This window comes from Micropterus salmoides, unplaced genomic scaffold, assembly GCF_014851395.1.
Source record: "Micropterus salmoides isolate LMB-PRFRI ecotype aquatic unplaced genomic scaffold, ASM1485139v1 Ms_hic_scaffold_21, whole genome shotgun sequence".
In the NCBI taxonomy this organism is placed as follows: Eukaryota; Metazoa; Chordata; class Actinopteri; order Centrarchiformes; family Centrarchidae; genus Micropterus; species Micropterus salmoides.
Genome location: NW_024041262.1, coordinates 23,555,361 through 23,810,061, shown reverse-complemented (window position 1 = coordinate 23,810,061; position 254,701 = coordinate 23,555,361). Strand labels below are relative to the sequence as shown.

At 40.5% G+C, this 254,701-nt stretch overlaps 7 protein-coding genes and 1 long non-coding RNA gene across 11 annotated transcripts; 1 reads left to right on the top strand and 7 right to left on the bottom strand.

The window, feature by feature from the left end:
- Positions 1–2,065: 2,065 nt before the first annotated feature.
- LOC119915943 (keratin, type II cytoskeletal 1-like) lies at positions 2,066–6,544 on the bottom strand. Its single transcript, XM_038735743.1, has 3 exons — positions 6,471–6,544; positions 4,664–4,827; positions 2,066–3,421 (listed from the first exon to the last, which is right to left on the bottom strand). The coding sequence occupies exon 3, from the start codon at positions 3,327–3,329 to the stop codon at positions 2,217–2,219; it is 1,113 nt and encodes a 370-aa protein (XP_038591671.1). The 5' UTR covers positions 3,330–3,421; positions 4,664–4,827; positions 6,471–6,544; the 3' UTR covers positions 2,066–2,216.
- Positions 6,545–17,461: 10,917 nt separating this feature from the next.
- Positions 17,462–149,515, bottom strand: zgc:114120 (uncharacterized protein LOC619267 homolog). 3 transcript variants are annotated; one of them, XM_038735966.1, is made up of 19 exons: positions 149,278–149,515; positions 86,106–86,413; positions 69,605–69,631; positions 50,769–50,970; positions 48,939–49,068; positions 47,480–47,651; positions 40,040–40,974; positions 38,186–38,275; positions 37,673–37,713; positions 37,393–37,416; positions 35,456–35,616; positions 33,428–33,603; positions 31,501–31,631; positions 29,781–29,928; positions 28,003–28,327; positions 27,351–27,687; positions 27,099–27,241; positions 22,912–23,061; positions 17,462–17,939 (listed from the first exon to the last, which is right to left on the bottom strand). In XM_038735966.1, the coding sequence occupies exons 2-19, from the start codon at positions 86,388–86,390 to the stop codon at positions 17,787–17,789; spliced, it is 3,630 nt and encodes a 1,209-aa protein (XP_038591894.1). In that variant the 5' UTR covers positions 86,391–86,413; positions 149,278–149,515; the 3' UTR covers positions 17,462–17,786. The 3 variants fall into 3 exon arrangements, with proteins under 3 accessions (XP_038591894.1, XP_038591893.1, XP_038591895.1); XM_038735965.1 differs by lacking the exon at positions 37,393–37,416 and adding an exon at positions 22,695–22,796; XM_038735967.1 differs by lacking the exons at positions 86,106–86,413; positions 149,278–149,515 and adding exons at positions 22,695–22,796; positions 80,732–81,084.
- Positions 149,516–153,275: 3,760 nt separating this feature from the next.
- On the bottom strand, positions 153,276–175,214 carry grb7 (growth factor receptor bound protein 7). The gene is made up of 15 exons (XM_038736232.1): positions 175,061–175,214; positions 169,469–169,643; positions 167,648–167,774; positions 162,280–162,436; positions 162,072–162,193; positions 159,796–159,870; positions 159,518–159,655; positions 159,264–159,374; positions 157,643–157,741; positions 157,347–157,430; positions 157,111–157,227; positions 156,162–156,219; positions 155,962–156,049; positions 154,862–154,955; positions 153,276–154,762 (listed from the first exon to the last, which is right to left on the bottom strand). Exons 2-15 carry the CDS (start codon positions 169,636–169,638, stop codon positions 154,616–154,618), a joined length of 1,587 nt encoding a protein of 528 aa, XP_038592160.1. The 5' UTR covers positions 169,639–169,643; positions 175,061–175,214; the 3' UTR covers positions 153,276–154,615.
- A 2,330-nt stretch (positions 175,215–177,544) lies between these two features.
- Positions 177,545–185,539, bottom strand: arf2b (ADP-ribosylation factor 2b). The gene is made up of 5 exons (XM_038735353.1): positions 185,404–185,539; positions 184,139–184,296; positions 183,509–183,619; positions 179,611–179,735; positions 177,545–179,509 (listed from the first exon to the last, which is right to left on the bottom strand). Exons 2-5 carry the CDS (start codon positions 184,284–184,286, stop codon positions 179,348–179,350), a joined length of 546 nt encoding a protein of 181 aa, XP_038591281.1. The 5' UTR covers positions 184,287–184,296; positions 185,404–185,539; the 3' UTR covers positions 177,545–179,347.
- A 3,892-nt stretch (positions 185,540–189,431) lies between these two features.
- On the bottom strand, positions 189,432–205,276 carry LOC119916377. The gene is made up of 15 exons (XM_038736368.1): positions 205,117–205,276; positions 202,483–202,761; positions 201,196–201,271; positions 200,080–200,938; positions 198,768–198,902; positions 198,508–198,637; positions 198,280–198,408; positions 195,536–195,640; positions 194,841–195,004; positions 194,585–194,735; positions 192,801–193,367; positions 191,761–191,867; positions 191,551–191,671; positions 191,216–191,316; positions 189,432–190,025 (listed from the first exon to the last, which is right to left on the bottom strand). The coding sequence occupies exons 2-15, from the start codon at positions 202,745–202,747 to the stop codon at positions 189,861–189,863; spliced, it is 3,075 nt and encodes a 1,024-aa protein (XP_038592296.1). The 5' UTR covers positions 202,748–202,761; positions 205,117–205,276; the 3' UTR covers positions 189,432–189,860.
- Positions 205,277–209,944: 4,668 nt separating this feature from the next.
- On the bottom strand, positions 209,945–231,106 carry grnb (granulin b). The gene is given in 22 exon segments (XM_038735111.1): positions 209,945–212,342; positions 212,757–212,884; positions 212,887–212,979; positions 212,982–213,012; positions 214,522–214,618; positions 214,620–214,753; positions 214,830–215,093; positions 216,373–216,395; positions 216,398–216,421; positions 216,424–216,607; positions 218,109–218,342; positions 218,543–218,640; positions 218,764–218,914; positions 220,580–220,671; positions 220,783–220,912; positions 223,117–223,226; positions 223,415–223,559; positions 224,454–224,567; positions 227,005–227,145; positions 228,236–228,376; positions 230,613–230,694; positions 230,961–231,106. Coding segments are annotated over 21 exon segments (2,700 nt in total). The 5' UTR covers positions 230,622–230,694; positions 230,961–231,106; the 3' UTR covers positions 209,945–211,985.
- On the top strand, positions 228,302–231,622 carry LOC119915553. The gene is made up of 4 exons (XR_005446967.1): positions 228,302–228,409; positions 228,497–228,539; positions 231,064–231,163; positions 231,486–231,622. It is a non-coding gene; the product is annotated as an uncharacterized LOC119915553 (long non-coding RNA).
- Positions 231,623–234,126: 2,504 nt separating this feature from the next.
- Positions 234,127–246,529, bottom strand: LOC119915552 (protein FAM171A2). 2 transcript variants are annotated; one of them, XM_038735112.1, is made up of 8 exons: positions 246,261–246,529; positions 241,106–241,333; positions 239,688–239,780; positions 238,996–239,154; positions 238,066–238,245; positions 237,798–237,911; positions 236,873–237,020; positions 234,127–236,701 (listed from the first exon to the last, which is right to left on the bottom strand). In XM_038735112.1, exons 1-8 carry the CDS (start codon positions 246,355–246,357, stop codon positions 235,213–235,215), a joined length of 2,508 nt encoding a protein of 835 aa, XP_038591040.1. In that variant the 5' UTR covers positions 246,358–246,529; the 3' UTR covers positions 234,127–235,212. The 2 variants fall into 2 exon arrangements, with proteins under 2 accessions (XP_038591040.1, XP_038591041.1); XM_038735113.1 differs by having other exon boundaries at positions 236,894–237,020; positions 246,261–246,528.
- Positions 246,530–254,701: the final 8,172 nt, after the last annotated feature.

The following is a 254,701-nucleotide window of genomic DNA, read 5'->3' as shown; positions in this document are numbered from 1 at the left end:
GATAAGTGAAAGCATCCTGGTGTCAGAAAGAGAGCGATAATATCTCATGGTGTACTCAAGCGCGACTCAAGCGAGTCACAGCATGTTATTATTATTATGCATAATATTACATGTTTGTCCGGTTTATTATATATGACACAAGCAACAAGCAAGTCAGACCTGATTGTACACTCTGCTTTCATTCACACTCCGACTCTGAACACTATTCTTGTAATAAAGATTTTATTTATGAAACTTGAAATTTATTCTATTTTTCTCAAAATATTACAACTTTATTCTCACAATCCCCCCCCCCCATATAATCCCTAAATTTATAAGTGTGGGAAATAATATTAATACTGTACTATAGTATTAAACTATAGTACAGTATTAATATCTGTACTGTACTTTATTTTTTATTATATTCAGATTTAGGTTTACACATTTAGTTTTTATACTATTGCACCGTTTTCTTTAAACACAACTTTATCTTATACTAATTTAACTTTTCTTGTAATAAATTATTTTTCATAAAATTTAATTTTTCCTCAATGCTCATTAATTAACAACTAAGAAACTAAATGAGCCACAGTTAGCTCAACAGGCTCATTTTCATTTGTTGTCCCCGGCCAGTTATTAATTAAAATATAATAAAATTACTTATTATAGTCAGCACGTAAAAGCGATATATACAGATTAATAGTCAGAGGGGTACAACGCATAGCAATAAATAACAAGTCTAGAAGATATTTTGTGCTATAATATCTGTAAAATGTAGATTTTGGTTTTCACACCTGACGTTCTGCTGATTTTCACTAAAAGAAATCACAAATGTTTCTTTGGTCTGTTTAAACGCGACCTTCAATTACCTTCCCCTGTTTGTGTTTTGATCTGTGTAACAAATCAAAGTTCCAGAGTTAACTCTGTGCAATCAGTGGTTGCAGCTTATAAATGAGATGATTTATGCAGTTGTTTTTCCTACATTAGAGTTATCTGATTCCTTTGGGGAGTTTTGGACAAAACAAAGACATTTGATTACATCAGATTCGACGCATTATAACAGCCTGTGTTTCCACTGCTTTCTGACACTTTGCAGAAGAATAATGACTTAATAATTGATTTTGCTCTCATAAACTCTACAGTGACGATCACACAAGCTTCACACTGGTGAGAAGAGTCTTGTAAATCTTTCATTGATGAAACACTGCAAAATATTATATAATATATACACTCAGTGGCCACTTTATTAATAATAATACATTTTATTTCAAGATTCTTTACAATAAACAGTACATTACGTATATTAAAAATAGAAGGTAAAATCTAATGCAGAACAACATCTGAGCAACACCCCCTAACCCCTAACCCTGAGCCATAAATTCAACTTTTTCAAGTTTTTGTTGACACCGTCAGTTTTTAATTTAACTAAACGTTTATTGTTCAGGTTGTGGTCAGTGATGGTGAACTGGACTAACATTATAATGAGGTGTTTCTATCATTTACTCAAGAACTGTACAATTTTGAGGTACTTTAGGAAGTTTTCCGCTACTTTATTTATTTTGATAATTTCATTACTTATTTAAAGATTTAGATTAACGATACAAAATATAATCAACAAACATAAACAATAAAACTTTATTGTATCACAAACCACCCTGGAGTACATGAAGACATCGTACATAGAGAATAATATATAAACCACCCCCACCTTTCATTTATTATAATTAATTATAATTTTCTGGTATTAATAAAGAAAGTAAAAAGCTATGCGTAGCGGCATGACAGTGGCATCACTGTTCTAATCCATGAAAGCAAGAAAGCGAATAAGCGTATTTGCCATTTAACACCCCCTTATGTTTTAAATCTTCCATTGTGGATCTACAGAAATCTAAAATTTAGGGATAGTCTTTGCTGCTGTATGCAACAGTATTCCTATTAGTGTTGCTTTATGGGTATTTTTCACATATTAAGCTGCCAGTATTCACTGAAAGGTTGATTCACAAATCATATCATAGCGACCAATCATCTTTCACTTCACCCCAAACTGTCTGTACCATCGTATATTTACAGAACATGTGTACATAGGTACCAATTTCTTTTGGTTCAGAGTTTCACGTCTGTTATTATCACTGACACATATGTAAAATAAAAGTTTCTATGGCTACTGTAATTATTTAATTTCTTCCCAAATCAATTTTAAGCAGGGACACGATTCAGTTTTTCTGAAGAATCTGAAGTTAGTGTGGTAAGAAGTCCACGTGTTCGCTGTTGTGTCTCTGTACCAGCCTCAGTTTCTCTGCTTCCTCCCTCGTCTTCTCCACTTCCTCAGTGATCGTCTTACTTTGTCTCGCTGCTTCTTCAACACTGGAAACAAACTGTAGCATATCTGTGGCCTTCTGAGAGTCAACGATTGTTTTCTCCATCGTGGTCACAAAAGCCAGCGTCTTGGCGGTTTGTCCAGCTACAACGCGCACAAAAGCACTGGCGGCCATTTGATCACAAATGGTTTTGAGTGATTTCAGCTCTTCCACCAGCGGTTTGATAGTTTCCCTGAAATCTTGAGTTTTCTGTTCCACAGTCACCTTCTCAGACTTAATTTTCTGTGCTTTTGAAACTTTCATTCTGAAAAAAACACTAATGCTTTCCAGTACATTGACAGCAAGCCTTTTCCCACACAACGCACCGAAACCACCACCACTTGCACCGCCTGCTGCACCGACCGCCCCACCGTAAGTACCACCGATCGCAACACCGGCCGCAAAGCCGATGGTGAACCACGCTGCTTCCCTGACGAAACCATAAACTGGACCACCAGTGGCTTCTACGTCGACTGCACCGCCAACACCGCCACCAAACGCTCCCCCAACACCACCACCAAACGCTCCCCCAACAACACCACCAAACGCTCCCCCAACAACACCACCAAATACACTGCAGACAAACCCACCGGTTACACAGAGAGCGTTGATATCATCGCAAAGCCAGGCCCAAGCTGTGGCAGTAACTGCTCCAAATGCCCCAAATGCTGCACCAAAAACGCCCCCCCAAGGTGCACCAAGAACTCCTCCGAACACAGTGAGCAGACCTCGGCCCGTCTTTTTCTCAGAAACTTCCTTGTGCATATCATCATGAAGTCGAGCAGCTGTCAGCATGAAGCTCTCTGAACTTCTCTGAAGACGGTCTCTGCGCTGACTGTAGAGCTTTATGAAAGACGTCAAACTTGTGATGAGTTCTCCTTTCAGGTCGACTGAAGTGGCAAAAACTTCACGGTCCGCAAAATCAAATAAATTTTCCATTTGTATGTTTCCCTGTGACGATAATCCAGCTGATGCCGAGGCGAAGTCGTCCATTTGATGAGAGCTGAGGGTTCAGGACGAAGCTTAAGAGGCACAAATAGATGGTAAATTCCCACAAACAAAACCAGGAGTCCTTACTTTCCTTCCTGCGTTTGAAAAAACAAAAGAACAATTTCAAACTTGCTGACCTGAATCCAATGTCTCAGGCAATAAAACTTCTACAACTTCTGACAAGAAATGTGCGGAGAAAAAGCATCTCAAACAGCCAGCAGCTCAAAATCTCTGGAAACTGAAGAGAGCCACTCAAATATTTACAGGTCTATACTATTTTTAATTAAATTTGCATTTAACACAGCTGCATATTTACACAACAATCAGAGCAACATGATCAATTATGTGGAGTTATGCATCTGTCTACCTGCCAAATATTTACTCTCCTTTTAGCTCTGTTTTTACTCTCCACCAACTCCTGAGGAAAATATCTGGCTCTTTAGCTGCTTAATGCTCCGCTTTGTTCACCGGCAAGCTACTGACCAACTGTTTCTGTGGGTTTTTAAGAGCTTTTTCTCTGAAAACAGCCGCCTACAATGCTGATAAGAGCTGTGAGAAAACAGTAAAGTTGTTGTAAATCTAAGAATTCAAGATGAAAGACGCAAAAATGCTCTGCAGAGCTACAGAGAACAGCCGAGTCGAGTGAACGTTCACTGGATTTATCACCACGACTGACTTATTTCACATACAAGTAATCACTTGACACTCTGAATACAAATGTAATTGAACTATCTAAAAATTTTAGATGATAATGCAGAGTATGTTTTATGTGCAGAAAATTTTTCAAAAGAGAGGAGTGACTTTGTTATTTTAATCTCAGCCAGTGTCCTTAAGAAACGCCATCTATATGTAAACAATATTCTGTATTGCACCATCTGGTTTCAGAGTGAATTATTGTTCCAGTAACGTTGATTCATTTCTAAAGTGTGCTGCTGAACAGGTTGTCCATCACTTTTTAAGAAGGGGCGTGGCAACGGGGACGTAGTAAAAGTAATGTAGTAACATAACGACAAACGTAACTAGTTAATTAAGTAATTAATACCGAATAATAATTAAAGTAGTATTTTCTCTTGTTTAAGGAGTAATAAATAAAAAGTAACACAGTCCAACACTGGCCCTTGGACGTTTTCCCCACACAGTGTTGTTCCACTTTTGGATGATGAAAGTGAATTCCTGGAGTCTCATTCCTCCTGCTACCTGAACAGGTTTACACACCGATGATGACATTTAAAATCTCAGCAACAAGCTGCTGAGGTGCATTCTGGTCCTGCAGACAACACAGAGGACAAAATGCAACTTTTTAAAGACACAAATTCAGGTGTTTTTCTTATACTCACAGTCTGTTCCGCTTGTTTGAATGAAACGCCAGCTGCCTCAGTGATGCCTCCTCCGCTCTAAATAGATGGCGTTGTGGCGTTGATCCAGAAGATGACATCAGAACATTTTGATTTGTTCTTCGGGGAAAGAGCAGGGAGGAGCTGTTACAGTAAAACACAGTTTCCTGTCAAAATAAAGGAAACACATTGGCAATGATAAAACCGCTCACATCTAACTAGCAGAATAACTACATCAGTTTATAAACGGTGTATAACGGTTACAGACAGTATAAACACTCAAAACTAGTGCAGTCTAATACAACAGGTGTTTACTATTTTGTCCACCCCATTTACAAATACAAGGTGTGGACTAAATAATGCAAAACAGTTGAACAGCACCACAAACTACAGCCTCCTAAAGTCTCATACAGTTGTATCAAAACAGTTTACAGTTTTAACAAAAGCAGAACTTTAAAGCCAGCATGGAGGAGAATTCTTTGCATTGCCGAGTTCAGTCGTGACAAGGAAGCAGAAGTAGAAATAAAACCGCACGCAGCTCAGATTTAAGAAGAGAAGCAAAGAGGAAAAAAACAGACATATATACACACAAAACTAAAAATAATATTGACACAGACGGTATACAGAAGACTTCATTCTGTAATTCCCATGAAGACAATATCAATTTTTAAAGTTTTAAATATGTGCTAATTATTCAGTTCTCTTATAGTTGAAATGTATCTTTTTAAAATTAAACATCTGAAAAATAAATACTAATTTAAAATTGTTTAATTAGCTGTGTCTGCTGGATTAGCTAAGCTTAGTCAGCAATAACAACAACTTAGTGGCCGTGCAGTGTTGTGGATTAGTTAAGTCATTTTATTAAAAAAAACAAATGTAACTTTCCAAAAATCCATTACAGTCCCTGGGAAAATTTAATTAAATGATTAAAATGTTCATGATTACATGAATATTTTCTGTAAAAATTAACATCTATATGTTAATATTAATTAATAATATTCATTTAGTTGCTTTGAATGTTTTTACGTGCACGTCATCTTCCTTTGCCATTTCAGCCCACAGCTGTTTAGTAAAGTTTGATGCTGTTCTGATGCTTTTGGTTGGTTCTCATGTTTAAATTTGCAGCGCCGCCCGTCTGCATTACACTGCCTCAAAGCTGTCTTTTGAAAACAGTTGAAAACATTCATCAATCAAAAATTTAATGTAATAAATTACATTGCTTTGATAAAGTAACTGAACTAGTTACACTATTATATCATTTTAAATACATTAACTTGTAATCGGTAACAAATTACATTTACAAATTAGCCTTCCCAACACTGTGGCCTTGTATTGTTTTGATGTTTGTTCAACCTGCTTTAAGGACCCAGTAATATATCTGTGGCCACTAGGGGGCAGAGAAACTGCTAAAAAACAAGTGTAGCTCATCCTGGCAAGCTGTGGCTGAGGAGAGGACTCACACATCCAGTCAGGGATGACCTTTAGCCTCAGGTTTATCTCCCCGAGGGTAAACAAAGGAGCACATTAACACTCATTAGTGTCGTTTGCCACAGTGCAGATCCAAGGCTCTGTTCATTAAGAGAAGAGGAAGTGCTGGTGTCAGGTTGTACGGCACTCACTGTTAAAAGTAAAATACTACAAGTACTTATGTCAAGTTTGTTAAGAAATACTTACAGCACGCATCTCTACCTGAAACCAAAACTTGCATTCTATTTTCAACAACATGCTAACACTGTAATGCTAAGCTAACGTTCATTGCTTGCTACTAGCTAGGCCACTTGGCGATGTTCCATGCACAGATGTTTCTCACCTGATGAGTTTAATCCAACGACCCCTGGTCCTTTCTTCACATCATCTACACATGGAAGCTCTTTGACGTTAGCTTCAGTCAAAGAGAGAAACAGTTAGGACGTCACAAATGCAACTTTTCGGTTTGCCGTCAATCTGCATTTCCCAAAATGTCAACTATTCCTTTAAACAGTGCTACGACTTCATTGTCACTTACAATCCGGAGATCATTTCCAAACAATATCTGGAGACGGTGAAGGTCACGACATATTATTTACATCACTTTCATTCTTATCAAACCGTTCAGTGATTCCTCGTGTCTTGTACAGAAGCATCTGAATTTGTTTTTCTTTAAATCCGTCACCGTCTGTTGTGATGAACACTTTCACATTGAACCTGTAAACCAAAAACCTGCTTTCACTCGTTTCTAATTGCTTGAATCTTACGCCTCACTCCGTTGATCATCATCTCTCTCCTGCTCCTTCTCTGCTAATGTGACAACTCAGCTTCTCCTCAGGAGTCATTAAATTTTCATCTAATCTAAATGAGTTTAGATTTTAGATAGAGTTTAGATAGTAAATTAGTTTTAGGAGCTGCTAGGTTCAGACTAATCTGCGACATTTATTTGGGCCCTAAGCAGGGATTCAAAGTCAACATGATTAAAACTCCTGCGCTCAGTATTAAATGATGATATGTACGTTCATTTATACATTTATTGAGGATGGTTACAAAGCTGCTAATTATAAACTCATGTATTCATGCTGGCTGGTTTCATGTGGAGGACGTTTTAGACAATAATTCCTTATATGATTAATTTAACAAAAACAATGGGACTCATATAAACAGATAATTAACAATGTCGATTTACTTGGAGTTTGATTATATTACTTGCACAGACATTCATGTTCTCCAGAGGATGAAGACTGCCGACTTTGAAGAGGTTGAAATGCATGTTGATTAGCATGAACTTTGCTACCAGGTCCCTCAAGGATGAGTTGTAGACACTTTGGCGAGTTCCTGACTTTCATCCAGCAGCATCGGATCAAATTTTAAATTTGGTTTGTGACAAAATACCTGAAAAATGAACGACATTCTCATCAGCCTCATCTGTACTTGCTAATTAGCAAATGCTAATACGCTAAACTTCAATGGTGAACATGGTAAACCTTAGCAATTTAGCATGACGCCAAGAGGTGCTAGCATTGTTTATGGACTCTTCGTCCTGTCTTTAATATTTTGACAAGACATCTGATCTTTTCAGAAGTTCGTTAAACTGCTTCGCTACCGCTGTACGGCCACTAGAGGTCGACAATAAATGTAAATATGGGTCAAGAAACACAAACGACTGTAAATAAAACACAGCTAATAAGCTACGTTGCTATTGGTCACTGGCGCAAATTCGCTCGTCAAAGTTCATCAACGTGAAATCCACTAATCATGGCAGTGAAATTGATTATTCCTGTTTTAAATGTTGGAGTAAGCAGGTTGTTATATGGCAATTTAGGAGCGTTGGCTATAATGATGATCAAATCCCACCAATGTGCAGCTACTCATGAACAGCAGGTTTTTTAAAAATCAGAATACAATTTTTCAAGCACAGATTTCCCGAATATTGACGATTCCAGGTTACTACTCTCACAGGCATTTTTTGCAAATTTTTTTTAATCAATTAATCCAGAGAAAACAAAGGGCAAAATAATTGGTGATAAAAAGTTCCTTTCAGCTCTTCAATGATTCACACTTACAACCGTCGTGTATAAGAGGGTCACCTTTATTGTCACAAAAACACAACAGGAACGTACAAAAAGCAGCAACCTTTTTTTTGTTTGGTTGATTTTTCTCACACGAAGCAGCAACTTTTACTTTCCATACACAAAGCTGCGAGGTGTTTTGCACTGTTAAGTTGGTCTTTAGTTATACTGACTTTGTAGTAGATTATCATTCTTCGTCACAATTCACGAACAACACTTACCCCACACAGCAAGCATCACTCTCAGACTGGAGGAACAGTATTTAGTTGATATACAATATCATTCAAATATCTTTCTCAGTAGTCAATCTTTTTTTCCTCTTTTATTCTGACAGTAAAAGGGGCTTTACCGACCCATTTTGAACATAATACAAAAATCTATGTTACTGTACAATTTGTTTACTCTATCATACACTCACAGGTATACACAGAATTATTGACAAAAAAATGAGACCTCTGTTGACCCAGCGTGCAGATTTCCAGGAATGTTTACAGTATGCATGCCATTTTTCGGATTTATTTATTTTTTTCCCGTCTAGAAAATTTTTTTCCACACAAAATCAATATTTGTAATATATTATTTGGGTTTATATACATTTTAGAACATCCACAAATGGTTTTGAACAATCAACACAGTCATCAAGAAACCATCAATAGAGTTTAAACTGTATTCTGTGTCGTTAACGTACACTGTTGGTTATAATAAGAGGAAAACAGCTACAAAATGGGGCGTCCTGTAAGTGAGGTGATTGTTTTGGAGGATATGTGCTTTTTATAAATGTGGCGGTACTATATACTGTCTATCACAACCAGCTGGGGGTACCTCCCACTGCTGATTGGTCTTCCACAACAAAGTGTGATCATGGTTAGAGAGTGGGGTTGGGGGGGGGGATAAAACATCTTTAACGCAGAAAAATAATAATTTACAGAATAAATGTGTCACATGCTCATGAGTCCTCTTCTTCAAGTATAAAAATACAAAAAAAGCTTGATTATATAAAACATAGATGATACTTTTTCTTTTTTACATGTTAATAAAGCAATTTCTTCAAAACAAGAAAAACTAAATGGTCATATAATATACATAAAATATATCTGTGATAAGTGATTTAGGTTATACTTTAACTGCGTTTGTCTATTTTCATGCTAGCTTTTAATTTCTGACACTACTAATGAATCCCATAAACGCATTAACTAAATGCTGAAACATCAGTGTGTAATTTAATTTCTACCGGTGGTATAAATTACACACTCACAGTACCAGAATAATATTTCCCTCCAGCAAAATGTCAAACAGCACAGAGTCTGTGTGCAGGGTTATTAAAAACCTTTCATCTCAACTCTTCATTTCTGTGTTTTAAACATTTCAGCCACGTTACAGCCGGGGTTTGATCTCATGTTTTTAATAAAGCAATCTTAAAATAGTTAGGCAGGAAAGATAAGTATCGGCTGTGTCCCAATTTCATACTTCATACTAATTGTTTAAAAAATTATTTGATACGTCAATCAAACTATGACGCAAGAGAAAGCGAAATGGCGTTTGTTGTTTAAGATCTTTTTCAATTAGTTTTAAAAGGGAAACTCCAACAAATGGCTGAACAAGATCGTATCGAAGTTGCAATATCATTTAAAATAATCAAGTAATTTTTTACAAATCGTTCCGGCTTACCACCTGCCTCAACATGCGGCCAATCAAATACAAGTAAGCGCACAATCCTGGTACATTACTTTATAACATGAACTCCATATTTCTACTGTAAAACTTTAAGCTGTCATAACGGAAGAGAAAGTGATTGAAACATGATTTTAAAACTTTGGAAAGTTATTTTAACCGTTGTGCAGTAAACCTTTAAACTCACGGACCTGTTTTATTTTAATTTTATTGTATTTCATTGACTGTTTTCAGTCTACGACACTGTAATCTTACCCAGTTTGAGTTCGGCTGGGCATCTCTACCACATCTGTCCCGTCTCTCGTTTCCATCAGCTCTCTGAAAACGGTGTGAGCAACGAAAGTCTAATTCACACGACGTCTCACCAAGTCGCACATCAGAAGTGTTTATACCTGATCAGAACGGCCACACTGGAAGGCTCGAGGGAAGACGAGGTATTGATTAACTAACGGGGACATCAGACTGGAAGACATTCATCGTGTTGTTCAAACCCGGCTCACACAGATAAACTGTTGCAGGGTGAGGTGGGTGTGGATGTCAGTTTGTCTGTTTCAGAAGCATACTGGCTGCTTAAAATATAAAAATATGCTATTATGTTGCATTATGGGAAATGTAGGATACAGCATGTTTAGAGCTTGTTTGGATATCTCTGCATCTGCTGCTCTAATTTGCATTTTAATCTGTCTTTTGTAACTCCCCCAACTTTATGGAAGTGCAATAGTAAATCTTTCTAGACTGATTGTTGCATTACAATTTGGGACATTGACACTTTTCCAGCATCAACACACAACAGACCTGCTTTAAATTAGTGTGAAGTACGGAACTGGGACACGAATGTTGTGTTGGACCGTTATGGGAGATGACGTGTTTGTTAGAAGTAAAATCCGTGCACGGCTTCATACTGCAGGTCCAGAGCAAATGTGTAAATCTTTATGTGAAGCAGAGTCACAGTAAAGTAGATTATGGGGGTGTCCTATCCTATTTGGCTCACTAGTGTGATGTCCAGATCCGGATAGTCGGACAAATTGTTTAAATGACAAAATGTCACACCTTCAAGGTCTGAACTAGGATAGAGTCCAAAACCAGAAAGATCCGAGTACTCGCCCCTCACGTTTTTATCCAGCTGACACCTGAGAAGCAGAGAGAATGAAGAAAGCAAAGCGAGAGAGAGAAAGGAAAGACTGTCTCGCAGACCAAAGTGACGTGAGAAAAAGCAGCGAAACTGATGATGACTGGCCAGAAAGGTGAGCAGCGTTTCTGCTGAAGCAGAAAAAGCAGCAAAAATCTCAGCACTGCCCAAAAAAAAGCAGAGATTTAAGAGCAAATAAATTTAAGATAAAAAGCAGTGAAAGGGAGGGGGAAAAGAAAAAAGACAAATTTACAAACATACAAATGTTTTTCAAGTTTTCGTTAAAGCAACATTATGTAAGAATTGGTTTATTTTGCAGCTACAGTTGCAGAGTTCACTTTGACACCACGGTGATTTTCAGCTTCTCCAGCCAGGACTATGATCTGATCATATTTAATATAAAAGGATTTCCTGGTTGTCCCTCTCCTCCGGCTTCTCTGCCTCAACTTACAGTAATTTACAGAGTTTCCTGATGGACAGATGGCGCATACTTCCGCTTACTATCCAAACTGCTGCTGACTGTAGCGGCCGTTAGCTCAGTTAGCCAGGCAGTTAGGTAGCAGTCCTATTAGCCGACTCTGTACGACTCTAAACGATCTGAGAATACCGAGCTAGTTTGTTCTTAGCCGAAGACCCACAGTTAGTGGTGTGTCAGGAAGTGTTTCGCACCTCTCACGGGAGATCGTACCCACTCAGGTTACAGGGTGCAAGAACAGGCGTTTGTTCTCCCCACTTAAATAGTTGCATAATGTTGCTTTAAATCTGTGTGTCCGAAACGCTACGAGGTTTTCTGTGTTTCTGTCTGTGGCTGAAGCCGAACGCTGCCCTGCATCACAGAGAGAATGTGGCTGTCGCAGAGCTGCAAACAGGCAGAATGACGCTGGGATTTCTCTGCTGCCAGAAAATCCTTTTTCTTCTCTGTGTGGCGCAGGGAGGAGGGAACGGATGGACGGAGGTAAAGGACAGATGAGGCAAAGAAACTAGGAGAGGAGAGGACACAAGGAAGGGCCGATGAGGAGAGGAAGCAAGGAGAAGAGGAAAGGGGATATTAAGAGAGGAAACAAACTGAGGAGATGAGGAGGAGGAAATGAAGAGAGGACTCAAGGGAAGGAGAGGCAACAAGGTGATGAGATATGAATAGGAGGGGGAGAGAAGAGATGAGCAATGCAGGAAGACCAGTAGAGGAGACAAGAAAAGGAGCGATAAGCTAAGGAGAGGAAATAAGGAGGGGTGACAAGGAAAGCAGAGGGTAGGAAAGGAAAGGAGAGAAAAGGGACATAAAGAAAGGAGGAGATGAAACAAGGAGAGGAGAGAGGAATCAAAGAAAGGACTATGAGGAGAGGAAGCAAGGAGAAGAGGTGAAAAAGGAAAGGGGATATTAAGAGATGAGCTGAGGCAAAGAAACTAGGAGACAAGGAAAGGAAATGTGGAGAGGAAACAAGGGGAGGACAGGAGGTAAGGTGATGAGATAAGGATTGGAAAGGGGAAGAAAGAAGAGAAAGAGAGAACAAGGAAACAAGGAGGGGTGACAAGGAGAGCAGAAGGTAGGAGAGGAAAGGAGATATATTCAGGAGAGGAGACGAGGTCAGAGAAATGAGAGGAGAGTTTCTTCAGCCACAGCTCTTTATTACTGTTGGGTGTTGCTGAGACATTTTCTTCTATCTGACCTGATCTATAAACACCAGCAGCAGGAGTCTCCGAGGCTCCTTTATGTGCCGAATAAATAACCCCCCCCCCCGCACCTCCTCTGCCAGCGCTAATGAAAAGCTCGGCACGTTAGCAAAGCCGAGTTTTTCCCACCGGCCGCTCGTCTGTGGGTCACACATGGCTGGTGTCTGTTTGTCTGTCCAAACGCTCAGTGAAGCAAAAAGCGTTGTGAGGACAAACAAGTTACGTTGATAAAGATTAATGATAGAGACGGTTTACTGCACTGTGGCGTGTAGACAAACGCACGCCACAGTGGGAATGTATGTCTGACGAGTGCCAAGTACGTCTTCACAGATGGATAGATCTGAAGGGGCAAATACAGAAAGCTTCGGGATAAAAGATGTGACTTGAGTCCTATTTTTCTACTTTTGGCCATCAGTTATAATAACGTTGAACTCAGCGAAGTAGTTTCTGAACAACAAAGTCCAGCGGGGCAAGAAACACGAGCAGTCAGACGACCACACAGGTTGTAAATAAGAGTTTGGTTCTGTTTTAGATCCGGTTCCAGGTACAGGTGTAATGTGAAAGGGTTCTCTTGTGATGATCTCACAGAGAATCAGCGACATGGGAGTGTTTTAGGGTCCGTCTTTAAACCGTGGTGGTGGTTTACAACCTGACGTAGCCACCCGGACGTCCCCCGTTGGATGGCGGACTACCCTTCTGAAGCCTTGAGTTTAGCATTTTGGCCGTCGCCATCTCTAGCTTTGTCAATAAGGTGCATCCGTAATTCACGTCAACTGTGCTATTAACCAGGATGCTAATTTTGGCTAGCGACAAACAGGCTTAAAACTGAATGTACTTCCCATAAAAATGAACAGCCGACACCTTAATAGTGTCTTTTAGTAAACCGACCGCTGAACCAGAGACATTTTTAGGTGACCCAAATGTTAGAAATAGACTCAATGCACTGAAGACACACTGTGAAAGATTGAGAAAGCAAAGAGAGCACCTAAAAAACAAGTTCACTGCTAATTAAATAAGCTTTTTCAACAGAGCTGGAAAAATGTACGCAGTGAACACGATTTTCTTCTGTCCCGACTGACAGTTCGCCCAGTTAGAGACTAAACTGGACCATAATTTACTAAATGAACATTATGCTGTATTGAATAAGACTTGAAACTAACTATTGAGACCATAAAGTCAAAGAAAGTTTTTACTGACATAATAAATCAGAAGGGAAGTTTTCTCATAGACTTCTATACAATCAGAGTGGAGTCGCCACCTGCAGGCCATTAGACAGAATGCAGGTTTAAGACAATTCCACGTTGGCTTCACTTTTTAGACCCGAAGATTCCCGCTTGGTCTGATCGTTTGACTGCTTGTGTTTCTTGACGCGTTTCATTATTACTAACAGAAATGAGACAGCCAAAACTACAAAATTAAGAGCTAGAATTATCTTTTAAAGTAGAGAGTCCACATGGCTCTAATGCCTCTTTGTAGGAGACAAGATCAAAGACGAAGTCAACAGTTTTGGCTAAAAGACTGGCGAGGATTAACACCCGACTGTGATGTCTGAAGAAAGGGTTTAAAAAGACCTTTCACGTCTTCTGAATGCTCGTGTTGTCGGTAACTGTGTTGGAAGAGAGGGTGTAGATGGAGGAAGCATCCGAGCTTGACAACAGCTCAAGTCGAACAATAAAAGAAAACAGTTTGTGGCGACAAGGTTCTGCCTGGAGCCTCGGGGGGGGGGACACCGGTACATCTCAGCGCTCTCAGGAACAAAAGCACTAGCAGACAGGCGCACCACCCAGGCTTTAAGAGGGATTATAAAGTGCACCACCTTTTTTTAATGCAGCGGAGCAGCAACTTTTCCATCAAACTCAGAAATGAACAGTGGGGGTGGTGCGAATGTGTCAAAAAATAAATCACCGCACAGGTCAACGAAAGTGGAAATTTGAGGTGCAGTAGGTATTTTTCGGTCATATTGTTTCTGGCAGTTCCTGTAGATGGATGGATGCTGTACTCCAACAGCCTCCGGTTAACAAACAGTTCACAATCCAAATGCATTAATTTGCCCGAGGCAAGTGCACACATTACACCGCCTTCTGCTGATCTTGTAACAGGCGTCAAGATGTTTACATCCTGCAGCCCCAACAGAAAAGGGCTGACAGAATACGATACTAAAAAAATAAACAAACTCAGATGGCAGCAAATTCTAGTTAATGACTAAATAGTTAGTTGTCCCCGCATGTGTATGATTGTTTTACTGTATTGTGATTCTTTACATTAACTATTATACAGGGGGCTTTATTTGACCCTCAAGCCACAACACAGTATGTACAGACTATGAGGACATTTACCTCTACTGATGCTGAACCAAATAATTACTCTCATTATTATTTACAGTACAAGTTCTACTGCTTGCACTGTGTTCGACATTAACACCATGTTTGAGGACATTATCTCAAGCCGGCTAAATTTATGCACACACACACAAATTAAACCCTTGTTTGACTGTTTGCTTTCAGGTTCTTTGGATAATTAATTTTAAAAAACAGCAGTAAGGGAAATTCATTGATATTCAAACCAGCACATGAGACAACCAGCCCTGAATAGTAATCCTCGAGGTCTCTGTTCCACGCTCGCCCAGATGGCATCGCCGTGTCAGGCGGAGGTCAGCCGTGTTAGTCATGTGCTCGTCGCCGTTACCGCTAATGGAAGCTATTGTTAAAAGACACCGTCCTTTCTAGGAATCATAATCTCACACATGAAAGTTGAGTCTCTAAATATGTCTGGGCTCCTGTGGGTGAGCTGCTTTATAGGGGGGAAAAAAACAATCTCTAAATAAACGTATAAATAAGAAACTGCATGTTTAATGGGTAAATTCAATATTCAATCAAAGTAGATTACCCAGAGGCCTCTGGGTGAAAATGTGGATTGGTGTGAGCAGTTAAGGTGCTCCCTGGCTGGAAGTGTTATCATGTTCTCGCTTCTCTGAGTATTTTCTGAAAGCTCTTCTTCTTTCTTTTTTTTTTTTTAAAGACCGTGGCCAAGGATGGGTCAAGGCTGCTCCCACTCAGCAGGCCGGGGGCAGCTCGGAGTGCCTGCAGGACCAGATAAGTCGAGTGGAGCTTCACATTTAAAAGGCTGTGCTTCGGAGTTCATCAGCCAAGTGCCGAGTTTAACCTCCTGTTCTCACATATAGACTCATGATGTGACCGTTTCTCTCATGAGCCTGGGTGCATTTTGAGACGGTCATTTACATATTCAGCTCAGATTGAGCTGAATTTATTTCTCTTATTTCTACCACACCGGACGAAGCAACGTGTTTTCACGCTGCATTTTCTTCAGTAGCTAGTTAAAGTTGCAGCATACTGAATGGAGAAGCTGTTTTTTTCCACCATTCTTAAACGTAGTTGATTTGAAGTAGAAAACAACTGTGCTGCTGTTTCCCAAAGGAAAAATTAGTTTGACTGGTCTCCAGGATGATATTTGCTTAAAGTTGAAAACTTCCACATGTCGCTGCCGGGACTTTACAGTCTTTAGCTTCCTGTCCCACCTCCATGTTTGGAGCTGTATGTGTGGACGGGGGTTGTAAGCATTTTAATTTTTGAGAAACTAAACACTTAATTGTAAAGTTAAACTACTGAAAACTTAATGTTGGCATTAATACACCAATAAATATAGAAATATTTTACTTTGGCCAATGTATCAAGGTATCTTAAGGTAAGACATTTTGGAAATGTTCTTTCGTGGTTCAGCTCTCGCTGTTTCTGTGGAGCAGCCAACACACTTGAAGACTCATCGCACCCTGGACATCACCTGTTTCGCCCGCTTTCCTCTGGTAGACGCTTCAGGTCAATCAAATCACATACAAACAGACTTAAGAACAGCTTCTACCCCGGAGCCACACGAGAACCAAACAGTGCCCAAACACTGACACTGACTTGCAGTTACATTCACAAAACACTGCACAGATATTTACATTTCAACTGTACCTGTAACTGTGTAAATGTCCAAACCTAGAGAGCAATATCTCAGCTGCTATATTATTCAGTTGTATATTTGGAGTTTAAGTTTTTAGCTCAAACTTTTTAATTTATTGTTTTATTATGTGGGTCAAGATTGCACTAAAGTTTTGTTGTTTTCTGTGCAATGACAATGTATAGAAGATAACCTGATAAGACAGGCGTGATTGTGGAAGTTCAAGTTTTAATTTTCTATTATATTAATTTGTAAAAACACAAAAATAAAATCACGTCTTTGAAACTGCACAACTTTTTCGAAATTCAAAGAGATGGTTTCCAGTTGTTTAAACAATTTAAATTGCTGCTTTTTTTGCTTCCATTAACATTTAGTTTTTCTTTTGCAGCCCAGTCTTCCTTTACAATGCTCCACTCCACTCTTTCACCCTCTATAAATATTATTTATTGCACACATTAAACTGAAAAGCTCGTCTACAAAAACAGATTTTTCAGGTAACCTTGAACCTTGTGCTTCACACTCTTGTCATCTTGCATAATAAGTCGTAGCTTTAGAGCTCTTAAAAGGCAATTCTGAGTAAACTAGCTTAATGGATTGGCCTCTTGGCTGGAACCTTTGTGCCACTGCTGCAGCACTGCCTGCTAACCTTGAGATTTAAAGGATGGGTAATGGGTAAGAGCAGCGTGTGGTAATTAGTGGATGAACGGCACGAGAGATGAAGATTCGGTGAGAGAATACACGGCTGGATCACGGTGAAATATCATCATCACTCCGACCTTGAGATATGAAATCACTCCGTGGCATTAGGGAAGATTATGTGGAGGCAAAGGATGTATCTGAATAGATCTGACTATGATAATAAAGCTAGTTTAATCAGTCACGAGCACCACCAAGACCTTCCTCGGGAAATAAAAAACACTTGCACGACAAAAACTTGATCTGTAAGCAAGCTAGGTTAGATCCAGTAACTCAAATGTCAAAAACACACATCAAGAACTGGTAAAAATCGATCTGAAGATGGTTCCCCCTCTGGTTTGTGTGTAATCTCATGTTGTCTGCTGGTTGGGCCTATACAGTTTCTCAATTCGCAGAAGTCGCAGGGGAAACTTCCTTTGAAGTGATGAAAGAGGCAGACGGAGCATCGGAGGTGGAGGTTTTAGAAGTGGAATACCTGCTGCTGGCCCTGGACTTTGGGGAAATCCTCTTTCTGCTTGCGGGTTTTGGGCCTCTCGAGGCTGCCCTGTTGAAGGTGTTTGAGCCTGGCTGCGACGGTGGGGCCCTTCGTCGGCCCCGGAGAGTTGCTGCTGTTCTGTGGGAGCCGGAAGAGAGGTAGGTGTCAACACACCTGACACTTTAATAAAAATTTTTTTTACAACGACAAATCCACGATCATCATACACACCACAAAGGTGCACTACATGATCAAAGGTACGTGGACACCCATGGGATTTTCTCCAATTCAGACACAAGAGCAACACAAACCAAGAAAAATGTACATTTTGTTCCCAGCTTTGTTCTGTCGCCTTTTTTGGTAAAATATATTTAGAATTGTTACAAAATAAAAACCTGACAAAAAACATGATTGTTAGTATGTTTTGTTTATAAATTTAGATCCATAAAAGTATTACTGAATTGGGTTTGCACAGATGATTGGATCTATTAGAATAAACAAAGAAAACCTGTGGTGGAATGTACATTAGTGAGTGAGTACTATACTTAAGTACGTTTTCGAGGTAGTATTTCCATCTATTACTACTTTATACTTCCACCCCACTACATTTCAAAGGTACTAACAGTAAACTAGTTGGTTTTTACGATATGATGCATAAAACTCATGCACCCAGTAGTATATGTGTGTAGAGTCGGCCCCACTTTTACAAACAGAATTAAAATGATCTTACATGTATTTGTTGGCTATAAAAACAGAACAACATAATATACTTTAATAATATACAGATATACTGATAATACTTCTTTCTACTTTAATTTGAAAGAATCTTTTTAGACCGTGGTATTTCTGCACTTACTTATGTAAGTATTAGCGGCATCTAGTGAAGGTTGCTAATGGCAACCAACAGCTCACTTACCGCTCCACCCTCCCTTTCCAAGCGCGTAGGAGAAGCGACGGTGGCCGACACGCTCTGTCGGCTCTTGTGCTAAATAATACGAATTTTCTATTTTATTCTTCTTCTTCTTCTTTGTACATATTCATCGTAGTGACAAAACGCGCTCTGTAGAGCAGTTTGTCCGTTTGGGCTACTGTAGAAACATGGCGGCTCAACATGGCGACGTCCATGTAAAGGAACCCGCAGTTAGGTAGATAGAAATGTCTCATTCTAAGGTAATAAAAACAAAGCGGTTCGTTATGTAAGTACTTTATACACCACTGAAAACATAGCTGTGCATATTACATTACATTTCTGTCAATAGATCCTCCTAAATATTACACTGTTGCTTTAAGCAAAGGAGTTTTAGTTCTTAACCTTTCATGAATTTGTAAACTGAACATGTTGACCCATGGGAATTACTGTTTTAATGACCAATATTAAAATCTGACTTTATTTTATTCTGCTGACATTACTCACCGCTGGCAACTTCAAACACAGCACGGTGCAATGAATTTAAAACACCTGCATGTGAGACAATACATTCTTTCAGAGAAACATTTCTCTCTGCAGCTCTGAACCTGAAATCTCCTCCCTCCCCCTGCTTTATTTTGACAGCTACCTGCTTAGCGCCATTCTGCGATAATTCCATGAAAAACAAGACCTGTTTACTTTAGCTAAACTTGTCACCAGAGCTGTCAAGAAGCGCACTCACTGCTCACAGGAAAAAACTGAATACATCATCTGCTTCAATCAATGACTCACTGCACATCACACCATCAGCGGGTTGCATGTTTACACTGCTAAAGCTCCAGTTAGCTGAGAGGATCAAACAAAAGATCTTATTAAGTTAATGTTCAGAGCTCACAGGAAGCAGAAAGATGAAGTCAGCAGAGGAAATGTTAGCAAGGTTAGAAAGAGAAGTTCAAGTGAAACCACACCATGTAATATATTGATCTTTCTTCTGCTATTTGGTTAAACATTTACTTGAAATTATCACATAAATGCGTTATTTTAAATTATACAGAAGTACATACGATGTTGTGATTGACATTAGGGCTGTACATATCGATTATTTTTCAAGTCGATAAATCTAACGATTATTTTTTCTTTATTTTTCGTTACGTGACTCGCGGTGTAACGTTACCATGACAGCAGCGGGGCAGAAATTACTTTTAACTTGAAGGCAATGAAGAAATACTACGTGTCCTCGTGCTGATGATGTGCCGTGCGCTTGTGTGGCGACAGATAGTAAACACGATTTGCGGAGCTGCCGTCTAGACAAAGTGCTGCGGGATACTTTCGTTTCACGTGAGGGTGAGAGGCAAGTTACACAACGCTCGCCTGTTAACAGAAGCCCACTGTATGGAGCCAAGGACTGGGAAGTTCCATCTGAGATCTTAGCTACCAACCAGAGACCAGATCTGGTCCTCTGGTCAAAATCCTGTCATTGAAATGACCGACCCTTGGGAGGATGCCGTGGAAGAGGCCTCAGAACGCAAGAAGCTGCGCTATGCAGACTTGGCAGCCGCGGAAAGAGGTTGGAAGGTGGAAGTACGCCCAGTGGAGGTGGGGTGCAGAGGCTTTGTCGCCTTTTCCACCGTAAGGCTGCTGAGAGAAGTAGGGGTCAGAGGAAAGAGTCAAAAAAGGACAGCAATTAAAGCCCTGGACAACACAGCAGAAAGGAGCTGGCTGCGGCTGAGGTGGAAAGACCCAACCTGGGCTACTAAATGACCACAAGCCAACCATGAGACACCCACCCAATGATATCATCATAACTGATGATGTGTCGTAATGATGGCTCTACCAGGTGGTCATATTCAAGACCGACTCCGTGCTGCTACAGTGCTGAATCTTCGGGGATTGTACCAACAAGTCCTATTTAATGAATCTAAAGCAGGGGTCTTCAATTAAAATTCAAGGAGGTCGAGAACATTTCACAAAGCAACAGGAACATCAACTTGCGTTATCATTCAGTAGCCTACCATAACGTATAGCCTAGTTGTATCAACATATGTTTTTAGTCAACAACTGACTGTCAAATCAGATAATATTTCATTTATTTCATTTCAGAAAAAAATAAAATAAACTGTAGCTTTTAGTGATTGAAGTTCAGTCTCAACCAGTTTGATACTCAACACATCTTAAACAAACAAACGAACTCCTCTTCTCTTTCATTCCCTCTTTTTTAGCTACCACTTCCTAGCTAGCTAGCTAGGATTGGAGATATACGAGATATTCCGGTTTTGAACTGCCTGTAAGAACAATGTACATGTGAGAATCTGTACATTCTTGGTTAAAAGCCATGTGAAAGCCAGTGTGAATATTCTGGTCTGTCAATGCTCATCAATGCACAGATAGAAGAACGTCTATAAAAACCAGACCAGGCGTTTAATGCTGTGTTCCCACACCCGGCCAGTAAACGGGGGACTCGGCTATTTTACGGTATCTGACATTAGTACTTTTGTTATTTGATTAAGTTTGATCATCAAGTGATTTTACAATATTTAAGGGCTAACAGTAGTATTTCAGAACAGTTTGATGATCATGATAATAACATTTACTGAGATATTTTTGGCTTGAATAATCGTATTATGAACATTTGATCCCGGCACATCACTACTGCATTACAGACCACAGACACCAGAATTTTGAGGCTGACACCGATAATGATATCAGGATATTAGGAGTTAAAAAACCAATGATGATATATATGTTTTTTTTTTTACCTAAACAAAGAAGAATATATTTATTTCTTTTTTAAAGAATTGTGACTAAGATGAGCACTTCACAGTGGAGTAGTTAACGTGTGACTGCTCTCTGGTGGACAATCGATGCAACGTGACACCGTTTCTAAACCTAGTTTGCCTTTTCTGTGCCGCAAATTCTTGTTAAGCCCCTTTTCCACCGCACAGCACTAGCTCGCCTCGCCTTTTTTTGGTTTTCCATTGTGGAAATGTTGCACCTGCTTCCATGTACTTTTTTTTCGTATCACCTCCGTCGAGGTTCCAAGTGAGCTGACGGATACTAAAATGTGACGTGAAAACACGACAGACTGCTGACTGGTCAGAGAGAATATTCACTATTCACTGCATCATCATTGCGCGTGCCAGACAGAGGCCAGCGACAGAAAGTTTTATATTTTACAATTTTCATAAGTTATTTCATCACTAAATCCACTTCTGAGAAGTTTTGAGTTGAGAAATCAGCTGTGTAGATTTCGAATATTGACAGTTTTACGAGAAGCGATGGGGGAACAAAAATGTGCTTGAAAGATTTCGGAGTTGAGGAGCTCTGCAAGTGCCGACCCGCGGGAGCCAGCCGCCCGCTCACAGAGCCCTCTGCTCCCGCCGTCACACAGACCGCTGCAGCAACAACGGCAGAGGGAAGCTGGAAGGTTTTCATACCGCTTATCTGTCTTTACATTCTGAGTAAGGTTGAAACGTTTTAACTTAAATCAAGAGACAGCTGTGTGGGTGTCACACTGAACATTACGTCGCGGCAGCTGTGTGTGGCGTTGCTATGACGACCAGCTACATTGAGGGGTACTATATCTGGGTACTATCTGGAATGGAAAACGGAGCAAGGCCAAACCGAGTTGGGCTGGTACTGGTAACGGAAAAACGGCATTACTTTTCGGCCAACAGGCACATCAACTATTTCTACAAGCTAATATCGGCCGTTTCAACAGATTGACTTACTGTTTTGGCGATTTAGAGTCTCTTGTTAAACTTAACGACTTCTAGTGAACTGAAACAGAGAACATTTTTCTTCTGAAGTTCGTCTTTCTTGACACACCGATCTGTGATTAAACCAGCCCAGTTTGCCTATTAACAGTTATAAAGGCTTGGGAGAGGTATAGAATAAAAAAGGGTAAAGGACACCAAAGGGAAGAAGTAGAAGAAGTAGCACAGTCCACACGCGTAGCAGATGGCTGCTGGAAGTTTTTTTAAATTTACCTTTCCGCTCAAGGACCCAAAGGTGCAGGGAGGGGTGGGGGCGGCCTTCTGTAGGGTGCTGTATCTTTTATTACAATCTTTTACAGGCATTCTCTGAAATATCTTTGATCCGTGGTTGTAGTATGAAAGAGTGTGGCAGAGACATGTTATCACATCAAAGTCAGCAACACGCAGCAGCATTGTAAACCTAATTAATCAGTGATCTAAAGCGAAGTACCTCTAGCTCAGCAATAATCTTCTCTTCGTCGTCCTCGTCTTGAATGGCCGATGCTGCGATCACAGGCGGGGTCGAGGCGGGTCGAGGGGCGTCGGAGGGGGTCCGCCTCAGCTTCACAAGAGTTTTAGGCAAGTCCCCGTCTTCTTCCATCTAAAAAGGAAAAATAAAGGCAGTAAAACATGTGTAGGCTCAACAAAAGTTGAGAGCCTGCTTCGTTTTCCGCACCTCCAAACTTGGTTTAGATAACCAGTTGGACTGTTGGGTTGGACACAACCATCCATTTCTTGTTATTGTATCACAGAGGCCTCATTGGTGACTCAAAATCCGTTCTTCATAACAGTAACCACTTAACTAGGTGACGAATCGCTCGAGCACAAATGCCAATGTTCAAGCCTGACATCGCCAGCAAATGCGAATTAGTCTGGAACCCCGCAGTTCATGCTGGATTTCCAAGAGGTGTTATCAACAAGCGCAGACCAAAATGCCTCTGGACGCAACTGGATAGACGAAATTTGTGATGCTCAATTTTCTTTTTTTTTTCCCAGTCATTTCATAGAACATAGGAAATATTAAAATAATTGAGAATAGTTAAAAATACAAAATGTCAACAGAAGCACGTTGAAAGTAACTTCCAGTGTGATACGATCTCTTTTTAAGGATCAGCTGACAGCCTATTGTAGGGTTTTCATGTACTTAAGTGTATCCTGTTTACCAACAGTGGCTCTAGAACAACAAAAGATCCAATCAGTGCAGTCCTGAGGGTTTATTGACAGTAAAGGTCACATGATAACGGACTGACTGAGAGCTTAGTCTAACAGTGCAGATGGATGGCAGAGGAATCTCACAGCCACAGACTGTATATAACAACCAAACTACATTTATTTAGCTGACGCTTTCTTTCAAAGAGACTTAATAAGTGCATTTCTACCACATGGATACAATCCAAAGACTGCAAGAATCGTGTCCAAGTACATCAACTGTTTCAAGTGCAACATTTAGAGACAACATGAGATGGACAGAGATGGGTTTCTGTTTTGTTTTCGGTGCAGCTTCACCAAACGCAACCAAACCTCAAACCAAATGAACAGGTTTGTGTATCAAGGACCCAAATATCAGAACACAGATCCACTTAACAACCCCAACTGTGACGAAACAAGTTCTGTATTGCGCTCAAGCTGCCAAACGTTACATGTAAAGTGTAACAAAGGTAAAACATGCATACGTAACACGTCACTGCCATTTCACTGTTACTTAAAGAGGTGGTATTATGCTTTTTGGCTTTTTCCCTCTCCTTTAATGAGTTATATACCTTTTTTGTGCATGTAATAGGTTTGCAAAGTGAAAAAGTCCAGCCCAAAAGGGAGTTCCCATCTCTGAACTGCCTGAAAACAGCTCATTTGTAGTCCAGCTGTTTGCAAAATGCACTTAATACAATGCTCACCAAGCGGCTACTCCGACACGCCCTCAAAAACACCGGTGTAAAAACAGTGATCTGCAGCACACAGCTCTCCTCTCCCTTCCAAACACTAGCTACCCTCCAGGCAGTCAGTGGACATAAAGTTGTTGCTGTGATGTAGAGACAGAGCTCAGTTAAAACTTTATGGATGAAAGATACTTTTGTTACAGATTAATAACTCACCACTCTGAAACTCTCGCTATGGTGTTTTTTGAAAATTAAACCATGTAAACCTGCTCTGGTACAACCTCTAAATAAGACTTTGAACCTGAAAATGAGCATAATAACACCTCTTTAAAAGAAAACTCCTCAAAGAGGAGCAGCAGAGGTACCGCCGCATTTCAGAATCTTTTCCAACCATACCATCAATCGATTAATGGAGAATCCATAATGGAAATAATATACTGTATATTAGTACAACAGGCACAAAGGACATTTAACTGTACTTTTCCTTTTTAATACTTTTGATTTTGAAATACATTTGATTATACTTACATAAGTATCATGTTTAATGCAGGACTTTTACTTGTAACAGTGTGGTAATAGTACTTCTACTAAAGTAAAGGTTCTGAATACTTTCACCTCTGACAGCTGGTGACATTGCCAACGGCAATGAACACATATTAAACTACAAATACATGGTGTTGAGTTTCCTTTGTCTTTAACAGAATAATTCCAGCAGGATGGAAGTTATTTAACACATTTCACAGACCTCAAACTGAACTTTTATGTAAATGAACTGCCATAAAATCTAATCCAATAAGGAACGTTTTGACATTGATCGATTAGAAATGGCCACGGTCCTTACAGAAGGTTTTCAGTACCTTGTTGAATCAATGCCTTGAAAAATTCCGACTTCTCTGGAGGACAAAATGAATTCTGCCCAGCAGGGTCCTCCACAGAGAGAGATATCAGGGAGGTTTTAGAGTAGCTCACTCTTGCCTGAGAACTAAACCCAAAACTGTCCCCAGCCAATGGTGAACATGTGAGAGCAGGTTTCTTAATATGTAGGTCAGAATCCAGCAAAACATGTTTCTGAATCCTACATACAAGACCACTGAGACTGTATTTGCATATCTTAGACACCTCCAGGCTTCCCTGACGGAAACTATCCAGGGCTTGTAATGGCTTCCCATAATATGTGATTGAGCTTTAGACACACAGCAGAACTGTGGATGTGTTTCAGGGCAAAGATCATAATTTATCATTATAGCTTTTGTTTTACTGATGATGTGGACATTTATAAATCTTATCCATGATCATAATCAAGACATAACGTTTGCATTTGACAATGAAATGTACAGTACGTAATGGACTATGACTTGACTTGGACTCTAGCTCAAAGACAAGACTTGGACTCTAGCTCAAAGACTTGAGACTTGGACTCTAGCTCAAAGACTTGAGACTTGGACTCTAGCTCAAAGACTTGAGACTTGGACTCTAGCTCAAAGACTTGAGACTTGGACTCTAGCTCAAAGACTTGAGACTTGGACTCTAGCTCAAAGACTTGAGACTTGGACTCTAGCTCAAAGACTTGAGACTTGGACTCTAGCTCAAAGACTTGAGACTTGGACTCTAGCTCAAAGACTTGAGACTTGGACTCTAGCTCAAAGACTTGAGACTTGGACTCTAGCTCAAAGACTTGAGACTTGGACTCTAGCTCAAAGACTTGAGACTTGGACTCTAGCTCAAAGACTTGAGACTTGACTTGGACTCTAGCTCAAAGACTTGAGACTTGACTTGGACTCTAGCTCAAAGACTTGAGACTTGGACTCTAGCTCAAAGACTTGAGACTTGACTTGGACTCTAGCTCAAAGACTTGAGACTTGACTTGGACTCTAGCTCAAAGACTTGAGACTTGACTTGGACTCTAGCTCAAAGACTTGAGACTTGACTTGGACTCTAGCTCAAAGACTTGAGACTTGACTTGGACTCTAGCTCAAAGACTTGAGACTTGACTTGGACTCAAATGTAAAATGTAACTAATGGATTAGTAGGTGTGTAACGATTCACCAAATCCACGGTTTGGTCCTCAATTTTTGAGCCACGGTTCGGTTAATATCTAATTTTTTCCATTTCTTAATAATAATGATAATAATTATTGTTTTTATCATATTACATCTTGGGTTTATTAAAATAGTTGAAGTTGCATGCATGATCACTCAATCATGACTGGACAAAAAGAGTCATGTGACACACGCACTTGGAAGACAAAAATATAACAGCTTGCACCAACTTTGAATACAGTGTGCAAGTAAATACACACTAAAATAAGGTATAAAATGACCTACAACAACCTACTGTTAATACAAATACGATATAGGTCTACACCGCTACCGCCCCCACAGGCCGCCGCCACACTGTCTTAATGAGAGCTCAAGTAGTCCGGGGAGCGGGTGTGTCACGGTTCTGTCCCTCAGGTCTCAGGTTGCGCTCTTGGTTTCAGAACCATTACAGCCCTAGTTACTAGTAACAAAAAATTGTTACAAGTAATGAATTAGTTACTAGTAAATAAACATCAACTAACTGTATCTAATCAATTGTTACTAGTAAACTGGAATAGTTACTAGTAACTAATAAATAATTACTAGTAGCTTTTAAGTAGCGACTAGTAAGTTTCAAGGAATAAATGTTAAAACGGCTTCTGCATAAATAGACATTTTAAAAGTAGATCAGGATCAGAAATGAATTGCAAAAATGTCGTCCTCCTTGACGAGCCTAAAGGTCTCACCTTCAGGTTCTTGGTGGTGACGATGACGTCTCCGGTGCGGTTGGTGGTGAGGCCGTGTGCCGAGGGGAAGCTTCGGCGGGGTGGAGGCGGAGGTGGAGACTTGGAGGGTTTCTCTGTACGATACCGGGCCACATTGAGATCCACTGTAAACACAGGACCACACTTTAGAACTTAAAAACATAAACCTGAAAAAACTGGTAAATAAACACAATTTACTGCACAGATGGTAGTAAATAAAAAGACCAGACTCACCCGACCCTCGATGTGAACCGGCCCCCTCCATGCTGTTCAGCTTCTGGGCTGCCATCTGCACTTTGCCAGGCTGCTGGTCCCCGCTGGGTGTGGTGGTTGAGGAGGTGGTGGTGGCTGTGGTCCCAGTTGCAGGAGAAGCAACTGTGGTGGAGGTTATTGGGATGGTGATCTGGGGCTTGGGGGGCACTGCCGGTTTGTTGATGTGCCTGGCAGCGAAGTCGAGGTCCGGGATGGCCTTCATCAGCTCAGCCTGGGTCTCTTCCAGCAAGCGATTGATGTCCTGGGCGCTGAACTGGGTCAAGCTGGCACGCTTCTCCTCCCAGTCCCGCTCCGCCGCCTGACACATATACAGATATAGACAAATGATGAGCTGTAACATGCAAACTTATAAACAGGCAGAGCTGGAAAAACATAATTAAGACACATTGATATAAAGTGTTTTCTAATATTACACAGATAAATGGAATGAAGCGAGTGCTGCTGCTGCTGGTGTGTGCACAGGGTCTCAATAAGATATTTAAGTAGAAGCAATTTCAAATGTAAATGGATGTGTGCCATCTGGCTAATCCTGACAAAAACATGTATTCAGTGTTGGACTGCACACAGCACTATCATATACAAATGAAGAAAAATACACATAACAGCTGATTACCAGTCTGACTTCGGCCGACACAGACTTATCAGCAGGACGCCGACTTGGGAGGTCATCGAGGACCCGGTTTCTGAAGGTCATTGAAGGCTGGAGGTCCTGCTCGGGGCCCGAGGTGTCTGCGTCGCCGGCGGACACGGGCATCCAGTTGGCCAGACCAGCGCTGGTGCTCAGGTCAGAGAGGCTGAGAGGAGGACTGTTCAGGATATCCAGGTCAGAGTTGCGACTTATGTCGTCCGATCTCTTCTGGGATTGGCTGGAGAGGTCCTCGGGGCTCTTCCACACACCTTCTGTGACTTGTCTGTACATATAGGAGGGATACAAGAAACTACAATACACACAGGACACCATGAACGTCCTGGACTGTGTTAGAGAAGCAGTCTAGAAACTACAAGAAATACATTAATATGATGCTTTATTTAAGCTTATTAGAGCTAAAACTAACATCCTCTTTTATAGAGAGTCAACAATAGAGTGATGACAGGAGAAGAGGGGAGAGAGATGGGGAACAACATGCATGGTCAGCACCTTAAACCCCTTTTATTTATTTATTTATTAAACTTTTAGTCTTTTGAAAATGTCAGAAAACAGTGGAAGAGTCCAAGGTGACGTCAAAAAACCATCAACAAAGCAACTGGTGCATTTTAGAAGTTAAACTGTTTGATTTATTTCCAAAATATACACTTTAACTAATATAAAAATGTTTATTTAATTTCATTACAAAAGTACTTTATCCACAAGCAACTATGAGACATGATTGAACAAAATATACAAAATACAAATGATACAAGTGTAAAATTTGATCTCTCACCTGATTTATTCTCTATTATTCACAGTTCACTAACCTCATCCTTTCAAGCAGAACATGATTTAATTTTATTGTTTAGCAGTTCTGTTTGCAGCAGGGCTGGGGGTCAAGATTGTTAACTGCCAAAAGTCTTATCCAGAACAAAGTGAGAGTGACGTGGACTGAAGCTAAACCTCGCTAGCATCGAATGAACGATAGAAGGAACTGTAATCTTGTATCTGATCCGAGTTCCTGATTTAGACTCTATTTTATTTAAGTTAAGTTGCTCCTGTTTAGACGACATTTACCGTTTGAAAGTGTTAGCTTCTTTTTCCTTTTAGATTGTAGAAAAACATGTTTATATTTATCAAAATATGGCGTGGATAACGAAGCTAAAACTCTGAAATGGCTCTGTTATAGAGCAGATAACATACCGAATGATACGCAGGCCTATAGAAGGGGAGTCTTAACCTTGTTGACAACATGTTGTGATGAAATAAATAACTCTTCTGCTATGATATTAAATTAAATAACAGATTGTAGAGAAACATTTTTATCCCTTATTATTTTTATTTAATTAATTCTGTGCAACTAGCCTTGAGTTTTTAGAGGAGGTCTTTGTAAAAAGCTTTTAGCTTCCTGCCTCTCCTGTACAGGCTTCTTGCAATTCATGTACATCTGGGTACAAAAGTGCTTGTGAATGTTTTTGTCTGTATGCATATTGCAGCTTTTATACCTAGTATACTTTTTATTGTGCAAGAAAACAAATAAGATGGAATAAATAAATAAATAAAAACATGTTTATAAATAATACCCAGCCCAATTATTTAGTTTAAGGTTTGGCAAAAGGAGTTTTGAATATTACCAGCAGGCTCAAAGATAATAAATCACAATAAAACGTCTACAAGAGGAGAATGTGTGGCTTGTGATCTGACCGGGTTTCATAAGAAAGTCTGATTATTTGAGCTAACTGAGGAGTGTTTGATCTGTATACCTGCGGAGCGTGCTGAGCGCGTCAGTCATGGTGTTGCAGCGCTTCAGCAGCGCGTCCAGGCGGTGAGGCTCCTCTTTCAGGAACTTAACAGCCTCCACCTCCACCCGCAGCACCACTCGCATCTTACTCTGCAGGCTGGGGAACTGGTCTGCATGGGAGGGAGAGATAGAGGGGGTAAGGAGGGGGGGGGGGGGGGATGACAGGGAGGAAAAGACAAACATATGATGAGAGAAAGTGGCGTGTCAGAGGGATGTGTGGAAGAATGGCGGCGGAGAGTGAGGGAGGTAAAAACGGGACTGATGGGGGATTACAGGAAGGGGAGACAGGATGCTGTTTCTGTCGCAGCTATTTGAAGCCACTGGATTTTCCTGTCATATCCAGAAGGCTTCAGTGAGGAGGATTCGGTGGAGGTCGGCCAAAATGAGAGGGAAGGGCACGCTAGACGTGCTGCAACAAAAACAAAGTCTGTGCTCATCTGTGGGTGTGTATGTGTGGACAATTCACAGCTAGTATTCAAAATGTTGGCTGTCCTGAAAAATGCCACTCAAATGCCGAATCAAAGCACAGCGTTGCGTTTGTAGGCACCAGGAGGACATGCTAATAACTAGGAGAGGTCAGTCTACACATTATTATAATGAGGCCCCCTGGAATTACTCATTAAGATTCAAGATGAAGAGTGGAAGTACACGGGTCAGAGTAGCAGGACAAGAGGCTAAACCTGAAACTTCATTAATATCAAGCCTGAAAAGATTCATAAATATTCATCGGTGACTTTGTGTAACATTCATTTGACATACACGCAGTACTCTAGCAATCCTAGTACTTGAACTGTGACCCTAAATTACAATTAAAGTACTGTAATGAGTAGATCTGGTTTTCTTTTTAGTTTTAGATCATCTGAGTGATTAAAATAATCTATTTACATCATAATACAGTAGCTTTATTTTAGTAATCATACTATATTATACGACATGCAGCAGAAACACTACTTGGATAAAAATGTGCAACCAATAAAATATTACTGCCATTTTATATCTGGAACTAATCCAATAACGATAATGGCAACTGTTGTGGGGAACATACTTAAGTATAACCACTTGATTAACCACTTCATTGGCTCCCTGTTAACTACCGCATTGATTTCAAGATTCTGCTCCTCGTCTTTAATGCCATTCACAACCTCGCCCCTCTGTGCTCTTAGGTCGTCTTCTTCTATTCACATCACTGCACCTTTTTCTCGTTTAACCACTGTAGGTTTCAGACCCTTCAGCCGCTCTGCCCCTCGCCATTACAGCTCTTTCCATTTTCAAATCGTGTCTGTTCATGGTGATGAAAGAACATGTCACCCAGCGCAACAGTGAGGCTCACTGATGTGTTTCAATAGTTTTTGGACAACAATGGAGCTCTGTGGCTCAGAGGAAGAAGATATATCAAGCTGTCATACATACAGACAAACCTTGTTATATACAGAATATCATCACCGTCATCATTTAAAGAAAGAAACGTGCTGATGTATAATGAGGCTGCAGCAGTGTTGGAACGGCGGGGTGGGAAAGTGAGCGTAAGGCAGGCAGTAGATGGAGGATTTGAAACAAGTTACCCTTAGCACAAGCTACTAAATGACTGATGCTCAGAGGGAGGCATACCGACCGGTGAAAAAACTTGCAAAATGACTCAAGTGTTCTCCAGAAAATCCACAGCAATCGCAGTGAACGCTTACTTTTGAGGTCTGTGAGCGTCTCTCCCAGCATCCTCAGCTCTTTGCTCTTCTGCTCCACATCCTGCTCCGTCACCAGGCCGTGGTTGACTGACGAGTTCCTCTGCAGCTCCTCCACTGACTTCTCCAGGTCACTGTGGACGAGCAGGTCACAGGTCACGAATACCGCTCAATACTACATGTGGTAAACAACGTTACATCTGTCTCCTTCATGGCGCCATTACCCACAGAGCTGCAGGAATCCCGTGACCTGTCCGGCTATGACTTTCTGTGGAAGCCACTTTCCGAGTTTTTACGTAAATAGAATCTGTGTCAAGGGAATAGCTGCAAGAATAGCTGGCTCTGCAGTGCATTTTAGGATGACACTGTCTTGTCTACAGGGTCCACACGCCCATCAGACGACACATCTATATATATTCTAAGCAAAGGAGACATCAACTTACCTCAATTCCCAGGTGGTTAGCCTTTATATGCCGCTTCAAGTTTGTAGTGTTTTGTCCAAAAATCTTATAACCACATCAGTGTGCGAACTCTACACAGCTTTCGGGGGAGCTCAGTTTTTTCCCCCCCATGACAGGGAGGAGGGGGACCAACTGTGATTCTTACTGCTGAATCATTAATAGCTGCAAGCATGTCGGCCTGGGGCTGACTGTGAAAGTATCAGGCATATTTGTCTTATTATAATTATATTTAATAATTAAATTATAATACAATTATAGTTTTTTATTATCATATGTAGCCATTTTGCGACCTGACCTTTATTTTCTCTGTGAGAGGCGAGAATTTAGAAAGTTGCGTGGCGCTGCGGGGAGCCCCGAGTTGCAGTAGTAGGCCTACATGGATCATGCGTAATATTCATCCAGCCAGAGGGAACAATCACGAACTACTAGCTACACAACCCGTACTGGAGAGGGAGTGGGGCGGACCACGGACAGGAGATTGCGGAGCGACCGGCCCGCTACGTACGGTCGGGTGATTGTTCCCTCTGGCTGGATGAAGTCTGACGCTCCGCATGATCCATGATGACAGAGAAATATAGAGATTAATGTCAATAAAGCAAGCTGTCAATATTTTAGAGAGCTCCCAAAATATCACAAATCATGCTTTTAGGGGAGCTGATATCTAAAAGCGCCTCTTTCTCCGCAGCATGTTGTGTTCATCACCAGAGTTTGCATCCTCCACAGTAACGTTTTCCTCGCGCACCAGGCATCAACCCAATCGGCCAGCATTCAAAGCACAGGAAGAAAAAAATACCGCTGAATGAACACACTGTTCAAGTGAAAATTTAGAGAGAGAAAATATGGCGTGTAATATTTTGTCTCATTATACTGACAAAAAGATTATTAACGTTTTTGTTTTATGAATTACATTTTAGTCTCGTAATTTTTCGTCAACAATACTGCACGTTAATATAGTCACAGCGAGCGTCTGAGGACATTGTCGCCATCTCGTCTTCGTCTCGTTTTCATCAGGGGGGAAAAAAAGGCCGTTGACAAATATATTTCGTTTAGTTTCTTCTGACGAATGTAACACTAGTGTGTTCAATCTAGACTATACTCTTTTGGATGCTGAATATACTCCCTCTGTTCTTCTACAGTGGCAGCCGTCTTCACTGACAAAATGTTTATCAGGAAAATGTTTAGCTGTAAATCATTTGAAGTGTATGAATTCTGCCGATGATATCTGAATTGTGGCACCGACACTAAAACAATACCAAAATACTCTAATTTAAATAGCAGCCACATTTCTCAAATGTTAAATGTTGTATATAAAGGACTTTACCTAAATAAAAGTGGCTAAATTTAAGTCAGGAACTATCTGATCAGAAAAGAAGCAAGTAGACTTTTTGCTAGCTTTCAGTACTACACCAGAGCAACCAAGACAAATTACCCTTTATTTCTTGCATGAATCAGTTGTGCTCTGAACTCACTGCAGCTGCTGGATGAGCAGCTCCTCCTGGTTGAGGTACTTGAGTCTCTCCTCCTCCACTAGGAGGCGCTGTCTCTGGAGCGGGTCCTCCTGTGTGCGCATGGCGTCCAGCATCATGAGGCTCAGCTCTGACTCCGTCTGCCTCAGCAGGGACAAGACTGAGTCCTGGTTCTCCAGCTGGGACACCAGGTCACATGGTTAGTTTCACCTGCCAGTCAGGTGCATTTTACACAGTTTTTACACTATTATATGAGCATGCACGCCCAAATATAGAGTAAATTACTAGTTTATTAAGTACACCTTGTTAGTTTTAATGTTCAGTTTTTGTTTTAGAGGTGTTGATTCATTTATAAAACACCTTTCACACATGGGATGCAGCTCAAAGTGCTTAAAAAAGTCACAAACGGGCTTGCCTTGCAGTGAAATTCTGAATGATCGAGTAGAGTCTACCGGCTTTAAATCAAGCATGTCCGCCGTTTTTCCGCTAACTGCTTCTCACTTTTCCTCTGTTATTTGCAAACCAATAAATCACAAATCAACACTTAAATAGCCACACCAAGTCCCGCCGATGTCCGCCGAGATCGTACGTCAGCATTAAATGTACTGCTCGGAAACAGCAGCCAGCGTGCAGCGGTGTGTTTACAGCAAACAGCTGATGGAGTTACGCTAAATACTGGGTCCGGAGTTGTTGTTTTAAGTTTTCATCACAAGTGAAAGTTTTTACACAGAGCCGAAGTCGGTCTCCTCTTCTGCAAAACAAGCGGAACAGCTGATTACAGCAGGTAATAAAGTGTTGTTCAAAGTAGCAAGGAATATAACTTGCTTTTGAACACTTCAAAAACATGTGACCTTGTTACTGAGTTTTGTCACAATAGGAATCATGTGCCTATTACTATCCATGACTCCGATGTGCAGATTACTGAGAAATGTAATTTTTTGGGTGTGACTCTTTCGCATGATTTGAACTGGAGCTCTAATACGACTAAAATTGCTAAGAAAGCGAGACAGCGCCTCTTCTTATTACGTAGGCTTCGAGAGTTCACTCAAAACACTAAGATTCTTTTGAACTTTTATTATTGTGTAATTGAGAGTGTCCTAAGTGTCTACATATAAAGCTAGACTTTTGAATCGAGCTTTAAAACTTGCTAATGATGCTTTAGGCCATCCTGCAGGGACCTTCTTTGAGATGCTTCCCTCAGAGAGAAGGTATCGCTCTGTCAAATGTTCTACCGATCGCCTGCAATGGCTAATAAAGTGAATCTGAATCCCGTTCCTCCGACCCTCAGACGACACAGACGTGAGTCCTGCAGCTGACCTGCAGCTCTTGTCGGCTGGAAATGTTTTATTAGCCTTCCAAACTGTCGAGATTTTATTTTTGTTTGACTTTCTCTGTGCTGGAGTTATTTTAAGAACTTTATGACTTTATGCAGCTTGTTATTAAATGTGTCTCTTCATTATACTCCCACACAAAAAAGCTGGTTTTAATGGTCAAGCATAGCCTATAGTTTTTCATTATATTCCAAACAAATCTGATTTATAAATTCTGCTCATGGATGGTCACGTCAGCCGGTTAATTTGCCTAATCTTCACAGTGGAATACGCACACAACAATGGGCTGAAGGAACCTTTTAGTTCCACGAAAAAGAGATCCGGGGACTTTTACTTTTTGTGCAAACGCGGCTTTAGATTTTCAAGGTTGCAGTTTGTGGTCTTGTTGAATTTTATTACATTATGCAGACAGGTGTTTCTGTTATTTAGTCTACCCTCAGTGATGTAGGCGGGGTGGACAAAATATTATAAACACCTCTCAGTATACAATAACTTTATTTAACAAGTTAAATAAACAAAAACTGATATTATAACCTTCATGGAGGGAGGATTTATTACAGAACTGTTGTTTTAGCCTTCATTAGTTTAAGCTAAGGGCCTGTGTGTGTATTTACTTTTAAACTGGAAGTTATATAGTCACAAAAACACAGTTAACCTGCGGTGTTGGACCCTCTTCATTCACAGCTCTGCGTACACACACCTGTATGTTGCGTAGCTGTGACAGTTGCTTGCGCAGTGCGTTGGTGTTCTGCTGCAGGCCTTGTAGGTGGAGCTGCATCTGCAGACGGGACACTGTCACCGGCTGGTTGGCCCCCGAGGGCGGAGGTGGCATCAGGGCCAAGGGAGCAGATGGTGTCAAAGCTGCCCAACAAAAAAAAAAAAAGGATTTACATTCAGGGAGTGTTCTCCTGGCTTAGTTTAGGGTTCCTTTAGAGCACAGCGGGATGGATAGAAGTTGTCCCAAAACACTGTTAGCAAATCCCAGATTTTAAATGAACGCTTGAGGGAAAAGGCAAAAAACCGTACACAGAGCATGAGAGAAACCTGGACTCTTTAGAATCCAGATCCCCGAAAGGTTTGTCTCTCATGACCTCAAATGTCCATCCAGTAGAAAAACAATTTGTCTGACTGGATACAGAAGATTGGTTGTTCCAGGATTTGGCAGCAGCAATTCAGGACAAGTATCTATCAGTGCTGTAGGTCAAGGGTGGAGATTACAGTCTTACGTAGACTTAACGATGATAAACAGCATGGGAAGGCATCGGGGGACAAACAGGGTCCGCAGTGAAAAACTGAATTTCCACTAAATCCAAGTATCTCAATAAAGTGTTTCCCAGTTACATAATCTGTTTGAAATGACAATGAACGCTGTGCTCTGACAGTAATTAGGGTGTTGAGTCACACGCATCATGCAGAACGGGACAAAGGGAAAATAACTACGAGACAATCAATCGATAGCAGATTCAAGAGTTGCATTTTAGGACCCGCTAACTGAAGCGAATAAAAAGCTGTGAAGTCCAGTCTCACCACCGGAACAACACATTTGCTGGAAGTAATGTCTCAAGCACCTCAACACCTCCACACCTCCACAGACAAGGTGACGACTTCCTACTTAAGCTGCAGTGTGTGTTCTCCCTAGAAACTCTGACCAGCAGATCTGAAGCCACAGGAGGTTTGACCACATTTAACTATAATTCGAGAGAGCTTTAGAGGAGCGTCTGACACAGTCGGCAGCTCTTCCGCAGTCGTCTTTATACCCAAATGACTTTCTGCTGCCTCATCAGTTTAGATGAATAAGAGGAATGTCCTGATTTTTACTGCGAGCACAAAGACAGTCCACGCAGATGACAGTTTGAGTCCATTTAACTACGACTGGCTGGAGGAAAATATACACTCTCATCATTCTGGCAGACGGATAAGTATCTAATCTTACCAGGAGAAAGATAGAAATGAAATGGGCTGAAGTCACAGGTTTTAAAACTAAAAAAAAATCTTAAGATTTACTGATTTAATGTTCGATAAACTACTCCGAAGAAAAGTCACTTTAAGTAACAACAGATTCAACATTTCCAGACTTATCTATAATTTGACATGAAATCAAATAATTCCAGTATTAATGCACAATCAAATAACAAGATAACACAGACTTAAATCGCAAAATCTCTTAAACAGCAGCTCAAACTGAACTCTTTATCAAAAACGAAATCAATTCATTTTATTCAGCTTTCAAAAACATGCAGTTTCATCAGCACTTTTGTAGCTGAAGCAGTTTTTTTATTTCATTATTGAAGAGGTGTGCACGCGGCAAATTATCTTTTAAGATAGTGCCGACACATTTTCAAATGCTCGGATGAATTTTCTGAACATGTCTTGCTTCCAAAAATAACTAGAAAAAGAGGAGGAACACCTTGACGAAGCATGTTTTTGTTTCACATTAATGCAACTCAGTCTTAATAAGAAAGACAGAAAAAAGTGGGAAGTGAAGGACACCAGTTGAGAGGGAGGTAAGTCCTTCAGGAAGACACATACACACACACAGACTTTTTGGAGGCTAAAAGGGATCCAAATAAAGAACAAAGAACGCAGACGGGTTGACGAGGGAACAGGTACCAGACACTTCAGGGAACACATAGCTACCTTTCTTTTTTTTAGTCCGTCCAGCTAAAACAAGAAGCATGAGCACCAGTTACACAGCAGCAAAAAGCACATACAGTATGAAGAAGCTTGCAGTGTCAGCCATTACCATCACATATGAGGCACTTTAAGAATTATGCAGAGAAAATGAAATAGCGGCAGCTCTGTGAGAGGGAGAAGAGCCAATTTATGTGGCTATCCAACAGGCAGCAGCGGGGAGCGGTGACAGGCAGTGATAGGAAATAGTTTCTCTTTATTTTGTGGGGGGGTAGTGAGCACTTACTGTCAGTTCCTGAGCAGTCACTGGCTGACTCAATCTTCTCCCTGGAAGAGGCAAGTGTTAAAGTACTTACAGCCAGAACACACTATCGACTTAGCTACTGAGAAGCTATTGATATATGGCGGGAAATCTGGGAAATATATGTGTTGCTAGCAGCTTTATTCACAACGTTGCAGAGCGTGTGTGTGTGTGTGTGGATAAGAAATATTACTATTCCCTACACGATCAACAGCAGCAGGCAGTAAATTAAGACTAGACATGAATCATAATAATTTTCTCACATCCCTAACAGTGATTTACATGGCCAGCTAAAGCAAAAAGTTCATGCATCTTTGCATATTTTCCCAGTTTTGAGGGCAGTATGTATCCTATAAATGTTGCATTACGCGTTTTGGAGGATCACACAAACAGGTGTTAAGTTACTATTAGGTATTGGTTTTGAACACAGCCTTCAAGTGTGTGGAGGCAAACATGTCGAGTGTGTTTTCTCATACTGTGTGTGCGCGTGTGTCTTACGGGCTTTCTGCCTCAGGCGCTCTGCTCAGAACTCTCTGCAGCAGTCCGGTCAGGCTCGCTATCTGCTTCTCCATGGCCTCCATACGCTCCCTGGATGCACACACCGAAAGACACACACAACACTGTAACTGATGTCTTAGTGATGGAAAACTTTCCCAGTGCCCTCCTCCCCCTCTGTTTTCATTTTAAGCCCCATACGTAGGTGAAGTAGAGGAATATTTCCCTGCTTCATGATTGATAAATTATCACCAGTACTGGAAAATCAAGAAAAATTATTTTAGTTTTACTCTTAATTCAGCATTATACATATTCTCCCCCTACAACAGCTTGGCCACAGCAGCATTTATACATCTCAGATGGAAATCAATATATTTTGAACGAACTGCCTTTGACCCATAAAAAACGAGAAATGAGAGCCCACAATTAAGGAAGCTATCACATCAACTGTGTCACAATATACAATTTTTTATAACCCTGTTCTACAAAAAAAGAGGGTCTGCTGCCAGCTGTGAGTCGATGTCACAAATAAAGAAACTGTGTGAACTAATGGCCGCGCTATATCGTTCGCTAACTGGAACTTTGCTAGCTGGTATCATGCCAGCTTGGTGAGCTAAAGTTAGCTAATGTCTCACCAGGCACAGTGGCAGAGGCTGTAGTAGCCCGACAAGTAATACCTACAAGCACCACCAATTTTGCGAGGACACATGCAGTTTCTGGTCTGAGCGAGGAAACTGTCAACAAACTTACTACACAGTTGGTGTTACGCAGCTATAAAGGTGGCTTACATTAGTTAGCATTAGCCACAATAAGCTACTGGTCATAAGTGTTGGGAAGTAACGCATTACTTTTCCCAGTTACTACTAGTGTAACGGATTACTTTTCTAAAACAGTAATATTATTACAGTTACTAATCCAAGTCACGCTGCGTTACTGAACGCACCATCCTTGACCACCATGATTGTGCGCCAGGTCAGCGGTCCTTAAATTGTTCAAGTCAGCTGTTAGCCAAAAAACTAAAGGAAGAAATGAGAACGAGCGAGAGAGGCGTTCTTTCCACAGCTGTAACTAGCTGCTGCCATTATTGTGTCACAGTCTAAGATGCAAAGAACATTGTCGTCTATTGTAAACTCTGCGCGACCAGTAAAAAGCTTTCAGCTGCAAACAATTCAAAACATCTGCTGAAGCAGCAGAGCAACATGAAACTTGAAAGAAACTCCAGCAGCTTCTGCTAGTGACGCGTTTTAAAAAAATACTGAATACTGCTCTTATAAATAGGCTACATGGGCAGAAAAACAGTAGTTCAAAGGTCAGGATTTACTTGCTTTATTTTTTTATTTCAGCCAGTGGAAATGTTATAAAGAAATAAAGAACACAAATAAACGTTTTGTTTTATACTTGCTGCTGTTTTGAATATGATATTAAATAAAAGGTCAGGAGAGAAGAGTGGGGGAAGTGAAAGCAGTGTTTCCCATACAATGATTTATTTGTGGCGGCCCACAAATAAATCAGTGTGTGGGGTAATTATCAACGCTGACCGCCACATATTGATTTTCTATTTTTTTTCTAGGCGTATTTAAAATCATATTTTATTGCAGACCTGCCGGCAGCACCTCCTCTCTCTCTCTCTCATGAACACCTCTGCACAAAGAATATAGCTGGGTTGTCGAGATTAGCTGGCTGTAGTGAATATCGACTGCGCACAGTGAAAATGAGAATGAAAAGTTTCACTTAATGGATAAATCTTGTGTAGTGCTAAATATCTAGCTGTCAGTGCTAAATACAGTACATCATGTCACAGTTATACGCATGTGAATAACCGCATGCAGGCAGAAATGCGTGTTGAGGCCGTCTCACCTGGTCTCCGTTTCATTTCCCAGGAGAGGTGAGCCGAAGCCTCCGGCGCTCCCTCCCTCCCCTCCGGGACCGGCCATCAAGCAGAGCTGCTCTGAGGTGAGACCCAACCCTGATCCTTGGCCCCGGGCTTTGGGGCTGTCCCCAAACACAGAGGTGGTCACAGAGTCCCTTCTCAAACTCTGCCTCCCGGGGGAGCCTCGACCGGGCATGGTGCCCGCGTAGGAATCCCTCATGTCGGGTATCTTCTGTGGGGAGGAAGGCGGCGGCACCCGCAGCCCCATGGCCAACATAGACGCAGCGTAGGCGTCGTTATAAAGCGGTCCTCCTGGTCTATAGAGAGCACCGCTTTCCATCAGCTCTCCTTGTAAAGCGGCTGCTGAATAGGAGGTGAGGGAACGCATTGATCCAGCACCTCCTCCTCCTCCTCCTCCTCCTCCCCCTCCACGGCGGTATAAGGAACCATAGGGGTCTGCTCTCGCTGGCAGAGGGGAGTGAGGACCTCCTGCCAGACTCATCCGATTTGTGTCTGGGCCCAGAGAGTAGGGGTCCGCATAGATACCCCCTACCCCACGTTCGTCTCCCCGCAGCAGCACCATGCTCCGAGATCCATCATCATCGGGCTTCACGTCCCTGCGCTCCAGGATGGCGCTGGAGGAGGCACAGAAGGCCGGCTGGGTGTGATGGGGCTGATGGAGCTGTGGTTGCTGGTGGGGAGAGGAGTGGTGGGACTGGGAGTGCGGGTGCGGATGTGGCAGGGAGTGGGTGTGGTGGGCCGGCCCGGCATAGGAGGAAGGCCTGCCACCGCTGTAGAGGAGGCGGGCGCGGGACGGTGAGGCTTGAGGGGAGGCGGAGGACGATGAATGCTGGGAAGACATGGGTGGGTTGCTGAGGCGGCGGTTGGTTGGAGAGTCCTGAGGCGCATACACCATCTCCCTCTATGAATAAATAAAAGAACAGATTCAGAAGCGGGCCTGTGTCAAGTAGCTCGGAGAATAAAAATCAGAGTAACTTATTTTTTAGGCCATAATTTCATCAACTTTTGTTCCTTAAAAAACTGTTCATCTTTTTATTTCCACATTCTGTGGGAGGAGAGATTTTTATTGATGATAACGAGCTGAGCGTCGCAACAGAGATGATTTGACTTGTGGCAGTAATAGATCAAACTTTGATCGGCTGCCTATTTATCTAGATAGCAAATAGATAATTAATGAGGTCACATTTACATTTATTCATTTAGCTGACTTACAAATGCTATACATGTCAGAGGTCGCACGACTCTGGAGCAACTAGGGGTTAAGTGTCTTGCTCAGGGACACAATGGTGGATGGGTCACAATGTGAATCAAACCCGGGTCTCTCATACCAAAGGCATGTGTCTTATCCACTGCGCTGCACGTAAGTTAACAGGAAGTGTAGTTAAACAGGAAAGTGTCCACAGCCCCACAGAGAGTTTGCAACAGTACTGCTGCGTACAAATCACTTCACAATACAAGATGTGGTGCTGATACAGGCACAATGTGATCGGATGGGGCACAACTGAGTCAAATGATCTTTTAAACTGACTAATGATTAGCTGATTTAAAGCCTAATGCACATTAATTTTAGGTAAATATTGTGAGATTTCACTCCGGCATCATCTTTTCTCCATATATACTGTAACGTAGATAGTTTAACCAGCTTTATTATGTAGATATAAACACACACACACACACCTACACATACAAATGTTGCTGCATTTCAAACTGCATGTGTCAGAAAAACTACACAACTTCATCATGATTCCTACTTAACAAGTGATTGTGGGAAAACAGCGATATCCCAGGAGTCATGTCCTGCTCTGCGTGATTCCTACAGTAGAACTGATGTTGGGAAAATACGGGCCCTGAGGACATCCTACATGTAGGTTAATTTTACCCTTGAAAGTCTATTTAATTTAATATTTTTTCAGCAATCATAAAAAGTTGGAAATGTCCTGGAAACTAGTCATTTAAAAAAAGACTTTGTCTCAATGAGCCAGTGCAGTTTACTACAACATCTTCCAGCGATTCATGGATGCTGTTTGAAGACTGACAGGGAAGACTCCAAAAATCGGGCCCCCGTTACTGCATTTTAAGTTGCACTTGATTATTGACGGACTGAGCATGAAGGGATTTATCTTTTGGCATCAATCCCAAATGTCGGCGAGAAAGGCAAAACAAAGCGGAGCAGAGCGGAGAGCACAGTGTAAATGAAAGCCCTGCGTCTGAGGGTGCAAGTCAAGAGTAAAAGATACAGCAAGGAAACACAAAAGAAGACAACACTGTAATTGCTTATGACGCACAAAGCCATCTCCTGGAGACGATGCAAATTGAAAAACCAATATTTCTACATAATAGCCCCTGGGTCTCTTACAACAACACCCCGTGGACAGCCTCACAGCAGCCTAATGACTCTAGTGCCATCATCTTCCATCTTGTCTCTTAGCAACAGCCTCGTATTGACACCATCCTATAACGGCGCTGGAGACATACAGACATTTCATTTCACATCCGAGACCCCCTGAAGTCACAAGACGTCTATATCGCAGGTAGGCTCCCGAAACGTTGGTCCCATGGCGCCATTCAAAACCGTCCGTTCTCCCGCTGCGGGAAATCTGCCATTCAATCTCGCGCTTCTGTCCCGCAGTCCCAGGCCTGGATGGCCTTCAGTAATCCTGGTCATGCTTTTGTGGTCTGCAATCAGTGAACAATCCTGGCTCTGTTGGCTTGGGTTCAATAACCTCACACACATAAAAACACACGTCCTCGTCACTCACCTTGGTAATGGCGGGAGCAGCAACGCACCCCCCCCCCCCATAAACCTTGAGGTAAGCCTGCTGGTTTCCAACGGCTGTAAAAAGCTAAGAAGATTTCAGAGCCACAGCACAAGCTGAGGACAGATCCCATGAGAGAGACGAACGGCTGACCTCCAAAACATTAGCGGGCAGATGCGGATCATGCACACTGACAGGCAGAAAAGCAATCAACCACACCACCGTGTAAACAAAAGCCCCCAGGGTGTTTGATTGACGGCAACAAAAACAGACAAATGTGTCAAAAATGCCCTGCTGTCGACAACACTCCATCCAAACTGTTTAATGTGCATGTTATTTTTTCACAGTGTGCGCACCGCGTATGTCTGTTCTGTAATTTATCTGGTTTATAATTTATTTTATTCTATAAAAACAGCATTCTCTAACACTTTAAACGACTGCGTTCTCATTTTCCATAATCGCACTGCAATTAGACGGCAACAAAATGCAAGGTCGTGTACAGAAAACACTAACACTGCAAAAACCGACATTAGGCACTCTATCTATTGGCAATGGTTTAATTTGCTCCAGCTGTAACCAAATGCATACAGCATTAGTAATCATGCTAATAAGGATGACGCCACATTCGTTTTGCCAGCAGCTGAATGATGAATTAAGATAAATCCTCTTGTGGCTCATCAATAAGAGCACAGTGACTGAACAGGAGGGTTGTTACTGTGGTGCTATTGAACACTACAAAGATAAAGGAGGACTTCTTATAGTTATTTAATAGCATTGTTGCTACTACATGCACCCACTTTCCACAGGTGCAAACAATTAGTTAATTAAAAGATAAGATGATCAGAAAAATACTCTTTTTTGCACCACAGAACATTTTTATGTTTACCACGTTGGTGTGGACCAACCAACCCAAAGGTCGGGATATCGTAACTGAAATAAAGGTTAGACTCCAATGAGGATAAACGAGTAGTAGTTAAAGTAGTCCCTGTTATGTTTCCTTCCTCCTCCGAAGAAACTCTCAGACTCCTACGTTTACACTGCAGGCCTTAATGCTCAATTCCAGATTCAGATTTTTTTGACTGACAGTTCACATTATTGTTTAAACGTGAACTGTCCCCGTCCTGCAAGTGATCCGCACGCGCAGAAGAGAATAATACGACGTCACACGCAGCATTACTGTTTCTGGTGCTTGTAAAAAATTGTTTCTGGGACCGGGCACCACTGATGACCGTACAAAACACAACTTTATTCACCGACTTTGCTGAAACTGGATCATAGTTGATGAAAAATATTATCTGTTTTTCTCTCGGGTGTTCCCGGCTGCTCTGCCTCAACCTCTGTCATTGACAAAGTTCCCAGGTTTACTTGTTGCTGTAGCAAGTCAGCTAACTGATGATAACTAGCTGCCATTATCTAATTAGCTCAGTTAGACTGCAGCTGCTGGTCAAATTAGCTCACACTGCCCGTACTGTGAACTCTGACCACCGGAGTGTGTGTTTAGGTTTACACCGTTACTCAAGCACTGGAGGTTTTCAGGCCAGGACAATCTGTGAGCACATGATAGCAAGGTAGAGGAGAAACAGCGCCACATCCAGACCATCCAGACTGAGGTTGCATTTCAGAAAATCCGACCTGTATCTGATTTGGACCACATATGAAAGTGGATCAAACTGGAACATTTTACTGTAACATTTTTCAGCAATTCATGGATGCCGTTTGAAGATTCAGAGGGAAGGCTCCAAAAATCGCCCCCCGTTACTGCATTTTAAGTTGCAATTGATAGATTATTAACGGACTGAGCATGAAGGGATTTATCTTTTGGCATCAATCCCAAATGTCGGAGAGAAAGGCAAAACAAAGCGGAGAGCACAGTGTAAATTAAACCTGGAAAACACTTTGACTCTTCACACTATTATAAACAAATCAGATCTGAGTCATATATGAGCAAAAAAAATCTGATTCTGCAGTCTGAATGCAGCTTTAGGCTGAATTCAGATCAAATAAGATGCTGCAGCAAAAACGTAGGTCCTCCCATTCATTTTGAATTGTGGTAGTCCGTTTGGGCTGCAGCAGTGGGGGCCACGGGAAATGCTAGGGGAAAAAATTCCCATGACCTGCAGCGGAAAAGTTGAAACACAATGAAACGCAAACTGGCATCACGCTGCTGTGGCCAATCCAGCCACAGAGTTCCACAGTCAGCCTGAAATATCACTGAAACCAGGCGGAGTTCAGGACCAAACGACGATACGCCGCTAGTTGTGTCCTAGCTTGGTGTATTTCATGAACTGTCTGTGTCTGGCTTATGCAGTGATGCCAACAAGCATTTGTTTTAGAGAGAGAGAGAGAGAGAGAGAGAGAGAGAGAGAGAGAGAGAGAGAGAGAGAGAGAGAGAGAGAGAGAGAGAGAGAGAGAGAGAGAGAGAGAGAGAGAGAGAGAGAGAGAGAGAGAGAGAGAGAGCGCAAGTAAACAGTCACACCGCTGCACAACCCTGCAGCTAATAACTGCAACTGTCTTCTGTAATGTGATTTTATGTCATGTTTTAATTTCCTGCACTTATTGTCTCTTTAACATTGTTTTGTATTAACTGCCTGCACTGTACACGTCCTTATTTGCATGTTGCTGTCTTTCTCCTCTAAGCTGTTTATCCTGTTCAGCTGCTTCATGTTTTGCTTTCTCCTGTTAATTTAACATTTGGACCATAGACAACATCTAAAAATTTGCCTTTTTGATCATACTGGCACATTTATCCAGCACAGTCTCAGCTTACTTGTTTAGTCCAAACCACAGTTTGACCAGCCGGAGTGAACGAAACAGAGCAAGCAGCAGAGTTTGTAAATTCAGAAGTACAAACGAAGCACATGCTGATTAAGTGACAACCAACTAATATTATACACCCCTATTTTGGTTATAAATCAGCAAATTGTTGTTGTGACCGTGATGAGGACAGAAAGAGAACCGAGTCCACCAAGTTCAACATAATTGTCACACAACAGTCCACAGAGTGATTTAACTATTATTTACACACATCAGTTTCAGAACCACTATTCTATTACTCTGTTGAACTGTGCTATTTTGTCTACAGTTACAATAAAACCGTATACTTGATCTTCTGCATGTAAAGCTGACTTGTTATGAACTTTACTAAGAGGATAAATAGTAAAGTGGAGAGATTAAAACTGAAGTTATTTCTCTTTATGTAGGCTATAAGAAACAGAACATTTTATGTTCATCACCACTGCTAATAATGATATTTTCATTAGCTTTAGATATTCTGTCCCTATATTATAATTTGAATATTATATATTATAATGTGTTATGCAAGGATCTGCTTTTCTGTTTTGGATTACAGTAGATTAAATATCTGGGTTTTAAAACTTTTCATCAAAAAAAAAAAAACATTGGCAGATGAATTAATAAGGATATGTAAATATTTATGCATATCACTGCACAAACTGCCATATTGCCAATATTCCTCATTATTCTTTTAAAATGTATATATTTATATAAATACAAATCCTCTCCCCCTGTAAACACACAAATTTGGAGTAATAACTATGTTAATAACTGTCACATTGTTTTTGTTTTCTTTTACACATAGTTCTATTTTTTCTTTTTTTTATAACTTGAATATTGTTTAGTCTATATTTATATATTTTTAAATGTAATTTATGTCAACTGTAGGTTTACGTCTAGCTCCTAATCAGCATAGCAAATTCCTTTTACGTGTGAAAAACTACTTGGCAATAAAACTCTTTGATTCCAAACTGCAGGTCAGCGCTTTGCAATGCACTTCCAGTGTGTGTGTGTGTGTGTGTGTGTGTGTGTGTGTGTGTGTGTGTGCGCTTGGGTGAAGGTGAGTAATTGTGTTTTGTTCGCCGGTTAAAAAGCACTGTATACAGTAAGTGCAGTGCATTTTCCATCTACCCAGACTTCACACTGCGTCCACGACCCAGTCCTCAGATGAACTGGACCACAGTCCATCACCCCGGAACGGTGTTTATGCCATTTTACAGTCTGTGTCTGCATCCAGCTTAGTCAGCACCGCTGATGTGAAGGACTGGCACCGGTCCAAGAGCAGTAGTGCCGGAGTAAGGTCACATGACTCACTCGTATCCTCTCAGAGAGCGGATGAGACTAACTTATTCTTGGACTCATTATGTAATGCAAAATAGTGTTTGTAAACACAGAAATAATCTCAGGGCTATGTGGGTGATGGATACTGGCGTGGGGGTGAATAACTAACAATTTTCCAAGGGAATTACAAAATGTATTATTCGCTGGATGATTTGGATGGCTGCTATCTGCCAAGCGTTTGTCTCGCTCGCTAATCTATGAGTCATGAGCCAGCTGCACAGAGAACGAATTGGTACTGAAGGAAAAAGGTGACTGTGACTGAAGCAGGATCATTTTCTTGGCATCAGTGGATTTTGGCACCACAAAAATACAAAGCTAATATGGATGAAATGACACGAATATTGCACAACCTCTCCGTCATTCTCGTCTCTTAGAAGCTGTGACCGGACTTTTCCACATCACTGAAAATTCTTCTAAATTCTTAAAATGAGGGGAACTCTCTTTCTCTGCAGAGAAACATTTGCACCCACACAAAGATGGGGGAATAAAGTGACACAATAATGTACAAACACTTACCCGCAGGTCTCCGTTAGCCAGGTGTGGGTTGTGGTGTCCGGGGTAGGTGCCGTAGATGGGCTCTTTGCAGTAAATCTTGATTACGCAGCGGTCCTGAACGTCCCGCGGGTCCTCCAGCTCGTAGAAGACGTTACGGGTCTCATCTTTGATCAGCAGAGCTGTGCTGGGAGACCTGAACATCAATAGTCATCAAAACAAAATCAAAACTGATAAACAGTCCATGCAAAGCCAATTTCAGCACCAATTACCCGCTAATAATCAGTGACATGCATTAATTTACAGAGTAGGAGGGGAACTGAAGGAACTTTAACTGCATGAGGCGCCTGTAATGAGAGAATCAACTGGACGCAGTCTCATATTGAATTCATCAGAAGGGTAATATTCTGTGAGTCTGGAGTTAAGAGAGTCCTGCTGACAATAACAAAGTGAATTGGATGTTTCAGAGCAGATTATACAAATAATCTATAATTTAAATGTTTTTCAGAAGATGTTTTTTTTTTGGAAAATGGGAAGACTGTTGTCCTGTATAAAAACCTGTTGAGGAATCATCGGGTCTGAGCTTAAAAGTCAAACTGAAATTCATTTTAGTCAGAAATCAATGGTTCTTGTTTTGACTTGTGCAATTTTTCGGTCAACAAGACGTTTAATTTCATCTATTTTTCTGCAGTGATAGCGCCCCATACATTAGTGCCGTTAGCCGTTGCCGGGGATCAGCATCAAATCACTCCATGAGTCCGTACATTTCTCCCGAGTGGTGATTCATAACACGGGGAGCTGAGGACGTCCCGCCGCTATGAGGCTTGACAGTCTGGTCTTTTGCCATCAACACATCTACCTTCCACTTTTTCCACCACTTAGCTTAGCCTACTAGCTTCCACTTCCTGAGTGGAATACAAGCTTAAAGGCACAACCAGGCGTGTTGTAAAGGGAAAGACAGATTACAGTAGACTGCTAATTACATGCAGTTAGCTGGCCAATCAGGGGCTTGAAACTTAACACTCTTTTCAAAAATTGTTCCAAAAATACTTTTATCCTCTTTTGATATGTGTTGTTATAGTTTATATTTCTTTACACAAACAATGAGGGGAATTGAAACTTCAGTTCAACTTAATTGGTCATTTCAACATGCTTTAACTGTAAAGATGAGATTTTATGCACATCCACTTGTGGCCTCGAAGAGGCTATTTCACACCTCCTTTGGCTTTATTGATTTTTTTATCTGTCTTTTATTCCTGATTTTCTTCTCCATCTGTTTACAAAACGTATTATTTGTATTTCTGCGTCTGAGGATGAAAATCGCAATGTGTCATTTGCACAGCCCATCTCGTGACTGATTGAAAACTTCCATTGCAGCGCTGCAAATGTTCAGAAAACATCTAGGCCAATCAATAACTTGTGCACACACATATTTACACACACACACTTTTATTGAGATCGAGTTTCTTGTAACCAGGCGTACCTGAGCATGGCCATGGTAAGCCTCTGTGGGAACATGTGCACGATGAGGGCCCTCAGAGTATCCAGGCTGGTCAGCTCGTGGGTCAGGTGCACCCTGCGAGTCTCTTCCCCAAGCTGGAGGAACAAGATCCCTGAATTTATGGATGGGGAGGAGCAATGAGGGAGATCCACGATGGTTAAAGGGGGGTAGTGAAGTTTAGAGTCAGGGGTGAAGACAGAGAAAGTATTAGTTTTTTTATGCCCGCTGAGAAGAATCAACTAAACACACAGCTTAGCTTAAACGATGCAATTGACCCCGGACACACACCCCGCACCTCCTGCCTCCTGTAATGCTCAATATATCATTCAAAATTCACAGAACTATGGTTACATATAAAACGTCATTTTAATATCTACACTTACAAGGCACAGAATGGTGAGACTGTACATGTTTCTTGTAACTTCTGCTAACTAACATCATAAGGTAGCTTGGAACATTATTGTCTTCTGTCGACACAATTATCACCCATCTAGAAGCTGCAATAGCAACGCGAGCAAGTGGAAATTCTTACCAGTGTGTGACGTTACAGTACGAGTAAACTGACTCAGTGATGGATGCGATATAGAACAGTTTAAACACCAGAGAAAGCGCACGGTGCTTAAAACCTTCTTCATTCGAAAAAGAAGCTACTTTTAGCTTTAGTTACATGGTTCTCCGTTGCTCAGGAGGTCCACTAATCAGAAGCTCGGTAGTTCGATCACCGGCTCCTGTGGTCTGCATGCCAAAGTGTCCTCAAATAAGATCCTGAACCCTAAATTACTCTACTTGAAGTAGAAAGGGGCAATTTACGAGTTGCATTTAGCTATAAATTGCCATAATCAGGACATCCGGTTTGTAGTATTTTACATGAGTATATCATTAACAAAGCTACAACATTGTTTTGGTAGTTTGTGAATTTCTTCAGAAACACAACACTCAAGAATTACATCAATCATCGGTTGCATTTTGTCCCACGTTTTCTAACTCCTGCAAATGCCTCGCCCTCCTCTTCATATGGGAGATACATAGAGGAAACAGATGATTTCATTTCTTGCGTAAGCCATTAATCAAAGATGACAGGTAGCTTTGCAAGATCATTTGGAAGCATAGGACAACTCTGTTCATATTCGCCGTTCCTACAGCCAGTGGACCGAAGTCTGGCTTTGACTCGACACTCGGGGGGTTTTAACAGGTTTACAAGATTAACACTTGATGCCTTCAGTCAGTCTCAGAAATGTGTAAAACAACTTGACATGTAGGCTGCTCTGCAGGTGAGTTAGACTGCAGTGTCAAGAGTGTCAGCAGATGTAATGAACAACATACAATAATTACATTAAGAGTCTACAGACATGCTGGCAGCTCTGTGAGGCTGTTCTTTAGCTTTGAGCTAACGTTAGCAGGCAAACATGCTTATAGCAACAATGCTAACATGCTCAAGTTGAGCAGGTACAATGTTTATAATGCTCACGCCCCAAGCATGGCTACAAAAACATCATAATGTTGAAATTTGAGAATATATATATACACACAGAGGGAACCACCAGCATGTAGCAGCCAGGATTGAAAACTGTGGGCAGAGTGGAAATCTTATTGCAGAAGTTGAGGGGTAAACTGAGGAGATATGAAGCTGAAACCTAATTTCTATTTCAATGTTCTACTGTAGCCAGTTTCTAGTGATCTCATATGAAATTAACCCTATATCATCCTTCTGTGGAGAAAGAATTGGTCACTTTTTACACCCAGCAAATGTGCATTCAAGACCAAACTACAAGCAATGGACCTGTACAGTCACAGTGTAGACAGTGGTCTGACCTGGCGCCCGCAGCTTCGCCTGGCTGGATGAGCGGGCCAGCGGCAGGCTCTGGCGAAGCCGGTTCATCCGGTTAAAGCCGATGGGGATGTCAGGCTCCGACATGGTCTCCAGATTTTCAGCTGACGCAAAGGATACCCTGTTGGCCTGGTCAGCAAGAGCCGGCTGTGTTGGGCTGAGTCGTGTCACACGTGGTGTGCGAGTCTGCAAGACACAAGATAAGAAGTAAGGAGAGAAGATAAGAGTCCACAGACAGACAACAGATGATGCTCTGACATTTCTTTCTGTCGTGATGAAAATACAGTAATCAATGTGTTGACACCAAAACATGTAGAACACACAAACAAAATGGCCCCGGGAAATCAATGCAAAGAACAAAACAGCGACTGAAAACAAAGCTTTTAGCACACAGGCACAGAAAAAAAACAGTTTACCTCAAACAAAGCAGCCTTCACATCTTCCTCTACCAACAGAGGCTCAACAAAAAGGAAGCTGAATCCCGAAGATAAAATTAGAGCTTCAGACAGAGCAGCAGAGGCAGCCAGGTTAAACAAACCGGCTCTAACCAACATCAGAGTCAAAATACGCCAAGACTGCCCTCAGAATAGTCCAACTGCATTAATAATGGACAAAATCTATTGAACACAGTTTCAATTAAATTTTCAGAAGGGGAGAGTGGAGTGTGTAACGATGATAAAAAAAAAAACTGGTCAGGCAGCAGAGAAATGTTTCTGAGGAAGGATAAAATAAATGGATGTTATTCTGCAGCCACTAGAAAATGCTCCGGCCCGAGCAAATGACAGCGAGCTGGCTTCAACTGTTTGGTAAAGACTTGCGAGCATTGCAATGCTAATTTATGAAGCTAATGCTAATGAACAAAGCCTCTATCCTTAATGCAGGTTCCTACTGATATGTCACCTGTCCAATACGAACAACTGGGGAGCCCAAATTATAAAGGACCTCTCATTACAGCACTAGCAGGAGCTGCTGCAGCAGGTTGGCTTTTAATGAATCCTCATTGACAGACATTTTCCAGCCCAAAGAATACAGTAATGAGCTCCCACAGTGCTATGTGAAGCCAGCTCAGATAGCTTTCTGCATCTGTGGTCTTTGCTTAGTCCTCGCAAACGCTATATGGGTGCAGTTTGATTTCTTGAGGCTCCAACAAGCTGAGAGCATGCAGGCATGGAAATCAGCCATGCATTAGTACGTTAACACGTAGGAAACACTAACAATCATATCAAAGACATGAACACTGGGGATAAAATGTTCTGCAGACACACATGCATGCACACAGAATCCTGTTGCATCAAATTATCTCGCTTTGCTCCTTCTACACATTAAGAATGTTTTGAGAATCCTTAAAATGCGGAAACCATCCACAAGCACCCACAAACATCTCTGAACACTGACAACAGCCTGACAGATTATATGTGCTGCCTCTCATATGTTAGGAGATTTATGGTCTCGCTTGTCAGCCAGACGCTGCACACCTTCTGCCTTCAAAAACACACAAGAATCAAGCTAGTGAGGAGAACAAGAACGCAGTAACTGGGAATTATAAAGTTTGTGTTTAGTGAACTGTGAAGAAAAGAGGAGAAAGAGAGCAGATAGAGGTTAGAAAAAAACGAGCATGCCAGAGTTTATATGCACAGGAGAAATGAAACATGGAGAAAGGAGAGAACAACAAACAGCAGAGTAAAGGAGGGAAACTCAACGATGGATGAAGAGATATATTACTAACTCCTAACTAGTTTCAATTTTCTGCAGAGGACCTTTTCTTCAGGCAAACAGGAAGACAGCAAGTTTGGCTAATGGTCAAAAAATCTTCCCACAGGATCTCTCGGTGGACCTCCTCCCGCCTCACTCAGTCACAAGACTGCAGCTGTCATAGTTAAGCAACTTCGGTTTAGGGCTGCAATTACCAATTATTTTTATTGTTGATTAATCTGTCGATTAGGGCTGGGCAGTAAAACAATAACAATCGCAATATAATTTTCCTTAATATAAAAAATCTTTGCTAAATGTTTGATTTTATTTGTTTGAATCACGAACACATTAGTACTTAATTGACTTAAAGATATTTGTTTTGTTGAGGAAAAGGGACAGATAATTTGACTCATGCATATTTTTTGAAAAAGCATTTTCATTATAATAAGCTCTTGTTGAGTGATCCACTGTTTGGCATAAAGAAAAGTTTAAAACCACAGTTAACCATCTGGTTTCTGCAACTTTCACGCAGGAGCAAAAATCAGCCTTTAAACTTAGAAGAAATAAAGATGACATTTATCGTGATAATTATCAATCTTGAATGATATGAAATGATTTATCATGATAACATTTTTGGCAATACTAGTATTTTCTCGATTAATCGATTAGTTGTTTGTCTATAAAATGTCAGAAAAATGTCGATCAGTGTTGCCCAGAGTCCAATGTGACGTCTACAAATATCTTGTTTTGTCCACAACCCAAAGATATTCAGTTTACTGTCAAGAGAGGAGGAAAGAAACTAGGCTATAATCAGATACTCTGACTCTCATCAATTAATATAGCTTAAATAGTTAGTCAAATCACACTTGTTTGATGACTTAATTCACACATTTCATGGAACATAGTGAGAATATGTGATCATTGTCATTCACGTACTGAAGTGTAAATAAAAAATGATTTTTGCAATGACACGGAGAGAAAGCGAGCTGGAAAAACGTCTGAGAGGTTTGAGACTGCTAAATTAAATATGGAAATAAAATGAATATAGATTCACATGTTTTAAAGAAAAAGGTTCTTAGTCATGTTGAAAGTCTGAGTGCTGTTTCCGCAGCTAGAGAATCCTTTGAAAAAACAGATCTTACAGAGGATTAAAGGATAAAAGTTTTTACATTAAACAGATTAGTAGCAGAATCTTCTCTCCTCCATTGATCTTGTGTTTTATTTGACTGATGAAAAATGATTTCTGACGTATAAATGTAGCATCAAACACAAAATAATCATCTGTAAATCCTGAAGGAAAAGGTGTCTGAAAACTGAGATAACATCAGAGGGAGTTCACTGACAGCCCCCTGGAGCATCACAGTTATAATATCACTATTGCTAATGCAGTGGGATGCTCTGGTTGGGGTAACGTCTTCAGACAGAATCCAGAAGAGTGATTTCTTCATCTAATAGCACTGCTGCTAAACAATATGAGAATTCACATGTTGTTAGCACTTGATAGGATATTCTGCTCCTTTGGGATTTTAAAGGTTAACCGAAGATGCAAAAACATTGGTTAGCCATCGACAGGAAAGTTGTTTCGCTTGTAAAACAGAAATCCAAAGCTTCAAAATCAAATCAAATAATTGCTGTCATTTTTCAAGAAAACAATTCCAGCTGGTTCTTAAATGTGAGGATTTGTTGCTTTTAGATTATAATATATTTGGTTTGGGGCTGTGGGTCAAGTAATGGTGTGTTCATATACACCGCGGATTTAATCCTCGCAACGCTTTCCTCGCCAAGTGTTCACACACAACGCGATAACGCAAATAAACACAGCCCGCGATTACTGCAGCTGTATGAACCCAAAGTAAACATTTTGCTGTGATTTAATAGCAATAAACGGATCAAACTGATGCCAAAATAACTACAATATGATGCAGATTTGTTAAACATCTTTCAGCAAGTCAGCAGGACAATAACACTTAAAGAGGTGGTATTATTCTCATTTTCATGTTCAAAATCTTATTTAGAGGTTGTACCAGAGCAGGTTTACTGTGTTGAAGGCTTCGTTTTAGATACGGAGTGATACATCTTGTCTCTAAATGATCTTTGTTGGGAGTTGCACATGCGCAGTTCCTAGTTAAGGACTACTAGCCAATCAGAAGCAGAGAAGGGCGGGTCAGTGAGAAGCCGGTAAACACGGCTTCGGTTCAGCTGTACATGTTGCCGACCAGCTTGGCAACATGGACTGGAGAGAGTTTCAGAGTGGTGAGTTATTAATCTGTAACAAAAGTATCTTTCATCCATAAAGTTTTAACTGAGCTCTGTCTCTACATCACAGGAACAACTTTATGTCCACTGACTGCCTGGAGGGTAGCTAGTGTTTGGAAGGGAGAGGAGAGCTGTGTGCTGCAGCTCGCTGTTATTTCACCGCTGTTTTTGAGGGCGTGTCGGACTAGCTGCTTGGCGAGCATTATATGAGGCACATTTAGCTTTCATCCAAGGGAAGCGGCTGGACTACAAACGAGCTGTTTTCAGGCAGTTCAGAACAAAGTTTTCTGTGGGAGATGGGAACTCCCTTTGGGCTGGACTTAGGTTTGCAAAGTGAAAAGGCCCAATTACATGCACAAAAAAGATATATAACTCAATAAAAGGAGAGGGAAAAAGTTTAGCAGCTCTCTGTCTGTCAGCGGCGTTTCACTCCCCCGCTCTGCCTGGTCCTCTCTAAACAATGCTCTGAAGCCACAGGCTTTCGCAACACAGTTTCATGCAAATTTCTCGCTCAATTTGAAAAATTTCAACGCCAGCGAACGTCGCACCAAACGCATCTTCTGCATCGCCCGGAGCGAATTCGCATCTTTGCATTGACTTTGCGCAATAAAGCTGCGCAAAACGCTGGATTCACTTTCATTGTTAACACACCATAAAACAAGACATTTGAAAAACCCTTATGACATTTTACAGACCAAATGATTAATCCATACATTTTGAAAATAATCTGTAGATTAATAGATAATGAAAATCATCATTAGCTGCGGCTTTACATAGATCTAACCTTTTGTGTTTCCTGTAAACACCCAATTTAATTTATTTTAGAAAAGAAGTTACTAGTTTGCCCATGTAGGTTTTCTGTTAACAAGCTCGACACAGCGTTAAACAATGCTGTTACATATTTCCATGTCTTCTTCGGGGATCATCAAGTGGGGAGAAGGTTTTTTGTAAGAGTTAGCTTCGGCCTTTTGGCTGCGCGGTCTATCAGCGATGAGTTAGCATGTCATGTACTATATGAATCCATCAAAAGCTTTTATAGGAACTTCACATACAGAGGAGTCACTCGTTAAACATTCAGACAGATCATCTCTATCAAACTCAGAGGGCTTGGTCCGGCCATGTGGACTTTGGGAATCGGAGGGTCGCCGGTTCAAGTCCCGCACGGAGTGTGGACTGGTAGCTGGAGAGGTGTTCACAACCTGAACCCCTAACTACTTGGGAAGTTTCCGGAGAGCATATTGATGCAAGCGCGGAAGTCCCTTAAACCTGCATTCTATGTAACAGCAAGCAGGGGGCGACTCTTCTGGTTGCAAAAAGAAGTCCAGCTCCATTAGAAACAATAGTAAAATGTTTCTACTGATTTATTCCCTCAGTAAACACTTTCCTGATGAGTTTATGGTCTCAGTCGCTAGTTTCAAGTCTTCTTCAACACAGCATGATGTTTATTTAGTAAATTATGGTCCCATTTAGAGGAAAATAGACCATAAAGCAGAGTATGGTTCAGGGCGGGATCATCTATGATTGACAAGTCGTTACCATGGCGACCTGTCAATCAGGCGAGAGTGACTCGTACCCACAGCACTGTGTAAATTTAACCAACTTTAAACCTGTTGTTCGCTAGACAAAATTATCAGCACTATTAAAATGACATTTAACGTGAATTACAGATGCACCTAGCTAAGCAAGCTAGCTAGCTCCACACACGGCCGTTAGCTCCAACGTCTCGTCCAGATATGGTCACTTCCGGTGCCGCTGCTTGCAAAAAAACTCAACATGGAGGCGCTCTATTGGCCAAACTCGAGGCTTCAAAACAGCAAAGGTTTCCCGAATTGACGGGAAACCTTTTCAGCAGCGCATTTTAGAAATGAATCCACTTTACTGGACCTGAGGAGTCAATAACCAGACGAAATGAAACACTGCAGCCTCCCAGACCAGCTTTATCATATAGGCTATTTAAAAATAATAAAAAACAACAAGTCTCTCCAGACATTTTAACTGATAACAGCAACAATGAGTATGATTTTAACGAAACCTATCACGTTTTTTAACGCGCCACAAAAAAAAAGAAAATCAAGCAAGCGTCTGGACTTTTTAACTAACGTTAGTGTTTTGCACATAAAAGTATTCAGTGCTTTTACAAAATACAAAAAATCAGTTGATTAACGCCACTCTCTCAGTTTCTTTCTTCAGGTTAAGTTTCAGGTTTTCGCAGTTCAAAGATTTTTTGCTGGTCTCACAACGTTTACAGAATACCATGTTCTTTGCATCTCTGAGTGTGACGCAGCTGTAAGTTCGGCCTAATGGCAGCACTTCCAGCTGTGGAAAGGACGCTTCTCTCCCTCGTTATTCCATTAGCTTTTTGGCTAGCAGCTGACTTGAACAACATTACGCCCAGTGTCGCTGACCTGCAGTTCTCCTGTCTAACACAAAGGAAACACAGAGGTACTGCCAATCAACAAAACTAAACCTTAATTCTACAAAGTAGTTTAGGGTTTTAATTAATTCCAAGTTATTTTGAAAGAAAGACAGCCCTAATGTCTATAAAGTGAATTACTTTATCACTTTTCATTTGTAGAGTCAATATATATTGTACTTTACTGCAGATGCAATAAAGCAACGTGTAATAATGCTGTAAATATTAGGAAATCGAACCCTGCAGGCATCTGAGTCCAAAGGAACAATCAGGCATTCTGCTGAGATCACAACTGTGTTTGACTTTTAATATCTCCAGGGTGTGTGTACAGTGAAAAGCCCACTCACACAGCCATCTTTCCACATAATGGAAGTCACAAAGGTCTCTGAAGTTGAACCAGCTGCTACAAAATGTGCATAAAACATCAGTCTCTTCTGAAAATCTGCAACACCAAGTACATACTGTCAGGAAAACGTCTTTTTAAATGTCCCTGCATGAGTGATTCCATGAATTTCATGAGGGCTGAACAGTCACGCAAGATTTCTGATTTTAAAAAATGACATCACATTGTTTTCCACAGCTCGAAATTGAATTGTAATCACTGAAGGAAGACAATGAGAAGAGGTGAATAATGTCACTTGTTCCGCCCTTCTGTCTGACTGAGAACCATTCAGGAACAGAGCTGTCAAGGTCCCATTAATGAGCTTTTATGTTTTAACAGTCCGATCCATTTTTCTGTGTTATAATGTTCTTTTTCTGTATTTTACAGCAGAACCCAGAGCTAGTTTGTCAGGAGCACCTACAGGGTAATTTCATTTTAATACGTTTGAGTACACAAGCAGCCGCCTCCTCACTAAATATCTACAACATTGTAACACCGAATCCAGATGGTGGTGTGATTGCAAGTCAGTTTTTTCACGATGGCTTAAAAAGTAAAACTCCAGGATCTAAAATATCCTGAAAAAAAAAAAAAAAAAAAGCTTTGCATTTGTTTAATTTTCACATCATCACCACAAACTATAATTACAAGATTTAAGCCAACTTGTTTCATTTTGTGCGTTTCATTTGATATAACAACATCATGAAATTAACATCAAACTAGTTTATCATCGAGGTTTTACCGAACTAGTCTGTTTTTTTCCTATTACAATCAACATACAGCTGACTGCACAGCCGCCCCTTTCAACCACAAACACAGTGAGGGGGGAATACTGTAGGATAATCCAGTCTGGCAGAGCTGCTGCTGTACTGTTGATAATCACAACAACAACAACCTTGAGCAAACATAGCTGCCCAATCATTTTTAATGTGCAGCTGAAAAAACATGTTTGTAAGTACTTTATTGTTTTACTGTATGAGGCATGTTTTATTACTGTTACAGATGTTCTAACATCCGGCGGACTCTCATGACTGAGTGGCAGCTACTGGAGCTAATGGACACATTATGTGGGGGGTTGGCGAGTCTGAAATGATGAGCGGAGGTAATAAAATCAGAATATAACAACAATTAAAGTCTGAAATAATCCAGTAATCGTTTAAGTCATTCATCAAGCATCTGCTTCTCTTTGTCTGACATCATTGTAAAGTGGATATCTTTGGGTTTTGGACTGTTGGTCGAACAAAAGTAGCATTTGAATGTGTGACATTAGATCAAGTCTTTTGAATTTTTGGTTCTGCCCTCCACACGGCTTCAGACACCAGGGAGTGTTTCAGAAACTACGCGTTTTGCCTGCCTGATTTCATTGACTTACTGATTTTGTTGATTTGGTAATTTGTCCATGATTTTTGACCTTCTACTAGGGCTGCACAATTAATCAAACATCAATCTTGATTGCGATTTTGATTGCGATTTTGGCTTCCCACAATTACATTAACGTGATCGACTGTGATACTGACGTTTAAAATGCGTGCTCCGCTCATGGAAAACACTGCTGCATTTCAAATCAAGCGCCTCCTAAACTTACAGCGTGGCACCGGGGGCGATCTGACTTAACGTGGTTAAAATGTTGATTTTTTTTTCTCTGATTTAATTGTGTTTATTGTTGATATATAATTGGAGTGTTTTATTTTGAAAATTGACCAGATTCTCTATGACGTTTTGTGTTTCTGACTTCCTGTCTGGCTCCATCCCTATTTTCTGATAGATTAACTGATTAATATTCTGTTTGGGGTCTTGGAGACTCTGGCCCTCATTCACAGCTCAACAAATTTAACATTATTTTATTACTTTGATGCGTTTATGACAATTTAATGGAAACTGCATATAAACATGATTTGATACGTTTCATTCATTTGCTACAGAACACTATAAATTACTTCTGCTAGGGCCATCAGACACCCAAGCTGTAAAACATGATTAAATACAACAGATTCTCATATACTCTACAGTATATCTGTGACGGGTGTACTTTAAACACAGCACTACCCTCCATAATCCCAAATAAGTCTATTTTTTACTGTAACACATCTTTACGGCCAATTCCGCCTTTTGTCACCTTCATTAAACCCACGAGTCCAGTTTGTGGCAGAGCGAAGAGTTACCACTTTAATACTTTTTCATATTTTAGGTTTAAATAAGAGAATAAGAGAAAAAGACTTGAAGTAGGGGAAAAATCCTTGATTTTCCCAATTATAATTATTCATTTCACAACTACAGAATCAGGTCTGTAGGAGCCTAAACAAGAAGGAAGTTAAATCAATGTGACCAAAACAAGAAGGTTAATCAGAACAAAAAATCAACAGAGTGACTCGACAAGAATCCTGCAGCCCTAACCACATGCACTACCTCAAGGGTGAAGTTATAAAAAAAATATCCAACCACGCTCTCTCTAAATCCATCAGAGAGCAGCAGGAGATACTTTAAAGAGATGCTGTGGATTAACATTAGAAACCATCGTGTAGGGGTGACCCTTACCTCCACTTCCAGCATCTTGTTAAGCATGAAAAGATCTTCATCGGTTACTCTTCAGCTTTTTAACTCCTCAAACCTTAACCTCTTTAACAGCAGGCTTGTCCACTGCTGAGTGTTGTAACTCCACCTTTCAAGCAGGCTGGTCAGACCCAGATTTCCCACCAGCTAATACACAGGGGCATGATTGATGAGGCAGCTGTGTACGGCTGTAACATGCCCCCCTACACACAGCTGCCACACCCCGAACTCGGCGATTTCATGGGCATTACTGCTGCATACCTTTCCGGTGAGACTTGTAATTGAGAGAGCATCTGAATCCTAATAGTCCGCAGACACACTGTGCTTGTAAGGTTCTGTGTCACGTCACATGAATTGGCGTTTACAATGCAGCTATTACAGAACAAGGCGAGTCGACAGGCCGCACACCTTCAAAACAGTGGCCTGAGGGCGGAGAGGCAGGTGAAGGAGGCGAGGAGAACGCGCTTGTGAGTTGCCCGATATAGCCACAGTCTTGTTCCATTTCCCAGCGAGCAGCTCCACAGGAGCAGCTGGGGGTTAATTGCCTTGCTCAAGGGCATTTGTTTTTAAGTGAGAGGATGGAACCTCTTGTTCACTTCCCTGCCCAGACATTCCCTGGTGAACTAGTGAGTCAGGTTTGATCAGAGGTTTTATACGCAATGACTGGAGTCTGGGTTTGACCTCGACATCTCCAGACAGGCTGCGTGACCTCCTGACTTTTACTATATTTATAAAACAAACAACAAAACACCCCTGTGAGTAACATCCAGTGTAAACAGCATTCATTCCTGTTTTGTCTCTGTTACTTCTTATATCCAGCCTACACTGAAGGATAATTGCCTTTCACATAGAATCTAGTGGGAACTTTTCATCCTGTTAATGCTTTTCACAAAGTTCAGCCTTATTAATGTGCAGCCTGCCAAGCAAACCTTGCAGGCTTGGCAGATGGCAGTGAAGTGTCAATAAGTGATTCTGGCCACGTGCCTCAACACAGTGCCAGTCGGCAAGCCAGTCGGGGAACACTGCAGCAGTCGGACTGCTAAGCCTTTTAGCGGTGGAAAACACTCCCGCTATATAGTTAGATTGGGGAATAGCGGTTTTCCACCGAGCATCGTATCAACAGCCAAACAGTACGAGGGCAACAAAAGCATTTGTCTGAATGTGTTAGAGCTGAGCTAGCTCTATGGGACAAATATGGCAGGGGTTGTCTGGGGATGCCTCTCTGTATAGAAAATGCCCTGGTTACATTCTGCATCTGAGACGCGTGAGACACAGATGAAGCGTCCAGGCTCCTCACAAGTGACACAAATCCTTTAAAAAAAAAAACACATCTAAAAGAAAAAAATAAGTTTTCTCATGGATGTTTGTAGATGACTTTTCTTTATCGTACCATCTTGTTGAAAAGATTTCTGAGTCACATCTGTTATACAGCTAAGCAGTATTTATAGTGCAGTTTGGACATTCACGAAAAGAAAGATGCCAACATACATGATCCCAAAAAGAACATAATTAGCATGATTGCATGATCCACAAACATACTACTTAGGATTTGCCTCAACTTTAGATATTTACATTTATTTTTTCTTAGCTGGTTTTTCAGTGAGTATGAATTTTTAGTAGCTACCAATGATGTCTGGACTGAAGACCAGAGATATTCAGTTTTGCTTCAACAGATCCCATGAAAAGAACAAAACAAGTACTGTCTCTCTTTTGGACTTCCCTACTTTGTTTACCAGCCATTGGATCTTTATATTCAAAGGAGTCAGACGTTAGTTCAGACAGAGACCATTTTTAATAAACCCATGCGGACTTGGCTTGGGAAATGGAGGGTCGCCGGTTCAAGTCCAGCACGGACCAGTCATACGGTGTGTGGACTGGTAGCTGGAAAGGTGCAAGTTCACGACCTGAACCCCTATCTACTCAGGACGCAGACTACGTGGCAGCTGCCTAAATGCTGCTTGACCAATTGGGTGCTGAATGGCTGTCCGTAAACTCCAATAGTCTGTTGTTGTTCTTCTGGCTAACACAAAGGCCTACTGAAGACATATCTTTAAAAATAGATCCCAAAATATTTAATTTATTTGTACAGATGTGCACTTTAGGTTCAGCAGCTGTTCCTCAGAGGGGAGCGTTTGTGTAGGACTTGCTTGCTGATATGTTGCTCTAATAAGTATTTGATATTAGGACAGTGTTACCGTTACGTTACATGTTGATCAGGAACATTTCACTAAGTGTAACAGTATGACTCATTGACCTTGTTATCTGTTGCTGTGAGTTTTGGACCACTAAGACCAGCTGAATCATTTTTTTCCTACAATATAATGCTGGAGGAACATGGGAGCGTGCAGCTAGGCTAACTACTGCACTTTCCTCTTTCCGAGTGGAACTACAACAAGTTGTAACGTCATAGCTAAAACTGCTAAAAAGGTAGAAAGCTGTGTGGACTAGTTGAAAAAGAGAGCTGAAATCCCCCCCTCAGTAGAGCACCATGGAAGACAACGAGTCTCCTAGACGTCACCCCACCGTTGTCTTGAAAAACATGCACTCAAACTCTTATCTTAAAGAGGTTCCCTGAATATGTATGTAAAGATGTACATTAAAATATTATGTAGGTATTATAGAAAGTTGTGAGGATAGTTTTTCCTTTTAGTTAAACATTTCCTCTGCTTTGTCACTATGGTTAAAAGAAAAATCCCACAGGCAAAGGGCTCCGTCATAATTCCCTCGGAAATGAAGATTGCTGATGACAACTTCAATAGGATCCCGTCTGCCTGTCTGAGCACACAGTGTGGTACATTCCTCTGAATTCAACACTGAGGCGAAGACAATAGGCTGTGATTACTTTGGCCACTACAGACAGAAAGACGAGAGCACAAGAGAAGCAAAATGGAGTATTAATATTTGTCTAAGTGAGGCTTGGAGCGATGAAAAGGAGAGAACTATGCAGCACTCTGCTCCATTGTGTCTTTGACAGAGTCCGTGTCAGCAGCAGTCGCAGGCTGGCGTTTGAATCCACGTCCACCCCTAAACACAAGCTGACGACCCCTCTGCCTGTTCTGTTTGAGGATGTGGGGGGGAGTCCGTGCATGCATGAATATGCGTGTGCGCTTGCATCTAACGTAACATAATTCTTTGCTAATCTGCGGTGCGTTTTTGCAGTGTGAGTATCACCCATGCCTGTGTGTGCATTTAGTGAGCTGGCAAACCAATGAGACATCAAAGGGGAGCAGGGGAGGGACTATTAAACATATATACACCCTCACACACACGAGCACAGCAGTGCACTGCTGCAGGGGTTTCTATTGCATCAGAAGAGGAGGCGAGACTCCCCCGACTCCCTCAGAGGAAGTGGAGCGATAACCAATCCGGCAACAAATAGGGGGAGAGCTTGGGAAAAAAAGCCAGCATGTGTTTGTCACCAGCTGAACAGACAAGGGAAAAGTGTGAGCTGCTGCTGCTGCTGCTGCTGACAAGAAGGAACACACAAGACAAACAGTTGCATGGACAGATTTTACATCCAGAATCTGGTCGTGTTATAGAGCACAACACTGCTGGCATCAGCGCATCATATGTGAGTGTTAAAGGGCAAAGCTGGTCTCATTCTTGTCTTCAAAATCGAAACCTCTTTCTACTCTAACAGTTTTTAGACAATGGAGCTTTATGGCACAGAGGAATAAGATATATCAGGCGTCGAATACACACATAACACTTGTTAGAACGGTTTTGGTCTTTTCATGCGATTGTTCACAATAAGAACAATACACAAAATCTGCCTTATCCTTTAACATTTTAAAAATAGATGCTGTAAAATATCTATAAAACATTTATGTTTCAGCAGCTTTTCCATTTCAGAAAATCCTTGAGCGGGGTTTATATTCGCTGGATCAGCAATAGGTATGCAAAGAGCCTTTCAGACTATCAAGTCATTTTATGGTTAAGATGCTGTAAGCTGCAGTAAGTGCTTAGGTTTGCATATGTACAACAGTTCAATCTCCCTCAGGCTACACTGAAGTTAGGGTCAAAAGGGTTTGTTCAATGAGCATAATGTATTCAAGTCTGAGATGGAGCTAATAACATATTACAGCCTTCTGTCGCTCTACAGACTCTTGCATTACTTTGTCAAGCTGATGAAGAAACACTTGGGTCAAAAATCACAGGCATGTTTTATTTCCTCTTGAAAAAAACAGTTACAATGTTTACTTTGTTAGCACACCTATTCCCTCACTTTACCTCTATTTTTATCCAGCCGTGTAGATTTTTTTGATACTATAGGCTTGTTTTTTTTTCCAGATATCTATTTCTACCCGAAAACAACGGAAGTCTATGGAGATAAATTACATTTACAAAAACTTCAGCAGCAACATTTCTTCCCAGAAACACTATCTCATATAATCTGGATGATCCAGAGAATATACTGTCAAACCCTTTATGCAGCAGTCCATAAGATAGGTTCATGAGTTCACATTTGAATTTAAAAAGAAATGTTCTCACATGCTGAGGGAGCAAACACCCTGGAGTTTGATTAATCTGGCGGGTGTGCTCAGTTTCTCTTTTAATTGTTATTTTCACATAACGCGAGTCAAGTTCCTCGGTTTGGAAACTTGAAACCAGTTGGTAGTGCTACAGCAGCAGCTACAAACTAATACGAGAGGTAGTGTGAAGCTGGCAGCGACTGATGTCCACTAATGGCTCCATTACATTAGATTAGACTTTAGACTCAATCAGATTAACTTGTGCATTTCACATTTCACACTATTTACATCCCAACCTTGCCAGTGCTTGGTAAAATCTCTGCCTCCGACTGTAAATGAGGTTTCATTTTGATGGTAGTATTCACTGTGGGCACACTGTCAGAGGCAACCGAGTGGTGCAAAACTCCGGGAGGCAAACCATGTGTTTGTAACAGCGTGGGCTTACGTTTGGCTCTTGAATTTTGCTGCATGCCAACTAATCCCATCTCTCATATTTCCTGTCACTAGGTAAAGTAAAGGGTGTTATACACTACAGATTACATTAATATCACCGTAAGATATAAGAGGGCATGAATAATCTTTCACCACTGACACACACAGCACTTTCCCAGCTGTCTCTCCATTGCTGCACTTGGGACGGCTCTGAAGCTCTCCTTCAGCTAATCAAGTAATAACCCAGGTGTAACTGCCCCGAGGGCCGAGAGGAGTCAAACTTGTAAGTGATGCACATTAGGTGTAACTTTACACCCATGATGTTCTTGAATTTTTATAAAAAAGGAGGACATGCAGCATTTGGGGGCATGAATCGATGATGAGATGAAATGTCAGGGTTCACTCATTCTGTGGGCGATTTCATGGCAATCCATGCAACAGCTGTTGAGATATTTCACTCAAAACCACGTTGGCGCTAAAGGAAACCGATGACAAGTGTTATAGTCTACATCAGCGGTCGGCAATAGGCGGCCCGCGGGCCAGAATCGGCCCGCCAGCAATAATATCCGGCCTGCAGCCAGATTGTTTTGATAGCAGGGAAATGAAAATAAGCGTCCATACGTTTATGAACGCACACACACTGCAGCAAAAATGTCCTTTTATTCAATTTGTTTAACAAGGGAGAAATAAATATCCGCAATAAGATTGAATTGATCTCAATATCAATCCATCGGGAGTCCCCCACAGTACCGACAGAGCTAAACGTGCACGATTTCATACGGTTCTGGCCCGCCATATAACGGCGTGGAAAAATTTGGCCAGATGCCAGACTTATTTGCCGACCCCTGGTCTACATGATACACAGGTATACGGCGTATGCCCACAAGGAACGGTCAAAGATTTCCATATACCCACTTAAAATAGTGAGATGATACGTAACAACATCGTTTTGTGACAGAACTTTCACACGTTCATTCATAAATTCATCCCGTCTGTGTTGCGAAGCGCTGAACTGCCGTTTGGGGCTTCTGACTCAAGCTACACGTCTTTTAGTGTTTTGGTAAGCCTGTAGCTGAATCTCCTGCCACTCCGGGTGACACCGCAGCTGCAGCAGAGGACAAGAACGTTATTGTTACTGAAAATACAGGAAACGAGCCAGATGAGGCTGATGCTATCGTAACGTTACCTGGTGAGTGAAAGTAGCATATACGTTATCATTAACAGAACTGTAACAGCAATGTTGGTATAGTGAAATGCATCTAGAACTAGTTAACTAACGTTAAAATGTGGGGTGTGTGTGTAGAAGTAGCAGTTCCTTGATGCTTGCTCATGCATTCAAGCTGATCCAGTAACATACATAATAAGTTTGACACTGTTTTTGGAAAGTAAGTGTGCTTCAGATGATGTGGACCACTTTTTGTGTCCTTACTGTTAATAATATTATGTAATGAGTGAGTGTTGGTGATGCACATAGGCCTAAGTTCATTGTTATTGCTGCTACTGAGCCTCAGCTTTCCATTATTTATACTTAAATGTGCATTGAAAATTGCCAGCTCTGCTCCAGGGACCAGATTCATTCAACATCTAAGGCTTAATGTAGCTCCTAACTGGCTGAGTTAGATGGTTATTAACACTAAACGTTAGAAAATCAGCCTATTCTCCCCACCTGCATAGTGTAATTTACACTGGGGACGCCTGGGACATGTCCCCATACCTTTTTGAAAGCATTTGTTAAAAATGTTATGAAGAATAGCTTGCAACAAGAAATGTTAAATGACAAATAAGTGTTATGAGAAAGGTTGATTTTGGCACAATAAGAAAACATGCAATGCAAATTTAGAAAAACACACAGATCTGCATAGTCTACAAAGTAAACAAAATTTACTGATTACTGACTTATATTCAATTACAATTTTTATATTTTTCTAAATTGTCACCTGCTGCCTGAATTGTGTGTTCCCCTTTATATAAATAGACATTTCCACCATAAATTGGTGTAGAAAATGTCTCCAGAATGCACAAAATGAAGGGTTTAATGCTCAAAATCTTATGGGGGAGGAGCCCTAGACCCAACAATAGTATTATTTTCATCCAGTGTTTCCCTTACGTTCATTTATTTGTGGCAGTCCACCACAATATCAACGCTGACCGCCACAGATTGATTTTTGATTTTTTTACTAGGCCTATTTAAAAATCGTATTTGATTGCAGAGCGCCGTAGCGCAGCTGCACAAATCTGTCCAACAAAACGCTGTCAATGTCGGAGACTCAGCTTAAAAAAAAGTTATTAGCAAGCATGTAAGGAGCCTAGCTAATCAGGAGAGCTAAGCTAATGTTAGAAAACACCTTGATTTTCGACGCTAGCATGCTGTATATACACTCACCTAAAGGATTATTAGGAACACCAGACTAATACTGTGTTTGACCCCCTTTCGCCTTCAGAACTGCCTTAATTCTACATGGCATTGATTCAACAAGGTGCTGAAAGCATTCTTTAGAAATGTTGGCCCATATTGATGGATAGCATCTTGCAGTCGATGGAGATTTGTGGGATGCACATCCAGGGCACGAAGCTCCCGTTCCACCACATCCCAAAGATGCTCTATTGGGTTGAGATCTGGTGACTGTGAGGGCCATTTTAGTACAGTGAACTCATTGTCATGTTCAATTTGACCAGGACCACACCCCTAAATGCATTGAAGCAACTGCCATGTGATTGGTTGATTAGATAATTGCATTAATGAGAAATTGAACAGGTGTTCCTAATAATCCTTTAGGTGAGTGTAGCTGGTAGTAAATATCAATTGAATGGCTCTGGGGATCAACATTTCATGGTAATGCTTCCAATACATGGTGAGATATTTCAGTCTGGACCAAAGTGATGGCCTGATGCAAAGACCAACCAACCGACCAGCCAAAAACCTGCCAGACTGGGTCTGAAAGTCAGTCTGACATCATGTTTATGTTAACCAATTTCAATTTGGGATGACATAATCAATCAGTAGTGACCCTAGGGCTTAACAATTAATCGAAATTCTATTGAAATCGCAAAATGGTCTTCTCCTATTTTTAAATCGCAGGAAGGGCAATTTTTGTTTAAGGCGATATGTGTCCAAATACCATTTTAAATTAAATATTGTCGAGCTGCAGAGATTTCCTGGCCTACACACATCATATTCTAGAGACTTAAGGAAACATCTTTCTTTGGTACAGATCATCACAAAAATCACACGATAATTAATTTTAAAAGGTTCAGCGTGTAAGATATAGTGGCATCTAGTGGTGAGGGTTGTGAATCAACCAACTTTCCAGTTTACCACTGCCCCCCACCCTTTCAAAGAGCGTAGGAAAGCTATGGTGGCTAACACAGGACAAAAGGTGTCTCTTCTGAGACAGCAGAGAGTGGCCAGTCAAGATGTGAGGTTTCTTGAAGGAATTAGATCTACTTCATTGTCAGGTTAAACCAGATGTTGTTGCGACTTGCAAATTGCTCCAATGCAAAACTTATTTGCCGACCCCTGCTGTATATTACTACTTCTTCTAACGTACGTATTCAACGTAGTGATGAGTGTCTGCACTGCCTGAATTCTACCAGAAGAAGAGGAAGAACGTAGTGACGAAACGCGCTCTGTAACATGGCGGCATAACATGGTAGGGGGGGACCCGCGGTTATGGAGATATAAATGGCTCAAGGTTCATTATGTAAGGTCTTTATACATCACTGAAAACATATATTGCATTTCTGTCAATAAATCCTCAGAAATATTACACACTGAACCTTTAATATGTTTTTCAATGAGAATATCGCAATATAAGTTAAAATACTTCAGCCCTAAGTGACACAGAGGCTGCGTTGGTGATGATAGTAGCAGTTAACTTATAAATATACAGATATAAATATACAGATTTAAGAGATTCTGTGAATCAACATCCAAAAGCTGCATCGAATCTCATCCGTGCTCGCTGCCAGGTTTGTGGTCATTTTTGTCTGGCCATAGCACAGGAAGAAGCCGTTTCTATTCTAAACCCCGCCTTAAAAGCTCCAATTGGCTTGCTGTTTTTGTGTTTACAACAGACAAAAAAGCAGTCCATGAGCACAACACCAGACCCATTTGAATGTCTGTGAACATCACAGGGTCATGACGGGCTCTATATGGTGCTTTTATAGATAAAACTTTGAAAGGAGGAGCAGAAATCTTTTTCAGCTAAACTAGGCCACACATACTTCACACAGCAGCTGGATAATTTTGCCTCCTCTTGCAAGAAATTGGCCCATTATGCTTGACCATAGCATGACTAGCTACAATCATTAGACCAGTGGTGGTACCAAGTTATAAGTAACAGTGCTCAGTTGGACAGAAATCTAACATGCAGACATTTAAACACAGCACTTATTAGACAATCAATCTCCACTTCCAGTCAAGAACTCTTGCAGAGACACAAGTGCCACAGCAAGCAGAACAAGAGTTGAACACAAAAGTGTGTGCCAACATGTGACCAACACTGAACGCAATGGCGAGAAGGCAAGCAGGCATGCAAAGACACAATGGAAAGTTATCCTATTAGAGACGAATCCACACAGAGGGACAGATTTACGCTGAAACACAAACACAATATTGGCACTGACCTTGAAGCTCCAGTAGTTTGGTTGTTGCTACGGGGGAGAGAAAGAAAAACAAAAAAAGCAAAGGAGACAGAAAAGGGACGGGGGGGAGAAAAGGATCGAGTGTGAGACATTTTCTCCTGTGTCAAGCTTCTAACTCAACAAAAGATTGAGCAAAAGAAACGACTGGATAGAACCAGAACTGAGAGGAAAGACTGAGAAAACGTTTGTCATTCAGTTCCCATGTGAAGATCCGCAAGTTAATAAGGTTTAATTGTACATTATTTTCATGCAGCGAGTGTGATGTGCCCCAAAACGTCTGCACCACTTTGCTTTAAAATGACCACAAATTGCAGTAAAGATTAAGCAAACAAACCGATAAATAGCCCATTTTTGTACATTAGGCTTGGTGGGAAAATGATGGGCTAATTATTGTGATGATAGCCAGATTAATTTACGTTGTCCTTCATTGCCATCATAATAGGACTTTAATTGCTTGTAATTGCTTCTCAGCAATTAATCAAATGTTTACAGGGACTTCACACGCACTAATGATGTAGTTCCTAAATTCCACCCACACTCCCTGGATGCAGACTTGGCTGGCATGGACCCAGGAGCAGGATTAAAGCAATGCACCGACACTGGATGAAGAAGCTGCCATTTTCACTTTATATGGGAAGAAGCCAACATCCGGGTCAACGTCAGTCTGATTCTTTAAGATACTGCGGCTGTATGTGTGCTCATCTGTGACATTCAGCTGATGCACAATTATCAGTATGTTCATCCGCTAATGTACATTTTCAGCCGTACCCTATATACATACTTGTGTACTTCTCTTCTGGGACTGTTTTTCATGGTTTGGTTGGTTCCAATTGACCGATTCTACACTACATCACAGCTAAGCATAAACTCGGACAACTTCGGATGATCTCGGTCAGCTTTCTGCTCTAATTCCTCACACAAATCCAAAAATTAGGACAATATGTTTGTGGGAAAAAACAAAACAAAACCAGCAATGTGTTTATGTGATTAATCTGTTTATTATTTTCTCGATTAATCGCTTAGTTGTTCTATCTATAAAATGTCAGAAAATGGGGAAACATGTCGATCAGTGTTTCTCAAAGCCCAAGATGGCGTCCTGAACTGTCTTGTTTTTGTCCACAACCCAAAAGATATTCAGTTTACCATCAGAGGGGAGGAAAAAAAAACCAAAACAGAAAATATTCACATTTACAAAGCTGGAATCGGATAATTATTGCTGAGCGGGGTGATTTGAGCCTGTGTGAAAGTTGAGCCACCTCTTGTTTCTCGGCAACCATAGACAAAATTGGTCATGTGACCGCACATTTTTGAAGAGTTAACCATTTTACTCTTCCTGTAGTGGAGAGAGGCCCATGGAATAAGTGATGAGCACATTTAAGATCAAAACTCATATGCATGTGAAAGCACTAAGCTTTAGGAATATGAGGCTATACTGTTAGCATGACTTTACCCTTAAACTGCTGGATGACAAAATTTTGTTGAAATGGCATGGATGGGGTAATTTGAGCCAAAAGACCTGGGGGAAGTTGAGCCAGATATTTGACTGTAATTTTACATTGCATTTTTATGCATCAGTGAAATGATGTGACATTAAGCATTTTAGACCAGAAACCATCATGTCATGCTTCTATAAATGGAAGACAGACAGGCTTCAACTCCTCTTGTGAGTTTGGAGGAGAGAGGTACAAAAATGGGAAGTCCATACATCAGTTTCTGTTTTATTCACAATACTCTGACTTATCCAACCCTGTCTGCAGCTCTATGTTAAGTTAATTTGACATACCTCTTACCTCAAAAAAACAGCTGGTTGCTGGCTTTTAGCAAAAGCTACTCAAAAGGAGGAAATGATGAATTTGTTGGTGACTATTTCCAGCTGCGGATTAATCCACATGTGGTGCTCTAATGAGTACTTACAGCATCAGGAAGGTGTACGTAGGACAGAGTCAAAATAAACTACATAAACTACAGTGTGTGTGTTTGTGGTGATGACATGTCACACAGTGCAGCAGTGAGGCTCACTGACGGGTTTTTAATAGTTTTTGGACAACAATGTGGCTCTGTGTCTCAGAGGAAGAAGATGTACCAGGCTTGGATCCACATACAGTCCTAGTCAGTAGGATTGACTGTAGTTTTGTACACTTACAAACTACGAAGAGGAGCAGGATGTGTTGCTTAATAAGTTGCTCATGCAGTAGAAAGCTGATCAGGCTCCACTGATATGATGAAGCTTCTCCCATTTCTTTTGTGAATGCTTTTGCATACTCAGTTATGTAGTTATCTTCATCAGTTAACTGCTCATTAGTTCTTGTGAACTGAATGTGCCCTTCAGCAGCATCCTGAAGCCCTTTTCACACTTTACGGTCGGTAGGTGAGGGGAATCTTAAAGGAGGCTTTTATTATACTGCATTTCCAGCCCTATGCTGTAGTTCTGTGACTCCCCTATGGCAGGTTTGCATGATTCAAAGTTCAAATAAAAATAAAATAAACATTTCTATCTTATACTGGCACTTCATGCAGGCTGTCATTTCGGCCTCTGTCTGAAACAGGCTGTAGATGCTCCCGTCTCTCAGACATTTTGTACATGTCTGTATCTCTCATCCACCTCCGATATGTACATAATAATATTAATTTTACTCCTGCATCCTTTGCACTCTACTCACTGCACTATTGTCCCAATCTGTGTATATTGTTTTTGTTTATAGTGCGTATATATGTGTTTTCTATACTGTAGCCTGTGTGTGATTTTATTATTGCGTTGTAAGTAAGCACATCGTGAGCAATGAGTCAAATTCCTCGTATGTGTACACATACCTGGCAAATAAAGCTGATTCTCATTCTGATAATAGGGTCCTGTGACAGCAGTTTGCTTCAGCCCTTTCCTGTTTCACCACAACAGATCCATAAAGAAATGTTGTTCCCAGTTTGGAGTGGATGAACTTGACTGATCTGCACAGAGCCCTGACCTCAAACGCTGACTGTTAACCAGACCTGATCCCCAAACATCAATGCTGGACCTCACTGAAGCCGTTATGGCTGAATGGCAGCAAATCCCTGCAGCCATGTTCCAACATCTGGTGGAACCAGAAGAGTGAATCTTGCACGTTTTCTCCTGAATGAAAGCGATTACATGTAAAACCTAATGAAGCAAAATAATTTCCACTCATCTTTGACTGATGGTTGTTAAATGTGCTGAATCAGAAAATAGATCTAAACACAAGGTCTTTGCATTCCTCAGTTGAAAATATTTTTGAAGTCCTGACACAACCGTAAAAGAAAAAAGGTATAAAAGAGATAGAATGGATGTGCTGTACTCCAAGAGAAGTAACCTTGTGTGGCCTATACACGGCTCCTTTATCCTGGTATCAGATATTTATCTTAGTTTCCTCTGCCAAGGAGGAAGCAAGGTACATTCATGCTTTTGTGGACTACTGAACTCGCTGCAATAAAAAATGTCATTGCATCCAGAGATCGCCTTCAGCACGTGTCTTCTGATGCAGATCCAGATGAGTTATAAAAAGACTAATGGTGCAGACGCTCTGGATCCTTTGATGGAGGTCAAGTCGACAGATCCTATTTCTTTTCTATGGAGAGCAGGTGCGTGATGGATACGAGTTAACTGACTGCTGTATCTGAATTTGCAACACGACTCACCCTCAACTTGATGCAAATGTGCAAACCGTGCAGGCAGTGCTGATCAAATATGAATTAAGATCCTGTTACAGCATTGCCTATTTCTAACCTCCAATGTTTTAAAAAACATATTTTAATGTACTGCTCTAATATGAGAACGTTTCTGAACCGGTCGCCATTTTTAAACCATGCTGCGTCCTCGCCGGATTCTGTGTGTCTGCACAATAAGAGCCTACAGCCACACTAGCTGCTCTGATGCTGCAACGTCAACATGCTACAATATGCTCACAATGCTAATGCTAACATGCAGATGCGCAGCAATATGTTCAGCATGTTAGCTTAGCTTGTTAGCGTGCTAACATTAGCTAAAAGCAACAAAGTACACCTGAGGCTGCTGGGAATGACAGTATTTTTTAAAGCTATTTAATCATAATCGTACTGGACAAAATTAAAAATATATATAGCTGGGCAACGTTAACATTTTTTAAACGTGATTAATTGCATGATTTTCTTGCGATTAATCGGAATTAATCACTTTGTTACGCGTAAAATTAAATCTGTGCGTGTGTTCACTCGCACAGACTTTACTCTGTTAAAAACTTGAAATGACGTTACAAGTGGTGGTCGATATTTTACAAGCACAGACCAGGTAATGTTAAAGCAACATTGAACACAGGCTGCAGATGTTGGTTTTGGCTGTTTGAGTTGTTTGATAGGCTGCGTCATTAACAAGCAAGCTGCTCACCTGCTGCCGTCATAACATCGTGGGTGGAAAAATATGGAAAATAGATGACAGCGTAGTCTGCTGAAGCCTCCCTCCGCTGCTCGTTTGGGTGGGTGATTTGCAGGCTGATCAACATCCCGCCCTTCCTGTGACCCATGAGGGTTTGACAGGATGTGTATTCAGAGCCAGTGAGCAACAGACTTTCAAACTAATAAAATAAAAACTGCGTTTACGTGCGCTAATATAATTGTCGGCGTTAATGCAATAGTAACATGTTAACGTGCCCATATAATATATATATATATATATATATATATGCACACCTAGAGAGAGAGCTACCCGGTCAAGATGTAGAACTGCTGCTGTAGATAAAAAGCAAAGAGATGTGAAAATGGGGACTCTGACGTCAGAACCAAATTTTTTGGCAATCCATCCAATAGTTGAGATTTTTCACTCTGGACTGTGATTGGCTGACAAACTGATATTGCCATTCATTTAGGCAAAAAATCTTTCCATTATTAAAATACAAATTTAGATAATTGCGAAAGAGATCTCCAACTGTTCTACAGATTCAGCTCGTTTTAGTCAAAATGCGTCCATTTGGTCCTTGATGTTTGAGCAGCAAGAAGAGACTGAATGTAATATGCAGTCATTACAGCTGACACGGACATTACAGATTCTACAGTTAAAGGTTCATTGTCGACAGCTGTAAATACTCATCACAGCAGGTATGATAATAATTTAATCATTTAGTGCAAGAGCTAAAATACTAAACTAGCCTGGTATTGACTAATTTCAATATATTGTGTTTTCTGTCTGTAGTTCTCAGCCTCAAAAGAGGCAACAGTGATCTTAAAACTCATGAATTAATCCCACATGATGGCACAGCATTCGCTCCTGGGCGATAATGGCATGTCAGCTTCTGTACACAAATGTTGTTGTCAGTATAAATGTTTTTAGAGAAGTCATGGTTGATCAGGGACTTTAATTGTAAATGTGAACAGAACATGCAGTGTGTTGCAGCCTAACAACAGATGTCTCTACAGTGTTTGAATGATTTCAGGCCTCTGTTAGAGGTTGACTCAACAGTAATCAAATGTTGTACAGACCTCATCACAGCCAATTTGACTCTGAGTGGAGTCTGATGTTGTATACTAACACGTAATGGAAAATAACAGTTAAAAGGAATAAACTAAGAGGCACCATGAGCTTATCGGTGGGATTTGGAAAATGTCATTCCCTCATGTTTAGACAGACAAGTGAAAGGACAGTTTAAGTTCCCCCGGGGATTATTACAACTAGAGACCAGATTATTACAAAGAAACTTCTGAACCTGACTCGTCACGTTTACAGGGAATAACTCAACTTTGATTCTCCAGCCAAACATCCGCAAACTTAAACACTTTAACCAACAGAATCGGTAATACGAAACTCAAAGGGCCCCATCTTACCCCCGGTATGCACGTCATTGCTAGTTTCCGACCGACGCAGTTGTTGTTTTCACCCTCAGCGCAAATAGCAAATCTGTGCACCCATGGGAGCGGGGGTCTTAAAATGAGTTGTGTTTCAGGCACAGAAAGCGATAACACCATTGACCAACAAGACCAACATCTCAAGTCACTGGCACAGGATTTTCCTGCTACTTAAAGGGTGCGTTATTGAGATGGAGCAGTTATATCTCTTTATATATATGTGATTAATAGTGGGTGGGTGAAAAGAGTCTCCCCATTACGAGAGACGCTGTGTGCATTCATGCATGAGGAACGATCGATCGATTAGTTGTTAACAATTAAATGAATTGTCAGCTATTTTGAGAATTGATTCATCAGTTTGAGTAATTTATAAGATTATCTGATTCCAGCTTCATAAATGTGAATATTCTCTGGTTTTCTATGACAGTAAACGTTTAAACATTTGGGTTGAGGACAAAACAAGATATTTTAGGAAGTCATCTTTTCAACATTTTATAGACCAAACAACTAATCGAATAATTGAGAAAACAGATTAACAGATTATGAAAATAATTTAGTTGCAGCAGCGTAATTCCATTGATTATTGAAATCTCCCGACGCTCTGACAGGATCGGTCAAAATGCACCAACAGCAGCCACTCTAATCATTAGAGTATATCGTTAAAGAAAACACTCATACATCAGTACCCAATAAGGAAATCACCCGGATGAGAGAGATGTGACCCACAACCAGTTCATCATAATTTATAATAATAATGCCGCGCAGTGAGGATACAGAGACGTTTAATTAAAGAGGGGAGCGTCCAGTTGGCAGTGTAGCTCGTACACGTCACTGATGAACCACAGAACTGTAGTGTAAGACCCCTTTGCACCTTCCTCTGCGCCCAGATTATACGCCCTAAATGTACTTGTGCCGTGCACTTTAGACCGTGTGCTATAGATCATTTAAATAGGGCTCATAATGTCAAAAGAAAACAACTGTTCTGCACTTCCAAACACATTCACAGCGGGTTGTTTAATGTTTGCAACCTACCTTTTCACCCTCAGCACCTCTTTGGTTGCCATGTCTAGAGCACAGAAGTCTACAAATCTACAAATAACTGCCACAACAAACAATTTCCAACAACCTTAGTGAGAGTGAGTGAGCACCGCTTCGACTCTGCAGCATCAACGCTTTACTTTAAACACTGACTTCCACCTTTGAGGAACTTAAAGTAACTCTGAGCACAGGTGTGTTAATATTGTCTGAGTCTAAATTCCCTCACATATGGTGAGAGAGCTTTAGAAAAGGCAAATTCCCTTAATAATTTAACTAAAGGTGTAGGTGGAACTTGTTGTATGTTTGAGCAGCTGCTCTGGGAGCCGCCTGGATTCTGGAGAATATTTTCTCTGCTCTCGCCCCAAAATCTCAGTTGCAACTTTTGAAATTCATCTCACTTCATTTTGAATACGGAGTGAAGGAAGCTGAGTAGAAGAAACAGGGTTTGGGAAAGAAGCACCAACAGGCCCGTGGGCTGCTGTGACCCAGATTTCAGAGCTCTGTGTGGTTTGTAGGCTTCTGTCCAAGCTCAGTGACCAAAACGGCACAATCATACCTGATCTGATGCCACCCTGCCTCCGTCAGCTGCATCGCAACCAAAGAAAACAATTTACCATCTCCTGTCCAATTTAATCAAACATTTAAAATCTACGCAGCTAGATTCTGCATCGCAAATGATGATTTTTTCATATTTTGCATAATAGTGGGGTTGACACACAGAACTACATCAGCAAATACTATTTACACAAGTGTTTAACTTTTATTTTGAGAATCTATTCTACTAAGATCACATATCATGTAGCACATAGAGCATTTTATTTACATTTATTAATTTAGCTGACGCTTTTTTCCCCCCAAAGCGACTTACAATTGTTATATGTGTCAGAGGTCGCATTGGCGGATGTGCCGCTGTGGGAATCGAATACAGATCGTCTTCTTCATCGCCACCCCGTACATCAGACATTTAGGTCTCGAGATGTGTGACATCCTTGTTCAGAAGATCTACAACCCACTGCGAACACGTGTTTCGTCCTAAACTCAATACACGCCCGTATGGATAAACTTCAAGGATATGAATGGAAAGATCGTTTACATTTCTCTTGCCACTTTCAATACAGTTTCAAAACATACAGTTCAGCCTTTATCATTACCAAATCTTCAAATATAGGCCCTTCTTGACACAAACTCAGAAAAAAGAACTTTTAATACCATTTCCTTCCCATCTTAACATTTACAGTATTTTCAGACTATCATAGTATTTAACATATTTTCTGTGTGAGCTTTTGTAATAATTCTGTCTCTTGCATGGAAAACACTACAGAAAGGCAAAGTGGTTTATCTTAAGAGAATTTAAAGTTAGGAGAGAAAGACGAATTCAAACAGTAGCCATATTTCCATCTAGGTATGAAAATTTCATATCACGATTATAGTGACCAAAATTATCACGGTTATCAGTATTATCACGGTGTTGTAAAAATGTGCCGGAAAAGATTAAAATGTACTGATACACACACACTGAAACCATTTCAACAAGTAGAAGACTCTGTAGCGTTTCTAGATGATGCTGGTTGGTTGACTAAACTGCGTAACGTGTTATGTGCAGCGGACGAATAGACTCTGCCGACACACGACGCACACAGCAGCAGAACAACGTGTAGCGTTTTAACAAGAGCAGCAACACTGAGAGCTTCAGTTTACAAGCTGTTAGCAAGTCAGACAGACAAACCAAAGCTAAAAGTTAAATCACCCTGGGTTCACTATGAGGTCATTTTCTTCAATCAAGTTTCCCTCAGCACTCTCATAAAAACTAAAATACGACTGGACTTCAGAGTGACTGAAAAATCTCCGCCGTGTTGTCATTGACCCAAACAAACCGACGATGCATTCTGCGCTTGCGCGCCTGCTTCTGGGAAACACTGGACAGTGTTTGCCGTGAGATTATAATAGCGCGGTTAACCGTACGTGGTTACCACGGTAATTAAAATGTGTACGGTAATAATAACTGTCTGGAATTTTACCATGGTTTACCGTTGAACCGGTAATCGTTTCATCCCCATTTCCATCTAACTGTCAAGCAAGTTTTAAGCCGTCTTTTGAAATTTTGCAAAATAGAAAAAAGAAAATGTGAAATCTGGTTTGGAGCGAATAAACCAGGCATAGTTAAGTCAGAAGCTGACATTACACGTGGCTGTAATAAACAAGAATATGGGAAACAAAACCTGTCGCATGGACCTCAGAAAAAGGGAGAGAGGAATTAGTTTCAAGCGGACCAGGTGCTATCAGCCACGTCTCCGTGCGTTATCAGGCAAGACGCTGACAGCGGAAACAGCTGATCAGACGCGAGTTACATGTTCACTATGTCAGAACTTATTCGGCAAAAATGTTTCCATCCCCCATTTAGTGCATTAACTCTTTTTCAACAAAGGCAAAAACCACTTCAAGCGAGTGCTGTTTTTTTGCGGCCATTTTGTCGTTTCCAACAACCTTTTCTAATGCGCATTAAAAAAACGTTGATGGAAACACAGCTATTGTCAATTTCTTTGCTGAGGTGTATGTGTGCTGCCATTTTGTCCTTGTTCTCCACTTCAGTGTCTTTTATTTGGTCTTATTTACAATTACAATGACACTCAAACTATGGTTTGCAGATGACCTTTTGCATACGAGGTGGCAAACCTGAAGCACGTCGCTCTCCAGGCTTGCTGTCAGCAAAGTGCACTGGAGCTTAACCATTAAACCAACAACAACAAAAAGCCAGTGGAAACTTCCTATATTATTCCTTCTAGTAAATTTTGTTCTGTTAATGTTGACCATGTTTACTGTATCTGCTGAAACTACTGGATACATTTGGTGCGAGCTAGCAAATTAAAATTTACTTTCTCAGTTCTTAGAGTCTCCATTTTAATGTTTAATTTTTTTTTTCTCAAGGTGTTTCTCCTCGTTAGAAGGGATTTTGTACGCTTGTAGAAGATGAATGCATCAAGATGAATAAATTAACATCCTCATGTTCTAACTTCACATGCTGTCAAGAGATTTAGGAAAAGATTTTGATGGTCATGTTTCCGCGCCGTGTCTGAACTCTTCATCTTGGCAGACAGATCGTTTGCCTTCATCAAACCTTTGCAATGAATAAACGGCCCACTTGCATTCATTTCTCACCAGTCGACTTTCCTGCCTTATCCTTGAGTGATAATGCAGTCAAAGATGAAGAGCTAACAACCTCTCTAACCTCCAGCTGACCTTATGTTTCCAACTTTGACACCCTTCCATGCGGTGGCTTCATAATTTCACAACTGGGAAATAGGTGTTAATATTAACACCCTTCTCACAGGTGCTAGTCAGAATTATTGTGACAAACAGTGGATAATTGTGAAGTCAAGCACCCAGTGTGTTATAATCCCTCTCTCTCTCTTACCATTCACACAGAGCTGTGCGCTGTGTAATCACCCACTCGCCTGGTTTATTCACCTTAAATTGAAATGGCAAAAATCTACCGCTAAGTCACTCCACAAATAATTTAATGCACCAACAAGCGGACATTTTTTGGAACATAAAACCTGTCTCATCTGACACAAACAGGCCCCCTATGCACCGTGACTCAGTGATTACTGCCTGCAATATTTCTCAATCACTTGAGCTGAAATCCCACGGCGCTCGTATGCACAGAGAGACACAGAGCTTAAGGGAGATGATGGCGAGAAAGACGGGACGGAGAGACAGGAAAGAAAAAGAGAGGGATGAGCAGAGAGACATGCGTGCCTGACCTGCATGCCAAGTAGCCATTTTTGTACCCACCCTCTCCCTCTCCCCCCCACCCCCAACCTCACTCACAGTCCGCCTTGCTTCCTCTCAAACCAAACACACAATAACACATGTGCACTCACTCATACACTAATACACACTTGTGTTTGTGCTTGCATTCACATCCACACATGAACGCACATCACTGCGACACACCTGGGCAACACCTGCCTGCTGGGGGAGCAAATGGACCCTCCCCTAAAAACACATGCACTTACTCATACACTCGCATTGATCAGGAAGGGAGGAGAAGACGGACTGTGCGCTCCTCCGGTCTACCGGTCAACATGCGTCCATGTACAATAAAAAGACACACACTCCTGCACTTTACATCACTCCATCATCATTCATGCAGCAACAGAAGCGTCACACACTCGCGGCGAGCACCACAGAGGAATGCCGAAATGTCTCCGCTGAGGATGCAAGGACGGGGTTAGAGAGAGTTACCGTTGCTACTTAATGAGTACGTCGGCCGCCTGGCGCATCCTCCCGCTCTTCACGCCTCCCTCTTCCTCCTCCCCTCTCTCCATTTTTTTTTTTCTCCACTGCGGCTCTGTGTCTTTCCCGCGCCCTGAGGATCCACCAGAGTCCCCCTCGCTGGTACCCGTAGTAGCGCCTAAGAGGCAGTTAGCATTTCTTCCTGCCCCTCCTCCTCCTCCTCTTCCTCCTCTCTCTCTCTCTGTCTGTCACTCTCTCTCACCCCTCGTCCCTGCTGACAAACGATAAAAAGAACCTCCCTCCTTCCTTCGCCGTCTCTCCTCTTGTCGCTTGTTCTCTCTCCTGCTGCTGTTGCCTCTCACTCAGTACAGCGTGTGCCTCCTTCCAAAGCCCAAGCATTGCCAACCATATGATATCACTCAGTTGCCTTATATGGGAAACGGTGGGTTACCATAACGACAGCAGACTCCACCTGTTTCGCCATCTCTCCCCCCTTCCTCTCCCTCCCTCTCTCTCTCTGTCTTGGTCCACCTTTTCCACCAGGAGATGGTGTGGTTTGGGTAAATAGACACATGAAAGAGCAAAGAGTGGGTGGAGAGGAAGGAGGAGCTGGACGGGTGAGATGAGAACAGACGGAGACGTGATGGACAGGAGCTGACGGAGGAATAAGAAGGGATAGAGGTTTAACATTTAAGAGGATCTATTGACAGAAATGCAATTTAATACACATAACTAAGATTTCTGTGGTGTATTGACAGTTTCATGTCACGTGACATGGTCAGGGCTGCAGACTAACTTTTTTGACCTCCGTCCCGGAACCGTCCTGAAAAACAATTTGAACCATCCTGAAGTTAACGTATAGCGCCCCAAAATCAAAATGTTGTTTCTTTACTTTATTATCCTCTATAGTTGTTGGTGACATAATAAATGATTATAAAAATTGATAAAATAAATATTTATTTTGCTTAATTCAAACAAAAAGATTTATAAACAAAACTGAAAAGTCATCTGTCGGGGTACCTTTTTACCTCGATGATAAATTTAATTTCAACTCCTGCAGCTTTTCTGCTCATGTTCAAAACTTTCTGCACATTCAGAATCTCACATATCTGTGTTCTCTGACATGTCCAGAAGAAAATCGTAATATTATGAGACCAGCGTCATTATTTCATGAGAATTCATAATCTTTTTTAAAAGTCTACCTGACCGATACTCTGCTGTGCTCCCCTACAGACTGTACTGAATGAGACAAGTGCACTTCATCAGAGGTAGAAACTGAAACTTCTCAGCGCAAATCCTCACATTAACGTCTGCAGCTCCGATAAAGTGCAGCTCACAGTATCAGAGCCAGATTGTGCTTCAGGTTTTAGATGTTTATAATGCAAAACTCTTACTTTACGATCACGCCGTATGCCGAGTTTCATCTACTGGGTGGAGATGATTCTCGCCGCTAGTCGACGTTATCAGAATATTGATTTGTTTTTCACTGCGTGACAAGATTGATGAGTGACGCTTAACGCTTAGCGCTATTGAGAGGTCACCAAACCGTTTGTGACTGAGAGGACAGATGGACCTGTACCGCGGGAACAGGTGAGCAGCCGGCCTCCTGTGTGAGTTCGGCGTGACTGTAGTAACAGCGTGAGAAGACAGCCTCCGTTGTAGTCAGCGCTCGGTCGGTTCAGTTTGTCATTTGCTAAACGTAATAAATAAACACATAAGCCTACACAATCCCTTTCGTCCTAATGGAGGACCACACCTACTATTTAGCATCAAGAGTAGACAGAGCGTGTCGGCCACCGTAGCTTTTCCTGCACGCTTGGAGCGGAGACTGATGGTGCATTCATGTGGTGCTGGAATAATCTGAATCTTTGTTTCCTCCTTAAATCTTTATTGCAAATAGAAAAAATTAAAGAATACATGGGACATAAAGAAGTATACAGGACTTTGATTCGTGCAAAATCACGTATTGCATTTACATATTTTGTGTATGTGTAATATGGTTATAACGGTTAGTTTGCTGTCCATGTAGAGTGAACTAGTTGTCTGCGTGTTGTTTATACGCTCTGATAATGTTAATCCAACACATCTTTGTAGTAGCGTCCATTTTGATTCCAGCCTAAGTCTCTCTGCTTCCGGTGGACCACCATGGGACCTTACTCTGCAAAAATGTGTACAGTAGTCAGTGGCAAGACACAACTAATTTTGATCCCATTTGAATTGAATTACACACACACACGATAGTCAATTTAAACTATATATATCTAAGCCAAGAAAGTCGCAGTTTGAGGTATAAGACTGAAAATACATCATTACAAAGACCACAAACGCGAAAGTCACATATATGACGGCGTAACTTTCTCTCTCAGTGACTGAAGCCAAGTCAAAGAACTTACTTGAGGAACTTACATGATGTGATACAATGACAGAGAGTCGTTGGATTAAACACATCAGGTGAGATATATTTTCTGCGTGGAACATAGCTAAGTTAGCAGCTACCAAGCAATAAACGTTAGCTAGCATTACCATGCTTATATGTTGGTGGTATATAGTGTGCGAGACGAGAGATGTAGTTCATTAAACGGTTTTCACACAAAACTACATGTGACTTTACTGTTTTACAAACTGACAAACTGCAGCTTTCTTGACCAAACGAGGAGCACATGAATGCACCGTGAGCAGCCGGTTGCAATTCGCAACCCTCACCACTAGATGCCACTAAAACTTACATACTGAAGCTTTAAAGATACGGTTACTGAGAGTTATGTGAAAAGTGTGATGTTGATCTCTTGTTAGGAACGGAGTCAGGACGTGGTTAGCATAGCTTAGCATAAAAACTGGAGGCAGGTGAAAGAGCTAGCCTGGGTCTGGCCTAAAACAAGGAATACCCTTACTAACACCTCTAAAGCTTGTTAATTTACATGTAGTCTCATTTATCGTATGTAAAAATGATCAAATCAGTCAAGGTATTGATAAATTTATAGCAAATCACTACATAGTAAAAAGATCTGCTCTTAGAGATAGCTCACAAAAGACTCCACAAAGATTAAATCTTAATTAAATCCTTCAAATCAAACACAAAGAAAAAGGAGGTTGGACAGAGGTGAAGAGCTGCAGCAACACAGCGTGGGTTTGAGCAGGGGGCCTCACCTCAAAAATGTTATGTAACGATTCTTAAATGGGCACATTTCTTTGACAAACATAAGAAACATGAAGTGAACTGCTTGTAGCTACTTGAAACTGAAGTCAACGGGGCAGACACGTCTAGTTGCTGACTGGTGAGGGTAAAATAACAGCCCCACCTAGACAACAGCTACCAACACAGGGTCAGACTGAACAATGAAAACAAAATGGCAAATGAGTAACTGACTAACCTCCCTACACGGGACCATAGCTGGAGATATTAAACAGAGGAATTCAGGATAAATGTGTCACAAAATGACGGATTAAACAAGTGAGACACAACATGTAGTGAACCTTAGGGGTGTTGGAAGGCGTATTCATTCACTCCGGACAGTTCCCCCTGCCTCCAGTCTTAATGCTAAGCTAGGCTAAACACGTCCTGACTCCAGCTCTGTAATAAAACACACAGACATGTTGAACTTTCCCTCTGAGCTACAGACAGAAGCCGAAGCAGGCGGCTCTGTTTTGACCATCTGTCACAGGTATCAAGTCAGAGCATATGGTGATTGATGGCAGAATGAAAGGGAGAACAAAGCGAGTAGAGAGAGAGAGAGAGAGAGAGAGAGAGAGAGAGAGAGAGAGAGAGAGAGAGAGAGAGAGAGAGAGAGAGAGAGAGAGAGAGAGAGAGAGAGAGAGAGAGAGAGAGAGAGAGAGAGAGAGAGAGAGAGAGAGAGAGAGGTTTGATGGAGCGGGGAGTTTAATATTTCACCTTCTGACATTTTCTCACAAATACCTTTCTGCATATTCTCCTGCCGAATCAGATGATAACCACTTAAAAAGTGGCCGTTACTGACCCAGCAAGCTGGTTGTAAAAATGCCTGCACTGTGTGTGCCTTAAGCCCCAGAGGCATCTCGCCACATAATGCACCCGTGTGGGTTTCTGAGCTCACCGATGTGCTGTTATTATCTCCCAGGAAGAAAATGTTCACATGTGGAAATAGAAAGCACTCAGAGAGCTCATACCTGCCCCCGGGGCTGCACTCAAATCCCTACATTTGTTACTGTGTAGAAATCTGGATCTGCATTAAAATACATACAGTTATAGACAATTATGGAATATGTATTTTCACATTCAAGAGCTGCAGTAGTTCAGGAGACGATAGCACAGCATTTTCACAACGTTAATTTTTTAAATCCTGGATACTCACTAAAACTAACTTTACTCTAAATGTCTGACATCTGATAATTAAGTTTAAATATCCTGCTACGACGGTACTTATCCATTAAAATGCTGCACAAGTTTCTTATCCGCGTGTATATGAGTGGGAATTGTCTGTTAAGGTATTACTTCATTACAATATGGATATATTTGAGCTGTGACGATTAATTGATAAGTTGTCAACTATCAGATTAATCGCCTATTTTGATAATCAATTAATCATTCAGAGCAATTTATTTTTTTACAGAAAAATGAATAGATTCTCTGATTAAACTTCCCAAATATGAATATCTTCTGGTTTCTCAGTCCACTGGAGCAGTTGGGGTTATGGGCACCTCAGTGGTGGTAAATTTGCTTTATTTTCCTATTTACTCACTTAGTGCTGCAGCAGAAGGGCGCTGTGTCATGCCAACAATTTACAAAACTTACAAGATAAGCAGAGTTTGTGTCTGGGTGGGTGCATTTTGTTGAAACATGTTTTCATAAAGTCAGTGCGCTCATCAATGTCAAGCGAGAGAGCTCATGTGGACGAGCCAGAATATGGACAGAAGTGTGGACGTGATATAAAAACTCTCTGATCATCAAGTCTAATGTTCGTCTACCGTTCTGTGGTTTATCAGTGTCTGAACTTTAGCAGACTGGAGTCTGTTCAGTGACTGACAGACTGTCAGCACCCCGACTGTGACCGACTTCCAGCGTCCCTGATGAACGGTTGTGATTACAAATTTGAAAAAATAGAATAAAAATATCTTTAACCCTTAAGATAGATTCATCATTTCTATGGACTAAAAGTCATTGTTTTATTCGATGGCTTTCTGCGCTGACATTTCTGGCAGTTGTTCCCTCAAAAAAATGACTTGTCTGACTAAATGGTTGATGGCCTGCTAAGCAGGAATGCGGGTTGCAGAGAGAAACATATACATACATCTGTTGCAATACTTCCTCCTGTGTAACAATGTTCACCTGTATTGCCCCTGTTAAATAACACGTGCATATTTTAAAACTTGTTTTAGAGGCATCTTTCCTCATGACTTTTCCTCATACCTGTCGTCCAGGAGGAGCGGAGCCCTGCGACACGCTGCCAGGGCTGTTGGAAAACTTGTTTTTCTGGAGATCCATGAGGGCGTCTCGCTGGCGTTCGATGTCCGCCTTGTGGATGCTATTCAAAGCCTCCAGACTCTTGGCGGCCACAGAGTTGTGCCGGCGGTCCAGCGAGGACGACGTGAACCCCCCGTTGGTGTTGTCGGGGAACCGCCGGGCCCCGCGGCCGCCACCGGCAGCCAGGGTGTGGTAATCCCGCGGGAACTCGGCATCACCGGCAGAGATCATGGGACCCTTTCTCTTCTCTCGACCTGCAGCAAGGGGGTTTGTCGGGGGGAGGATTTACAGAGGTGAGAAAGTGAAGGAGTGAGACTTTAGATTTGTTTGGTTACGGCATCATATCATCATGATAAAATGGTAAATTATTGGCATTTATAGAGCAGTTTTGACAATCTGTAAATATTTAAGTACAGCCAACGTTTATATAAAACATAACCATAAGTTTGCAGACTGACTTCCTGCTTTCCAGGTAGACAGTGACTAAAACAGCGTACATGTAGTCAAGCTGATAGACCCGGTAAAAAATAAATCTGGTGGTGAGATTATTTTGTTAACTGCTATTTCCAAGGTCAAGAATTGTTTTAAGCAAACAAGAAAAACAAAATCATGCAGAGGCTCAGAAATAAAGACAATTTGAAAATCTACAATTCAATCATAACTCTAACCACCCACTTTATTATTGTATTTTACGTGTTCTTGTGAAATGCTTTTATAGATATGTATAAGTACTGTTGTTCCTGTATTTTACGTAGCTATGATTACACCTGCCCAGGGGCCACAGTCAAATCAGCCAAGCTGGCACATTTACAGAAATGTTTATTACTGTGCACTGTCCCTGTAACTTTAAAGTGTATAAATAAAATAAATGTATTCTTTATTATTTGTCATTGTTACATTTACATTCAGAATCAATTCCACAAACGACAGACTGAGATCTTTAAATACAAGTCACAACCAAATTCAAATTGTTTCATAACCACGTTTCTGTTTCTTTTGGATTTGATTCTGTGACCAAGCAGGCCATCGATGCTTTCTGAGCTAATTTGCTCCAGATGTTGGCGCATCCCTGACATTTTCTGTGTGGAACTGCTATGACTCACAACAATTTAACATTTACAAATTGTTCATTGTAATGGGTTCCTCATATCAGTAGATTTCAAGTCCCTGCAAGTTAATTATCACAGCTTAGTGAAATCTGCCTGAAAGGTGGAGATCAATCTAAAAGCAATAATCTAAAGTATATGTGGTCTAATAGTCAACAGGCAAAAGCGTGGATAACCACATGTGTTGAAGGGCTTTAAATAGCTCATTAAACTGTAAGTAAGTGAGACGGTTTGAGCCAGTATCACAGCAAGTACACACTGTATTATGTATACACACAGTTGTTAAAGCAGGGGCAGGCAAAGCTGGAAAACTAGCAAGAGACTTTGAAAATATCCAACTGAAAAAAATCAGAGAGTGGATGCAGGTAGGCAGGATCAGACCGAATGAAATGACTGGCCGTGCTTGTTATCGTCCTGCAAGAGCCACACATCCGGGATGTTTTCAGAGCATTGGATTTATCAATTGCTGTCGGGATGTAAAGAGAATTTTAGCAAATAAAACAAAAAATGCAACTGAAATAAGTCACCTAGCCCCGCTTTAATAGGTTAGACCTTGAGGCATGTCGAGAGAGCAGCAGCGGGTGTTAATGCGAGGACTAACAATCCTCCAGCACCAACATCCACGTGCTGATTTTGTCCTTGAGCAACCTGCACAGTATATTAATGTCTAGAAGAAACACTTTTTTTCCCCTCTGTTTGTCTCTTTTTTTCTCCCTAAACACGAACACACAGACCTATTGTTCATTACACAAACACATGAGAAAACACCAAAAAACACAAAACACACCTCTAGCATTCAGGAGCCCTGGTGAAAACAGCTGCAACATCTGTCTATTCCAACAACTGCAACTGTCCTGGGAAACCTGAGGCACGAAAAAAACTGATGCACAGCGGCGTCCCGTGGTATTATATGACAGCAGAAGTGTCTCACATTTGTGTCAAAATCAGTCAAGGAGAAGTGACAAAGATGGAAATTATGTCTTCTTGTATATGAGCGGATTTAGTGCCCTCTTGTGACCAGTGGTGCATAAAACACTGCCGACTTGGTGAAAGTTATCAGTTACAGTTAGTAAACAAAGTAAACTGTTTACTTTTCACTATGTCAAAGATACTGTTGTGTATACACAGAATACATGAATGAAAAAATGAAAAAATAAATCACTTAAATATGCTCTGACGGACTCTAAGAACGCTAAACTAATCTAAATTTGATATATAGGCTGTGTGAACAATAGGGAGGCAACAGCAACTGGAAATTAATAGACAAAACTGGAAACAGAACAAACGCATGAGGTCAATTTCAAATGTAAATATGTAGAAACTAAAAACTTTCCAGACCCTTTCTCCTTGACTGTGTCCTGTAAACAGAGCAGACCTGATGTATCTTAATAGACTCTGTATACTGGCTGTGTACAAAAAGCTTCTTACAAACTATAAATTACTAGACCTGTAGAGTTTCAGCAGACAGAGTCTATACATTATTGATCTGCGCTATGAGGTCCTCTTATTGGGCTGCTGGGCAACAAGGCGCACTGAAGCAAGACCTTAAACTTCATTAGCTCGCAGTTAAGAAACTTTGTGATGCATTCAGCTACAGACTACAGAAACTGATTCTACCGTTAGGTAGAAGGTCACAGTATAGATTATATTTTCACTATACATTTATCTAAGCCAGCATGTAATAACACCACACTGCAGAAACAGTATCTGTGTTATTGCCACAGACATATTATCTAGTGAGAAACTTGCATTTTCACATAAAACTTATGTTTACTAACAGCAGGATTGTCTGTTTGGTTTCAGACTGGGGAAGTCACGAGAACGGACACTTCAAGTCAATGCCAAAACTCTGAGAACATGCCGGTACTCGTTTTTCTACGTACCGAAAGTACCGTAGGTAAAAGGGATCCAACACATTGAAGATGGCAACAAGTGCAGCTGCAGCGACAGTTCCTCCGTGGTGAAATCAAGTGAGGTTAGTTTAATATTTAACAGTCGTCGGTTGTTGTGGCAATTATCTTCAACAGCTCCGTCTCAATCTCAAAACACTGCCAATATAGATAGTGACCCCCCTTAAACATTTCACACCTGTGAGATTCTAACAAAAAGTTAGGATAATTAATTTAAGCACATTACAAGGCTGTAATTTCAACATCTTGTTAGTTTCTGAATATACCGACGTTAAATCACCTCTCATCTGTCCTGGACATCCTCTCATTACTTTCTCAGCCGTTAGTTGTTCTTTGTAATGTTCAAATGTTTTATTAAAGGAGTGTATATTAAAGTACATGAAATTTTTCTCTTTTACCATGGTATCAATGTGGACACATGGGAATCATGGCTTCTTCACCCAAAATAACTGCGGTATTTTTAAAAGGTAGGGTAGGAAACATTGGAGAATTAGCAAGCGAAAGCTAGATTTTAAAAAGGCTTTCAGGCTTCCCTCCGAAACCACTCCCCAAAAACGAGAATGGATGCAGCTAAGACAGCCAATCATTTTATCCGCGCCATGCTTAATACAGTCTTGCGACAGCCACAGATACCGGATTACTGTGTCAGAGCATCTGAATTACTGATTGCATTTCAACAAATGACAAAAAAAATTGCTTACACTGTCTTTAAAGGTGAGTGGAGCATATTCTCTAACAAGTACACCCTTGATAAGCTTAAGTTCATGTAATTTCTTCATGAAAAACATCCATTTCATTTTGATTAGTTCCTGAGAATCTGAAGTGCTTCTCCTCGAGGGGATTCAGCTCAACAACAGCAGTATTTGTAGCTGTAAATTGTCTAGGAGGACATGTTTGAGTTGGTCCCAGATGTAAATCAGCAGCGTGCCGGTGTGTAGCCATGGTAGGGGAACAAAGTGTTATAAAACAAAAGGGGGGGGGGGGGGGGGGGGGGGATGCGGAGGGAACATCTAGACAAGAGCTTGTCACTTTAATTTATGTGGAGCCTTGAGACAACCCCTACCATGGGGGTTGTGATGGGGGGTATGTGGGACAACGAGATGCTATATTTTACCAGAAGAAACACTGCTGGTCATCTGCTGCAATTTACTGCACAGGTCTTCTTAAAAACAACTGTGCCCCGTACGACCCAGCGTTTCTGCCTAATGATATGTTGCTGACTGGCAGGATTATGAATGCCTTTTTCCATCTTTTACATATTCAGTTTTCTGGTCAAAGGTTTTTTAATATTTGTCTTCATTTACACTTAGTATTAGCAGGATATGATGTGTGATATTTGTCTGAGTCTTCAGTATGTTTTTCACCAAGATGGAAATTATGACAATTACTTTTTATTATTGTAAAATTATTTTAGCCCATCTAGCTTTTCTATTGCTGCTTTTGGCTTATTTTATGTAGGTCTTTTAACGGTTACTGACAGTGTATTAGTTGGTGTTATTTCCTTGTAATTTGGTACTACTCGCTGAGACAGACAATTATTTGAATAAAAGTAGTTCATAAGCAGCTGTTTAAGCAATTCACTTAATAGAATTGATCCATTGAATTCTAATCAAACATTTTTTCATCCTTAATTTATTGGAAATGTTATTCTTCATCTACATTAAATTGTATGTTTGCTGGTAGAGAAATTTAAAATGTTTGCACGTTCACTTCGTGTACTTTCATCGCTCAGTTAGCATAATGTAATCAGAATGAATTCCTTGGAAATGTACTTAACTTTGTCTCTATTTTACTTGTAATTAGAGGTAAATTACTTGATTTTTTCCATGAAACTTTTAGTAATTGACGGACCCAGAAAACAAAGTGTTACCTGTCTCAGGTGTTTTTGTGATATGTGATTTTACAGCATGTTTACAGCATATTTTCGAGCATGAAGATGTTGTTGTTTCCTTATAAGACTTTAACAGTCGATTACATTACATTTTCCATTTAGTTTTACTTGCATATTTATTTCTATTCCATTGTAATCCACTAATCTAATATGTGTATTCATCTAGAGGCAAATACTGTACACATAATTTATTACTTAAATCATGACATTACTAATGCATGTAAAACCAGCTCTGATCAATTTTTTCTTAACTGTACCATGTCATTATTGCTCCTGGTGGTAGTTAATGGGCTGCCACCTCCTCCCAGTTTGCTCCTGGCAGCGCTACCAGTCCAGCTGATGAATTGAGCTTTCATTGTCTTACTTTCCTCATTGTTGAATTTTTAACTAAGATGTTTGTCGCTATTAGGAAGATGTCATATTTCAGCTTCACTCACATGCATGTAGGCACTTTTAAACATTAATACTCTGCTGCAAACACATACAGTATATAAGCCCACAAGGAATATTATTACCTTACTTGTGAGGGCTATCTTGTAACTTTATTCAGATGTTAACAACTAAACCTAAACTTACGCTCAATTATGTTGACCATATCATACCAAAGCCTGTAACACAATCTATTTTGATATCTAATATATAAAATAAATGTTTACTCTTTGGTTCTGGGTTCCAATATTTCAAGCTAGGGCAAAAAGGATTAATCGAGAAACTCGAATACCTTGATTACTAAAAATTACTACTAAAGCACTGATGCTTTTTAGTAATAACTTTAGTAATCTATGTAACTATAAACAGCGCAGTGTTTCGCACGGACGATAATTACTGTTGCAAAACCTGCTTACGCTGTGGACAAGTGAAGGTGACGTGATTTGATGGTGCGGATTTTAAAGTGGAGGAAAAGAAAGCGTCCAAAGCATGAGATAACTTCAAGCTAAAAGAAAAAAAAAAAAACAACTCTGTACAGTGCGTCTAAAGCATCCAAAGAGCGGACCCCAAACAAGCTAACATTAGCATTCAACGTAAATCATGATTGCTAGTTGAGATGAAGGCTAGCAAAAGTAAGGCCCAATTCTGAAAATGTGTGTTTGTTGTTGTTCTCCAACTGGTTAGTCTGTTAGTTTGGGTTGTAACGTTACCGTGATATGACTAACACAGCTGATCCCGGTACTGGGGGCGCCAAGCAAAAGTTTTTCTAATCCGATTATGTGATGAAATAATCGATAGCTGCAGGCCGTTTTCAAACACAGAATAAAATGTGTGTTTGTCCTTCTCACACACACTAAACTGTGCCATGCTGGTCTATCCACATAACTTATTATTCTGTGTTCATTACAGTTGAGGGGAGGCTAAAAACCAAGTGAGTGATTGTCATTGTGCCGCTGATACCATATTTCAACTGTCCGGGACACATTCCAAAAAGGCTGCTCAAGGCCACGTCCAAACATTTCTCATTACAAGGCTGTAAGTGTGTATGTGTGTGTGTGTTGGTAGTACAACTTTGGCCACTGATGGCCAGAGACTGACAGAGGCCATTTGTTAAGTTTTATGGTTTCATCGAGCTGAGGTCCAATAATTTGTACTTGTCTGTGACTCGCTCAAAGGTACTCCAAATTATTTTCTTCCCATTTGATTTGGAAGCTGTGGTTTGTTGGAGTTCGCCCGCAGGAGCAGAGTACACATGGACTTTGGGAAATCTCAGCAAGGCAACATGCAGCTGCTGCAGGGTTGCTACTTTAAATTCATTTAAATGTACTGGATTTAGTGCTGACATAATGTTGATCAACAGAACGGAAACATTTTGTTGAACTATGATAATCAATTAATCCATTTTGTGATGTTTGAAGCATAAAATGCAGGAGGATTTGCTGCTTTTTTATGTTTTACATGATTATGTAAGTCATATTTTAAACTGAATATATTCAGGTTTTGGACTGTTGACCAGACCAAATGAGAAACTTGAATCGTTGAATCTCCTGACATCGTCGCATTAAAGGAGACCTATTAAACTGCTTTTCCAGTCCTATATTGTAGTTCTGTGACGCCGGTGTGGCAGCTTTGCATGATTCAAAGTTCAAAAAATTATTATTTTCTCATGTAGGCCTTCATTTCAGCCTCTGTCTGAAACAAGCTGTAGATGCTCCTGTCACTTTAAGGCCCCCCCTCTCAAAGCCCACTGTGTTCTGATTGGCCAAGACCTGAAGCATGTTACCAGGGTGTTGTTGTTGCTGGGCGTAACAGGCAGACTGAGCGTTGCCATGCAGTTAGTGTTGGAGCAAATGACCATATATGGAACTCCGTCTGGCTCGGTATTACGTAGAACTGAGCCGTTGGTAGAAAAAGCTGTTCTAAACAGAGCGTTCAGAACAGGAGGGAACCTGAGAGAACATCCAACATTATAACACTGTAGATAAGTCATAAAATGTGGAAAAGCATAATAGGTCTCCTTTAACTGATAATGAAAATTTTGCTTTAGCCTAATTGTGTTCGACAGTAAATTAACCTGTAATTGCCACTGAAACATTTCACTGGAATTAAAGTCCTGGTTTAAAACAGCACCAGCATTTAAAATAATGAAATGTTGCGGCACAATCAATTCATGCCTATGAAATGAGCCGTGGCTAGCGTATTAGCTTGACATACTGACAGTAAACGAAGAGCAGGAGAGGTTAAAATGAAGGAAGTTATTGTTAATGTTATTGTAGCTTATTAGCTGTGTTGCACCATCCACTTTTCTTTAAACGCTGCTGTCAGATTATAAACGGTTCAACAAAAGAGGAATGACAGTTATGACAGTTATGACTGTGGTAGTAATGAGTCTTCAACAAACCGTCCTATTAGCTGGCACAGTGCAGAGAAAACAGAAAGAAGCTTGGAGAGCTATTGTTACTGACGAGCATTACCATGTTCCCAGCTGGTTAGCATGTTAGCAATTAGCTTACTAGCAAGAGATGTTCACTACTGAGTAGTCACTAATGTGCTTAGATTCAACAAATAAAAGAAATTTTACTGTTATATTGATATTGGAGTCAGTCTCAAAATCTCTGTATCAGTCAGGATATATACACTCCACCCACAACTGCAATATTTAGTCTTCAATATTCTTCGTCTGCTTATTAATACCATTAATAAATTCATGTCCTAAATGTTAAATAGTATTTTTCCAATAACTTCCTCCCTTCTGTCCAGCCCTGACCACTTAGCCCATTTCTCTCGGCCATCTTTGCCTCTGACCCATTAATTTATTAATGTATTCATAATCTCAATCATACTCAAAGTTGCAGCCGGTGGAAGGATGCCAACGGCTGACTTCACCTCTCACTCTGTCTTTCTTTCTCTCCTTCTCCGTCAGAAATCTCTCTATTCATCAGAGACCATTAATTACGAAGGGAGGCACTGTGGCAGGAATGAGTGAAAGGAAAAAAAAAAAAATGGTGCTCCTCCATCCACAAATTATAATATCCATCTCTCCAGGGCACTTGAAAATTAAAATAAAACCCAAACAAGATCTGAACGCCAACGCCGAGCGGGCTATATTTGGAACAAGGTCTGCCTTTTGCTGAATACAAAATTTCTCCAAACTGTTGCCGGCAGGGAGGCATTCAAGATCACAGCGAACTGGCGAGCAGCTACGCTTAAAAAGAGGTGGTGATTGGCTCATATTTCAAACCCCATATTAACCTGTATTAAAAAACAGACTGTTCCTTCCCTTTAGGCAACATGTGCATTAGCCTCTCCTACATTTAACTATTCTCAGAGGTCTCTCAGGCATAGATTTGTAATTCCAGTAATCATTAGTTGTAAAATTTGTAGTATTCCTGCTGTGGGAGAACACAGTGTGTACCATGTTGTACAATGATGCCAATTTAACAACTCTGAGGTGTGGAAGCCTCCACCGGTTTCTTTGACCTCCACTTCAATTTTCACTTCTTAGAGCGCTTCATAATTCATTCACAGCCGGCAGATTGATAAAAAAGTTATAGGGTGTCTCAAAATACCAGAGTGTCATTTCTAAAATATCTCCCGACATGAGATGCAGCTCAGAGCTGACATCCAGACTACCAAAGCCCGTCCTGCTTTGTCCGGCTCAAGAGCACAACGTCAGCCGCAGTGTAAACAGGCCTGAAGGACACTCGACATGTTGTCTGAGGAAAGCCTCGGGCAACGTTGGATCTGACCGAGCACGGATCGAGGGGAGGAGAAAGAGCGAGGCAAGACGTTTGGGAAAAAGACAGAGCAAGAATGAAAGTTTAATCATGAGACAAAATATTTTAACCCATTTTAAGATTCAGTCCCGAGTGTCTACATACATTTGAAGGGTTCAAATGGCCAGCAGTTGCCTTCAGAAGTCATCAGACAGCTTGTTTTATCCAAATAACACAGTTTACTGTCACATAAATTCTTACGACAGAGGCTGAGAACAAGGGATGTTTGGCATTAATTGAATTATTCTAATGATCAATTGAATATAAAATGTTTAAATATTAGTTTTCTGTCCATTGACTAATGTTGTCAGCTCTAATACACTAACTTTAACTCAGATGTTTAGCCAGACCAGTTTTACCATGGTAGCTACCCCTTCAAATATCAGCTCGTTTGTCTGAACATGTACAATGACAATATTGCGCTATGAAATTATGCACAATAAGAGGATTTTAGTGTATTGCCCAGTTGTAGCGAGTTCTGTTCTGGATTCAGTTTGAGGTTTGCTGTGATAACTAAACAAATTTTTTCTTACTCTGTTGTATTAGCAGAGAACCATTTACTGCACGAGATATTAAAGTTGTAGGATTCTTGGTTTAGCAGATGCTGATTGTTGCTTTCACCGTTGAAATTACATTGGCGGTGACAGATTGTATCAGCGGTAGATAATTCAGTTTTAAATCCATGAATAACTTTTCAAAAAGGCAGAAATAACCCTTGGCTAGTGTCTAATCGTCACACTCTTGCTGGAGTCTATTCTCAGCAGAGGATCCCAATTACAATACAAAAACAGAAAACCAAGATTGCATCAATATCAAACTGCGAATATCACTGCACTAATAAATCACAACAAAATAAAGTAAAACTGTTTTCACAGCTCAACAACTCCGACAGAATTTCGACTCTGTGGTGAAACGAACTTCAAGAAATAGAATCTCTCAGTTAAACTTTCAGGTACCGATAGGCCGATTAATTAGGCTGATATCTGGCATTTCAAAATAATCGACACTGCTGATACCTGCGCTAACGAGGGCAACAAACGAAGCACGTCAGCCGACACATCCTTGTCAGTGAGCTGCTGTGGAACAATGTCATCGCTCCTTCTGAGTTTTGGGAAGGTGGTGAAAAAAGATGTCCTCAGACACCATCTACTTTCTAAAACTCGTTTCTCCTAAATGACAGCACATCTAATCTAACGCCATTACTGGCTAGCGTAAAATATATGTTGTTATACTATACAAACCCAGTTTAAAAACTAATTAAAAATTAACTGAAATTGAAAACAAAAAGTCAAAACAAAATAAAAATCTAAAACTAATGAAAAATAACCTTGGTTGTCTGCACCCTTTACTTCAACAGGCACATATTTAACTAACACTTTATATCTTAAGCTGCTCGTCTCGTCTTCAGGTTGTATCTAAAAGGTTGGGATCCTCATTCGGTCTGCCATTAAAGCTGCAGATTTTCCATCTTCTCAGCAAACAAACGCAGATTACAGGCGTCAACTGAATCTTTTGAGTTTCTAGTTATTTTTTTAAGCTTAAGTGTATTTGATAAGGATTTAGATTCAATAAATAGATTCAATACTGGGTTCAGAGTATTTATGTAAAGACTACCACACCCTGCATGTGTGTGTGTGCATCCCAGAAACATCACTGCACCATGGAAACGTAATGTCCTCTCCTCTGCTGGGAAAGCATGCCCAGTTCATCTCTCCGCCTCTCTCCTCCCACGCCTCTATGCGCCCCCCCCCCCACCCCTCCCTTTTCTACCCAGAAAGCATAGTGTGTATAACCACCACTACCTCTTACTGTGTCACATCATATGAATTTCAATAAGAGCGCTAATTACAGCATAAATATTCGGCTTGCCCGTGGTTAAAATCCTATGCTTGGAGAAGACATGCATGTATACAGCATTAGCATGAATCACAGGGGAGTGATTGAGATGACAGAATGGTGTAAAAACATAAAATGTCTGATCCTATAGGAATAAACATACAAAAAATAAAATAAAATGACCATCACAATACTAAGTTTCAATATTATTTCCCATCTTCATTGGCACACAAGTAAGTAGAGTATTTTTATGTTTTAATGTTTCTAATTGTTGAAATCAGCAACAACAACAAAGTGAGAGAAAAGCTGAAAAGTATAAAGGAGGGAGAACAGAAAAGGCCGTTAACTTGGGAGATATATTATTTTGTCAGTGTACAGCCACAAAAGTACAAGAAGAAACAACAGTATACACACCACCTCAGATCTTACACAACTTAAATCAGAATTTAAGGGTAAAGCAGTGAGCCTTTAAAGGGTAACTACACCCAAGCTGAGCTTGTTAGTGCACAAACATTTGCCAATTAACACTAACACAAAGCACAGCTGAGGCTTATATCAGTTATTTAATCCTAAAACCAAAGGACACAGTGAAATTTTAACCTGATCATGGCGCTAAATGAAGGAGCAAAGCAATTCATCCTCAGGGGACGAAGAGTGTGTATACCACACTTCATGGCAGTCTATTTAAAATGTGCAGACAGATTCAGTCTGATTACACTGACACCGACTCCTCCAGGTGAAAGAAAAGACCAAAAATGAGCTGCTGCAGAACTGTGATGGACAAGCCAACCAAAGTGAACATAACCTGGAGGGCTCACTGCGGCCAGCGTCCCAGAGGGAACAGCCAGGATTTAGTAAGTATATCTATATCCATCCATTTGAACTTCTATTTATCACTCACCACTGATAAAATAAAACAATACTAGTCAATATTATTTTAACAGATGAGCACATCTGGCTCAGTGAGCAGTAGAGATGAAACCAACAATCATTTTCATTATCGATTAATTTAGAAAATAACTGACAGATTAATCAATTAGGTACAGAAAATTGTGAAAAGTGTCGATTGGTGTTTCCTTATATTTTTCCACTGTTTTATGTAGGTAAATATTATTGTCTTAAATGCACTACAAGGGAGCTTTCTGCATAATTACGCAAATACACCTGGAAATGACTAGAGCTGGACTAGAGCCATTTTCAATTATGTGATTTGATTATTCGCGCGCCTGACCTCTGCCAACAGCAGTGAACGCAACGCTCCCGTTCACATCAAAGGGAAAACTAAATGAAGCCCTCAGCTGTGTGGGAGCACTTTAAACTGAGTGATGACAGCAGTAGTGTGGAAGTTATGGCGTTCGGTAAGCCGGCAGCCATACCAATGTAAACCCTGCCACTGCTGGATGACCTAAGCTAAGCAGGTTTGGGCTTGGCCAGTACCTGGACGGGAAACCTCCTGGGAAAACTAAGTTGCTGCTGGAAGAGGTGTTGGTGGGCCAGTAGGGGGCAGTCACCCCTCTGGCCATAATAATAAGATTGCAGTGATGAGGACACTGTGCTGTCGGGGCTGCCGCCCTTTGGATGAGACATTAAAATGAGGTCCTGACTCACTGTGGTAATTAAAAATCCCATGGCACTTCTCGCAAAGAGTAGGGGGTTCCCCGGTGTCCTGGCAAAATTCCCAACCTGGCTTTCACCATCTGGCCATCTAATCATCCCCCATAGTAATAATTGGCTCAATGTTTCCCTGCCTCAATAATGTGTGGTGAGCGTTCTGGCACTAAATGGCTGCCGTGCATCACCCAGGTGGGCGCTACACATTGGTGGTGGTTGAGGCGAGTCCCATGCACTTCACTGTGAAGCGCTTCGATTATTCGCTCTTAATTACTGTCGAAGCTCAAAAAAAATGATATTCGGGCCAGCTCTAGAAATGACAATAAGGTTCATCTATTTATCCATCCATCCATCCCCAAGTTGACATCCTCAATATCTTTAGGTTGTTGACAAAAAACATTTGAGTTTACTGTCATAGGGGAGTAAAGAAACCAGAAAATATTCACATTTGAGAAGCTGACAAAAGAATTTGGAGTTTTTCTTAAAAAAAGAGACATTTATTGAATATCAAAATAGTTGTTGATTAATTTAACATTTGACAACTAATCGATTAATCGATAAATTGTTGCAGCTCTGGTGAGCAGGATCGTTTTTCCAACGTACAATTTATGCATTAAGCATTTTTTTTAGTGGTCAGCGGAGAGATAGTGTCACACAAAACACATCCATACATTTATTTCTCTTCTGTGAGTGTAAATAAATAATAATAATAATAATATTAAATCAAGGCCACGATTACGTAATGCCACATCAGGGGTGTCTTTCACAGGAGAGACACTAGCCTCGCTATAACTCTCTCTTAGGGCGTCAGACTCAACCTGTAAATTCGCCATCTTTGGTGTCCTTCTCAACTTGGCGGTAGATCATTAGCGTGCTTTTATCGAGTGCCAAACAGCACCAGCCTCTGTGCCTTTCCAGCAAAAACAAGGAGAGCCCATCAGTGTTTCCTCATGGCTTCATCCATGCTGCTACACTGAGTGCTTAAAGTCAATCAGTGTCTCGGCAGAAAATGAAGAGCTACATCTTAAAGTTTCTCAGCGTGTATTTGTGTCTCCTCTTAAAGTCTGAGGACTGATGAAGTGAGGAATGATGGCTTTAATAAAGCCAGGTACAGTTATAGCACAAATAATCCCACGTGACGCGTCTGTGTGACATTTATCCACCGCTGACGCCGTTACGAGGTCAGTAAACATTTATCACTGTATCAACATTCGCCTCGCGCATATGACGACACTTTGGGCGTCATCTCTGAAAACCGGTGCCAGCCAGGTCACTCGTCATACCCTGAGAACAAACATGCAGACGTCCTAACGTCACTGGGAGAAGATCTTAAATTTGATGATCCATCTTCAAAGAGAATGATCATTTAGGACATGCCTTCATGATGAGAAGTGGGGACAGCTGACTTTACCCTCTGCTCCGATCATCCAGCTGTCTTGGACTGGATCTATACTGCATGCTCAGTGCCTGCGAAAAAACTGCACGATCCTGGTCCAAGTTATCAAGCTCCGGTACACTCGGTGCATCAATTTACCAACACTCAGGATGTGGTCCATCCCTGGTGCCATTAAACTAGGATGAGAGGCTGCATGATTGGGATGTCAGATGAAACAGCGGTGTGCCAGTGCAGGTATGCAACTGAGGTCATCAAGCAGCCGCCTTCCATCACAGACATATGATTGAATTCATCCCCTAAAGACTAGACAGCTAATACACATTCCTCTCTTCCTAGTTACGCCACTAAATTGCTGCACCTACAGCAACACTCAGGCTCACCCTTTCCACGCCTCGCAGCCAATGACAGGGCAAAACCTGCTCTGAGGCCAGACATCAATTCCAACTCAGAGAGGAAGTCCTGATAATTAGAAAGTGATATTTCTGGCTTGTCTGATCCCAGGACACGTCCTGAAGGTGAGTAATTGGTATCATTGAGTGAACAGTGGGACAGGATGAGTCAGGGATCGAGATCTATTAGTGGCCACTAATCAGTGTCTCACACTGGGTCCTGGGAGGCAGCCAGCTGGATGACTGCAGGCTCTGCTGTGTGCTGCGGCACAAAGCAGGAAAAACAAAAACAGCAGTAATATTACTGAATGTACTGCACTGTAAATATTTGTATGTAAAGTTTCACTGCAGGCAATCAAACCGCCTATAACACAGAAAAGGGGAAATGGTCATAATGACTTGATTGAGTGGATTAATGATTTTATCTGATTGACTGTCACTCGTCTCAAATTGTGGAAGTCTCACTTTGAAAAGGAAACTCTTCATATTAATATATGAAACAACGCATTTGAACCGCAACTAGGGCAAGTCTGAGTCTTTGAAAATCTGACGAGCATGATTCATTTATAAAATAAATACCGGGACAGAACATCAGCGTCTTGGTTTATAAATATCAATGACGGAGCCAAATTACCGCTGTAACAAAGATGGAATGATTAACAATTGTTTTATGTATGTAGGTAGAGAGGAGAAAATATCCTCCACGGTCTCTTTTCAGACACAACGTCAGCTTAAAAGTGGTCTTTTTGATCTGATCCAGAGAGAGTACACGTGGATTAAGAAGACTTAAAGTTACACAATTTACTAATGTAATTTGGTATGTACATACTCGTTTAGGTTTTATTATCTCAAGTCAACAACATTAACACTTGAGATGTATGGTAACGTATCTGACATTCATTTAATTAAAGTTAATGAGCTTAATGTACATTATATATACCCAATAACACATCCCCAGTGTAGACTACAGACAGAGCTCATTTCAGTTAAGGCAGGGTTTTTCCTGCATAGAGAAATTTTTGCCGCCAACCCCAACAGGGCTGGAACGATTCCTCGATTAAATCGATTACTAAAATGCATCGATGCAAATTCTTTGTATCTTTGCAACAGCACGACGGCACCTGATCAGAAAGCAGCCGGTGTTCTGCCAGCGGACCACAGACAAGGTAACAGCAACTTTAGCATTTAACTGAAATCACGATTGATTGTTGTAGCTGTTGAAGTCAAAGTAAGCTGCAGTCCTCAGCTGAAAATGTGACCATGTGCGTTTGTTGTTTTGGGCCCTGCTACCTGCGTGTGCAAATAACAACAAACAGCTGTTTCGTGTGCAGGATCACTCATTTCCCGTTTCACATTTCACGTGTTTTCCTGACAGAACGTGGTTTGGAGACCAGCGTCGGGTGACATAGCCGCTGTCAGCTCGTGTAGTGTGTGACCCCCTGTGACCTATCAGTCACGTAGCGTTAACGCTACAACCACTTCAAGACTCCCGTCACGATGAATCGTTGAAATAATCTATAGACGCTTCGAGTACTAAAACCATCGTTATATAGAATTGCAGTATCGTGACATTATCGTTATCTGGAGCCATGTATCGTATCGTGAGGTACCCTGCGATTCCCACCCCTAATGGTGACTATAGACCTACCCAGCTGTACAGGAACAGTGTTATTCCTTAATATCATCGTCTTCTCTCTCTCTCTCAACAGTCAGGTAATACGGCAGTTCGCTTCGGTATTTATTTTTTTCACGTCAGTTTGACAGCCTGAAAACAACCTTCAGATGCACAATGCAACTTCTTTCAGAGATCGCCTTTTCCAAAAATTAAGACAATATTTCTCAAGGGAGTGCAGTTAAAGACAGTGGCAGCGTCCGACAGGTCCGACAGTTTGTTGGACTTCTCAATAGTAACTAAGGGGGGCGTGGCTTAGCGAAGGGTCAATTATTAATTACATACATAGAGGTATATTGGTAAATTAATTGTTTTTATTTTAAAGACTGTATTTAAATTACTTATTATATTTCCCTATGTTGCTTTTATGTTTTATGTAAAGCACTTTGAATTGCCTTGTTTTCAAAGCTTATCAAACTTGGACTTGACATGAAAGGGAAAAATCACTGATTTTACACATCAAAGTCTGTTTACTTGTTGGGAGTATTTCTGCATTATGTGAAAGAAGTAAAAAGCCTTTTGTGGGAGCTTTGTGAAGTCTGATAAATGTCCTCAAGTGACGTCAGCGTCGGCTGGGGCTGACAACTACAAGTTTGATATAGATGAAAAACATCTGGGGGGGTGGAGTGAGCTTACCGGACCTCTGTCGTCCAAATCGCCGACTGAACTGTCGGTGGTCGGGCTGCGGATTGTGGATATAATATAGGTGCAAGGTTTTGACAAGGAAGACGAATGCCTGGACTAAAAGTAGACGATGTCTCTGGTTCTGCTGCATTGATTTTCATCCCTTTTTTTTAATTTAAACTACACACTGAGAGTCCAACAATGTTAGATGAGTAATAATTATAATAATCTTTATTTTTAGAGCACTTTTCAAAAACAAGTTACAAAGTGCTTTAACAAGTGCAAAGACAATAATACCAAAAAGACAAAAACAGACAATAATACAAAAACCAATGCCAATACGTAGAGTACTCTTTTAAATTGGTCTTGCATACACCCCTCTTAGAAGCAGAATCCCAATATCATTTGTCAGAATATAAAAGATGGGGTCTGCTTTTATAAACAGGCAAAAAATATCCAACAATAATAATATGTATATTTTTTTCATTCATCCTAAGTCGACCAGCTGGTGTAATGTTTAAAAATGTGTAGTTTATAAGCAGATGGTATTTTTTAATCAAAATAATATACTGAAACTGGTTCTTTCCCAGCAACCTGTCTAAAAATACGCTGTCCCTGCAGATGGTGTGTTAGCATGATGTGCATGTTAACCTCTTCCTAACTGGCAGCATGTTACATCAATGATCATAAGTCAACTGGTAAGGGAAAAATGGAGTGGGCCAGGCAATTAACAAGACTGATGTGCTCAGAGGAAAAGTGAAGCGGGAGGGAAATCCACTCAGCTGAGAAGGCAGTTTCAAAGGACTGTGTCTCTGTCTGTGTGTATCGTCTGCCTCCGCCTGCCTGTCTGTTTGTGTGTATGAATATTTTAGAATTTCAAAAGCTTAAAGTTGCCTCGCTGATAATGAAATCCCACCACCATAAGTGCCAACTGCTTATACAAATAATACACAAATCCATAAATAACCACGAGCCCCGATATCCAAAAAACTCATTCCGAATGTTCTTGTACCTGGCATTTCAAAAAGTCTTTCATCTGTCAACCCAAACACAACACAAGGGAGTTAAACCTGGGCACTGTGACCCAGCAAATGTGTAATGTCACCGTGTATCCAGCACAACGACTTCCTTAAATCTGCACATGCCCTCTCTGATAGCAGCGACATGGTTGAGGCTCATGTATGAAATAGCGTCTCAAACCAACAGAATGATTCAGTTTATTTGGTGCCTCTTCAGCTCCTTCCAGCATCACTAATAGAGGCAGACTCAGACAGACTGCAGTCTACCTCCGTCTCTGCTTGTTATCCCTGATCTCCCACGTACTGTTCATGTCCCCCGTCTCCTCTTAGCCCTGGGCATGTGAGGCTGACAGCTCAGTGGGCTCGGAGCCAGAGCTGATAGTACTGTCTCTTGTAGGTCAGACTCCCTCTGGGTGGGGGGGGGAGGCAAACGCACAATGACAATACGTTTAACAAGAGGCCGTGCCCTGGTGGCACAACGGGTCATGCTCTAGCAGCACTGTTGGCGTCAGATGTCTTCCTCTTTCTCCCTCCCTGCTTCGCTCCGTGATATACACATGATACAATAAAACAAAGTCAGCAGAAACACTACGAGTTACTACGCCTGATGTGTACAGTATACTAGGTTATACTATATTTTGAAGTGATTGCTGGGCTGTAAGCTGTAAGCAGGTACTGATTTGTGTGGTTGCTTGGGAGCTCTGGTAATTGAAAGCACCCAGAGGGAAATCATACTGCGGGGGTACAGTGCTGAGTAAGTTTCAACTGAGACATTTTAAGTGGAGACACACCACTTAACTCAATACAACTCTATGGGGAAAGCCTGTAACGCCAAAGATACAGCTGGTCAGCTGGTTTTAACGAAACGTTACTCAAACAGGAGGAAATAGTGCATTTGCTGAGGACTATTTTCGGTGGCGGATGAATCCACATGTGGCGCTCTAGTGAGTGTTTTGGGCAGCAGCAGGGTGCAAAGTCTTTGCATCGATGCTTCGTTTAATCCATGTAACTTTACAGCACAGTGTTTCGCAGGGACATTTATTACTGCCGCACATCGGGCGGCGTGATTATGATGGAGCTGTTTGCAAAGTGGAGGAAGAGAGAGAGAAAATAGCGAGGGACAAAGAAGAAAGTGTCCAAAGTCTGGGATTATTTCAAGCTAAAGAAAACAACAACTCTGTAATGTTACCGTCCGTGCACCTTAAAACGAAACTTAGGTCGCCTTGGTAACAGCACGACGGCAGCTGAACAAAAAGCAGCCGGTGTTCTGCCAGCGGACCACAGACAAGGTAACAGTAACAACAACTTTAGCAGTTAACTGAAATCATGATTTGTTGTTGAGTAGAAGCCAAACTAAGCCGCAGTCCTCAGCTGAAAATGTGCACACGTGCGTTTGTTGTTCTCCTTGTTGGGCTGTGAGTTGTAACCTCAGTCAGGAGTTAACAGGGTGTCGGGGAGCTGCACCTTTTAACTCCCCTCCAGCTCTCTGTAGCTCAGACGATCCCTGCGTGTGCTAATCCTTCACCCAGAGTCTGTCTTTATAATTGCCATCTTTATAATAACAGCTGTTTCGTGTGCAGGATTGCTCATTTTCCATTTCACGTGTGTTTCCTTGACAAAACGTGGTTTGGAGACCAGCGTCGGGTGAAAGAGCCGCCGTCAATTCCTGTAGTGTGTGTGTGTCCCTGTCACTGATCAGTCACAACGACTTCAAGACCGCAGTCATATGACGGCACGGCCATCGGCCGACACTTAAAGTCTTGTAGTCAGTACGAGCTGTGGCGTCGGTGTTGTCGGAGAATTACTAATTACTGTCTATTAAACATGTGAGGCGTCAGTTCGTTTTATTTCCGTTGGCCAACTTTTGAACTGAACCTGAAACTGAGTGTTTTTTGTTTGCTTACTGTAGAAAGATGAACCGGGACTCATTAATTGCTGGTTGAACTGTGGGTTTCATATTGAGCGCTTACAGAATAACACATTGTGGTGAACTTGGTTTTTCTTGTGGTCTGTAGGTCGGCCGACCTGATATCTCATTATTTAATGCTATGACTTGACTCAAATTATTTTCTAATTATTAAAATTTGATGCTTCTTCTCCACCATTGCTCATAATAATTCATGCATCACGCATCATCATAACACAGGCCTGACCCACAAGAAAGAACGGTGTATGTTTAATCTAATATTGTCTTGGTCATACACTGATTTACTGTGTCCATTTTGAATAATACAGAAGTTAAAGAGCTGCAAAATTAATTGCATTTTAAGTCACAATATTGGTAAAAAAAAATATAAAAACAAAAAAAAACGCAAATAGATTTTCCAAAATCGTTCAGCCCGAATTTTAACCAAGCAAACAATTGGAAGTTTTTGTTTTCCAGTCGATCAACAATATTGAGAGGTAGCACATAATTGAAATTGTATTATAGCCATCTTCTGTGCACATGCTTTTGTAATTTGCGCTGGTTATTTTCTCAGGTACTGATTTTACTTTGTTGGCAATAATGTTGTGATTCATTTGTTTGAGGTGGCTGTTTTGACTGAAACTAATTAACCAAAACACAGTTTAGAAGCTTTGTATAGATTCGCATTTCAGGAAATGCATTCAGTGGCTATGACAGTATGAGAGTGTATGTGTGTTGTGGTCACATTCCATTAAAGTGAATTTAAAAAGATAAAAGGAATCATACCCATATAAGATGCAGAGTATGCACAAGAATGTGTATCCAGCGACCATTTTGTTTCATATAAAGTTGCGCTGCCAACCTAAATGTATACAGGTTTCCTTCATTGTTAAGACATTTGAAAAGAATTACATTACATATTTTTGGCCAGACTATGATGGTAACTAGGGCGGTGATTTAATCATAATCAAAAAGACTTACATAAGAAATAACAGGATAATATTGCAGTTGCTTTAAAAGGCTCCATCATAACACTTGGGTTTGTTTCCTATCTTGAAGCTATTTGTCAGACAGCCCTGGCTCTTTGGTAAGAGCTAGATCAAAGAAATCAGAAGGAAAACGTCAGCAATGACTCAGATTAAAGCTTCATACGGAGCTGCTTTGCTTTTCTCTCCAGGCCAGCACAACTTCATTCCAACATATTCCAGAAAGAGGAAGGCCCCTGTAGTCTCAAGATGTACAAACTGATATCAAACCAGCATCAAAGTGAATTCTGAAGCCCCAGATTCTGAGTCACTGGATCCTCCAGAAAGGGAAAAAAAAAAACCCAGAGTGGTACATCCACTTCAAAAAGCTTGAAATTGATTGGGAGTCCGTGGTGTTGCTCTCACAGGGTTTGATGAACAAACATGACACACCATAAAAAAAACAAACCTCTATTCTCTCAGATGAAAACACGTGTTGCCACCAGAGAACAGACCCAGCTTTGGCCATACTGATTTCCCCCTGAACGCCGATTCTGTGACAAACACAAATGAATTTCACAAGCAGGAACAATCAATTTGACGTGCAGTTGCGTTTCAACCAATTGCAGCAAGTCCTCTGAGCATGTTCAGCATGTATGATTATTGACATGGCCCTTGAAAGAGAGAGAGAGACGATATAAAGAGTTGGGAGTGGGAGGGGCTAAATGTGCCTCTTTAAGCACATGTTTTGATAAGGAAGTATGTGTGGACAGTGTCCCACATACTGTTGAACCGGCACTCATATAGGTGCACTCCTTTCCACGTGAAGGTCAACGCAAGTTAGCTCCCCACCGCATACTTTCCCTACCCTCCCTGACAAAACACTGCTTAGTTTGGCTTTTCTCTACTCCATCCTTTAATTTCTCCCCCCGTTCCCTCTCCTCTCTTGCTCCTCTCCCACTCTGCCATCTTTGGGGAAGGGGGGGGGGGGTCTCTTGGGGCTATTCAAAGAAGCCGGATAATCCTGGTGCATGCAGCCTGCAAGAGTCTTCTGCAGAGAGTGAGTGGCTGGATCACTACAGCGGCAACCCAAAGATCTGCTGGTGCATAATGTGGCAGTTCGAGCAGAAATGAATGAACGGAGCGTACCTGGCTCGTGGTCCTGTGCAGGTTGGTGTCCCCCCTCCGGTCGAGACTCTACATGGCACTGGTGTGTTTGTGTCTGCACATGTGTGTGTGTTCGTGAAGGAGGAAAGAGAGAGAACTGAGTGCTGCTGAGGAGATGGGGAGAGTGCACAGTGCAGTGTAGAAGATTGGAGGCAGGGTACTCAGTGTGTGCTAAGACAGAGCCTGTGCATCTCCCCCCTCTCTCTCTCTCTCTCTCCCTCTCCCCCTCTCTCTCTGTGAGTATAATCCTCTCCAGTCTAAGGGGAACGAGCTGCAAATGAACCAGCTCCGTCTCTCTCTCTCTCTCCCTCTCCACTTCCCTCTTGTTCTGTATCTCAGCTTTGCACATGAGCCCCGAGCAGAATTACCCTCCCTATGCCTCCACCTTGCAGTAGATAAGCCCGAATTGCAGAGAGCACTCTCGCCCCTTAATGACAGTAACAACTCTATCACTCTTTTCCCTCCATTTTCCCCTTCACTAGGGTCTTTACAACGCCACTGCGTCCCAGTTTGTTTGTGTCGCAGTGACTCCTCTCTGTGATTAGACCGCCACTCCAGCTGTGCCATTTAGACATGCGTGTTTATTGTTTATACAAGCACTTAGGACGCAACAACATCTCGGTGTCATGTCGGCACTGACACAGTGTTTTGAGGCAGGCTTGTTTGTGCAGAGGCTTTGCCTGCATTTGAAGTTTTGTGTACTCATTTCTGGCAAGATTTTAAGATCCACTATGCAAATGTTGTTAGTGACTCAGACTATCCTTTATCCCATCTGGAAATGTCTGGCAACATAGTGAAACAGGCTGCTTGTTTGAAGAGATTTGCTCAGAAAGAACTCAACTGCCTTTAGTTTAGTACTCTATAATAAAACACTGTACTTCTGACATTACAGGTTTCATAATGCGCTTGTTACTTTATAAACTGCTGTTTAAAAAGATTAGTTTCTGAAAATACCAAATCAAATTGTTCCACTGACCAATAGAGGTAACCAGCTATACAGATATATTTTTAAATAGGAAAACTTAATGCTAGTGGAGCTGTGACAATTAGTCAATAAACTAAATAGAGGGTCTTGGGTTGGGGGTGAATTTCAACATAACTCACTCGTTGTGTAATTAAGAACATGGCCACTTTGGCTAAATTAACACTGCAGGCCTTAAAGCTCATAATCCAGCAGGTAACATTATTTAAACATTGTTTAAATGCGGCCCATATATAACTGAAATGTGAAGTAGCCACGTCCTGCAAGTGACCCGCATGTGCAGAAGAATAATATGACATCACACGCAGCGCGCTGTCGTACGGAGGTAAAACAAGGAGGCCACAAAGGTTAGCTCCGGTTAGCTCATACTTGCTAACCCTCCCGTATTTCATTGCTCTCTCTTGGGTTCTTCCCGGGGTCACATCTCTCCCAAATTTATAACAAATGCTCACAACTTTCTCCATCTTAACTGTTTCCGCTCGGACGAGTTGCGTGCATGTGACTCAGAAGAGAGCTCGTGACTGGGTGAATTTCAGGTGGAATAAGGGGAATTCGTGAGCAGAGTGCTTCACAGTCTGTGTTGCTGATCTCTCTGCCGTTGCTGGGCTGCTTGTGCTAAACTTATTAAGTTAGCTCGTTCTTTTAAAGCAGACAATTAAATTAGCTACGAAACAAGAAAACGATTAGAAGTTTTCTTTTCTTTCTCACTGCAATCCAGTCGGTCAACACTGGACCGCAACTGATAAATCTAAAATTATATGGTAATGTGACTATCTCTAGATCAGACAACCTGAAATTGACTCGCTGATATTTTCATCCAATAGCCCAACACTATTGGGTCTATAGTAAGGCTGCACGCTTTGGAGAAAAAGTCATATTGCGATTATTGTGGAGGAGATTATAACTGAACAAATAGTACTATGAGTCTACTTGCTTGATAATAAAGGAAAAAGCACACAATACTGACATTTTGAAATGTGTATTTCTCAACTTGAACAAAGATAAACGATAAACATCTATAACAATAACTAGTAAAACAGAACAAGGGGAGCATGTTGCTCTACGAAGGAGGCGGCTAGAAACTGCAAATATTGGCACACTGGCATCCTGGCTCTGGCTAAATCTACATCTGTCGACTGCAGAGACACTATCCACAACCTGGAGGAACTAGTAAACATGACTGTATTAGTATTATAACATTCAATAAAGATTATAATGGTCCGTTAAAAGTATACTGGTTAGTAACAATTCATCGATTAAATCGATTAATAAAATGTTTCGACACATTCTTTGCATCGATGCTTCGTTTAATCCATGTAACTATACAGCACAGTGTTTCGCAGGGACATTTATTACTGTCGCACATCGCGCTTACGCTGTGAACACGACGGGATTATGATGGATCTGTTTGCAAAGTGGAGGAAGAGAGAGAAAACCGCGAGGAACAAAGAAGAAAGTGTCCAAGATATGGGATTATTTCTGCAATGTTACCGTCCGTCCACCGTAAAACTAAATTTATGTCGCCTTGGCAACAGCACGCCGCCACCTCCGCCAAGCAAAAGTAGTACTTCTTAAACGACGCATCGATGAATCGTTGAAATAATCTATCAAAGCTTCGAATACTAAATCATCGATACCTGCAGTTCTAGCTGGAACCTGGGAATTTTTGGCATTTTTGCTTTTAAAAAAAAAATGTGAAAGATCTAAACACTTGTAAAAGTTGATAATTAATCGACAGGGCATCAGTCATTATTGACAATGGTTGTTTTAGATTTAAATGTTACCCATCGATGTGGTGAACAGCACAAACAAGGTGGGAGAAGTTTAAAATATCTCAAAACGGAAGCTTCAACATCGCCAGGTTTTTTTAAATAAACATAACAGGATGTGATTTGTTGCCAAATAAGGAAGTCATGCCAGGTGGAATTAGCCTATGACATCGTCTCGTTACTACTTATGCTCCAGATATACAGTATGCCACCTTCATTCATGTCATTTACCTTCAGTGCAATTCACTGCTGTAAGAGCAATCAGCAGCATACAGAACTAATTGGTTGTGATGTTAGGATGAGTTTATTTCCTCCAGCTGGGCTTACACATCCACACTGTGACAACTATATCCATCTGTATGTGTCTATTTCTATAACGTGTATCTGCGCTTGTTTAGACCAATTTCCTCTTCCTCCATGCCCACTCAAACACTCCCGATTCCTAATTTAGACCGAGCGTTCCTCCCCACCCACACACTCAGCCTACACTCTGTGTGTGTGTGTGTGTGTGTGTGTGTGTGTCCATGATGCTATAGCACTACAACACATCAAACCTCTCGCCTTCCCGTGACGGCTACGGGGTTGGAAACACGAGCAGTGAGCCCGGCGGATTATGAACGTGTCAAATTGGCAGAATGTATTAGCGTCACAACGATCACGGTCACATTTACCCCCACTAGTCAATTATCAAGATAGATAGCTCAAACTGATAATAGCCTACAGCGGCAACTGGACCCATTTTCTGCTTAGTGGACAGAGAGGAGAGGGAAGAGAGGGGAAGGAAAATAAGCATCAGCGATGTTGTGATAGGAGGAAAATGCTACTTTCAGCACAGCTAAAATCAGATTGGGTAGACTGAGACAGAAGAGAGAGGCAAAGAAAGGGCCTATATTACTGCAGACTGCCTTTGGATGCAGGCTAGGGGCCCGGGTGGCAGAAATATGGAGGGAGAGGCACACTTGTCATCCCAATGAAATCAGTCTCCGAGGCTGCTGAGGAAAGCGAGAGCTGCACAGAGATGAGATCCTACAGAAGTGAATGAATGCGTGTGTGCAAGACACGAAGCAAGATGAGAGAAAGAGACAGAAAAGAACGACCGAAAAAACTGTTAGCTGATTATATCGCAGTTGCTTGTAGGCATCTTTTCTGTCACGCACTCAGTGTTTGAAGATGTATCCTCCTCTTAAATCTGCTCCCTCTTCTCTCAACACCACAAACAACCCGAGGTTAATGTCGTCATGGGACAATCTTCATTCCAGCGATCCATTAAGTCAACCATTTATTACGGTGAAATCTGGACAGCAGGGGTCGGCAAATACGTCTGACAAATTTTTCAATCCGTTACATGGCGGGCAAGAACATTGTTTCAGTCTAATTATTTCAAACCTTTGGATACTCATGCGCATGTTTAGCTCAGTCGGTAGTATGTGGGACTCCTATTGGAGTAGTTGTAGGATTAATCCCAAAATCCTGCAGACTTTTTTTCCTCCCTTAAACAAACTGACACTTTTTCACATGCTCGCAATGAAGCGTGTGCGTCCCGGCATTCATAAACCTGTGGACACTAATTTTCATTTCCCTGAGGGAATTCAGGGGAATCCAATCACACGTTTACTGACGGCTTTTTCAGAGTTGAGTCAAGCAAGCCAGGGTCTCTTTCGAACGTCGCGCGCTGACGTGTTTGCAGCAGAGGTATGTTAGGTCTGTGAGTGTGAGGAGAACTGAAGGAGGCAGATTCAATAAGCGAGTGACACTTAAATATGTGGATAATCGAGTAGAATTAAAACAGTGAAATAAGAAACAAGCTATTACAATCGCAATCACCATTCACACACTGAGCCCAAGTGCTCACACAGAAACTAACATTCACACACTTAACCACCAAGTCAGGGTTGCATCTTGCGCCCAAGGACACTTCGACATGCAGCGTGGACGAGCCAGGAATTGAACCGCTGAGCTTCTGATTAACGGGCAACCCGTTCTACCTCCTAAGCCACAGTCGGCACAGTAGTAAAACCATACCCCCACCCCCCCCACCAGAAAATACTGAAATATATTTTATACCGGTCTTCAGCCTAAAAGTACCGGGATACGACTTTTTGGTCATATCGCCCAGCCCTAGGGTCTACTATCCAAATACTTTTCAAAATCAAAATATCGGCTCACATATTGGCTTTAATATCAGCATCGGCCCTAAAAACCCATAATCGGACGGGCTTTATTTACTGTCCGTCATTTTATTTGTGTGCAATATAAAGTATATGCTGAATATAGTGGCCTTTAAAACTCCAAACTTAACAAGTGAATGTTAAAAGTAGTGTGTAAGCTGATACGTTGAGACAATTAATCAATTTGTTGATGAACAGAAAATTTATTGGCAACAGTATTTTTCAAGAAAGAAATCTCTGGTTCCAGCTTCTCCACTTTGCTGTTTTTCTTTGTCTTATGTGGCAGTAAAATTAATCTCTCTGGGTTTTGGATTGATGGTAGGGCAAAATAATTTGAATTTCACACCACAAGACTTGAGTTTAAATTTCAGGGTTTGTGATGAGCATTTTTCACTGACATTTTAAAAGACCAAACAATGACTTGATTAATCAAGAAAATAATCAGGAGACCACTTCTGCTGAAACTTTCAGTTCATTTAAATCAAGGCTAAGACTTTTCTTTTTGCCGCTGCCATTTATAATATCAGAAGTGAGGCTTTTCATTAATTTCTCTGGTTTTTATTTTCTATTTAACACTTCTCAATCATATTTGTATTTTTATATTGCTTTATGTTATGTAAAATAATGATGAGTTTTAAGTGTTAAAACTTAACTTAAAATAATCTACTGAGTGAGTAGTGAACAAACGCGCCTTCCTCTTGAATTATTTATTGAACCAGATCTACACAAGTTGGCACTTTTTATTTAACCTCATGGATCAAATCCTGATAATAAAAGAAGAATTCACCTCCATTTCTTTTATAACGAAGTCCTTTTGGGCCGGATGTCATGTGACTTTCAATTCCAACTACACCCAAAAAGGTCAAATTGATTCACAACCCAGTGCTGCTTCTGGGAACGTGACAAAACTTTCGGTAAAGTACATTGCTTGACAACACACAAACAGAAACATGCAACTCCTTATCAATCACATTACCATCCTTTGAGAACATGAAATGAGAAGACTGATCACTCACAGAAACTTCAAGTGTCCACAAAGAAAGCAACAACTCAAAAGCCATAACAACCTAAAAAGCAGTGGTGGACGAAGTATTCAGATCCTTTAAGTAAAAATACTAATACTACACTGTAAAAGTACTTACAAGTAAAAGTTCTGCATTGAAAATGTTACATAAGTAACTGTTATACTATTGCATATTACATCATGAGCGTATTTTTCCTCATGTATTAATGTAAAAGTAGGATTTTACTGTTGTATTTGTTGAGCTGGAGCTCATTGTGAACTATTTAATATCGGACTGCTACTAATAATCATTTTCATAATGAAGTGATCTGCTGATTATTTTGCTCATTAATAGATTGACTGATTTTATAAAAGCCCAAAGCGACACCTTCATAAATGTTAGTTTTGTCCAACCAACCCTACATTCAAATAATTTACAAAAATTAAAAAAGGAAAGCCAGCAAATCTTCACTTTTGTGAAGCTGGAACCATGAAATGTTTTCACATTAAAAATAGTTGCCACTTAATTGTCTTTCAATTGACTAATCATTTCTTGTTATAAATTAAACGACCAAACATTTTATACAAGTCTTCACATGTTTTGTGTGATGGGTAGTGATAGTGCAGTCCACCACTGTGGCGTGTACAGACATTGTAAGTCACTTTGGATAAAAGCTTCAGCTAAATGAGTAAATGTAAATGTTCTGTGTAAAAAACTTGATTTCTAAATAAACTACTAAAGCTGTCAGATCAATGTAGTGAAGTAAAAAGTACAATATTTACCGTTGTTGAGATGTCGCGGAGTAGAAGTAGAAAGTGGCATGAAATGAAAATACTCAAGTAAAGTACAGGTACCTCAAATGAGTACTTAAGTTCAGTACATGAGTAAATGTACTCATGTTACTGTCCACCACTGCTAAAAAGTAAATAATGTTGTGGATAAACAAGGTAACGAGATGTCTGGTTTGGCCGAACTTCCTGTAAATCCCACAGACTTGGTTTATTACCCAAAGCACCACCAGCTGATAAAGCATGGAGAGCGCCGGCGCTTTCAGTCTCACTCTAGCAGTGAAACTCGCCTCCTGGAACAAACAGAGTCTCTCTCCGAGAAACAACAGCAATAAACTGTAGCCTTACTATCTGCTTCTTCCAGAGTTACAACCTCAGACACAGGAATTACTGTCAAGTATCTAAACTAGCAGAAACTGAGGCTAAGCTCAGTCATGGAGGAGCACCGGGAGTGTTAGCGGCAGGCTAGCAGCAGGTTTGTTATCACATTTATCACATGGAGCGTTACCAATTGCTTCCTCCAGGGTTACACACAGACAAAAAACTCAATGCTGATACAAACGGTCACATTTGAGGGATGAAAGCGGATGGATTTAATAAGAATTTATACTAACAAGAAGTAAAATCTCAGACTATTTTCATTATCAGTTAATCTGATTAATCGATTACATTTGGTCTATAAAATTTCAGAAAAGAGAGACATATGGCACAATTTCCCAAGGAGAAAGGTAACTGGAGCTGCAACAATTTATTAATCGAGTTATAAACTATTAAATTACTTTCTTTAGAAAAAAAATCAGCTTCTTAAATACTGAATATTTTCTAGCCTCTCCTCTAGGACCGTAAACTGAATAATATCTTTGGGTTGTGAAAAAAAGACATTTGAGGACGTCTTGGGAAACACTGACTGACATTTATCACCATTTTTTGACATTTTATAGACCAACTGATCAATTAATTGGGAAACCGACAGTGAAAGTAATCGTTACTTGCAGTCCTAAAGGTGACATAATCAAAACACTTGACAAAGAAAGAGCAACTCCTCACATGTAGGAAGCTGCAACTGCTGTAACAGTTGGCATTTTTGCTTGAAATAACTACTTAAACTAATAATCAATCAAAATAGTTGCTGATTAATTGTTTCAGCTATAGGATCTACGACTAGGGAATGTAAAGCTCAAGGGAATCCATCAAAATATTAAATAGTTTAATAATCTGATATACTATAAACTTTTTTTATTGCCTAATAATACAATAACTCCGTCGTCCTCCTCTTCCTCCCCCTCTCTTCTCCCTCTCTCCTCATTTCAGATTCCCCATTATTCCACTAGACAGAAGCTTTTCACTTGAGTGTCTGATCGGGGTTTCAGAAGGACCATTCTGTATAATCAGCAAACGAGTAGCTCGTTAAGTGTTGTTCACTGTAATTTAGCCATCAACCCTGTCGGGCGGCGTTTGTTATGTTTGCTCTCAGGGGACACGTGTCAAAGCTGTCACGCCAGCTTATGAGATAACAAAGAGCAGGGCGAGATCAGAGCTGTCACATAGCACATGCAGAAATACAACCAGCTCGCACACATTTCCACGTGCAAACACCCACACACGGTGCACGCGGGCAGGCGCTTGTCTGTATGCAGCTTGTGTGCACACATTGTAATTAAAAGTCAAAGTCAAGCTTAGAAATTACAATTTTCAAGGACTCAAACAACAACAACGGGTCACCAGGTTCATGTGTCTAGTCTCTGTTTATGAAGCCCTGCCTCAAGTCAGGACCACAAGTTTTTTTAAATTCATGTAAATTGTGTTCTCAAATTACTTATAAGTTGCTAAACCAGCAGAAACATTAAAGTTAAACTAACTTTTTGCCATGTTTTTGTGTGTATGTAACTGTATGTGCCCCTTCAAAGTACGTCCACTAAAGTGCTTGTTTTTGCCACCGACAGTCTCAGATTGTTAGGGTCAGATTAAAACTGCTCTGCTCTGGGAAAAACGAGCACTTTAGTGGATGTACTTTAACAGGGCGGAAGTGCCTGCAAGGATTACGTTGCAGTTGTCCCAGTCAGTTAAATAAAAACAAAAACATGGGAAAATAAAGCTGAAAAATACCCAAGTCCCCCTTTAAGGTTGTTGTGGCTACTCTAGGTGCTCCTCCCCAACTGACCAGAGTGCGAGCAAAATGCCAGCAGCAGTGTTTTCATACTGTGGTGGCCAGTGTTGGGCAGTAATGCGTTACTGTAATAATATTACTTTTCCCAGTAACTAAGTAGTGTAACTAATTACTTTTCTAAAATGGTAATATTAGTACTAGTTACTAAGGAAAGTAACGCTGCGTTAACACACTGCTTGCTGCTGTTATGGATATGTTAGTTAAAAAGTCGTTTGGGTAGTGAGAGCAGTGTTTCCCATAATTAGCCTATAATTTGGACAATTATTAACCTGGACCACCACATATTGATTTTACAAATAGGCGTATTTAAAATAATTTTTGATTAAGCAGCTGTATTGAGGAGCATATATTCGTGCAGCACCTCCTGGCTCGCTCGCTCTCTCTCTCTCTCTCTCTCTCTCGTGAACACCGCTGCACAAACCTGTCCAACGTTAGAGTACTGTGGGAAACACTGGAAAGTAATATAGTAACGTAACTAGTAACGTAACTAGTTTCTTTTATCACCCAGTAATAAGTAATAATTTTACTTTAAGGAGTAATAAGCAACTAATAATATATTACAATTTCTGAGTAACTTGCCCAACACTTGTGGTGGCTACAAACACTGAATTCATCATAACATTATCATTGCTGCTGGACAGCGTTGACTAGGGGTGTAACGGTACACAAAAATCTCGGTTCAGTATGTACCTCGGTTTTGAAGTCACGGTTCGGTTTATTTTCGGTACACTAAGGGAAACATTAAATTGTTGCTGGTTTATTATGAACCTTTGTAAAAATCCAAATTAGTTTAAAATTTTTTTAAACAAACTTCCAAATTACACATAATTATATAAAAGAAAAAATTCTTCTTTTATTCCGTCTATGAGCATTATCAATCCCAGCTAGAAGCATGCTCAGATAAAAAGTCTAAGACTAAAGTCTGTTTAAATGCCGAAAGGCGTTTGCACTGTGCTCGTTTGTTTTTTTCCCCTTGTTGCAGTGACATTCTCCTTCATGTGGTACCATTAGTGAGTTAGCAAGTTTGACGTGTTGCCAGAAACGATCACTACTGAGAAATGTCTGCCCGCTGCTTTCGTCTTATCGACTTGTTCGCTGTTGTATTTCACTGGAAACGGAAGTGTTCCCAAACAGAAGACCTTAACAATAAAAGGAGGGGTTTGAAGCTCTGGCTTCTCTGCACTGGCTGCGATTCTTAAGTCACTAGTTAGTGAGAGGATGAGCTAAAGCGTGGTGCTTGTGTAGCGCCGAGTATGACAGCCACAGGCAGGAATGACTTCCTGTTGCGCTCAGTGGTGCCTTTTGGGAGGATGAAGTGCTCCTGTGTTTGAGCAGCCCATCATGGAGTGGGTGGGAGACACAAATCAAGACTGTCACATCTTATACATCAGATTTGGCTTCTTTGCATATCAAACAACATTGTTTTCTCTTTGTTAAAATGCCAAAATTATTATTTAACAAGAGTCTACAGCCATGCTAACAGCTCTTTGAAGCTGTACTTTGGAACAGCAGTGGTTTTAGCTAAATGCTAATGTCCCAATGTTACCATGCTGATGTTTAGCAAGTAAATTTGTTAACCATCTTACTTTAGCCTGTTAGCATGCTAACATTTGCTGAGGCTGGAATGTCATTCGTTTTGTTGGTATTTGGTCATAAAGAAAAGTATTGGACAGAAGGTTGACATGATAGTGGTCCAACCTGCCCCGAGTTGTTCTGCATGGTCCTGACTTGAACCGGTGAGGGTACGGAAGGCGGACGCGCTAACGAGGAGGCTAAAACCCAAGGGCACTACCATCAGTCGCCAGTGCGTCTCTTAAGGCATTGGGGAGTGAGGTTTACTTATTACACAGTCTCACTGGTTTCCGTTAACAGTGGCACTAATCAACGTAATCAACGTCATTAGGATTCATCCTCTGGAGAAGCTGCTAAGCATGGGTAAAAAGCAGCTTAGCAGCAGCTGAAAATCCTTTTGTGGGGAACTTCTCACATTGCTGCAGTGATTCAAGTGTGGTGAGTTGACCGTGACTTCACTGAAACCATCAACAAGAGAAGACAACAAACAATTATCCATGATATCTATCGGGCCGTGCATGTTGGTCTGATCCCAAGTCAAAAAATTAAAAATCATACATTTCATTCAGCTCCAGGAGGGGTTTTTCATGGAGGCTTATTGGTCCTGGGTCACAAATCAAGACTGTCACATCTAAAGTCTATTTATATGCGCTTCAAGTTACAAACTGGAGTCCCCATTGTTGCCATATAAACCTGTAATTTGAGCAAACAAGACCTGATATCCCTAGTGATGTCTAACCTGTTCTGGCTACGAATCCAGCTTGCACAATTCATGGTAAATGGAATAAACATGTGCCTGTAGCACAAATCAATCTTACTCTGATAAATCTGCAGACATGAAGAATTTCTACGAACATGACGAGATAAACAAGCAAACAAATAAACCACACACAGAGGTACTACAGCCTCTCTCCTATGTCACAAGGACTACGCTTTTTACCTGCGACACTGGAAGCCGATTCCTCTGTGCTCTTTGCGCCCTGATATGTGACAGTAATGCCATCTGATAGGCTGTTCTCTACCAGAGATGTCACTGAAAATAGCAATCCCTTATCAAGGGCACAACATTACAGCTGTAAGAAAAGAAAAAAAATCTGTAGATGAATATCTGTGATTCAGTCTTTCAGGGAAAGTTGTCAAATAAGAATGCATTTCCTACTGCAGTACAAACGCCAGAATATGTGATGGCAGCAGAAAGACCTTGAAGTAACCTCACACATATACACACACACACTGCAAAATCCCAAACCCCATGACAATTCTAAATGCCTTTCCTATGGTATCTTAAAAGCTACAACAAAAGGCCACTTGAGGTTAAAAGAAAGAGAATAAAAATCAGGCCGTTCTTTTATATAGGACAGCAAAAAAACACACCAAAACGGCTACTGGGAAACAGATGCAAGAGCATGTGAGCAAAGACAATCTGTGTGTTTAATACCGTTCTGAAATCTACCCTCTGCTGCAGTGAACGCCGCAGCCTGAGAAGCTAATTGGCTGGTGTGTCCGACGAGCTGGGAATCAAAACTTTAACAAACACGCACACTGAGACCGTGGACCTGCTTCAGAGGAGCCTTTAAAGTCTAACAGTGATTTCTTTCAAGAGCAACTGTGGAGACAAAAATACTCGTTTTATTTTTAGCTTTAATCATAGACTGTATAAAACATGGCGTCACCCACAGGTTTCTGAATGGTCTCGAGCCATCGCCACCTTGGAAGTGCCCGACTCAAATAATTAGCACAGAGGGGGAGCTGAGGCCGAATGAAGCCTGGTTATTGAACCACCTACTGGCTAGGCACCTGAGAAGGAAGCCACTTGTCACTCAAAGCGGCAACATCTTTATTTATGCATAACTTTAAGCTTTAATCTAATTTATAAAGATATAGAAACCAAAACCGTTTTTTGTACCAGGCTGTAAAGATGTTTATTTCTGCTTTACAGCTAGGCATTTTAACCAGGGGGTCTACAGAGATGGACTCACTTTTGGAGCCAACCTCAAGTGGCCATTCAAGTAGATGCCGTTTTTGGTACTTCATTTTTCAGCCCTGGAGGTCGCTGATCAGCTTTAGCGCAAAACAAAATCAAAGATATCTTAATTCCAATCCACTATCCTGAGAGTGTGTGTTCAGGTCTGTTAAACGTTAATATACCTTTATTCACAGCAGATAAAAGCAGGAAAAGTACAGGTGTAAAACTAATAAAATGAACATTAGCTCCACTATATTTAATAAGCTGGCCGAGTGAGCCAGCATGTGTGTACCAATAGCAGGCTCTGGACTGACGCAGCTAAACAGAATGGATCCATTATTAATACTATTAGTTACACCAAGTAAGAACGTCGGCTGCGAGACAGGTCGATAGGTTGTACAAATGTAACAAGTCCCTGGTGGGACTTAAGGGGCAATTCACCAATTTCACATGTCACAGTCAATTTACCAGTAGCAGTGAGTACTACTTAGCCTTTGAAAACAGTTGTATAATGTCTTCTGTAGCTCTGGAGGAGCTTCGCCAAGTCTGAGAAAATACTGCTAGTGATGTCGCTGGCAGGTTGTGAAATTAGCACCTGCCACCCACCAAATGAGGGTAAATTGTTCACAGTGGCGGGTGAAATCATCAGGCCACATCTCTAGAGGAGATCTGAACTGCGATAAGGCCTCATTCCTTGGTGGCTGAACTGTGGGTATAGTTTTGAGCACTGACTGTGTAATACACTCTGGTGAACTTTGTGTTTCTTATTGTCTGTCGGTACCTTTGAAATACCTGGTTGTTAAGTTAGGTCAGTGATCTCCCATCTCCCTCCCATCAAAAAAAAAGCTACAATGCTTACAATATGCTGCTTATTTAACTAATGTCTGCAGTCTGTAGATGATGATGAATCAAATTCATTACACCTGTTGATGGGGGCCCCATACCACACGAAAACCTTAGTAGTTAGGGGTCACCAAGTATTCTAGAGCAAAACTGCCAGCAAGTCAGACACACAACAGCCGACCATCATGACCGATCAAACCAGACCCACACAATGCTGAACCAGAACCAAAGACACCATCCTAAAATACAGGCTGCACCATCATCTCTAATTCTCATCAAAGAATCAACTTACTCTTTTATTAGCAAATATCTCCTTTCCTCTTGCTCATGTTGACTGTGAATCTGCGTCCAGTAAAGCAGCAGTCGTTCACTGTTGTTGGGGAATTTTTGGGAATTCCAGAGTAAAATAAATGCCATGTTTAATGTGAAATGACTCAAAAGACTTCAAATTAAATTAAAACTCTATATTGATGTAAAAATGTATCTCTACAATAACTTAGAACCAATTTCACTGCTCATGCCTAAGCACCAGTGTTAAGTGACAATTACATAAAATAATTATTATACATTATAATAATAATAATGAAATGACAGGGTGGGCTCTCAGCTAGCTAACATCAGCTCATTTTAAGTAAAAGAAATGCTAATTATGAAACTCTGAAGGTAGGAAAGTTAAGTGTATTAAAGCAGCTGGATAGCTAACTACTGACATTAACCTGCAGCGTCTCCATAGCGTGTGGCGCACCGGACTGGAGCAGCCGCCGCTGCAGACGGACAAGACAATGTTAGGAAAAGGTCCGGTCCATTTGGGGGTGTCTGAAATCATATTTCAAGATTCTTAAAATATAAGGCATGAGTATTGTAATTTACAATATACAGCTAAGAAAAACCTGAACTGTTGTTTTTGCCACTTTTGGTGGGGTCCAAGTCCAACCATGGACTGGACTTGATTAGCTCATCTGCTTATATTCAAAACTTTCTGCACATTCAGAATCTCTCCCACGTATCAGAGTTATCTGACAGGTAAAGAAAAAAAGTCTTAATATTACAAGACTATTTAAAAAGAATTCATAATATTTTACTGCATGACCTGTACTGCACTGATTCGCTGGAAGTATCCCCTCGACCGTCTGACAGACACAGAACTGGGTGAGACGAAAACAAAACTAACCAACACCACCTGTGATCGGGCAGAAACCACAAAACCACACACTTCAGCACCTCTGATAAAGGTTACATTCCCAACAGAGCAAGTCAGGGCTTCAGTTTTTAACGTTACATTTTTATAGTCTACTGAAACTATATGTCCGCTTTGGCACAAACTGTCTACGACTCGCAGCGCGAGGTGGGTCCACGTCACTCGCTGGTGCCGCATCAAGCGCTGGACGAAGTTGCTTTCAGGGCAAGTCCGACAGCAGAATATCCCTCTTGTAAATGTGTAACCACTGCGATAACAAGATGTTCACGGTGTATTCCTCAGAGAAGTAAACACTTTCCCACGGTAATACCAAGAAAGAGAGCGTCCAATTCTCAGAGTTTACACAGTAAACGCCATGTGGGTAAAATTTTACAGATAATACTCTGACTTCCCTTTGCCGTGAAGGCAGCACGGAGCGGTCTTCATCTCGTCCAGTTGCAGTGGACTAAACTGGGAGGTTTTAATGTGACAGACCAAATTTTTTTTGCAAGTAGTTTAAAGTTTAAACACTTGTGAATCTTTGGTGTAAACTCGCCTTAGAATTTCCAAATAAACAAACGCCCCCCAAAAGCAGCTCAGCGCCCTCAGAACGCCCGAGAGAAACGAGAAACACTGAGTTAGGTGGAGAGATTGTCATATACTGAAGTAAATGAATCCTTTTTACATACAACTCTATATGTAATTCATTAATTTGATTGCTGGTCACTGTGTTTGGAGATACATTTTTAACAGAGCACCTGTATTACAAAAGTTAGAACGATCCTAAAAGTGCAGGAAATGAATTAATATTTAAAACATGAAGCGTCTGGTGTGCACTATGGCCGTTATATAACACAACACTGTGTGATGCATCTGGTCTGTGCTGCATTTTATCTTTTAACGGTTCCTGTGATGTTCGAGTGTCTCTCTCTCTCTCCCCAATCATTTTGTCTAATAAAAAAATGTTTAAAAAAAAGACTGCAATGTTATGGATCAATTTGCCAATGATTAGGATTTTGTATATGTCCACGTGTGTCTGCCGATCACTATAATGTATATTTGGTGTGAAAAGGGTGATAAATATGTTGGAGTGTTCGGCCGTTTACTGGTGCAGAGGAGTTTAAATAATTGCTGCCAGAGTGCCCACATTAGTAGACCTGAGGTCATTATCAGCTCTTTCTGTCCAGAAACTGTCAATTGGAGAAGAAAATGGGAACGGCTGCTACTGAGAAAAATGCCACTCGGTAGTTTTCAATTAAGCTGATTTATTATAGAAAAGCAACTGTGGTCCCTTCCAGGAGTCTGTTCTCTGCTTATTCCCTCCATTTTCCCTCTTGTGCACAGCTTCTGGAGGCTGGAATACAAAATACTGATGACACGGGCCCTGAATAGAAAACATTAAAAGGCTGCTTCAGTTTTCCACTTTTCATCGTTAGACTAGTTTTTCCAGGAAAATATTTCCTCCAAGCTTAGTGCATATAATTTGTCTTCATAAAGAGGGGCTTGCCTTTAAAGAGGCCTCGTTATTTTTATCTTTTAAAGAAAAATCTCTCTGTGCAAGCAATCCTACTATTTGCAGTGTTTCTTCTATATGCATTCAGCAGCAGCGCACGACTGCCGCTACTAAAATTTCCCACAATCATCATTAAACTATGCGCTACAAATGTTTTCACTCGCACACTGTGCGAGCACGGCAGCACTAGTGCTCGGCTCGCTTCCTCTCCTCGTTCTATGCAGAACATACGTGACAGATGGTGTTATAAGAGCAGCGCAACTCTGAATCGGGAGGTGCGTAGCGAGTGTTTGATTGTCTGAGAGGCAGAAAGTGACTGAACGCGAACGGAGGAAAATATTCTGGCAGTAAATGTACGGAGTCTGTTACAGTGTGTTAGCTTCTCAAGACCAAGAAAAGTCTGTTATTTCCAGCAGTTTCTGTTGAGAACATCAGGTACAAACTTAGACTAAACTGACGTAGCCTGCAGCTCTGTCCTGTACAGGCTGATTAAATTATTTTTTTGTTTTCAGCCTGAAAAAGTGGTTTTAGATAATGTCTCATAAATGTCAGAAGCTGTAAAATTGCTTGCAATAACTGCCTCAAGCCTGCGACCCATTGACATCACCAAACTGTTGCATTCTTCATTTGTGATGTTATTCCAGGCTTTTATCGCAGTTTCTTTCAGTTCTTGTTTGTTTCGGGGTGTTTCTCCCTTCAGCCTCCTCTTAAGGAGGTGAAATGCAGTTCTGTTGGGTTAAGGTCAGGTGAATGACTTTTGTTTTGTTGGCTGTGTGCTTTGGCTCATTGTCCTGCTGCATGATAAACTTCCTCCTCATTAGTTTCAATGCATTTATCCATAATCTGGCAGACAAAATGTTTCTGTCCACTTCTGAATTCATTCTGCTGTGACCACCATCATCATCAGCCTGTTCCAGAAGCAGCCATGCAGGCCCAAGCCATGACATCACCTCCACCGTGCTTCACAGATGAGCTTGTGTGCTTCGGATCATAAACAGTTCCTTTCCTTCTCCACACTTTGGCCTTTCCATCACTTTGCGAGATTAATCTTGGTCTCATCAGTCCATCATTGTGGTCTCATCTCTGGACTTCTTTACAAATTTCACTCTGGCCTTCCGATTCTTGCTGCTGATGAGTGGTTTGCATCTTGTGGTGCAGCCTCTATATTTCTGCTCTAAGTCTTCTTCCAACAGTGGATTGTGATACCTTCACCCTGCACTGTCAAAGTCGTTGCTGAGGTCACTTCCTGATGTTTTGGGGGTTTTCGTCACAGCTCTCACCATCATCTCACCACATCAACTACTGTCGTTTTCCTTGGCCGACCTGTTAGACGTCTGTTCCTCAGTACACCAGTAGTTTCTTTCTTTTTCAGCACATTCCACATTGTTGTGCTTGCTATGCTCAATGTTAAGGTCGATTTTTCCTACTTTTCTTGCTTGACAATGGCTTTCTTTTCTCCCATAGACAGCTCTCTGGTCTTCATGTTGGTTTATCCTCTTTAACAGGAAATGCAGTCTTTACAGGTTTGAACCAAGGATGAAAACTTGGACTAGTCATGCAGAGCTATTTAATGTTTGGACAATCAACCTAAAAGGCAACACCTGGGCAACAAGAAACATTGTCAGTCACATGTTCCTTTACTTTTGCTCACTTGAAATATAGGTGGGTTCAAACAAAGGGTGGTATGTCCTGAGTTGTTTCACATATCTAGATGTGAATACCACGAAATGAGAGCTGACATTCTGAACTCTTGTCTCATCTTTTGATCTTAAACCCCCCCCAAAAAAAGGAATTTGCCTTACTGTTTACTTTTGGAGTGGACTGTATATATTCTTTGAGAAATAATGTTAATGCAACAGTATCAATTAAAACTGTGCTACATTACAGACAAACACCAAACTGTAATAATGAGCCTTTAAAATAAACTTTTACAAGTGGCCTGCTAACGACAAGCGGTGATGATTCTGAATGTGTCAGTCCAACCAGTTCATTTATTTTAAGGTAGTGTAACATCACACAAGTCACAATGTTCAAAACACGACTTCCAAAGAACAAATTCTCGCAGACTGATCAAGATGGATGATGTATAACGTTTCTAACAAATTAACTTGCTACAAACTCTCCTGCTTGACGCCTCTCCTCCGCCTGAACCTGCAGCCTCCCTGAAACTAAAGTCCTGGTCGGACTCACTGTAAATCACCTTAGTACTTTATTCCCTGTCGTCAAACTGGTCTGTGCTCAGTCCCAGTTCCTGTCCTCTTACTCGGCTTAGACTCTGGCACCGCTCCCCAGCAGCATCCCCCGCTGGGTCCCTCGCCCTCTTGTGTCCACAGCTCTGGTGCTAGTGGCGTAAACAAACATCAACATCTCCCTGGTACACCCAGCCATGCGATGGGCTGCCCTGGAGGTTGTCGCTTTGTTTAAGGTAAAAGACGGTTGTTTATTATAGTAAAAAGAGAAACTGTAGCAACATGAGTTTGAAGACTTCTTAAAACACGTCCAACTACATGCTCTGACTCAGGACAGGTTGTAAGAGATAAGTCAGACGCAGCCACAGCAGGTCAAGTCAGTAAAATTTTTAAATGTATGTCCTGATAAAAAAATAATGGGAAGATTCAACCTACTTTTTAATCATATCCAAACAGAAGTGCTTTTTATTATGAATGGAGCCAGCGTTTCTGATCAGCTTTCGTCTTGCATCACTGAATAAATTAAACATCTGCAGACAGACTGCCAAGATGATCCTGGGTCAGCTTCACAGAGCTGAGAGAGCCAAATTAACTGAGATTTATTGTTAATAACTCTCTGCTGCGATGTGTCGTCAATGTTTCATTGCTTTCTATAAAAAGGGAAAGCCGACGTTGTTTAATTAGACACTAAAGATATTCCCTTTCTCTGCTTCACAGCTTCATCCTCAGATATCACCAGAGGCTGTCCTCGGAGAATTATCATCCAACAATATAAACAACAACATCTTTATACCTCATTTAACATATCGATGAAAGTTTCCATGTCACCACCACATTTGGACAGTATTTGCCAAACAGGCTGCAGGGATGAAGACTGAGCAGAGTTACTTCTGCTCATCTGAAGGAAGCATCCTTGAACGAGAAACTGAATCTGTGCCAGCTCCACAGGTGCTGCTCTCAGCCTGCACTCCAAAAGGCAATCAAGAACCATTATATCCCCTTCAAACATGAGAATCTATACTTTATGAAGACACTGAGACACACACGGTGTGTAAACCCCACATTAGGAAATAGAGACAACTTACGGCTGCCAACATTCAGATTTCCATTCCATATATTCAGATGGATATATATAGTGACTTTGTTGTAAACATTACCGTTGCTGTTCTAGAAACGTAGTTATAAATAAATATTTATTCTAGTTAATGTAACATTAATCTTTGATTGATTGACGACTCATGTGTTTATTGTTGTTGGAGAGCGGAGCAGAGCAGCAGAAGAGACAGCCTGAGAGCAGCAGAGCAGAGAAAAGGAGAACATGTTCTTGGACGCTGATTAAGCTGCGTCATCTGACAAGTCTGTCGTCAGGAAAATAAATCAGTAGATCCCAGCAATCTTTATATTTTAGGTAACTTTAGTAAGAGATTTTTATATGTCGCTCTCATAATGAGTAAAATCAGTAAGAATGTGTCTATATAAAAATCTGAATGGAAAAAGTACTGATACACACTAAAACCATTTTACACCAAGTTTTATATTGAAAGCAAAAAATGTAGTACTGTGCTTGTTTTGTTTGCCTAAACAAAATAATCACAGCCAACTACATCAAACATTTATATTAAAGATATTAATGTTAAAGAGGTATGACCCCATTCACAATTTACATACTCTGAACAAAATTATAAATGCAACACGTTTGTTTTTGCCCCCATTCATCATGAGCTGAACTCAAAGATCTAAGGACTTTCTATATGTACACAAAAGGCCTATTTCGCTCAAATATTGTTAACAAATGTGTCAAAATCTGTGTCCACCTCACAGGTGTGGCATATCAAGATGCTGATCAGGCAGCATGGAGATTGCACAGGTGTGCCTTAGGCTGGCCACAATAAAAGGCCTTAGGCTGGCCACAATAAAAGGCCACTCCAAAATATGCAGTTCCATCACACTTTGTTCTTTGTTTTTTTGTTTTTCCAGAGCGTAAAGCTAACCACTAACGTAAAACAGTAACGTTACCTGTACTGCCGTGTAACATCCAAGTCACACAAACCGGAGTAAATTGTAAAGTCTCACAGACAAAGAGTTTATTTATGTGGTTACGGCATTTATTTATTCCTACGAAAGGAAAAGAAAAAAAATAAGACCTTTGTAAACAAAATTTAATACTTTTAAGGCCTTATTTTTATAATAAGAAATCTAAGACTTAAATACTTTTAAGACCCCGTGGGTACCCTGTAATCATCACAGTAACTTATCAAAACAATTAGAATGGGAATGTTTCTTTAATCTATGGTAAATTATGATGCCATCTGTAATTATTTTTATAGATGAAATTATGAATCAATTAATCTAATAGGAATCTATGGGCAGGGATAAAGATGAAGTTTAACCGTCAGCAGGTTAAAGTACCGTAACATCTCAGAGCATTCGAGCAGAGCGGAAGACACTAAACTTTTTAACGATGATAATAAAGTAATTTGTCCGTTAAAGCGTCACTGTCTTACACATTCTACCATAGTCTCTGCTGTCGAAAGCTGCATTCGGGTTTCTGCAGTCTCAGTGCGTGAAGCCAAATGTCTCGAAAATGTTGTTTTGACTCATGAAAAGAAGTCAAAGGAAGCTACATCGAGGATGAAACAGCAACAGAGTCTCTAAATGTCAGAGAGCAAAGCAGCTCTTGGGAGGAAAGACATCCCTGAGTCAATATTATAGTCGGCTCACCTTCACCTGGTGGCTAAGTGGCAACCGCATCAATCAGTTCTCTGATGTCGGCACCCTCTGCTCTGCGGCTTCCTCTCGCTGCCCTTCATCTCGTCCTCTCTTTCTCTGCCTCTCTTCCATCTCCTTCCAGATGTCAACAAGTTTGATCAGGCTGACATGGGAAAACTGCTGTTTGGCTGCCGCTCCTCGCCTCCCTGACAGATCCTCTACCATCTCTTCTTCTTCTTCTCTTCTGCTCCCCAGTCACTTGTGATTCCAAAACGCTTGATCTGCTACCCCCTCCTCCCCTCCCCCAAACCCCTCCTGGGGAGCTGGGAAGGGCTCTGGCATGTCATTGAGATGACATGACTCACACAGTCACACAGAGATAAGTTTGAGCTGTTCAAGGGCGACTCTATAGTCTGTGTTTCAAAATGCTCTGTTCAGATTTAATCCTCTCAGCGATTTCCGAGTGAGACAGCACGCAGAATGTGACAGCAGGCCTCATACCGAACCACGTTGAATTTTAAGATCGGTGCTATTTTTCCAATCGTATCTCCCAAAATGTTCAAGAGGCTCGAGTATTTTCTTGCTGTGACACAGATTTGTGCAGTGAGAGTGTGTTGGAGGGTGAAGAGGAGGAGGGTATCATGTAAATCAATACTGATTAAAGATAGAGAAGACCTCCATTTTGCACTCTGCCAGCCTACAGTCAGTTAAGTCTGCAGTAGCACCAGTTGGTGCGGTACACACAGATAAATGGATAATATTCCATCCACTGCATGCTAAAAATTATTTTTAAACCCATTTCCCAGGTTGTAACTCTATTTACTTATAATATAATTAACAAATATGGTAGCCAGTAAATGTAGGACCTGCACAATGAGTAAAATCTGCGACGTGCGAGAACATTGTTCAATATTGCGATGACGATACGACTTGCAAATAAGCAAATATTGAAGTGTGCATATTAGCTGCCTGGTTGTTTTTAAATTCAGAACAACATTAGAAATTCATATTTTAAATATAACTATTTCTAGAGCAGCAACAGTAAAGTCACTGTATAAACTCAATCTCAGTGAATGAAGTTTAGAAAGAATGAAAGAGTCACGCATCACTCAGCAGGCGCTTTCACACAGGCAATATGTCGGCTGCGCTGTATGAAAGATACGGGTCAATTTGATTAGCCTCTGAGATTTTAAAGGTACGTGGCAAACAGTAAGACTACAGACAGATAGACTTCGTTTTAGCTTGTTGTAACAATACGCTGTTAGCCGAGCTAGCCCAGCGGCAGATTAAAATATCACTCTCTACAGGTTTACGCTTGTTAAACAGGTGTACTGATATAGTATTGGCATAGTCTTAATAAATACTACAAGGCCCGTGCGCATCTCTAATCACTAAAATTAGCACTTATTTATTGCGTTTCAAGCAGTCTTTTACGATGTGTTTATCGCATTGACAATGAAAATAGGGCACTACTTGAAGTGTCTAAGCACCAGTTTAAATATCCCTGCCGATACAACTTAATATTTAACTACAGGAGCTGGGGTTTTTGGGATTGATGGGAACTCTCAGGCTGACTCAAACGATGTGAAGAACAACCCAGGCTTCCAAGCTAACGTCTCCCCTTCTGAGGCTACTGTTGGGGGCTTGCCATCCTCACAGACGGGTCAGTTCAGTGCACAGCTTGCTCTGATATTAGAGATTTAGGTCCATATACTCGAGGGAGGCTCCATATAGGGCTAAAACAATTAACTGAAATCTTATCGCAATATGGCCAAGTGGGGGTGCAATTGTTTTTATAAAAAGGTCAAATGTGTCACAACATACCATTATAAATGGAGCACTGAGGTGTTAGAGTGATACCCCAGGCTTACAAATCATATTCTCCAGTCTTAAGGGAACATGCTTTTCCTGGTACAGACCCAAGCAGAAATTACATCATCATCATTTTTATATTTTTTGCAGTAAAAACAAAACGCAAAAATGACCTTTCTCACCAATATCTGTCAAGATAATATGATTTTTTTCACCTATATCGACACTACAGTGATAAAATGGCATAAAACGGCAAAAACATTCAATGACAAATAAGCCAATATGGACATTTTGCAGAAAAGACGAGAGACCCCAACTGAAAAGGCAGTGCTGCTCTGTGGAGCAAACACAATGAGAAGAGTTCAGAAGCAACTGAGAACTGCATGCGTACAGGCCACATGATCTGCCAAACGAGCGCTCATTCAAAATCCAGCCACAGTCTGTGTAGGGCTGAAACAATTCTCTGAGTAACTCCAGTGCTAAAATAATGAAAAGCTGCATTCTGACAAGGCTTGTCATAATACGCTCATGTTTATTAGAGATAAAATGACAGCTCAACTAGTGGACTTTATCTGAAACTCATCTGACAAGTTCAGTATTCTCATTGATGAGAGCAAAGCAGTGTCAAACTAAACATGCCTGATCACCTACATCAGAATTCCCCATGAAGAGGAGATCCGCAACCTCTTCTTTCAACTTGCTGATCTGGTGCACTGGGGCGGCCATCTGTGACATCGGGCTACAAAGCCTTGATCCGCAGGGCATCTCTCTGAAGACATGATACGCTCTCGGCTTGTTGGACACCGCTATGACTAGCCGACGCAGGGGAGCAGCCACACTCCTCTGACTCATGTCAGAAGATTAATACAAGATCCTGCACATCTGTGACAGCTCTTAGGGAAAGCCGTCCAGCCTTGATCAAACTCTTTACGTTGACCGGAGATAAATTCAGATCTACCGTGGAGAAGGCCAGATGTCGGGTCACAGCGACCCTGCAGGCCTTGTCCCGGTTTGTTCAGAGGAAAGATGCCACAGCTGTCAGTGCCAATGCTGAGGTGGGTGTTGCACTGAGAAAACTGAGGTCTATGCGGCAGGCTGATGGTGTGAACACAAGATGCCTAAAGGAGTAATCTGAAAGTGTCCACACGTTCAAGGTCGTGAATGTGAAGGCAGAGGTCTTTCGTAAACAATTTTTCCCTTCCCATGCCGACAACATTGAGCGAAGGCTAGATGACAAAATAATTTCCACTGCAACTGCACTAAATCCGTCAAACTGGCCATCTGATGAAGACGAGCGCAATCCTACATGGAGATGACAAACGTCTAACCATTCCCAAGACTCTCGCCAGTGAGGCCACAACTCATCCTCCTCAAGGCCATGGTGTCACAGGAGAGAATTTGAGCAAAATGTTCACCAGCGTCTCCCAATGTCAAGAGCCGAGTGTGACGGAGGATTCGGTGCCATGAACCAGCTTCTCACAGACAGCAGAAAAAGAATTAACGTCTCCACGCTGTTCATCTCTGTAAATGGACAAGGAGCTGCCTCCTTCCCTGCCCAGAGATTAAGACGCCACAAATGGCCCATAAACAGGAAAGCAGACAGACAAAGGAGACAGAAGTTAATCAAAGCAGACTGATCTTAATCTGAAAAGTAAAGACATGTACTGCAGACTATTTATTTTTATGTTGACAGCATGTTGTGCTATTGCATTCTAAGATTTCTATTAAATATTATAGTTTATAAATAAGTGTTTTGGCATGCCTTGCCGAGTTGGGTTTGATTCTGGCATGTTAAATAAGCATTTAACCTTTTGTTTTGTATTATTGAATGGACAAGGCATCATAAGAGTTAAAATATCGAGCAACTTGATGAATTAAATGTTATTTAAAAGCGATTAAAATATTCCTGCAAATGTCAATTTAGGATCATGTTTTACAAACGTTTTTATCATGTGGAAGGTTAAAAGTGTCATTGAGCTTTTACAAACCGATGAATGTTGTTAAAACGACCTTATGGGTATTTAAAGATCAGGGATCAGGGATATGGCTGGCTGACTGGACTAATTAAATGTTTTGTTTGTTTTTCCCTTTATTTGACAGTATGACCTACCTCTATATAGAGAAAGGAAACAGGAGTGAAATCATGCAGCAAATGTTCCCAGCCAGAATCAAACCAGAAATGTTCACAACTTAAACCACAAAGAAGTTTTACACAAAATAGCACAAATAGCACAGTGGCTCAAATACAATGATACCGTTTATTAAAAGGACAAAACTACCTAAATGTTTCACCCAATTTACTAATATCTAAAAATTAAGATTGATGGCCATTTTGAGTTAAATGTGTTTACACTGCATGTGTTTGTTGTTACAGCTGTGTCTCATAATGCTCACCATGTCGAGATGGTAGATTCTAAAACTACTCCATCAACATCCAGCAAATCGCCTAACAAACCAGCAGCATTGTCTGTATCACTTTTTCCATCTATCTGACCAACAGCAGCCTCAGTATATCCATCAATAGCCCTCTTTCATGCTGCCCCAGATGCCAACCACAGTCTCCCATCCACGCAGGCAGTAAACAAGTACCAGACGCGACAGACACAACCAGACACTCACACCCCCAGTCCTCTCAGACACTGTCCTGTCAATATCTGCACTAAAATGTATTTAAAATGCACTTCTAATGTATTTCAAATGTGCTGTAGCACTTAAGAGATTATTATACAGGATACAGTTACACAATTAGAGGCTTCATCTCAAATCAAACAAGAAATAACTTGGAAGACGCTTCAACTCAGTGTCCCAGATTTAAAATGATATTCACACACTGCAGAAATGCTTTAGATGTTTTTCCCTTCTAAAAAAAAGTACTGAGAGCCAAAAATGTACTTTAACTCTGTAAAGTGATACCATAAGCATCTTTCAAAAACACGCAGGCAAACACATACAGCATCACGCTGAAGAAGAGAGGGAGTGAAAGCGGAGATAAACAGCGGTAGTTTCTCAGCACCCCCGGTGCGTCAGAGAAAGGCACTCAAGTTAGAAATACCTGCAACTACAGAATGGACGGAGAGAGAGGGGACATGCCTGGGAAGGAGGAATTGCCCATTCTCCGCCTCGATGCACCTGTTTACTCTTCCTCTATCACGCCGTCACTTTCTCTTCTTTATGCCTTTAACCTCTTCTTTCTTTTCCATTCACTCTTCTTCTACTGTTCCTTCCCGTCTTCCCTCGTTCCAGTTTTATCCCTTTCTTACATGCGCGTCCATATCTCAGCTTCTGGCAGAGCTGTGTCAGCATGTGTGTGAAGCGTTTTGCAGGAGGGGGATGCTCCGTCTGTGACGGCGAGGAGAGCACGCTGGAGTGCAGAGGCGCTCCTAACCATGTCTTAGCATGGCCACTGAATAAACTCATGTTTTATGGATGCAGAGCCCTCCCCGTCCGGTCTCTCTTAAAGGGCCTGCACCCCGCTGCAACAGCCTTTGATCTGAGCGCTGTCATTATACGCATTAGATATTAATCATGTGCTCACATGTGTCTGTGGGAATACACTGTAGGTGCGTATCAGTAATTCAATATCATTATGAGGGCTTGACACCCCCCCAATGCAGCTGAGGAAGCAATTCATCGAGGGATGAAAAGGAATCCAGGAAAAACAAGTGAATGCAGATGTTTCTCTGACACTTTCAGCACACAAACTAATGGTGGCAATGAATTATGAATCCCAACGAGCAAAGTGTGGCACAGCAAACACCGATAGCATATCATGAGCAGTGCTGTGTATGCATGTGTGATGAAACACTGCAGACGCAGCTGATCTAAGTGTGTGTGTGTGTGTGTGCGCGTGCATGGGTGGGACCGCAACAAAAGGATATTGTCAAAGTAAATCCTGCACTCGCACCGGCAGTAATTCAATCCTGAGTTGAAGGCCATGAATTAATGAGACAGAGAGTGTGTGCACGTGTGTTCAGGGTTAGACTGGGTGTATGTCACGCACACTATGACACCTGATAATGGGATCTCCGGGTTGGGGGCAGGTAAGGAAATGTTTGGGCGCCACAAAAAAAATATATATATGAGAAGTAGCAAGAAAGAAAAAAGCTTAAACTCTCCTGGTAAATTAAATGAAAAACAAACAAATGGACAATGAGTGCAGCTCTGCGTACTGACAAACTGGTGGAGTGGACCACTGGTCAGTACAGAGCCTTGTTTGTTACTTGGTGGCCTGAATTGACTGGCTGGTAAATAAAACATAGCGATAAATTAAACATAGCGCTTGCTGGGCCTTGAGAGTGTAGAAGCTCTCGTGCTCCCCATAATGCTCTCAAACGTCTTCTCTTTGCCCTTGAGGGACTCCTCCCAGTAGCCTACAGGTGGGTAATAGAAAAACATATCAGTATGATGTATGCTCAGTCGTCGCTTCCCTCTCCTGGAATCTCATTGAGCATCATTTGTGCGGCGACATCCTTGGCACCTTCCTATAGGTGGCGGGGTAATTAACACACCAAGTCACAGCTCAGTGAGAGAAAAATCACAGTCTGAAAAAAGAGGAGATGTAATTACAGAGAGAGAGAGAGAGATAGGTGGAGGGAATGAGTGTAAGCGAAAATATGAATGTATGGGTGGATTTTTCTATTTTACCCTCATAAACACTGGATCTAAATATATTTTCTCCTTTTAGATGTGGAAAACAAATATGGATTTAATGGGTTTTTTAATGGCCGATGCTGATATTTAGAGAGCGGGGCAACCGATGGCTGGTTTATAATGCAGAAAAGAAATAAAGAAAAGTCAATTATTTTTCCATGCACAGTCCAATCTAATATGTATTAGATATTATCTCAGCCACTAACGTGGTGTTTTAGATGGAGTTTTGTTAATTAATGAAATAGAAATCTGCTGTAGATTTCAGAATATGACTGGTGTTAAAGGCAGAGGGGGTACAGTTTGTCAGACGTCATTCAGCTGCATTATTCTCTACAGCATAACAATATATATTTAACGCAAGCCAGTAATGGTGTTAGATTAGATAAACTGTCATTTAGGATGGAAGAAATGAGTAAACGCTTAGAAAAGACGGTTGTGCCTGAGGGCATTTTTAGGGCTCCGAACTAACTTTTTCACCACCTTCCCAAAGCTCTTAAGGGAGGATCGCTAACATCATCACACAGCAGCTCACTGGCAAGGCTGTGTGATTTTCTTTATCAGCCTTGTGAGTGCAGGCATTGGCCGATGCAGATTAAGCCGAGTGCACGCTACACTACTTTCAACGTCGGCAGATTACTGTGCTGTTCAGATTTGCTGTCTTGTAACGGGAGTCTTGAAGTCTAAAACTAATTTGCCTGCAGTCGCTGCACAACGGTCTGCGAGCTTGGCAACTTCGGGTGGCGGTGTGAACTAGGCTTTAGGGATGCACCGATACAAGTTTTTTAGTCCTGATATGGGCTTTGGATATCACCCGATCCCTAGTGCCGATCCGATACCAGTTTAAAATTAATAAGCTGTACTCCTCTCTGTGAGGAAGACTGGAAATCGTGATTTTATGTGCAAGGCAACATCTACAGTGAAATACCTCCAAACTACGGACTCTTTGTTTCTAGCTCCCTTCATGCTATGTTAGCTCTCTTAGCAAAATGTCCGGATCTACTGGCGCACTGCTGACACATTGGGTAGAACACACATAACCCTCTGTCACAGTTGATCCAGCTATTTGAGTCAGTATTGGGCCGATATCAGATATCAGTATCGTATCAGTGCATCCCCAACGCAGATTATCTCAAAACGCCAGATATCCGGCTAATTAATCGATTAATCATTAATGCAGAGCAGTGAAGGGAGTAAGCCATATGAAGGGGAAAATCTGTGCAAGTCAGAAGTCAGCAGAATAAGAGACTGATAGGTGACAGGTGGACAGGCTGACAGTCTGAGTGACTGACAGACAAAGCACAGAAACAGACAGCTGAAAGAGAGATGAAGACAGAAGGAATAAATACAGGGCGAGTACAGAAAACGGAGAAGAGGCAGGGAGACAGACAGACGGACGACAGTGTGATTATAGATTCATGAATTCTGGTTGACCGGTGACAGCAACAGCAGCTGCTTTCCTGCCATGTCTGGCCGGGGGAGCTGAATAATGAATCGGGATGCACAGCAGCCGAAGTTGCAGACCCTTACAGTAAACACCACATACATCACACAGAGCAGCACCGCAATTACCCACAGAAAGAGAGGAAACGACAGGTGTAGAGAACTTCAAAAAGACAGATGTGGTGTCCCTGAAAACTGCCAGATGTCAGGAAGAGGGACACGAGTAGACGTGCACAGACTCTCTGAGGTTCAGGGCCGGAAATAAAAAAGGGGGCACAAGTTAACTTTTCCTAAATACGATCACACCAGGAAGCCACCGCCCAGGTTCCCCTTTGGTGTCAAATTAGGGCAAAAATAAATCATGTAGAGTCCCTTTACAGACTGTTCCCACACCTATGGTTATAAAGCTTTGGATAAAAAATAAAAAAAATTAGTTCATCAAGTACAGTACAGTTTTGAGATACTTACAGATCAATTTTATGCAAAGTTAATACTTGATAACTTCAGTTACTTTGCAGGTTCAGATTAAAATGACAAAATCAAAATCAACAAATAAATGATGATGTATTTATTTAGGTTGAGATAAGATTTGATTGATCCCCGGGGGTTAATTCACACGCTACAGAGAAACAGCAGAATATAAAGTGATTCAAATATGCTCCACATTTATGAACACAGTGATGAACACATGATGCCGCATTATGACCACTTTTACTTTGGTACTTTTAATTACTTTTACTGCCATTAACTAGTTAGCTGTGCAGCTAACTTAACTGTCATAGTAGCTGATTTGAGTCCAAAATGGTCACCAGAACCGAAGCCAGGCGACAGCAGCCTGGACCTGAAGCCTCCCAGAGCAACAGAGGCCAGTCTGACGAATGGGAATACAGTACCGAGGTGATGTACAGTGGCTCTGACCAGGACTCGGACTCCAGGTGACAACAAACGACACAGCGGGTTCAGGTTTGTTTCCATCGAGTCTGAAGGACATGTGTTTGTGTCGGGCTAGCTGGTTAGCATGCTAACTTCAATAGATATCTGCAAAAAACACAGACGTCTTTGACACGGCGTCAGAGCTGTTACTTCTTCACATTCTGTTGATAATGTTTATATCAATATCAAATAATTATCACGACAAATGTCAAATCATTTCAAGTTCAAAAGGCTGATTTTTGCTCAAAAGCTTCTATAAATGATTTAAATGATTCACGGATGTGTCGTTTAAGAAGTACTTTTGCTTGACGGCGCCCCCCACCCCGGTAACAGGATCAGCTGTGTACGCTGATAGATAAGATATTTATTCGTCCTTTCGGAAATACATAGTGTGTCATACACAAGCGGGAAGTTTCCAGTCTACAATATGAAGCCGATGCTGAAGTCCCTGAAACCTGCATTCTATTGAAAATCCAGCAGGGGGCGACTCTTGTGGTTGCAAAAAGAAGCCCGGCTCCATTAGAAATAATGGGAAAATGACCCTATATTATTTTTAAAAAACACCACAGAGCAGAGTATGTTTCAGGGCGGGGTTATCTATGATTGACAAGTCGTTACTATGCCGACCTGTAAATCAGGCTAGAGTGACTTGTACCCTCGGCACTGTGGAAATTTAACCAGCACCACTGAAAAAGCTTATTAGGAGTCGGCTGTTCACTTTCTCTGGTCAGTACATTTAGTTTTAAGACTGTTATTCCCTAGACAAACTAGCTAGCTCCGCACACTGCCGTTAGCTCCGCCATATTGTCACTTCCGGGGACTTCCTGGCTGCAAAAACTCGACATGGCGGCGCCCTATCGGCCAAACTCGAGGCTTCAAAACGGCAGTCCACAAACCAATGGGTGACGTCACGATTACGTCCATTTCTTATATACAGTCTATGGTCATACAGCAAACATCAGACCAATAACATCAACAGACAAACAACCAGACAACTGCTTTACCAACGCAAACATTACCCGAGTGCTGTAGATGTTATACTGAGGTGCAGCTCCCCGACACCCAGTTAACTCACGACTGTGACGTTACAACCCAAACTCACGGCCCAACCAGGAGAACTTGACAGCTGAGGACTGTGGCTGACTTTGGCTGGCCTTCAACTCAACAATCAATCATGATTTCAGTTAAATGCTAAAGTTACTGTTACCGTGTCTGTGGTCCGCTGGCAGAACACCGGGTGCTTTCTGATCAGGTGCCGTCGTGCTGTTGCCGAGACGAGATAAGTAGCGTTTTATGGTGGACGAACGGTAACATGACGGATTGTTTTTTTCTTTTAGCTTGAAATAATCCCATAATTTGGACACTTTCTTCTTCGTCCCTCGCTATTTTCTCTCTCTTCTTCCACTTTGCAAACAGCGCCATTATAATCACATCGTGGTCACAGCGTAAGCGCGATGTGCGACAGTAATAAATGTCCCTGCCAAACAGTGCGCTAATATGGATTAAACAAAGCGTCAATGCATTTTAATAATCGATTTAATTGATTAATTGTTTGAGCCCTAATTGTTTTTGAGCATAATTATATCTAGGGATTGTTTTACTTTTAATGGACATGAATATGTTTTATACTTTCTGTAAATATGATCCAATTAATCTTATTTCCAGACTGTATAGACACCTTATTTTGACAACCGAGCGTTGTCACGTGTCCTCGCGCTAAAGTCATCAAGTCCGACCCAGTTTGATAAATAATGTGTGTGGTTCTCGTATCGCGTAACATGAAGACTTCACAGCCTCTCTTCAGGTAGGACTCTCACACTGCAACACTTGTCTTTGTAAAGAGAGAAACTGACAGGATAAAGTCGCTAACCTGCCTGTCAGCTCGCTCTGGGCCGTTACAGTGGATTTACCATAAAGGCGCCCACAAAACACAATCTGGTCTGAAACGTTATGAGATGTGTAAAACTATTTTTCGGTTCATTTTGAGACTATGGCGGGCCGCCATGGTCTCGTTAATTAATGGGAAACACTGAATTATTATTGTTTTATTGCCCAGCCCTAGTTCAGGGCACAAATCATATTCTCCAGATGTAAGGGAACATACTTGTTTGGTACAAACCCCAGCAAAAAATTACATATTTTTTTTTTTTTTTGCATACCGTTTAGCCTTTCTCCATCTGAGGTTGAGAAAACCCCTTTTGAACCAGATGCTGGTACAACCTCCTCTGCCATCCTGTCTGATTGACCGCTCGGCTGACAGCGCTGTCAGCAGCCCAGCAGGACAGACGCTCACTGGTGCGCTAGGTTTCTCACTTTTTATTTCTCTGACTGTGTGGACAGCTGATGTTTCATATCATGAACAAAAGGCATTCAAACTTCTCATGACTGTTTTACGAGCTGAGAGTGGGGCAGCTGCTCTGCAAGTGAGCTGTAGGTAAGTTGCATTGAAGAAAAACACCTATTATAAAACTAATAATCTTTGTCAACAGCTAACCAAAGCACAAAAAATGAAAGGCCCTTATTCAGCTACTTACTATAAGCTATTAAAAACTACTTTCTGCCCAAGTTTGAACAGTTTTAGTTATTTCATGAGATTTCTGTATTTTCTTTCATCTTTTATGAATCAGACGATAGTTGGTGGGTTGTTGATTACTGTCAATCAAATCTGATCAAACCACAACCGCACAGTCTTTTTAAAGCACAGCCGAGTTAACTCTTACTAATTAATACCTAAAGATGCCCTTTTAACTTTGAATGTTACTTATTCAGTCATTAATATTATGTTAGAGATCTTACAGAGATTTAATAAAGACATTTGCACAATATTATTTCAAATAGTTCTTTATCGGTTTTCCACTTAGATTGTTTCTAATGCTGCTGTAACATGCAAATTTCCCCTCTGGGTATCAATAAAGTAGGCCGCCTAAATATCAATGAGGCGAAACATCAGCAGAGAAGCCCCCGAGTGAAACCTCATTTTGTCAGTCAAATCAATGCACTTTTCTCGCTTTTTTCCCCTTGCGTCATCGTGCACAGAGCACGCAGCATAACAGCAAGGCAGCCGACGAACATTTACAAACTGGAGTCTAGCATCAAAACTACAAAACTGCACTGTAAAAAGAGAAGTGAGGATGGAAACAGGACGTCCAGTGAAATATGATGTTTTCATATCACAGATGATGATCAAAGACACCAAAACGTGGATTTTAAAAAGGTAAAGCCATGTAGTGTGCTGTCATAAGAGTTTAATGAGGTGGTGCTCTGCAGGGGGGCTTTACTGTAGCTGGTCAGCAGGCACACACTTCTCATAACTGCAGGTAAAGAAAACATCAGTAATAATATTGTTTATTTATCAAAACAAAACATTTTATCATTGCCTTGAGTAACTAAATTTGGTTCAAGCTATCCAAACAACGGACTCGTTGATAGGGTTGGGTATCGTTTCTATTTTATCAATTCCAATTCTACTTAAAATCTCAGTTCTGATTCTTTCATCAAAGATGTCGTCAGCCCTCGCTGACCTTCATTCTCTTCTTACTTTTTCATCTTCCCCTTCATGGCTAAAGTGAAGAGAGACTCTATACTTGATGGGCGTCTCTGGAGACTCGTTTCTAAGAAAAATATATATATTTGAATCATTTGTAGACATTCGTTTCCCTTCAGTATAAAAAGGTGATAGGTGACAGCTCCCCTATGTTTTGTTTAGCTGTATCTGCATCTTCAGATTCACGCCGTGTTGAAGTAAACGCTTTGTCATGTTGGCTGCTTCCTCCCTCGCACCAAATCTCCTTACTGCAGCTGTGTCATATTGCTGTGTTGTTCTCTTTTTCGTGAAGGTAAGCCAAACTTTTGAGCGGTTGTTGCCGTCCGCCATGGTCCAGGAATGGAAACAGAAGGACTCTCTTCTTCATGCTTTGTTTACTTACTGCATAACAAATGACTTAGCAGGTCGTGGCAGATAAGTGACACTTTTAAGGACAGTAAAATGCTCACTGCATTTCAGTCGGGAGCTGAAACATTCAAAACAGTAAGGAACCGATAAGCAGAATCAAAAACCACTTGTCTCATTGATTCCACAGGTCTTGGAAATTTGGTACAAACCGGTTCTCAACACCCAACCCTACTCGTTGAACTGTTGCAGTCAGGGAAGCACTTCCGCAGTTTTTCCTTAAGCCACCCGGATCCTCCCACATCCCTTTAACATTTGCACCATATTTGTACACAATTCTATTTTTATATATTGCATTTCTAATATTGTGTTACATATGTCGAGCACAGTGTCAGAGGGGGCAACAAAACATTTCAGTGCACAATGAAGAGAGATGTTGAGTATGTGACAAATAAACATGAAACTACATTCAATTTCAGCAAGGTCTGGATGTGCGTGGGGAAACAAATGAATGTGATCAATTGAAAACATCACTGCATTGTTTTACATTTTTTTCCCAATCATTTATTTAAGTCACAAAGCCGTTGTTGTGCCCCTAACCTGAGCCATCTGAGCCTATTTGAAAATGGGTACAAGTTGGGTCGTTGGTTTTAACATTGATGGGGTCGGGTCAGGCTGTGCCCGGAGTTGTTCCAGACATAACTGCAGTTGACAGGTTGGCTACAGTTGATCTCTCACAACTAGTCTTGCAGTGGAAGGAGATTGCAGACATTTGGTGGGGAAAATGAGGAATAAAAAAGGATGGAAAAAGGACCCCGACAGGTTTCTAAATGGACATAAAGCATCAGTGAATAGTCCGACAGAGCTTTTGATAGAGTGCAGCAGAAGGGGAGAGCACATCAAAGAAAGTCTAATTGCAGAATGCTTCGTATTAATTGCATTCACACCTTGATAGGTTTAATTAGCTAAAAAAAACTGCATCAAAAGCCTTGATCTACTGCTGAAAAACAATATAAAGCCAGTCACAAGGCATTAAAACTCCTATCATGATATCAATCTGTTAACATATTGGGCAAGCCTGTCATTAAATACTTTTCCACCCCGTGCAGGATGAAAGACTTGACTGCGGCTAAAACAGTCTTAATTCGCTGGAGTTTGGTCAAAAACACCTTTTGTTTGTCATTGGTTTTAATTGTGTCGTTATATTTTTAGATTTCACAACAACCAGGCAGACGGACACTTTGATCTTTGCTTGAATGTGAATTACCATCCCAAAAGTGGGTCAGGTAAACACTGTATCATTTTAATGAAGCGCCAGACTGAGTGGACAGATTTTTGAATGAATGCTGGATTTTTAAAAATTACTCAGAAAGACATAAAAGATAAATGAGCACTTTGCATTCACCAGAGCTGCAGACTTTATACTTGGATTAGGACTTGAAACTCTTCATTTAAGACTTGAGGGAAAAAAAGTAGAGACTTGACTTGCTGACCTATAAATATTGAAAAATGCTCCACTTAATGAGGTTCTGCCTCTTGGAACTCAGCCAAACTGTTATGAATAATCAATAACATAACCAGGATGCACAACATCCCCATAACCTAATGCACATGTTCAAGCTGCTGGCATCAGAAAAAAAAAATGGAGGGAACTATAAATTAAGATGAGAAATCTGTCTTTCATTATAAAATCAATTAGTCCAGCTCAATAGTTCCTTCTCCTCTCCAGCATATATCGCCTGTTTTCCTCCCCACAGCTGTGAAAATGATTCTGACGCATAAATAACTTATGTGCTAGTTACTGCGGTCAGTTATTAAAAGGGCTCCTTTTCCTGTTAAAGATTGTTATTAATGCGTTTTCATTTGTCTACTATATTATTAAACATAACCTATTTTTTATGATTCGGATTTGGTCCATAAAGACTTGACTCTGTCCAAAAGACTCGAGACTTGATTCAGACTTGGGTCCAAAAGACTCGAGACTTGATTCAGACTTGGGTCCAAAAGACTCGAGACTTGATTCAGACTTGGGTCCAAAAGACTCGAGACTTGATTCAGACTTGGGTCCAAAAGACTCGAAACTTGATTCAGACTTGGGTCCAAAAGACTCGAAACTTGATTCAGACTTGGGTCCAAAAGACTCGAGACTTGATTCAGACTTGGGTCCAAAAGACTCGAAACTTGATTCAGACTTGGGTCCAAAAGACTCGAAACTTGATTCAGACTGGGTCCAAAAGAATTGATCCAAAAAAAATTGAGACTTGACTCAGTCAAAAAAAAACAATGTTTTGATTCAGACTTGGTTCAAAGACTTCAAACAAATAAAAATATCCAGGTGCTTTAGCAGAGGTGCAGATTCAACCAATTATTTTTATATTATTCGATCAATTTCATTATTCTGTTGTCCTAAAATAAATGCCAAAGTTCTGTGGAAGTTGTTTTTGAAATATACAAACAATATTGAATCCATTGTAGTTCTATATATTTCTGCTCCACTGATTACCGTTTCCCTTCAGCACATCATGCTTGTTTCTGTAACCTTTACACAAAATCACAGGGAGACTAAAGAGAACACTTCTAAACCAATACTCTGCTTTTCATACCTCCCATGACTCAAAGCAGTAATGTCAATATCTACAGTTTCTGCTGTGCTAGAGAAACTGAAATATTGTCCTTCATCTGCTTCCCTACTAAAATCCAGCATCTTCATTTTCAGCATTTTCGCCTGCAATAAAATCTCAAGGATGAAAAATGACTTGATATTTCTGTGCAGATCCTGTATATAAACAGCACGACCATGAGATTGTCACACTTTATGGGTATTTTTTTATCCCTGAACAGAGTTTTATTTTTGCTTTGATATATCTGTATGGCAAATGTTTGATAGGATTGTTAAGTTTTTCTCTTAAGGTTTATGATGAAATGTTACAAAAGGAAAAAAATAAATAAATATTGAAAAATGCTCCACAGAATGAAGTTTTGCCTCTCTGTTATGAAAATAACATATGGATATATATCAATAACATACCCAGGATGCACAACATCCCCATAACCTAATGCACATGTTCAGCTGCTGGCATTACAGTAACTTATAGTTACTGCGGTCAGTTATTAAAAGGGCTCCTTTTCCTGTTAAAGATTGTTATTAATGCGTTTTCATTTGTCTACTAAATTATTAAACAAAATCTATTTTTTATGATTCAGATTTGGTCCAAAAAGACTTGACTCTGTCCAAAAGACTTGGGACTTGACCTGGTCCAACAGATTTGAGACTTGATTCAGACTTGGTTCAAAAGGGCAAAAAAACAAATAGGGGTATATGTTTAGACTTCATCCTGAGTTATGCTGATAACCGATTGCTCTGCGTACCGTATGTCCTGCTTCCCTCCCCATAATGCCAGAAAACCCAGTTTGCCAGCAAAAGACCAACAATAATCACCTTGTGTGACTTTCAATACCTTCACAAACACATATGCTCCACTTACTATTAAACTGACACAGAGATGCTGTATTGAGGTGATGTATTATACTGTACGGCCTTAACGTGGACGGGCGCCGCCGCATGAAACTGCCTAACATCATCTACAACAGGACATGATATACCCCCGTTGCTTTTACAGCAGCTGATAAACACACTATTAGCTGCAGCCTTTATTCACCTCCAGTTTACCGTACTACGAAGCCAGGTAACTGGCTTATCCAGGTAACTTCAGGAGTAACTTCGTGACGTCGGGCGTAACTTCCCCGATTAACCCGTACTACAAAAGGTGGATTGGTGTTACCCGAGGTCTGTTGCCATGGCAATTTACGCTGCATTTCTAAACTGCTCCGAGCAGGTTTTGTTTATGCTTAACTCGATGTTACTCTATACTATACGTGGATTTGTACTTGGTGTTAATGATGAGAAGTAGGATATTATAACACACCACTTGATAAAATATGTTTAGACTTCATCCGGATTTGTTCCAATGGGGCTGAAGCTGAAATTAAGTTATTTACGTTTATATGGCGAGCCCTGCATCCTCTGTGATTTTAGAGAGGAGATCTTAATTAATGGGACAGTACCTTAGATGCAGCCCATCTGTAGGCTATAATGGAATTCTCCAAAGTGTTTTCACATATTTAGAGTGACTATTTTACGTGTCCAAAAAATATGAAGCGAGGGTGGGAGTTAATAAACTGAGAAAAAAAATCTGGACTGTAGATGAAAGTGTCAAATTTACAAGAACGAAAATCAGAAATTGCTTAAAATTAAAGACACAAAAAAAAAAATATCAAAAATCACTCTGGTGTTTTCTTCTAAATACACCCAATCCACGGCAAAGTCTCTAAAGGTGCCTGATAGTTATAGTGGGCTAAATTTACAAGTATTTCCTCATTGCTAAATCAGACTGCAAATTCTAAAATAACTTTCCACTGCATGCATAACACACGGCAGACGTGTGTGTGTGATGTAGCAGCCTTGCAAATTGAAGTTTCTCTCATAAATGTGTGACTATGTCAGAGAATATTCAAGTGCTTTACTTGTAGATTAATCTTGGAAATTAAATTTTGTCTCGGATTATTCCCCCTCTCCGCCGGCTCCTTTTTTTCCTATTGCAATGGACCTTTTGTGCAGTTGTACCTTTACATCTTAATCATATTACACATTAAAGAGGAGCCCATAAACCACATAATACAGATTTGAACTACACTGTGAAGATAATTACAAATTTACTCAATGCGATACCAACAAGCCTCACAGGTTTTGTCGGCCGCCACGATATTAGATTTAGCCGTTAACTTGTCTTTACATTCATCATATCCTGACACAATCAACGTGCATTCTTCTGGAGAAATACGGAGCACGCCATCCATCTTCATCCGCTTATCCGGGGTCGGGTCGCCGGGGCAGCAGCTCCAGCAGGAGCATGCGCCGTTGCAAAAAAAAACTCTGCCTGCACGGCCGAACACACCCCTTTCATGCAAACGCGCACTAACCAATTAAGTTAACTCTGACTCAACTAACCAACATCTTATCTACCGTCGTACTACCGTTTAACTCCAGTGTAGCGGTCAGAGTTTAACACCGAGTTAAGTCTGAGTAGGTTGGACTCCCTTTGTAGTACAGGCCACTGGTCTGAAAAGTGAAGGAAATGCAGCAGTGTCTTAAACCTGCATTCTCTCTAACAGCCAGCAGGGGGTGACGGCACTGGTTGCTAAAAGAAGTGTGATTGTCCAGAAGTCCAAGAGAAAATGTTTCTACTTCTCAGCTAATTTATTACCTCAGTAAAAACTTTCCTCGTGAGTTTATGGTCTCAATCGTTGGTTTCAAGTCTTCTTCAACACAGCATGATGTTCATTTAGTAAATTATGGTTCCATTTAGAGGAAAATGGCCCAGAAAGCAAGGGATGCTTTAGGGCGGGGCAACCTTGTGATTGACACGTCTCTCCCCAGCTTCACCCTCTTGTCCAAACATGGTTAAGATGGCGAAGGCCAAAATGAAAAACTCAAGGCTTTCAAGTGCACAAACCACTAAGTAAGTCATGGTGGGTATGTCCACTTCTTTTGCTCACCAACAAAGTGTAACCACTGTACATTTACTGCTGAACTCACCTTTTTCTCTCCATTCGCCTGAATCTCAACACCTAAAACGGAGAAGTTCACATTGACATGTGCATGCTCTGTGTACGTGAACGGCCACTTGTTGTGCTTTTTCAATCGTTTTAACATAGACGGAAATCTCTTCTGATACGCATCTAAAACCCTGATGTGGACGGAGATCGTTTTAGTAGTACTACGTAGTAATATGGATGTAGACTAAGACACAAGGAGTTTTACAGCTTTTATTTTTTTACACAAATACCGTATACCCCAGAGAAATGTCAGGAAGCTCTTAAGGAATGAAAAAACTGATACCACCCAAGCCTGCGTTGTTGATAATTGTTGCTTTTTACAGATACACCTATTTTGTTACCTACTTGTGGTTATGTACATAAAAGTTCTATTTATCTAAACTTTGTTCATCTTTGTAGTCTGTGTTTTTTTTTGCTGAATGTCTATTTCTTGTCTTGTTCTGTGTTGAGAGCAACTTCCAACTGGAGTCAAATTTCTTTCTGAATCTATCCCAGCATGCATTGGGCAAAAGGTTAAGAGAATCTCTCCACACTTCAGCAGGCCGATACGGTGCTAACACGAACATATTCTCATCCCTGGACTATTCAGAGTCTCCACATCACGTTACTGTGAGAGGAAACTAAGAGCGCCCGGAGGTGAGAATACTCCGGCTACCAACAGAGCGCCACGGTCACGACTCACACCTGTAAAATAAGTGTGTACATCAAATACAAAAAGCTACGAAAGGAGAGCTGAAGTAGGATCACCCTCAACATCCTTTCTGTGCGCAGCAGTTTTAAAAACGAAGCAAAGGCTGAACAATGACACAAACTCTCCCCTCTAAATCAAACAAAGACGGGAAAGACATGTCATTACTTGTTTTGTACTAGAGCTGCTGATTATTGTCTAGATCAATATAAGCCGTCTACGTATAAGACTGAGGAAACCAAACACATTATTTCTTAAATGACTTCCAACAATAAATCCACTATCCAAATAGTTGCTGATTAATTCACTTTTGATTGCCTAATACATTAATCTTCTAGCTGTTAGAAAAGTAACAATTTTACCACTTTTACTTTTTGTTTTATCTTGAATTGCTTTAGTATAGTCTGTTTTTTCAGTTTTATAAACCTTTCATTGTTTATTTGTCACTGTGTTCATATAATATGTACTTATTTCTGTCCTTGTGCAGTTTAGATTAGAACAAGACTTATCTTGTTTTATTTTAAACCATTAGAATTACCAAACATTTACCAACCCCAGCTTCATAAATGTGAATTTTATTTTTCCTTCTCTGATTTATATTGCAAATTAAATATTTCGTGGTTTGGGGCTGCTTGCTGAAACAAAACAAATTTGGACATCTGGGACAATGTAACAGCCATTTTTTACTTCTGACATTTTATAGACTCAAATAAATATAAAATGAAAATAATGGTTAAATTAGTTACAGACCTACTACCAATTATAAATACAACCGAACCATCTTTAGAGGACAGCGCAAAACTCACAAGCTCAAACAATCAGTGGTGGACAGTAACTAAGTATTTTTCAGGCCTTTTTCTATGTCAACTGCACCATATCTCGAAGGGAAATATTGTACTTTTTACTTCACTAAATTTATCTTACAGCTTTAGTAGTTACATAACAAATAAAGTTTTTTAGACAGAAAACATATGAAGAGTTTATAAAATATGATGCTTTGACATAGATGAAACTACCCAACAGTTTACACAAGTACAGCTGAAATGATTAGTCGGTTGACAGAAAAATAATTGCCAACTATTTTCATGTAAAAACATTAATGGTTCCAGCTTTACAAATGTGAATATTTGCTGCTTTTCCTTTTAATTATTTTAATATTTTGAAATCAGTGTTGATTTAGGTTTTGAGGACTACAGCAGAAAACTCTGCTTTTATATGAACGCGTGAGGAATATTAATCTCATGTTATATAATATATACTAGTATAAAAGTCACGGGGGACATTTTTCTACTTTGTGACTTTTACTTTTCACACTTTAAAGTACATTTTCCTGATTATATCGTTAGATACTTTTACTTAAGTAATATTTTCAATGCAGTAAGTTACCTTTACTTGTAACACAGAGTATTTCACAGTGTGGTATTACTTCTGAATACTTCTTCCACCACTGCAAACGATTAAATAACCCATAGAGACACCACAGCGGGAGCTAACTGCATAATGTTTAATATATTTTCTAAATTAAACACCAAACCGTTAAACTTACCGTTAGCAGTTAGCTCCTCCTCGCTAACGTTAGCTAGGTTAGCTTGCTAGCTTGCTCATCTTCCCGCTCTCCTCCCACGAAACAATCACATTCCTCGAGCTCGGGAAACATTTCGCTCTAGTTTTATTCTTTCTTTCCTCTTTCGTCCGCAACTTTGAAGTCAAAAACTGTGTCATTTTAGCCCAAAACGTCCCTTTTCCTCCTCAAAACACTTCGCTGTAAGCTTTGCGCACCTGCAGTCGTGATTGGCTGTGAGTAAGTTCGATTTGTGTCACAGTACGGGGTCGGGGGGGCGGGGGCGGTGTTTCAAATGAGCCATAAATAAAGTGTTCGGTCATAAGTATGGGTCAATTATAAAAACACCTACTCGCATAATGTAGGAACAGAGTTTAACAATGTGATAGTATAGAAATATATTAAAAAACACATCTAAAATGCAGAAAATAATCTTTTAGAATTAAGTAGTTTTTAAGCCAGATATATTGTAGGTTATGTATTTCTAATTTATTTATTTATATTTTTTTTTACAGATATGTTGACATTATTAAGAACACATCATTGGCTTTTATAAGACATCTCATCTTATACATTAAGATTTTTTCACATTTCCACTAAAGTGAAATTTTGAATTGTTCAGGGAGCAGTAGATATTCACACAAATTTCACTTCCTGAAAATGTTATGTCCTGGCATTATGTTTGTTTCTCAACACTGCCAGGCATGTAATTCTAGCAGAGAATACTAAATACCTTTAAATAAATTTTATTTATAAAATATTTACTTATATATACACGTCTATATATTTTTGCCTAAAGAGTGTCAGCTATTTAGTGAAAACAAATCAGAATTAGCCTTAAAAGCTCAATATGTGCAATATGCAGTATGTATAATTAAGTGTAAACCTCCAAAATCCCATAAATGTTTTAGGCTCAGGTGAGACCACACCTGGCCGTCCACCATTGAAAAGCATAATAGTCACTTGGAAATAATCAGCAGTGCTGGAGGAAGTATTCAGATCCTTTACTTAAGTAATACAACACTGTAAAATGCTGTTATATATAAAAGTCTTATATTTAACAATTAAAACTAAAAGTACTCAATGCAGTTAAATGTCCCCTTGTGAGTGTTGTACTAATATATGTTCTATCACTAGATTGTTATTCCTCATGCATTCGTGTAGAAGCAAGATTTTACTGCTGTAGTCCTCATTTGAACTATTTGATTATTTTCAATATATGTTAATGTGCTGATTATTTTCTCCATTAATCGATTTATTGTTTGCTTTGTAAAAATTGTGAAAATAGAGAGCAATGCTGTTACAGTTACCCAGAGCCCTTGTTGTGTCCTACCAACAGTCCAAACCTCAACATTACTAACAAATAAATTATTTAAATAATTAAAAGAAAAGGAATGAAAAATGACCAAAACAATTATGAAAATATTTGCCAATAATATTCCGCCAATTGATTAATTAACTTGTAATTTCAGTTGTACATTTTCATATGTTTTGTTTGCAAAAAATTTCTGAAGTCAGATAATTTATAATATTTCCCTTTGAAATGTGGTGGAGTAAAAGTGTAAAGTGGCATTAGAAGAACTCAAGTAAAGTACAAATACCTTAAATTTAAAAAGTACAAAAAGTACAGCACTTACTTAAGTTTAATCTACAAAATGACCCATGCTACTTTAAACGTTAAATATTTGACTTTTAAAAACTGGAGCTCACCCCCAAGATAAAAAATTAAATAAAAAAATTCTGCCCGTCTCTTTTGAATCGTTGAATTTATACGACTTTGAAGAAAGGAGGGTCACATGTGGATTGCTGCCTCACTCGGGGAAATTAAATCTGTTATCATATCCTCCCTATTCGTGCTGCACGTTTACAAGTTCTCTTTGAAGCCTCCATCATCTCATCTCTCTTCTGTCTTTTTTTATTTTTACCCTTTAATTTACCTGGACATCTAGGCCAATAAAAATGTTTTTACCACAGCAACCCCTCCACAGAGGCAGCTGAGACGACCCGAGCACATTAACATAGAGAGTAGGTCAGTGGAGAAATCAGCTCTTTAGCTTCTGAAGCCACAGCCCTGAGCCCCGAGCCCCGAGCAGAGGATCTGTGCACACTGCCAGGGCTCCACAATAACCTCCAGGCTGCCTTTTATGTTGCTCCACCAATGGGTTTGTCAGGACTCAGTCCAGGTTTTCTTCTTTTTTTTTTGTCTCGTTTTGGGCTGATAGTGGTTTTATAATCATCTCATTTTAAATCAGGCAGAGCAGCACTTTCTTTTCTTAGCTAGACCCTGTGTTCAGATACTTTCCCACCATAATAATGTTTACTAGTAATGCACTCAAGTGCAGTTTTAGGTTTAGAGTATTTCCATTATATGCTACTTACTATACTAGTCTGTGAAGGTTCTCAGTCATCCAGGTCATAGTTATCCAAGGAAAGTTCAAATAAAGGCTAAATGGACTTGGTTGAAGATGCTTCATACTTCTCCACATTTTAGAGGCAAATATTTTACACCATGTATCTCTGACAGCAGAGAAGCTGAAGAAGTATTCAGGTCATCCAGGTTAAAATGCTTGAAGCCGCCTCATCCAAGAGGCTTCTTCAGTTCTAAGTGGCTGGCAGGGAGCCCCGGGTATTTAACCTCCGTGGGGTCGATATCGAGGTAATGGATACTAGTTTGACAGCTTACTCCACAAACTGGAAGCACATCTGACCAGTACAATATTGGAAAAGGTCACCGATTTGATCAAGAAATACAGCTACTTCAGCATGCAAACAGGGAAAGACTAAAGTCATGATCCAGCAACACTAAGAAAACCACAGAAAGATACTTTCACACTGCATGAAACTGACAACAGAGGGGTGAACCTGACAGATGGGGGATCTTACCCAACCAGACCAAGACGTCCTGTAGCCTAAGGATTTTTGCCATCACATCACAGCTACAGAAAATGACTTGACTCTTAACGACCATAACGAGTGTCGTTACAACAGCCAGGAGCACTAACAAGCCAAGTGAAATCCATCACCTCGATGACGACCCCACAGAAGTTAGACACAGACTCAGAACTGAAGAAGCCTCTTGGATGAAGGCGAAAGGTCTTCTAGTATCTTCAACAAAGTCCAGTTGCCCTTGACCAAGTATTCAGGTCCTTTACATCAGTAGCCTGTAATGTACAATTATCCAAAATACTCATTACAAGTTCATGTCCTGCATTCACAATCCTACTTAAAAATATAACAAAATGTACTTATAGTATCAAAAGATAAAGTACTGGTTCTTTAATTAGTTATCAATCATCAGTATTAAAGCAGCGTTTTATTGTTGTAGCTGCTCGAGGTGGAGCTAGTTTTGACTTCTTTATTTACAGTGAGCTAGTTTTAACTACTAGTTTAACTACAAATCCCATGATGCCAATGCCAATCAAGTCTGTTTTTTTGTCCCCTAGCAGCAGAAATTACATACTGTGGGTTTAAATGAAACCATGCGAGACGGTTAGAGAGAAACGTTTCTTTGGTGGCGCTGCGAACAACTTGTTTACATTTGAAATGTGACGAGGAGACACAAAAAAGGTTGTGTGTTGTAACTAGTGTCTACTGCTGTAAAATAACAGTAACATACTGTACGATAGAGTACAGTCCGCTTCAACCAGATTAAAATGCTGCTAAAATGTTAATATATCAGTAATAATTTAAATTATAATACATAACAATGACCATTCTGCTACCTAATGAGTTCTTCACTTTTGATACTTTAAAGTACCTTTTACTGATGATACTTCTTTACATTTTCCTTTGAATACAGGACTGCGGTTTTACTACTAAGTAAAAAATCCAAATACTTCTTCTACCACCGCTTTTACTCTAAAGTTTCTTGTCTCGGTTATCTACATTATTGGGGAAAGATAACATCCATCCATCCATCTTCATCCGCTTATCCGGGGTCGGGTCGCAGGAGAAAGATAACATTTCAAATGCAAAACAATATCTACGTTTAATATGAAATTATTTATTCAACATATATAAAACAGGTCTGAAAAAGGGCACAAAACATTCAAAGTATATAAAACTAACAAACACTACTTGATTTTAAAACGTGGGTAAACCTTGGAGTTAATGAATAATGGCAATATTTTGATATATATTTATATCCTATAAGTGCAAATGTTCAAAGTAACAGAAAACGTGTTTACAAAACCACCAACAAAAAAACATGAATTATTGAAAACTATAACTAAAAATATTCTTAAAAAAACCCAAGTAACTGTTGATTTATTCTTAATTTATGGTTGGACTTCATTACATATGTTCTGCTGAATTGCAAAGTTACACTAGCAAAGTCTCTATTTAGCCTTTAATTTGTTTGAAATCACCTTTAAAATAAAGTGTTAGCATAAAGTCTTAACTTTAAGTCCACTTACTAGCTTTTCCAGAGCTTTAACCACATCGTACAGTCTTCGTCCAGAGTGTCTTGATTAATAACAAATTCTTTACACTACTACTTCACGTACCCTCAAAAAATGTATGTCTATGGTAAATATTTGGTTGTTTAAACATCACAAGACAACGCAGCTCCCCTTCACAATCATTGTGCAAATATAGCAGATTATTTACACTTTGAGCACTTAAAGTTTGTTCTAATTAACATAAGAGTTTGTTTTTAGGCACAAATAAAACATCAAACTGTCAGAAGAGTTAGAATTTACATGCTACATGATCGCAAACTGGGATACTGTCATGATATGTGTCACAATTGTTTTCAATGTTAATATCAAAATACATGTGTTCATTTCTTATGTTACACAGCTGTGAATTCCTCTTTTGAGCTTTGACTCAGAGCGCCCTCCGGTGGCCACAAATGATCAGTTCTTCACTGAACTCTGCTGAAGCCACAATCAAACGTCCCTCCTGCAGCCCCTCCACCTCTGATCATGGATCCGAATCAAAGTGCACAGTAACAAATGCTCTGCTCTCAAAAGCGTTAAAAGTCTGTCCAACACAGCTAATTAAGCCAGCTCCACGGGGACGGCAGCTCATTAATTATAAAAAAAACAAACAACCACTGTCTGGGGCTGCACGTGTAGCCTGATAATTAAAAATACTAAAGGGAGGAGGGGCGGACAATATGCTTCAAGTCTGGCTCATACTTCCCACGAGTCCACCACAACCCTGATAACATTATCACACAGACCTTTGCACAGAATCCAGTCGTGTTATTAATAGATATCAATACAATCTGATGACTAACACTAAGGGCTCCACACTTTAGGCTTGAATTAAAGGTCTGGATGATCCTGAACCAAGAGGAGGGGCTGCATTAATAAAAGGTTTATAGCGCTATACAGACGCAGGGGTGCTTGAGGCAGACAGGAAGGATGCCCTTGTTGATTTGGTGGAAGTCCACCAGCTGCAGGAGGTCGATGAAGAGAGTCAGGCCGTCGTCCATGGTGAAGTACTTCCTGCCTCCTTCTTCGCACTGCGAGGACGAGGACAGTCACAGTTAGGATGCACAGTAAAGTATTTCCCCCCCCCTCCTGAAAGAGCGAGTGTCTTTGAGAGAATAAAGGCAACTCACAGGGATTACCAGGTAGTGTTTGGTCTTCAGCTGGTAACACAACGAGAGGACAAAGCACTGGGCATGCTGCTGGCTCTCACGGATGAGAAACATCCTACACACAGACGCCCACGCAGATAAACAAGTCGGTTATTAGTTTTCTTAACATACATTCTCACATGAAAACATATTGTAACACACCGGTCAGCGTTTTTATTGTTAAATATGTGTATTTTTCAGGCTCCTACACGCTGTGACGTTGGTCTGTTACAATCTTGTCTCATCTGGGTTCAATATCAGTTGTGGAGCGTCAGATCGAACGATGAATGTCTAGCGAATCAAAATAAAAAAAGCTAGTCATCAGCTTGCATTATTCATCAACACTGTGGTCATATTTTTTTCTTCTCTTTTGGTTTGATTGATTGGAGTTGATTAGACGTGGCAGCAGCATCCACATTGTGAGAATTTGATCCTAATTTTCGCCTCTCACTTGTCATTCAGACAGAACAAGTGGTATAAGTAGCGGGAATGTGAATAAATATGAGGAGCCGTGTGTCCTGAGGATTTAACTCCAGCGTGTTAAACGGGACGTCGGTGAACATGTCTCACAGTTCTGAAGTAGGACGACTGATTTGGTGTGACAACGCAAGATTTCACCACGTTTCTGTCACGATTGGCAACTTTCATCTGGGATCAACTAAATCACCAGACGGCAAAACCAGAGAACACGTTCAGTCGGAGATGTGGGCGTGTTTTGCTAGTAACCAGCTAATGTAGCCTGGAGCCTGCAGCAGAGATGAGCAGCGGCCTACAAAAGGTCTGTAAGCTAACTTCTTGCAACTCCACACCAACAGATTCTTTTCAGCATGTGTGTTTCCACACATGCAGTAAAACTTCAGCTGGAAACAGACTTTGATCCCCTTTAATTGCAGGTCTGTTTCTGATCTCCTGCATGCTTCACCGCCACTATCCTATTTAATTTTTAAAGGTCACACTTCTTGTACTTCCACAGAAAACTGGACGTAAATCCTGAGGTTCAGAAGCTCTCATGGATCCAATTCCTCAGGATACTGAGCTGCTGTAAAGTGCAAAAGTGTCTTTACTGTAGTGCGTCCACTCACCCGTCTACCAGGCCCTGCTTTTCTATCAGCCTCTGTGCTTCCTTTCTGGACACGCCACCATGAAACCACGGCTGAGACTTGTGGATGGCTACAAACAAACACAAAAGGACAGGAGCGTGAGGAAGTGAGCGGGAACACATGTGGTTTCATCTCAGATATACAGAAGGCCTGGAACCCGTCTCCTCTTCATGTGCACTTACAGGAAGGTCTCGCGCCAGAGTTCAAGTTGGGCAGACTGCACCTCAGGGCTTCTCTCCTCTGCATCAGTGAAGATTAGAGAATGAAAAACAGCAGAAAAAGGTCACAAATTCAGACGTGCTGGAGGCTTTTTACATCAACGGTCTCTCCTTTAGAAGAATTTTTTACATTAACATGAATGTTTTTTGTAGGTTTGACCATCACTTGGTTATAAAAGGACTTTTGATGCAGATATCAATATTAATATTTAAGAAATTAAATAATTTCAATGGCAGTATGTCAACTATAACAAACTCATAACATAAACAAACATTTGTGATAAGTAACCTCTATATTAAAATATGTAAAACATGCTGTATTATGGAACGTATTATGTACATTTAAATAAATGTCATCAGTAGCTACTTCATCTTGTGTATTAATGTATTAATTTATCCTTTATTGATCCATTCTCTTTAGGCACTTCTGTACTGCAATGTCTTGTTACGTTGCAGCCGGCGTATATATCGATATATATGTCTGTGATAAGCTAAAATGAAATGATAATATCGACCCAGCCAATTTTTAAACAAAGTTCCAGGTTAGAAGTTATGTGGGAAAATAAAGGATTAGTATAGCTCTGCAACTTATGATTGTTTTCACTGTGGATGAATCTGCAAATTACTTTCTCGATTAAAAGATCTACCATTTGGCCTACAATGCCAGAAAATAGTGAAAAATGCAGATCACAATTTCCCTGAAGCGACATGTTCAAACTGTTTGAAAACCAAAAAGATGTTCAGTTTAGGGTTTAGGAAATCCTCACATTAGTGAAGCTGGATCAATCCGATTATCAAAATGATTACTTTCTCTGTCGATGAGTTAATTCATCAACTAATTGTTTCAGCGCTAGTTAAGACAACCTGTTTGATCATCTGCCCCCCCCCCCCCCCATTCATCCCTCGTCCTCACCCTCCAGGCTTGTCCCTCCTCCCTCTCGGCGCTCTGGGCCTCTGTTGGGTTCTGGATGACCCGTCCCCCGGCCTTCCCGGAGAAGTCCATGGCCACCAGGCTGGCCTCCGACTCCGACTGCGCACACACACAGTTAAACAAACAGCATGTATAACAGCATAAATGTGAGATGACACAGCAAAATGATTTCCCAGGCGCCTCTTCATTGCGTCGTGTGACATGTCTGATGATCTCACTTTGCCATCTGTGAGTTTGGTTCCTTCCAGACTTCGTGGGGCCGACTTGGATAACTGGTAGTTAAACTGAAGCTGCTTCCCATACTGACAACACACAAACACACACACAATAAATAAAATCATTCATACATTTTACCGTCTATTCTCGGACAAGACAAATTTATGTTTACAAAAATGTTTGTTTATACAATTTTGGATGATGTAATCAGCTGCCAATCCCCAGTAAATCAGTAAATATTAGTATGCTAGATATTTCACAATGTATTAGAAAGAAGGAAGAGGATTATTTTATCAACCTTGAACAGTCTGAAAGCGGACGTCCAACACGTTCGTGTCTGTTCGTTCTCAGCACACAGGATCTTCAGGTCCTGAGCGCGGACGGGATTTCTGGAAGGCTGTGGAAACACAAAGCGACGAGGTTACCACACCTTGCAGCATTTATATTAAATGGTTAGTCCATCCGGATGTGGAACTTCTGAACGGTAAATAGGAGAGTATGTGATTCTGCAGAAGGATTCTTGATATTTGAACTCAAATGCCAAACAAATATGCGCCTCCCTTCAGTGCTAACTCAAAAGCTCCGCCCACAAAACCTTCGCCCTCGCCTAGTCATATAACTTTCTTCTCCGTTTGTGCTCTTCAGACCTTTTCTCAGCCAGTGCCTGGAGTCCACACAAAACTGAGAATCAGCAAACCGTGAGGAAATATTTGTGCTTGATTACGATCACTTACTTTCCCTTCAACATTAAAGGCAGGTGATATTCTAGAATTTTCTTATTGTCAACAAATCCCATGAAAAGACCAAAACCAACAGTGAACTCTTGGTCATTCCAGCCGAGCAATCGATCCACCATAACATCAAACTACACAACATCTCATCAACCATCACTCCAACCAGGGTGGTGAGTCATGACTGATGACCAGCTGTCCTTTTCAGACCATGTAGCTGCTGTCTGTCAGTCGTGCCGCTTTACTCTATACAGCATAAGGAAAATCAGGCTCTACCTCACTCAGTACGCCACCCAGCTTCTGGTACAGGCCATGGTCATCTCTCGCCTCGACTACTGCAATGCTCTTCTAGTAGGTCTTCCAGCTTGTGCGGTGAAACCATTACAAATGGTTCAGAACGCAGCAGCACGTCTGGTTTTTGATCAGCCCTCTCTAACTTCAAGAAGCTCCTGAAAAAGCTCCATCTCTTCTAAGAACACCTCTAACCCCTAACATGCACTTCCTTTGCTCTTCATCTTCTTCTATCCCCTACAATTATCCTGTTTTTGATTGCACTATTTTGTTAACTCTCACTTCTTTCCCTACGTATTTACCCCATTGATGTCATACATGCTATTAGCTCTTACTAGTATTTATTGCTGTCCTGTCACTTGTAGATCTCTTACTGTATTGATGCTTTTATGTTGTTTCTTAAATGTAAGTTGCTTTGGATAAAAGCCAAATGAGTAAATGTAAATGCGTTCATCCGTTCATTCTCATTGGCTCTCAGCCCCAAGCTCCTACTGAAGGTAACAAATGTAGACTTTCTTTTTTAAAAACGGCTCAGTGCAAAGAATTTGCGCCGATGCATTAAATCGATGAATTAATCGATGGATCGTTTCAGCCCTAGTACAGTATACACTGTTTATAGGTTAATAAACTGGAACTGCATTTCCAGACAAGTGAAATTCTACTTTAGATAAATCTACTACACAGTAAGTCACTGGTGTGTTTGATATTACTGTATGTTCCCCAAAGTTATAGAAAGTTCACCGTCAGTGGTGCAGAAGCTGGAGTCACCTCAGAAGTATTCCAGGTCCCATTGAACAAAACTGACTCCATATAATAATATACCACAGTCACAACAATGACATGAATGCTAAATACAAAAACCTTCTGTCTGCTTTGAGTGTGGTTTGAAGTGGTTACCTTGATACAGAAGGTGAAGTCTGCAGGTGCTCCGTACAGTTTCCGGCTGTTCACCACGGTGTACACGTTCAGATCTTCCAGATCAGCCACATACTGCAGGTGCCGAGGCTCCTAGTCCCCCCAAAAAAACAAAGATCTGTCAAAGTCATCGTCATTTATCCGTTTAAAGTCTAGCTGGTCTCTTCTTTGGTTCTGTTTTATAATGAAGATGCTGTGACAGTAATGGAGACTGAAGTTTGACTTCACTTGCTGACCTTGGAGAAGCCTTTGGTGGAGCAGTAGAGTCCAGAGCGCCGCAGGAAAAAGTAGACCTTCTTCCAGGCTTTACGACTGGGTTCTTTTACCTGCAGGAAACCCTGGATCTCCGGACACGTCCCGGACTTCAGCAGGTTCTGAGGAACACACAAGGGATCATTATTTTACACGAAATAAAAAATAAAACTTGCTTACTGCATATGGACTGTGCGACACGATCAGCATTGTAATCATCGCAAGAAGACCTTGTTTGTTGAAACACCAGAAGCCAGTTTACCTGAATGAGCTCTGATGATGTCATCCCCTTGCCGACATCGGCGCTGTCGGAGATCATGCTCTCTGGGAAGAAGAGCTGAGAGAGGAAGTAGGTGGTTGTCATTAAAATCCTCGGGAGAAGAAAACGCTCATTTACAAGACAAAGAAGCTGCTTCTGCTGCGGCCTACGCTGCAGTCACTTCATCTTCCAGCTGATCAGCGTTCTGCTTTGGACCGCGATTGTCTTGAACATGCAGACGAAATACACTTTACAGGAATCATGCAGCTTCTTTGTTTGAGATGTAATAAAAGATAAAATAATAATGTAATTGTTCAGACAAAGTCTTAAGTAAACTATCAGCCATGCAAAACCAACAGGTTTTGAAATGCACTCAGAGGGAGACAGAGATCTTGATACTCTTTGTTTGCATATGCACATTAAAATGGGCGCGAGTGGAACGTAGACTGAGGCTGCGTTCGAAAAGTATTTTTTGCTCAGGAAGGTTCCTAACTGAGTGAAGTGAACCGGACGTATTTCAGTGGCAGCCATGATAAGAGCTGGTCGAATTCTCTAAAAGCTAAAGGAAAGGTGCCTCAATGCTTCCTTTCATATCTCCTTTACCGATCTACCTTCTTTCTTTTGTTTCTTTTCTTTAGGCTTTTTTATAATCTAATACTGTTTCAACACTGTTTTATGTTTCGGGTTGTTAAAATAAGCCATTAAGTGTTTTCTACAATAAAAAAAAAAAACATAAATCACCAACCATGACGGATAAAGGAGGTTGATCAACATCAATGTAAGGTAGCCTCACGTTATGTACTGCAAATTAATTTTACTTCAGTCACAGATGCTGACACCCTCGCCTTAATAAAGGCAAAGATCCAGCTGGATAACCTCTACAGTAGGCGTTTCCCACACACTGATTTATTTGTGGCAGCCTGACACGTTATCAACGCTGATTTTTGATTGAATTTGTTATTATGGGTAAAATCGTATTTGATGACAGAGCTCTCTCTCTCTCTCTCTCTCTCTCTGAAACACTGTATTTACATACAATTGGGATTCATGTTAATAAATAGGCCTATGGGTGGGCAGGAGGGCGAGTGTGAGCATTCTCAATGTGACAACCCTGTTCATTATTCAGTGACTGGTAGGTATCTTATCTGCCTTTTTGCTATCTTGGTTATTAAGTAATATATTCCACCGTGTTGTCACCTTTAGACGGCCTGCATTACAACAACATGGGACGCAGAGTCATTCAGAACATTGTAGTTTCACAGTATCATGGCGGGTCACGGCAGTAAAATCCGCCGTCGCATAATTACGTCGCTTAGAAAAGAGCAGTCGGATTCTCTTAGACCCGCCGTCCTCTTTTCCTAAGTCCTTACGGACTCTCCTTCACATCTTTCCTTGACCTCATGACGTTTTCCGTCGAGGTCAAGAAAAAGGTGGTTAGGAAAGGAGATTTTTTTGACTTTTCGGATGCAGCCCAACTCTCAATCTGTGTGTCTGGAACTGTGGGGGCCTCTGCGGGGGCCTCTGCGGGGGCCTCTGCGGGGGCCTCTGCAGGGGCCTCTGCAGGGGCCTCTGCGGGGGCCTCTGCGGGGCGCGGTGTTTCTCAGCTTTCTCAAGAACCACTTGTCCAAACTACTTCACACTCAACACTTCCTCAGCAACACAAATAGGAAGTTGATCAGATGAACAGTTGACAAGAAAAGCGAAGGACAGACATAGAGACAAAGATTCCTTCCTTAGTTAGACTGTGAAGTGACTATCTTTGGGCTTCGGACCTGTTGGTCGAACTTAAGACATCACCTTGTTGCAATAAATATATATAAATACGACAGATTACTTTTTTGATTAGGAAAATTATAGTGACTTTTTGTAATTTAGGTGTGCATTGCTCACACTGCACATGTTGGAAGCCTAATTTTATGAGTAAAATGTAGTAAATCCATGATTAAATTCACTTGTGTGCCTTCTGGAGGCAGTGTGGGTACACTTTAACACGAGAGGGCTGTCACCATTGTTTAACACCCCAAGCGACAGACCAGATCTGATGTAATGAAATACCTGAAGCATTAAGTCAACGCGTCTGCACCAGCATGCAACCTGCCAATCATTCGGGATCACAAACCGCCATGATGTCAGCCCTTGTCAACGTCTACTAAACCAACATGTTTAATAAATCCTCCTTTTCCCTGCTTGAGGTGTATTTAAAAAGAAAGGGTGGATGTTTCTTCTGTTATGCTTTATTTGCATTGTTAAAGGTTGATAACATACTGCCGGACGCGTACCACTGGTTTCCGGAAGAACTCGTACTTGGCGTAGTTTTTGCAGAAAACGAGCCTCGTGTCACCTTTAAGAGACCAGGTCGCCTGAACCTCCCGCACAACCTCGTGGTCCTCCAGACATCTCTCTGCGACGACAAGAGAACACGTGTGTGAAAACATTTTACAAAAACATTTTATATCATTCAGCCTTTACATTTCTGTTCCGTCTTACCCAGACCCAGGGTGGGATGAAACTCAAGGAGAGCCCAGTTTTCCTGATCGCTGCAGTGAGCCGTCTGGACCAACATGTGACACACCTCTCTGGCTGTAGCTCCAGGTGAGACCCACACCGACCTGCTGTGGCTGTCCCCTCCGTACACCTTTAACATCTGATGGGAGCACGAAAGAAGAGGAAGAAATATTTCTTTGTAAAAGTAGCAAAAACACAATGTTAAAATGTTAAAAGTCCTGCATTTAAAACTCATCAAGTCAAACTTGAAATCAAAACTTATTTGTCACACATTTTGTGGTTTATATGTTATATTTAAGTTGCCTTCACTCTCAAGTTATTCACAGGAAACAATGCAGCTTGTAACCCAGTCTAACTTTAACGTTACTGCCAATGCAAACCCAACACTTTACATTCTGCTGCTTTGCATTTAAAGCTCTTCACTTATTGTGAAGAAGCTACAGGAACGCAGCCTAACAACGACTGCGATCGTTCATCAAACATGTCTAGTAAAAGTAGGCGGCACACCTCCAACTTTACGGTGCCCTGCTGGTGTGTGGAAAACTACTGCTTTTGATTAAATCAAATTTAAGACTTTTGATTATTAGCTTACATGCCCTGTAACTTTTACTGTGCAGCATTAACCCGTTTTAATTTTCTATTTAACTCTTTAAAAATAAAGCGTGTAGCCTCAAACAAAACCAAACCAACTAGAGAGCAGATCCTTCTCGGTTTATTCTCTTTTCAAAGACAAAAAATAATTGTAACTCAATTATTTGCTCGACCCCTCAGCCTGTTTTTATTTTCGAGTTACCTCTTTGAACCCTGATTGTTCACTGCACTGAAACTTTTACTGTCCTGTTTTACCCAGTTTTATTTATTTATTTATTTTAATTTCACCATTTTCAAAATCATATTTTAATGTGTTTCTTTTTCAATTTCCTTGTGTTGCTTTTATGTTTAATGTAAAGCACTTTGCCTTGTTGTTCAAATGTGCTATAAACTTGATGAAGAGAGTTTTTATTTATTTATTAAAACAATTATTATTTGTTTGTCTGCCCTGTAAACAGATACAGTTGTCGCACGCACGCACAGTGTATTTACATGTTTTCGAACATGCATGGCCTTAAAAGAGTTTGACAGAACATACTGTTCAGAAATAGTTTTGGCAACGCATCAACAAAATGTGGAGCCAAGAATCTGTCGACGGTGCTGCAAAGACAGACGCAGCCATCCTGTTCTCAACAGGCCGTGACACTCAAAGAGATGTTTCCCATTTCATTCTGCATGTGGAGAACGAAATCTCTAAAACACAGATCCGCTCCCATGTTTCTACATTCTCCTCTACGCTGAGGAAAAGATCAGATTGGAGAAGCAGCCGAGCGTGTGGGCTGACAGTGGAGGTGAACTACGTTGCAGGTTGTTCAAGGGTCATTCAAGGGTTATTCAGGTTTCTGCAAGCAAGCTGCCGTCTGACACAGCGTCTGGATCCAGCCGCACGCTTCAAACCAAAAACAAAACAAACCTGCCCGACCAGAAACCTGCGACTGTCGATCAACAAGTCAGGGACTGGTTGGGCGAGTGCCGCCGTCAGACAGGACAAATAACGTATTATCAACCAGGGAGGCTTATGGGGGAGGAACCTTCCTTCAATGGAAACCCTGCGGTTCATGATCCGGTCCAGGTGAGTCGCAGGAAAATATGTGTCTCTTTGCTCAGAACAAATTCAGTCTCCACGTTTGGGCCATGAAGCTGGTAACGTGCAACAACAGTGGAGATTAGAGGAGGTATTCAATACTCAAGCGCACTTCATTCTGTTCAGGTAGTCTGAAATAGAGAGGTTGATTTTATGGTGTATAGTTTAAGAGAAAATTAAGAGGTAAGAGACTGAAAAATTGATTAAATGTGTTTGCTATTTAACAGGTTATTATGGTAAAGAATTAATATCTAATAGAGATACGCTACATGGCCAAAACTATGTGGACACCCGAACCTCAAACCCTTTGTATACCATTACATTTTAGGATCTCCTTACTTTTTAGATATTTATATTAATGTTCATGTGTACCGTAAGCTCGAAACTATACCAAGGAAAATTCCTCGTATGTGAAAATGTACCTGGCAATAAACCTGACTGATAGGGGGATTAATCTGCTGCTTTAACAGCCTCCACTCTTTTAGTTTAAGGCCAGATGTTAGAAGCAAAAATATCTTTCCCTTATCTATATGATAATAAACTGAAAATCTTTGGGTCTCGGACTAAATAAACAAGTTATCGAAATAGATCACTTTGGTCTGTGGGAAAATTTAAACTGACGTTTTTCACAATTTTCTGACATCTTACAGGCAAAACGATTAACTGACTAACTGAGAAGATAATCAGCTGATTAAGCAATAATGAAAATCATAATTTGTTGCAGCCCAAGTTAGTCATTTATTTTAAATCAAATCACACACACACAGTCCTGACAGAGCTTCTGCTTTGATCGTTTCTTATTTAGTTAAGTGAAGTTATCAGGGGCTTAAAGATTTCCTGTTATTGGAGCTAAGTAGCATCAAAGCATGAAAACAGCCCCAGACCAAAGGAATACCAAAGTATGTAGACACACTATTGGTCATCTATTATAACCTAAAATAAAGAGTAAGCAAAATGGCTCACAACAACATGGTTGGTGAATGTGTGGAAATACAGAAGCCAATCTTACACATATTTTCTGGGATTGCCCTAAATTATACGCATTCTTGAATAACAATGCCACAATCAAAGATATTTAGGGTTATGAAATACCGAAAAAAGGCAAAATTATGTACCTTGGCAAAGTAATTGATTGATATATAGTCAAGATATTACTGATAGCAACGAAGAAGGCAATAACAAGAAACTGGTACAGGACTGAACCCGCCACCATAGAACGATGGCTGGGAATTGTAAGAAAGATTTATAACTGAAAAGAGAAGTTTTTGGGAAAAATGGATGAGGTATAATATATGTATTGGCTGAATACTGTAGAAAACCCAAAAAACAGATTTATGTTATATTAACATCACATTTATTCATTTAGCAAACGCTTTTATCCAAAGCGACTTACAATTGCTATACATGTCAGAGGTCGCACGCCTCTGGAGCAACAAGGGGTTAAGTGTCTTGCTCTGGTGTCTCACAGTGGGAATCGAACCCGGGTCTCCCACACAGGCAAGCATCTTATCTACGCGCCATCACCACCACAATGTTCAACCTTTTTGATAATAGCTTCCAAATATGACAATGCTGCACTGTAACCATGATGTTATTTTGTTTGTTTTTAACCTGAATGCAGAATGAACAAAAACTTAATACTATAGTTAAAAAAAAAAAAAATCATACTTTTCCAGACTTCTCTGCAGATTTTTCAGACCATATTTGAGATCGGAATTCAAATAGCTAGATGTTTATTAAGTAAATAAATGGTTTTAAAATCCAGCTGTTAACATGTAGGTTACATTCTGACTATTCAAAGCTCAGAAACGACTATTATTTCTTGAGGAAGCCTAAGAAGGCCAAATTCCCACACCACGTTCTTGTCAGCTTTTACAGAGGAGCAATAGGAAGCATCTTGACTGAAAACATCTCCAACTGGCGTGGGATGTGCACGGCCCAGGACCGGAGGGCTCTGCAGCGGGTGATTAAAACTGCTTTTGTGATGCGATTCAAAGATATTGCTGCATTTTCTTTAACACTGATTTGGTCACAGATGTCAGAATTTGGTGATTATGAGGCGTTTGGGGGAGACCGGTTTGCACGCAGGCGCAGAGGCAGCTCTGCGAAGGAGTGTGTGGGTTCAGCCGCACGCCATACGTCTGAACTTCCTTTCAATGACATCGAGCTCGCTCTGGCCCACGCTGGCACGCACAGCGGTAAACATTTTCATCTTTTTATTCTGAATTTTATATAAAAATAGAACAGAATTGGGGCAATAACCTGAAACACAATCTTTCCCCCCATCCTTATCCAGACCTGGAAATTACTAAAATCAAACTCCATACTTTTCCATGCTGCGTAGAAACCCAAGGACACAATCATTTTAAAGCTACAGTACAGTGTGTGAACAACTACAGTCCATAGAAGTGTCACTTATCTGCCGCAGGCCTACACCAATGGCCTGTTCGCTTCCACCACTGTACGTGAAACACCCGGGGGCGAGTGTGGCACAGCGACATGTTGCTGTAATTACGGACATGTTTATTCTGGCGCTGTTTGTCAAAATAAGGCAGCGCTGGCATGGCAACACAGCTCTCCTGTCAGTCACAATAACACCCGCCCTATTAGCAAACAAGTTAAGACACGGGACAAGGATCCACATGCTGATGTCACCTGTCAGACCCTACAGGTGTGATGGGATTAACACAGCTGGTGTGATTTGAACAAACAGGATAAGGCTGGTGTCATATTGTGTTTTTACTGTCAGCAAATACCATGAAAAGACGAAAACCAACAATGTGTTTGTCTCACTTCCTGTCTGTGGCTCTCAGCCGCAAGCCCATTGGTTCCTACTGACGATGACTATTTTTATAAACAGTTCACAAATAGTTTAATTTCCTAAAACAACACGTTAGTGTAGTTTTAATTAAATGTTACGCAAACAGGAGGAAAGAGTCCTTTCACTGCGGACTATTTTCAGTATTGGATGATCACACATCTATACGCAGACAATTCCTGTTAGTGGGATCATGTTTTGGTCTTTCCATGGGACAGAATACTGCCTGATGTATCCTCTAACGCTGGACCCAATTGAATTCGGAGCTCTGAGCTTTTTATTTAACAAACCAACATCACACAGACCGGTTCAGTGCTTCCAAATCAATGGTCTGTAATGTGAAAATTAAATCAAAATGTTATGAAGTAAGATCAGTTCAGTTTAAATATTAACCCTTTAAGGCCGGCGGCAACATGTGGCCGTTTTAGTAGAGGTCATCGTTTTCAAGACACGTGACCCGCTGAAAAACCAGCGGGGGGTAATAATAATAATAAGATTAATACAAACAACAACTTTCCTAGTTTATTGATTTTAAAAACATGTGTATGAACACAAGGGCAAAGGCAATTCATTTCCAATAAAAGCCAAAAGGTATAAGCCCTCAAATGGTTATTATTATTATTCATGTTTCTATCTGCTACAGAGGCTGAGAAAGTTCTCCAGAAAAACCCTCAGGTTGTAAGAGGTTGTTTTCAAACAGTGCTTCGCGTTTTAAAAAGCTTTTTTAGAGGGCGCCATAGGTCTTAATGGGTTAAAACCAAAGGACAAATTTTACAGCTACAAGAAACCGTCTGCGTCTGTATATATAATCAAACCATTTCAGAGGCAGCTGCTCACTAACAAGGCTTTGAACTTACATGTTTGTCCCTTGACCGCGGTGGAAGTGAACTAACGAGCACTGGAGACTTCGGGGGGCTGCACAGCTCTGGAAAGGGGTTGGGTATGGATGGGACAGAGGAGGAGAACGACTCTACGTCTTTCACCCTGGAAGAAAAAGTTAAAGAAACAAACTAAAAGGTCAGAACCAGTGAAAATCATTTAAGAATCTGACAAATTATCTTATCATACAATATAAAAAGGTAATATTTTATATTTTTTGTTATCGTCAACAAGAACAAAACTAACAGAGAAGCTTCACAACAAGCTAAAAATGTTTGACAAATTATGCACTTTGTTGAAAGTTGTTGTGCTTAGGGCTGGTCCATATGGCCAAACATGTTACCATCAGAATAAATTTCATATCTTTATTTCTTTCGAGTTTAAAGGCTGTTTTTTGCTCCTGAGTGAAAGTTGAAGAAACCAGATGGCTTTTCAGTCCCTTTTCCTCAACCAGAACAACCCTTATAACAACAAGAAAAATTAAGTGCTAAATCAAACATATTTTTAACATTTATTTCATTGTTTTTGAGGAAAATAATGCCGCAGTAATTATTGTTTTATTGCCCAGCCCTAGTTATGGCTAACACATAAGCAAACTATGACCTATTTAGCATTAATTTAGACTTTAGGCTGTTTTTAGTCTCCACCAACTCCTAGGAGCTGTGAGAGTGAACCAAAACAGTAAAGTTAGGTGATATAAATCCAAAACAATAATAATCTAGCCTGAATAAGGCTAAATTCCTCTGCAGAGCAGAGAGGAACAGTTCTGCTGAGTCCGGTGATAATCACATGTGGGATTCTGTGACGTTGCAAAGAAATTTGATCCATTGTTCGTTTAAAAATATTGATTATTGCAGCTGGAAAGCTTTATGTTTTTCAGCAGGGCTTGGAGCTCAGAGCCAGAAAATACTGAGAGAAGGACTAACACGTTGTTGGTTTTGGTCTTTTCAAGGGATTTAGGGAAGATATATCTATAAAGCTATAACTGTTTTTCACAATCACGGTTGCCAAGTCAAGCCTCGCCTTGGCTAAAAACTGCATTTTATTATACTGACAGAAAAACAAGCCAGGCTTAATTAGTAGGCAGATCATGCTCACGATTTCTAGATTTAATAATAAACATAGTTGTCATTTATGAATTTTGTTAATTTTGTTTCCCTTCATATAAATTTCCACCATAAATTGGTGCAGAAAATGTCTCTAGAACGCAGGAAATCAAGAGGTTATGCTCAAACTCCTCTGGGGGAGGACTTCCAATTAAATGACCTATTTCATCAATGAATATTTCTTCTAAATAACATTAGATAACCTTGTTGTCTTGTTCTCGAGACTCCAATATTGTGCTTACTCACGTTTCAGGTGTTTTGTCACACCCCTCATATGAGCCCTTAGATGTCCCCACCACTTTTCAACACAAAGTGACGGCGTTGATAATAAATGTAGTCAGAATATTGTGTTTTTTTTAAGTTGCAGTTATTTTAAGACACTTGTGCATGAAGAAAAAAAAAAAAAAAAAGCTTTCTTTGTCTTCAGGGCAGAACAAACAAGTAAAGAAACAAGGAAATGAAACTAAACTCTACCCAGTGTCTCTAAATCCCCGATTTATTACTTGTGTATTTAAGGCGGGGAGTATCTAGCGTAGCAGAAACTAGTCACTTCTTTAAACATCAGATGACTTAAGGCCTGGGGTTGAGTCAACATCCACCACCTCCTTAAGAACTGACGTACATCCATTATGAACGAGTGAGTAATGCCGTCTGTGTTTATGTGCCACGTTCCTGCGCCTGTTGGTCATATACCTGTTTGAGGTGATGAGGATGGGCTGGGAGCGGTGCAGGGGCGGAGAATCGGCTACCAGAGGAGCCAGAGTCAGAGTGGAGCTCCCCAACAACGTCTCTGCGCCTTCAGACATCTCCTTCCTCTCCGAGCCCTCGAATACCTCTGTCCAGGGACCCGCCACCTCCATCATGGTACCTGAGGGGGAGGAGGGAGTCAGATTGTTAGCCTCCAACCACCCGGCTGCTCCTGTGCTTGTTGCTGCTGCTGATGAGCGAGCCATCAGCTCTCTAGTGAAATCCACATGCAAACTAGTGACTTTTATGCAAACAGAGGACACTCGCTGAGAGCCGAGCTGCTCTTTCGCAGAAGGAGTGTCCTCGCACGCTCACACACTTTGGCCTCCGACTTCAGACAACCACTTTTCTTTTTAGGTAACTACGGTAACGTTAGCGGTCTGTTTCTGTCACTCGTTTGTGAGAAGGCGATTAAACTAGCCGCGCCTAAATTTGGAGTGCACACGTATTAACGCCTTTATGGTAAATCCACTGAACCGGCCCAGTGCGAGCTGACAGGGGACATTACAAAACATTAAATAAATTTGTTGACTTTTGTTGCCGTTTAATCACCATTTATAGCGATACAATGGGTTTATGATTAAGTAGTTATTAGAGCGCAACATTGTTTACAAGCGTACAAAGTTCTTCATAGACAGCCTCTTAATTTTGCAATAAATTAATACATTTAACTTTAAAATCCTGTGGGGAAACATTGAAACTGATATTTTGATAATCAATTAATCCATTAAAAATCACCCATCCCAGCTTTTTAACGTTGAATATTTTACTCCTCTGTGACGGTAAACTGAATATCGTTGGGTTGTGAACGTGGGAGGAAATTTGATGCCACCAGGCCGACCAATCACAGTTCTTGCAGTCAGCATCGCTGCAACATGCAGTTATATTTTTGTGGAGGTGCACGTTAGGCTACAGCGTAGATTTGAAACAGAAGTATAAACTGGACTTTAGATAACAAGAAAATGCAGCAGAGGTTACTGCTTTAAGAATTAGCCAATTAATCAATAATTGATCTGAGTAGAAAGTTGTCTTAAAAAACCTTAATAAATATAATCAAATCATGTATAAACCATAGACTGTATATAAGAAGTGGACGTAGTCATGGTGACGTCACCCGTTGGTTTGTGGACTGCCGTTTTGAAGTCTCGAGTTTGGCCGATGGGGCGCCGTCATGTTGAGTTTTTGCAACCAGGAAGTGACCATATTTGGATGAGACGGTGGAGCTAACTGCCATTTGTGGAGCTAGCTAGCTTTCTTAGCTAGGTGCATCTGTAATTCATGTTAACTGTCATTTTAACAGGGCTGAAAATTTTGTCTAGCGAACAACAGTCTTAAAACTAAATGTACTCACCAGAGAAAGTGAACAGCCGACTCTTTTTTCAACACCGCTGGTTAAATTTACACAGTGCCGAGGATACGAGTCACTCTAGCCTAGGGCTGGGCGATACGGCCAAAAATGTTATCACGATAAAAACATTTCGTATCATTTGATATCGATAATTATCACGATACATGTCAAATCGTTATTTCTTTCAGGTTTAAAGGCTGATTTTTGCTCCTGAGTGAAAATTGAAGAAACCAGATGAGTAATTATGTGGTTAAACTTTTCTTTATGGTCAGAATGTGACAAACACTTGATGCCAAACAGTGGATCACTTCACAAGTCTGAGGAATCTTTTTCACAAAAATTTGGTGCTAATTTGTTTGTGAATCAAATGAATTAAAGCAAATATTTATTGATATATGAACATTTATTAAATTGTTATCGTAGGAAAATTATATTGCGATAATTATCATTATTGCTTTATTGCCCAGCCCTACTTGATTGACAGGTCGCCATGGTAACGACTTGTCAATCACAGATAGTCCCGCCCTGAAGTATACTTCAGTATAGAAGTATACCTGGTCTATTTTCCTCTAAATGGGACCATAATTTACTAAATGAACATCATGCTGTGTTGAAGAAGACTTGAAACTAGCGACTGAGACCATAAACTCATCAGGAAAGAGTTTACTGAGGTAATAAATCAGCTGAGAAGTAGAAACATTTTACCATTATCTCTAAAGGAACCGGACTTCTTTTTGCAACCAGAAGAGTCGCCCCCTGCTGGCTGTTCAAATAGACTGCAGGTTTAAGGAACTTCCGCGTTGGCCTCGCTTCTCACACCGGAAGCTTCCCTCTTGGTATAAAGTCACAAGATTATACTTAACCACGCTGCCCACTCTGAGGGTCAACATGATGCCAACATGCTGATGTTTGGCAGGTATAATGTTCACCAACATAGTTTAGACATTTATCACTAAACACACAGTACAGCTCAGGCTGATGGTAACGGGCGACAGATTTTCAGGTATTTTGGTCATAAAGCAAAGTGCAAATTAGGCGCTAGACAGGAAGTCACATGATCAGCAAAGTTAGAAGGATTCATCCTCTGGGGAACATGAATAACTGCACAAAATATAATTACAATCCATCCAACAGTTGTTGAGACATTTCAGTCTGGACCAAAGTGGCGGACCAAACACTGTCACTGACATTGTCCCTGCTACTCAAATGGGAGGACCTGCTACTTGTCTCTTGTTTATAAAACAAGATTGATCAAATACTTTGGAGTTTTTTGGACTATTAGTCAAAATAAGCTTCTGAAGTGGAGCTGGGGCAATGCGAATACCACAATATGAATAACTTTAAAAATATACGTAAAAGTAATCACATGCAATATAAGTAATGTGATGTTTAATTTTTTTTGCATTACGTTCTTTAAATGTATTAAAGAAAACCTATTAACTAAACTACATGGTAGTATTTAAAATACACCATCACAATATGACTTTCACCAAGAACTAATACAATTCTTCATGCTGCTTTCTTTTGAATCTGTTTTTCTTTGTAAGACCTGTCATGTTGAAACAACCCTCTTGCTACATAGCAGTTGGCGCATTTCCCATATCTCCAGTTTAGTTCAGATATAAAATGTTGGCACTCAAATTAAGGCCTATTATGGCGACACGTCACCAGTAAATAAAACTACTTTTGCTTGTTGGACACATGTTGACAAATCTAACTTAACTCTTGAGGTTTTATAGGCAGAAAGATAAAGGCTGACAAAAAAAAGGAAGAAAAACTAAGATAATTTTCTTGGTCAAGAGCACTAAATATATTACAACATGGTACAAAGAAAGCCGGAACTTGGCATGATTTCATCAGTCAATGCTTTTGGAAATAGAGTGAGGCAGACGAGTGTTTGTATTGGTGGAAATCTTTATATTCAGACGACACAGCTGCAGGTGTTGTTTTGTAGTGTGTGTGTGTGGAAATTTACAGGTTTGTAGTTTTCTTTGGCTCTGAGCCACAAAAATCTATTTTAAGAAACAAAAGTATGACTAAACAGCGTTGTTGTTCTTGTAGCATTTGTATGCTGATGCAGTTAATGTGCAGTAATTGTTATTTAATCACGAAAGTAAATGGTGTTATCACAAACAGCCTGTTCAGTTTGTGTGTATGTGTGTGTATTATGACGGCGGCAGCAATGCGATATCTGGCTTCAGATCATTTTACCACCATCAGATACAAAACATATCAGCTTTAAATACAAACATGTTTTTTTTCCCCCTCATGTGCACATTTAAAAATATTACATCAGGAGGAATAAAATATTCAGGGCTGGTCTCTCTAGGAGATAAATAAATAAATTCTACTCTCTATTGTGAAACAAAGGACTGTGGTACTATCAGTTAATCTGTCAGGTTTGTTTTTGATTAACTGCTCAGACAATCATTAAATACACAGCCTATAGTAATGTCTTTAGAGGCTTATTTTTAATAACACTAATGGTCCAAAATCTACATTTCTCCCTAATAAAAGATGTACTAGCTTAGTTTTAAGACACTGGATGGTTTTAAAGATTTGAAAATAATCAAATGAATTTCATTAGTTTTGAAGGTATTTGGGATTGTTAAGACAAATTAAATGACATTTTGACCTGATGATGAAGCTAGCAGAAAATCCATCACCAAAGTTACTACAAACAATTTGAATGTCTGAAACTAATTTCATAGCAAGCCTGTAAAAAAACATTTGACATTTGACACAAAACCTCACAGTAGGTTTGTTGTTTTATGGTTGCAGCCTGTAGGTTAACAAAGAGACACGGATCAGGCAGAGGAGGCAGCAGATGGAGATTTTCAAACACAAAAACCCTGCGTGCAGTAAAATCTCTCTATATGGATCCCATTTAAAGTCTGTTAACAGGTGTGCATGAGCTGCCATGAGACCAACGTCAGAGCACTTGAGCACAAAAAGCAGCCTAATCCAACCCACAACCTGTTTCATCAAGCGAAGAGCCGACAAACACTAAAAAGTTGCCTGTCCCAATAATTCATCTGTTGATTATGTTTCTGATTAATCATCTCATTAATGACTCTATAAAATGTCAGAAAGTAGTGAAAAAATACACACAAGTTCAAGTTTCATTTGACCACCAGTAGGAAACACAAAAATATTCAGTTTCCAATGATATAAAAACACACAAAGGGCACAATCCCTTTTACTTTTTAATAATAATTAATAAGATAATTATTCACTATTTATGCCTGAAAGATTATTTAAAACATTTGGTTGATTAATAAAATTGTGGCTCATGAATCTGATGAAAACGGAAAATATTTGCTCAGTTTATCAACCAATCGATTAATTGCAACCATATTTTCAGCTGATGTGATGTTCAGTCACTTGCTCTGATTTATAGTTTAAATAGAAAAAGTTTCCGTTACAGAGATATTCAGTTCACTCTCACATAACACAAAGAAAATCAGCAAATCCTGTAAAGGCAGGTGAACATTTGGTACTTTTGTTTTATTTAATGATTAATAAATTAGTAAAATTGTTGATTGAGAGTTGATGCATCATAACTGCCTGATTAGGGTATTACTAAAACAAAGAATTATAATTATCTTTTGTTTAAAGCAGTGTCAAATATTAGTACAAGTACCACACTGCAGTATTAAGTAGGCCAATGATAAGCTTCCACCTGTATAAAGGGCACCTGAGCGGTAGTATTAAACAGAAAACACTTGTTATGATGTGTGATTGATTAATGAAATAACAGTCTGTTAAAGAAATACAACCCTTAAAGCTCATGTTGAATGTTAGATTACTGTTATTCTTCTGGCACGTTTCGTGTATATTATTTCTAATATATCTACAAACACTGTCTATGTATATCTATAAACAAAAGGTGCTGATGGCCAGCTGCACAAACCAACTCCTGGTAGATTTAAGGCTTTTAGAATCTAAGCTAACACAGGTGTAGGCACAGCGCCAAAACCTCATAATGAAACTGAAGAAATTTACTCTCCTATCCTCACCAAAGCTCCGTCCCCTAAAAACAGTCTTTTAATAAGTTTACACTAGGAGTATAACAAAATCGGCTAACTTCGGCTAACTTAATCTCTTCACATAAACTTTATATTCGAGGTTAAAACCAGCCTGCACCTGTTTGGATTAGCTAGTTAGCATCTCCAGGCCAAAACAAGTACCTGTAAACTTTGTCTTGTGAGTCGGCAGGTTTCAGCACTCGGCCATCGCGTTAATCCCAAGTGAGATGCTAAACTTTGTGTTTTGTTCGTATGTGTGGCAAACAAAACAGGATGCCGTGCCACCGCACAGTGCCAGGGACATTATCTGAGCAGAACGAGGGGGCGGAGCCTGTCCGTCAGGTGTGCACGGTGAGCCCCGCCCCCTCCGTCTCTGAGGCTGCTAAAGGGCAGTGGGTTCAAATAGGTGAGCACACCTTCCGGGTTACTGTGCTTTTTACTTCATCCAGACTTTACACACAGAAAATGTGTGAATTGTTATTAAAATGAAAAGAATTATTTGATGAGGAGGAATAGAATAATAAGGGTTGGGACCCTCAGAAATGTCACAAGATAAATGTGAGGGTTACACATATTTATATCCACATTTTGTATTTATTTTGGATAATTTTACCATTACCAGGTGTTTAAATCAAACCATGTCAGAAATTTAGAGGGGAAAATCACTCTGACGGAACTGCAGGCAACTCTTTAAACAATACCTGCTTTTATGTTAGTGGTTTTATATCGTATTTTATAAGCTTATCGTGTTTTTAATGTAAAATCTACAAAGTAACTATTAACTATTTCCCTCAGATTAGTATTGAAGGACAATACAATATTTTCCTCTGAAATGTAGTGGAGTAAGTAAATGTAACAATTACTTTCCACCACTAATCGATTGACAGAAAATTATATTATATATTTATATATTTAGGTCAACATTCCTGTCATTGTTCCTCTTTCCAGAGAATTTACAGCTTTTCTCAATTTTTAATTATATCAGCTTATTTTCTGGGGGAGTTTAAAAGACATTAACACATTTGAAGGCATCACCTTGAGTTTTAGGAAATTGTGGCAGTTGCATTTTTTCTGTTTTCTGACATTTTATTACCATGAATCGATTAATGCAGAAACTAATACGTAGACTAATCAACAACAAAATTAATCCTTAGCTGGGGCCATGTTTTCTGCATGTTTATTATGTTGTAAGATATGTTGTTTACTCTATTTTTAACATGGCCAAGGAGAACAGCTAACTGGCTCATTTACATTTTATTCTAAAGGAATAAACCTTTTTTTTTTTTAAATTAGTTTAGAGTTATGCTTTAATCAGGAATAAATTAAGTTCAGCATTTAATTCAATGGTTGCAAAAGTACACCTGTACCTGTTAGGGCAGCTACCTGTCTCCACCCAGTGGTTGAATCTGATTAAGTTGAGTGAAACTGGTGACCAACTTATTTTCTTTACTCTGATCTGAGTAAAGTTTAACTAGAAGTTCAATCAGAGTTAAATATTTACAGAGCCGTGAACCTCTGGTAGCAAAAAAATGAGACACATCACAGCAGGTATCCAAGTGCAAACATTTTTACTAAGGCGATTAGTTCATGAAAACAATTCTTTTTATAACCTAGAGGCAATATTTTAGTGTCCAACAGGAATCTGTCAGGAGACGCTGAACTCTCGCTGTCACAGATGTCACAATTTGCTAAATTAAATTAACAGGCCTTTTTATTTCTTTTCCATTTTCAATGTGTACTTTTACAATACTAACAATCTCACTGTTGCTCCTAAACTGGCTTAAAACCCAAAGATATTCAATTTATTATGAAAGAGTAAACACTACTCATCTACTGCACTCAAGTAGTTCCATTTTCTGCTACTTCTGTCTCTATACTTCTGTCTATATTGTACAATTACTCCTTACTAGCTCCTCAGCAGATTCAGAAGCTACTTTTTTACTTTTGGTACTTTATGTTGTAGGTTTATGTTGTGGTATGTTTTGATGCTACAGCTTTGGAAGTTATATTTAAGAAAAATGGTTGAATGCAGTACTTTTACTTCTAACAAAGTGTTTGTAATTACACAGCCTAGAGTGACGTCATCAGAGGCTTATTTGTCTCTGAAGACTTTGAAAAAAAAAAATCAAAAAAACCTATTAATGTTGTTTCTGATTAATTGCTATGGAAAAAAAAAAAAAAAAAAAAAAAAAAAAAAAAAAAACAAGATGTAGCAGCTCTGTGAATGTTTAGCCTGTGAGCGTGCTAATAGTTGCTAATTTGTTCCTAAACCAGAGTACAGCTGAGAAGAGGGATTAGTCGATCAAAAGAAAGTATATTAATAATTACATTACTCGTTTCAGAACTAAAGTATGTTTTATTTTCTGCTTCAGTGTTTTCTAGCACAGTAAACTGAATATCTTTGGACTCGTGGTCCACAAAAAATAAGCAATTTAAATCTTAGCTTTAGGAAAGACTGCCAGACATTTGTCACCTTTTTATAGATCAGACGATTAACTGAATAATCAATGACAATCAGCTGCAGCTCCACAGGTGAAGCTGTTATCTGATCATTAACAAAAAGTATTGGACAAATTCTGAGCAGAAAGCAGCGCTGAAACATTCACACATGTGCAGCTAAAGAAAAGTCTTTAAAAAGACAACCTGTTGGATCAAATCATGTTTATTAATGTGTTCAGGAAATCCCCACGGAAACAGTTTACAGGGGAACTTACAGATTTACAATCATTCTTGACAGAAGTGCCAGCTTAACCCCCATGGTTCGACACTGAGGACGCCTGCTGAATCTCACGACCAGTTAACTGCACACCCATTCCCCATTAACAGGCCTACCACCAAGTCCTTCCAGCTCACGGACGAGCTACTGACAGAGTGCTTGTCGTGTTGGTCTTTTCAGTCATGAAGTATGCGGCGCTATAATGTGTAGTAGCCTGTAAACACCCAGACACTCGAACTATGGTTTCCTTTCTTCATGTCTGGACCGTTCACAGTTAAAGAGCCTTCATATTTGGTGCCAATCCTTCATCCCAACAAGGAAAAATTAGACAGCCGGATGCTTTCAGATCTCAAAATAAAACTGCCAACCGTTGATGAAAAAACCTCTTCAGTCTAAATCATATGCAGTTCAGGCCCTCGAGGATGCACAACTTTCACTTACAGGATTTGTCATACTGCTCAGATGCATTTGGTTCAGCAGTCAAAGTACAAATAGAAATGCTAAAACTAGTTACAGAGAAAAAAAAAAAATTAACACATGTAACATCTCTTAAAGGAATAACATGTGAAGCTTGTGAATGTATCAGGACACCTGTCTCAGTTAACCGGCTGACGAAACACCTTGTTTTTTTTTAAACCTACATTAAAAAGTAGGAACACTATCCAAATAATTAATTGGACTGAAGGTCAACTCTCAAAAATAATCCGGGGAATTAAACGCCAGCTGAGGAACAATTTGAAAAAAAGACAATTGAAATGTACTCGCAGATTCTAAGATTTACTTCTTAAGATTGTTGGCTTGCCTTGTGCTTCACGGTCTCGCGTAGTGGGGGGGCAGAAAGGTAGTGTTCAATGGAGAACCATTGCGATGAATAATATGTTATATTCCAATAATAATAATAATAATAATAAAACAAACAGCATGATTTTCAAATGACACCAGAATGATCGAGGATGGGCGTTGTATGTGTTCTTTTTTTCTTCCTTTTTCTATTTTTGATTTGCTTCGACCTGATACAGGTTAAGATGCAATTTACTGAATCTCTTACTGGTGGGTTTGAGGTTTCAAAAAAAAAAAAAATATAGAGGTTAAAATGAACATTTAGCATTCAGTCTACACCATGTGAACATTTCTAGTTAACATAGATATATACTACAGGGAGGGGGGAGGAGAGCTTGCACCCTTGCTCTTTCTTTGCCGTATGAAAACCATGCTTCCTCTGGAGAGTAAGGGTGGGGGTGAGGGGAGAAGGGGGGCCGTGCAAGACTTGGAGTGGGGGTAGGCTGAGTGGGGCAGAGGCTGAGTTTGGTGGATGGAGAAAGGGGCTTGAAATCCAGACTGCTGATTCCACAGGAGGTGTGTAAAAGGCACGCCAGGGTTACTCCCCATCCCAGCCAACACACAGAGACGCCTTCACACCCGCACACACTCGCTGAACACACAAGGTACACGCCCGCACACACTCGCTGAACACACAAGGTACACGCCCGCACACACGCCCACACTCACACACACGCACACACACACGCGCAGCACAGGCTAGAGCCCCGAGAGTACTGACGAGGGAGGAGGGGAGAAAGCAGAAGGAAGGGAATGAAGGAAGTTCTTGAAAGAAAGAGCTGGGGGTTGAAAACTGGGTGAGATGGGAGCGAAGGGGCCTGGATCCGGTGCTGCCACTGTGTTGAAACAGAAAAAAATAAACAACAAACAAAAACCAAAACTGGTGGAATGGATCATTTCTGGTTCTTCAGCTGGTTGGAGAGCCAGTCCAGGCCCTCGTACAGGCCGTCCCCGCTGGTGGCGCAGGTGGCCTGGATGTACCAGCTGCGCTGACGGAGGGCGTGCAAGCCCAGCTTGTCTGTGATCTCTGCAGCATTCATAGCGTTGGGGAGATCCTGGGAGAAGAATAAACAGTCCGTCATGATGCAGAACATGATCAAGATCTGTAGCAACGTAAGACCACACAGATTCTCAAGGAACAGAAACGTGACCTCACCTGTTTATTTGCAAAAACAAGCAGCACGGCGTCTCTAAGTTCGTCCTCAGCGAGCATTCTGGACAACTCCTCCCTCGCCTCGTTCACTCTCTCCCTGTCGTTGCTGTCCACCACAAAGATGAGCCCTGCAGACAAAAACACAGTTACAACCAATAAAAGTACCACAAGTCTGTTAAATACATCGTTATTATTAGTTCCAACACAGAACTTCTGCTTCGTAATCAGTTATATTCAGGTTCACAAAGCATTTTCTTCTCTCTCAGATCAAAAGCCGTGACTTTGTTCCATTAATAATTCATTCTGTTTCCGCTGCTTAATGAGAAAAAAGCCAAAAGCCTAATATTCACACCATGCCATAGATGAGTGCAGCTTCAACTCTGTGGTTCAAACGTGGCCATTATGTAAATTAATAATCCCAAAACATTTGGAGGATTAAACCGATAAACTGGATATTTAAATGTGAACTGCTGAAAGTCAGACACACACATAGCTCAGCTATCAAGTGTAGAAAAGCAGCCAATTCAAAAATAAACCCCAAATGTGTCACTTGGTAACTGCAGGTCTGTTAAAGTGTGAATATTTCAGCAAACCAAAAGGCTGACGAACACTTGGATCATGGTATCTGACAACTTTAAATGCAGCTGAATTTATTTAGTGCAGTCGAGTCATTTTGAGACTTAAATTATTTAAAATGCAGCATTTTTAGAAGGCAGGAAGACTCGCAGTAAAACAAGGAAATGTTTATCATGGAAAGAAAAACCTTCCCTGACATCAGTGACCGGCAGCTGCAGCTTTCTAGCTCGTGTGATTCTGTGTTGAAAGTGAAGAGAGAAACAAAACGAAAGAGAGAGAAGAGGACGACAAAAAGGTCCCAGAACCAGACAGGTGAGCTTTAAGGACTTTCAGATCCAGTTTCCTAGCTTCCTGACTAAATAAACCACCATGTTTGGGAAACGTTTCATCATCCCTGCAGCTTACTAAAAACACAAACAAGTTACTATCATCGACCAAGTTTTCACGTGGACGTGGTTGCTGCAGCTGCACCTATACGGAGCAGCACTCACTCTTTGTCAAATTAATAGACCCTCTGGTGTGAGCAAAAAATATCACAAACAAAAAGGCATCAATGCTCATTGACAGCAAGAGACAAGAGTCCTTGGTTTGTATGCTGCCAACAGTTTGATGGAGGCGTTTCTGAACCATTTTTCGTCGTAGCAGCGTAGTGGGTACAAACCTTTCTGTGTTGTGATGCCTTTAATAACAAAGCAGTGTCTACCTGTGAACCCACATCACAGATTACTGCCGTAAAATGGACATGAATTAGCAGTTCAAAGAGTATTGTCTTATTTGATAGCATTCAAATAAAACAATACAAGGAGGCCTGAAGTGGTGAAATGGCCTATATATGTTGGCCGGCAGTAGCTCCGTCCGTAAGGACTTGGCTGGAAACTGGACATCTCTCCATGTGTTGTCCCTATAGGTCCTGTTTGTGCACGTGTGTGTATTTCAGACCGGTGTGTAAAATACTAACAAACAACAGAGTGAAAACATTGAGTTTCCCCTTGTGGGATTAACATAGTATAAGTATATATAATCGATCTATCTATTTTAAGGCTATATTACAATACACATTTTGTCTAAAATAACCCAATTGTACATTCTCAAATAGTGCAAACATGATGATCTATCTCTGACAGAATATGATGCAACGCTGTAGATTGAACTACCCGACGGGATATTAAGGAGTTGAAATAAGCTCAACCTTTAACATATACAGCGGTAAAACGCCACATACACTTTAAAGCAACGGCAGATATAATAGTGAAATGATGATGGGAACATTTTGCTGCACAATGAGTCTTTAAGTATGTTTTGCTCCAATACTTGAATGCAGGTGTTTTACTTGTAGTGGAGTATTTCCATAGTGGGGTTGGTGTTAGTACTTTTGCTTAAGTAACAGACCTGAATTTGTTACCTGCCGAGCCTTCCCATTTAAGGAAGGTGGCATTATGGGTAAACAGTGTGTGTGTGTGACGAGTCTAGGGGTTTGTTGGCGAGTCTTTCCCGGTGTGTGAGGAGTTACTTTAGTTAGCTATAAAGTGTGTAGATAAGCTCAGGTTGCAGTTTAATAGTTAGTACAAGCTGTGTGCTGTGTTTGCTGACACAGAAAAATAAAAGAAGTCTTTGTTTGTGTAACGCCATCTTCTACTCTTCACAGCAGAGCTAGCAGCGTTTCCCATTAACTAACGAGACCATGGCGGCCCGTCATAGTCTAATTTGCCCCGCCCTAGTCTCAAAATGAACCGGAAATAGTTTGACACATCTCATAATAATGTTTCAGACCTCTAACATTGTGTTTTGTGGCCGCTGCTCCGCGCTGCTGTAAGCTCGCACGCTCTGGCATCCGACTCGAGACAACCACTTTTCTTTTGAGGCAACGTTAACGGCCTGTTTCTGTCACTCGTTTGTTAGTCGGCGATTAAGCTAGCTGCGCCTACATTTGGAGTGCACACGTATTAACGCCTTTATGGTAAATCCACTGTAAGGGCCCAGAGCGAGCTGACAGGCAGGTTAGCGACTTTATCCTGTCAGTTTCTCTCTTTACAAAGACAAGTGTTGCAGTATGAGAGTCGTACCTGAAGAGAGGCTGTGAAGTCTTCATGTTACGCGATACGAGAACCACACACAACATTATTTATCAAATTGGGTCGGACTTGATGACTTCAGCGCGAGGACACATGTGACAACGCTCGGTTTTCAAAATAAGGCGTCTATACAGTCTGGAAATAAGATTAATTGGATCATATTCACAGAAAGTATAAAACATATTACGTGTCCATTAAAAGTACAACAACAATAAAATGTTAGGGAAGTTACTTATTATATTTTCCATTCTTTGATTTTGGGTTTTTGGAAAAACATAAAAATAAATTTGTTGACTTTTGTTGTCGTTTCATCACTATTTATAGTGATACAGTGGGTTTATGGTTGAATAATTTTTTAGAGCACAACATTGTTTACAAGTGTACATTTAATTTTGCACCAAGTTAATGCATTTAACTAAGAGAACCGTTTTTCACCCCTCAGCAGTGACCAGCAGAAGCACTAAAATCTCTAATATGATCTGATCATCTGCTATATCACACATTAATTAATATTTGAATATATTCAACATATCACCCAGTCTTAGTAGGAGACAGGAGAAAACAATGGCAGGGCTTTAAGGAAGAAACAAGATTCTTTAACGCAATAAACAATATCGGTGTAAACAATATAGTCTCATCCAATAGCTCATTAACATAACTCGATTACGATAATATGGTCATCTGCTTTATCGCATTAATTAATATTCAAATATATTTGCTGGAGAGAACACCAACATATTCTGAAGATATGCTGTTTCTGGAATATTCTTGGGTCCTTTTCTGATTAATGATGCTGTCTAACCAATCATTAGCAACAGGATTCACACGTTCAATTTCACACCCCGGCACTCAGTGTGTGGATGGTGCCGTTTGCTGCAGCTGGATGTTTGTCTGGTGCATGCAGTGAAAACAAGGAGGAGCTACAGCAGGACCAAAAGGGGTCTTGGTGGAGCTGGGGAACAAAAACTCGTGTTTAAAACTATAACAATACAAGTTCGGTTGAGAATTTACCTGCAGGTTGCATCATCAGTAGGAAATACCGAGCGGTGTTAGCTTACTATGCCATAACATATTCTGATGTATTCAATTTGAGGAAATAGTAGGAGTCACACAACAAGCCCTTTGAGAATTGAACAATGGTGTGTGAGTCATTCCTTGACCAGTTTTAATATAATCTTTAATGCAGAAACGTAGCCTACTATAGGCGGTAATGTTCACTGACACCACAGCCAGCTGAGATAAATCCCCCTCACCTTGAGTGTTCTGGAAGTAGTGGCGCCACAGCGGCCTGATTTTGTCCTGACCGCCCACATCCCACACTGTGAAGCTGATGTTCTTGTATTCTACAGTTTCAACATTAAAACCTGGACAGAAGAAGAGGAAACATGGATAAGTCACTAACTGATTGAAAAGAGCTGCAAGACAAAACAAAGATCAATATAAAACACACCATGTAGTTTAACATCTCTATGAATACAAATAAAAATCTAATTAATTTAAACCTCCAGATTAATGTGAGTGTTTAAGATAAGTGGTACAAAACAGGGCTGGGTATCGAACCTCAGTAGTTTAATGAACTGAAAGATGGCATCAAATCTTTTTATCATATTCCTAATCTTATATTTTGATCAGATAGTTCCTGATTTATATCATAGTACAGCTGATTGTGATTTTCAACATCAAACATATCTTCAGCTTAGGGGAAAAAAACGTTTTTTAAATAAGATATGGAAACTTTGTGTAGCGAGTCCAAAACTTTATATACAATATTCTATCGGCACTACTATCAAAAACATTCAGACGATGCCAGGCCATACAAAACAAGTTGTAAAACACTCAAAAGACACAAGTGAACAAAATTATTAATACATAGACATCCATACCAATGGTGGGAATTGTTGTCACTATCTCTCCCAGTTTCAGTTTATATAGGATGGTTGTTTTTCCAGCAGCATCGAGCCCGACCATAAGAATCCTCATCTCCTTTTTGCCGAATAGGCCCTTGAATAAGGTTGCAAATACATTCCCCATGGTGACGAAGCTGTCAGAGAAGAGAAGGAAACATGGTTAGGAGAGTAATGTCTGTAAGTGCTTGAGTTTCACTCAGGCAGAAAAGTGTACCATCAAGACAGTCAGTGAGGCAGGTGTTAAAACCGCTCGACAACAGCAGTACATTTGGTTGATTTTCGCAGAAGTACAACAGGGCACAATGACTGTGACATGGTGGGAACACAAGTGTGATGTTTGTTTAAGATAATGGTTAAACGTTACGGTTTACAGCTGTACGGTAACGTTGTCAGCAACACAACACCACCAACCATTACCTAACTCTACATTAACCTCTCATTTTACTGAAATTCTGCTCACTTTATTCATTCATTAGCAGCTTAAAAATCCTATATCCAGAAGCATAGCTACATTGTTAACCCGGATAAACTACAAAGCTAACTGATCACCAGATAAGAAAGGCCTGTTCCGGCTGGCAAACTCTCTCAGTGTGCACTGGCGGCTGAGATAACGATACTGTGTGAGCCGTCACAAAACGATAGCTCGCTAGCATGCTAACAACACCTCGACCTTAGCAAAAAGGCCGACAATCCGACAGCTACGTTCGCGTCCGTAAAATGTAAAATAAAAGCACCCAATGTGTGGAGAAACTTTAATTATTTTAGATAGGATTGTAGCCGCAGTTGGGTAGCGTTAGCTGGTCACTACCAGTCGAAGCAGATTACTGCTAGCTTTACTAAGGGCGGATGCTTCAGCTAACTAGCCTGTTAGCTCGCTGCTAACGGGCGACACAATTTCGCGAACGTTAACGGTCGAAACTCCACCTCAGTTTACAATACACAGCGGTACATTCTTAACACATGTAACGCTGACATGTTATAAAAACCCGTCGGTGAAATTTAGGTGCAGTACTTTGTTAAACCCTCGGTGACAGCTCTTTGATCTGTCCGCTACAGGAACAGTTTTAGCTCCGCTGGCTAACCTAGCAGCCGTTAGCTAAATGCCGCGTCACAGTAAAGCGAGAACACCGTGACGTCATGTCAAACGGTAAATAAAACGGCTCGGTCGCACAGAGCTACAGTCCCTTCGCTTAATATGACATTTAAAGGACAAAACAGTGCGTGTTTGAGCGGATTATTACCTTTAGAAGGACAGCTTCTCGATCTTTCCGTTATCTTTCACTGTCACTCCAAAATGGCGTCTTGCGCAACCCAGGGAGACACCGGTGTACGAGCACTTCCCACTATCGAACCTCATCCAATCACAGCACAAATGGTGTAACCGAAGCCCCGCCTCTTATATCCTGCTGTCCAATCACAGCGTGAGCACATCCTTGTGTGCACATTGCACACAAAATGTCGAGGAAGTGAGCCGCACACAAGTTTATTCAAGTTTCAGCCTCAGTGAATGACAAAACAATGACTGTTTTTTGTCGTTGTAATGATGGCACGAGATCGGTCATTTGAAGATGTGTTTCTGATAGTGGATTCTTTGGACAGGGGTAGCCTAGTGTTTCACTGCTTGTGCAAGGCCCCTTAGTTCACCAGCCAGGGGCGTTGCACAAAAATCCGGGCCATAAGCATCCTCTATGGGCCCCTCATCACATCCACGACTATTCGTTGCAGTATCTTTGTGGGCCCTTCTTCACACCTCACGGGGGGTTTTACCGCTGGACAGCTGCTGAGCGTTCACACACAACGCGATCACACGAATAAACCCGGAAAAAACACAACTCACCATTACTACAGCTGTATGAACCCAAAGTAAACAATTTGCTGTGATTAAATAGCAATAAACAGGTCAAACTGATGCGGAAATAACTACAATATGATGCAGATTTCTTAAACATATGAATTCATGCTTTGTCAGGTCTGTCAGCAGGACAACTTCTAAAATCGATCAGGGCTATGCTATGCTAACTTGGTCACAGTAAAGTACAACGATAGCTGGAATAAAGTTACAAACATGTTTTCTGAACTCACCAGGTAGTTCAACCTCCCCTTTTCTTTTCTCGCAGCAATGTCCAGTTTTATCCCGTTTTTTATATAAATATGAAGTAGTGCCAAATGAGGCTAACAACACTCGAACCAGATGTGCACGGAATCTAGCTGCTGAGAAACTCGAGTGAAGATTAATCAATGTTGTAATCCCAAAAACAAAAGTAAAAAGCTAATTTAATAAAAGCAGTTTACTCTGAGCTCCCTCCCATGAGCAAATGGCGTACTTGTCAGAGCATAATCCAGACCGACTACGGGTGTTTTTTTCAAAAAGCTGGAGCACTGCTCCCTGCTCCTCTGGCCCAAGTTTAGCAGCTCTTCGTCGGCCTGCAGATTTTCAATCGTCAGTGATGTACGGACTGTCTCAACGTTGATAGGCTATCGCGACGCAGCGTCATGAGAAATTCCTTTGCGTCGCCTGAAAGGAAATCACAACTCTACGCGTCTTTGCATTGACTCTGTAAGTAAACTCACCGCCGAACGCGCGCTTTGATTTTGGTCTGAAAGCAGCATTAGGCCATATCCACACTACTATGTTTTAAAAGGAAAATGATCTCTGTCGACATCAGCGTGTTAGCTGCATTTCATTGATCTTTGTCTATATTAAAACAACTGAAAACGCACATATAAGGAGAAAGTACTACTACAGACGAAGAACCACATCAGAGATGTTTTTGCATGGACCGACAACGAGTCCAAAGCGACTGTGGCGGCGGACAACAGACTAGGAGTCGTGGCAAAGTAAATACAGCAACATGCACAATACAAGTATAGGCTATGAGTGTTATTTGCACGATACAAAATATTTTAATAAAAATACAAAAACAAAAACACTGTCAATAGCGTCGTGTTTCTGCTTTGCATGACTTATAAGACCCAAACAGGAAGCCAAATGTGAGAGTCTGCGTCATTGTTTTTAAAGTCCTCCGTTTTCTCCTGTCCGCAATAATACCTGGAGTTTTAAAATGAGAACCGGGGTCGGTTTTCAAACTTCTCTGTTTTAGGTCTTTCGATTCACCGTTTTAGTCTGGACGGGAGGTGCAAACGTAGCAAAAGGTCTCCATTTTAAAACGTTAAATGTGGAAGTGTGGATGTAGCCTCAGTGCCCTGCCCAGTCCAACACCCTTTGTGGCATCAGTTTGTGTTTGTCTCTTTCCTATTTCACCATGAAAACACCCCGCTGTGCACAAACCAGCTCCATAAACAAATGGGTTTTCCCAGTTTGCTGTGGAAGAATGTGCACAGAGCACTGACTTCAACCCCATCCAACAGCTCTAGGAGGAACTGGATCGCTGACTGTGAGCCAGACCAACTAAGTGTTGGACCTCACTTGTGGCTGAATGTGAGCAAATCCCCGCAGCCAGGTTCCAACATGCGGCAGTTACAGCTTCAGATTAATACTCATGGTTTGGGAATGGCATATTAATTTATCTAAACAAAAAAGTGGTAGAATCCTAAATGTGACATTGATTCTTTACATGTTTATTGCGCAACCAAGATGAGTATTTTCTCTTCTGCTTTCTTCATTTTTCCATTTGATGATGGGCTTTTTGCTTGATCACCTGTTTCATAGCAGCAGAAGGCCCTTTAGTTTCTCCAGTGTTGGCTTTTTGCCATTTCAGAGCTACTGGACACCTGCTGAAAGTTAACAAAGATCCCTTTCTACACTAAGCAGGGGGCCTCAAGCCACTGTGCACTGTAAGATTGTGATTCTTGTATTTAGTTTCAGACCAGAAGGACCAGCCGGTTGAATCCTCACACAAAGAATCGTGTACTAGTTGTGATGTTGTGGCCAAGGATGTAAATAAAAGTAAAATATTTGCCTGTAAAAATGTGGTGGGCCATGTGTAAATATTTGCTAAAGGAGGTGCTCCTTGAGTGCCCTTATAAGCTCCACATTCCTCAAACATCATTTTAAAAAGCCAGCATTTGGAAAATACTAAGCTTATGAATCCAACCCTCCCCCCAATACAACTATTTATATATATAGTTTTTTTAAGTGTATTCTTGAACTGTAAGAGTATATTCTTAAAATAGTATTTCCCAACATGAAAGTCTAAATGCTATTTCACCACATCGCTAGGAAGAAAATATACTAATTAGTCTAGTTACATATTTAGTGGCCCAAAGGTTGTAGAATTCCTTAATTGTTGAATGTAAGCATCCTCCAGACATGACCTCAGTGCCCTCACTTGGCAGCTCAATGTCCCTGCTGAACCAGTTCATATCTGAATTATAATAATTTATAATAATTTCACATCTCAGTCAGCTGTTCATCAGAGTGATGGCTTGTAGGAAGAAGCCATCACTCTGATGAACAGCTGACCTCTGACTCACAGTGTCAGGAACAACTCCTATGCAATAACCCAGTAACTCTGCCTCTAATCAGCCACCTGTTTACTGGTTACCACTTATTAGTTATTATTCATTCTCTCGTTCAGAGCTGTTCATACTGTTCATATTGTCATATTGTATACCAAATCCACCTACCTCAAGTACACCTGCACACAATACTTATTTATTCCAGCATCCTTTGCTTTCCTATGCTCCATCGCACTGTGTACATGTGTACATGTATGTGTATGCGCACCAGTATATCTCATCCACCTCTGACATGTACTTACAGTAGTAATAATAATTTACTCCTGCATCCTTTGCACTCTGCTCATTGCACTCAATCTGTCTATATTGTTTTTGTATATAGTGTGTATGTGTTCTCTATACTGTTGCCTGTGTCTGATTTTATTGTTGTGATATTGTATGAGTAAGCACATCGTGAGCGATGTACAATCCAGAGTCAAATTCCTCATATGTGTACACATACCTGACAATAAAAGCTGATTCTGATTCTGATCTCAGTGAAAACATTTCACATGCAAACTGTCCAAAAACTACATCGCTATGTGGTGTGAATGTGTATGTGAAATGTCAAAATCATGTGATTTCGAACACATGTGATACAGTCACATGAACTCTCTTTGTAAAGGCAGAGCGAGTTTCTTAACTAGTGCTGTACGTGTTTCCAGTAGGCTATAAGGTCCTGGTCTATAAGAGGCATTTTCACCAGCTTATGTGTAAATTAATCTTCTCCAAACGAAGCTGGAGGACACAATGAGAGAAGAAGGTGAAGGTGATTGGAAAATAAGCAGAGGTGGCAGAAGAGAGCAGCGTCTTTGCCAACAAGGTCATTTTTTAATAACATATAAAATGTCAGTGACGTTCAAGTATTAAAGTCTTGAGAGCTTATAGTCCTTATTTTAAGCAGCTTCACCTATTCTACACCTTAAAAGGCACCAAACAACACGTCAAACTCTAGTTTCCAGATCACAGAGGTATAGGAAAACTGTGCATACAGAGCAGGATAAAAAATAAAATAAAATAAACGGAAGAATATCAATTTTAAAAATAGATAATCAGCTTTAAAAATCACATTTTGAAATATCTACTGATGAAATTCCTACCTAATACGTTGGTTATCCTACATTTACCCAGAACAATCAATCATATCAGAAGCTAAACATCTTTATGTCCACATGGCGTTAGAATAATCAATGCCTTAGTTAGTGCAAACAACAACAATAAATAATAAAATATGTCCGTCTCATTCTCGAAGTTCCAGCTTGCTGTCTCTGACCCTCCACCTCCAGCGCTGACATCTGTCAGGAGCAGGAACACAGCGCAGCCACAGACAAGACTCTTTGATCTCTTGTTCAAAGGGCACCATCTTCCTGTCCAGGGTCTCCAAAGTGAAGGCTTTCCCTGAGATCTGAACGATGGATGTGAGAGAATTCATGTGAGTTTTTGTTGGGTGGGTATAAAACCAACACTAACTGAAATGTGTCTGTTGCGTCTGGTCAGATTCATAATCTTGTTTTAATTCTTTGATCAGATAGTTTGAGATTTACACATTTAACTTTCTAGGTTGGACCCCTCCCACCCTGGACACAAACTGCTTCAGACAGACAGACTCTGGCAGGAGGCTGCGGTCCATCAGGACCAAAACCTCTCGCCACAGAAACAGCTTCTTTCCGTTACAGCGGGCTTCCTCAACAAGGCTCGGGTCCCAAACACACTCCTGAACCCACACTTTACAACAACGCTCAACTGTGCTTTATGCTCATGTTGTGAATTTTTGCACATACCTGTCAGCATTGTATTATAGTATTATTGTAATTTTTTTGATCTTATTAGTTTTTATATATTTATATTTACGTTCATGTGTACTGTAAGCACCGATTTATACCAAGGCAAATTCCTCGTATATAAAATGTACCTGGCAACAAACCTGATTCTGATTCTGGTACAATATTAATTTGCTTTAATCAGTTTTGGAGCCTTAGATCCTCACAGACAGTGCAAGGGATGATTATTAGGTCATGGTTTACAAATTCAGCTCTAAATGGGAAATGTATGGATAAAAGACACTAGGGCTGACACCGATTAGTCGAAGATTCGATGATTCGACTGTGAGATTGAAGCTTCGCAGCAAAACAAGGATTGTGCCATTTTGGCGATATGGGGGTGCTCAACGTCAGATTTTACATAGAACTTCCAGTTTTCTCCCAATAAGTTAATACACAGCCTGTTACTATACACATTTCAATGTTTAACTGGTGTTGTGCCGACCTCTCCGCACCTCGCGGGACTTTCGGATAATTTATCACCGTTGATGAACCACACAAAGAATAATTTATCATTTTTAAATTGCCGGCTACTTGAAATAGACCCGCGCGGCATGCAGGCAAAACTCTGCACAAGACCGATGGCAGGCGAGAGAGAGAGAGAGAAACGGTCAACAATAAGCCTGAGTGAGAAATCCTAATTCAAAATCAAATAACTCAAATTTAAAATATCGCTTTGAAACGTTGCCTCACCATTGCCTCAATTCCCTGCAGTTTACGCCATTTGTCATAGACACGTCATATCATTGTGTATTGAATAGTTATTTGTCCTTACCTGGTTACTAATTCCTATAGCAACATGGCCCACTTTGACCTGCCGACGTTCACGAATCCTCAGACACTCACCCTGGACATTCTCGATCCAGATGTCAACACCTGGAGCGTCAGAACAGCAAATAACCATGAAAACAGTCGAGCAACGTATAACAAAGTGACTCAGATCTGATTTTTTTTCACAACAGTGTGAACTGTTTCTAGTTTAGATTCGGGACACTTTCATATGTGGTCCAAATCAGATAGAGGTCAGATTTTTTGAAATGCGACCTCAGTCTGGACAGTCAGATAGAGCGACCGTCGTCACAATTATGTAATACAGTCCTGCCATCTTACCTTCAAAGCAGTACGAGGAGGGATGATTTGCTGAGGCCAACCACTCCAAGTGTCCGTCTGTCTGACTGTTGCAGGAGGAAAAGACTCCAGAGCTCAGATCATCAGACGAATGGTCAGAGTCCTTAAAAATGGAGAGAAATGTTTGCAATGTTGAGAAATTCAAGTTCAGTTCACATGTACACCTTCGTGGCTGCATCTAAAGAAACACACCATCTCTGAGGCGTCCATCTGCGATGTGTCGGAGCAGCTAAAACAGGACGGAGGGTCATCGCGAGGTTCAGGGGACGGGGTCTGGATTGTGGTGCCTACAGCTACATCTAGTGACAGACAACATATTGGGTGTTTCAGTTAGTCCCAGACAACATGAGTAATACTGCATTACCAATCAGTTATACTTCTCAAATCAATCCACAGCATTGACCCTAAATAACAAGGCTCCTCAGGTGCTCAGAGAAAAGGTGAAACTTCTTGGGGAGTCTGGTTCAGTAAGTCTTTGCAAGGTTCCCTTTCAAGAAAACCTCCTTTTGGCAGATGTCTCTCTGTGTGAGGGATCAATATGTGGAACTCCTTACCCACAAAATGAATTAATAAACATGTTGTTTTAAGGCATTAGCTAGCTGTTGCTTGCTCCAGAGATGGTAGATAGGGATCCCCTGAAAGGTCATGATGGGAATTATATTTTTCGGATCTTCTTTTACATTCCCTAAAACCTACTTCCAGAAAGCCTCCCAGGGCCAGGACCTAGCTGGCACAGTGCTGAATTGAAGTGTGGCTATGCAGGACAAGGCCTCACTGATTACTCTACAAAAACACATCTTTAAACGCTTATTTTGGTGAAACTGGATCAGATTTTATAATTAAAATATTTCCCCTTTGATGTCCTCAACCTTCGGTAATTTACGGAGCTTCCTGATGGACAGCACTGACGGGCTGGAGGAGGTCCTATGCAATACAGATCCCTCTATGACATTATGAAGGGAGCCACATTCAAACAGCTTGTTTGCATGCACAAAACAGAGCATGAGACAAAGAGAAGATGTTTTTATCCCATAGTTTGGGGGTCTTTTGACACAAGTTTAGGTTGAAAAGACATTAAAAATGTTCCATGTGCAATTGAGAGGAAAAGCTCTGTAGTAATTAGATCAGATCAATCGGTTTGTGAGATGCTGTATCCTACTGAAATGTAGTTGCAGCAGATGAAATGAAGTGATTGTGCACATGAGCTGTCCTCGTGAGTTTTTCCGACTCACCGTCTCTGAGGTATTCCAGCTCCGGTTCTGATCCCCATGAATTATCATTTGTCTTTTGGCCTTTTTGCAGCACAGGGAAAAGGCCTCGGAGAGCACGGAGATACTCTGTAGAAATGGAAGAGTCCCACTCTTCTTCCTCCTCCTCTTCATCTTCTTCCTCTTCCCCATCCCCTTCATAGTCCGGGTCAGTTTTCATCCACTTTTCCTGAATCTGTTCCTCCTCTCCCATGTATATATCGACTTCTGAATCAGAACAGGTGTCCCAGTCTTGTCCATCTGCAGCGTAATAATCCTGCAGTGACTTTGGCTGGGACTCCCACTCTTCCCTAGTCAGGGAATCTGTCTCCACTTCAGAGTCCGAGTCACCATCCTTCCAGTCATTGCTGTCCTCGTCCACTGCTGTAGTCCTCCAGGGGCTCACCCAGTACATGGAGGACGCTGGGACGGCAGCTGAGGGTTTAGCTGGGAGGACGGGGATCCCAGGTCCTGGGGTGTCCTCATCCTGACTCTTGCCGTGATACAGCTTCTCACAGGCCCTTTTGACAGACCAGGGACTCAGACCCCCAACTGTGGAGCAAATAGAGAGTAGAGTCCTCAGTGATGCAGATAACGTCACAGTAAGGTACTTCAGATCAAAACGGTTTCTGGTTTCCTTTCTGAAAAACGGACAACCAAAAGATTTGGAGAGCCTGAAGGGTCAATCCTGTGTCTTATTTTATTTTCCCACACATACCATCTCCTTTACTTTTTATGCAGACAACATGCAGCTATACCTTCCATTAAAGCCCACGGACCTTAGTATGCTGCTCTCAAATGTCTAGCTGACGTGAAAAACTGAATGACAACCAGTTTTCTTCAATTAAATCTTTACTGGCCCTCATTTCTGACCTGGTTTTGTAGCTAAAATTACATTTTAATCACCTTGTTACAAAGCTTGTACAGTTTTGTTTTTATCAGCTACAGGTCACTGCAAATATTTCACTGGTTTTAAAGACACCAGTCTGAAGTCCTGATTAGTGCAATGCACTTTTACAAAACTCTGGGGTGATTTCCTGTTTCTGGTTTTAAGTCCTTTTTAATTTTAGTTTTTTATGCAGTGCATGAGAAAGTACATAAATCCTGTACTTGAGTAAAAGAAGAGATAACTTTGCTAAATATTACTCCACTGCATGTAGAAGTCTTCAATTTTAATTTCTACCTGAGTCGAAGTACTAAGGTTCTGTTGGTAGGGTTATGTGTATTAGGGGTTGCTGACATGACAAACAGATCATCAAAATCAGCTGCCAATTCAATTTCTGTCAGTAAACTAACCGTTCCAGCTGTAGGCTACTTGTTTAAACTGTTAAACTTAATTTAATTTAGTTTAAATTATAACAAAACATCATATTTTTTAAACTCTTCATATGTTTTGCATGTAAAAATCTTACTTTGTAAAGTAACAAGTAACTAAACTGATAAATGTAGTGAAGCAGAATATTCTCTCTCTGAGATGTAGTGGAGTAGAAGCAGAAAGTGGCATAAAAAGAAAATACTAACTAGTAATACTACTAAAAAACTACTAATACTAAGTAAAGTATATATGCCTCTAATTTCTTTTTAAGTACAGTAATTCAGTACTTAGGTAATCCACCATCATTTTTATGTGATTTTTTCCCACTATCTTTGTTTTTATGTTATAAAACACGCTGTAATGTTTGTTCAGAAATAGTTTTTTATTATTTTTTATTGTATAAATAAATATTTTTTACATTATCAGATCGGTCTCGAATCAGTAACACATCAACCTGCTCTGAGGGCCTTGGTGGTTTTCCTCCTGAGCACCTTTGCCGATGCTCGTCTGTCAGGGTCCTTCTGGAGTCCGGCTCTGAACACTTTGGCCGTGAAGTTGTTACAGTTGGACGGCACCTCCCAGAGAGGCGGAGGCTCGTCGACAATCTGACAAACAGATCACAAGAAATGTGCACGAATAGCTCAACGCAGTTCTTTCCACCTCAGGGTGGATGTATCACACTTTCCAATGACGTTAAAGAAGACCCTCACCTGCAGGCACAGTGGATGGGAGTAGTAGCGTATCCATGGGTGGCATCCGTTGAGCATGTGCAGTAGCATACAACAGCTGCTCCACACATCCGCCTTGGCACAGAGTTGATCCCCTCGTGCTACCTCGGGGGCCATGTGGGTCTCTGTGCCGTGGAAGGCAGCTCCTACGTCGCCAAACAGTGAATTAATTTTAATCTCTTTTACCTCTTAATCACCTTCTGTGTTCTCCTGGCTGGTTTGCACATGATCATGCGCCTGTGTGACTTTAAAGAGTTTTATTTTTTTGTTTTGTTTGCATGCTTTCAGCAAATTTTACATAGTAAAGGCAGAAGTTATTTCCCGTTCTGTCAGTTATTTTATCTTTAACTTTATTTTAAAGAAACTAAAGAACAAGATAATACAATAATCAGCAGTCAGACTGACCATTTGGGGAAGATCCAGCTAGCAACTACATGACTTTTCATGGATCAGCAACCTTTTGAATCACAGCTGCTTATTTCTCTCAGTACGTGTTTAGTGAACTTGGATCAATTGTAAATATTTACAGAGTGTAAGTAATTATTTCTCTTATTTTGTTTCTATTTAAAGTTAATTTGTGAACCGAATCAAAGAATGTGATCAATGAATATCAAGCAAAATTATTGGGCTTTAATGTTAATTACATGTACTGCTGACTTTTTAGACTTCACTCACACCCCTGAATGCCCTAGTGCTCCGTCCGCTGTCATCTAATGTCTGTGAGAGACCAAAGTCACAGAGGAATGTGTCTCTGCAGTCTGCAGACAGCAGCACATTGTCAACTGGAATAAAATCAACACATAGGATTTAGTGAGACAGCTTGTTTTCATTTGGTGCTCATTATGAAACAGTTGACAGAGAAATAAGGCTGTCAGAAGCCGTCAGAAGCGACGGGTACACAGGGGGCCGAAGCCTCTGCTGCTCCTGAACAGCAGTCGTGAGGTGGCACAAGGTAACAGCTTCAAAAATAAAGCATGCGCACAGTTTTTTCCACCTATTCAGGAAGATCTGATATGATGAGACTGGTTAATTCGATGTCTTTTGGCTGAGTGAATCTGCTCGCACTGAGCTCAGACGACAACAGAGGGGCCTAATTTGAGCGAGCCCCTTCCCAGTCAATCCTCTCAGCAGGGATTACTGGGGGTTTAGGGGTGAGATGTCAATTTAGGATTAGGGACCAACCCTAGTGATGCAAACTGACAGTAAAACCAGCAGGTTTACTGGGCTCCCTCCCTGCCAGTAAGTACTGCTGATAATATCAAATCTACTATCCTGGCATGGAGAGATGGGCCACTGTGGGGGTCTCACAACAGACCAGACCAAACAAACCAAAGCTCAACTCTGAAAATACAAGGCCGCTCTAAAATATCTAGTATAAAACAAATGAATCAATATTAACTGTCTACAGATTGGTGCTGAGAAGCTCTGTTCAAAGACTATATGTACACAGAGGCCAGTAATGGAAGAAGTATTCACATCCTTTTAAAAGTAAAAGTAGGGATAAACTAACATAACTAGGTACCACATTACAATTAACAATAACAAAACAAAGAACAAAGTTCTTCACAGAGACACAGAGACTCAGTGAAAGCCCTGTATTCAAAAGTACAGGTGCTCATTTTGTGATATTTTCTATTATTTACACATAAAAATGTCAGATTATAATTATGGATTGGCAAGAGTAGACGAAGCAAGAGTAGATTTTGGAAGGAGGACAAACACAGCTGCACTGGCTTCATGATGCTGTGTCACCACTGGCGGCAAGCAGGATTATTAAACTGGCTGGAGTTACTCTTTAAAATCTTATTCTGCAGACTAACTAGTTACTCTAGCTGTTAAATAAATGTAGCGGCATAAAAGTTACAACATGTCCCTCTGACATTTACTAAATATAAAGATGTTTAAGTATAAAATGCAAATGTTCAAGTGAAGTAGAAGTACTTAAAAATGGTATTTAAAGGAGCAGTGCGCAGGATTTATTGGCATCAGGGCCCATATTTATCAAGCTTCTCAGAATTACTCATAAGAACACTGCTAAGAATTGACTTAAGAATAAAAACAAATCTTGGCTCAAAGCTGTGCTTAAAAGTTAGTTATCAAGCATCATGGGTTTGAGTGAAGTGTAGGACTAAATCTTAAGTGTCAGTCTTAGAGCTGATTTACGACACACTGCTGTGCCGCAAACAGGATTTTGGATGACGATGTAGCCAAGGACCAATCACTGAATAGATTTCCTTATTTAAGAATATTCTCCGATGAATTCACATTGAAAGGTGAAATTCCTAAGAGGAGTTTATATTCAACACACGCTTAACAATAAAGAATTTTCAAGAGAATACATTATGATATAGGCCTACACATTAATAAATGAAAGATTAAAAAGTTTATCTTTATATGAACGCCAGCAAATGTGCCAACTACTCCCGTGAAGTAAATAAATAAATAACTGGGAGAGTAAGAGTGATTCTTAGCTTTAAGAGATTTGATAACTTGCTTTTAGTCTTAAGTTTAAAAGTAGGAGTAAATTTCATGAATTCTCAGCACTTAAGACTAAAATGGCACTTTGGGAAGATTGATAAATAAATATCAACAATATTTGGTTTGTCCATTCTGGGCTACTGTAGAAACGGACTCTGTGGAAGAGGACCTGCTCCCTCTTTAGATATAAAAGGCCCATTCTAACGCAATGAAAACACAACAGTTCTTATTTTCAGGTAATCATACACTATTGAAAACATACTAATGAATATTTTTATTAAATTTCAGCCAGTAGATCCCTCTGAATCCTACACACGGGCCTTTAAAGCGGGCCTTTAAAGCTTAATAGCCACCAAGCTGTAAACATATATTTTCACCTGCTAAAGATGATATGATGAACTTGTTACGTACGTACAGAGCAAATTTAAGTCCAACATTCCCTCTCTCTTGGTCTCCACAAGCTCCTGAGAAAAATAGCTGCTAAATGCTCCACAATGTTCACCAGCTAGTTGCTCACTTTGACCAGCTGCTGTTTGGTGCCAGGCAGGTAGCGAACAATGGGTTTTATTTGTTGAAAGCAGCTGCCTGGAAACGATGCTGATGAGAGCGCTGAGACTGTACTAACCAAGTTGTGAGCTTTAAAACCAAAACCAAACGCTCAAAGATTCTCAAAAGCCACGCAGAGCTGAGGAGAACTGTAGAGCCGGTGATGATTTTCTGAGGGTTCGTCACTACTAGCGACACCTTTCACGTTACACATTTGATCCATCGTTCACATGAAAGTATTGATTAGTGGAGCTTAAAGAACAGGACTTGAGTTAACTTCCTACTATCAACATAAATCCCATGCAGGCTTGACTCGACTGACCGGAAATGTCCCAATGCTGTAAACTCACTAATCTGGTGCTCCAGACTTTTCACGTTGTCTACAACAAGAACACACCTTTGACATCAAGGTGAAGGACCTTCCTTTGGTGCAGGTGTTCCAGTGCACCCAGTGACTGATGAAGGTAGTGCAGCGCCAAATCCTCAGGGAGGGTGTTCATCTCTTTCAGAAGCTGGGCCAAACATGCTGAAGAGGTTTGGACAAATATTTACTCCATAGGACTTTAGCATTGTACCGCATACGAAGTATTTGTGCTTGTTATTGTTGGTACTGAAGAAAGTTCACCTGGCTTTAAGTCCATGAAGAGCACAATGTGGAGGCCCTCCCTCACAGCCCCAAAGAGCTCCACAACACGAGGAGAGTTCAGCGCGCTCCACGTGCTCACCTCCTCGCTGCTGAGGTGACTCAGTGGAATCTGAAATCAACAATGTGCTGAGTAACATTTCAATAACTTTTAATTCAATCATCATGTCAGTGTCAGGAGCAGGATAACATTGTTAAAGAGCTTTGGGTGGTGCATATCCGGATTTTAAAAAATGACTCACCCTCTTGGCAGCACATTCGAATCCAGTCCTTTTGTCCCGAACACAGAACACGTCACCGTATGAGCCGTTCTGAATGTGGTGAAGAATGCAGTACTCCTCTCCCTCCCTGTACTGGGAGCCGTTGGGCTGAAGTTGCTTCAGGAGGCAAAAGTAAACATGCAAAAGACAGCTTAAATTACAACCAGGTTGAGAAAAAAGAAAAGTTAAAAAGGTAAATCAACACACAATCAGAAAGCTTAATGCGCTTTGGCTACGTCCCAGTCATTGATATCAAGGCAGGTGTTTCCTGGTCTAATCAAAATGTTGTATAAACAACTTATTAAATGATGATTGAATGACGATACATAATGTAGAAGAACCTGTTCATAGTGACAAACCCAAAAACAATTATCACCTGAGCTTATAGTTTTGTATTTATGGCCCATACCTGCTCAGCACCCAAATGGCAGACAAAGTCAGCCACTAGCTTGTTAACAAATTGGAGCATCTAGCAGCTAAAAAGAGAGACATTTCCTCAGGAGTTGGTGGAGACCAAAAACAGAGCTAAAATTGGAAGAAAATATTGTTTATAATATATTATTAAATTGTTTTCCCAATGTGTTGCCAAATGTCCTAACTGGCTAACTTATGTCTGTGGTTAGGTTTAGGCAACAAGAGGACAGAGACACTGATTCAAGTCACCTCTGACCTTATCTGTATTAAACCAAACCGCCATCTTTCACTCAACCAAGTGCTGTCAGTTATGCCTAAACATAACTATAATAAAGTTATGGGACTTTGCTCTGTCTGCTGGATGTGTAAATATGGAACTATTTACTCACAGATTCAAAATTACAATTTAAAGGGTGATAATATGTCAAATGATGTGCTTTTAACTAGTTTTTCTGCCCCCAAGTGCCCAAAAAAGGTTCATTTGACAGTAAAAATTTGACATGTATGCACCAGGTTTATAGATTTTATGTTCAGCATTGAATGTTATTCCTCAGAACTTCTATTCCACTACATTTTAGAGAGAAATAGGATCCAGCATTTTTGGAGCTTGACCCATATTTGGTATTAAAAAGTCTTGATATCTCTCCCTCTGCTGCTGCGGATTTGGCCAGTTTCTTATTTTAATTTGTGTAGCCCTTCAAAGCGTCTCTGATGTCTCTCTTTTTGTGGCGTTGCTAAAAATGCATGGCTGAAACTTTTGACTCAACAAGAGCAGCGATCTGCGTTCTCAGCTTGTAATGTGTTTAAGACATATGTAGACATGTTGATATCAGACCCAAATATAAAAATAATGTAAATACACCTAATGTGAATGTCTTACATGATGAAAAATGAGTCCTTCATTGACAGGTTGGCTGGTCTTCCAGTGATTCAGAGTCTGTTTTATCAAATCTCTGAAGAAAGGTAAAACAAAGAGCTTTGGCATATGTGTCACTCTGCCTCTTAGGATGTCCAAAACTGTGTCGACATCATTCACGTCATCAAAGCCAAAGGCACACTGGGATGTATTCTGAGTGCTGGAGGTGGAGGTGGAGTCTGAATTTCCCAGCAGGCTTTGCACACACCCTGTAGAGTCAGACTCCCACTCAGTTTGGGAGGAGGAGGTAAAACCAGACACGTGCATAAGGTCAAAGATCAAATTTGACATTCTGACTTCAACTCCAGAACTATCTGTTACGTGTATGCCGTCCTCTACACCACAAGATGAGTCTGACTCACTTTCATGAGTGCAAATAGATTCGGAGTCCTGCTCCAGGCTGCAATCAGAGTCTGAGCCTCCTCTGTTATCAGTGCTGGATGTGTCATCTGTCTCTGCTGATCTGTACTGGTCCTCTGATAGCGACACACCCTCTAATCCTCTGACACACTCGCACACATCTGCACAGCTGCAGCCTTCATATGTGCAGGAGCAGAGCTCTCCATGGCTGCAGGGGTGTGAGACTGAGTCAGTGAACTGAGGAGGAGGCGGGATGATCTCAGCGGATGATGTCATCTCTCTGTATGCTGATTTCAGCCAGTCGATCTCCTGAACCCACAGACCGCGGATGATTGGAGGTTGTTCCTCTTCCTCCTGGCTCTGTCTTCTGGTTTTCCTGCGTTGTTTCCTCTGGAGGTGGTGGTGCACATCAAAGTCCTCATCCTCTGTGTCAGTCATGAGGGCAGTTTCCTTGCTGAGAGACCTGCAAATTAGAGGATACATATCATGGTCAGCATACCAGCTGAAGCTCTACAGGTCTGAGAATCAGTACTCACTGAAATAAATTTTAATTTTTAGACAACTTAAAGTAAATTTTTACATATATTTTCATGTAACTATAGCTTCTTGTGCTATGTGTTGCTTTCAAATATCAAATTCGGACTTTAAAATGTTTGTGTTCTGCAGTGATTTGTTTGAAACATATCGATGCCACTGTGTGGATTGCATCTTGTGAGGTACCTGTGTTTTCTGAGCAGCTGAGATCTTGAGTAAGGGCACTGTGTGTTGGTGGGACTGAACTCCTGAAAGTCTTCTCCTGGGACAGAGAAATGTTAGCAATTAGTTTACATTAGAGCTTCATTTTTTAAAAGTTTTATTGGTAAACTGGTTAGAAACTGCGATACAAAAACATGAATACATTCAGCCAAAAACTACAAAGAGGGGCGAAGATAAATACCTTAAAGCTAAAGTGTGCCATTTTGTGAAATTCGCCTTTTAGCATTCCGGTGTTTAGTGTTAGACGAGAAGATTGATGCCACTCTCATCGGCTATCCATCCGTTAAATATAATGCTATAGCTGGCAGCTAGTTAGTTTAGCTTTGCACACAGACTGGAAACAGAACAAACACTTAGCCTGACTCTGTCCAGAAGTCCACCAAATCCACCTCCCAGCACCTCTAAAGCTCAATAAAAAAACAAAGTGAAAAACAACCATTTTACGGGGGTCATGTTTCCAATGATTTATTGACTCTGGCCAAGAAACTGGCTCATAACATAACAAAATGGTAAATTTCTGCTTTTACATTTCTGCTTTTGTAATGGTTAAACAAACATATTAGCCAGATGTGCTTGTGGGTGGATTTCGTTGCCTTTAAGTCAATGTTATTATAGTTTAGCTTTCTCCCAACTTTCACCACCATGATAGCTGGAAAGGTGTGTGGACTAAATAAAAATAGAAGATAGATTTAATATCCACCCAACAGGCCTAAGTCCCATGAAATAAATTGAAAAAGACAGAAACTAAAGACATTCACTCTCTAATTTTAGTTCATTTGAGTTATTTTTGCAAACAGACAATACAATTTCAATTAGTTGTTTTTTGTTAATTGTTAAATGTTAATTTTTTTTTGTAAAGCTCTGTTTTTGTTATTTTTCAATCAACAACAATGATTTGTCACACCTAGTTTTTTATTTTATTTTGTTAGTATTCTTTAATAACCTTGTTAGACAGAGCCAGGTAACTGTTTGCCCTTCTCTTCAGTCTTTATGCGTCTGTTGGACTTCGTATCGATCTTTTCATCCAACTTTCCCCAAAATGTTGAAACTTCAGCGTCTTTGCTTTAGGCTAGACTGAAATATCTTGACTTTAAGCCCCCGATAGAAGATTGGCTCCAAAAACCCTGAATCCTATATGTCCCATAATGCAGTTCAATAACATCCTATCCCTTGTTCAAATGTGCCCCCCCAGCCTCTTTGTGGTCATTCCTGTGTGACAGATTCACAGATACTGTAGACCTGCAATCTTACTCTCAGCCTGTGCTACTATGGAGACACAGGGATTATCCTCAGACACTTCATGCCCCTCTGTGGCCACATGTTTGGCAGTGCCGTGCTGCATCGCCCGACTTAGATGGGGGGCGATGGCTTGGACCAGCGAGTCCTTTTCCTCCTCACGCCCTTGGCTGGCGTCTTCTTTGCCAAGAAATGAGAGTGCAGATCCTCCAGTCACGATGACGAACGGCGTGTTGGAGTTAAACATCCGGGGTATGGCCATTTCTCTCTCGGAGTGCATCTACGTTGTGAGAACTGGAAAAGAGAACATACACGAGAATAAGAACACATATATATTGCTTTGTAAGTATCGAGTAAAAAAAGCTGTAGGGATGTTTTAACCTTCTGAATGTGAAAATCTGGGCCAACATTGTTCAGACTAAAAAGATATTACAGGACAAAAGTCATGTGAGCCCTCAGCTACTATAAAAAGGGGAGTCATCAAAGCGCTTTCACTGTGCAATTGAGAGTTGCAGTACTCTATTAGTCAGTATTTAAATAAAAACAACCACCTCTATGTCAGTGTCGTGGAAATTGTGTTTTGCTGGTGAGGGATTAAGCTAATAACTGAGTAACAACCAACTGTTGTCTTTTTAAAATTTATTAATAAAAGAGAATAAACAGAGAAGTACTAAAACACGTATACAGACCTGCTGCCTAGGGCAGAACAAAGGGATGCATAATCATTCACACAGTCTAGGTTTCTATGTTTTGGGGAACAGAGATCCTCTCTCAGCCTTGAATGAACATTCAAGGAGAGGAGAGGAACAACAAGAGAGGAAAAACACCAAAACAATCTCACAGCTCTGACCTAAACCCCAGTAAATGTGGACGGACTAACATAAGGAGGATAGAAGAAGTAAAAACACAATACATATATATCTACAAGCCATAACAATAATAATAATAATAATAATAGTAACAGTAACAGTATTAGATCATGCATAAAAGATTAAATGTAAGAGGGCACAATTTTCTGCCATAATATTCAACACCTTACCTTATTTATTCATTTAACTGACTTTTATCCAAAGCGACTTACAATTGCTATACATGTCAGAGGTCGCACGCCTCTGGAGCAACTAAGGGTTAAGTGTCTTGCTCAGGGACACAATGGTGGATGGGTCACAGTGGGAATCGAATCCAGGCCACCTTAGTTTAGCCTGTTAGCGTGTTAGTATTTGATAATTGTCACTAAACATAAAGTACAGCTGAGGCTGATGGGATTGTATTAGTTTTGCAGATATTTGGAACAAGTGAAATTTTGACCTCATGGTGGCGCAAGAGGAAACGTCAGAGGATCACCGAAGTCATTAGGATTTATCATCTGGAAACCACACGTCTGTACAAAATTTGGTGCCAATACATCAAGTAGATGTTAAGATACTTCACTGAATATTTAGTATGACTGGCTGGTGGCGCTAGATGAGAAGTCAGGGGATCACCAGAGTCTTTCGGATTCTCTGGAGACCACGGCTGTGGCTCAGGAGGCAGAGCAGGTTAATCGAAAGGTTGGCGGTTCAATCCCCGGCTCCTCCAGGCTGCATGCCGAAGTATCCTTGGGCAAGATACTGAAACACGAATTGCTCCTGGTGGCTGTTCTGCCAGTGTATTAGTGTGTCAGTGAATTAATGGTGGATGTAGTGTAAAAGCGCTTTGAGGGGTCGAAAAGACTAGTAAGGCGCTTTACGATTAATAACAATCTATCCAATAATTGTTGAGATATTTTACTTGAATGTGGTGAAGCTACAGACCAACACTAAAATATAAAAATATCACCATAATTATATTAAAATACATTATATATAATATTTTGGATAGTTCACCTTTTGTGGTTTGTAAAACTTTGTAAAACTAAGTTTGCATTAAGAACCCTCAGAGCCCCATAATAAAATCAAATTTGTGATTGGCAAGCGTTTTGATGTGCTGGCATTTGGCGTGGCCGGGGCGTGAATGAACAGAACCAGTAGTGAGCCTGGCAAGGGGAGTATAAATAGCATGGAGAGATTTGGCACGCAGAGGAGCAGCCGCATGCCTTCCACTGAGGCCGGCCAGCTGTCCAAGTCTCTCTTCCTCAACACATGTTGACAGCGAATACTGGGGGATCAAAACACACACACTTCCCAATGCATAAAGACTGAGCTTGTCCTGAAGTCCTCATACAGAGCCTGAGGGCGGATGAGATATCACATCTGAAGTACTTTTGTTTGATAATGTGAGGACGTGAAACTGTGAAAGCATGTGGAAAATAAAAACTGCTCTATATACATACATACATGTGAGGGTGACAGGTAAAATAAAAAGATCTACACCTGAGCTGAGGACATTCTCAAAGTCAAGAAACTATCATAAATAATAACTTATTGGCAGTAAGGTGACACCTAATTTAAGACATCCAGGATGTGCAAGATCTTAAACACTGAGCCCGTCTCCCAAACGATGACAAACTCTTCCCATGGTGCACTGCTAACTGCACTTCCTGTCAGCGACACAGCTCGCTCCCCTCTTCCCTCTGCGACCTGACAGTGAAAACACACATCCAGTGCAACAAACTCAGACCGACAGTGTGGTTTAAAGTTCCAGCCAAGTGAAACTCTGCACCGACATTACCTCAGCGGGACGATCAGAGGCCTGTCTCCTGTCTCAGGTTCAGGTGAAATCGCTCCAGTGATCCTGTACGAAGACAGAAAGACAAGTTTCTGTTCCTTCTTCTTCTTCTTCTCTGTCTGTCCTGTGTCCTGTGTGCGTTAGTCTCCAAGTGTAACCTACCGGCTTTGTGCCCACGCAGGCTCTGGTGATTGGTTGACCACGTGTGTGAGTTATGAGCTCTTACACCTCCGTCGCCCCAGCCCCCTAAACCCCCCCTCAAACACCCAACACCCACACACAGTCGCCTCTGGATGGATACTAGATGCCCTCAGTGACACTTGGATCTCCTTTGGTCTCCTCAATGTTTCATTTATCGCAACTTTGAAGACAACAAAACAGCATTTTCACCACAAGACTGCTTAAAGTTATAATTAAACTCATTAAAATCTGTGGTGGAAGAAGTATTCACATATTTTACTCAATACATCAGCGTAAAAATACTCGAGTAAAGGTCATGGATACTGCAAACGTAAAAGTAATCATCATGCAGAATGGCCCATTTTAGATTTTATTCGTGCATTAATATGTAAGTATCATTAATGTTGTAAAGGTGCGGCTAATTTTAATTACTTTATATACTACAGGGTAGCTTCATCTAAAGAAATAAATCATCATTTATTAGATTATTGATACATTATATTGCATCATTAATCTGAATCTGTACTAACTAATGTTGTCAAATAAATTAAGTGGAGTAACAGTAACAGTATTATAAAGTAGCATAAAATGGAAATACTCAAGTAAAGTACAAGTAACTCAAAATTACTATAATGCGATATATGCGACTATAAGTGTCTAATGTAGGACAGAGTAAAAAGTACAATATTTCCCTACAAAATGTAGTCAAGTCTAAAGTAGAATCAAATCTAAATACTCAAGTAAAGTACAAGTATGTCATTATTTAACTTACTGTAGATGCAGTACTTGAACAAATGTAGTTAATTACATTCCAACACTAAACTAAATACATTTTGCGGTACTTGCTTCTTTTATTGGATATCTTTTCGGCTGTTGACATGTTATAATTATACCAATAATACATTTTGATTGTACTTAAAAGCATGCATTGTTTTCTATTCTCACAATGTGCTGATGACACATTGGAGGCTACAGCGGCATTTTATTGTGCCATCCTGAGTTGTATAATGACAGTAAAGCTAAACCTTGAACCTTAACGTTTCACTTACAGCAACTTTGAGGCCAAAAAACAGCACTTTCACCGTGCTGAACTGAGACATCTTGAAGTTATAATTATGTGTCTTCCTTTAAATATCCTTGAAATGTACTTTAAATTGAAACACATCACATTTACACATGCATTATTAACATATTTTAATTATACCAACAATACATTTTCAATTATTAAAAAAACTAGCTATAATTTATACAAAATTTTAATAAACTCAAATCCCATTTTTCGGGATTACTAAACTATGTAAAAAAAACATAATAATAAATGTACTGTATGTAATTTAATGCATTACTTCTGCTCTTCTGGGCTATGTAAACTTGTACTAGTGTTTTTACTGCAGTAAATTTACTGCATATAAATATACTTAAAAACAAAAACAATAAAAGATCTCCCATTACTTGAAAAAGTGTATGTAAATATACTTAATAATGATAGTTACAATGTAATTGTGTCAAAATATCATAGTTATGTGCACTTAATAAATGTTAAGTTGTATATATATATGTATATAATTAATTCACAAGTACAATGATAGTGATTCATCAACAACGGTACTCTAAACTATACTGCTGAATAGATTTTTTAACCTGTGCAATTATATTTATTTATTTTCTACAACATGCCACTACCTCCTGCTGCGACATGTGCAATGTTCATGTCAATCGCATCTTTATTTAGTTAATATATAACTCCTAAGTATCACTCTTATTTTCTATATAATATTTTTCATGTAATGTGTATTATCTTATCTGTTTTTGCTGTGTTGTATCTGGAGCTGTTGTAACAAGTGAATTACCCCCAGTATGGGATCAATAAATCTTATATCTTATCACACAAGACTGCACATGCAATTATATATAATATATATAATATATTGAAGTTGAATATAATTCAGTGTACTTTTTTTTTTATATAATAAAGGATTAATTTTGAAGAATGACAAAGCAAAATATTTTTTTATTGATATGATAGAAATCAGGATCTTTCAAATGTAATACATTACAATTACAATAACGGTACTTCATTTTGATTAAATTCATTATAATACAGTATATTGTGATTATCTTTAAACTGCGTTTAGGAATTTCTAAAAAACACTTACTTATAGTTGTTCCAAATTAACACATTTAGTATGCACGACTTACAATTAAAGAGTGATAAGTAGATTTAAAGTTAGTAAGTTTATTCCTGTTTCACCTGAGTGGGTATACATTGTCTCTGCTATAATATCAGTCAGATTTGTTTTTTTAACCATTTCAACAGTGAATATTATAAATGAAGTTTTGTTTCTATATTTAATTTGATTATTGGGTCTATTTTAAAGTGAAGTGCACACAGAAAAAACAATAACATCTGCTGTTATTAGTTTAGCCTTCTCTCCACCAACGCATTTGCTGTCCCAAATAGAGATGACTAGAATTTATACATTCCTGTGGGAATTAGCAAAATACCAGAGGAGGGAGTGTAAAAGTGCCTTGGGTGGGTGTGATTTAGTGTGGAGGGTCTCTCTCTCCCTGGCAACATCTGAATGGGAACAGTGGCTGACCAATAGAAAGGAGGAGGAGAAAGTTTGCTCACACGTCAATGGCTTTTTGTCACTTTGGTCCTCTCTGCTGTTGGTGGGTCAAATCTGCTATACATAGAACTGCAAAGCCTCACCGAGGTTTTAGAGCTTCGTCTTATTTACTTACAGAAACTTTACTGTTGTTAGATTCATTAGAAAAACCCTCTTCAGCATTTATTAAGTAAATCAACACTCAAATCAAACAGTGTCTCTTCTGTTCACTCACTGTTTTGACTTTTGGGAAATACATGCCAAAAGTTAGATGAGGATTAATCACTCTTATATGTTTCTTAAATAATATGAGACTACAGCCAGTTAGCTTAGCTTAGCACAAAGACTGGAAACAGGGGGAAACAGCTAGCCTGCATCTGTCATTTTGGAAATTACGCTGGTTAGCTTTCTTGCAGGAAGGTAGACGAGAAGACCAATATCACTCTTATATGTTTCTTAAATAATATAAGCCAGCAGCCAGTTAGCTTAGCTTAGCACAAAGACTGGAAACAGGGGAAACAGCCTGCATCTGTCATTTTGGAAATTACGCTGGTTAGCTTTCTTGCAGGAAGGTAGACGGGAAGACCGATATCACTCGTATATGTTTCTTAAATAATATGAGGCTACAGCCAGCAGCCAGTTAGCTTAGCTTAGCACAAAGACTGGAAACAGGGGGAAACAGCTAGCCTGCATCTGTCATTTTGGAAATTACGCTGGTTAGCTTTCTTGCAGGAAGGTAGACAAGAAGACCGATATCACTCGTATATGTTTCTTAAATAATATGAAGCTACAGCCAGCAGCCAGTTAGCTTAGCTTAGCACAAAGACTGGAAACAGGGGGAAACAGCTAGCCTGCATGTCCAAAGGACATTTTGGGGAATATGCTTGTTAGCTTTCTTGCAGGAAGGTAGATGAGAAGATTGATTTCACTTTCGTGTTTGTCTTTAAATATAAGGTAAAACCACAAATTGCCTTTAATCGTCTTTAAATTTCTGTTTGTGTACAGATTAAACCAAGATACAACACATTAGTGAGGTTTGGAGGTGCTGGTAGCAGATTTTATTTGTTTCCATTCTCTGTGCTTAGCTAAGCGTCTGCAAGCTGTAGCCTTATAGTTAACAAACATTAATGGCATCAATATTTTCATCCAACGCCCTTCTAGAAACATAATAAGCGTATTCTCCAAAATGTGCTTTGGACAGATGAGATGAAGGCTAATGTTAGCTGTTTCCCCCCGTTTCCAGTCTTTGTGCTAAGCTAACTGGTTGTAGATTTGACAGACAGGCCTGCCTTTTTTAAACAAAACATTATTTTTAATAACTTTGAACCAAATCAATTCAAAGACAGTATTTCCCAAAATTCAACATTTTGTAGAGACATTTTAAAATGAGCGCTGCAGAACTTCTTGTTTACGCATTTTCTTGCCTCAAATTGTTTTAAATTATTTTGAATTTAACTCTCAAAATTAATTTCAAGTCAAAACAGCCAAATACACTAATAAAAACAGCAGTAGGGCTTTGACATATGCAACTGTCCGGTACGGTCTTCAACAATGGGGCCCCGCAGGAGTATCTGACCTCATTTAGAGCTGAAACAGCATGTGTTGCTTTGTTTTCAACTCAAGCAGAAGAGCCATCAACTCGGTTTCTGACCACCAGAGGGCAGACGATATAATAAAGCACCACTTTACTGTCAGCACTGGCAGTAAAGTGGGACACTACCTCCACAGTCTCCACTCATCTGTCTTTTGTTTACTCGCGTAGTCATAACAACTTTCTGATGACTGGGAAGAGGGAGGCGGGTCGGGGTAAGAGGATATGGAGGGGGAAAAGGCCAGAGGAAGTGTGTGGGCTTGTTGTGTGAGTGTGCACATCCTGCCAACCGTTAAACTTCAAGGATGACCTCACTGAATTTAATTATCACACTGAACCAAAGTGATATTTTGAGGAACTTCATTTCACACTCCTCATTGAAAGGCTTGGAAAAGAAACAATAAATAAATAAATATACATTTTAAATAAAGGAGAAGAGCTGACAACACGATGGTGAGAGCATGTTTACGTTATTTATTTGAAGGTGTGTCCAAACTTTATTCATAAAAAGTGGATTTAATAAAATTACAACTTCCTCATGAGGTGTAAAGTCCTTCAAAACAAAAACTACAGGATTCAAGAGCAGTATTTCTACAATCTTACAGAGCCCAGTGTTCGGAAACTCCAAAAGCTAGAGACCCAATGGCAACATGTATGAAGACCTGCTGCACTGAAAATGACTGTTACTGCTGTTCAAACACAAAAACTTCCATCTGCGTAGCTCTGACAACTTTATCGACTCCGTGCTTTTTGTTCTCTGCTGATGGAACGAGAGATGTTCTTGGCTTGTTAAGAGAAATCTACACTGAACTGTCCAAAAGATACATGTTCGTTATTTTCCAGTGTTGGAATGAATTTTCCTGACCGACAAGCACCTCTTTACAGTGAAATTATAAAAGGCACAAGCTCCTTGTACAGTCTGTCATCGCTTATGTCGCTTTAACCAAGTGTACGGCAACCCCCCCCCGCCCCCCCCCCCAAAAAATTCAAATTTGAAGAAACTATCTATCGCTGCTTTACTTGAAATGCATCTTCACCGTTTATCCGTTTCACCTCTTCTGGGTCTCTTATTAAATCATAGGCGAAAAAAAAATCAACGACTACATTAAAGACCAGCAGATAAACAGTCAACAACTTGTACAAGAAAATGCTGCTACTATTCTTTGAAACAACTTCAGTCATGTATGAGGAGTTAATCAAGTGTTGCCCACAGCGAGTACATTTATGTTTCCTTTTTTATTCTTTTTTATTAACGACACTAGGAAATCACTCACTTCCAATAATAATGATCAGAAAATACAAAAACAATAAAGCCGGATGCTGAAAATCTATATTTTTCCTATTGTGAACAAATCAACTTTAAAAAAAAAAGAGCCAAACCAACAACGAGTGCATCTACTAACTGGTTTAATCTGTGCATCAAAGCTTAATATCTTTTCATCCTCCGTGCCTCAGAGCGCCATTCTTGTCCAACATGTTCCTTTGTTACCATGCAATTTATTTTATCCCACTTGCAGCGTCCTGCAGCTTAGGTTCCCAAGTCCTGGGCTGCGGACAGGTAGCCCGGCGCGAGGAATCCATGCGATTAGTCAGAAAAACTAAATAATAAATGTATCATTTTTAGGGCTGAACAATCAATCGCAATATAGCCTGCTGCTATTTTCAAACGCACGAGGAGCAATATTTGTTAAAGAGGTGATTCGTGTGTCACGATACCGTTTTTAATTAAATATTGTCGTGCTGCAGAGATGTCCAAGCCCGCACATCATATTCTAGAGACTAATATTTTCAATGTAAATGAGAATAATTATGTAAAAATGATCGTTCCCCTTAGTATCGCAATATCAGTCAAAATAATTAGTCAATTAGTCATTTCTTCAAAATCATTCAGGCCTGATAACTTTATTTACCTTGAACTTGGCATAGCCTGTGTCCCCAAGTCCCCGTCACATCCCCAACAACAACAACCTACTGTTTTCTAAGGTCATGAGTACGAGGGGTAACAGGGCATCACCACCTTTCAGGATTGAGAAGGAAACAAAAAAACTTTTTGCTTTCAGTTACGCTCGCCTCATCTCCTCTCTGTCATTTTCGGACTCGATATCAGGGCTTTCTTGTGTGTTGGGAGGATAAACGGGGACATAACGGCAGAACCTGAACTTAAGTGACTTGTCATCTTCCGGTATGCGTACTGATGGCGCGTGGGGAAGCAATTAAGGTTAGTAGGGACGTTTTGAGAGACGAACTCATTGTTGGTTTTGATCTTTTCATGGGATTTGTTGACAATAAGATAAATATATAATATCACCAACACCATCCTTTAACGAGACACTTGCTGTACTTCTCATTGTGGTATTACTGTCCTCTATATCAAGAAGCGAGTGTGATGGTGATAAAATATTTTCTGCCTGGTGCAACACGTTTAAAAGACTTCTGCACACATTTCAAGGTCACACATGTTGAAATAACAGGATATATTCCTTCCTATTTCATTATAACTTCTTTATAATTGTCAGAGATGACGGCAGCGCGCATGTTTTTCCCCTGTCTTGCACAAAGTCTCCTCCACACCTACCACCACCACCAATACTCAGGAGTGCAGAAACTTCCATGAACGACAAACAAACAGGAAGCAGCAACAGCCTTATTGTCTGTGGACAATATGAGCTGTAGATGGATGTAATGGATCCAGGTTGAAGTGGAGTTAAAGTCCATGGGGACAAAGTCTTTCTTCTGTCCCCGAACAAAATGTCCCAGGTCAGCTGGTTCTGTGAGGTGCATCCTCCAGCCTTCAGGTCACATGAGTATCCTACAGGACAGCAGTGCTTTGAGTCTGAGCAGCAGACAGCCTGTCAAAAGAAGAAACATCATTTAGATTAAGATATTAAGAGGAACTTCAGTTTCCTAAACCTCGAAGTTAAAGTAAAGAAATAGATTCTCAGACAACTGGGTAACAACTTGTTGCAGAGATGTAACGCCTCTGTAGGCTGATTGCTGATTGCCTCAGTTCCATTTTCTAATGTATAGTTTATCTTTCTTGCTTCCCTCCAAGAGCTCTAGAAGCAATATTTAGACATATGAAAGAATAAATGGGACAAAAAAAAACACTAAATGGGACCATAGCATGTTCAACAAGGCGAGAACAAGGGTTGCTTTTGAAGAAGGTGTATCATTATAATTATAATAAACGAGCTTACCAAATTAATCTTTCCTACAAGATATTAAGTGCTCGTGTGAGAGATTGGAGTGAAGTGTGGACGTACCCTGGGCGAGGGGCAGCAGGCCCACTCTGCGGCTGAGATCTTACAGCACGTGTCTTGCTTGGGGCAGTGAAATTCCCCCGTGCTGTCACATGGTACGTCCGCGTCGCCCTCGGTGCCTCTCGGCTCGGCTGCACCACTTTGCTCTGAGGGAGGGCGAGGACGAGCACATCGCGGTTCTTCTTCTCGCATGTTCCAGTCTGCATGTTGCAGGTGTAGCCCTGAGACAGCAGTGCTCATGGTCTGCACAGCAAACCGCCTGAAGGGAGACAGGATAAAACGCTCGTATCAGACTACAGACTGTTGAAAGCTGTCGCTTCTGTCACTACATTTAAACAGTTTTTATGCCCTCTGACAGAGCTGTTAATTTGGACTAAACCACAAATGTATAATATTAAATTACATAAATGTGAGAAGATCCGGCTTTGGTCTGAACAGCGGCTCACTAGAAAGGTCTTTAAATGGGACATTTTACATGAACATACATAGACTCTGTTAGGGGACATCTCTGAATAACCAAAAGAAAATTCAAGTTGTGTGCGTTTCCATCCACTTCCTGTTCCTGCATGTGAATATTAGGAGTTGGTGCATCGAGATAAACCGTTGGTTTTTGCGGCTTGTTATAATATTATATTTTGGGTTTTTAACGCACATATTGTTTTCAGCTAAAAGTCAAACATGTGGGTGCACAGTTACATTCATGTACACTACCACTGGCCAGAGATGCTCACAAGTCTTTAAGCTACAGTCTCAAGTCTCTCGTGGTTATAATGAATGTTGTATCCGCTGCTGCGTTCAATCCAGGCTGCTTATAAAACTGCATGGCTATAAAAGGTATTCTGTAACTGTAACCTGTTTTTCCACTTACAAAGCACAAACATGTAACGTGCAATGCAATTATTGACATCTTAGTAACTACTGTAAGTCAACACACCCTGCAGACTCTCAAACCCAGTGTAAAGTTAACTAAATAAAACTATAAAGTTACATGATCAACAATAAACCTGTAACATGTTTGCAGCAGATGGCAATAATTAACGTGATGGCAGCCAGCGGGACGTAAATGATTACGTTAAATCGACCACCACAAGTTTGGCAAGTAAACAAACGCTCGTTCATCTTTTCATAACGAACGACAGTCTGAGTTAACCTCTGGTAGGTCGTAGCTGAAGCAAGAAGCAGGTTACTCAGGTTACTAACCTATTTTACGTTCAGCGCTTCTTTGTTTGGGTCTTGTTGTATGAAGTTTTAAAGCTTATGAAAGTTTATGATGAATGGCGGAGCAGCTGCCGGTGTTTGTTGTCCTCTGTCACATGTGGCAGCGCGCAGCTGATACTAGGCGTTACGTAGGCAGGTTTATTTTGTACCAAGTCCATTTTATTGTAAATTATATGATGATTTATAAAATATAAATAAGCTTTTAGTAAAATGTCCCTCATTTCTGCTGACTTCTTCTGACTGGATGAGCATAAAAGATTTTAGTTGCGTTTTAGAAAATACCCATTTTTTTGGCAGATTTTTGTGGATCTTGGAAGAGACCAAGTTGTCGTTTACAATATAATATTTTTGTAGGAAGTCGGGCTGAGCACTTGTACTGTATGTGCACAAACAACTGCATGTTTTGCAATTGTTTGAAAGTTAAAGCTGAAATCTGATCCAATCAAGCGCTACAATATTATAATGCTGTTTAGTCACAGTTACTAAAACATACGATCTTAAAATCAAACTAACATCCTAACATAAATGCTAAGTCATGTGATGTAGACACCTTGACCAGAGGGCAGCAGCCCCACTCTCCTGACTGCAGTTTACAGCAGGTCGTTCCTGAAGCGCAGCTGCTCTTGTCGTCACATTTAACGTCTGTCGGGCGCCCGCTCGGTCACAGCGCTCAGTTTGGTGAACCAGGGTATAACACGGGGGCCCTTTGAGCAGGAGGAGCGGTGAGGTTCACAGACGTGACCGCTGGGGCAGCAGTGGTTTCCATCCTTACAGCAGACCGCCTGAGGAACAGCAAAGGTAACTCGTAACATGTTATTAGTTTTGTGGGTGAGTGAGGCTGTTTAAATAATCACTTACCTTTGGCAGAGGGCAGCAGCCCCATTTGTGGGTCACGTTCATGAAGCAGCAGGTCGTGTCCCTGGGGCAGCTAGTTTGGGCGTCACACATGTTCTTGGCCGGCGGAGTTGGACTGGAAACAGCCTGACCGGGCTCGTTCTTCAGGACCGGTGTCTTCGGCAGCCAGGGCAGGCTGAGGCCACCGGGCTTATCACAAGTCTGTTCAGCCACGTTACAAGTGTAGCCTTTGGGGCAGCAGTGCTCATGATCGTTACAGCACACCACCTGGAAAGAACAAGATTGAATAGCTCTTCAATGCCGCATGAAATCCCTGTAAATGTCAGATTTTCAGTTGAACAGATGTAAGAAGATTTTATGCAACATAACTTCCAAAAAAGTTCTCTCTCCTGGGTGATTTCATGGTACTTAAGATTTATGTCTACCAAAGCATTTTTACCAGCTGAAAACGCCAGCTGCTGTTCTGGTGCGTTTTGGAAGCGCACTTGGAAAAAAACAAACAAACAAACAAAAAAAAGGACGTTTGCCTCAGGAAAACAACACTTTGGTGGACACAGGCCCTTTAGTTTTACCTATTTACACTTTGGATAATTTGGCCGAAACATAGTTTGGTGGCAACATCATAATGGTAATAATGAGCATCAGCCAGCATCATTAATGGAAATCAAATCAGAGGCGTGACTCGTACTGCATTCACGCCTCTCACTGGCATCTTCAGTCGGCAGAATTGAAAGGAAGAAAAACAACAAACCTCACATTAGTCTGACGTAGATACATTCATACATTATTCTAAGATCAATTAAGCCTAAATTAGCTGTTAACAAGTGAAAGCAGGCAAACAGTGTAAAGCCGCTTCCATTAGCTGATCAGTTGCATTTTATTTTTGAAGCGATGGTGCAGCCATTTTGCCAAAGAGTTTCCTAGTTCTTTATGCCGACTGGGAGATTTCAATGCTGTCAGAAATTCCTGTCATCATTGAGAAGTAGTTTTACTAAAAGGCTGGCGTTTATATTTCCCCCCCCCCCTTGGCTGCTCATAATTATGGTCTGTACAAAAATGGCATCAAAGCTGCAGCAAATTCAGAGTGCTTTCTCGTTGCAATTGTGAACGAAGCATTTGAATCTGAATGGAGCCTAATTTAAAACTGCTGAGAGTTTATCACGTTTCTACAAAGTTCGGTTTCAGCTCAACGTTAGTGGTGCGACAGTATTTTAAGCTCCGCGACTGGATGTTTCTTACCGAAATGCTCCTTGGGAGTCTCTCCTTCAGTTTGTCCACAGGCATCTTGTACGACTTTTTAAATCAAAGAACCAGATATTTTCTCATCGCCAGAGAGTTTCATGTCTGTTTGAGCGTGCACCAGCTGTGAGTTATCTAACACTATGTGAAAATGAACAGGACTTTTATATCCTGGAAGCCTGTAAAACCTCCTCTCACTTCATAACTATTACAGTTGACACAAGAACAAACGTCCCCTCAGCCATCAGCACACCAGCGTCATCTGACCTGCAGAGGCACATCGCCTTCACAGGCCCTTTCTACTGACCTGAGGTAAGGGGCAGCAGGCCCCTGTCCAAAGTTGCTCCTACAGCAGTGGTGCCTCCTGGACACATCGTCTGCTTGTCACATTTCTCGTCCCGTTTCTCTGAGGTCAGAGCGGACACCTTCTCCACCCAGGAGCGGGAGGGCACAAAACCCGACGGGTCGTCACAGCTTTCAGCCGCCAGGTTGCAGACCGTACCATGAGGGCAGCAGTGGACGTGGTCGTCACAGCACACAGCCTGGCAGGAACACACACACAGGCGGGGTGATTTTCCAGCATCATAATGCTTTGCAGCCACAAATCAAGCTCTGTTAAATACTGAAACGTTAACAAAACCAAAAAAGTTAATTGTGACGTTATACATATGGACAACTGAAAGCCTGTGATAAGCAAGGGTGTCACTGTGTTGAAAAGAGGTGGGGACAAAGGGGCTCAGTTTAGGGTGTGAAGAGACACTTAGCTCGCGAGATATCACGATACGAGATATATGAGCGAGGGTCTGGGGGGACCTCCGCCAGGAAATTTTGATCTTTAAAAACACTTCATTTCCTGCATTCTGGTGAAAGTTTCTAAACCAATTTATGGTGGAAACACTATACACATTATATTTATATATTTTGACATTTCAAAAGATATATCTCTAATAATACTAAAAATTAGTGCAGCTGTCAGTCATTCTGTGTTGCTTTCAGATAGGTTTCTGTTGTAGATCACTTTTCTCATGCAATATCATCCCTGCTGAGGCAACACATGTGTAGGCATGATTTAGTCTCCCCTCCTCTTTGTCATGTTCACATGAGAACGGAAACTTGGCCAAAAACAAACTGTGTCAGGAAGTTGTTAAAGTTTTTAAAGGCATTTGTTATTTAACTGCAAGCTATTTTTCCAGAACGTTTGTTTAACAAATTTTGCTTTAAAAAAAAAAAAAAGAAGTGGTGGGGAAAAAAATCTGCCGTTTCAAAAAAGTGGTGGGGACATGTCCCCAGCGTAAATGATAAGTATTGTTTTACATGCAAGTTGAGGCACTAAAAGCTCCAGGCTTAGCCCAGCCCACATTTTATCAAGTTGTGAAAGCAAATCCCATCTGAAATAATCGAGAGGATGCTCTGATCCATTGTCACATTGCACATGTTGAATGCAATGAAATATGACGATGGCATATTTGCTGAAAGGCTGATTTGCAATAATAACAAATAAGCAAATAAGTGTTAAAAAAAAGATTAGAAAAAAGAAACAAAGGAAAATTTTATAATCTTATCTAAAATAAATGTGGGATGCCACAGACATAACGGCAGAATTAACTAATCTTTAATATTTTAATCTTAAGAAAGCACACATCCCAGACTAAGCAAACATGGAGGCAGACTGTCGTCGTTAGCTGGTTGAAAAAAAAAAAGAGAATCAAACTGTGGATGAACTTGAGGCTGAGAAGAGGGAACCAGGATTATCAGGAGGGGAGAATCTGACCCAATTATCCTCTAGTGTGTGGCCAGCTTTAGGGTTCACATAGGATGATTATGGAGGATGAAGTTTGTGGTACTGTTGAATAGTACTGCATTATACTGAGAGGTATCTAATATTTTTATTTTTAATATTAATTAGGGTACTCTTAATAACATAAAACACCCGACTGTGACAGTCAAAAGTTACATTAGTATGTTTGAGTGATGATATATGTATTAAAAAAGCTGGCGGTGCAGATTGTCATTAACAGTGTCACCACTCCAGCGCCATATTACCTGAGGTAGAGGACAGCAGGCCCAGTCTCCACTCGCCGTCTTGCAGCAGGTGGATTTTCCAGGACACGACGTAGATTTGTCGCACTTGCTGTTATCGCTCGTTAAGGGAAAGACGGGCACTTTGCTGAGCCAGGGCATCAGGGTACCGCCTGTGGCATCATCACACGTGGAGGCTGCCAGGTTACAAGTGGTGCCGTGTGGACAGCAGTGCAGGCGGTCCTCACAACACACGGCCTGCACGGACGAGAAACAAACAAGCTGCAGTAGATACACAATCTTGACCGGTCTGCATCACATGTGTGTTAATTAGCAACTAAATAATATTAAGACTATATGTAATGTCTGTCTGAGCAGGAAACTCTACAAACAGCAGATGAATCACGAGTCTGTCTGTGTGATCATTATTATTATTGTATAAATCAGCATGTCTGTACCTCAGGTAGTGGACAACAGGCCCATTTCCCCCCCAACGATTTACAGCAGGTGTTTCCATCAGCACAGGCCACGGAGTCATTGCAGGGAACAGCACCAACTAAAAGATAAAATCGGAACATTACGATCAGGGCGCATGTAAATGAACAATTTAAAAACAGGACTTCACAGTTCTTTGCTTTAAGACTGATTTCCCCTGCTGTTAAGACTGTCCCGCTCTGACCTTTTCTCTGTACCGCCACCAGCCCTGTAACAGCAGCCGGGATCCTAGCGGCCATGGCGGCCTCTCCCAGGGTGGACACGCAGGCTCTGTGGGACAGGTCGCACTCGGTGTCTGCAGGACAACAGTGGTTCTGATCTGAACAACAGACGGCCTGGAAGAAAAGAGGAAAGGGTCTTAATCAGTGTCAATACATTCAGCAATAAGGGTGAATTCAAGCCTCTCAGATCCAAATTGATTCCTCTGAACTCTCACTTGGGCATTTTATTATTTCGTGTCAGTGCCGTTCTTCAAACCATACAAAGCTACTTCATTTAAGTAAGCATAGAGCCAATCGTGAAACTCATAATCTAATCGCCTTACTTGTTAAAATGTAGAACCTGTAGGGTTTTTTTTATTTTTTTTTATTTGGTTTAGGTTAAATTTTCTTTTGTGATCTATAAAACTTATGTTATATTTCATTTCAACTATGTAAAGAGGTGGTATTATGCTCATTTTCAGGATCAAAGTCATTTATGGGTTGTACCAGAACAGGTTTACATGGTTTAATTTTCAAAAAACAGGGCGGGTCAGTGAGAAGCCGGTAAACACGGCTTCGGTTCAGCTGTACATGTTGCCGACCAGCTTGGCAACATGGACTGGAGCGAGAGTTTCAGAGTGGTGAGTTATTAATCTGTAACAAAAGTATCTTTCATCCATAAAGTTTTAACTGAGCTCTGTCTCTACATCACAGGAACAACTTTATGTCCACTGACTGCCTGGAGGGTAGCTAGTGTTTGGAAGGGAGAGGAGAGCTGTGTGCTGCAGATCAATGTTTTTACACCGATGTTTTTGAGGGCGTGTCGGAGTAGCCGCTTGGGGAGCATTATATGAGGCACATTTAGCATTTAGAGACGGCTGGACTACAAACAAGCTGTTCTCAGGTAGTTCAGAGCAGAGTTGGCTGTGGGAGTTGGGAACTCCCTTTGGGTTGGACTGAGGTTTGCAAAATGAAAAAGCCCTATTACACGCACTAAAAAAGGCAAAAAGCAGAATACCACCTCTTTAAATTAACTTTTCCTCTTCCCAGATGAGCAGATCTTTCAGCCTCTTATTGATTGCAAATACATTTACCCAAATGATCAACAGATGATGTGATTCTTCTGCAGTTTTTGTCCTCTGAATGGCCACCTTCTCCCCAACTTTTACATTTGAAAATATTTATTTTTTATCCTTCAAATTAAAAGTGTGTCATAAAATGTTGAGCATTTGATTATAATTCTGGATTTAATGAAGCATCATTTTCCATGTGAAACTCTTCTTCTCTCAGCTTTGTGATTTTGTGCTACAGTGATACCAGGGCATCGTTCAAAATGACACCTCGACTTGGATACCAGTTCCTAAACAATGCTTTTTCTATACCAAATTGTATAAAAATCCATTTTAACAGAAGCAAAAGTTCATTACATATTACAGCACAATTTCTCACTTCAAAAAAAAGGAAGCTGTTCAGCAGCAGTTAGAAACATTTGGGCTATATAAAATATATGACGGTCAAAAGGAACATTATTAACAAACAGTATGGCAGCAATGCACCATTGTAGCATCTAGCTGCCTAATCCAAAGAAGAAGGGAATGACTGGGAGACATGTGTGGTACTTTCTCTGGTCTGACAAACATCCACCGTGTCAACTTCAGGAGTATTTGTTGCAGTTCACTTGTCGGTCTGTGAGCAACACCATGTTTCATCATCCATCCTGCTGATTTATATTGAAACAGGCCAACTCTGACCAGACTCTGTCTTGCAGGTTTGGCTTCTCCTTTAGAACAGTTTACTCACATTGGGTAAAGGACAGCAGCCGTATGTGCCACTGGCCATCTGGCAGCACGTGGTCTGGTCAGGACATGCTGATTTCTTGTCTGGACACTCGACTGACAAGGAGAAGTCAGAACACATCAGCTGACTTTACAACATAAACACTTTATAGTTCGAGCAGTATGATAATTAAAAATCTATAAGAGCGTGATTTAGTCCCTGCTTACCGTCTTTGTGTACGGCAGAGATCTTCTTCAGCAGTGGCATGTGCGTCTCACCAGATTTGCAGACCCCATGCTCCAGGTCACATATTGTGTTGCTAGGGCAACAGTGCAGATGATCGCTGCAGCACATGGCCTGCACGTGATTTAAATTTCACACAAACACTTAGTAGAAAAATGACATCATGCTGTTTAAGCACAAAGCTAAGGACACCAAACTGTAAAAAATACAGCATTGGAGCATTTGTTGCTTCATTCTCACGCCACAAACCTTTATTTCCCTCCAAAACAAAGCCCCCAAACAAAAACATATACACTTAAAATTATAAAACGCGACACTTTTGTTTTGGTCCCCATTCATCATGAGCTGAACTCAAAGATCTAAGACTTTCTCTATGTACACAAAAGGCCTATTTCTCTAAAATATTGTTCACAAATCTGAGTTAGTGAGCTCCTTTGCCGAGATAATCCATACACCTCACAGGTGTGGCATATCATCTGCATGCTTGTCGTCCTCATCGGGGTCTCGACCTGACTGCAACTTCGCACAGCCATTGAAGTGGAGTGGACCAACACTCCACAGGGCACAATCACCAACCTGATCAACTCTATGCGCATACAGTGAAACATTTCTCTTTTATTGTGGCCAGCCCAAGGCCTTTTATTGTGGCCAGCCTAAGGCCTTTTATTGTGGCCAGCCCAAGGCACAACTGTGCAATCCCCATGCTGTCTGACCAGCATCTTGATATGCTACACCTGTGAGGTGGATGGATTATCTCAGCAAAGAAGTGCTCACTAACACAGATTTTTACAGATTTGTGAACAATATTTGAGAGAAATAGACCTTTTGTGTACATAGAGAAAGTCTTAGATATTTGCGTTCAGCTCATGATGAATGGAGGCCAAAACAAAATGTTGCGTTTATAATTTTGTTCACTGTACGTTAATGCTGCATCCCAAATTCCCATGTTGAAATACTCCCAGGAGCATCATTTCTGCACCTCTGACAAAAGCAATTTGTGCAAAAATCCACTGTGCACACGAGTGGTAAAGACGAGGATTTGATAAGCTCAAAAGCTCCCTGGTGAAACCGTGCTCGACTCTCGTACATGCCTGTACATGAGCTCAGCTCCAACCTTAGTAACTACTTGTCAGTAGATGCACTAAGTATTCTGTGGTGTGATGCAGTTACACGATGATCCTTTAAGTGTAATTAAAACCACAGTACGTAACATTAATTCTTGCTACAGCACAGAAAAGATGAGTGCCTGTAGCTGCCCATGCTGTGAAGGTAATTTAATATGTGATATTAAATGTTGCTAATCCAACAGGTAGGTTATTACAGGATTGGCAATGTGACTGTATACTGTGTGGCAGTAGAAATGTGTCCACTGGTAGAGATTTAGTGTCACTGCTATATACTCGCGGCAGGCTATGCAGCAAATCAGAACGCCCACCACTTGGTTATTAGTTGTGCAACATTGCCACTCTGTTTTAATCTTGTTATTTAAGTAATCTTAATAAATGTATGTACATCAAAATCGGGTTTAACACCGTTTTTTTTTTACTTGCGGAGAGTTTAACGTTTTTAACGCTGCTGTGTAGCAAAAGCGATCGTTATACATTTGTTGGATGCATGAAAGTCTCAAACATACAGGCAGAAAGAACAAAAGAACAGATTCCGATGTATTCTAGTTAACAGACAGACCAAGACAGATAAGTTAAAAAACTGATATTTTATATTAGACAATGGCTGTTTTGTAATAATAGCTATGAGATTAACAGAGAGATGGTTCATGGTGAAGTGTTTTTGCTATCATAGGTTTCAATTTCAACATTTCCTAAAGTAAATAAAAACAATTAAAAATGACTATTTCAAATACACTTTAAGTGAATAACATGATGAGGCTACAGTATATTTTCTTAAAAGCCTTTTCTAAACTTGACTTGGTAAAATAAAGTAGGGTACAGTCATTAATACTGGACTGTGTGGATGTAATACAACATAATATTACAATTTATGATTTCAATCAAGTCCATCTACATCTAATTTTTTCTAAACAGAAATGACCAAGGAGCTGTAAAACTGTTTAAACAAACACTCGTAATATCTTTATCGCTGCAACTATCTCAATTAATTAACTTTTCATTTTTAAATGCCAATTTAAATTTCCCAGAGCTCAAGTCCCCCCCTCCCCCCAGTCATTAGAGCAAAACCCAACAATATTAAAGTAAAGTTATATAAAAACAGAGAAAAGCTGCTGAAATAAAACAACTATTAAAATAGTTTCAGCTCCAAGATATTTTCCATATGTATTATGGATAAGATGAGACAAGTACCTCTGGGTAAGGGCAGCAGCCGTAGTCTCCACTGGTTAGCAGGCAACATGTAAAACTATCTGGGCAGCTGCTTTTTCCACCAGGACACATCACTGAACGGACTGACGAAGCTACAGAAACATGAAGAAAATGACAGATTGTTTAGTGATTTTTAAAAATCTTTCTGCAAATTAAAACGTGGGATTTTTCAAGTAGACCTCCCTTCAGGAGTACCTGGCCATTAAATTGGATGGCTTGTTTATTATTATAATTTATTTATTATTGTTTAATGCGTTTATTTAGATGAGTAATTCCTCACCTGTATTATTATTCTCCTTCCTTCTGGCAGGCAGTTTCTGCAGCATGGGGAAGGACTCCAGCGACGCCGAGACGCACCTTGAGTGAGCAATATCACACTTTGTGCCCTCGGGGCAACAGTGGAGCTTATCCTCACAACACACCGCCTGCAGAGAGAAGAAAATCATTTCACAGTCAGGAACGTCGGTCAAGGACAGTTTCCTGCAGCTAATGGAAAGGTACAGACGCTCAACTTCAATCAGTGGGAGGGGATTAAAAATGCATGAAAAACAAACCATAACTTAATGCTTTTTCATTCAGTAACATAATTACTAGAAATAAAAAAACCTTTGTAAAAATATAGATTTTTTTTAGCTGATAAATAGAGAATTTGGACATAAACCGTCTTGTTATCAAAATAAAGGTCTCTTCAACATGAACACTGGGACCAATGATGCTTAAAATAACAAGCAAACACAGATTTGAGCTTTATGAGGTGAAGAAAACAAAAAGACAAGCTGTGGATAACCATCATTTTATTATGACTACAACCTGACAGATAATGTATAAAGAACATTTTGAAAATACAGTAATACATATCTATTAAATTTGTTCTCATAAAGATTTGAGACACAAACGTATCACAAAATGTAAATATTTTATTTTTTAAACAATTTATATTGTACATATCGTTTATTATTCTTCTCTCTTTTCATATCTTGTCAAGTTTACATGTCATATTTATGATTCTTGACCTGCAGTAATTTTTCCACCTGCTATGTTTATAGTTGAGCGGAAAAAAAACACCAACACAAATTCCTTATGTGTGAACCTACCTGGCAATAAAGTTGATTCTAGTCCTTTATTTCAATTTGCATCAGAAAAGTTATTCTTGAACTTTAAAGTCTTTGTCTTGAATGGTAAATCAGGAACAAGAGCAGCTGGCAGAGTAAATCAAACGCTGGCCAGCAGATCATGTAATGCGTTTCTTGGGGCGACGTCTTTGGGGTTTATGATTTCAGGTTTTAGTATTTGTGTGAGGGTCAGCTCATGTACATCACCTTGGCTAATGGACAGCAGCCCCAGGAGCCGTCAAGAAGCTGGCAGCAGGTGGTGTCGTCCGGACACTCCGACTCCTGGTCCGGACAAATGACTGCCTTCACTCCCTCGCTGAGCTGGATCCATCACACGTCACAGCCCACGCACACCAAGGACAGGAGCAAAAAAACAAAACATGGCAATGTCAGTTATTTTATATGGAGTTTTAAAAGAAGAGACATTTTTTTTGCTTTCTTTCCATCAAATATAAACGAATGAAGTCTACAAATGATTCCAATATATATATATCTCTTAGAGACGAGTCCCCAAAGACGCCCCTCTTGTACTGAGACTCCTTTCACTTTAGCCACGAAGGGGAAGATGAGCGAGGAGGAAGAGGATAAAGGTCACAGAGCGCTGACGAGATTTGTGTTTAAGGGCTTAAAATCAGAACAGAGATTTGATATGAACTAAATTTTAAATTGCTGTTTCATCGCCCAGCCCTGTGGACCAAAATGACATCTTTACATTCCTTCAATCCTGCCGTACGGAGTCTGATTTCTAACACATTACAACTGTGTTTCAACATGTTTGAAGAAATATAAAAACTACAAAATGTAGAAAGAAAGAAAGTCTAAAAGTACACTTGAATTAAAGCGTTTATTCTGTGTGCTTCTTGTATCGGACAGTAAAGCAAGATAAGAATAAACAAAGTGCCAATGCAGCAGATCTAATTGTGTTGATATTCTTGTTTGACCTACATTCATTAAACAGTTACATTTGCATGTCTAAAGGATGAAGTCGAGAAACCAATGAAAGGCTGCCAGAACATAATGCCCCATTGATTCTACTAGTGTTGTAGTCAAGACCACCCAAAACGAGACAAGACCAAGACTTATAGGGGCTGAGAGCAGTCGAGACCAAGACCAGTGCATGGCACGCAATAAAATGTGGAACGAGATCATAGGTACTTCACAAACTGATCTGAAAGATCCACATTAAAAAACACCCACATACAAACACTAAGAGCTGAAATCAATGTACAGTGGGTACGGAAAGTATTCAGACCCCTTTAAATTTTTCACTCTGTTTCATTGCAGCCATTTTCTAAAAATCAAAAAAGTTCATTTTATTTCTCAGTAATGTACACTCAGCACCCCATCTTGACAGAAAAAAACAGAAATGATGCTGCCACCACCATGCTTCACTGTTGAGACTGTATTGGACAGGTGATGAGCAGTGCCTGGTTTTCTCCACACATACCGCTTAGAATTAAGGCCAAAAAGTTCTATCTTGGTCTCATCAGACCAGAGGATCTTATTTATCACCATCTTGGAGTCCTTCAGGTGTTTTTTAGCAAACTCCATGCAGGCTTTCATGTGTCTTGCACTGAGGAGAGGCTTCCGTCGGGCCGCTCTGCCATAAAGCCCCGACTGGTGGATTGCTGCAGTGATGGTTGACTTACTACAACTTTCTCCCATCTCCCGACTGCATCTCTGGAGCTCAGCCACAGTGACCTTTGGGTTCTTCTTTACCTCTCTCACCAAGGCTCTTCTCCCCCGATAGCTCAGTTTGGCCGGACGGCCAGCTCTAGGAAGGGTTCTGGTCGTCCCAAACGTCTTCCATTTGAGGATTATGGAGGCCACTGTGCTCTTAGGAACCTTAAGTGCAGCAGAAATTTTTTTGTAACCTTGGCCAGATCTGTGCCTTGCCACGATTCTGTCTCTGAGCTCTTCAGGCAGTTCCTTTGACCTCATGATTCTCATTTGCTCTGACATGCACTGTGAGCTGTAAGGTCTTATATAGACAGGTGTGTGGCTTTCCTAATCAAGTCCAATCAGTATAATCAAACACAGCTGGACTCAAATGAAGGTGTAGAACCATCTCAAGGATGATCAGAAGAAATAGACAGCACCTGAGTTAAATATGAGTGTCACGGCAAAGGGTCTGAATACTTATGACCATGTGATATTTCAGTTTTTCTTTTTTAATAAATTTGCAAAAATTTCTACATTTCTGTTTTTTTCTGTCAAGATGGGGTGCTGAGTGTACATTACTGAGAAATAAAATGAACTTTTTTGATTTTTGGAAAATGGCTGCAATGAAACAAAGAGTGAAAAATTTAAAGGGGTCTAAATACTTTCCGTACCCACTGTAAGCATCGCAGGGAGGGGTGACAGTCGTTAACGGGAACACCACATGTTGAATTAGGGTTATTGGTTGCATTGCAAGAGATACGTTTTACTTCCAATCAAAGTTAGGATGTTAACAAATCAGACAAAACAAAAGCAATTTATTGATATTCCCAAAGTTATGGTCTTGAAATAAAATCCAAAGTCCTCAATGTCCGAGACAAGACCGAGTGCAAATGCGGTCGAGTCCAAGACCATCAAAAACTGGTCTTAAGACCAAGGCCGGTCTCAAGTACTACAACACTAGATCCTAGTGCAAAGGTTGACAAACAGCCCGAACGTTCTACAAAAAAACAAAAGTATACTGAGCTCAGAAGAGATGCTTAACAAAAATAAAACAACAACTTGTCTTAGTTTTGATTAAGCCCTTAGTTGGAAATACCTGAGATATAAGCTGAGCCTGTTTAGCTGGAACTCGTCTCATCCAGGGCAGGGAAACGGTCTTATTAACACATTTGGCGTGGACGAGATCGCAAACCGTCCCCTCAAAGCAGCAGTGGAGGTGATCTGAACAACACTCAGCCTACAGATGGATAAAGACGGAGAGAAGATGACAAAAGGTTTTACTGAAACATACCACAAACACAGCTGCAGGAAATGATGTGTGGAACGAACTCAGAGCAGAGTTTATTGTGGACACACCTTAAATTCTGTATATGCTATGTAAAACAGACTTCTGTAAACATGAAATTAAGAAGAAAAATGGAGCAAAACACTGATGTAACCTGTCCTCCAGTCTTAAATAGATGTGTTTAAGTTTATTTACTGTTTCTGAGTGGCATCAGCCGAAGAGAAGAACCATGTACAAACTTTAACCAGAAGTTTATTCAGTTACATTTTGGAATTCGATCAATCATTCCTCCCCATCTGTGTGTGGATTCACACTAAACGCCATGAAATGACTCCAAAATTTAATTAAAAAAAAGTGTATTTTCAAGTTTTAGTTCTTACTGCAAACAAAGTGAACTTTGTTTTGTTTGTTTTTTGCTTCACTTCTGAAAAACCTTTTGGAAAAGAGGAGGAACGTCTTCAAGAATCAAAATGAAAATACTGTAGCTTGTCTGTTGGATCAGGCACACGGGCCCGGGCTGCCTGATATCTCTCACCCACTGACAGGTGCAATGATAAGATAATCAGTGTTGTTCACTTCATCCGTCAGTGGTTATAATGTTAGTGGTTATAATGTTATGGCTGATCAAGGTATTTTGCAGCGCTGCCGCCACCCCTCAAAACACTGGCTTTGCAGATACTGCAAGTTGCCATTAAACATGTTGGCAAGTGTGAAATACTTCCAAACTGCTGACCCCTTGTTTTTAGCTCCCTTCATGCTATGTAAGCTGTCCTAGCTAAATGTTCGGGTTTACCTTGTTTCGATACCCAATCTAGCTATTTGTCAGCATCGGGCAGATATCAGTGTGTCAGATCAGTGCGTCCCTAGCGTTTTCTTAGTACTTCCTCCACCATTGTTTAAATGACTGAACTGTGCAATAATTACTGAGTTTGTACTGTGTGTTTTATGGCAAATGCTTGACTTATGTCAGCAACATATACAGTATTAGTTTAATTTAAATACTTCACTTCTGTGTCAGACACATGGCTGAACGGTAACTCACGTGTGGCAGTGGACAGCATCCGTATCCTCCCACCGTGTTCTTGCAGCAGGTGTTTTTGTCCTCACACATGCCTCCATCAGGACAGACCAGTGCTGTGCTGAGGCCCAGCAGAGCCAGACACACGATCCCCATCTGCAGCGTCTGAACATGAGGAAAGGGCTGTCAGCAAACGTAGTATGACGCAATGTGGTCTACAAATATTACATGAAACTACTGTCAACGCTTTCTATCTAATCTTCTTGGTTTCTGTGTTTCTTTCAGGTTGTGACAGACCTCTAAATCACTGTGGGGAATGATAACAAAGGTAAGTTTGTGCAGCCGCTCAACAAAAATTCCAACTGATAAACTGTATTTCAACACTAAACAAACCCAGATCCTTGCTGTAAAGTTCACGTCCCTTTTACTGTATGTAGGTAGAGACTCATTTTAGGCATTTCACATCCTAAACAACCACTACTCACAAAAGTCACTATATATATATATATATATATATATATATATATATATATATATATATATATATATATATATATATATATATAAATAAGTCAGCTGTAGATTTCAGGGTTTGTTCGTTTTGTCTGACTAACTGTTTAAATTAGAGCTGCAATGATTAGTCAATTAATTGTTAATTGTTTTTCCCCAAATTCTCTGATTTAAGCTTCTCAAATGTGGATTTACATTTAAATCAAATATCAAAACAGTTGCCAGTTAATTTTCTGCTGATCTAATAAATGGATTAATTGACTAAATTGTTGCATCTGTAGTAGATGTGCCGACTCAGTACATGGTGTCCAGTAACTAATTCAGGGCTTAAAAAGGTCTATTGAGTAAACATGTCTGGTGAACAGGAAATAAAAGAAGAAAACAAAAATTTCACAATTCAAGAAGATAAAAATTGTTATTTAGCATTTAAAAAGGAAGAACAGCTGATTAAGACTCGTGACATTATTTTAGCTCCATCTTTCATCAGCAAGATATGCTAAAACGCTGAGTTATCAGACAACTTCAGCACATAGAGCGCTGCAGAAAAACTGATTATGTACTGAAGAAAGTATCTTTAGTTCTGTACACAGTCACGAGTAACAAGTAGGGCTGTCAGGAACAATTATTTTAATGACATTTCGATTAATGCCTAGTAATTTAGGCAACAGTTGAATGAAACACCAAGATAAAAACATTAGTATCTGGATGGCAGTGTAGGTGCTTTATCTGTGGATCATTTATGCAGGTTGTTAATAAATAAACCAGCAGTAAGAGTCTCGTGAGCTACAGTTTCCTACCGTTTTATAAACTGTACAGAGTGTCTTAAGGGTTGAAAAGGCAAGGCAAGTTTATTTGTATAGCACATTTCAACAACAAGGCAAATCAAAGTGCTTTACAGAAAACATAAAAGCAGCAAAGGGAAGGGATTTAAATATAATTTTTTTAAAGGGTGAAATAGAAAATAAAACAGGATAATACATTTTAAAGAGTTAAATTGGAAATAGAAACAGGATAAAACAGGACAGTAAAAGTCACAGTGCAGTGCACGACATTAATCCACAGCCTTACATCTGATCTAATTAAAGGCTGTGGTAAAAAGAAAAGTCTTGATTTAAAAGAACTGACAGTTTCAGCAGACCTGCAGTTTTCTGGGAGTTTGTTCCAGATATACGGAGCATAATAACTGAACGCTGCTTCTCCTTGTTTAGTTTTGACTCTGGGGACAGAAAGCAGACCTGCCCCAGACGACCTGAGAGGTCTGGATGCTTCATAACGAAGCAGAAGATCAGAAATGTATTTTGGCCCTAAACCATTTAGTGCTTTATAAACTAACAGCAGGATTTTGAAATAAATTCTTTGACAGACAGGAAGCCAATGTAAAAACCTCAGAACTGGAGTGATGTGATCCACTTTTTTGGTCTTAGTGAGGACTCGAGCAGCAGCGTTTTAAATCAGCTGCAGCTGTCTGATGGATTTCTTAGGGAGCCCTGTAAGGACACTGTTACAGTAGTCGAGTCGACTGAAGATAAATGCATGAATAAGCTTTTCCAGGTCCTGCTGAGACATAAGTCCTTTAATCCTTGATATATTCTTCAGGTGATAGTAGGCTGACTTTGTAATTGTCATAATGTGGCTCCTCAAATTCAGGTCTGAGTCCATGACCACACCATGTAAATCTGTGTGTCATCTGCATAATTATGTCCACTTGTTGACTATAAAATGTCCTGCAGCCAAGGTACCTTAGAGCTCTCCCAGTTTCAAGGCTGTTGCAGACTGACCCTCAGAGAGGTAAAAATAAAACTGTACAAATTCAACCCCTAAATAGCAGCTAATGTCCTAATAATAAGCACATTTTTTAAAAGACATTTAGCTACTAGAGAGGGTACTTTACCATTATCATCAGATGACTTGGAGGCAGAACTCAGCTGTTATGATGAACAAAGGGCACAATACTGCATTACTCCTCTTACAACCTGATGAGCGACAAAAAAAAACACACATTACTCACCATAATACTGCGAGAAAACACTGATCAGTGGTGCAATAAACACAAAACTTCACGTGTAAGCGTCACCACAGATAAAAGTAACTTTTCGCAAACGGTTACCAGCGAGCAAGAGAAAAACAAGTTAGCTTAGCATGCTAGGTGGCTAACAGCAGAGCTAGCTGCTCTGAATGACTTGAAGCGGAGGCGTTTGTTTTTCTTGCTGTGCGCAAAACGGACGTGTTTTTTTCTCACCTGGTAGGTTTTGGCGCACCTTGTCACATGTATGTCGTCTGTTACGCTGCTTCAAAAACAGTCAGAATAACAAAGCCGGGCTTTTCTTTTTCTTCTCTTGCAGCTCAGTAATCACATGACACAGGCACACGTGACTCTGCAGTTTGGCGTTAAAGGGACATTACACCGAAGTAACCAATCACATGGGCTGATTACTAATACAGGTGTGAATATTTATACTTCTTTTAAACATAAGGCAGTGGTGGAAAGTGATTAAGTATATTTGCTCAAGTACTGCACTTAAGTAGGCTACATTTTTGAGGTACTTGCACATTATTGAGTATTGTAAAACTTAAATTAATACCCCGGGCTTTTATTTGCTTCCACCCCTGAACTCTGGGATAGGCTTTTAATTCCTTTAGTGCAAATAAGAGGGGGAATTGTCTACTATCACATGTTTCATTTCAACCAGTATTAAGATTACTTGTCAAAAAATTAGGCTATCGGATAAAATATCAATTACAAATAATTATTAATTTGATCTAGTTCCCGAGAGGCAGCCCATCTTGGCCAACCTCAAGCTCAGAAAGAGAAAGAGAGAGACCGACAGGCCGGTAAATATGACTGAATTATCCTAAATAATTGCCAGTTAATTTTCTGCTGATCTAATAAATGGATTAATTGAAAAATTGTATCATCTCTAGTAGATGTGTGGACTCAATCCATGGTGTCCATTAACTACTTCAGAGCTTAAAAAGGTCTATTGTGCAAACATGTCTTATAACGGAACAAATCTTACAATTCAAGAAGAAAAAAAGTGTTATTTATACATTTAAAGGAAGAACAGCTGATTAAGACTTGTGACACAGAGCATTATTTTAGCTCAATCTTTCATCAGCAAAAACTGCTAAAATGCCGAGTTAAAGATACAAAATATATCAACAAATAAATTATATTTTTATATCAGTCAATCAATTGCAAATCATTTGTGCCAATTTTTCTCAAGTAAAAGATCTGAGTATTTTTCCCACCACTGGTTTTCCCACCACTGGTTTAGTGTTACACTTTACAGTCTGAGGTTACATTACAAGGAAACTGGGAGAAGCCGGAGCCTACATTTCCCATAATGCAACTCAGTAGAATTTAACACTCACAAAAATATTTCATAAAGACTCTGTGGTGTTTTTTAAAATCAGATTTAACATTGGTGTCTCAATGGTACCAGGAAAATACCCCAAACAACTGTAATTAGATGCTGATGAAACACAGCTATTTAGAGAAAACTGGCAATCTTCACCTGTAAGAGGGAGATCACATCAGTCTATTTATTCACATCTTTTGCATTTTGTGTATTATCACATACAGGCTACAGTATATTATGTGTTTTATGTACATACAGTAGTAGATTGTTTTGGGATAACTGCAGGTGGAGCTGACATTTCTTTGTCCTATTTGTTTATATAGTTTGCTTTTGTTTCACATTCATGTTTGCCTTATGAAGTCCTTGATGAAAATATTCTTTCATTTAAATTGTTTAGGAACGACACATAGTTACTTAATTACTGCGAAAGATTATATGCCATTAAAATACAAATCAAAAGACACCTTACAAGTTGGGATGTGGATTGCAAAAATCTGTGCCTCTCAAATTTGACCGCTAGACTGACTGTTCCTCTGTTTATATCTAATTTTATTATTTAAAGCACTTTCAATTGCCTTCTTGTTGAAAGGTGCTCTACAAATGAACTTGTCTTCAAATATAAACAGTCAAATGGTCTCAGCCATAATTTAAATGTTTTTAGTTTTGTCCTTTTCATCTAAATTAAATCACAAACTCTGAATGACCGTGAGAACAAATTTATTTCTATTTCGTCTCATGTACAGAAAGAATCAATTTACAGTTTACAAACATCTGACCAGGTTTATGAAGCAAATGATTTACTGCACAGGATGGAGGCCTACAGTTCAATCCTCCTGAACCTCATATGAATTGTACGTACTATCAAAAAGATCCAACAAAGCGGTTTACCAGGTTTAATGTGTTCTCTCAGGGATTCAGTTCTTGTGTGTGAATCAGGCTGTGACTGAACAATCTCTGTCCAAAACACACATTCACAAAATCTACCAAGAAAACAGATTTTCTCTTGTAAAACAAAAACAAGCAAGGAAAGCCACAATTGCACATTTTATAATAATTCAATATCTGGTCCCAAAAAACGTACATTTACAGCAGTGGACACAACAGTTCAGCAGGAAATTGTTTCATGGCGGGGTTACTCTTCAGACTTTGAACTATACATCACATTTTCAGTTTGTACTGTAGGCTACTGACACAGGCGCATGAACAGCGAGCAAATGGTGAAAAGGACCAACAAGTCAGCATGACTTTTATACAAGTCTTCAAGATTTTCACTTCATAATCAACCTCTGCAAAAAAATAAAATCAAACATTAACCTCTTCAAGTTTTCTAAACTGGTGAGCTTTTACAAATCTGCTAGATGACATAATTAAGTTCACAGTTGCTGATGCGTCGTGGGCAGTGATGCTAGTAACAGCGGGAGCGTGTTGGTCAGTATGTTATTGTTGTAAACATTTACGACCGGAAGTGAATTTTGTTAGAACTGGATTAAGGGAAAAAAGTCAGTGTATCTTCATATAACCAAGTTCATTTGGCAACACAATTCAATGCGTCAGTGCATCACATTTTGTGCCAAACATCCTTTCAAAAAAAGGTTTCATTAAAAACACCCTATTCTACGTGTTACATGCACATCGTATACAGATAAAATCTCATATAGTTCATCATACCATTTACAAGTTTGGTGAAAAAGAGGACAGATATATGAAATTAAAATATTCAAGGACATATCAGCCGCACGCGAAGTTGTCAGATTTGGCAAGCATGCTCCCCAGAGTGACGTGTGTTGATGTTACCACAATGCAGTGTGCTTATTGGTGCCTGCGGACCTCGACAGCTGAGTTTAGGTGACGAGGAACTGCATTTTTAAAAGGGACCTGCATGCCTATCACTCGATCCTATGTGAAAGAAGGCACTTACAGGAGAAAAGTGTTCCAGGCCCTGTCTACAAACACAACCCCTGTAGATCTCAGTATGATATTAAACAGGAAAGTCTTCAAGTAAAGTGATGTTTTTGCTCAACCGTGTCTCTTTAGACTTACCCATGTTTCTTGGACTTACCCATGTTTCTTGGCAATTAGGGGTTGTCTACGCAGGAGCCCGGTGAACTGTGGGGGGCTTTTGGTGCCTTCTGTTTACTTCATACATTCATATGCATGCAAACTTTCTATACCAAATGGTCTTTCAAATGTTCGGGGATCTATTTACACAACAGAAACTGCAAAGAGGTCTCTGTCAAGCTGAAAAAACTCTACAACAGGCAAAAGGCAAAAATGCAAAATTTGGGCAGAATTGTAGATCACTGCAATAAATCAATGACTGAAAAGATGACAGAAACACTTGAAGATGATGCTCAACAAATCAGTTACTATCTGAATAAGTAATTTCAACACATGAACACGGTACAGGATGAAGAGGAAATCAAGTAAATCCCTGAAGGAGCAAAATGCAAGTCGTTATAATGGATGTAGATTGCATTATCCGTTCACAGGGGGCTCAAGAAAAAAAACCAGTACAACTGACAGATAGGTTCCCTCCATATTCAAGCTTTGGGAAGTGGTATCCTTTAAAGAAAACTTATCCTAGTTACAGTTTAGGGCAGGGTGGTAGTCAAGGAAACACAGGCCCGGCATTCACATGAGCCTTTGTGTCGCATTAAATCCAGGGAAGGAAATCTAATTCGCCTAAATACCCATCAATATCAAAATGTCATCCACTTCCAAATACTTGGTAAGTATCAATCAATCTATTATCAAATTATTAGTAAGTGCTTTACTCTTATATTCTGCTCTATAAAATGGCTATTTCCACAGTCAGTGTACGCAATGTCTCAGACGATGCCTCAGTGATGTGAAAGGTGACAGAATTCACAATAAACTGGATAGGTTTCAGAATACTATGGATCATCTCAGTGGAAACCAGTAAGATTAACTGACAGTGAGACTACGAGACTTATAAGAAAGTGCAAACGCACCTCATCGGGAACACAAAGGTCAAACAACAACCTTAAAAATGGACCAGTGAAGCATGGTTGTGCTTATTGTGATCTATCTCTGTGGAAACAACACTCTTCTTCTTCACGTTTGCTTTGAAAAGATTGTTACAAGGTCCAGTGTCCAGTAAGTTCGAAAAGCTCACTTCCTGGGGTGGAAGACCATGAGAGGCCTGTCTTCAATCTTCTGCCAGGGGCTCTTTTTGTTCTCCTCTTTGTCGTCAGGATCATCCTCAGGGCTGGTCATGGAGTCGCGGCGGTTCTCGCTGTTGCTGCTGCGGGCGCTGTTCACACGACTGCGTCCTCTTCTGGGGATGGTGGATCCTCGAGAGGATGGGCCTTCATCAAGAAGAGGGGTGAGGGAGTTCTCCTCGGGTGAGACCGGGCGCCCCTCGCTGCTGCTGGGCTCGCTGTGGTCAGGGTAGGCCAGCTTGGAGTAACTCTTCCCACCGCTGCTGCTAACACCGTGGCCCTTCCGTCCTCCCGTCCCCCAACGATCATCTTTTCCCTTCCGGTTGATTGCTGACTTGCGTTCTTGGGCCTCCAGAGGTGGTTCAAGGTTGATGTCTCGTGAAGCGCTGCTGGGACCACCTAAGAATCCACCCACACCACCGCCACTGAGGTCATTCCCAGCATCTATGTAGGAGTGGCGCACATGAGCGTTAGCGCGTCCATCCAGGGAGATAAACCATGCCCTCGGGTGCTGTTTAACACCGAGTTCCAGTAGCTTCTTCTCAGTCAGAGCCTGCAGTTCCCCATTCATCTGAGCCATGGTGGAGTCGTTGAAGAGCACAGGGATGGTCACAGGTCCACCAGAGGAGTCGGACGCCCAGCTCGGCTCTTCAGAGTCGTCACCTTGGGATCCACCTTGCTGCTGTTGGCCTTGTTTCTGGGAGTGGTGGTGATGATGCTGCTGGCCTCCTGCCATCTGTGCACCATCTTTGTCTTGATCCTTCTGGTCTTTGCCATCTTTACCAGAAAACTCAGAGGGCAGGCGCATATAGTGGGCTGGGATGACCAGGGTTGGCACCATGCTACGGTACATGTTCTCCTTCATCTGGTCAATGGAGCTGCAGAAGATGATCTGTCCTGGTTGGGTGTTGAGGGAGGTGGGTCTGGCAAGGCTGTCTGCAGCTGCTGCTGAATAATCAGGTGGTTTGTCAGACTGGTTTGGCACATAGCCTTGGAAGCGAGGCGGGGACGGGGGATCAGACGAGTATCCCCGATTGTCGTTAGCGTTGTGGTGTCGGTGATATTCAGACTCTTTGCCCTCCATCGGACTGTAGCTCCGGTTGTAGTCTTCATGCAGCAAAGGGTTGTCCAGGTTGTTGGTCTCTGTGGCACGAGTAACCTTCATGGGGAAGCTTTCACCCCGTTGGGGACCTGATGCATTTTTTCCCTTTGCGTGTCGCAGCATGTGGGCTGGAACATGCTTGGTTAAGTCCTCCTTCGAACTCTGATAGTCTCTAGATGGGGACAGCTCAGATTTGTCGTTAGAGGTGCCAGACTCAACATGGCCTCCACAGATCAGATTTAGGCGTGAAGTGGATGTACCCTGGTCTCTCTTTGCGCCATTTAGATTGGACGAGTGGGGTTTCCCTTGCTGGCGGCGAGGTTTTAAACACTTCCGCCTGAAAGGTAAACAGACACTGAAGGTCAGAAATCTAAGAAGAACCTGTTATCCTGGGGATTAAAAGAATAGTCTTATCTAACGACAGCCGAAAATTAAACCCACATTCACAAATTATCTGCAATTATCACCACCAAAATCAGTGCTATTGATAGAAACCTAAAACTGAGACCTTCGCCTACGCTCCCCACACCTGCAGTAGTAGAGCAGCACACAGAGCAGGATGAGAACCAGCAGGGCCAACGAGCCCAGGATGGAGAGCAGGAACAGGGTGTGGTAGGTGGTGATGTCCCTCAAGCCTGGATGAGATAGACCCAATCCTGCAAGAAAATTCAAGGCAGAAAGTCGTCTAAGAATCACTCTGAAACTTCACCTTCGCAACACTCTGTCATCGATTTGTATTTATAGTTTGCTTTTCTTTCCCATTAATGTTTGCCTGATGATGACCTTGATGAAACAAACATTGTTTAATTAACACTGCCAAAGAATATATACAAATAAAATAAATAAAACGAAAGCAAAAGTTTCACATGTCGCTACGAATATTCAGCAACTACTGACTTGTCCCTAGCAATATCAATTGTTTTGATCATCTTCATCAAAACAATCAAACATTACCACTGTTGTCTGTCATCTCTACTACGAGTACAATGTGCCCTCATCTGCCTCACAGTGGTTTGTTCTGCTGTCTGTCTACCTCTTCTCTTGCACAGTGTGCCCTTGGATACATTCATTGTTGGGTTTGGTCTTATAATTGGGTGTGAAAACAGTATGAAAAATACAGAATATTACCAAGCTAATGCATTTAAGTGTGAAACATTAATGGTTTTAGAGTTATGTGATTTAATTTGTTCCAGGGAAACTGGCATACATGTGATACTTACATCAAAACAGCTGAGAAGAGCACCAAATCAACTCTTTCCATGTAACAATTTCAATAGGCTGTTATGGGCAACAACACCTGGCCTTCAACATCAAAGAGAGCATTACATATTTTCTCCCAAGAGACATACAGGAACATCTGCTGGCACAGCAGCAATGCTGATGATAAAGAACAGCACAAACAGCAGCGTGGAGGGTGAGATGAGTTACAGTACCTGAAGACGAAGGGAAGGCAGCTAACCAGTATCCCATCTGAGGAACCACAACGTTCCAGACGAACTGTTGGCCGTCCTTTTTGATGTAGCCCGTCCCGTTCCTAATCCACAGCCCTGGATAAATGTTTAGCACTGTCATTACATATGCTGCATTCAGTTTAAAGGTATAGACTACATTCACAAGAAAATCTAACACCTAAATTATAGAAAAACAGGAAAATACATTTTACAGTACCAAACATGATCCAATACATACTGCCTCCCTTACCCGTCTTAGGCTGATACAGCCAGGCAGGTACACTAGTGGCCATCCTGTTGCGGGTGTCGGATGGCAGCGGCACAGAGATGTGGATCGGATCTGAGACCTGGATCGCACTGCCATCTTTGTCAAAGAGCTGAATGCTGACCACTGCCAAAGCCGTCAAGTCTGTCCACCCTGTTTCTGCACCTGAACAGAGGAAGTCACTTTCATCGCAATGCTACAGTCTTACAACCTGATGATATGGGATATTTGAGGCAGGTAAGTTTGCTCTGTCATAAATCACTCTCTCACTCTCAGATTTCTGACACTTATTTTTTTATTTTGTGCAGTCATTTGTGCAACTGGGCTCTCTTTCCATCAATGTGTGAATGGCCATGAATGTCTCTCTCTCATCGCATGATTTGACTTCTGTCAATCAAGATCACATGGCTGCAAAAGACAATTTTAAAGTCAACTTGTCATATGCAGTGCAGACACTGAAGATGATCCTACATGTCCAAAAGTATGTGGCTGCATTACTCCCATATGTAGTGGATGAACATCTCATCCCAAAACCAGGACCATTAATCTGCTGCTATACCAGCATCCGCTCTTCTGGTTTCGGTCTTTCCACCAGATGTTGAACCTGGCTGCAGGGATTTGATCCCAATAAGCCACAATAGTATCAGTGACCAGGTGTGGATCTCAGTTGGTGTTCCAGTTCCTTCTACAGGTATCTGTGAAGGCATTGTCATGTTGAAACAAGAAAGGGACAAAAACAAAGTGTTGCCACATCGCTAGAAGAACACTGTTGCAGCATTAAGATATGCCTTCAATAAGGGTGATAGACCAAACCAGCAAACACAGCGCAAGTAATGTACACTACAGTATCTGTCCACACACTTTTGGCAATATAGTAGATCATTCTCGTCATTGATTTCTGAGACAGACACCAACCTGAGCTGTTGGTCTCTTGGCCCAGGAGAAACGGGAAACCTCCCATTTCATACTGAGTCTTGGCCGTGGTCAGCGCAGCAGACAGCGCCGTGTAGTTGGAGTTGGACGGCAGCTGAAGGGACTTCCTCTGGAGCTGCACCAGCGGCTGGTTACGAGCTCCTGCAGAGACACAATCACACTCCCAGTTTTGCACATCTTACAAACACCTTATGTATTTTGTCTTGATATCTCCAAAAAAGATGTAAACACACTGATCTTACTTGGTGTATTACAGATATGCGTAGGCGAATGTGACTGAGGTGTATTTGTAAAAACTACAACAAAGTACTCTGCTGCAGCTGTTGCTATGGTGATAGCAGCAGCAAATAACACAGGGTCATGTAAATGGTCTGAACAGATGCAGGGGGGACGGGGGAGGGGTGTGAATCTATCATCACGCTCTGCTGGAGACAGAATAATTTAAGATGTGATGACAGAATAACTGTTGAAGAGTCAAACTGACTTTCTCAAGTGACCAAAATAGCACAACCGTTCCCTTATGGGCCTACATTATATAACATTTCTTAAATATTGGAACGACAAATTGTGACTCAGTTCCGTGGGATAAGATAATAATCCTTCGTAAAGTCAAGGTATGACAGCATGATCATGAAACATTCAGGTTTCCTCAGAGAAAGAATAATATACTTTACCTGGGGACCCAGACAGCACCTGCAGGACGTCATCGTACAGAATAAGTGTTCCTGGCCTCTGCACGAGGAGGTACAGGCTGACTGATGCATACACTATAAAAAGACAGAGACACTAAAATTTGATTTCCAGGTGCAACAACAATGCTGAGACAGAGCTTCTGCAGGGTTAAAGTTCTGCAAATTTAAATTTAAGACTTTTTAAGACCACATAAAATGCAATTCAACTGTTTCAGCATCTTATTAGCCAAATTATGAAAGCATGAAGGAAAACCAGTAGGAACAAAATGGCCTACATTTATTTATTATTATTATTATCATCATGTTTTTTAACAACAATAATTAAAGAGCTGGTATTATGCTTTTTGGCTTTTTCCCTCTCCTTTATTGAGTTTTATAATTTTTTTGTGCATGTAATAGGTTTGCAAAGTGAAAAAGCCCAAAGTCCAGCCCAAAGGGAGTTCCCATCTCCCACAGAAAACTTTCCCTTTCATCCCTGTGACGACACAGGAATAAAAGCTAAATGCGCCTCATATAACGTTCGCCAAACGGCTACTCTGACACGCCCTCAAAAACACCACCGGAATAACAGTGAGCTGCAGCACACAGCTCTCCTCTCCCTTCCAAACACTAGCTACCCTCCAGGCAGTCAGTGGACATAAAGTTGTTACTGTGATGTCGAGACAGAGCTCAGTTAAAACTTTATAGATGAAAGATCCTTTTGTTACAGATTAATAACTCACCACTCTGAAACTCTCGCTCCAGTCCATGTTGCCAAGCCGGTCGGCAACATGTACAGCTGAACCGAAGCCGTGTTTACTGGCTTCTCACTGACCCGCCCTTCTCTGCTTCTGATTGGCTAGTAGTCCTTAACTAGAAACTGAGCATGTGCAACTCCCAACAAAAATCTTGTAGAGGTAAGATGTATCACTCCATAGCTAAAACGAAGCCTTCGACACAGGGTGAAAAGAGGAGCTGCAGCAATGTGCAGTATGACAAAAAAATATGGTGTTTTTTGAAAATGCACTGATGGTGCTGACTGAAACTCCACAAAAAGGATTGAACAGCCTCTTGCTGCACAACCTCAAAACAACCCCACTTTTAGTTTACCGGCGTATAACGTCTACCGACAGCCTGCAATCACATGCAAAAACATTTTGAAACCATTACTAGCTACTGCAGGCAAGAGAACATATTTTGTATGTTTGTAAATTAAATTAAGAAGACTTTTTAATACCTATAAGACCTATTTAGGAAACTACATTTAATGGTTTTTAAGGATTTGCTGTGTGAAGAGACACAACCACCTGACACAACCACAGATGACTGAAGTGTGACAGAGTCATCAGAAGGAAAAACAAAGGGACGGTGAAATCGCTCTTCACACTTAATACACTGCGTTTCCCTCCTCTGTGACTTACAGGGGATGCGGCTGGAGTGCCAGGGCACAGAGTTGGTGACGTAGTCTTGTTTGGAGGCTGTAATGATGACCCATGTTCCTGTGCGGTACAGGAAGCTGACTCTCAGGACGCCATCGCTGCCGGCCCTGCTGGACGCCAAGATAGTTTGGTTGCCATGGACTTCCACCTGAGCGCCCGCCAACGGCGACAGGTCGCTGTTGTCAAACACCTGGACTTTTATCTGCACCTCTGTAGGAGCAGAAAGAGATAAATAAAAAATAAACACTTCGATTGCAGACCCACTTTTGGGTTCTTTAGAAACTGATCATGATTAGGGCTGCAACTATTGGTTATTCTGTTTGATTTGTTTGTTATTAATTGTTCAGTTTATAAAAAGTAAAACAAGGTCTTCAAATTTTATGCTTATCGATAACGACTACCAATTAGTCGGGATCAGTTTTATGTAAGGTAACAAACACAAGGTCAGAGATTGTGACAGGCAAACTGAATTTTAGATTGACAATGACCGAGTGTGTTGACTGTACTTGTTAATGGAGTCGTTATCTGCAATGATACAGACGGGTGCATCGCTGCTTGTTCTGTTCCTAAACCCAAAGATTAATTACTAAAGATTAATAAAAACAGAGAAATGCAGAAAATTAATTAACACTTAATTTCAGTCCAATAGTTTGCTGTAACTTCCTAGAAAGGAAATTGAAAGTAAGGTTCCTGGAAAAAAAACTTTTGTGCTAATTACAGGGAAAATGGAGACTGTGTTAATTAATCAGCTTTACCTAGAGAGTCTTTTAGTCAGTGCACTGCAGGTCAGCTGAACATACGAAAATATTAAATGTATCTATGGCAAGCTTTCAACTCAATGTATGTATTAATAAACAATATTTATATATATAATATTTGCTTGGGTTCAAGTTTTTAATAAAAGACAACTACCTAAACTCAATCAACTACTCTACCTATAATCAGCACCTACGCCTTTCCATAAGAACTCACAGGGAAATTATTGGGAAATTAAAACTGTTGTTAAGGAACTTTTTTTGTTAATTATGTGTATGTCTTGTTTCAGCACTAAACAGAACAGACTAAATATTTTCATCAAGGACGCAAACAGAATTGGCTGCTCTCTCATAGATTTCTTATTCCACTCATTCAAAAGTAGAGCTTTGTGATTTACTAGTCCTGTGTATTCCCATTATAATGTAGTATTAAAGGAGTAATTACTCTTGAGTATTGCACCATTTATCAATTATAAAATGACCTACAAAGTGAGTTTGTCTGTACGTCCACAGGTTAGTGTTGTAGTCAAGACCGCCCAAACTGAGACCAAGTCGAGACCAGAGTTTATCGAGACCGAGTCAAGACCAAGACCAGAGTTTATCGAGACCGAGTCAAGACCAAGACCAGAGTTTATCGAGACTGAGTGAAGACCAAGACTTTTAGGGGCTGAGACCAAGACCAAGGGAGGGCGATACCGAGTGAAGACCAGTTCCCCACATTACATGACACAATAAAATGTGGAAAGAGATCACAGGTGCTTTTCAAAGTGATCTGAAAGATCCACATTCCCATTAAAACACCCACATACAAACACTACGAGCTGAAATCAACGTAAGCATCTTTATTCAACGCTCCTTTTCCATGCTGACCATCGCGGGGAAGGGGGGACAGTTGTTAATGGTAACATGGCATTTTTAATTAGGGTTATTAGTTGCATTTGATACGTTTTACATCCAATCAAAGTTAGGATATCAACAAATAAATCAGACAATGCAAAAGCAATTTATTGATATTCCTAAAGTTATGGTCTTGACTGGTCTTGAAATAAAATCCTGTTTCCTTAATGTCTGAGACTGAGACAAGACCGAGTACAAATGCAGTCGAGTCCGAGACCAAGACCAACAAAAAGTGGTCTTAAGACCGGTCTCGAGTACTACAACTCTACCATAGGTTTTCAACAAAGGTCACATAGTGTAACACAAAAAAAACTTTATAGCTCCTGTTATTTTTCTTTGTCTTAATTATATTTGCTGGATCATCATTCTCTAGTTTTGAAACTTCAGTTTAGGGGATGTAAACAGGAAGCATGTTGCCATTGACTCCATTAAAAGTGTGCTGAATTTGATATTAGCAGTTCCTGTTCGCAGTGTACACATGGATGTACAGACAACTCTCACTGGATTACTTTAATATTGAAGAATACTTAAAAACATGAGGATTTTCAGGCAAGTTCTGGAGCCACCGGTTTTCTGTGACTACAATAACTAACTTCCTGTTACGAACCCCTAACGTCCCTTTCACCTCACACAATATCTTTGCCTCACGTCTCTCCCAGAACCTCGAGTGTGGACTAATGATTTCCATCTGTGGTGGACGATTATTATAAACATGTTGCACCCGTCACAAATCCATCGCGTGGCTCTCTCTGGCCCTCATCCTCCCATGTTTTCCAGCCCCAGAACATTTTGTTTCTCATCTTGCCTCTTGGACAGCGCGGATGTGGGTCACGCTGGGGATGTTTCCATGGATACACGCTGACTCTCCAAAAGCTGGCTTGTTTTTGCTTCCTCACTCGGCTCAGCTCCCTGTAGCGACCGTCCTCTAAACCCCCCCAGGCCTCTAGTGACAACCCTGCTATGAGGTGCTTCTCAGTGACAGCAGCAGCCTCACTAATGGGTGCACTCACATAATAAGCATGCATGTGTATGTTTGTGTGTCCCTATCCATTGTGAGTGTGTAAATGCTGTCATCCATTACCATAATTTGTTCAATAAAGGCTCCCTTGTGTGTCTGTGTGAAGAGAGGATTTCCTCCGTCTGGGCTGCACATTGAAAACTCTGCGGCTTGAAGAAGCTCCACTGACACAAACACTGAGAGTCACAGTGTTACATCAAGGGTCTGGGAATTTTCCCTCACGCGAAGGGCTTGAATAGAAGTTCAGCTGAGATTAAGTGGAGTGTAAACCCCCTTCTTCTAGAGATAAATCCTTATAACTTAAATTCAAGCTGATATTTTGTGAGAATTTAGTCATTTAGCTATCGGGTTTTACCCTTTTCGTTAAATATAATCAACAGTTACTGCACCTTTTCCTACTGATCATCACAAATTTCTAGAAGCACAGTAAGACTTTTGATAATTAATACTTTAATTATCAATCAATCTGCAATTGTTTTCTCAATAATGTATTAATTGTTTGCTTTAAAAATGTTAGAAGAGCGTAACTGCCCGCCCCCAAAAATCAGTGTAATATCATAGAAAGCAGCAATTATTCACCTCTCACAGACTGGAAGTGAAAATAAAATGACTTCAATGACTAATCTGGTATCAGAATAGTTGCCGATTGATTTTCTGGCGATTGATTGTTTCAGCTTTAAACCACAACATCCTCGACATCATGGTGCTGTGCAAAACTGCACATTTCTTTAGACGATAATTGCTTCACAACATCTTGCAAGTAATTGCAGCTCAGGAGAAGTGCTGAGCTGTTCCAAAACGCACCTGAGGTATCAATTAATTGACTTTTTAATCAGTCATGCAGCAGCTGGGGAGAAAAATCCATTACAATTTAATCTAAATTAGGCTCTAACTGACACAAAAGGACAGAAAAGTCACACTTTAGCTGTTCAAAAACTGCTCTGTGGCCAGCAGAAGTAAGATCCTTTAAAGTAACAGTACAACAATGTAGAAATTCTTCATTACCAAGACTGGCATGTATTAAAATATGGTGTAAAAATATTCCCTAACCCCTAATTTCAAGATAATTACAAACCAGCAATCAAAACCTAGTACTAGTAAAAGTACTAGGGCTGGGAATCACCCAGGAGGCCCCACGATACGATATTATCACGATATTTATGTTGCGATTCGATTTTATTACGATTTTAAATATATTGAGATATATTGCAATTTATTACCTTTTTCCAACTTCCAACTAGGTCCCTAAAGTCAAACTTTGTCAACATCTGTTTATCTAAAAAGATACATTTCTCTGTTTTTTCATTTATCACCTTTTCAGTCCTCTATATGGTCCTGTTAAGTTTTCTTGTGGCCCAAAAAAGCAATAGATTTTATTATTCTAGCACCAAAAAGTTAAAACTCCCATCTGCAATTTATATAATAAAATATCGATACTTAGCGCCCATGTATCGAGACAGTATTGCCATGGCAAATATCACGATACTATGCTGTATCGATTTTTTCCCCACACCCCTAGAAAGTACAGTACACTTAAAGTATCAAAAGTAAAAGTACGACACTCATCATGCACAATTGCACCTTTCAGTCTGTTATATTGTGATATGTATTATTACTGAAGCTGTCATGTGTAAGTAGAATTTAAATGTTGCAGCAAATTGTTCTGTTTTGTTGTCCAATGTATATGATGTGTTTTATGTGTACAATGTCAACCTGCAAAGTAACTATAGCTCTCATATAAAGAACAATATGTCCCTCTGAGGTGTAGTGGAGTTTCATAAAACGCTATTCTACCTCAAAACTCAAAAAGTACTTATAGTTACAATCCAGCACTGTCTGTAACCATCCATGCACCTTTAAATAGCTTGAAGCATACATAATGCAATGTAATTACATAATGTCCTTCACAATGCACACCATAATATAAACAAGGGCGCTTTTACATAAAGCTGCTGCTGCATCATTATTTAACATGTGATCAGTGCTTTTGCTTCATGCAAATTAAATTTTGGGGCCTTTTGAATACACAAACGTGTCTATTGGTTTATGACTGACACATTTTGGCTCTCAGGCCAACCCTGATCTCACTGTCATTATGCAAAGCTAAACACACGCACGAAGGCCTGGGTTACAGTAAGTTAGGCCTGACATTACAACAGACTAAGCTCTAGCGCAGTCTGCACGCTGATTGTCGAACCACACACATCTGTGCAGTAATTGAGTATAGTAACACAAGCGTGGCCCTCTCTGTGACACCACCTCATGGATATTAATGAATATATACCATGAAACTAACGTTATCCAGCGGATATCACTAAAAAGCCGTCCCTTAAAATCCACCTCCTTTCAGCCAACATGATATCAGAGCGCAGCGCCGCAAAGGACCGACGGTTTGTCGACAAAAGCCATAAAAATGCAACCACTCCCATCTTCTCATTGTGCTGCATCCCCCGTATGGCGAGCTTACCAAATGCTCCCTGATCTGGGAGAGATTTTGCCAGCGCCTCCCAAACCGCGCAGATCGAGGCGAAGAGGAGCAAACGAGAGATGTAGCTGGCCGGCATCCTCGCAACTACATCTCTAGTCCCAGCTCGGCGGCCGTGAATCCATATTCCTCCCTGCCGTTTGAGAGCCTTTCACTCCTCAGACATTGCTCGGATGTCGGGCTTTGAAGGGTGCTGAGATGCTGCCGTCTGTGCGGGCTTCGCCTTGTTTTTATTGTCTGAGGTGGAGAGAAAAAAAAAAAGAGTCCAACGTTTCCCTCTGCTGATCTCAAGTGGAACAGCGACTGGGCTGCTTCTTATTCTGCACTACAGCGTTTCTCATCTGCAGGAGCCTCAGACTGAAATCCCAGTTCAGGATGGTTTAGGATTTTTGGATTTACAGACATAGGTGTCTTTTCCCCTGGGGAGGCCGGGGACATGTCCCCACCACTTTTTGAAATGGCAGATTTTGTCCTCATCACTTTTTGAAAGCATTTGATGAAAATGTTCTGAAAAAATAGCTTGTGACAAGAAAATGAAATGAAAATGCTTTTAGGTTTATTTGCACAGTAAGAAAACATGCAATGCAATTTAAACATAGCCAAGAAGAAACTAGTGCGTAGTCCAAAAAAGTAATGCAAGATAAAACAAAGTTACTCATTATTGCATCTTGTTCCATTACATTTTTATATTTTTATATCATAATTATCACCTGTCACCTGAATTTTGTGTTTCCTTTTATATAAATAAATATATTTCCACCATTAATTGGTGCAATGTCTCCAGAATGCAGGAAATGAAGTGTTTAATGCTCAAAATCTTCTAGGGGAGGACCACCTGACCATCCACTCAAATATTTCAGCATTGAATATTTCTTCAAAATAGTGTTAAAACATCTTCTCGTCTCGTTCTAGTGACCCTAGTATTGTGTATCGTCACGTCTGGTGAGCTAAGTGTATCGTCCCTATCTGAGCCCTTATGTCCCAACCACAAAGTGTCGCCCTTGATTACAGAAACAAGTTATCTAAAGGCATGTCTGCAAATCTTATTTAGGAATTTAGCTATTAAATAACTATCCTAAGTGAAGAACTAACTAAAGTTTGGAGTCTTAAGTTAGGATGGCATAGACCAGGGGTTTTCAGTGTCTGAGACAGTGGGACTCCCCTCTGAGAAGTCTTGGAAAAAGGTGTCCCCTCACCCTCCCTTAGTTTACTTGCTAATTTTAATATTATTATGTTATTTTATCCCATAGGCACTGAAAAATTGAGCTGAGATAACCTAATATTAAAGTTTGACATTACTTTGGACACAAAATACATACAAAGCTATCTCCTAAGGCATTTATTAGTTTCTGACTCTGAGAAAGTGGGACAGACAGTCTCTTTAACCAAATCCTGGACATTGATTGTGATCTACTGATCACTATTTTTTGCATTTCCATTCACTAAGCCTCCCCCGAAAAAGTTTGGAGCCCACCTCCCAATTTGAAAACCTCTGGCATAGATCCTTACTGTTGTTGAGGTGGCACAAAGTGGATAAAACACCCGAGCCGGGTTCAATTCAAACTGCTCATCCACCAATGTGTCCCTGAGCAAGACACTCAACCCCTAGTTGCTCCAGAGGCGTGCGACCTCTGACATCAACATGTAAATGTAATGTAATGCTAGGTCTGTATGGCAATTACATTGAAGACGGGAAATATCGACTGCCGAGATGATAATCTTGAATTTAATTTATTATTTGGAAGAAAACTTCCCACAAAAGGTTTCCGCTTCTCCACCGACTCGATTAATGTGTCTGAGACATGAGGTCTGAGATGAGACAGGACACAGCCATGAGCTCAGGAATTGCTTCTGTAATCGGAAGATGGGGTTTTTCCTGTCTTTAAAACTTAAAATACGCAGGTAGGACATTTATTCTGTAATAAAGCTCCAGGTCTTTATTTAAAGTCTGGAGAGAAAATGTCAGAAATCATGGATGCTTTATTTGCCCACAGACAACAGGAGCAAAATGTAATATAGCATGTTGGCTTATAGGTTTTATTTATATTATAGTATTATATTCTAGTGGTGGACAGTAACTAAGTACATTAACTCAAGTCAAGTACAATTATACATTACTTGTAACATTTTACTTGTGCTCAATGGTGGAAGAAGTACTCAGCTATTTTACTTAAGTAACAATACCACAGTGTTGAAAAACTATATATATAATAATATATCATCATCTATTTGTTGGTTTTATTTTGTATTATTATCTGCAAAGATGTTGAAGTTATTAAATAAATGTTTCAGAGTAAAAAGTACAACATTTGCATCTGAACTGTAGCGGAGAAGAAGTACAAAGCAGCAGAAAGGTCCTCAAAAATAATACTTAAGTACAGTACTTGCGTAAATGTACTTGGTCACTTTCCGTCATTGCTTCTACTCCACTACATTTCAGAGGGAAATTTTGTAATTAAAAACATTTTACACACAAATCTGTGGTGGACTAAGCAGTAATGATACCACAGCAAAAGGAGAAAGTTAAAGTACTGCATTCAAAATGATACTATTATCTGGAAAGTGAATACAAAGAATCAAAAAGCACAATAATATAATATATTGTTGGGTTATTATTATTTTTGTCATTTACAAACAGGGATGTAATGTTCTCGCTATTTTTTCTCTGAATTTGGGTTTATGAAAGGAACACATGGTGAGGTGGGTATTTTATCGGCTTGTCGCAGTATTTTTATACTTAGAATATTTCAGTTTGGTCAAAAAACAAATAAATTAAGGGTTTAGTATTTCCTGAACTGATTCTATTTCCTGGCAGCGAGGAGCTTTAATTGAAACAACATTTGGACTTTTGTGTGTGGCAATAAAATTCACAGACAACATGATTAACAGTTAACGAAGTAATAGTACATGCAAAAATATGCTCAGCTTTAACCTCGTAATTAATTAAACTAGCCAACGGTATAAAAGTATTCAAAATCTCAACAGCTCCAACATGAAAATGCTGCTCGAACTGTTATTTACTCTGTTATTATTCAGATTGTATACTGTATATGATGTATATTTGAATTTGTCAGCATTTTATAGGATAATTCATCAACACCTCTGTGGTGTCTGTGTGTATTAGTGTATAAGTTTACTGTGAACCTTAAACCTTGTGTAAAAAATACTTACAAGTGACAGCATGTGCATCAAGGTGACTTCTTGAGATTTGTATTTCATGCCATTTTGTTTGATTTAATTTTAAGGGTGTTAAAGTAAAATCTGTTTAATGTTTAAGTATAATTTGAATCACTGTATATACTCTTGTAATCCATAATCAGTGTCATATTTTAGATGCCTAGCACACTTTCTGTGTGTAAAGTCTTTATCTGCAAAGCAAAAACTCTTGAATAGCTATCAGATGAATGGAGTGCCGTAAAAAGTAAATTTCCTTCTGAAATGCATTACTATTAAAAGAAAAAATACAAGCACCTCAAACAAGTGCAGTAGTTGAGTAAATGCTCTCTCCAGCACTAATAATTCTGCTGGCCATTCTGCTTGCATAAGGAGTACTTGTACTTTAAATACCTTAAGTACATCTTTCTGACAATATTTCTGTATTTTGGCCAAAGTAAAATGTATGCAGGTATTTTAAATTATGGTATTAATGCTTTTACCATTAAAATCTTTTGAAGGGGATCTTAGTAAAGCTGAATATAAATACATTCAATGTGCGTTTGTTTGTTTGTTGAGGTAGAAAATTGTCTCTTGTTGGTGTTTCTGGAGAAGTGAAGCCGCTCAGTCAGAGTCTGTTACTCGCATTAGAGCTGAAACTTCAGACTGATCCAGGTTTCTCTCTGCCTGCTTTCACCGCTCGACAGCTGCAGCTGTCATATTTATCATTTTTATTATTTAATTAAAAACTCATATTGCACGAGTATTTTATTCCTGGCAACGTTGCGAGGTGTTTGAGGATTTATTGTTCAAAGAAAAGTTGTACACAGTAGCTCACTGGTATTTCAAATTGAGTCTACTGATGGTCTGCTGACTAAGTGTTATATAACCAAAAGTAAATTATAAGTTTGAAAACATACCTATTTATCAGTTAGCAGGATATAAACACCTCATTGTTTTGAACACACTATAATTTTGTTATTTAGCAGATATAAGCACATTTTAGCCACACAAGCGGCATGGCGGCAGTAATAATAATAATAATAATACATAAATGTTTTTTATAGACAAAGCTACAAAGGGCTTTACAATAAATCAAAGTAATACAATCCTACTGTGCAGATAGCAATGTCAGTCTGTCCACCAACTTGGTCCAGACTGAAATGTCTTTTGGATGATTTGCCATGAAATTTGATATTTCAACACATTTTCATCTCATGGCGTCAAATCCCAACGCTTTGAGAAAGCCTGACAAAGCATCTGTATTTGTCACACAAGGTGCTGTCTTTTTCATATGTGGTTAGTGTTGTCAAACGGTCGCAGTTTGGTTAGGTTTGGGAACCAGAGCCACTTGATTTAGGAAAACATCATGGTTTGGGCTGAAATAACTACATTACGCGACATAAGTCGGCAACTGAACTTTGACTTTTGGTTTCAGACAGCAGATGGGTTACATTGGAGTCTGGCCCAGGGTGTCTCACATGGACGTTGAAGGGCACCTTGTGCGTCAAACAGCAACGATTTGTCAGGCTTTCTCAAAGCGTCGCTGCTTGACGCCCTGGAGTGAGACAGGCTAGGTATTTATCAGGTATAATGTTTCCCATGTTCACAGCACGTTAGCCTGCTTACATTTACAGCTGTTGCAAATGGTCAGTTAATCTAATAGTTGTTGAGATATTTGAGTGTTGGACCGGCCAACAGACTGACATTCGCCATTTGCATGACTAAAACAATTTGAATGTTTGAGTGTTATCGAATGCACACCTTGTGGACGGGTGAGTAGGAAAAATGCAACTATGTGGAAAACACTACCTTACCTTACACTGTTTGCACTGTTAGAGTTTATTATAGACACCATCAAATCAAGTCTGACAGCTTTCTGAAACTAACATCAAGTAAAATCAAAGTAGGATCAGACACAACCTCTCATTACCTTTAGGCCCTTCTGAGTGAAACTAATTAGCTCTCTTTAGCACTTATCTTTTTAATGTCTTTCAAATGGCTTCATCAAGAAAAAGGGGTTTTGGAAATTAGCCAGCTTCTCATTGGAACATATTAAATTAGATTAAAACAGCCACTGGCAGATTTAGATATATGTAGGGATACATGGTGGGATGACCTTCCTCAGCACTCAGGTCAGGAAGCAACCTCGAATCAGCAGGGATCAGCAAAGATTTGGAAACTCCCTCCTCAAAAACAATCAGCAGTTGTTCTCTGCAGGCCCCTTCACAGGACTGTTATTGCTTCATTTTGAAAATGTAATATGTTCCAGAAAACTGCTCATGTTGAGCAACAAAGACTAAAGAATGAAAGATGATTGCAAACTTCTCATGGACAAATAGGACACAGGTTAGATGTCATGTAAGGAAAGTATAAGGAATATGTACAATTCATGTAAAGCAGATGGTTTCTGTAAAGGCCAGGTTCAGAAGAATATCCATCGTCAACCGCTTATCCTGCGTACAGGGTCGCGAGGAGGAAGAACATTTAAGTCAAAAATATATATTCATATAAAATATGTGTCCAATATTAAATTGAACTCTATTCAAGTATTCAATTTAATGGATCATTTTCAAATCTGAAAATTCAAGTCAGACATTGGATGGATTGATCTTTTTCAGGTTTCTTTCTTTCAGTCACATATAAAAAGTTAATTTAAGTGGGGGAATTCTTGAACTGGAATTTTCTGTCTAAATTGATCAATGAACACTTAAAATAACTTGACATCACCTTGAGGGAAAATTTCAAACCATGTAAATTCAGATAGTATTTGTCTCCACTCTCCTTCGGGTCGCCCTGTCTGCTTATCAAGCACACCTGGTTCTCATCAATCTCATCACACAACAATATATCTCCACTCACTCGTCACCTGATTGTTCAGTCAGCTGCTCTGGTAGTTACCTCTCAGGCTCGCCTCATGCTTTCTAGTTTTGCTTGTGAATATTTTGTGTGTGCTTCACCTGCCTAATTCTGTGTTCCCTTGTGCTTCAGGACGCTGCCTACCACCCTCTGCCAACATCTCAGCTCACTCCATCTCCATGTATCTCCCCTCTACAATAAATATATTTTATTAATATTCTCAACTGCCTTCGTCTGCTTCTGATCCAAAATCTGCAAAACCCAACAATTTCCACATTAAAGGGCAACTTAATATCTCTTTCAGCTTGAAGGCTGCACAAATTCAAAACATTTTTTTGGAACCAGCATATTTTCCTTACATTTTCTTATTGCAAAACTATGCAATAACAAGCATTAATAGACATGCAAAGGGTAAATAAGACTAATACTTAAAAGAATTAGAAAATAAAGGTTCAGCATTTCAGATAATTGAGAGTGTTTGGGGTTTGCAGAGTGCTGAATCATTTATATGTACAGTTGCATTTCATTTATGCAACATTTACATGAAGGTTTTCTGTTCTAAAACGTCCTTTTGTGAATGTTTAAGTTTGCTAAGATGATAAAAGTACAATACTATTTTGGAGTACAGCTCAGTTTGTTTCACCATCACATCCACAGAAAGAGACATTAATGTCATTTCTTATTTTTTGCAAATAATATTTTGTTGGACTAGCATTGATGGAGAAGCTTGAAAGTGTCTTTTGTTTATTTTGTTTTTACCAGTGGCTTTAGTCCCACCCCAAGTCTCCAACTTCACTGATGGCCAAGATGGAGTTTCAGTAGCGTAAAGTTAGCTTAGCAAGACTCCAGCAGAGGCAGTACTTCTTTTAGGTGCATGCTTGCCATGTTTCATACTCCATACTGCTGACAGTCTGCTGCTGTAGTAATATGTTGAGGGGTGAATGTGAAGTAGCCTCAGAGTTTGGGGACGGAGTGTCTGAGGCTACATCAGATATTTGGGGGGCAAGTGCACAGAATTACTATTAAACATAACTTCTGCTGCAATAAACACCATAAAATAAGACAAGGATCAATACATAGTGTAATAAAGCAACTGTAGATGTGATTTACCAACACAAAAGTGGATTTAGTCTTAAGTTATTCTTTAAATGATGGTTAAATGTCCAAATATCCTCTGCAGAGAACACTTAATGAGGATGTGCATTAGCAGCCATGAATGTAACACAAATTATCAATGGCTAAATTTGAGAATTCATCAGTAATTAGAGGACAGTAAGACAGAGTTTGTTTTCAGTCCTGAGTCAAACATCACTACGTTGCATCGTAACAAGCCTCATTTCAGACTCAGTGGTTTTTCTTAAACTTATCTGCAAAGGTCAGACGCTCAGGCAAGTTCAGAGAACACAAATGTCTCCTTTCAGATTTGAATAAAGCTTAAGGAGAGTGAAGCCAAAGCCGAGGCCAAATGTTTGACTGTCTCCAGCACATTAATTTTAATTTTGGTCATGAGGTTGAGTGCACAAGATCAACTAAGGGAAAATCATGAGTAAACAAACTGAAAGGATCCTTGTAAGAAGATGCACCAGACAGAGAAGAAGTGAAATATGAGAAAACACACGGCAAAAGATTTCACTCTAAAGTTTGCGTATGTTGATAAAAAGGACACATTAACACTTTAGGAAATACTTGATTTAGTTACAAATTATTAAGCACAAAAAATAAATACTAATTAAGATAATGATGGGAAAATTACAGAATTGTATGTACTTATGTGACTTGTGCCTGTGTTGAATTCATTATTTGTTTGATTTAATTATTGCTCTATAAGAGAATTCACAAAATTTGTATTACATGTTTTCCAATTCCTGTTTCCCTTTTTGAATAACAGTACTGTAAAGTTTTACTACACATTTCATGTGCAAACCACCACGATGACATCTTGTCAGACATTTTCAAATTACAGATGTACAAACCATTGACCAGCGGTGGAGGAAGTACTGAGATCCTTTACTTAAATAAAAGTACTAATACAACACTGAAGATTCCTGCAATCAAAATGTTACTTAAGTATAATTAGGAAAATGTACTTAAGGTGTTAAAAGTAAAAGTACTCAAAGCATTAAAATGTCCCCTGTGACTGTTATTGTTCCTTATGCATTCATGTAAAAGTAAGCTCATTTTGAACTACTTGATTATTTCTCTATGGATTAATCAGCTGATTATTTTTTCCATTAATCAACTGATTGTTTCAAAAAATTCTAAAAATAGTGAGAAATGCCGTCACAGTTACCCAGAGTCCAAAGTGACTCCATCACAGTGCTCGTTGTGTCCAAGCAACAGTCCAAACCTAATGACATTAAAATAATTTAAAAGGCAAGCAGCAAATCTTCACATCTTTGCATGAAAAATAA

Excerpts from the sequence above, each read along its gene's own strand:
- LOC119915943 (XM_038735743.1), bottom strand. The coding sequence starts at position 3,329 with ATGGACGACTTCGCCTCGGCATCAGCTGGATTATCGTCACAGGGAAAC.
- LOC119915552 (XM_038735112.1), bottom strand. The coding sequence starts at position 246,357 with ATGCCGGCCAGCTACATCTCTCGTTTGCTCCTCTTCGCCTCGATCTGC. Across the intron at positions 239,155-239,687 it reads GGTGCTGTCTGGGTCCCCAG|GAGCTCGTAACCAGCCGCTG; the intron begins GTAAAGTATATT and ends GTGTCTCTGCAG. Across the intron at positions 238,246-238,995 it reads CCAAGAGACCAACAGCTCAG|GTGCAGAAACAGGGTGGACA; the intron begins GTTGGTGTCTGT and ends TCCTCTGTTCAG.
- LOC119916377 (XM_038736368.1), bottom strand. The coding sequence starts at position 202,747 with ATGCACTCCGAGAGAGAAATGGCCATACCCCGGATGTTTAACTCCAAC. Across the intron at positions 198,903-200,079 it reads AAGGACTCATTTTTCATCAT|CAACTTCAGCCCAACGGCTC; the intron begins GTAAGACATTCA and ends TGCCTCCTGAAG. Across the intron at positions 195,641-198,279 it reads CCTTCACCTTGATGTCAAAG|TTGACAATGTGCTGCTGTCT; the intron begins GTGTGTTCTTGT and ends ATTTTATTCCAG.
- arf2b (XM_038735353.1), bottom strand. The coding sequence starts at position 184,286 with ATGGGGAATGTATTTGCAACCTTATTCAAGGGCCTATTCGGCAAAAAG. Across the intron at positions 183,620-184,138 it reads GACAACAATTCCCACCATTG|GTTTTAATGTTGAAACTGTA; the intron begins GTATGGATGTCT and ends TCTTCTGTCCAG. Across the intron at positions 179,510-179,610 it reads TTGTTTTTGCAAATAAACAG|GATCTCCCCAACGCTATGAA; the intron begins GTGAGGTCACGT and ends TTCTTCTCCCAG.
- zgc:114120 (XM_038735965.1), bottom strand. The coding sequence starts at position 86,390 with ATGATCTCTGCCGGTGATGCCGAGTTCCCGCGGGATTACCACACCCTG. Across the intron at positions 37,714-38,185 it reads GCGCCTGAGGCAGAAAGCCC|GGAGAAGATTGAGTCAGCCA; the intron begins GTAAGACACACG and ends TGCCTCTTCCAG. Across the intron at positions 35,617-37,672 it reads TGACTGCTCAGGAACTGACA|CTTTGACACCATCTGCTCCC; the intron begins GTAAGTGCTCAC and ends TTTGTTGGGCAG.
- grb7 (XM_038736232.1), bottom strand. The coding sequence starts at position 169,638 with ATGATGGAGGTGGCGGGTCCCTGGACAGAGGTATTCGAGGGCTCGGAG. Across the intron at positions 157,742-159,263 it reads ACTTCACCTTCTGTATCAAG|CCTTCCAGAAATCCCGTCCG; the intron begins GTAACCACTTCA and ends GTGTTTCCACAG. Across the intron at positions 157,228-157,346 it reads CCAAACTCACAGATGGCAAA|TCGGAGTCGGAGGCCAGCCT; the intron begins GTGAGATCATCA and ends GTGTGTGCGCAG.